The sequence below is a fragment of the Schistocerca americana genome, chromosome X (assembly GCF_021461395.2).
Source record: "Schistocerca americana isolate TAMUIC-IGC-003095 chromosome X, iqSchAmer2.1, whole genome shotgun sequence".
Classification (NCBI taxonomy): Eukaryota; Metazoa; Arthropoda; class Insecta; order Orthoptera; family Acrididae; genus Schistocerca; species Schistocerca americana.
The window spans coordinates 940684220-940972577 of record NC_060130.1 but is presented as its reverse complement, the minus strand read 5'-3'; the positions used below and the strand labels follow the sequence as shown (position 1 = coordinate 940972577).

The window sequence follows — 288358 nt, the reverse complement described above, 5'->3', positions numbered from 1 at the left end:
TTTTATTTCTGGCAATTGGTCATTTACAATACAAAATCAAATTACAAACCTTACAAATAAAATATGTTTCTTATTCCTTTTTGTGAAAATCTTGAAAGCACCTTTTTGTTTTGCTAAGGCACAAAGGCACTTTGCATTCAGCGCACATCCAGAAAGTGCGCACTTGCTTCTTTTTTGTACTGCATTTCGCACAACGTCTGGCGGTAGTACGCTCTGGCTGGTGGGATGAATTGTCGAGACGCTGGCGTGAGGAAACATATGGCTTGTTTTTCTTTACGTGGACTTGACTCTCATGAAGTCTAGATGGCCTCAATGGTGTTTTCTGGGTTACTAAGCTTTGCAGGATACTCATCCTGAAGACTTTGGCAGTCATTTTTTCTCTATCGCCTAGTTCCTTCCAAATTATATAGCTGTTGACGATACTGACATCAAGCAGGTGAAAGAATATTCGGTGCCACCACTTTTTACTTCTCCGGCTTATTTCATATGATTTTTTCAGTTGGTCGAACTTGTCGACATTGTTCATGTGTGCATTGTAATCCATCACTGCTTGAGGACAAGGTAGCTCTATGCGTGAACCATCTCTTTCACGGCGAGTCACTGTAGTAACTTCAGGACTGTGAAAATTTGAAAGGAGATGAACAGCTCTCTTATCTTTCCACTTCAAGTAGAGGATGCCACAGTTGCTGACCCTCCAGTCAAATTCACCTCTGCTTAATTCTTTGTCTGTTTTTAATTTGGGTAAATGTTTCCTTGTTGGTTGAACTGTCCCACAGGCATATATGTTTCTCTGCTGTAAACCAGCCAACAAGTTATAGCTATTGAAATAGTTGTCGAAATAAAGATAATGGCCTTTATTTACGAGTTCAGAGGACAAACTCAGCACTACATGCTCCCCAAGGCCTGTTTGCACTGTGTCACCTACTTTTCCGGTGTAAATATCAAATTTCAAGTTGTAAGAGGTCTTGTCACACAGCATCCACACTTTGTAACCACGCTTTATGGGTTTATCTCTCATGTATTGTTTCATACTGTTGCGGCCTTTGAATTTGATCATTGACTCATCAATTGCTAGGTGTTTGCTGGGTTGGTAACACTTGGAAAAAGATTCAGATAGTATCTTGATCACTGGTCGCAGCTTGTACAGTTTGTCATAACCTGGGTGTCCTTTTTCTGGATGCAATGTGTTATCATTCAGATGAATGTTCCTCAGTAACCATCCAAACCGATTTACTGCCATCAGAGATGCAATATAACGATCATGAAGTTCTGGGGCACTAGACCAGTAGTCTCTGTATGCTGGCATACGCTTTATACCCATCAAAATGTTGATTCCCAGGAAAGTTCGTATTTCATTGTCAGTTGTTGGAGTGAAAGACTTGCCAGATTGCGTCGCATATAAATTTGTTTGGAAAACGATTAGCTCAACTAGCTCTTTTGGAAATATTTTTTCGAATATATCGATAGGTTCTGGATCATCAATGTCCCTAATAAAAGCACTTGGTCCTGATTCACTGTCGAACTGCATTCCTGAGGTAGCATTGAATTGTTGTCCCCAAGTTGGCGCTGTGTCAGCAGCGCGTTTTGGCGGAGTGGACTCACTTTCTTCCTCGCTCTCTGAAACTTCGCCTTCAGACGACACAATAGCCTCCGCAACAATGCTTGCTTCATAATCAGATTCGTCATCTGTGGTGTCAACAGTGGAATCCTCGTCTGATGGAATTTCACACAATAATCGTTCGATTTCTTCATCTCGTAAGCCTCTTCTTGACATTTTCATTTTCAAACAACAGCCTGAATCCAAGTAAAGAATACGTAAGCAAAACAAAATGGAGAAAGAGCTAAAATAAGTCACAACACAATTAAAAACTAAACTTTGTAGCGGAGGATTTCGAATTTTATACTAGGAAACGAAATGCAATAGAATACTGCTACATGCACGGTGGTACAAATAATATACCACCAAAATAAATTGTATATAAATAACGGAAGATTGTGCATATGAATGTATACATGGGTTCATACCGTAGCTGTGACGTCCAAGATATGGAAAAAACACAGGCGCAACAAGAAATTCGTTATAAACCACTATTCACACGCAAAAACCATGCACAACTCAGCACGCAGCTTTCACAGTTGTAATCTATGCAATTCTTGGCGGGAACTGATTCCTTATAGGCAGTGAGTGCCATCTGTCTGATAAGTAGAGAACTAGGTGAGCATATTAGAGTGGTGGTCGTGCAGTTAAACCACTGTGCAAAGAGCCAAGAAAATTTTCAAAAGGTGGTATACTATGTATACCACCGTGCTCCAAAGAGTTAAGGCTTGATTCAAATGATTGCGTGTCAGGAGGCACCAGAAAGTCCTATTGGTGAAAGTGGAGCCTACATTACGAGTTGATATGTTTGATATAATATTACATATACCTTATTGTTTAGTGAAACGTAGTATTGTACACGCACAAGAGAGGCACAGAGGCAAAATTGTAATCATCAGTATGGGTAACTCTGACGCCAAAGAAGGCAATTTTTTTAAGTGATCATTATTGCCTACGCCAGAGATTCCAGATGAGGATTGCCACACAAGGGCTGTTGGCTATGATGAGGCACAAGATGCTGCTAGGACCGCATTTCATGAGAAATTGAAGCATTTATACAGGACAGAAAGGACAAAGATGGAGGATCTGTTGCTAGAATTTCAGGATTTGTTTCTTCTGCAAGGGCCATTGCCTACTACGCCAGTAACACAGCACAGGGAACGAAACATTGATGCATCAGAGGCTGCACAGAACACCATGATAGCTGCAATCAGTTATTGACTGATTTACAAATCAATGGTTGGCTGATGGAATTATAGTAGCCCTGGGGGGGGGGGGGGGGCGCACGAATTATGATTGTGACGGAGAAGTCTATGGGTGGCTCAAACAAGTATAAGTTTTGTTCTGATTACCGCCATTTGGATAGTAAGACTGAAACAGATACCTGCCCAATTCCAAACATCACGGAATTGATAGATAACCTTGCGCAAAGCCAGTACTTCTTGACAATGGACTTAAGGGGTGGATACCATCAATTGCAAGTTTCTCTGGAAGATAGATCGACTTTCTCAGCACCTTGGTGGCACTATCAACTTATAAGGATGCCTTTTTGATTCAAAAATATGCCTGCAACATTATAACAGTTGCTGGACGAAGTGCCGAAACGACTGAAAGGATTGAAAATGTGTCAATGTTTGGTATATCTTGACGAATACAAGGATATGCAAGAGCATAGACAACGTCTGAGGGAAGTATTCAAGAGGCTATGAGCAGCCCGTTTGACACTCATCGCGGAAAACTGTCACTTTGGGCTCGAGGAGGCTAACTTTCTGAGCCATATGATTAGTAAGAACTGTTTAAGGGCAGATATTGTATTGTATTTTTATTGATCCAGGCAATCATAGTATTGTACAGCTGTACATATGATATTAGATAGGTCAAGAGAGCTATTTACAGTAATTTTTACAAATTGATGTTTACATTATTTTGTAGCAAGGAAATTATCTATCTTCAACAAAACAGTTAATACAAATCAAAGAGATGTAAGGTTTTACATACGATACTGGATACGTCAAGGGAACATATTTGCAGGTAATATTTAATAAATTGATTTTACATTATTTTGCAATGAGGAAGTTAGCTATCTTTGACAAAACAGTAAATGCAAATGTTGTATGGTAAAATACAAACAGCCAATACAAATGTAATAGTAAAGTAGTCCAGTGTATTCCATAGACATGCACAGTATATAGTTTTCAGACCTAATTGAACATTTATCATATTTTTTACATTTTTAACCCCTTTCAAAAAAATGATCAACTGCATAAAAGCAATGGTCCAAGAGATATTTTTTTAACTTATATGTGAAGGCTGTTGGGTTCTTTGTTGCTTTGATTTCATTGGGTACATTATTATACATTTTTATCCCAACATTTAAAACACTTTTTTGGTAGCAGGTAGTTCTGGACTGAATCATATGTAGGTCAGATTGCTGCCTTGTTGCATAGTTATGAATATCTCCATTGAATTTTAGTGTGCAGTCATTGTTTAACAGGTATGACTTGACAAATGAGACGATATTATAAATGTAAGCAGAGGGCAGTGTCATAATGCCATTTGTTTTGAAATGTTGTCTGCATGATTCGTTATGTCTTAGATTACATATTATGCGTATTGCCATTTTTTGCATTTTGAAAATATATCTACCTCCAGGTGAGTTCCCCCAAAATATGATTCCATACTGTAATGTAGAATGGAAGTAAGCATAATATACATGTATGAGAACAGATTTTGTGACTGATTTTTTTGAGTATCCTTAAAATGTAACACACAGTTGAGAGCTTTTTTGAGATATAATTTGTGTGTGTCTCCCACTTAAGATTTTCTGCAAGCCATATGCCAAGAAACTTGACAGAGTCCACACACATAAGCTCTTGGTTATTTAGAGTCACATCAGGCATTTCTTGTTTTTGGGATGAGAGTCTGAAGTTGATGTAGGTTGTTTTCTGTATGTTTATAATCAGTTTGTTCTCGTTGAACCATTTGCTGAGTGACGACATAAGCGGTTTAATTTTTTGGTTGTGGTCCTCTGTATCAGTACCCGTTATTAGAATACTTGTGTCATCGGCAAATAGTGTGGTATGTCCTGTAGCAAGCTTTGTGCTTATATCATTAATGTATAGCAGAAACAGTATGGGTCCCAGGATTGAGCCTTGTGGCACACCATATCTAATAGGCATTGTGTCAGAGGAGTGGACAGTAGATTGATGGGTGGTTGTATTCTTTTTTTCAAAATTAATTTCAACTTTTTGAAATCTGTTTGACAGGTAAGATTCTAACCATTTGTTTGCAATTCCTCTTATACCTTTATTTGCTAACTTCTTAAGGAGTATGGTATGGTCAATTACATCAAACGCTTTGGATAAATCTAAAAAGATACCAGTAGTGATTTCCTTATTATTCAGTGCTTTTAAGGTTTCGTTGAGATATTCATAAATAGCTGTGGTAGTTGTCTTTTGCTTTCTAAAACCATGCTGGTGTTTTGTCAATAAGGATAGTTTATTAGTAAAGTCTTCCAATCTGGTGTAAAATAATTTTTCAAATATTTTTGAGAATGAGCTGAGTTGTGCTATGGGCCGGTAATTGGTTACATCATTTTTAGAGCCCTTTTTGTGAAGTGGGGTAATTTTAGAAGTCTTTAGTAGGTCAGGGAAAACTCCGTTTGTAAAGGATGCATTTATTATGTGGGTTAGGGGTTCTACAATGGATTCTCCACATTTCTTAACAATTAAATCAGGAATATTGTCACTACCACTGGAGTACTTATTCTTTATTCCTTTTATAACTGTAAGTACTTCAGGATTGGAGACTTTGTGAAGAAACATTGATGCCTGTACCGGTGCAGTTTCTATTAGTGTTTGGTGTTGAGCATTTGGTCTGTGGCAGTTGTTCTTTATCAGGTTTTCTGCTATTTTGCTAAAATAGTCATTAAAACCATTTACTATTTTTGGGGGATCTGATGTGACTTCATCATTTAGGTTTAGTTTTAATGTTTTGTTTATAACATGCTGCTTACTGTTTGTTTCATTTTTTACAACCATCCACAAGGCTTTCATTTTATTGTTAGATTCCTTTATAAATTTATCATTGTATAATTTTTTTGCTTGTTGGATAACTTTCCTATAGATTGCAAAATAGGTCTTACAATATGACCTAAACTGATCATCGACGTCATGGTGTTTCATGTGATTTTTTTAAGTCACGTTTTTTTTGGCTGGAAATCCTTATCCCTTTTGTTACCCATGAGTTTGTGTGTTTGTTTCCGATTTTCCTGGATTTCAGTGGATATGCAGTATTGAAGTGTTGGAGAAATGTTTCATGGAAGGAATTAAATATGTAGTTTACATCATTTTCTTTATAGACCTCTGCCCAGTTTTCAGCCCTTAACAGATAGTTAAAAAGCCTTATATTATCATCATTAAATTGCCTTTGCATTTTAGTTATTGTGGGATATTGTCCTACGTAATTTAAAATCGCTGTTAGTATTTGGGCTTCATGGTCACTGTAACCTGTGCTGATGACTTCAATAGAGTGGTGCAGTTTGTCTGTGTTTATGAAAATCTGATCTAGAGCTGTTTTTGAATTTTTTGTGATCCTGGTTGATGTGTTTACAGTTGGGGATAGGTTGAATGAATTTGTAATATTCAACAATTCGTCTTTGTTTTTTCCAGGTGTGAGGAAGTCAATATTAAAGTCTCCACTTATTAATAGATTTTTGTTTAGTGAGTGAATTTTTGTGAGTAGTGCTTCGAGGGAGTGTTTGAAGGTTTGGATGTTCCCATCAGGGGCTCTATATACATTCAGTATCAATAGGTTATAGTCTGTTAAGATAATTAAGGAGAATTCAAAGTCTGTTTCTATTTGCATATTATTGTACTTTGTGAGGCTTTTGTATCTTAAATATTTTTTGACATAGATTGCTGTACCACCTCCCTTACTTTTGTTCCGACAAGAATAACCAGCTAGAGTAAATTCGCCAAGTGGGTTTTTTTTTTTAATTTTGTCTTCTGTTAACCAGTGTTCAGTAATACAGAGAACATCTACGTGTGGCTTTGTTTTTAGGAAGAGATCTATTTCTAATAACTTATTAAACATTGACTGCACATTATGGTGTAATATTTTAAAGGATAATAGTGACTGTTTTCCAATGGAATGATTTTTGACACCACTCACCGGGTTTTCTTGTAGTTTTTTCTTTGGTTTTCTGCTAGCAGGGAGCTACTGGTGTTCTTGCCCACAAAAAATCCTGGCTGTGGGCTGGAGGTCTGCGTTTTCGTGTTGAAGATCTTGTCACAGTTTCCAGTGGTACTGATTTGGAGTGTGGCTGCACATTTTTTGCTGTTTCCACTTGGATGTCGTGGGCTGACTGATCTGTGGCACTTGACGAGATATTTGCATAGGATGTTGTTGGTGACTTAGTGCTGACTGTGGATACCTTCTTCTTTTCTAAAACTGTTTCTGGTGTTTTCCTTGATGACCCTGATTGCATATTCACTTTTGTTGTTGTTACTGATGGCTCTTCAGCTCCCGGTGTTGCTGTTGGTTCAGCTGCAGTATTGCTCATTCTTCTGAGATTGTCCACCAAATTAGCTTCATTGGACCACGAATATGTTTGATGTCCTGGTGTAACACGTTTTATGGCACTTCTTGTTACCAGTGGACTTTTGATGGCATTCAGCAGATTAACACACAGTTTCTTTTTCCCATTTTTATGTAAGTGAAGCCCATGCCTGGTGAAGTCTTTCCGTTGGAGGAAGCTATTTACATCTAAAACTCTGATGTGTTCACTGTAAGATGCCTTCTGCATCAAGTAACTGTTCATTTGGTAGATTTTGCAGTTTTCATTTGGCATGTCATATCTGTACGGTATTGTGCATAGAATTAGTTGTGTGCGCCTAGTTTTTGCGATCGTTTCATCTAGTGATGTCATAAAACCACGTTTTGATCCATTAATATCGTTTGCACCAGCTAAGACGACAACATAATCATTTTGTCCTAGACTAGACGTTTTGTTTTGTATCTTGCATGTTGTTTCTTTGAATATAGCATTTGGCTTTATCAAAGATGTAAATTTATAGCTGGTTGTTGAAATTTCGTTCAGTACTTCTGCACAGTTCCTACCGTGACTATCTGAAAGTAACAGTACCTGTTTTTTGTTATTTGTAAGCTGGCTCATGTTCGTGTTTGTTTTCAACTTACTGCAGTCATTTTTCTTAACCCTTTTTAAATTACACGAGAAGTGTTCAGAAGCACTTTGTAGGTTACCTTTATTTACTGTTTCACATTTTACATGTTCACTCTTACCTTTGTTTACTGTTTCACATTTTTCATGTTCACTCTTCTTCAATGGAGCGTCATTTCTTTCGTTAGTACAAGTATTTAAAACAACATCACTGTACAAATTTCGAACTTTTTCCTTATGTGGCGGTTCAGAAAGGTTTTTGATCATGCTTTCCAGTAGCTGAGCATGTTGTCTTGTGGCTTGAAGTTCTTTCTGCAGTGTTTCTAATACATTGGTTTCGCGATTTTCACGATACATTCCAGTCGCATCTAGATAACCGTTGCACTTTGTTCCACAAGCGCACGATATGTTTTCTAGATTTACTTTCGCAAAGCAGTGTGGATGACACCACACATGCATCACTGGGCAAGTTCTAATACCGCTTTTTACTATTTTATCACACGATATGCACTTTGTAGACGCTAAATACTCATAGTTTACCGAGCGATTTATTACTACATCAACGCGCGCCGCCATCTTGTCCTTAAGCGGTGTAAGTGTTTCCAGTACCATGAACAACCAAGGAGTTGCAATTTTGAATTATTATAGGAAGTTAATTAAAGGTTTTTAGAATGTTGCCAGACCACTTACACAGTTGTTGAAGAAGGAGGTCCAGTTTGTGTGGGCAGAGGAATGTCACGGGGCATTCGTCAAAATAAAAGACATCCAGTCCGGTGTCAGTATTCCCAGACTTTCAGAAGGGGTTCATGTTCTCATGTGATGCATCGAATCATGCTCTTGGGTACTTAACCAGGAGGTCGATGGTCACGAACACGCTACTGCCTTTGCATCAATACAGTTGAACTCGGCAGAGAGCAATTATTCTACAATAGAGAGAGAGTTGTTTCACTTGGGACACAGAGTGACATACCTCCAGTGTTACCTGTACAGAAGGAAGTTCAAGGCAGTGATGGACCGCACTGTTTTGAAATGGTTACTAGATTTTAAGGACTGACTAGGTGGAATTAAAACTCAGTGAATTTGAGTATGAACTAATGCACAAACCAGGGAAGAAACACAGAAATGCAGATGGACAAAGTGGAAAAATAGCTAAAGTGCAGGCACTACGTCACTACCTTGGAGAATGGCAAGCAGCGCAGAGCGCTGACAAAGAGTGTAAACATAATGGCAAGCAACAGCAGTTTAACATGCATAGTGGATTATTACCTAGAGAAACGAAATTAGAACCACGAGTTGTGGTACTGTCCAAGCTGAATCATGAAATATTACATGAAATGCGTGATCACATTTTATCAGGCAATAGGAGATGCTGGGCGACGTTTAGAAGGGTGATGGAAAAGTACAGGTGGAAGAGAAGACGATGTCGATCGGTATGTCAGGAATTGTGTGGACTGTGCACAGTGGATGGATTTGATTCAGAAGCAGCTGTTTAGTCCCCCTTAAACATCCCAACAACCACCACCTGATTCAGAAGCAGGTACACTATGTGATCAAAAGTATCCGGACACCCCCAAAAACATATGTTTTTCATATTAGGTGCATTGTGCTGCCACCTTCTGCAAGGTGCTCCATATCAGCGACCTCAGTAGTCATTAGACATCGTGAGAGAGCAGAATGGGGCGCTCCACGGAACTCACGGACTTCGAACCTGGTCAGGTGAATGGGTACCACTCACATCACACGTCTGTACGTGAGATTTCCACACTCCTAAGCATTCCTAGTTTCACTGTTTCCGATGTGATAGTGACATAGAAACGCGAAGGGACACATACACCACAAAAGTCTACAGGCTGACATCGTCTGTTGACTGAAAGAGACTGCCGACAGTTGAAGAGAGTCGTAATGTGTAATTGGCAGACATCTATCCAAACCATCACACAGGAATTCCAAACTGCACCAGGATCCACTGCCAGTACTATGACAGTTGAGTGGGAGGCGAGAAAAATTGGATTTCATGGTCGAGCGGCTGCTCATCCCTCTTCACATCTGGCCACACTAAGCACTCTGTAACAAGGTGCGTAGTAGCCTTAGCACCAGAGTGTGAAAGGTTATGTAATGTAGTGATTACTTTGTGATGCAGTGCGGGTGGAACAATAAGCCAGGTGGTGCCCATGGACATATTGCACCACAGTGGCCTGGCCGAGCCGGGAAACAATCTGGAGGGAAGTGTCTCGGTCCTGTCGGAGGTTGTGAAATTCAATATAATTGTCCTGTAAGCAGACCAATCCGTCAAAATTAATGGGGGACGAAATTGGAGTGATACATGCTAGGTAGTCGACAACCACATTTTCTGAACCTCGGATGTAACGGATGTCTGTGGTTTATTGGCAAATGAAATCCATCTGCCGAAACCTACTTGGGGGAAGGTCAACAGTGGGGTTACGAATAGCCTCTGTGAGGGGGCGATGGTGTGTGAGAATTGTTATGTTCCTTCCTTCAATGTCTGTGCAGAAATATCTTACTACTTTGTAAACCGCAAGCAATTCTCTGTCAAATGCTGACCATTTACGCTGGGCCGTAGATAGTTTATTGGAAAAAAAGTGGTGTTGTTGTGTCGTGTCACCGACGTGCTGTTGGAGGACTGCACCAATTGCAAAATCACTTGCATCTGTTGTAATAGAGATGCTGGCATATGGCAAAGGATGAGCGAGAATGATACCCTATGCTAACGCTGACTTCAAGTCTTTGAAAGCCCTCACCATGGTGTCAGACCACTGTACTCGGCGATTGCCCTAGGTTTGTTTCTAGGCCAATGCATCAGTCAAAGGGGCTTGAATTGCTGCCGCCATCGGCAGGTTACAACCGTAGAAGTTGATAGTACCTAAAAACCGACGTAATTCACGAAACGACACTGGGAGAGGTAGATCGTGAATGCAGTCTACCCACTCCTGAGGGGGGTGTATACTTTCCTAGGTGACGGTGTACCCCAGAAAAGTGACAGCAGTGCAGCAGAGTTGTGACTTGTCGTTACTGATCTCGACTCCGTTACATGTCAATAAGTCCTGTATCGTGGCTAGGTGGAGTTTATGCTCTCTGTCAGTGGAGGAAAAAATGTGTATGTCGTCGAGGTATGCATAACAATAAGTGCAGTTAAACAGAAGTGAGTCTAAAAAACGTTGCCAAGTTTGGGCCGCGTTTTTTAGACCGTAAGGCATGTAACAAAATTCGTAAAGTCCGAAAGGTGTGATCAACGCTGTCTTTGGTATGTCACTCTGTTCCATAGGTATCTGTAAATATGCCTTGCGGCAGTCCAAGACACTGAAGATGCATGCTCCGCTAAGAACTTGGGCGAAGTCTTGTATATGAGGTATCGGATAATTGTCTAAAACGGTCCGCACATTGAGGCGGCGATAGTCGACGCTAAGGCGCACTGTGCTGTCCTTTTTGGGAACTAAATGTATGGGCGAGGACTAGTTACTGTCCGACGGACGAACAATACCTGCCCGCAGAAGTTCCTTCACTGCGGCCTTAGCGAGTCATAGTTTATGTGGCGGCAGTCGGCGTGCTTTATGACGCACTGGAGGCCCGTCTGTTGTGACAATTTTGTATGTCGTGCCATTTGTGATAGCGTTCAGCTGGGCTGGTGAACTCGCTCGGGGGGTGTCGCGAACAGGAGTTGGTAGCACGCGAGAGTCACTAACCTGATGTGCCAGGGAAGCTGTCTGCGTCGGCGGCGGCAAAGTTTTGCGAGCTGCGTCTCCGGTGTTGAGAGGTAGCGACGTCAAAGTCCCACGCGGTGCGTCGCCGGTGTCAGAGGATGGCGGCGTAGACAGGCGTTGTACAGGGGCATCGAGCCTCGGTGAGGGCTTGAGTAGCTGATGGTAAGATTGTTCTGCGTTGCAAGTGCGGAGATCGTCGACTGCAGAGTGTTCGGACTGAAGCTGGGCAGTGGGAGTTGCGAGGCTGCCCGCCAGTGAAGAGCACTCGATGAGAGCCGCGCCGAAACCTTTGGGGAGCTGGGGGAAAGGGGGGCCGAGGGGGTGACTGAGCGCACGAGGCGTGGTGCAATAATGCGGCCGACTAGAGGTCTGGAGACAGTTCGAAATGAAAAAGGAAGTCAATGCCTCATACTGGGTCTTCTACATCAGCCATGTAGAAGGACTAAGTGAACTGTTTACCAGGTATGAGTTCGACAGGTAACTCGGCCAAACTGTCGACATGAAGTGACGATATATTTGCTGCTCGCAGGAACAGTTTGGCTGGTGTCGTGTCCTTTATGGTGAATGTGGGGGGGTATGACACTAACGTCTGCTCCAGTATCGACGAGAAAATACTGGCGCAAACCTAAATCCAAGGCATACAGACGTCGTTGTGAGATGGGGGATTTGACAGAATGCAATGCCTGTGGACGCCCTTGCAAGCATCTGTGAGCCGTGGCTCCTACTGCAGCCCGTGTGTGGCATTTGGGAACGCAGAGGGCGGATGGCAGTTGCGAGCGGCGTCCCTGTAAGTGGAGTGGAACCAGCATGTGCGTGAGTTGGCTGTACACGTCCCGCCAGCCGAAGAGTCAGGCAAGGGGAAGGCGGGGTGGGCAGGCACTAGCCCGGTTGGGGTGGGGAGAGGTTGGTGCCGGTCTGCTCGTGGTTCCCGATCTTGGCCGCTAGATGGCTGCTGTTCCGCGTGCTGACCGCGATACGCATGTGCCCGGCCTCTGCCCCCCCCCCCCCCCCCTCCGTCGGTGGAAGTATACTCACGGGATTACCAACTCGGCGATATTAGGCACTGTGCTGCGCCGAGGGAGGTGGCGGTGCCGGATAATGGTGTATGCCTGGTCTATCAGCCGTAGTTTATCCTCAAGTGACGCTGCGGTATGTGGAAGCAAATGTAATTGTAGTTCTTGCGGCAGTTTTACTAACCACAATGCCCAAGAGTGCTAAGTTTGGCAAGATCTCGGTACTGACCTGCCCACGCAAGCGTCGCCACAGCTGTGAGGGGGTTCTGTCACCTAAAGTCTCGTCATTAATAATGTTGTCAATCGAATCTGCTGGCATACGAGAAAGGTGTTCGATGAGTGGTGCGTGGGCAGAGGCATATTTGTTACTCTTGCGTGGGTTCAGCAACAAGTCACTGATGAGATCAGAGTGGTCGTGCAGGTGGTTCACTACACACACAAAACAAGTGCCGTCGTCCACGATACCGTGTATGCCCAACATGTTGTCCACCAAGGCAAACCACGTCACTGGGTTGTCTGGTTGTAACAGCGGCTACTTCGGAAAACGACCAGGGGCCAGTGCTTGTGGGGGTGTAGGAAAGGCACGAATCATACGGGGATTCTGCATGGTGTTTACTGATGCGGGTTGTGCCTCAGTGACAGGCGATGTGTTGTGTTGGACGTCCACAAGCTGTGCAGGTGAGGCATGATATCCAGTCCTTGTAGACAGGAAATCTGTACGGCCACATGACAAGCACGGCACAGCAGGCATAGAAGGATCAACGGCAGATGCAGACGAAATCTCGAGCAGAGGCGCAAAATCGTGATTGAGCGCCAAAGTGATAGGGCTGAACCATGGCAGGTGCGTCGCCAAGGTATGCGTGAGGTGGCAGGGTGGGCAGGTATGGCCCAGAGCATCCCCAGAGTATCTGGCACGAGCGTCCCTTTGACTGGCACGGGGGGGGGGGGGGGGGGCACATTAAACGGTGGACGACACTTAGGAGGGGCGGCCATGCGTGTGGACCCCGAAACTGGACAGAAACATGGTCCATGTTGTGAGGTAGAAACGCAGGTGAGGGGTTCCGAGGATCTTGTGCTCTAGGAGCATTCTGTCGAGCGTAGAATGCCGTAGAAACCATCCGCGCTGATGTGTACAGTGCCCGGTGTGATGTGCCGGCAGAGGTTAGGGCCGTCTGGCTGGTCGAAGCAAACATAGAAGGTATGAACATTCCTGGTGTATTAGTAGCACACGGGGTAAAGTGTTGCACTTTACAGTCAAATGTCCATGCTGCGGTCATGGCATCCTGCACTGCCAGAAAAATTGGAGGTTGTGACATTGTCTATTGTCACAAAACCGGTGGTACACAGTGAGTGAATGCAACGCATTTTCGCGACTTGGGGTCATCAATGTGGGTTTTCTGGCTGTAGTGGCTGACCAAGCACAGAGAATACCAACCAATTACGATCAGGAATTTTTATTAACTTTGCGTAATTGCACAAAACACAAGAAAAACACTACAGAAATTCACATGCACATTGCAAACTCAGTCTCTAGACTGAACCAAAGAGCTCTGTGTCCCCCATAGACCATTCACTCTGCACTTTGTAGGAGGCAGTTACTCACAGTCGATGGTCACGACATACTAAAATAATTTTCTGTAAATAACGTTCTATACTAATTTGCCATCGCAAACTCAGATACCACCTTTCTACTATCTTCAATTACAAAACTGTCATTTGAAACAAGAAAACAGTTACTTTCCTCATCAACATTGACCACTTCTTTCAAGACAGTAACACCTTCCACTTCATAACATAAATTAATTACAAGTTCTTCTCTACTAGTTACACCAGATATACCACAAAGTTTTAAACATTAATTACAGGATTAGTTTCAACTACAAAAACAGATTCTAAAAAATCTGAAAACAGATTCTACTTCAGTCACATTTTTACTTTCAACATGAACATTCTCAGTGTTAATTTTGTTATCATTTCTGTCTGCTCTTAATACTTCTATTACTTGTTTAATGTTGATGCTCAGATTAGATTCTGTTTCCCCCAATCTTGTTTCCACTGACAATATTGTAGTTTCAGTTCCCTCAATCTTCTCTACTTTAGCAGTTACAGTTGATTGTTCCACACCTTTTGACCCTTCTTCATTTTTTAACATTACCTGTTCTATGTTTCGAAATTGTTCTTCACTCTTTTGCATAGGTTGATATAATCCTAACAAGATAATGTTCCTTTCAAACCTCATTTCTCTATCAGTGAATTGGCTTGACTCAATGTTCTTCAGGTAGTTTGATTACTGAAGAAAAGAAGTGACAGAACTTGAATTGTAATCTGAGTGTGAATGTTTTAAATAATTGTATCAACTTATCTTCTTAGTCTCAGCACAGTATCTACAAGTAGATTGTTACTACATGGCACAACAGAATGCTGGATTCACTCTGTCTAGTTTGTTAATTTCAACAAAAAGTTGGAGATGTTTATACTGATTCATCAACAGTTTTATTTCCAAATTACAAATGGTATAGTTAGAGAAAAATATCCGCATTAATAAAGCATTACATGTAATTCCCAGTACAACACAAAAAACTGGATTCCATTACACACCTTTGGCCAGCTACTACAAACAAGAGACAAAACGAGTGTTCATATTACAAAAAAAGCAATTAGGACCATTTTAAGAAGAAAGACCTCTGAAACATGCAGAAACTGTTTCAAGAAGTTAGGTATCTTAACTTTTTCATCATTGTATATATAAAAAACAATAATGTTCTTCACAAAAGTTAGTGAGGCCTGGATTACAAATGCTAGTGTACACACCCACAATACAAGTAGGAAGAATGAAGTACGGAGCATATCCCACTGACTGGCAATGCTAGAAAAAGGACCCCAGTACTCTGGTATCAGACTACTAAGAAGGCTGCCTAAAAACCTGCAAGATAGTGTACTTGACAATGACTTTCCAAAGAAACTTATAGACTATCTCATTGAAAAAGAGTTTTACAGTGTTGCAGAATGCTTATGCCATTAAATTTGTATGTATTGTTATTTATTATCAATGATGTAAAAATGTAAGCTAAAGGTGTAGAAAAATAAGTGATAATGAATGTTAATACTTTGACATGTCCTATATTACACGTACATTTACTGTACACAATGTAATCTTACAGGATCAAATAAAATTCAATTCAATACAATTCAATTCAACACTAGCCAAAATGGACAAGATAAAGCATATGCAAAATAAAGTCTTTTACATAATAAATAAGTTACTTATTGATAATCTTTTCTGAAGTTAGTTTGTGAGTTCTCAATTGACAGTTTCAGTATCAATAACTTCCCGTGTAATTATATCAGATAACATTTCTTTCTTTTAAATAAATCCAACATATCAAAAATGATTCGAGTCTTTTCAAAATAAATGAAATAAATATTATACTTGTTACAATCCTGTTTAAATGTGTACCCCATGTACAAGTACATGCATCTACTTCATTTATATTGTATCATGGATTTATGATATGTATTGATTTGTTCATTAAATGGCGAAAGAGAATCATTGACTTGTTCCATTACAAGCTTCCTACACTTAAAACTTTGTTTTACTGGGATTAAATGTTCTTTGCGATCAGATAGATATTTTTCAAATGACTGTTACTATATAGTTATCTGCCTCCATCTTGGTGTGAATATAATCTATAGGAGGAGCATTGTAGTAATTCTTGTGTTGTAATTGACTGTGTTATGCAAATTGCATGAGATCAAAAGCGAGCAAAGATCCTGTTTCAGTTTTGATACAGTACTGTAAACAATATTAAACTCACCACATAATATTATTTTGTTATTTCCTTTGTAACTACTAACCTGATTTAACTCACAAGCTAATTTTCTTAAAAATGATTTGGGACTACTGTCAGATGAATGGTAAACATTGATGATGATGTATTTTATATTTTCAACTATAATTTCAATTGCCAGACACTAAAAATCTTTTTCAATACTAAATTTTAGTCTTCACCATGCTTGTAAGCCATTTCCTAACGTAGATGCATCTGCCACCATTTTTATGCTCTGGCCTACAAAAGTGTGATACTACTGAAGAGTTTTGTAAGTTGTACAGAGGTATTTCCTGTTCATGAAGCCAGTGTCCAGTAGAACACACTGCTGTTGGGCTATCTCCAGCATTTTATAGTGCACCTACACTTAAAACTTTGCACCTTAAAGATTTAATATTTTGGTGCATTATTGATACATAAATTTGGTTGTGTTCAATTTGGGATTTTTCTGTTTTGAATTTGGGCTGAAGAGGTTTGTCTTGGGTTCTCTTAAGTCAACTATCAGTACATGTATAAACAACAGATTGTTACTCACCATACAGATGTGACATTGAGTTACAGACAGCGCAACAAAAAGACTGCTACACATTTCAACTTTTGGCCAAAAGGCCTTCTAAAGGAAATACATACATACATTCACATGAGAACAACTCCCACACACACACATGATCAATGATCAATGTCACTGGCTGCTGAGCCTTTTCTTTTCTTTCTTTTTTTTTTTTTTTTTAGTACTTGTGCATACCTTGAGGAAATATTTTTCTAGCATAGCTTGTTTATTTGCAGTGCATGGAGATCAAAATGGAACGTCATTAGTCTCTCAGTTTCAAAATTAAAAGCTATCCCACAATTGTCGAAATTTGAGTTATCTACAGTTGAGACAGTATTCTATTAAATAATGTAATACTTGTATTTAGCTAGATTTTGTCATGCCTTTTGGGTACTTTATTCAGTATTACATTTACCATATGCCTGACCATAGAAAGTACTGTTGTTGCACTGTTTATAATACTATTATAGTTTGAAGTGTCCTTACTGCCATTTGTTCCTGCCACAACTACTACTGTATTGTTTTGACTGAAGTTTTCAGCGAGCTTGGTTAACATTTTTTATCACTTCAGATAATGATGCAACTTGGTTTATAATACTTTCCACAGTATATGTTTCATCTAGTTCAGAACTAACCAAATTATATAAATACCTTCCATGACTACCTGTTAGTAGAAGAATTCTTTTCTTCACTGTCTTGGGCACTTCTGTAAGTTCTTCAGTGAATATGGAGGCTTCTTCAATGAGGACACATTTTGTGCTATTTGTTTTGATAGCAGCCACAGTGGCACATGAGATTTGGGTGCCTTCATTTCGATTTACTGAGGCACTTTCATTGTTATGATCATTAATTATGTTCAGCATTAAGTGATTATTATGTATTATGAATATTTTCTAGCACTGTTTCCTAGTTTGGCACACTCAAGCACAGAAGCAGGCTCTGTTTCATATAGCAGTGCATTTTATTTGCATGTCAAGAAAGTCCGTTTACATGCAGCATGCATCAGTACAGGCATAAGATCGTACGTAACTCATGAACTGCACTTTTCTACGGTTTGCAGTCAACACTGTTTTTGAGCACAGTTTATGTGTTGGTTTCTTCCCTTAATTCACTGTTCTATGTTTGAAGCTCAGGTAATAAGTTGAAAGTTCAGGTATTTACTGTTTTTTCCCATTCTAGTACATTACACTTCACTTCTGGTTCTTGATATTTCACCGACAGTTTATTATATCTAGTGTTTCACTATTTCTTGTTTCAGAGACACTGTTATGTGTTCCTACATTTGTAGCATTTTGTTTGCTTTGAATTCCATAGCATGTACAATACACTGGTGGAATGTTCACTAGTCTTCATTGTTTTAAGTGTTTCAGGTTCACTTTCATGCTTTTTTCATGTACTAGCCATTGCAGTTGACATATAGAATACCTCTTATGACATTTTTTGAGGGGTTTTTACAAACTTTGTGGTCAAATTTCATTGTAACCACAGGATTTGCATTTCTCTCACATTTACTAAGCATCATCTTGACAAATATCATGTGGCTTAATACCGCACAAGGCCTGACCACCCTATTAGAAATACAGCATGAGGGTAAAACAATAAATGAAATAGAATATTCAAATTTCTTACGTATTTATATAAATAAGAAACTGAAGTGAATGACCTGAGTTACAGACCTTCCTAACATGTTGAATGCCACACGCATAGTGATGAATGTTTCACTGCCACACCACACCAGGTCAGGCAGGGCATCAACTGTGAGCCTCTGCTTTTATGCATGTGGCAGCAAATAGAAGGCTATGCTGTGACTGATCATGGCTTCACGGCAGTGAACAGGTTCAAGGTCTAAGCTTGTTGATGTTTTGGTTATGGATAAAATGAGATTGTGGAGATTATAATGTCAAAAAGTTGACTTACTTTTTGAATTATCATTCACTAAGGTCTTATGGCATGATATTTTGGCATAACTCTGTAACATAGCACGGTGAAACCATCCTACTTGTTTTTCTATTACCCCTGACAGTAATATAATTTTTACAAAAAAATTGATTTCGTTTCATGAATAACACCTATAAGTCTGTTACATAAATGAGTTGTTTCTTATTCACACTGAAATTCATAATGTTTTACCACTCACTGTGTACTTCCTTGATTACTGGTCTAGTTTGCTTACTTGGAAATAGTTTTCATACAGAGATATCCATAATTTAAGATCAATAAGGAACTCCTGGAGCTGAAATTCTTAGCGAACAAATAAGTGTTTCTTGCTAAAATGATATATGTACCGCACCTGAAAGCCCTCATTCTGCTCTGCTTCATAACCATTTTACCTTTACCAAAATCTTCCTGTTTCAAATGTTACCTGTAATCAATCTCGAATTCCAGAATGTTGAGTCCTAAGTAATGGTTATTTCCAAAATTCAGTACCATAGTATTGTGACCCTGATTTTTCTGATTTTAAAAATGCCCACTTCAACTAGGAGACATTAGAATGCATTATTCAGTTTAGAACATTGCTTTCTTTAGCAATTTTTGGCAATTTTTGTAAATCCTCATGGAAGTATAAATAATATCCATAAAATAGTACTTATAATTTTGCATTGTTGTTAATGATACAGGTAATACTCAAATGAACTTACTGTGTTGCTGATAATAAATTTGTATCTTTTGATTTTGCTCTTTTTCTGGTGTTAATTAAAATATAATATGGTAACAAATTCTGCTATTTATTCATACACACATATCTACACAGTTGTGCAGGACAATGCTTCATGTGAGTCAGTGACTGATAGCAAAATGATCAACTCAGTGTCACTCTCATCATCAGAATGTGCAATTATGTTTGTGATTGAGTCTGTGATTAGTTATTATACTGTAAACATCAGGTTATTTGTCAGAAAGAAATTAATATTGAAAGTGCACTGTAAATACATGGTGTCCAACAAAGAAGTAATTGATTTAAAAATTAAGTATCTCAAAAACTAAGATAGATAGATGAGTGCAACAAGTTGTAAGAATTTTATACAAGGGATATACAGACATTTTGAAATAGAAAAGCTGCTAACATATGAAACTATATTTGCAATACATAGCACCTATAAATAGTGCACATCAGCTCAGAGTGATCAGTTCCACAGCTGGAATGTGAAAGGAGGTTAGCATACCAAAGGTAGAGGTTTAAATCATATGTCCCATTGAACAATGTGTTTTTTTCATACTTGAATTAACATTTTATAGAACTGATGGTACAGACATCCAGTGGATAATGTCATATCTAACCAAAAGGATGCAGGAAGTTGTACTTAGTAATTCAAGTAATATAGTTCAGGGACATAATTCTGACTGAGGAGAAATTATATATAGGGTCCCCAAAGGTTCAATCTTAGGTCCACTACTGTAACTCATCTTTAAGAAAAAAAATTCTTCTTTGCACAAAAACATGCTTAGAGAATAATATGTTGTGCTCACACATGATCATCTAGTAGACATTTATTTAAGGAATTGATGATGCAGACTTATGATTTACAGTGTATTTATTCCCTCATAACACTGGCTGCTGTGGACGAGTGGTTCTAGGCACTTCAGTCTGGAACCATGCTGCTGCTACGGTCGCAGGTTTGAATGCTGCCTTGGGCAGGTTGTGATGTCCTTAGGTTTGTTAGGTTTAAGTAGTTCTAAGTCTAGGAGACTGATGACCTCAGATGTTAAGTCCCATAGTGCTTAGAGCCATTTGAGCCATTTTGAACCCTCATGAAGTTTGTTGTAAATAATCCACTACAGTTCAAGAGGAACAATGAACATGTTACTAACTAACTAATTGACTGGAATACCACAGTCCTACAACAGCAAGCCACAGTTTTCATAAATGATGTAATGTTCCAAAACCATTTGCAAGCTCTTTGCCAAATTCTAATGGACAGACAGACTGGTTGATGATCTGGTGGGGAATTTTGGCCCCAGGCAAACTGTAGCTATTCCTGAAAATGTTGGCTTGGTTTATGAAATTATTTAGCAAAATCCGAGAAGATCCCTCCAAAGAACTGCAGCAGAGATTGGTTTGAAGCATTCCTGCACACATAAAATACTGAGACAGAGCCTACACGTTTTTCCATACAAAATCCAAAGTTACCGGGCCGCACCTGTATGAACTATATGACACAGAGCTAGCTTTGTGAATCGGATCCTCACAATGATTGATAATAATGAAGGATTTGGTGTTGGCTGCACCTGGTTCACAAATGAAGCACACTTCTGCCTCTAGGGAGTCATGAATAAACAGAACTGATGATTTTGGTGTTCCAAAAGTCCTCATTTGTGTGAAGCAAAACCACTGTATTCTTCTAAAGTTAATATCTGCACTGTGGTATGCAGCAGAGGCATTATTGGCCATTTTCTATGCTGGAAATGATCACTAGTGAATGTTACATTGAAATTTTGGAAGAATTTGTCACCACACAGCTAGTGTTGGAGGATCGACCAGGTACCAAGTGGTTGATGCATGTTGAATACTTTGGGGAAAGCGTAATTGAAATGGATTATTGAAAATTTACTGGGACATCGGTGGACTGATCTCCATATTCACCTGATCTTACTCCTTGTGACTAATGTTTGTAGGGTACATTGAAAGACACTGTCTACCAGAACCATCCCACCACAATGGATGAGCTTGAATCAGCATTCTGTTGGCATATGAATCAATTTCTATTAAGTCACTACAGGATGTGATGGCAAATTTCACTGTTTGTTTGTACCATCTCCATACTGTGTGTTTTGGACATTTTAAAAATATTGTGATGTGATTGCAAAGACTCCTTGCAGAGGACAATTTTAATTGTGCACACTGGTACTGTACAAGCTGCACAGTGTACAACACCATCTGTTAGTAGCTTCTTGAACTTTTTCAAAACTTCTGTATAAAATTCTTATAGCTTTCACAATAAACATACTATTCATTGCACTTGTCTATCAATCTTAGTGTTATAGATATTTAATTTTGAAATCAGAGACTCCTTCACTGAACATCCTGTATGTTGCCACACTGTCATACCAATCATAATGAAGATGATATTCTGGCTTGTGATATGTGGACTATAGAAATCCATAAATCCAAGCTGATCATTGTAATGTTTTTGGTGTCAATATATGTGCAAACATTTCAATTTAACTTCTGCAGTGCTGTGTTTTGCGTTCTGGTATAACAAACTGGTCACTAAACATAATATTTACAGGAAGATTGATGTCAAGAAGAGCCATTCACCAAGAGCAGAATATTTAGGTCAGAAATATTACAACTTGCCATCAAGAAAAAAATCTTTTTTTTGTAATAAGGATAATGTATGGCATCAACTCTAGAGACTCATCTAGACAGCTCTTCAAGCAGCTGAGTATTCTGGCAGTAGCCTCACAACACATTTACTCCCTCACAAAATTTCTTGTGAACAATCAGTCACAGTTTGAGAACAACAGTAACATTTACAAATATAGTACTAGAAGGAGAAATGATTTACATTACAATCGCTCACCCTTAGTGTGGCATAGAAAAAAAAGAGGCATTCAGCCATCAAAATCATCAACCACCTACACAGTAATGGAAAGAGTTTGACGACAAGTAAAATTTAACTTCACACACGAATTGAAATCATCTATACTTGACAATTCCTTCTACTATACAGAAAAAACTTTGAATTTGTGTATGTTCACGTAGTTAAGTATAAATAATGTTAAAAATCTGTAAGAAATCACGTAAATTGTTAGCATGTTGCCATATTTTCTGCTGCAGAGATGAACTATAGTTGTAAAAATGACTTGTTCCAGATCATAGTGAGAGGTCACAATTATGATCCACTGTACACACAAGTAACTAACACCCCAACGTTGCTTCTCCTCCAACATGTAATAGCTGCAAATATCCATCCTACCTATTCCATAAAGTGCAAAGCCAAGCCCTCACCCAGTAAATTGGAACCAGATGTGCCCATAAGACCAAATGATACCACATCCATCCCAATAATTCTCTCAGTCCACATCCCACTGCTGAAGACATAATATATTTATTAAAGCTTGTCTTACAAAACAGTCACCTATTTCGAAGACAAAGATATGTCAGGGGCTCATAACACAAAGGAAGCAGCTACTTGGATAGTGGAGTACTTTTGAAGAGTACATGAAGATTTTTTGGCTATATGATAGTTTGAGCTCCCCTGATGAACACTTGCCAGTTGATACAAAGTGAAGAAATCAGATTGTGTACAAAGTAGAGACACTATGGATGTGAAGATTTGAACTGTAAATCATGAATGCATTCATAGTCCTTAAAATCACTGCCCCTCAGGAAAGCTGTTGTACTCATATTGTACTTGGAACCGAGAGCTGGATGAAACCCAAAGTAGAAAGCTCTGAAGTATTGAATGAGGCATGGAATGTACATCAAAAAGAATGGTTGGATGTTATAAAAGAATGAGTGTTCATTCCAGATTAGAAAAATATTATGTCTATTGAGGTCAAAATTGAGTCTGACTTCAAAGTTATCTGGATGCAACCAACCAGCCCAGGTAAATTTAAGTTAACCATTGGATGTTGTTACAACAATCACATGATATTAATTAGAGGCCACTCAAGCCTACCAAATATAGACTGAGACAACTATAGATTCATTGTAGATACAGACAGACAGTCTTGGGAAGTAGATCTCAATACATTTCCAAAAAGTGTCGTGAGCAGAGCCAGTTCAAAAACCAACATGCAATCGAAACATTTTAAGCCTTGTAGCTGAAAACAGGCCTGGCCTTATCAGCAGAATCAGTATAGACAAGGGTGATGATGTCATTATATAAAGCCAATAACTCTATCAATAGTTTTTATGCTGGAAAGAGCTGATAAGCAGTTGTTAGCATCCTACTTAGACAGTGAATGGAGATCATTTAGCCTTCAGTATGATGAACATAAGGGAATGGTGGGCAGAGTAAAAGATATTGAGTGCAATATACGCAATGCATCAAATAGTGCAGTTCAAGACATAAGTTCATGGCTTCCAGAAAATAAATTGGAGCTAAATCACAATAAGTCTCAGTTTTGATAGTTTACAACACACAATTCAATCAGAACTGACATTTTGATTACACATAATGGGCAAATGATTAACGAGTCTGAACAATAAAAATTCCTAGGAGTTCAGATAGATAAGTTGTCAAGGAAAGCCCATCTTCAAGATGTTGTTCAGTAATTGAATGCTCCTATATTTACTGTTAGATCGGTATCTGCAATGAGTGACAGTTCAGCATGGAAATTAGTCTTCTTTGTTAATTTTCATTCACAATATATTCTGGGGTAACTTTTCCCATTCACAAAGAGTATTTTTGGCTCAGAAATGAGCAGTTTGAATAATACATGGTGTAAGTTCAGAAACTTCTGGTAGACTCCTGTTCAGGAGCCAGGGAATTATGATGCTGCCCTCCAAATATATAACTTCTTTAATGTTGTTCATTGTCACAGTAGGACTTTATTCCCAAGAATTATCAACTTTCATTCAGTTGATACTAAGAAGAAATATGATCTGCATTTGGATCCCACTTCACTGACTCTTGTGCAGAAAGGCATGCAGTATTCTGCTGTATCCACTTTCAGTAAGGTATCACAAGAATTAAAAAAAAATATTAGCAATAACCCATGCACTTTTAAGTCTAAACTGAAGAATTTCCTCATGGCCCATTCCTTCTATCCTTTTTGTGAGTTCCTCAAAGAAGATTAAGCAATGTCCAGTGTTATACTATTTGTTGAGTGGTACTTAAGTAAATAAATTAGTGAAATCAAAGTGAACTAGAAATTAGAATATAAATGGAAAACTTGGTTTAGTTTAGAGAGTTACATACTCGTATTCAGTGGGCAGAACAGCAGAACAGAAGAGACAATGACCGTGAAGTGAGCGAGTTCCACATAAGCGGGCGCTGTCGATTCAGCCGTCAGGGCATCGCCTGACTGGCTCACGTGTTTCTCAGTTGTCGCATGTGAGCAAAGGCCCTCGCCTACATTCCAAGAGCCAATGACCGACGTCAAGAAGATTCTTTGAGAAGCTTTTCAACGTGATGGAAGAGGCAATGACCGGCTCACGTGTTTCTCAGTCGTCACATGCGATCAGAGGCCCCCACCTACATTCCAAGAGCCAATGACCGACGTTAAGAAGATTCTTCGAGAAGCTTTTCAACGTGACAGAAGAGGCAATAGCCGTGAAGTCGTTCACCTCCAGTGAACTGAAGTGAATAAATACGCGAGACGCGGTGGGCCCGACAGATGAAGACAGATGAAGACAGACGGAGACGAAGACGAGAGACGAAGGAAGAAAAGAAGAGTAGCAGTAGTTTTCAGTCAGTTTCGGTGCTGAAGACCGTCATGCAAGAAGAGACAACATCATGCACAGTCGCACCAAGTCCGCCGCTGTAATGGAATAGCAAGCAGCAGCCGCGGCGCCAGAAGACAGAAGTTAAAAGGTATTGGAAGTCTGATTTTTACGTACCCGGGTGACTCGTGAGGACGGGAAGGAGACGGCCTCACCTCAGCAGTCACCTGTGAGCTGGGATGAAGACCTGACAGCCGAAGACTGGCAAGCGGGAGTCCGTGGTTCGAGTTCGGGACACTGGCCTTGCCCCGCCGCGCCGCTCCGCTGGTCGACGCACAACACACGCGGCCGCTTAGAGAAGAGAAACACTGGGACGCCACACCCAAGGTATTATCCGATGCACGACTTCGCTCGCAATAGTTAAACCGGCCACCTCACGCTGCGCGTCTCCGGTCAGCTGGGCGAGACGGCGACACGAGATACACACCGCTACGCGTAATCAGACGCCGCCACTGCCGCTGCCGCAGCAGAAGACTTCACAAACGACACAGCCGCCGCTCTCCGAACCAGAACATCCCGTAAGATACATTTGTATAAATCTTCAATAAAAGTTATCTTATGTAAAAATGATGTTTCATTTGACCTTATACCCGAGCCAAGGGAGAACCCACCCTGCCCACATGTTGTTAAGAGAGAAAAGTTAATTTATTTAATATTTTCACCCTGGCAGAATGCTTTAGAATGCTCATCCAGACAATTGACAGCATCCAAAGAGAAAACCCAGTTACATTTGATGTCAGAAGCCGTTTTAGTTGTTACATTTGGTGTCAGAGAAAAAACCCTTGGCTCAATATGAGGTGTGAATGACAGTCACTAAAGGTCCCCAGTTAGTATTTTTTAATGTGTGAAGGGATAGAGGTTTGCATAGCAGTCGTAATATTTTCTTTATTTAGAAGTGTATTTTCTCTCATGATTTTAAGAGTTTGTCGGAAATATTTAAACATCTTTTAAATTCAGTATAGGAAGATTGTGTAACTAATAGTTTGTAAAATGATGACACGAAATCGTACAAAGTCAGAGTCAGCACCACAAGCGGTTTCTACTGACGAAGCTATTCAGAGCTTAGTTAATCAAATAGCACAGCTTAAAAACGATAACAATGCATTATTTAAACAGTTGAGTGAGGTTAGGCAAACCAGTTCAATCCCTCCCACCCTAGACTCCTCAGCAGCAGCCTTAGTAACTCCTTTTTCAGGTAAACCTGGCGAGGACATAACAGCCTTTTTTGATGATTTAGTAGCAGCTGCAAAGTTAGGATCATGGTCAGATGAACAGCTCTTACAAATGACAAAGTTAAGATTGACAGGAGAGGCTAAAGCACACGTCTTATACCATGAAGCATTTCGGAATGCTCCAACATTTGAGGAATTGAAGAAAGGATTGCTTAAACGTTTTCAAAAACAGAACAGCTGTAGATTTTATAGGGAAAAATTACACACTATCACTCAGAGGCAAAACGAGTCGTTAGAAAGCTTTGTAGATAGGATTAGAAAAGTTAATATTAACACCTATCAGTTGACAACTAGTGATGAAGCAAATAAGGTTATTTTACAAGAGGCAGAAGATAGAGCTCTGGATACATTTTTACGTGGGTTACCTCCTGAAACGTCCCGTCATGTCAGGGCAGAGTTTCCTAAAAATTTAGCAGAAGCTGTATCTGTGGCGACAGCTTTTGAAGAAATTGACATTGCCACCAGATACAAGGAGAAGCGAAATATATTTTCAGCAGGAGTACGATGTTTTAGGTGCGATCAACAGGGACATATAGCAAAAAATTGCAGACAACCTCAATGCACTAATTGTCAAAGAATAGGTCACACATTCAAGGAATGCAGGTCTAAGAAAGTTTTTGGAAATAGAAATCAGTTAAACTCAAACGGGAATGTCGGAGCCGCCGCCAGGCGTTCCCAATAAAATTTCATGCCGTTAAGGCGAATGTGAAGGCGGAATGCTGGTTATCTGCTACCATACAGGATAAAGAGGCAAGGATACTGGTGGATACAGGCGCAAACGTATCAATAGTAAGTAATGAATGTATTGGAGAAAAGAAATATGACCCTCCAAGGTATAGATTGAGTGGAGTAGGAGGAGGTACAGTGAATTCATTAGGATGTACATCACTGATTTTCTATATTCACGGTGAACAATTTCAAGAAGAAGTAGAAGTGGTAACAAAGGTAACTGACGGGTACGACGCGATCCTAGGGTTGGATTTCCTGAATAAACATCACGCTAAAATCGACCTCAGACAGCAAACTGTAGAACTTAGCGGAATAGTGTTTCAGCTAGGTGACACCGCTGCAAAGGGCCCTCTGCCGCTAGATTTCCCTAACCGGAAGGCGAAATCAACTATACTGCGTGCAACGTCCTTGAAGGTTGATTCGCGGGATCAGATACCATCTGGCTCAGGAAAACTTCTCTGGATGACCGTTGACCACGAAGTACCTACAGATACAGTGTGTCTAATAGAGCCTTTAGAGGAAAATGAGGAATTAGATTTATCACATTGTTTTGTACGTAGGAGTGTTGCACGGGTTCAAGACGTTGAGGGAGAAAGAAAAGTACCGGTACATATTGACAATTTCGGAGTGGAGGACAAAGAGTTGCATAAGGGAATATTAGTGGCTACAGTCAGTACTTTTGAAGAAGAAGATTTCATTTGGTCAGATATTAATGATGGTCAGAAACCAGACGCCTATAAAACCGCATTGCGCAGGAAGATCGGGCATTTGAAAGGAAATGATAGAGACACGATAGAAGCAGTTTTAGTTGAGTTCCAAGATTTATTTAATGCAGAAGGTCCATTGCCAGCAACAGACATCACACAGCATAGGATCCCAACAGGAAATAGCCCCCCAGTTTATAGGAAGCCTTATAGAGTTGCGCATCACTTACAACCAGTACTGGATGAATTTATAGAACAGCATCTAAAAGATGGAATTATAGAACATTCTGATTCTCCTTATAATTCAAATATTGTAATTATTCCAAAGAAGTCTCCCGACGGTACGAAACGATATAGATTTTGTTGTGACTACGGACACCTTAACAAACAAACTATCTCAGATGTTTATCCTCTTCCAAACATTACAGATATCATTGACAGTTTGGGTAACAGTAAATACTTTTCAACAATCGATCTACGTAGCGGATATCATCAATTGGAAGTTTCACCTGAAGATAGGCATAAAACAGCATTTTCTACCCCTGGAGGCCACTGGCAATTTAAAAGAATGCCTTTCGGTTTGAAAAATGCACCAGCAACTTTTCAAAGACTACTCGATGGAGTATTGCGAGGACTCAAAACTCAGCAATGTTGTGTATATCTAGACCATATTATTGTGTTCTCCAGAGACATTAATGAACATGCTGTGTGTCTGCGTAATGTTTTTCAGAGACTTAGAAAAGCTAAATTAACATTGAATATGGAAAAATGTACTTTTGCATTGACAGAGGTTACATACCTAGGGCATGTCATTAGCGAAAAAGGAATTGAAACAGATCCTCGATTAATTTCGGCAGTTAAGGACTTCCCAACACCACAACGCGTTAAGGAAGTACAAAGTTTCATTGGTCTCGCATCGTATTACCGAAAATATGTTCAAAATTTTGCTGAAATTGCCCGACCCTTAACCCAATTATTGAAAAAGGGTGCAAAATTTCATTGGTCTGAAGATTGTGAATCAGCATTTCAAACCCTTAAAGATAAGTTAACACACAGTCCTGCATTAGCCTACCCAGATTATAATAAAGAATTTATTTTATCCTGTGACGCAAGTGGTCATTCAGTAGGAGTTGTTTTGAGTCAGAATATTAATGGCGCGGAACACCCCATAGCCTACGCTTCGAGACAACTAACAACGGCAGAAAGAAATTATTCCACAACGGAGAAAGAATTGTTAAGTGTTATTTATGGTATCAAATACTTTAAATGCTACTTGTATGGTAGGAAATTCAAGGTCATTACCGACCACGCAGCTTTAAAATGGTTGCTTGGATTAAAGGATCCATCTAGTCGTCTTACCCGTTGGGCCCTATGTCTTTCCGAAATGGATTTCGAAGTTATCCATAAACCAGGCAAAAAACACACGAATGCAGATTGCCTAAGTCGGAAAATAGCACTTTTGGAAGCAACAGGCCGAGATACTGAGGACTGGAGAAAGGCACAAGATGAGGATACAGAATGTAAAAAATACGCAACTCAAAAACAATTTTGCTTTGAAGATGGTGTATTATGCCGTAAAACAAAACTTGGACCGCAAATTGTTGTTCCCCAACACCTTAGACAAGAAATAATGGCAGAGGCCCACGATCATATCCTTGCAGGACACGGTGGACAGCGGACAACCGAAAGACGTGTAGCAGAGCGATTTTGGTGGCAAACCAGAAAGCAGGATGTTGCGCAGTACGTTCGTAATTGCATTGCGTGCGCACAACGAGCTGAACTTTCTCGTTCAAAAATACCCTTACAGAGGCTCCCCGAGGCTTCATGTCCATTTCAAATCTGTGGACTGGATCTCTACGGGCCATTTCATAAAACACCTGCTGGTAATAAGTATGTTCTTACAATTATCGATCACTTTTCACGCTATCTAGCTATGGTGAGTCTCCCAGATCAGCAAGCAAATACAGTTGCCCAAGCTTTAGTTAACAACTGGATACTTAAATTTGGAGTACCTGAAGCTATTATCACAGATCAGGGATCTAATTTTATGTCTGAGCTAATGAGACAGCTCTGCCACTTACTAAAAATACGCAAATTACGCACAACTCCGTTACACCCTCAGTGCAACAGGCGCACAGAAAGAGTTCATCGGACAATTGGCAAGATGCATAGTTATTATATTAACGAACAACATTCTAATTGGGATACGTATTTACCAATAATCTCGTCGGTATACAACGCCAAAACGCATGAAGCAACTGGCATGTCACCTTATGAAGTGGTCTATGGGAAAAAAATGCCGTCCCCTTTTGATGTAATCAGGCAGAAAAACTGAAAAGTCGGAGAATCAGTAAGAGATTTCAGTCGAATGATGAAGGATGTATGGAGAAAGGTTCAAAAATCTAATACAAAGGCTTTGGAATGACAGGAAAGATTAGGTAATACCCAAGCTAAATATCCAAATTACAAAATCGGTCAGTGGGTTATGCTTTCAGCTCCTTACATAGCGAAAGGAAAAACGAAGAAATTTGTAACAAACTACAGAGGTCCTTATCAAATTATTGAGATCACGTCACCAGTCAACGTTAAATTGCAACTGCCCACCCGAACTACCATTGTCCATGCAAGTCGTTTAAAACCTTTTAAGGGCGCTCCAGATGTAATTCCTTGAACAATAGTGTCTGCTTTTCCGAAGGGTGGAGGAAGTACCCGACAAGGAAAAAGAGTGGCCACGCCAGCACAACATACAGACATGGCACCATACAACCTTCGACCAAGAGTGCGAATGTCCTAGTGGAATCTCAGTAGACTGTGGACAGTATACAAATGTAAATAATTAATAAATTATAATGGTTTATTTTTTAAGAAAGAAAAGTTGAACGTAGAAACATGTAGATCTTGTAGTTAACAATGTATTTCCTCTTTTCTTTATTTTTGTTTTTACTAGGTTCGTAGGTCTATAACCATGTTTGCTTTTTTCAGACAACGCCATGCAAGCATTTCCTACACAAAACCTATCCTACCTCAATGACTCCCTTGACAGTTCCCTTCTGAAGTCATTAGATATGTTCATAAACTCACAGCAAGGCAAAATTGATGCCAATGTTATGATGCAACACGTCTTAAAATTAAAAGGTGAACACAAAACTAAAATTATAATGCTAGGAACGGGTATATCTGGAACCTTTGTGTTGGTGTTTCTGCTTTGTACAGTTTTCTTTTATTTAAGACGAAAAAATAAGCCAAATAATAATATACCACTTCATCAAATCCCTGTTAACTGGATACCACACTCTTAACTGGTGTACTTCAGCAGTTACTTTTGAGCATTAGTGTATTAATTTTGTTTATTGTACTTCATTCTTTATTAAACAGTCTCTTGTTAACATAAACAATACTGTAGAATAGATATTCTTGCATTAGTATAGCGTAGATTAAACAGCTGTTGCTCTGTAATTTTCTAAGTGCAAAATCTATTTTTTGTTTATTCATTGTCATCAAGATTTGTTACACTTATTACAACCATTTATGTAAGAACTATGTGATTCCTGACCGTACAGTGCTTTTGTAAAGTGATAAAGTATTTTCCACATACTTAATGTGAAGCGTGTGTAATCTTCTAAGTCGAGAGTTTTCAGTGCTTGTGCTTTTTCCGTGTGAAGAGTGGAGGAATGTTGAGTGGTAAATTCGAGGGCGAATTTCTCCGAAGGGTGGAGGAATGTTGAGTGGTACTTAAGTAAATAAATTAGTGTAATCAAAGTGAACTAGAAATTAGAATATAAATGGAAAACTTGGTTTAGTTTAGAGAGTTACATACTCGCATTCAGTGGGCAGAACAGCAGAACAGAAGAGACAATGACCGTGAAGTCAGCGAGTTCCACATAAGCGGGCGCTGTCGATTCAGCCGTCAGGGCATCGCCCGACCGGCTCACGTGTTTCTCAGTTGTCGCATGTGAGCAAAGGCCCTCGCCTACATTCCAAGAGCCAATGACCGACGTCAAGAAGATTCTTCGAGAAGCTTTTCAACATGATGGAAGAGGCAATGACCGGCTCACGTGTTTCTCAGTCGTCACATGCGATCAGAGGCCCCCGCCTACATTCCAAGAGCCAATGACCAACGTTAAGAAGATTCTTCGAGAAGCTTTTCAACGTGACAGAAGAGGCAATGGCCATGAAGTCGTTCACCTCCAGTGAACTGAAGTGAATAAATACGCGAGACGCGGTGGGCCCGACAGATGAAGACAGATGAAGACAGACGGAGACGAAGACGAGAGACGAAGGAAGAAAAGAAGAGTAGCAGTAGTTTTCAGTCAGTTTCGGTGCTGAAGACCGTCATGCAAGAAGAGACTACATCATGCACAGTCGCACCAAGTCCGCCGCTGTAATGGAATAGCAAGCAGCAGCCGCAGCGCCAGAAGACAGAAGTTAAAAGGTATTGGAAGTCTGATTTTTACGTACCCAGGTGACTCGTGAGGACGGGAAGGAGACGGCCTCACCTCAGCAGTCACCTGTGAGCTGGGATGAAGACCTGACAGCCGAAGACTGGCAAGCAGGAGTCTGTGGTTCGAGTTCGGGACACTGGACTTGCCCCGCCGCGCCGCTCCGCTGGTCGACGCACAACACACGCGGCCGCTTAGAGAAGAGAAACACTGGGACGCCACACCCAAGGTATCATCCGATGCACGACTTCGCTCGCAATAGTTAAACCGGCCACCTCGCGCTGCGCGTCTCCGGTCAGCTGGGCGAGACGGCGACACGAGATACACACCGCTACGCGTAATCAGACGACGCCGCCACCGCCGCTGCCGCAGCAGAAGACTTCACAAACGACACAGCCGCCGCTCTCCGAACCAGAACATCCCGTAAGATACATTTGTATAAATCTTCAATAAAAGTTATCTTATGTAAAAATGATGTTTCATTCGACCTCATACCCGAGCCAAGGGAGAACCCACCCTGCCCACATGTTGTTAAGAGAGAGAAGTTAATTTATTTAATATTTTCACCCTGGCAGAATGCTTTAGAATGCTCATCCTGACAATTGACAGCATCCAAAGAGAAAACCCAGTTACATTGAGTGACAGAAGTGTCACATTTAGTAACACAACTGTTACATATTAAATACTCAGCAGATTGTTGGCTGCATAGGATTTGTGTAAATTCCATTTAATCTATTATTAGCTTTTATGATGTTAATTTCATGTACTAACTTGATCTATGACTATGGTGATTTGCTCCTCAATTTGGTCATATGGAACTAGATGTTAAAAAAGAAGTTTAAATTGATTATAAATTATGCTCTGTAGAAGTATATGCTGAGTAAGTGGATTAAGGATGAGAAAAGCCACTGTGGTTTAATAACAGAATTTGGAAAATGCTGAGGAAATATGTATTTTTGCACTCTCTGTTCAAAAATAATGTATAAATGTCAACAGGCAAGAATTAGTAGAAATTTGTTGAAAGCAAATAAGTCACCGTGTCCGGATGGGATTTCCATTCAATTTTACAGAGATTAGTCCTTGGCTCTAACCGTTTACTTATCTTGCATTTATCATGAATCTACTGCCAACTGCACTGCCCAAAGTGACTAGAAAAAATCACAGATGATTCCCGAATATAGGAGGGGCTAAAGAGTGGACTCCCATAACTACACACAAATATCCTTAAGGTCAGTTTGCTGCATAATTCTTGAACACATTATAAGTTTGAATATAATACATTTCTTTGAAAGAGCAAAGCTTTTGTCAACATATAGGCAAGCATTTAGAAAGCATCACTTGTAGGAAGCTCAGCTTGTACTTTTCTCACTCAATATTCTGCAAACCATGGATGGACAGCAGGCGGATTCCATATTCTTAGATCTACAGAAAGAATTTGACACACTGCCCCACTGCAGAGTATTAACAAAGTTTTAAGCATACAGAATAGGTTCCCACATACATGAGCAGCTTGAAAGCTGTTTAGGTAACAGAATCGAGTATGTTTTCCAGGGTAGCATGTGTGCACCAGAGGGAATGCTATCATCAGGAGCACCCCAAGGAACTGTGATAGGACTGCTCTTGTTCTTTAAATACATTAATGACCTGACAAACAGGGTCAGCAACAATTTGAGACCATTAGCCGATGGTGCTGTAGTGCATGGAAAAGTGTTGTCGTTGACTGACTGGGGAGACATGATGACTTAGGTAGAACTTCTATTGGTTTGATCAATGGCAGCTTACTCTAAATGTGGAAGAAAATTATTTAACACACATGAGTAAGAAAAACAATCCTGTAATTTTCAGATACACTACTGCTGGTGTGCTGCTTGACACAGTCACATTCATTAAATATCTAGGTGAACTCCAGTGGGAATCCATGGACGGGTAATGAGTTCTTTTCACAAACTGTTATTGAGAAAGTTTAGAGAACTGTCATTTCTGACTGAATGCAGAATAAATATACTGCCAACAATTTAAATGTTGCATAAGAAAAATGAAGAGAAAATAAGAGAAACTAGGGCTCATATATAGGCACATAGATAGTCAATTTCCCTTGCTCCATTTGTGAGTGAAACAAGAAAAGAAATGACTAATAGTAGTACAACATAGCCCTTGCCATGCACCATATGGTGGCTTGTGTAGTATTCCAGATAAATACTCAAGCCACCTACTCCCACAACCACATACATGTTGTCCTTAAACATCCCATCACAGTCTTCTGAATTTTTCCCAGACTAAAACCACTTTCTAACCTTTGACACAGCTCCACCAAGCTCACACCTTCTTTACTGATGAAACCTTTTTTCAAGTCTGCCACACCATCTACACTTCCACTTGCATCCTACATGGTACTGCTGACCCACTTTCGCCGGGTCATTGACTCCCAAATCAGAAGTAGTCTGTAACCTTTGAATACCCTGATGATATCACTCACACTGCCTCATTTCCACAGCAAACCTTGTGTGAACCTTTATATGCCCACACCCCAACCAAATCCATCTAAACTCACTGGCTCAAACTCCGTCCATGAACTATATTCCAAATGTATTGGTACCATGAATTATACAGTCCATTTCTGCTCGACACTACCCACACTTCCACAAGAATCACACTTTGCATGATAACTTAAGCAAAGATAATCACTTTGCATCCTATCTTAATGGTAATTTTGAAGTTACTAATGACCCTCAATTTGATTACACTCTATTTCTTACAGTCCTTGAAAGCACCAATACCTCTGCTTTATCTCTAGTACCTGAAGAACATATCATAGACAGAACTTAACACACCAATCACAGCACAAGACATGAAGTAGGTAAGGCATGAAATCTGCTCCTGGTTGTGACTGCATTACATACAGATTTCTGAAAGAATTTTCAAATTTGCTTCTAGAAGTTATTGCTGATCTCTATAATGTTATCCTTCACACAGACAACTATCTTGAGTTCAGGAAAAGCTCCTGAATCATCTACTTCCTTAAACCAAACAGGCTCCTCTCCCCTGTGGCACTTTCTGCTGACCCATCAGCCTGTGTTCAACAAGATCTTCAAATGTACTCTCTCATGTCACATCTAAACCTCAAAATCTCCATTTACCCCTCTCTGTTAACCAGTGTGGCTTCCATCTCAACTTCATCTCTGGTGAACAACCCTCCACTTACCCATATCCTGTATTATCAGCTTATTAACAAAAAATGCTTCATTTGAATGTGTATGTTCCATTGCATCAAGGTAGCCTGCACCACTGAGGTCTGCTCATCATGGCCCAGACAGATGCCCTTCCAGTTAACTATGTCTACATTAAACAATCCTTTGTATCTGCCCTCCAACCTCGCCCTCTCTCCTCTAAAATATATCCTCTGCATTGCTAATATACCTAAGTCACCTCTGTTCACCTCTTCCAGTATGCCAGTACACCTGACCCTCTACAAGCCACTCCAGAAATCACAATCTTCCCTTGAACTCCACAGAGAGACGTTGTAGTAAATGTGTGGCTGTACATCATTGTGCTCCAGACCAGTGTGTATAATATGCAATTTTACATATGTGATTAACCATGCACTTAATGAGGTTGAGGTTGAAGTTAGATTGTAATGTCTACATACATCAGATAACTGAAGGTAAATAAAATACAAGAAGCAAAAGAAGGACGGTTGACTAAAAATTGATTGGAGATGGAGCACAATCTTAAATTGTGGAAAGAAGGGGAAGGAAATCACCCATGGCCAATGTCATTTTGAATGGAATAATATAGGCCTTAAGAAAATCACGGAAAACCAAAATTGGGATGGCCACATAAGGATTTGGACCACCATCCTCCCTTATAGAAATCAATTGTCTTACCACTGCACCATCTTGCTCAATGAGTACAATACAGTAAACTAACCAAAAATTTTGAGTGACTTCTGCTTGTGTGATGTTCCTAAATCAGCTGAAGTTTCTGATCAGAGCAATTAATTATGCAGCACTAAGACTGAACTTCATTGATACCTACTGGAGAGTAATCACACAGTTAAAATTTTCTTCCAGTTAGTTAATTAGTTGGTTGTGTGTTCCATTGATCAATCACACAGTATGGAAGCTGTTATGATGTGGAATGTGTTAAGTCCACAAAAAATGCACATATGATACAATGATTTTTTAATATATATATTCTACTGTTAAAGATTAACATTTCTAATATTTGCCCCATTCCCTTAAATGGCACAACATTCATATACTATATTAATAGATTTATTTATTCCTATTCAAGAATTTGTCTATGGTATAGAAGGAGCTGTCAAGGAGATATGATTTCAATTTATTTTTGAAGCTATTACTGCTGTCTGTCAGACACCTTATTTCATCTGGTAATTTGTCAAAACTTTTTATAGCAGCATATTTTACCACTTTCTGTGCCAAAGAGAGGTTGAGCAAAGGATAGTGTAAGTCTTCCTTTTTTCTGGTATTATAATGTCGAATATCACTGTTGTTTTTAAACTGGTCCATGTTGTTGAGAACGAATTTCATTATTGAGCAGATGTATTGCAAAGGCTGTTGTAAGAATTCCCAATCTTTTAAAAAGATGCCTACAAGATGTGCGATTATGAACCCCAAACATTATTCTAACCACTTTCTTTTGAGCAGTGAATCCTTTTGTCTAAGTGTTGAGTCACCCGAAAATATTATTCTGTATGACAACAGAGAGTGAAAGTATGCAAAGTATGTTAGCTTGCTAATTTCTATATCCTCAAAATTGGCAATTATTCTGGTTGCAAAAGTTGCTGAGCCTAGTTGCTTTAGAAGATCCAAAATATGAATTTTCCAACTAAGATTCTCATCTATATGTACACCAAAAACTTAGTATTCTCTACACTGTCTACTGACTTCTGTTGATGTGTTATATTTATTGAAGGAACTGTACTTTTTGCAACAGAAAATTGGATGTACTGTGTTTTTTCAAAGTTTAGAGCAAGCCCATTTGCAGAAAACCAATTAATGACTTTTCCAAAGACCTTATTTGTATCATTTTCAATTAGAGTTTCTTGTACTGGATTAATAATGATATTTGTATCATCAGCAGTGTCAGTTTAGCTTCTTGTTTCTGATATGAAGGGAGGTCATTCACATATATCAAGAACAGAAGGGGACCCATGATTGGACCCTGTGGAACACCTAATGTAATTTCACCCCAGTTAGATGAAGTGGCAAACTTATTTAAATCACTTGACCCATACAAAGAAACTTTTTGTTTCCTTTTCTGTAGGTGTGACTTAAACCACTCATATGCTATTCCATTTATACCATAGATTTAGAATTTCTGTAACATAATGTCATGGTTCACACAATCAAATGCTTTGGACAAGTCACAGGAAATTCCTATTGGTGACATTTTACTATTTAAAGACTCTATTATGTGGGCGGTGAAATTGTATATTGCTGTCTCAGTGGAACAGCGTTTTTGAAATCCAAATTGTGATTTATGATGTATCCCATTGCTGTTGAGATGGCTAACCACTCTTGAGTACCTTATTTTCGCAAAGAGTTCTGAAAATGCAGTAAGCAAGGATACTGGTCAATAATTATTGACATATGTGGTGTCCCCCTTTTTGTAGAGAAGCCTGACAATGGCATATTTTAACCTGTCTGGGAAAATAGCTTCAGTTAGTGATGCATTACATATGTGTCTCAGAACATCAGCTGTAATTGCTCCACATTGTTTTATTATCCTATTAGAGATGTCATCTACTCCAACAGAACTTTCATTTTTCAAAGATTTAATGATTTTACTTATTTCACAAGAGATTGTTAGGTGAAACTTAATCTGACTAAAATGTTTCAAAACTAACTCTTCCTTGTACTGCCTGGCTTTTTCTTTTGATCTATTCTCACCAATTTTTTTTCCTACACTTAATAAATGGTTGTTAAAGACATTAGCTACTTGTGTACTATTGGTTAGAATGGTCTCATTCTCTTTAATAGCAATATTACCTACGCCGGGGCTTACTTTTCCTGTGTCCCTTCTAACAACATTCCATATTTATTTGATTTTATTTCCAGAGTTGTTAATTTCTTCTCTGACATACATATTTCTTGATTTCCTTACAACTTTTCTCAGTGTGTTACGATAATTTTTATAGTGTAAAACTACTTCTGGATATTTACTAGTTCTTGCTGTCTCATGCAGTTTTCTTTTTCTTTCTGAAGACACTTTCATACCTACATCTACATCTACATCCATGCTCCACAAGCCACCTGACAGTGTGTGGTAGAGGGTACGTTGAATACCTCTATCGGTTTTCCCTTCTATTCCAGTCTCGTATTGTTCGTGGAAAGATAGATTGTCGGTATGCCTCTGTGTGGGCTCTAATCTCTATGATTTTATCCTCATGGTCTCTTCGCAAGATATACGTAGGAGGGAGCCATACACTGCTTGACTCCTCGGTGAAGGTATGTTCTCGAGACTTCAACAAAAGCCCGTACCTAGCGACTGAGTGTCTCTCCTGCAGAGTCTTCCACTGAAGTTTATCTATCATCTCTATAAAGCTTTCGCGATTACTAAATGATCCTGTAATGAAGCCCGCTGCTCTCCATTGGATCTTCTCTATCTCTTCTTCTGTGACTTGTCCAAAGCATTTGATTGTGTGAACCATGACATTATGTTACAGATATTATAATTCTATGGTATAAATGTATCCTTGCTTACAGCATTCTCAAAAGTAATTACTTAGGAAGTTTACATTGAAATCACCACAGATTAATAACTTCTTCTTTTTGTCTGGCAGACAGCATAATAGGGAGTCAAACTTTTTTACGAATAGCTCCCAGTCTCCTAATGGGGACCTGCACACTGTTCAAATGTCTCCGAGTGCTGTGGGTTAACAGTGCACTGTTGCTAACATCAATACTACATTATGTAGCTGAAGTTCACACGCATGAACCTCAAGGTGCCGATCAACACAAAATTTGTTTACTTCTACAGTTTTGTATTTATACCCTTGTTTTATGAAAATGGCATTTATACTGACACTATCCATCCCCACAGTTACACCATGTTCAGACAGAGTATATCAATCTCATTTTTATTTTGGAGATCATCTAAACACATTAATAGCTCATCTACTCTATTTTTTTAGTCCCCTGATGTTTTGATGACATAAGTTCATACTGCCCTTAGCTTTGCCCCTATTTACTTTACATGAAGTTTCTTTTATTCTATTTATTTTGAATGTTGTCTGTCAGTTAATAGTAACGTCTATCAGTTAATAATAATGTGTCCATTATTATGGAACTGATGTACTTTGTATCACAAGCACTGGGGATCTTGTAGTATTTCTAGGAATTATGTTGTTCAGTACAACTAAGGTGGCTGATGTGCAATTATCATCTCTAATGAAAGACAGTTACTAAGGGATTTTACAACAGGAACTCACTATCACCCATAAATGGAATAACATATAATAACATATGATCCTCCAAGTAAAACTGAAAGTTTTTTCTGAATGTACTTTATGTTACACTGTCTTCTGTTTTCTTATCTTAATAATCAGTCATAGTGTAGGATTCTTGAGTTTCTCCCGGCGTATTTGATAATCAAAATATCCACGGGTATGCTGCCGATCTATAGTGTCCAACGGGCACAATATTTCGGCGATCATACATGTCGCCATCATCAGGTGAACTGACGGACTGAGCTCCTGTGAACGTGCCGGCACGGAGATCCGTACGCTATGGCTGCTCAGAGGGAACTGGGTTCGGTCGCGGCGGCGGCCGATTTAAATACCCTCCGCCCGCGGCGCGCTCCCTCCGCCGTCCGCGCCCCGCGCCACGGTCGCGCGGTGGAACAGATTGCGACGGCGTCTGAGATGACGTCGGTGTGATGGCTCTGTCCGCCGTGGTCGTCACAACTATACGTTTGCTCGATTTACTCTTGATTAACCCGATCGCTGGTTCCCAAGCCTTGATAAAATTATAGCCACAGTCACGGTTTATGAGGTCGTCATTGGTGCGCATTTCGATGGCCTCTCTAACAACGCTGTCCCAGTATCTCGACGTCTGCACCAGAATCCTCGTGCGGTCATACTCCATGGCGTGATTTTCCGACGAACAATGCTCAGCGACCGCCGACTTGCTCGGATACATCAGTCGAGTGTGCCTCTGGTGTTCACGGCATCGATCCTCGACGGTACGCATCGTCTGACCAATATACGACTTGCCACATTGACACGGAATCTGGTACACGCCGGCCTTCCTCAAACCCAGGTCATCTTTGGCGCTCCCCACCAGTGCACTAGTTTTATTTGGAGGACAAAACACAGTTCCGACCCGGTGTTTCTTCAGAATGCGGGCGATTTTCCCTGAGAGTGCGCCTGTGTATGGAATAAATGCAGTGCCTACCTCCTCCCTCGTGACGTCATCCATCTCAACAGGTTGTGCTGCAGTGGTTGGGCGGAGAGCACGTTGAATCTGCCACTCTGAGTACCCATTTTTTCGAAATACAGTTCTCAGATGTTCCAATTCCTGGGGTAGGCTCTCTGCGTCAGAGATAGTGCGCGCCCTATGTACTAGAGTTTTAAGTACCCCATGCCTTTGTCAATGCTACAGTTGTTGTCTCCCATAAGGACTACACTGATAAGATGCAGAGCCTGCTAAATGACGATTCCTACCGGAAAATCAGCGTTGACCCTACAAAGAAGGTGGAGAACAAGACGAGGGCGCTTCTCAAGGACGCAGATTTACCGGAGGGTGACGCTAAGAAATTGTTACACCTAGGTCCGGTACCGCCTAGACTATATGGACTCCCAAAGATTCACAAAGAGGGGGTACCATTACGCCCCATTGTCAGCAACATCAGGGCACCTACATATTTGTTGGCCAAATACCTGATGGGAATATTAAGTCCTTATGTGGGTAAATGGCCTCATCACATCCGTAATTCCGTGGATTTTGTTAAACGCCTTGATAGCTTCAGGTTGGATGAGTCAGATATCATGGTGAGTTTTGACGTCATTTCCTTGTTTACGAGGGTTCCCCTGCGAGAGTCACTAGAATTGATTAGTCAGAAGTTTGACAAGAAGACCACTGAACTTTTTAGGCATGTCTTGACTTCCACGTATTTTCTTTTTAATGGAGAATACTACGAACAAACGCAGGGAGTCGCCATGGGTAGCCCACTCTCACCGGTGGTAGCGAATTTGTACATGGAGAACTCCGAGGAGGAAGCCCTGGCGTCATCCGTATGGAAACCTACTTGCTTTTTCCGTTACGTGGACGACACGTTCGTCATCTGGCCACATGGTATGGATAAACTCCTTGACTTCCTTACACATCTAAACTCCATACACCCCAACATCAAATTCACTACGGAGACTGAAACGGAGGGTAAATTACCTTCCCTTGACGTCTTGGTCAAGAGAAGGGCTGACGCCACCCTTGGTCATGGGGTGTATCGGAAGACTACGCACACTGATCTGTATTTGCACGCAGACAGCTGCCACCAACCTTCACAGAGGAATGGGGTACTTAAAACTCTAGTACATAGGGCGCGCACTATCTCTGACGCAGAGAGCCTACCCCAGGAATTGGAACATCTGAGAACTGTATTTCGAAAAAATGGGTACTCAGAGTGGCAGATTCAACGTGCTCTCCGCCCAACCACTGCAGCACAACCTGTTGAGATGGATGAAGTCACGAGAGAGGAGGTAGGCACTGCATTTATTCCATGCACAGGCGCACTCTCAGGGAAAATCGCCCGCATTCTGAAGAAACACCGGGTCGGAACTGTGTTTTGTCCTCCAAATAAAACTCGTGCACTGGTGGGGAGCGCCAAAGATGACCTGGGTTTGAGGAAGGCCGGCGTGTACCAGATTCCGTGTCAATGTGGCAAGTCGTATATTGGTCAGACGATGCGTACCGTCGAGGATCGATGCTCTGAACACCAGAGGCACACTCGACTGATGTATGCGAGCAAGTCGGCGGTCGCTGAGCATTGTTTGTCGGAAAATCACGCCATGGAGTATGACCGCACGAGGATTCTGGTGCAGACGTCGAGATACTGGGACAGCGTTGTTAGAGAGGCCATCGAAATGCGCACCAATGACGACCTCATAAACCGTGACTGTGGCTATAATCTTAGCAAGGCTTGGGAACCAGCGATCGGGTTAATCAAGAGTAAATCGAGCAAACGTATAGTTGTGACGACCACGGCGGACAGAGCCATCACATCGACGTCATTTCAGACGCCGTCGCAATCTGTTCCACCGCGCGACCGTGGCGCGGGGCGCGGACGGCGGAGGGAGCGCGCCGCGGGCGGAGGGTATTTAAATCAGCCGCCGCCGCGACCGAACCCAGTTCCCTCTGAGCAGTCATAGCGTACGGATCTCCGTGCCGGCAAGTTCACAGGAGCTCAGTCCGTCAGTTCACCTGATGATGGCGACATGTATGATCGCCGAAATATTGTGCCCGTTGGACACTATAGATCGGCAGCATACCCGTGGATATTTTGATAATCATAGTGTATTTTACAACTGACTGTAACACTTAAAACTGATAACATTTATAAATACACATACAGATAGGACAGTCTCACCTTGCCAACAGTTGAACACAATATAAGATTGTTAAATAACATTTACAATTGATAAATAGTTCATGACGTTATTGTGCAGTTCTTCTACAGTGTTGGGCATTAAAATTTCAACACTGTATATGTGGCATGCTACAAGTATCAAATTGGCATGGCATATTAGTTAATGATTGTATTTTGATCACAAACTGTGTCCTTACACTGTTATAAGTTTCATCAAAGTCAATATAATCAGTAGCAGTGTACAACCAGTACCCTACAGATCCATTCCTGCATTACAGCAGACAATGTTGGGTTCCAGATGTAACAAAATAAATGACAGTGATTCTGTAAAGCTGTATACTTGACTTACATGTCCAATTACTGATGGTTGCCTTCAAAGTAGGCATATACATATACATTGCTAGGCATGTACATATACACTGATTGTCACTAAAAGATTGCAACACTATACAGGCAGCATATTACAAATATCAAGTCTGTACTGAAACTTGGATATACAAATGATTATTATTTCAGCACAAAGTAGGTAAGTGCAATGCCATCTACATTCAGTATATAAGGAAAGACTGAACGGCAGGTTTCTCATACAGAAATGACTTCTGAATGTTGTTTGGGTCTGAGAATATCATGTTATGCCTTATGTAAGAAGGAGAAATGTCTACCCACAATTTTGGAATCTGACAGTGGTCGGATTATGGCCTATTGAGACAGTGTTTTTTGTTCCATAATATTGCTGCTTGTATTGGTTGGGTCCTCTGACTCATGTGAATACAGAATCAAATGGTTAACTATGGACATACTCAATGCCATGGAGGATGTCAATGGATTGACATGACTAGCATCCAGGAGAACAGACATACTGTTTGCATGGCTATGCAGAGGGCAGCCACATTACATTCATTGAGTCAGGAAATGCACTTATCTGCAGTAAGGCAAGTATCCACATGGGCAATGTGATGACATCTGGAGCACCACAAACTTCAGCACAATGACCATTTTTCTGCTTTACCCTGAAGCAATAGCAGAGATAGGCATGCCGACACTGGTGCATCCAGTGACACACTGGTCACATGAGTGGCACCACATCATCTTTTCAAATGAGACCCAATTCTATGCACAACATCATAATAGACATAATGACACTCTAAGAAGAATGAATATTGTCAGATTTCATATGCCATTGACATACAGGCACACCACCATGTGTGATGCTTTGGGGTGCTATTGGGTTCACAACACAATCACCTCTGCTTCATGTAGCTGTTAATTTGGAGAGCAGATGTTACTTCTCTGATGTGTTAATATCTTCAGTATCTCTATGACATTATCTTTCAAGAAGATGACAGAAGAACACATTGCCATGCTGACACGATCTACCTCAATACAAAGGATATTCTACTTTTGCCCTGACCAGCACGTCTCCAGATTTCTCACCCACTGAAAACATTTGACCATGGGTTGCTGAGAGACATGCACACAGCCACTTACCTGCCACTTTGATTGTTGATCCCCGGTATGGAGTTGAAGCAGCATGAATTATCTGTCATGCAACCTCAGTTTGAGTTCATGCTGAGCGAGGTTAGAGCCATCATTGCTGCCAGAGGTGTACTAAATTTTGTCCTCTGTATACTCGCAAATCACTTAGATATTCAGTCTTGACTTCTTGCTGCTATACTATTTAATGAAGGTATTGAGGTCATTCCTGAGCTCATGAAACAGCCAAAACTGTAGTTGTTTCCAGATCTCTCCCACACAATGGCCTCTCAGGTGCCTGGATTACAGGAGTACGCCACTCCTCCAGATCATATCTGCGACTCGACATTCGTCAACCACATTAAGGAGCTAATCACTAACATTTGTGTGCCTGCTCCTTGACCATACTCACTCCCTCCCGTATTTCTGCATAAGAACTTGGTGTCATGCACCCACATCATGGTGTGCAATGGCACTGTCTGACTGGCACTCAGACCTCCATACTCAGGCCCGCACAGAGTCATATCGCAGTGTACCAACACATTCGAAGTGCTCATTAACAGCACACTTCAAACAGTATCTGTCTGCTGCCTCAAACTGGTGTGGCAACTATCGACCAAGTCACATGTAATATCTTTGTTTTGGCAAGCTCTTTCAGACTAGTCTGTGTCCGCGTGCAAAAGAGTACACACATGCACCGAGAATCAAGAATGTATATAACTGTATATGTGTGCTTCTGAGTAATAAAATAGTGCTTATTACACGTGGTATATAGTGTACATCATTGGATCTGGCAGTCCTACAACGCTAAACCCATATTGGAAATTAAAAAACAAACAATGCATCTAGAATGTATTAGTCCATACTTTCAGGCATCTGAACTTTTTTTTGCCCTCTAAGAATATATTATGAATTGTTCAACTGTGTTTGAGGTAGTTTGAAGACATGCAATATTAAACAAACAATTCCTACACTGAGTCCTTCTGCAGCAGCAAGGAATATGGTACAATTATATTTCTTTATTATTATTCACTCAAAAAGGTATTAGATAGCAAATGTACAGGTCTCTCAACCAGTGTACTCACATGATCTTAAAAAAACAGTATTCTTTAAGGAAAGTGTCAAATTATAACATCCTTGTACCACTCACATCATGGTGTATTCAATATGAAACTTGATGCTCTGTCTGCCATTGCTATGAGGACTGAATTTGGATGGCCAGAAAGAGGAGTTGGTAGTATACTTGCATCCATTACTCGAAGACCTTGAACACCATGCACCCTGGAAGGTTGATAGAGAGAGAAAAATTATAAGAATTATTATCACTAGAACAAGTGATATTTTTTGACTTGACATAACTGTAGAGAAATTATCAGTGAGTGAAAATGGAATCTGAATCCACAAAAGAGAAGTAATAGCAATAGAATTTATAATAAAATAAAAAAGAATTTGTAATGTGGGTAATAAATCCACACACAAAGAAATGCTTAGTTTCCTTACGGTGATAAAGGTGAAAAAAAGGAAAAGAAAATATCAGTATGTGATACACATGTGAGCAAATTACAAAGAGTGCAACATAAAGGGAGAGCTAGTAGACATGGAAAAGTAATTAGTGAAAAACTTGAAATGTATATAGGAAACAAACAGACAGAAACTGTAGCTACAGAGCTCTATTTTATCATTGTCAAAATGTTGTTCAACATCAAAAATAGCAGTAAGTTACTGAAAGACATTGACATTTGGATGAATGATAACATAGAATATATTCTATAGAGAGGAGGGAAAATGATGCAAAGATCATAAGGCCGAAACATGAGATAAGATAATAACTGAAAAACAACAGTTTGATTCATATGTTACAAAAACACATTTGTCTGCTTCTAAATTTTAAAAGCTGCATTACAGGTCTTACAAAAAGATACTGGTTTTTATTTACAGTATCAAAGTTCTTGTGTAATATTCTGTCTTGTTTATATACTTTTCAAATTAAAATCAGTTTTTAGTGTTTTGGATATAGAAGTAACTCTAGTTGTCTTGAACTTTAGGTGTGAATTTTGGTATATTTCACATACATTCGCTCCCTGCAACCTTGTGGGGTAATATTCCAGCAAAATGTATGTAACATCAATGAAATATTTATTTGGCAAAACCTAACAATGAGAGCAATACATAGATTACATAACCAACCATCTTGAAGATGCTCGTGGTGTCCACAAACAAGCACTAGGAAGATCACATAGATGTATTTATTGATGAAACAAGCCTGGAAGAAGTTATATCTGTAAAATATTTGGGAATTACATTAGACAATGAGCTACAATGTAGGTAACTTAGATAGAAGGTTTGTTATAAAGTACAAACTGTAATATTTATTATGAAACAAGTTGCACAATATGCCAACAATAAACACAGACAGAGTTGATGAAAAAGATCCTGAATACTCATTTGTTCAACTTGTGAAGTATGTGGCAAAGAATCTACAGCTGGCTGTTCCAGCACTGCCCATAGGCCACGGGCACCCAACAAGTACCTCTCACCTAACCCATAGCTAGGTAATGGTAGTACAGCCTACCCACTAGGCAGCCTTACTAAATGTGTTCTACATATGCACTAACGACTTGGTCATCCTTGCCCAGGAGTGCTTGGGTGGAGAAATATGTTTGTGTCTGCTATGGCCCGGCTAACTGACTGCCCCCAATGTCAGCTGTTTGTCCACCCCTTCCCACAACTGCCTGCAGCTAAGTACTTGATCTGGAATGGTCTGGTTGATGGGACAGTATGAGTGTGAGGACATTAAAACTAACTTCTTAATGATTAATTAGTTCAACAAGGATTTTACAGTGTCAGGGAGTACATACGAAAATAAAGTGGTTTATTATCTGTATGTATCTATTGTAATCACCTTTGTGAACCTATGTCAGTAACTAAAAGTAAGATGTCAATCTAAAATTACAGATTAATTTAAAGTGTCTTATTGTATACTTTATATGATTATGCTGTAGTCACCTGTGTGAAATAATGTAAAATAACTTTAAGGCACAAATACAAATCTACAGTAGTTGTATGTAATATGGCTGATTGTCAAATATGCCAATTTTTTGTTCTGAGTTGTTATTTATAGGCTGCATATTAAGATATCAGAGTAGACTGATTTGTTTTGTATCACAAGCACACACTTCATACATAATCTAATCAAATTGTACCAAATGTCCAGTATGTAACTAATAAAACAGAGCAGCTGAGTGTTTACCTAAATGAAACTAAGCCACACCTCTTCCTAGCGAGTGAATTGGGATGCAAGGAAGAAGAAGCATATGGTTACAGGCTAAAAAATTTAAACTTATAAACTTGTACTGCAGAAAGACACACAAAAGAGGTGGGGCAGGTATTTACAGTAGAAATGATGTAAAATGTGAAAAAGTTAAATGGATCGATGATCTGAGTACTGAAATGGTATTTGAGGTTGCAGCAGTAAACCTGAAGTATGGAAACAACAGCCTTATTATAGCAGCACTGTATTGGTCACCTGGAAGCAACACATAAGAGTTTCTAAATTGCCTAGAGGACTTGCTGGAGGGGCTAGCAATGTGTAAAAAACACTTGTTGCTTGTTGGAGACATCAACATAGACTCATTAAATAATAGTGTTAACTATTTGTGCTATATGGATGTATTACAGTGTTATAACTTTAAACAAATTAACTCAGAAGCTACAAGAGTCACTGTAAATACGAAGACATGTACTGACCATGTTCTCACAAATGTAGGAAAAGAGAAAGTAAATGTAAACACCTTAGAGAACTACATTTGTGATCACAGAGCCCTTACTATGGATATTGATGTAGGGAATGTAGATGTAACTGAAAGTGATACAGTTATATATAAAAGAAAATTTAATTATTCTAAACTTAAGATGGCACTAGGGAATGAAAAATGGGAACCAGTGTACAATGCAACTGAAGTGAATGAGAAATGGGAATATTTCTATAGGTTATTCAGTAACAATTTAAATGAAACCTGTCCTTTAGTTAAAAAAGTAAATAAAGCTGTAAACCATAAAGCCGAGAATCTCCCTTCTGAAATCATTGAACTGAGGGAGAAAATGAAAGATTGCTATATACTTTTTAGAGACACTAAACTACAATATTTCTCAACAAAATATAAACTGCTCAGAAAAACATACAGAGAGTCCGTGACTAACCTAAAAGCACAGAAACATATCTCTGAAATAAGGAACTCTAGCTGTATCAGTAAAACTGCCTGGAAAACAGTGCATAATGAAAGTGGGAAACAGAATTCCTATGAACACAGCAACATAACTGCAGTAGCCACCAGAAAGATTGCGGGAGGCGCACATCGGCACAGTGCATCACGGACGGTAGTTGCCGCAAATAGAGTCCCGTCCACCAGAGGGCACGCGAGAATTCAGCCGCGACCTCTGCCAGCGGAACAACAACAACAACTCAGGCAGCACGGGCCATGCCCAGTGAGTTCACATCGGGCATGCCTATGAGACAGTTCCCGGTCTACTCTGAAGTGTGATGGAAAACGTGAACCGTGTTACTACAATAACATTAAAAGAAAATGGTGAAGAAATAAATGACCCAAAAGAAGTGTGTGAGAAATTTATACAAAAGTTTGGTACAGTTGGTACAAATGAAGCTCATGTCAAGCCACAAAATTTTAGTCTTGGAAAATCTAGCGAGTCCTTTTATATTCACGGCAATCATATCAGCACTTCGACCAAAAATGTCTTGTGGCTGGGATGACATTTCACCTAAACTGCTAAAGGAATGCAGGTATGAATTAGTGAAACCCCTGACACTAAAAACTACAGGCCAATATCATTAACCTCAGAACTAGGCAAATTGTTAGAGAGAGTAATGCTAAATCAAGTTGAATCATATTTCACCAAACACAATCTGTTAAACAACCTACAACATGGATTTAGAAAAGGGAGATCTACTACAACAGCAGTAGCATCTTTTATACATGAAATATTAAATAAGCTGGACAAAAGTGACAAGGTAATAGGCACTTTCCTAGATATGAGTAAAGCCTTTGATACTGTGAATCATACCATTCTTCTGTGTAAGGTAGAAGAGTACGGGTTGAGAGGACTAGCCTTGAAACTACTTACCTCCTATTTGAAAGACAGGAAACACTGTGTAAAGCTAACTTATCAAAATAATGAGCAGCTCCTAACAACCAAATCAAACTTCAGGACACTTCAATGCGGCATGCCTCAAGGAAGCATAGTAGGGCCTTTTCTGTTCCTTGTATATGTAAATAACTTATTTGAACCCCAAAATTGCATGGTTGTAAGCTATGCCAATGACATATCCTTCATCAGCTGTGGTAGTGATATGCAGTCTGCAGCTAACAGTACCGAGATCAGTTTCAATACTCTGTCCGCATACCTTACAGCAAACAAGCTTTTTGTAAATAAAGACAAAACGGTAATCATGAAGTTCATCCACAGTTATAATGCTGCTATAATTGATACTGTATTTACATCCCCATTGGGTCTTGCATATTGAAATTCACATAACTTTTTGGGCATTGTTGTTGATGAACACTTATCATGGAAAGACAATGTAGATAATATTTGCAAGAAAATCAGTAGAAATGTGTCTCAGCCTTCTTGGACTATGATACTTTAAGGCAAATATATTTTGGGTTAATTCATCTGCACCTTCAGTATGGTATTGAGATATGGCGTGGGGCATCAGCAGTTCATATAGATAGACTTTTTAGATTACAAAAAAAGGCAGTAAGAATGGTAGCCAAGGTAAAGAAGAGAGAGCCTTATAGAGACATCTTTAGAAAATACAAAATTCTTACGGTGTACTCCATGCATATACTGCAGACAGTCATGTTTGTGAAACAAAATCCTGAATTTAATATGAGAAACAGTAATGTACACAACTATGATACACGGGGAAGGGAAAATTTTCATAGAATTGTGAACAATAAAAAGGCAACGGACCACAGCCCACACAGTATGGGAGCAATTTTCTACAATGCACTATCCTGTGAACTCAAGAAAGTAAATCTAAATATGCTAAAGAGTAGACTGAAGCAATTATTAATAGAGAAGTGTTGTTACTCTATAGAGGACTTTAAGTTGTAGTGCCATCTTGGAAAACAGTGTATATAGACAATGTCTCCGGTCTATCAGTGGTATGAAGGAATGTAATTATACACTGTATTATGTGTACTGTACTATTATAAATATAAGGTAAATTGTGTTATACTATAGAGGAATCTACTTGTAGTGGCCTTTTGAAAAATAATGTGTACAGACATGCATCTGATCCATATGTTGTTATGACAGAATGTAAATATTTTACTGTATATGTGTAATGTAATCTAAATTTTCCTGACAATGTCCGAAAACTTTTTGTTATATGGACAGAAAATAAATAAATAAATTAATTAATTAAAAACTAATCAATCATGGCCTATTCCTGATCCTTGGAGCTCAGTAAGGCTAAAAGTAGGAAATTTTTGTTGCATTAATATTTTACTGTTAGTTGTTACTGAAATTTCTGAATAAAGTTATATAAAATGAAAATGTATTCATTTTTGTGAATAGAAGTATGAAAGTTTGAAAAAAGACAGATTTCTCTATATAAAATCCATCCTCTTGTAACACCAGAGGACCTCACAAAATTAATTTTGGTCATGCCCCACTACTGTTGACCATATGGGTAGAGAAGTTTGCCTATTTATGTGAAGCTAAGGGCTATGCCAGCATTAGAACAGTTGCTGGCAAGGCCTCCCATGCTGGATATGTCTCAACTGATGACCCTGATGAAGCATGTCCCACAACGCCCAGTCTCTTCCCACAACCATTTTCATTGTCCTTCCCCAATTTCCAGGTACACAACACATGGTGTGACGCAATCTGTGCTGAGGGATGTGTGGCACATGAGAAAATGTGTCATGAATGGGCTCTCTGGGGACACTGGGTGACCTCGCTGAGTAAAAACATTACACCAATGTGAGGCAGCTCTGGTGTTGAGCTAATACAGCTCCAATTCTCACGCGAATAAAATGGAATAGACAGAAAAAAACTTTAAAAAAAAGAAGGACCTGATAATACTTCAAATACACAGACATCAGGGTTGGAACTGTTACTGCTACTGGATTGGATGACAGACCAGTCCAATAAGTAGAAAACCTTACCGAGAAGTTGGACCAGATCAAGATCAAGTCCTTGTCTGGGGCTCAGAGGAGAAAACTTCTCAGAGAACAAAAAGAAAAAGCAAAAATAGCTTCCTAAACATAAATGGGGTGAATTAAAAGGTTTTCAACCTAAAAAAAGCCGTTTCAGAATGAAGGGGGTAAACAGGCCACTTCCACCTTCAAGAGAGGGAACAGGAGAATGAGGGGGAATCTAGCAATCCCACTTTTCAGGATAACCAAATCCAGAAAAAGCTGAAGCAAGAAATATGAAAATGGGCCTAGCAGTCTCAATTTTTAGCATGCAGGTATCCAACAAGGATATCCCGTGGTCAGCATCAACTTGTACCAAGAGGAGCTGCTTCAGATTGCTCTATTTGTGAAGCTTAGGGAAGGGAGACAAGTCAGGGCCTCAAATTCAGGAGGGTCTATTTGGGCAAAGGTGCTCTAATATTTGTGTGGCGTTGGAAACAGTGGATTGGCTTAAGGAGATGGTGTCCAAAATATCTTTTTGGGGTGTGGCAAAGCTACAGGCTAAGACAACAGCTGAACTCTTTAAGACCATGAAGATGTCAATTTGGGTATTGAAACTTTTTAAGAACACTTGTCTAAATAATCTGTTTGAGAAAGTATGGGTTCAGAATCATAAGGTCTTGACAGAGAATTGGGAGGTAATCAACCAGAGGATTGTGTGTAATGCTCAAACCCATGTGGTGGAAGTCAGTGAGGAGTACCCAGTGGCAATGCCAGAACAGTACCTGAAACTGTATTTAGGGTTCTTGCAGATTACCATAAGGGTAAGTAAGGATATTGGTGGTGACTATGGTAGTAAGACTGTGGCTGGAAGTGTTGAAGATAAAATGAAACACAGTAAGAGCACAACTGCCACCTTGAGTTATGTTCTTGGAAGATAGTAATTGGACATGACCCTGATCCAGGAATCCTGTTTATCTTTACAGGGCATATGAGGTCTCAAAGGAACTGGGGACAAGCTTATTTATGCTACAAAATCCCAGAATGCATTTATGCGAGGAATGTAATTTCATTCATGCCAATGATAGACTTTTGTGGTCATCAGGGTCAGGATGAAATAGCATGAGTAAGGAATCCTCACAAAAATACCAACAAATCCAGGAGGCACTGTAAGGAAGGTTGTAGGTATACAAGGACAGCACATGTGACACTAGATGTACTCCTCAAGACTTACTTCCCTCAGTGCACTCCAACAGATAACACAGACCAAGATTCAGCCCCTGTGAGCCTGTGAGGCACTGGTTTACATGTAACCAACGGGAGAGCTTTGAATCTGCAAGACAATGTGTTGATACGAAGAAAATGACATGGATGGTGGGAACATTTCAACTGTTCCAGTCACCAGGTGCAGAAAGAATCTTTCTGGCTCTAGTGCAACAAGCAGATGAGGTATTAGTCATACTCCTATGCAGACTGTTCAAAGACAGTCTAGCAGCAGGAGTCACACCAAATGCTTGTAGGACAGTGAAGGTTATTTCCACTCCAAATCCAGGTTAGGAGTGATCACGCCAAGGACATGAGACCAATCACTCAGTCCTACTTTCTTATAAAGACGTCTGAAAATCTTGTTAATGTATACATTAGGGAAAGATGGTTAACTGAGGTTCCTCTACATGAAAACCAACATGCATAGTAACAAGGTAAATCATGGGGAACAGCACTTCACCAACTTGTTGCAAAGGTGGGAAAAGCTCTACACACTCAAGAAATCGCTTTCTGCATTTTCCTGGATATCAAGGGGGCTTTTAGAAATATGATTCTCAAATACATGTTTAGAGGTGCAGAAGAGCATGGCATTAAGACCACTATATGGAGGTGAATTAAGACAATGCTGAGTAGATGAAAGCTAGAAGCTACCATGATGAATGAGAAAATGGTGATCAGCAACACCTTAGGGTGTCCACAAAGAGGGAGTCTGCTCCCACTACTCATGAAAGAGTTTAATGGTTGAGGTTATTTTTCTTAAGGATATGCAGACAATTTAGTCATAGTAATACATGGCAGGCAAATTTACAAGTATCATCAGAACAATGCTACACTGTACTCTGAACGTTGTGTAAAAGCTTGTGCAGGAAACAGGCTCTAGTGTGAGTCCCAGGAAAACTGTTGTAGTGCCATTCATGAGGAAGCATATCCAGGCACATACTGCAATTTTAAGCTCCTTGATGAAATTCTACAGTAGAGGGCATAGTGAAGTATCTACGGCTGATCCTAGGTATGAAACTATTATGGATCTCTCACATAAGGAATGTATGTTCCAAGGCAAAAGGTGCTCTCATGTGAACTAGAAGGACCTTTGGTAAAAATTAGATCTAAGCCTCAGGAGCATATACTAAATATACACCTCTGTAACAAGACCTATGATAAATTATGAGGCTACAGTGTAGTGGAATAAAGTAGAATAGAAAGTGGTTGCTAAGGACCTCAAAAAGGTCCATGATTGGCCTACCTAGCCATAACAGGTGGAATTAGCAGCACACCATTGCTGAGATGGAGATCACACTGGGATGCTCCCATTACACCTTTGGGTTACAATGGAGCCAGCAGAAGGGGCATACAGGTTAAAAACTGGAAACCCTTAGGATGTTCAGAATCCCACACAAATACAATAAATGTGGTAAATTTCAAATGATACAGCACAGCAAGCAGTTGTCCTTTTCTTTCCGGTTTTATTAGGCAAATCTAGATTTCAGCTAGTGCCTAGCCATTACCAGGGCACTACTTCATGGTATCAATGCATGTCCTAGTTCATCAATCATCTCTTGTTCAGTCTGCTGTCACAGTTCCTTCAATACTGATTGCTGTACTCTATCATTTGAAAGTCGTATCACAGTTGAGCACACCCACATTCCTAATGGAAGGTAACTTAATGAATGTGGTAAATATATGAATTGTAAGTGACTATACAATAATTTCCAGCTGCATCAATAAACCTTTCAGGGTAGCAACTGGAAGTAGGGAACAGTGGAAGAATGAATGACAATGCCATTCAGGCAACATAGTCTGTTTAACTGATGGTTGAAAACAGATGAAGGTGCTATGACAGGGTTCTACAAGGTACAGCCTAAACTAGAGATCACAGTCTCTCTAGGGAAGCTGGTCACAGTATTCCAAGTGAAAATATTTACTATCAGAGTTTGCATGGAAGGAGAATCTGCATAAATGCTATGAGCATCATAGCATCTACATTCATTCAAACAGCCAAGCAGCTCTGAAATCTCTATCAGCCCCAGAAAGAAGATCCAATATCATTGCAGAATGTCATGAAGCCCTTGTGTGGCTAGGAGAAAGCTGCTATCAGTCCCTTGTCACTTACGAATTAGTGGCAAAGAACAAGTTGATAGGCTGGCTAGGACAGGAATAATGACTATATCTGTTGGACAAGAACCTGTCCAAAGCATCACTAAGGCGTTGATAAGAACAAAAATACATAGTGGGATCAATAGGCAGCATGCAGAATTTGAACAGTTCTTGGGTATCCAATTGGGTAGTGTCATAATTTCCCCACAATATTTTAGCAGATGTACACGCTGCCATCTTCAGATGGTTCCTGACAAATGCTGTGCCATTCCCCTCGGTGCCCTGTATATACTAGCCATTACCCCCTCCACCGTTCCTCTCCTGGTGTTTTTGGTGTGGCCAGCACGGCAGCTACTGGAGGTGGTGGGGGAAGCGGGGCCTGGGTCTGAACTGGGGTCTGCAGTCTCCCTGCTGCTGCCATCAGGGGTGGTCCTCAATTTCTGGGACCACATCTTGTTCTCCAGGCTGAGTGCAGGGTTCTAAGCCTGACTAAGCCGATGTAGTTGGATTTTGATGGCCTCTTTAGTTACACAGTCCTGGAAGTAGGAGGATTGACAGAGTATTTTTGTTTTTCCATAGTCCATAGTATGGCCAGTCTTTATACAATGGTCAGCCAAGGCTGATTTAGTGGCCTGGCGTAATTCGGTATGGCGCTTATGTTCGCTGCACCTCTCTTCTACAGTGTGGATTGTCTCCCCAGCGTATGATTTTCCACACTAACAGGGAATTTGATAAACACCCATTTTCAAAGGCCTAGGTCATCTTTTGCTGAACCCAGTAGAGTCAAGGTTTTTTCAGGAGGTCAGAATACACATTTCACATTGTGTTTCCCCAGGATTCTACCAATTTTTCTTGAGGTGTTTCTGACTAACGGAATGCATGCCAATGACTTGTGTTCTTCTGTTTCTTCTTCTCGTTCTCTTGGTGCAGTCTGTCTGAGTGTGTGTCTTATTTGCTTCTGGTTGTGCCCATTTTTCCGAAATGTTGTCTCGAGGTGCTTGACTTTTGTGTCTTATAAGTGCAGTCTCATTTCTATATGAATTGTAGCTAACCTTTCACTCCCTGTATTTTATGCCTGTTGCCTCCAGAATTTCAAAGCATATATTTCAATCAACATTGTTGACAGCTTTCTCTAAATCTACAAATGCTATAAACATTATTTGATTTTCTTCAATCTATCCATTAAGACATGTCATAGAGTCAAGTATTCTTCAAGGTTGGCTTTTCTGTCTTCTGTAAATAATTTATGTGAGTATTTTTGAAACCATGACTTATTAGTTAATTAGTTAGTTAGTTGGCTGGTTGCATGTTCCATTGACCAATCGCACAGTATAGTAGCCGTCATGATGTGGAATATGTCAAGTACATAAGAACAAATGAAGTAAAATTTTTTAATATATACATATTACGATACAGAGTTAAAGATTAATATTTCTATTATTTACCCCATTCCCCTAAATGGCACAAAATACATGTACTACATTTATATATTTATTTATTCCTATTCAAGAATTCATCTATGGAATAGAAGGAGTTGTCAAGGAGATATGATTTAAATTTATTTTTGAAGCTATTACTGTTGTCTGTCAAACACCTTATTTCATCTGGTAATTTGTCAAAAAATTTTATAGCAACATATTTTACCCCTTTCTGTGCCAAAGATAGGTTGAGCAAAGGATAGTATAAGTCTTTCTTTTTTCTGGTATTATAATGTTGAATATCACTGTTGTTTTTAAACTGGTCCATGTTGTTGAGAACAAATTTTATTAGTGAGTAGATGTATTGTGAGGCTGTTGTAAGAATTCCCAATCATTTAAAAAGATGCCTACAAGATGTGCGACTATGAACCCCACACATTATTCTAACCACTTTCTTTTGAGCAGTGAATACATTTTGTCTAAATGTTGAGTTACCCCAAAATATTATTCCGATTGACATCAGAGAGTGAAAGTATTCAAAGTATGTTAGCTTACTAATTTGTATATCCTCAAAATTGGCAATTATTCAGATCGCATAAGTTGCTGAACATAGTCGCTTTAGGAGATCCTAAATATGAATTTTCCAATTAAGATTCTGATCTATATGTACACCAAAAAACTTAGTATTCTCTACACTGTCGATTGGGTTAATCAAGAGTAAATCGAGCAAACATATAGTTTTGATGACCACGGCGGACAGAGCCATCACACCGACGTCATCTCAGATGCCGTCGCAATCTGTCCCACCGCGTGACCGTGATGCGGGGCGCGGATGGTGGGGAGAGCGCGCCGTGGGCGGAGGGTATTTAAATTGGCCGCCGCCGTAACCGAACCCAGTTCCCTCTGGGCAGCCATAGCGTACGGATCTCCGTGCCGGCACGTTCACAGGAGCTCAGTCCGTCAGTTCACCTAATGATGGTGATATGTTTGATCGCAGAAATATTGTGTCCGTTGGACACGGTAGACCGGCAGTACACCTGTGGATATTTTGATTTTTGTTTCCTGTCTGTAGGTGTGATTTAAACCACTCATATGCTATTCTATTTATACCATAGAATTATAATTTCTGTAACATAATGTCATGGTTCACACAATCAGACGCTTTGGGCAAGTCACAGAAAATTCCTATTGGTGACATTTTACTATTTAAAGACTCTATTATGCGGGCAGTGAAATTGTATATTGCTGTCTCAGTGGAACAGCATTTTTGAAATCCGAACTGTGATTTACTAAGTATCCCATTAGTATTGAGATGGCTAACCACTCTTGAGATGTCATCTACTCCAACAGAACTTTCATTTTTCAAAGATTTAATGATTTTACTTATTTCACAAGAGGTTGTTAGGTGAAACTTAATCTGACTAAAATGTTTCAAAACTGACTTTTCCTTGTACTGCCTGGCTTTTTCTTTTGATCTATTCTCACCAATTTTTCTCCTACACTTAATAAATGGTTGTTAAAGACATTAGCTACCTGTGTACTGTTGGTTAGAATGGTCTCATTCTCTTTAATAGTAATATTACCTATCCCAGTGGTTACTTTTCCTGTGTCCCTTCTAACAACATTCCATATTTATTTGATTTTATTTCCAGAGTTGTTAATTTCTTCTCTGATATACATATATCTTGATTTCCTTACAACTTTTCTCAGTGTGTTACAATAATTTTTATAGTGGAAAACTACTTCTGGATATTTACTAGTTCTTGCTGTCTCATACAGTTTTCTTTTTCTTTCTGAAGACACTTTAATACCTGTAGGAATCCAAGGTTTCTTTGAAAAGTGTGTGGTGTTACACTTAGTAATTTTCATTGGAAAACAATGTTCAAAGAGGGATACAAATTTATCAAGAAATATTTTGCACTTATCATTATGGATGGTATGGTAATATTCACACCTATTGTCTTTGGAATTGCAATTATTACATTCTTCTTGAAATCTGAGGGCATTTCACTAGTCTCATATCTCTTGCTCACCAGGTGGAATAGTTTTATCAAGGTTGGATCTCTCAAGGATCTCAACAGTTCTGAAGCAATGCCTTCCACTACAAAGGTGTTGTTTCAACTTGTCTTTTAGTGCTGTTGTGAGTTTACAGGCCCAGTTGGCTTTTTGCTCAGCCTGCAAGCACAGTGTGAAGCTTTAACACAGTGATGAGGTGAAGTGATTTAAGCATGGCAGGGCTGAGTACTGAGGGCAAAAGGCAGGTAGCCACATGTGAAGGAATAAAAAATCCCAAAAAGGGTTGGTGAGTGAGTAAGTGATAGATGCATTGTTGAACTGTCAAAAGTGTCACTTGGAAAATATTAGTCAGAAATATTGCACACAAAAATACTGACATCTCATCCAATGGACCTATGTAATGAATGGGGACATCAAATTATGCACCTTTGCATCACGAGTTCAATGCAGCACCTCAAGAAACTGTGCAAACACTAGTTTTTGATTGAAAATGATTTTTATTAACAATGGTCAAAAACACTTTAAATTATACAACTGGCAAACAATTGCTGCCACATGTGTAAATGATTTGTCAAACTGGAAATGGACTGTACAATAAACACATACTAACCTAGTTTATCTGTAACTTAACTTGATCTAGAGTAATGATATTTTTGATGAACAGTACTCAGTTACATTGACTAGAGCTCAATGTACTCCACAGCAATGTGTATCAAGATGTTAACATGTGTTACTTACACCTTTATTCTTATCTGAAATGTATTTGTCTTTAGGTATGTACAATATTTCTGTTCCAAAATTAGCATTGCATTATCTAATTTAAACAGGTCACCAATTAAATCGACTATAATTCAAATTTGGTGCAGGCTACATGAAAACCAAGACTATGCATTCTCTATTAATATGACACTTTAGTGCATATATAAATATTTCTTGTATTTCATTGTTTTACAAGTATCTGTGATATCACCATATTATGTTTCCATTAATATTCACTATAATATGTAGACTAGAATGTTTTGTACAGTCAAAAAGTGACCAACATGAGAAATTATTCATTTCAATATATTTAGCTATAAGAAGAACAATTTTTATTCAATGATTGTCATTGTAACAATATTTTTATAACAAATCATGAACACTACTACTGTGGTATTGATTCTGAGGTGTTAAATAGGTGGTGCTACTGTGTCTTGGGGTCTTTTTTCATAGTCAGCCAGTTGTGAGCAGTCAGCCTGTGTGCATGGAGAGCTGATGGTAAGTCTGGCTATTGCTCAGCTGGGAAATTAACTTAGTTTTTGAGTGGCAGCACAGCCTTGCCAAACCAACACTAAAATTTTATGGGTAATAGAGTTCAAGCAGCAAATAGTGGCTTAGATGATTTCATGCTACTTTCAGCTGATGTATGCTTTCACACATAGACAACTTTAACATGGCATGAGAGTTAATTTATTTCATGATGAAGTTTAGCGGACAGTGATGCGACATCACTGACCAGTTTTTACAGTAGTCAGGACTTGGACATTGGTTTTGTTATTGAGCTAGCTGATTTAACTGCAGAATTTGCCAAATATTATTCACTATGTCACACAAACTTAATTGCACTAGGCTACAATCTTAATGTTTAACCTTGAGCTGGAAACTGAAACACACTGAATAATTTTATGCAAGGCTGTCATATTTCATCTTGTGTATTCAGCTTAACTTTGTCACTGTATTGACTGTGTTATTTAGTACTATGGCTCCACTTAGTTTCACAATTTATTTGAATTTATTTTATTGTTTATTTATTATTGCTAAATGTGCTGGACTTCATGTGCTTAAATAATGCTTACCTATCAAAACCAACCATTTCATTTCATTTTTCATTTTATTATCTTCCTGTAAATCATTTACATGATGTAGGAATTGTCACAACAAAGTTATCATACTAGTACAAGTACTACAGACATAATAATGGAATATCACTTTCAAGGCATTTTTTAAAAGTACAAACTTACACATATAAATTAAAATTTTTGGCAATAAATTTACACACAAACAAAGTACTCATCTACATCATAGGAAGTTTTGCTTAAAAGGTAATTTTTAAGCTCAGTCTTAAATTTTACTTCATCTATTATTTCCTTCATGTACTCTGGCAGAGCATTGTAAAGTTTTATTCCAAAATAACTTACATGCTTTTGGGTTTGTGTTGTCCTTACCCTTTCTACATACAAATTCTTATGAGTTCTAGTATTATAATTATGGCAGTCCTCATTTTTACGTAGATTTTTCATATGTGCTCTTGTACACAGAATGCTTTTAAAAATATACAGTGATGGTATTGTGAGTATTTGCAGTTCTTTGAAAAGGGGCCTACAATGAGTTCTTGGAGAGTTATGTGTTATGATTCGTATAGCTCTTTTCTGAAATTTGAAGATATCTGTTAAGCTTGATTTAGTTTTACCCCAGAACACTATGCCATAAGACACGATGGACTGAAAGTAAGCAAAATACACTAGTCTAGTATAGTACGTGCTGCATACTCTAGATAATATCCTCAATGCAAAATTGAGCCTGTGGGATAAGTACTTGAGATGGTCTTTCCAGCTTAAGTTTTGATCAATGTGCATGCCCAAAAACTTTGTGGATTGTACACTCTCTATCTTCTTATCCATTAGTTTTAACTGGAGGTCCATATCTTGAGTTGCTTCGCCATACTGTATATAATTTGTTTTACTTATATTAAGTGTTAACTCATTAGCATTAAATCAATGTTGAATATATTTTAGGACTATATCTGTTATATCCTAGCCAGTAATGCCACCCGAGCCCGCTGCCAAAAGGTTGGCAGCATCAAAGTCCGGACGCCGTCCGCATAAGCAGCGCCAGCGAGACAGGAAATCGCCGCAAGTCTGCGCGCGCCACCGCTGGCTTCTGGTTTCTTAAGCGCTGGAGTCGCGAGCGCTAGGACAGTTCTGTATTCGCCGCTCAGTTGTATACTCGCCACCGAATTGTGTACTTGCTAGTCAGTTGTGTGTTCATCGCAGCAGAGTTGTTGTTTGTCGTCAGCCGACGCTGACGTAACCGCTCCGACTCGAACTAGACAGATTTCTGTAGACACCGAGTTCACTACTGTGTTTCTGTATCTTCGTTAATAAAGATAAGTACCGAAGTTTATTTAATCAGAGTGTTTGGGGTTTCATCTTTCTGTTCACTGTTCCAGCGGACCGGTCGGCCCGCTATTAAAAGTGTGGCGGTGACTTCGTAAGCCGGTTCTACAGCGAATTGTTTGTCGCTACGAACGCCGCCACAAAAATATCAGTTGTGGTGGTTAATGATTTTTATCATCACTTCTAATTATGCTAGTGTCATCTGCGAACAACATTATTTTGGTAGAAATATTAGGATTTTTTATGTCATTTATATAAAGCAAGAATAATAAGGGACCAAGAACACTGCCATGTGGGACACCTATTTCCAATTTCTTTGCATCTGAGACCCACTTGATTTTCTGATTTGTATGTTCTGTGATGATTTCTACCACCTGAGTTCTATCTTGAAGGTAAGATTCAAACTACTGCTTCACAACTCCCCTTACACCTATTGCCTCCATCTTGTTTAACAGAATTTTGTGATTTACTGTATCAAAAGCTTTAGATAAATCTAAGTTTATTCCCACTACACATTTTTTAGTGTCAAGACTGTGGCTGTTATTAAGGTAGAATCACAGTGGAGGACAATCTACCACACTGATTGTAGAGTCACATTTTGTTGTCAGGGCCATTCACTAGTCCAGACTTCAACAATCTTAGTACAAATTTCAAGGCAAAGATGTAAGTTATCATGATTATTTTCTCAACTGGGAGGGGGGAGTCTTGTACTCTGTCAAATTATTCTCATAATATCATATCTCCTGTCTCATCTTCAATGACTTCCTCCTACTTCCTCTTCTGTAATAGTGTCTTCAAGTTCATTTTCATTGTATAGCCCTTCTATATTTTCCTTCCAACTTTCAGCTTTCCCTTATTTGTTTATTACTAGCTTGCCATCTGGGTGTTTCATACTGCTATAGCTGCTTCTCTTTTCTCCAAATGTCTTTTCAAATTTTCCTGTAGGCAGCATCTATCTTCCCCATAGTCACATCCGCCTACAGCCTTATGTTTATCATTAACTACTCCTGCTTAGACAGTGTGAATTATCTGTTAATGTTAATTTTCAGAGTCTGTATTCCATTTTGCGGTATTGACTTGTTGAATTTTTATGTTTTCTTTTTTTCAACTTAAATTCAATGTCACATATGTTATACAAATATTCCTAGTAGGCTTTGTCTGTTTGACTATATGATCCTTTGTTGCCTTCACTATTTCATCTGTCATAGCCGCCCATCTTTCTTCTATTGTATTCCATTGTCTTGTTTCAGTGATTTGTTGCCTAACATTCCCTTTGAAACTATCAACAATTTCAGGCCACTCCAATTTTCCAGGTCACATCTCCTGACATTCCTACCTTTCTGCAATTTCTTTGGTTTTAATTGGCAGTTCATAACCAATAAATTTTGACGAGAACCCACATCTGCCCCTTGAATAGTTTTGCGGTTTAAAATGTTTGTCTGACCATAATATAATCAACCTGTAATCTTCTGGCATGTCCAGGTCATTTTCATGTATAGAACCTCCTTTCATAAATTGTGTTAATACCATATATGTATATTTAAAGTAAGGGCAATCCAAAATTATATTCATTACCTGAGGAGATTATCAACGACTGTAGAATTATCTTGAAGGCTACCCATTTTGCATGTGCCTCCAGGGTGATATGCCGTTACAGCTGCTGTGCGTATGATACATTCCAGGTAAAGGAGATCCCGAACATCTGGTATAAGATTACGACACTCAGATAAAACTGGCAAGTGTAGTTGTGCTCCCAGTTTCTGAAAAGCCTTTGTCCTCACTAATTTTTCTGCCAAGTTAATAGCTGAAACATTAATAAATGGTTCTCAGTACACTTAGGTCTATTTTTTTCAGTAAATGAGATACACAAAGGGAACAAACCAGAATGAGTTAAAATTCAACTTACATGGAATTGTTGAAGAATATCCCAGAAATTGGCAAATTTATTACTTGAGAATCACTCAAATTAATATACATACATCAAAGGCAATAGTGGCACAACAGAATACACAGTCAAAGCTCAGGCTGAAGATGACAGTCCAGCAATAGCATCAGGACCAGAAATACAAATATTTGCAAAAATATGAGTAGAAAACAGTAAAGCACTAATAAGATGGAAATACTAAGAATGAGATGAGAGTGCAGAAACTGTTGAGAGAAGGAATCAGTGACTACAGTGGTGATGAGAAAAAACTGAAAAATGTCATAGATTGAAAAGATTTACAGGGAAAAGGAAAGATGCAGCTTGCAATATTTCTTTTTCTTTTCTTTTTTTAATAGATAGCATACTTTCTCGTAAACAATAAAAAGAAGTAAGAATTATATCTCTTGCTGTTCCTATGAGTCCCGGGAAGACAAAATGTCTTGGGAGGAAACCTAACAAATTAAAAATTATTTTTGCTACTGGTTAACTTTTATCAAATGTACATTTATATGATAGTTTCCTGGAAGGCTGTCACCAACAGAAATGTTTATGTGATGGTTGCTTGTAAGGCTGTCACCTACAGCAGTGGAATGTAAACCACATTAAGAAAGTTATTCATAATTTGTGTTTCACATTAGTTTTAAAGCATAATCAGTGGAGATTCTATAAATATTTTGCATACATAACATGTTTCTTTACATTTTGATTGCTACAGAGTTAAAAACAGTTTTACTTACTAATGTGGTGTTTCTTACACATTACTTACTGTCTTTCTTCTCCTTTTTACTTGTTTTGAAGACAACTGGTTTTCCCCTCTGTACTAGCACAGGCTGCAATAAAAAAGTTTGGTTTCACTTCTACTATTCACTTCCCTTGCCTTTTATAATCCCAGCTTTTCCTTTCACACTTCACTTTAAATTGTGGAAGTGAAATCAAGCTATTTTTACACTGCAGCCTCTTCTAACAACAAGGACAAAGCCAGCTGCTATAAAGTTATGTAAAAAGAAACAAAAGTGCCATATTTAATGTTCAAAATCTCAACAGTCAAAAGCAAAATTGTTTTTTACTCAATAGGAGTCAAAATGTAAAAATAGTATTATGTAAGCAAAATAATTACAGGATCATCAATGATGCTTTACCAATAAAGTAAAATGTGTCTGTGGTGGGCCTAAGGTTTTGAGTAGGAATTGCTGGTTGTGTTAGACTCCTGGGATGGAATCACTACGATAGAGCTTGTAAGAGGAGGAGTCAGACAGTTGGCAGAAGCCTTCTGTCAGCTAGTCACTATGATTCATAACGACAGTGGTAAAACCTCTGTCTGCATGGCGAAAGATTAAATCAAGATCTGTCTTGACATTGAAAATGGTTGTTCTTTCTTCTGTTGAGAGATATGTGTTATTGAAGATCGACCTATGGAAGGATGGTGAAGCCAAGAGGTAAGGAATTCCTGGTAGGTGACCAGGGTGTTGTTAGGTGGGAGGGGAGGGGGGGGGGGGGAGATGGTAACAGCAGTATAGTAGTATGGTGGTATGAACCGGAAGAGGTTATGTTCTGTATTGGGACCAGGTTGGCTTTGGTTGGAGGGACTGGTAGCAAAGAACAGTCTCAGCTTTAAGGCTCAGGAGAAGGAGATTAGGCCTTTGATGAGTCCAACATGGGGTGAACGTGCATGTGGAGCTGAAGATGAGGCCTTTGGAGAGGACTGAAACCTCTGTAGGATTGAGGTTTTTGGTTGACAACAATGCTTTGAGTTTGTTTAAGTTCTGGGTCTTGTGAAATGTTGGGCAGGAGTTCTGGAGGATGTGGCAAATGTAAAAGGTCTGCAAGGCAATATCTGGAAGCAATGAGGGGTTGACAAGGTGGGTCACTTGGGTTAGGATAGATGTTGATGGGTAGTGGAACTCCAAGGTGGGAGTGGGATGTCATTAAGTTTCAGTCCACATCTCCTAAATTGAAATGCTTACCCTCAACACCTCGAAAACCTCTCCAGACACTGAACCCATAAATGATCAAACTTATTGACATCCTTCTGTTGCCTTGGATCCCCACTACCCATCAATACCTATAATATCATCAGTGAACTCTCTTGTCAACCCCTCATAGAACGGACTGAGGGCATTTTATTAGGATAAAGGAACTACCGGTATAAAATTTATGGCTAGTACAGATGTGGCATTGTATTAGTTAATGGGTTTAAAATGACTGACAGTTGATGTTTTCTGTCTTTAATGGACTGACTGATTACCATGGTGCTATGAGTGTAGCGCATTACTGGTCTTAAGTGTTATAGTTTCTTTATTGCAATAAAATGCCCTTGCTCCATTCCTACCCACATTTCTTTAAATGGAATAGAATATTTTAATGGAATGACTGATGACATTGATGCTATGAGTGTAACTTGTTACTACCAATAACTTTTTTGGTTTCTTTTTACATAATAAATGCCCTTGATCCTTTCCTGTCCATAATTTTTTATAATTATACTTGTAATCTTTTGACAGTCGTATACTACAACTCTCCAACCTGAAATGTAACAGCTGCAGCTTTATTTCAACATGCTTCTTTTATTGTAATTTTTTTAGTCTTTTCCTACCAAAAATTTTACATATATGTCAGTTAAATAATATAACTTTCAGTAAGCCTTGTCATATAAAAGTTTAGCCTGTCATCATAAGCATACATACTGCCATAATTGTTTACTTTGCACTACGTGCTATGTCACACTGCTTGTATTAGTTTGGGCACTAAAGGTCTGCAAGAATGTAGGACTGTGTATGGTTTATTGACAGGTTTGGGCACTAATGGTCTGCAAGAATGTAGGACTGTGTATGACTTTTTTGACAGGTATGATTCTCAGCTTTACACATTGTTAAGACAAATATCTTTAAATTCCATTTCTTCTCTTATATTTAATGTTTATATCACAGACATGATGACAGGGATATCCTGAAACATATAATGATGAGGTGTTAATACAAATTATATTGGTGACCATAATGGGCACTACTGTCAGACTTCTTCATAAGAAAGATAGTATGACATATATTTATAATTACTAAGCAATCTCATTGCCTACCTACTTTCAAACATATTGGCAAAGATTTTTTACATATAAACAATAACATACCATCCCAAAATAAGATATTCAGTCAGTCTTAACACGGATTTCATAGAACAAGTAATTGTTCAATTCATGACTCAGATTACTGAAAATTTAAATGACAAAATATGACAACTGTTATTTTCTGTCACCTGTCAAAAGTGTTTCACCATTTCACAATATTCCCTAAGAGCAGCTCAAACATTATGAAACATTATGGTATCAGAGATAAGTGCTGGTATATGGTTTCCAAACTTACTAGCTAAAACAGTGTAGAGTGTTGCATTAAGAAACCCAGGAATTGTACATAATGAAACAACATCTTTAAAGTGGTGAATAATCACTACATGTAGACCACATGGATAAACAAAATGACAAATGTGTGTGAAATCTTATGGGACTTAACTGCTAAGGTCATCCGTCCCTAAGCTTACACACTACTTAACATAAATTATCCTAAGGACAAACACACACACCCATGCCCGAGGAAGGACTCGAACCTCCGCCGGGAGTAGCCGCACAGTCCATGACTGCAGTGCCTTAGACTGCTCGGCTACATGGATAAACACTAGATCCTTTCTCATTCTTGTATATAAATGACAAGAAAACCCAGCAATGCTTCAAAATTGCTGAATATGTAGGGGAATTAGATATATGTCTGAAAATGGAGTATCCCTGGGAATTGTGACAGGTTGCAAGTATTGGCTCTCTGTCCACTCTGATGGATGGAACTTGAAATTATAATAAACCACATAGAATATGAATGTAAAGATCTCAAAAAGCTCTTGACCAAATTACTTCAAATTTTTACAAAATAATCTAATAAACATTCAAATGGACATAAGCTATACATATTTTTAAACAACAATGCACAGTTTTTTTGTTAAAACCAGCTGAGAGAAAGAAAATGCTGTGCTGTGGAAACATGTGGTTTCATTTTCTTTCTTGGGGTTGGTTTTTAACTATGATGGCAGGGCATTTAAATCATTTGACAAATTGTTTCCCAGATATAAATGGGTGTCTTGAAAAGTAATGCCTCTGAATTTTTTAATGTGAAAACTCTTAAAGGTTTTAAAATAAAACAAACATTATTAACAGTCTACACCTTTATTCTCCATGTTCACCCTGGCAATGAACACGTTCCTCCCAATGAGAAACCAGTTTGTTGATACCATTGCCGTGGAATCTTTGACTTTGTTCACAGAGCCATAACCTCACTTCTGCTTCTACTGCTTCATCACTGTCAAAGTGAAGTACTCAAAGGAGTTCTTTAAGTTTTGGAAACAGATGAAGATTGGACGGGGCCAAATTAGGACTATATGAAGGATGATCAATGACAGTGAACCCAAGGCATCGAATTGTTGCAGATATTGTAGCACTCGTTTCCTGTCTGGCCTTTTCATGCTGAAGGATGAGGTGCTCCATGTGTGGCCAGAATCTTTGAATTCAAGACTCAATTACAGCTTGCTGTTTCTCATGCAGTGGCATAGTTAGGTTACATGCAACCATGTTACATACTACAATTCAGAGCCGTCTAGCAGCAGAGGGCTGCAGATCTGTAGCCATGAAACATAAGGATGTAGAATGTTAACAACATTTGTTTTAGTTAAAAAATTGTAAGAGTTTTCACATAAAAAATTTGGAGGCATTGCTTTTCAGCACAACTTCAGATTTTGCTTTTCTGATATATAAATTTACACAAAAATTATATACACAAAAACTATATACACTGCAATGGTCTTTTTTTTTTCTTCCTCACGGTCTGTTTTGACAGAAAACCTGTATATTAGAAAAGTTGTATTTATGGCTTATCAACTTATGATAAGAATAAAACTTTGCAATGTGAGTTGGCTGAAACTTTTTGAGGCCACCCATTTGCATATTAAAACCATGAGAAGTAATGTCATTAAAGCTATTACCCTCACAGATGCAGCAGCTGAAGAGGTCTCTTTCATACCATGTACACAAATGATCCCAACTGATTTACCCATTCAATCAAGATATCATAGTTAAAACCAACTGAGAGGAAGAAAGCAAAAGCACACATTTTCACAGCACTGAAGTAAATCAGTCAAGAACTTTTCATGATTTTTCCTAACAATGATTCCTCTTTATATATTAGTATAATTATTGCAGCTGAAATTTTTCAGACTGGTGTTTAGTATTCTAAGCAAAAGTCTAATAAATGGTTGACTGATGTATGACAGGGTATTGAGAATGTCCAAGAAATTCAAGACAAATTAAAAGTGAATGCTATTGCTTGTTCCTCACACAGTTGTTATAGCATTTAATTGTGTGACTCAGCCAATATAACAGAAAATAACTGCTTTTCTACTGATTTATTCATTTACTAATTCCATATCTCTTGGAGGTGGCTATGTAGAACATATTTTGGTTGAATGAATGACATTCAAGGCATAAAATGACAAATATCTTGGCTTCAGAAGTCAAAGCATAAAATGGCAAATATCTTGGTTTCAGAATCATGAAAAAAGTCTGCCACTGTCTTTTTCAGTTACACTTGATTGTACCCACAAAAGTTAGGAAATATTTGTTCTTAAGGAAACTGTATTCTTCAGAGCTGTTTCATATTTGAGAAATAGATAAGTTCAATACGTTCTCTGATTCATAACCTAAACTCACATTCAAGAAAGACACTTAAAACTAAAATTAATTAAAAAATGAGATATAGGTGACTGGATGCTACTTGTTTTAAGAAAATTAAAGTGACTGATATTTTCTTTTAAATTCATAATCGCCAAATAAAAGTGTCTATGAAATGTTGGAATTTTTCTCAGATAAACAACCTAAATAAAGAAATATTAAAATTCTTCAATTTATTTAATTATTCTATTATTATATGGTTACAAAGATAATATACATTTACTGTCAAGCATCGCACCTTTAATCATGCATGGAATGTCATGAGAGTGAGAGAGATAATTTGGTTCAATTATTGGTGGACCCTCTAGGTGTGAGACATTCAGCCAGAGTCTGCCTCTACTCTGAGGTGTGAGACATGTAGCCAGCAGCACAAATCCTTCCTGGCTTGAGTTGTGACTCAGAGGGAATAACCCCTGAAATGTCTAAGAAATAACAAAATGTTAGTATTATTTCATTTACTTCAAAACACAGAGATCTAGAATCAGACTTTTTTCTTCTAAGTATTCACACAGTACTAGAGAGACTATATATAAATGTTGCACATCGATCAGAACGAATTATTCACTTTTTGCATTTATGTAAATTATCATCTTAGCTGGTGTTCAAAAATTCTCAAATTTTCAATAGTGTTTGCATTCATCAAACATTATCAGATGACCAGTGTATGAAAAATACAGGTTAGGATATGTAGCTGTCACCGCAAGACAAAATATTTAAGAATCTTTCATCATATTCTACTATTCACAAGTGCACAGGATCTTGGAGAGTTTGTGGCGTAGAGTGCCATAAAAATCGATATTTGTTCTGTGCATAAGTGTGTTATCTTTGAGGAGAGGGCTTTGGAGAGCATGTTGGACGCTAACGGCAGTTAGCCTCTGAACTTGTGTCTGTGTAGACGCTAAGTGTGAATAAATCTGTATATGAGAGAATTCTAGTTGTTTACCTACGACTATACCATATTCCCTCACTGGTGACCCCCGTTTTTGTGTAATACGCGTCCGAGTTACCGCCTGAAGGTTATTTACGCACCTACCACGTCGGGTTTCTCCGCGATCGTGAGGGCCTTTGTTCAGCTCCAGACAATGGCCTTTCAGCATTCACTGCTGCCCGGATTCCAGCAACATCTCTCCAGCACTTCTGCCGCCATAGTGGACATGCCGCAAGAATCTTCGGAATCCTTCAGCCAGAACATGCAGTGGGATTCATCAAGTGCCGCCAGTTTCTTCCAACCGCCAACGGTCATGGACTCTGGCTTTGTTAGCCTTGACCTTCCTACGTGTTCTCCACAGAGTGTTGGTCGGAACATTTCTATTCCTGTGTCAAACACACAATTCAATACAGTTCGTGGCGTCGAGCGAGGTTTTGCTACTTTGGAAAATCCAGTAGTGAATTCAAACTCGAATCAGTTCCCGCCACGTGTGTATCCTTCCGCGCCGGCTAGTCAACAGGTGTTCAATGCTCGCCAAACAGCAAATATCACACCGTGTGTGCATCCTAGTGGATGTGTGTGGGATCCTTGTGTTGCTTCTAATCAGGTCAACAATTCTGTGCTGGATAGTAATTACTCCATCACCTAGCAACTACCCACAAGGGCACAGGCCCGCCCCACCTTACTGTTTCTTCCATGCAAGATTCGGGGAGCAAGCTCTCAAATGCCAGTCACCGTGTTCTTACCCAAACTCCAACTGCAGGTAGGCTATGGTGCCACCTCCTGCGATGTAAACAACGGGCACCATCCCACGTTGCACTCCGTTTCGGACAATAACAGTAAGTGTGGTCGAGTCTATGTTCGCAATTTACGATCAGGTGTATGTTTTCTGGTAGACAGTGGCGCAGACATCTCTTTGCTGCTGGTTCGCCTAGCAACCAATAAAGTGCAACCACACAAAACAGTACTTCGTGCAGTGAACTTGTCTACCCTACAGTGTTCGGGTTCCACTTTGTATACAGTGAAACTTTTGCCCGAGTGCAAGCTGGAGTGGACGTTTCTAGTGTCAACAATTGAAGAACCTATTCTCGGAATTGATTTCCTCAAGCACTATCAGTTGTCACTAGATTTTGTGCAAAATACTGTGTTTTACCCCTCCCTTAACAAACATATTCCTTTCGCTTTGCCGAGTGACAGTTCGGCTAACACCAAACATGTGTGCTGTGCTAAGAAAAGTGTAAACCTATCCTTGGAGCTGCAATCTTGGACAAACAAGAGGCTAGTGGAGCATGCCAAGACTTCTAAGTTGCGGATGGAACGTATGGAAATGCTGCTGCATCTCCACAACATACACCATGAGTTGGCCTCCACACAACAACGCCTCGCGGCACTACAAGCAGACGACTCGTCGGCTACAGACAAGGTCAGTCCGTGCCAATCTGGTGTTCCCATACCCGCGCGCGTTAATGACAATGTTGTGAACTCTGTAAACTATGTCAGCATCCCCTTTTGTAATGATAGTGTATGCCCGAGTGCTCATGTTCCTTGCGTTCCTAATGGAAAATTAGCTCGCCAAGCTTGTGGCAATGAACTACAGCCATCTGCTGTCCGGCCATGCCCACTCGTGCCTACAGTGCTCGTAGCGGCACGGCCCGCTACCAAGAACCAGTGTACCAACCTCGCCCATGTTAACACGTGTGCGGCCTTTACGCAGCCTACGAGCGGGTGGCACACCTGTACTTCCGTGCCCTCAGCGCCACAGCTTGGACCGTCCGCCACTGCCTGCTCCGCTTCACGGACATCTGACTATCGTGCCGCGCCACGTATTGCAGTAGTCACTGACGGCACAGTTCATCAGTTACGTCTAACCGATGGGCCGCCCATTTCGCAACGTCCACACCGCCTCAAGCCGGAATTTATGAAAATTGCAAAAGAAAAATTGGATGATCTGTTACAAAAGGGAATAATTGAACCTTCTTCCGGTTGCTGGGCTAGTCCTATCCTGTTTGACCAAAAGAAAGATGGTACTTGGCATATGGTCGGAGATTATAGGCATTTAAATGCCTGCACCATCATTGATAAATATCCGGTCCCACACATCGCAGACTTCAATCATGCGCTCGCAGGTGCAAAGTAATTCTCTGTTTCGGACTGTAAGCACGCATTTCATCAGATTCCTATGGCTCCGGAGAACATTGAAAAGACTGCCATAACCACTCCCTTCGGGCTGTTCCAATACAAATTTATGCCGTTTGGGTTGAAAAATGCACCCCAAACGGGGCAGCGTTTCATCAATCAAACTTTATCCCATCTAGACTTTTGTTTCGTATATATGGACGACATATTGGTTTTTGCTTCTACTTTAGAACAGAGTGAGGAACGTGTCCAAGTCGTGACAGATATTTTAGCAGCTGCTGGTATTGAACTGAACAATAAAAAGACTCAATTGCACCAGTCATCCGTCACATTCCTAAGTTATGTTGTGTCATCGGACGGTCTGACACCACCACAGGACAAGATCAAGCCTGTTCTCGAGATGCTACGCCCTCAGACCTACAGGGAATTACGCAGGTTCATCGGAACAGTTAATTATTACCGGAAACATTTGCCATCCGCTTCTGTGGTGCAGGCTCCTCTCACAGATGCTCTCGCTGGCCCACAAACTTCTGGCACCCGCCAGCTACGATGGACACCAGACATGGACAAGGCATTTAATGAACTCAAACAGCTGTTGGCCTCCGCTGTTACTATTGCTCACCCACGGGTGGACACCACAATGTTTATCACTACTGACGCTAGTGACAATGCTATCGGCGCAGTACTGAGTCAGACATACAGCGATGTTATGACCCCCCTGCAGTTTTTCTCAAAAAAGCTAAACAACGCGCAGAAGAAATACTCAGCATTCGACAGAGAACTACTTGCAGTTTACGAGGCCATAAGACACTTCAGAACTGATGTTGAGGGACGAGATTTCTATGTGCTCACTGATCGCAAGCCGTTGGTTCCTGCCATAAAAAATTCTGCGGCTGATCCGCCCCCATGACGCTTTTGTCACATTGATTACATCTTGCAATTTACAAATGACATTCGCTACATCCGAGGAGCGGACAATGTGGTCGCTGATTTTCTCTCGCGTGTTGGTGCTGTCACAACCTTAATTGACTTAACGGACCTACCTCGGTTGCAATCGGCAGACCCTGATACCATGCAGTTAATTTCAGACCACAGCTCCTCTCTCCAACCAGTACACTCTACTTTCCCTGGCATATCTGACTTAGTGTGGTGTGATGAATCGACTGGTACGTTGCGGCCATTCACTCCTAAGCCCCTTCAACGCCAGGTCTTTGACAAACTACACACATTAGCACACCCCGGTGTCAAAGCCTCCACCCGTCTGGTAGCTGAACGGTTTGTCTGGAGAAACATGTGCCGTGACTGTCAGTCTTGGGCAAGGGCATGCATGGTGTGTCAACAGAACAAAGTTTCCAGGCACACTTCTCCACCCCTTGGCTGTTTTGCCCAACCTCCAGGCCGGTTTCACCATGTTCATGTCGACCTTGTAGGCCCTTTGCCCCCCTCCGAGGGTTTCTGTTACTTGTTTACAGCTATTGACAGGATGACTTGGTGGGCTGAGGCTGTGCCTATTCCGAACATTACCTCTGAGACAATAAGTTGAGCATTCTTAGATTCATGGATCTCTAGATTTGGCTCACCTGTTTACCTCACCACTGACCAGGGGCGACAATTCGAGTCTTCAGTTTTCTCTGACATATGTAAAATGTGTGGTATTGTCAAAATTCATACTTCTGCATACCACCCCCAAAGCAATGGGCTTGTCGAGCGATGGCATCGCACCCTGAAGTCTGCCCTGCGTTGCCATGACTCACTATGGACAGAGGCACTGCCCTTCGTGCTTCTTGGCCTTCGTGCGACTTTCAAGGAAGACCTCAAGGGGTCCGTAGCCGAGTTTGTATATGGCCAACCTCTGGTTTTGCCTGGAGAATTAGTCACTCCGACCCCACTTCCATGGCCCTCTGAACTCCCTTCACTTCTCGAGCGGGTGCGCTTGCACTGCAGCAAAATTCAGCCGCCACCTCCGGCTGCTCATACACCTCCGCGCGTGTACGTACCACGCATGCTAGACTCTTGTGAGTACGTGTTTCTCAGAGATGACTCATTCAAAGCCCCACTTCAGTCGCCCTACACAGGTCCTTACAAGGTCGTCAAACGCTCTGAGAATAACATGGATCTCCTCATAAAAGACTCTGTAACCATGGTCTCACTCAACCGAGTGAAACCAGCTTTCATTGAGCCTCAGGTGAACCTCCCTTATTCTTCCCCTATTTCTCCCACTCCTGCTTCGAGCGGCCATCCATCTTCCCACACCATGCATTTGGGTATTGATTTTCCACAGCGTGTTTCTCTGTCAAGCACTGCTCCTTCTCCGCGTTCATCTAATTTGAGTGGCCAATCTTTTCGGGGCTTCACTCCTCACAGCCCTCGCAGTCGAACTGCCAACCACTCGGATTCTACCATTGTGTTACCATCTTCGTGTGACAGCTCTTTGTCACGCCGTTCAACCAACGCTGGCTCCTCGTTGCCTTCGGTCACACTCCCTCGTCTGTCAGCTGATTGCGCGAGGTTGTCTCCTGCACAGTCTAGTGCACCTGCCACCCCCCTCTTAGCAGATGCTTCCCCCTGCCATGGCTTTCCCACACCTCCCTGCCCCCCTACCATTGCTCGTACAGGTGCCATCCAAGAATTCACAACACATGTGCACCCTGATGACATACATAAATTATCTGTTGTCGTAGATGGCGATACAGTGTGTGTGGTACTCGCGTGTGACAATATTGAGGGAGGAAGTGCAGAATCTCGTGTGGTGCGCCACTTTAAATTGAGCAGAAGTGCTGCTTGTGGCAATTTGCGTGCCTTTGTTAGGCCTTCTGGCAAGGTGATTCTCTGCCTGCCGGCTGACGAAGTGCTACACCTTCACTCCAGGACGGGACGTCATCTTCAGCCGCCGGCGTCGCTTGCTGACTTCACCGTCGGCGTACCGAGCTTCACCCCCCGGTCTCCTACCAGTCGACCGCTTCCGCCTGACGCAGAAGAACTGTGCGTTACCTTCCTAACTTCTCACCCCCCCCCCCCCCCCATTCACAGGGACGTACTCCATACTGCGCAGGGGGGGGGGGGGCTATGTGGCATAGAGCACCATAAAAATCGATATTTGTTCTGTGCGTAAGTGTGCTATCTTTGAGTAGAGGGCTTTGGAGAGCATGTTGGACGCTAACAGCAGTTAGCCTCCGGACTTGTATCTGTGTAGACGCTAAGTGTGAATAAATCTGTATATGAAAGAATTCTAGTTGTTTACCTACGACTATACCATATTCCCTCAAGTTTTTTGCCACATATCAAAATAGTGTTAGTAGTGTGTATTTCAATATCTAGTGTCATGACATAATGCCATCCAGTGTGAATAAAATTGTAAGACAATAAGGAAATGCCAAACTGAAGTGAGGTGTCTACAAATTGTACTAACTGCACATCTTATTCAGTTACTGCATTGCCATGTTGCAGAAAAGTGAGCTGGCATCACAGTGCCACTAAACAGGAGAAGTAAACAAGAAATAAGCATGCCTGGATAGAGAAACAACAGATAGAGTTGAAAAAAAATAAGTTAGCAAATCTGTATGGAATCCCAATTTGGTTTTTCAGAGTACTCTATGGCATTAGCCCCATACTTAGCTTGCATTTACAGTGAATCTCTCACCCAATGCAAAGTCCCAAGCAACTGGAAAAAATGCAGGTCATTTCTGTGTATAAGAGGGGCAAAAAATGGATGTACAATCCCTAAAATCCCTAAAGTTGGTTTGCTGCAGAATCATCTAACATATTCTCTGTTCAAGTATGGTAAATTTTCTCGAGACTGAGAAGCTTTCATCCATGAACCAGCATGGATTTAGAAAGCATTGCTTGTACAAACCCATAATGGTCAGATACAGCATTAATAGTGTCCTGCTTGATGCAGTCACATCATTTAAATATCTGGGTATAACATTGCAAAGCAATATGAAATGGAATGAGCATGTGAGGATTATGGTAGGAAAGGTGAATGGTCGACTTCAGTTCGTTGGGAGAATTCTAGGAAAGTGTGGTTCACTTGAAAATGAGATCGCATATGGATGCTAGTGTGGCCTATTCTTGACTACTGCTTGACTGTTTGGGATCTGTGACAGATCAGATTAAATGAAGTCATCCGAGCAATGCAGAGGTGGGCAGTTAGATTTGTTGTAAGAACCATTAACATAAGATATGAGAAATTGAGGCTCACACAGAGGCATATAGACAGTCATTTGCCCTCACTCTATCTGCAACTAGAACAGGAAAGGAAATGACTAGTAGTGCTATGGTTTACCCTCCACCATGCACCGTAAGTTGGATTGTGCCGTATTGATGTAGATGTTGAATAATAATGAAGTCATTGTTCTCAAGTGAAATGCATTGATTTACATGCTCTCTAAACATATCCTAGGGATGTATAGGTGAGAGATTGTATCTAGAGGATAGTGTATGTAGGAAACCATGGCGTTTTTTGGTCAGCACTTCAGTCTAGTGACTGACTTTAAAATCCCATGAAGGAATGCACACTAAACACTACCTTAAGCAGTTTCGACCATTTTGTACAGTTTTTGTTGTTGATAGATATGAGGTTGTCCTTTGTGCAGCAGTTGTAAATATTTCATTAATGTAACATGTGGAGAATTAAGCCATACTTTGTTGGTCATGCACCATCTTGTGCCTTGAAACAGAAGAAGGTCATTTCCCTCGGGACATGTGATACTTGCAAATGAACTGGCTTTCTCCTTTGTCTTAACAGTTTTACTTCTTTTGAAAATGGAAATCTGTGTTAATTTTCAATAGCTTCTACTTCAAACTGTATTGAACATGTAACAGGATTTTGATAATCCTTCTGCTTAATTTGATTTCATTAATCATTGATTTAATGTAATGGATAGATTATTAAAAACAGAACTGCCAAGATTTTCTCAGTTGGAACACTTTTAAATGCCAGTTGAATATTTGTTCCTAGGCACATGACCATGTTGTACCTTGGAACATGTTTTAACATTCAAAATTTAAAGAAAAGAATTATAAGAATAATGGAAGGGGTAGATAATCACAAATCTAGTAGACCATTGTTTCAAAAAAGGATGATCCTGCCACTTCCTTGCATATATATATACACTTGAAAATATAATGTATTTAAAGCAAAACTTACATATAAAAAGACCACTCATCACTCAAAATCACACATTACACAGCTATGATACAAGACAAAAACGGCATGTACATGTTCAAAGCGACAATACAAAGTTATTTCAAAATGCCCTTATCCATCCTAGTATCAAACTATACAATGCCTTATCATATACCATTAAACACATACAAAACATTGGTCACTTCAAATCTAAATTGAAATTGTACTTGGTTGATCACTGCTTTTACACAGTAAATGAATACCTACAAAACAAATTTTATCTATGTTAACCCAATGTAGTCTCATTCAGAAGAACATTCATATTTTAACTTTCTGTATATAGCATAATAACAACATTTATTTAAGTATTCATCATTAATTGATATATTAATGTGTGTTATTGTGTACAAAGGTATATTATACATAAAACTGTTAATATTAACGTAAAATTCCAAATATCTCTTGCTCATTGTGCAGCTGTAGATGAAAATGGATCAACAAATCAACAACAAATCACATGTGGAAAAACCTTAATTTTCCATAGTATTTTTGTAATTTCAGAAAAAAGACTGCATCACACAAAAATTGAATGCCATAATTCAAAACTGGAGTAAGAAAATATATTAAACTTCTGTTACAGGCAAAGATTTAAAAGTGTACCAAAGTACAACATTCCCCTCTACCATATGAGACAGGCAAGATAGCCTCAATATTAAAGCAGAGTGTGATAATTCCAATGCCTAAGAAAGTAGGCACTGATGGGTGTAAATATTACCTTCCCATCAGTTTCATAAGTCATGGTTAAAAAAATCCATTTTTTAAACTACCATGAATTATTTACAGAAGAATGAGAAAACTGGAAGAAGGAAGAGCAGTTTGGGCTACAAAAAATATACAAACATCTGAAGCAATACTGACTTTATAACTTATCTTAAAAGATAGGTTGACGAAAGGCAAAGCTACATTTATAGCATTTGTAAATTTAGAGAAAGTTTTTGTGCATGTTTACTAAAATACACTCTTTGGAATTAGGAAGGTAGCAGGGATAGAATAAAGAAACTGGAAACTTATTTACAGGTGATACAGAAACCAAAGCAGTTGTAAGAATTGAAGCATATGAAAGGGATGCAATGGTTAAGACAAGGTTGTAGCCTATTCCTATGTTCTTCACTCTGTGCATTGAGCAAGCAGAAAAGGAAAATAAGAAGAAATTTGGAGAGGGAATTAAAGTTTAACAAGAAGAAATGAAAATTTGAGGTTTGTCAGTGACAATATAATTTGCTCTTGGCTAGGAACTCATAAAATGTCACAAATTGCTTATGCTTCTGTTGCTCAGATGGCAGCTGCTGCCTGACTGCAGAAGGGAAACACAGACAATACACAATTTAGGAAAGCTGAAAATAGAAGCCTTTGAAATGAAGTGCAACAGAAGAATACTGAAGATTACATGGTTTGAGCAAATGACTAACGAGGATGTAGCGATTAAAACTGGGGAAAAAAGAAACATATTGCATATTTTGAATAAAAGATGGGATCATTTGATAGCAGACATTCTGAAGGATCAAGGAATTGTTAATTTGTTAATGAAGGGATGTGTATTTGGGATGGGGGAGCGGGGGGGGGGGGGGGGGGATAAAAATTGTAGAGGGAGACCAAGGGGTGAATAAAGTAAATTAGTTAAAATGGATGTTGGTTACAGTAGTTACTGGAGATCAACAGACTTGCATGGGATAGAGAGTTTCATCAAACCAGTCTTCAAACTGAAGAAGGCAACAATAACAACAGGGCTCACAATGCAATGAAATAAATGGGCTGATGTAAATATTGTGGTTCTCCTTTACAGTCATTACTACAAATTCATTTTTTAATGCTTTGTACCAATTCCCAGTTTTTGTGTACACTCCCTAACAAAAAATGAAGTAACAAGATGACATGATGAATGTCAATCTACCTTTATGTGTGCACACACCAACAGCAGTTATGTAAATGGTTAGGGATCTAATTTTCTGTCACAGAATGGCCATATGAGTGCATTAGTGTTGCTCATGGTTAGTGTTGTTACTGGGCTTGGTAGTGTATACAAGAGGTGTGAACAGCATCAGATGTTAGTGATCATTGAAAAGGGCATTGAGGTGCCATGTACTCATTCACGTGAGACAGTATTATCAACACTGGGCAGAATTTGAGAGGGGCCTCATTGTGGGTCTCCATTTCACAGCTGCTCAAATTGTGCAGTGTTCAGTTTTGTGGGATGATTGGATGTGATAGTGGCCCAGCCTTGGACTGCATGGGAATCTGAGGGCAGGCATACTCATTGCCAAGGTTCAGACTGACTATGTCTGACCAGCACAAACAGGGATTGCTACATTGTGCACCAATCGCATCATAACACTTTCACATCTATGCCTGCCATAGGAGAACAAGCAATGGACTCTCTGCAACATTCTGTGTCATCCCACACTATTAGCCAAACACTAGCAGCAACAGGGCTAAGGAATTACCATCTCAGGCACAGGCTGCCATTAACATCACAACACAAATCACTGCATATGGAGTAGTGTCATGACCATGAAGCATGAACTGCTGATGAATAGCATTATATCATGTTCAGCAATGAATCATAGCTCTTCACTACCCTGGATGATCATTGGACCTAGGAGGAGATCCCATTCTTCCAATGTTTTGGAGAGACAAAGGAGATGTTTTGGGGTGGCATTATGTGGGGCCAACGTATGCCACTGGTGGTCATGGAAGGCACTGTAACAGCTGTATGATCCGTGAATGCCATCCTCTGACCAATAGTGCAACCATATCAGCAGCATATTTGCGAGGCATTCATCTTCATGGATGACAAGTCACACTCACATCATGCACATCTTGTGAATGACTTCCTTCAGGATAACGACATCACTTGACTAGAGTGGCCAGCATGTTCTCTGTCTGCTTGCCAGGGGGTCTCATCCGAGATGTGGAGGAGGCCCTGCCGGAGGTGATAGAGAGCACTGGGTGCACCCGACTGCAAATTGTTGTTCATGTCGGCACCAATGACTCCTGCCGTCTGGGTTCGGAGGTCATCCTCAGTTCGTACAGGCGGCTGGCGGAATTGGTGAAGGTGGAAAGCCTCACTCGCAGGGTGGAATCAGAGCTAACTATTTGTAGTATCGTTCCCAGAAACGATTGCGGTCCTCTGGTTTGGAGCCGAGTGGAAGGCTTAAACCAGAGACTCAGATGATTCTGCGGAGATCTGGGGTGCAAATTTCTCGACCTCCGCTATCGGGTGGAGAAATGTTGGGTCCCCCTGAATAGGTCAGGCATGCACTACATGCTGGAAGCAGCTACAAGGGTAGCGGAGTACATGTGGAGTGCACATGGGGGTTTTTTAGGTTAGAGAATTACCTCCCTTGGCCCGACAAGACACCTCCTGAGACACGGCAAGGTAGGAGTAGGAAAAATGCAACAGGGAATAACAATATTAATGTGCTAATAGTAAACTGCAGGAGCATCTATAGAAAGATCCCAGAACTGCTCTCATTAATAAACGGTCACAACGCCCACATAGCACTAGAAACAGAAAGTTGGCTGAAACCAGACGTAAACAGTAATGAAATCCTAAACTCAGATTGGAATGTATACCGTAGAGACAGGCTGAACAGTGAAAGGGGGGGGGGGCATTTATAGCAATAAAAAGTGCAATAGTATTGAAGGAAATTGACGGAGATCCAAAATGTGAAATAACTTGGGTGAAGGTCACGGTTAAAGCAAGCTCAAACATGGTAATTGGATGTCTCTTAGGCCCCCTGGCTCAGCAGCTGTTGTGGCTGATCACCTGAAGGATAATTTGGAAAATATTTCGAGTAGATTTCCCCACCATGTTATAGTTCTGGGTGGAGATTTTAATTTTCTGGATATAGACTGGAAGACTCAAACATTCATAACGGGTGGCAGGGACAAAGAATCCAATGAATTTTTTTTATGTGCTTTATCTGAAGACTACCTTGAGCAGTTAAACAGAGAACCGACTCGTGGCGATAACATATTAGACCTTCTGGTGACAAACAGACCTGAACTATTTGCAACAGTTAACGCAGAACAGGGAATCAGCGATAATAAAGCAGTTACGGCATCGATGATTTCAGCCGTAAATAGAAATATTAAAAAAGGTAGGAAGATTTTTCTGTTTAGCAAAAGTGACAAATAAGCAGATTACAGAGTACCTGACAGCTCAACACAAAAGTTTTGTCTCAAGTACAGATAGTGTTGAGGATCAGTGGACAAGGTTCAAAACCATCGTACAATATGCGTTAGATGAGTATGTGCCAAGCAAGATCATAAGAGATGGAAAAGAGCCATCGTGGTACAACAACCGAGTTAGAAAACTGCTGCAGAAGCAAAGGGAACTTCACAGCAAACATAAACATAGCCAAAGCCTTGCAGACAAACAAAAATAACGCGAAGCAAAATGTAGTGTGAGGACGGCTATGCGAGAGGCGTTCAATGAATTCGAAAGTAAAGTTCTATGTACTGACATGGCAGAAAATCCTAAGAAATTTTGGTCTTATGTCAAAGCGGTAGGTGGATCAAAACAAAATGTCCAGACACTCTGTGACCAAAATGGTACTGAAACAGAGGATGGCAGACTAATGGCCGAAATACTAAATGTCTTTTTCCGAAGCTGTTTCACAGAGGAAGACTGCACTGTAGTTCCTTCTCTAGATTGTTGTACAGATGACAAAATGGTAGATATCGAAATAGATGACAGAGGGATAGAGAAACAATTAAAATCGCTCAAAAGAGGAAAGGCCGCTGGACCTGATGGGATACCAGTTAGATTTTATACAGAGTATGCGAAGGAACTTGCCCCCCTTCTTGCAGCGGTGTACCGTAGGTCTCTAGAAGAGCGTAGCATTCCAAAAGATTGGAGAAGGGCACAGGTCATCCCCATTTTCAAGAAGGGACGTCGAACAGATGTGCAGAACTGTAGACCTGTATCTCTAACGTTGATCAGTTGTAGAATTTTGGAACACGTATTATGTTCAAGTACAATGACTTTTCTGGAGACTAGAAATCTACTCTGTAGGAATCAGCATGGGTTTTGAAAAAGACAGTCGTGTGAAACCCAGCTCGCACTATTCGTCCAAGAGACTCAGAGGGCCATAGACATGGGTCCACAGGTAGATGCTGTGTTTCTTGACTTCCGCAAGGCATTCGATACAGTTCCCCACAGTCGTTTAATGAACAAAGTAAGAGCATATGGACTAGCAGACCAATTGTGTGATTGGATTGAAGAGTTCCTAGATAACAGAACACAGCATGTCATTCTCAATGGAGAGAAGTCTTCCGAAGTAAGAGTGATTTCAGGTGTGCCGCAGGGGAGTGTCATAGGACCGTTGCTATTCACAGTATACATAAATGACCTTGTGGATGACATAGGAAGTTCACTGAGGCTTTTTGCAGATGATGCTGTAGTGTATCGAGAGGTTGTAACAATGGAAAATTGTACTGAAATGCAGGAGGACCTGCAGCGAATTGACACATGGTGCAGGGAATGGCAATTGAATCTCAATGTAGACAAGTGTAATGTGCTGCAGATAGATAGAAAGATAGATCCCTTATCATTCAGCTGAAATAGCAGGTTAGCAACTGGAAGCAGTTAATTCCATAAATTATCTGGGAGTAAGCATTAGGAATGATTTAAAATGGAATGATCATATAAAGTTCATCATCGGTAAAGCAGGTGCCAGACTGAGATTCATTGGAAGAATCCTAAGGAAATGCAATCCGAAAACAAAGGAAGTAGGCTACAGTACGCTTGTTCGCCCACTGCTTGAATACTGCTCAGCAGCGTGGGATCCGTACCAGAAAGGTTTGATAGAAGAGATAAAGAAGATCCAATGGAGAGCAGCGTGCTTCGTTACAGGATCATTTAGTAATCGCGAAAGCATTACGGAGATGATAGATAAACTCCAGTGGAAGACTCTGCAGGAGAGATGCTCAGTAGCTTGGTACGGGCTTTTGTTAAAGTTTTGAGAACATACCTTCACTGAAGAGTCAAGCAGTATATTGCTCCCTCCTACATATATTTCGCGAAGAGACCATGAGGATAAAATCAGAGAGATTAGAGCCCACACAGAAGCATACCGACAATCCTTCTTTCCATGAACAATACGAGACTGGAATAGAAGGGAGAACCAATAAAGGTATTCAGGGTACCCTCCGCCACACACCGTCAGGTGGCTTGCAGAGTATGGATGTAGATGTAGATGTAGATGTAGACATGAACCCTATCGAACATACCTGGGATAGATTGAAAAGGGCTGTTTATGGACAATGTGACTAACCAACAACCCTGAGGGATCTACACCAAATTTCCATTGAGGGGTGGGACAATCTGAACCAACAGTTGCAGGCATATGATGCCTTCTCTGGAAAACATCCCAAGAGGCCACTTCTAGCACATGCATCTAGACCTCATCAGCCCATTACCCACATCTGATGGTTTCAAATATTTCTTGTCAGTCATCGACCGTGTTACATGGTGGGTGGAGGCAATTACTGTTGCTGACATTATGGCAGATTCTATAACATAAGCATTTATATCTTCCTGGATAGCAAGATTTGGGTGCTCAACATCCATCACCACTGATCAGGGTAGGCAATTTGAATCACTGTTGTTTTTACGTACTCTGCATACTCTGCGGAATGAATAAATTTCACATTACAGTGTACCACCCTCAGAACAATGGGCTCATCAAGCATTGGTACAGGACTCTGAAAGTGGCCCTCACATGCCATGGTGGTGAGTGGTTTGACGCCCTTTCCTGGGTCGTGTTGGGAATGTGCACAGCTTGTAATGCAGACATCCATGTGTTGCTTGAGGTCCTGTATGGCAAGACATTAGTCCTTCCAACTCAGTTCATCGACAGTGGTGCAACTGTCAACCTATATAACATCCCCACTCTTGTTGATTGTGTCCAGTCACACATAGCTGCTATCTATAAGCCTCCTCCATGATCACATATCTGTCTCCCACTTTTATTACATTCAACCCTGGACTCATGAGTGTCTACTATGTTAGAGGATGAAGCAGTCAAACTGGCAATACAGCCACCTTACTCTCGCACACATCAGGTATTGGCACTCATGGCCAATACTATGGACATCCTCAGCAACAGCTGGCATCAGACAGTTTCACTTCAGTGTGTTAAACCAGCTATAGAGGAATCCATACCACAACCTCTCAAGTCAAGTTCTCCACCTTCATGCAATGGCCCCTAACCCACACATACCATACCCTCCGCTTGTGCGCCAACCAGACCTTGAACGTGTTGAGCCTATGACAATCATTAGCGCACTGGTTGAGCATGGTAATCCCCCTCCCTTGCCTTCCTTAGACTATGTGTGTGATGCTCTGCTACCTCAAGTCCAACCACACATTGTGTGTGACTTTACAGCATTGCAAGCATTGTCACCTGCTGTGCCCCCAGTGTGTTCTACTGTTTCTCCTGCTCTACAGTATCCTCCCCCCCCCCCCCCCCCCCCAACCTTCTTCTGCAGCACCCTTTACAACTACCATTGACAAGATTTGCTTTTCTATTCACACTTCTGGGTGCCAACATGATCAACTTTCTTTAGAGTTACAAGTTGGATCACTCTTCATCCTCTATGTGAAGGACACTTTGCATGAGGCCACATCTACTTCAGAACATGTAACAGTTCTGTGTATAGCCCTGATTCCAGACAAGTTGGATGTGACTGGAATAACAGCAGCTCTTGGAACCAACAGGATGCCCAAGATTGTGATATTCTCTTAGAAAAATTCAAGTTTTATGGATTTGATGACTTTACACACAACTGGTTTAAACACAATTGACAAACAGAACTCAAAAGATTGGGATGAATAATTTAAACAATGTCAGAAAGGTAGAAAATTTAGTGAGTGGGAGAATATTATGAAGGTAGTCCCACACGGTTCAATTTTCAGTCTACTCCTATTCCGTAAATATGTGAATGACCTTCCACTTAACATTCAACAAGCACAATTGGTACTTTTTGTAGATGATACTAGTGTTATAATAAATCCCATTTGACAGAAAGCAACAGAAGAGTTGTTGTTGTTGTTGTTGTTGTGGTCTTCAGTCCTGAGACAGGTTTGATGCAGCTCTCCGTGCTGCCCTATCCTGTGCAAGTTTCTTCATCTCCCAGTACCTACTGCAACCTACATCCTTCTGAATCTGCTTAGTGTATTCATCTCTTGGTCTCCCTCCACGATTTTTACCCTCCACGCTGCCCTCCAATGCTAAATTTGTAATCCCTTGATGCCTTAGAACATGTCCTACCAACCGGTCCCTTCTTCTAGTCAAGTTGTGCCACAAACTCCTCTTCTCCCCAATTCTATTCAATACCTCCTCATTAGTTATGTGATCTACCCACCTAATCTTCAGAATTCTTCTGTAGCACCACATTTTGAAAGTTTCTATTCTCTTCCTGTCCAAACTATTTATCGTCCATGTTTCACTTCCATGCATGGCTACACTCCATACAAATACTTTCAGAAACGGCTTCCTGACACTTAAATCTATACTCGATGTTAACAAATTTCTCTTCTTCAGAAACGCTTTCCTTGCCATTGCCAGTCTACATTTTATATCTTCTCTACTTCGACCATCATCAGTTATTTTGCTACCCAAATAGCAAAACTCCTTTACTACTTTAAGTGTCTCATTTCCTAATCTAATTCCCTCTGCATCACCTGACTTAATTCTACTACATTCCATTATCCTCGCTTTGCTTTTGTTGATGTTCATCTTATATCCTCCTTTCAAGACACTGTCCATTCCGTTCAACTGCTCTTCCAAGTCCTTTGCTGTCTCTGACAGAATTACAATGTCATCGGTGAACCTCAAAGTTTTTATTTATTCTCCATGGATTTTAATACCTACTCTGACTTTTTCTTTTGTTTCCTTTACTGCTTGCTCAAATACAGACTGAATAACATTGGGGAAAGGCTACAACCCTGTCTCACTCTCTTCCCAACCACTGTTTCCCTTTCATACCCCTTGACTCTTCTAACTGCCATCTGGTTTCTGTACAAATTGTAAATAGCCTTTCGCTCCCTGTATTTTAGCCCTGCCACCTTTAGAATGTGAAAGAGAGTATTCCAGTCACATTGTCAAAAGCTTTCTCTAAGTCTACAAATGCTATAAACATAGGTTTGCCTTTCCTTAATCTTTCTTCTAAGATAAGTCGTAGGGTCAGTATTGCCTCACGTGTTCCAATATTTCTACGGAATCCAAACTGATCTTCCCCGAGGTCGGCTTCTACCAGTTTTTCCATTTGTCTGTAAAGAATTCACGTTAGTATTTTGCAGCTGTGACTTACTAAACTGATAGTTCGGTAATTTTCACATCTGTCAACACCTGCTTTCTTTGGGATTCGAATTATTATATTCTGCTTGAAGTCTGAGGGTACTTCACGTGCCTCATATATCTCGCTCACCAGATGGTAGAGTTTTGTCAGGACTGGCTCTCCCAAGGCCGTCAGTAGTTCTAATGGAATGTTGTCTACTCCTGGGGCCTTGTTTTGGCTCAGGTCATTCAGTGCTCTGTCAAAATCTTCACGCAGTATCGTATCTCCCATTTCATCTTCATCTACATTCTCTTCCATTTCTATAATATTGTCCTCAAGTACATCGCCCTTGTATAGACCCTCTATATACTCCTTCCACCTTTCTGCTTTCCCTTCTTTGGTTAGGACTGGGTTTCCATCTGAGCTCTTGATATTCATACAAGTGGTTCTCTTTTCTCCAAAGGTCTCTTTAATTTTCCTGTAGGCAGTATCTATCTTACCCCTAGTGAGATAAGCCTCTACATCCTTACATTTGTCCTCTAGCCATCCCTGCTTAGCCATTTTGCACTTCCTGTCGATCTCATTTTTGAGACGTTTGTACTCCTTTTTGCCTGCTTCATTTACTGTGTTTTTATGTTTCCTCCTTTCATTAATTACATTCAATATTTCTTCTGTTACCCAAGGATTTCTACTAGCCCTCACCTTTTTACCTACTTTATCCTCTGCTGCCTTCAATACTTCATCCCTCAGAGCTACCCATTCTTCTTCTACTGTACTTCTTTCCCCCACTGCTGTCAATTGTTCCCTTATGCTCTCCCTGAAACTCTGTACAACCTCTGGTTTAGTCAGTTTATCCAGGTCCCATCTCCTTAAATTCCCACCTTTTTGCAGTTTCTTCAATTTTAATCTGCAGTTCATAACCAATAGATTGTGGTCAGAGTTCACATCTGCCCCTGGAAATGTCTTACAATTTAAAACCTGGTTCCTAAATCTCTGTCTTACCATTATATAATCTATCTGATACCTTTTAGTATCTCCAGCATTCTTCCATGTATACAACCTTCTTTTATGATTCTTGAACCAAGTGTTAGCTATGATTAAGTTATGCTCTGTGCAAAATTCTAACAGATGGCTTCCTCTTTCACTTCTTACCCCCGATCCATATTCACCTACTATGTTTCCTTCTCTCCCTTTTCCTACACTCGAATTCCAGTCACCCATGACTATTAAATTTTTGTCTCCCTTCACTATCTGAATAATTTCTTTTATCTCATCATACATTTTATCAATTTCTTCATCATCTGCAGAGCTAGTTGGCATATAAACTTGTACTACTGTAGTAGGCGTGGGCTTCATGTCCATCTTGGCCACAATAATGTGTTCACTATGCTGTTTGTAGTAGCTTACCCGCACTCCTATTTTTTTTATTCATTATTAAACCTACTCCTGCATTACCCCTATTTGATTTTGTATTTATATCCCTGTATTCACCTGACCAAAAGTCTTGTTCCTCCTGCCACTGAACTTCACTAATTCTCACTATATCTAACTTTAACCTATCCATTTACCTTTTTAAATTTTCTAACTACCTGCTCGATTAAGGGCTCTGACATTCCACGCTCCGATACATAGAACACCAGTTTTCTTTCTCCTGATAACAACATCCTCTTGAGTAGTCCCCGCCCGGAGATCCAAATGGGGGACTGTTTCACCTCCGGAATATTTTACCCAAGAGGACGCCATCATCATTTAACCATACAGTAAAGCTGCATGCCCTCAGGAAAAATTATGGCTGCAGTTTCCCATTGCTTTCAGCCGCTCGCAGTACCAGCACAGCAAGGCTGTTTTGGTTATTGTTACAAGGCCAAATCAGTCAATCATCCAGAATGTTGCCCCTGCAACTACTGAAAAGGCTGCTGCCCCTCTTCAGGAACCACACGTTTGTTTGGCCTCTCAACAGATACCCCTCTGTTGTGGTTGCACCTATAGTACAGCCATTTGTATCGCTGAGGCACGCAAGCCTCCCCACCAGCGGCAAGGTCCATGGTTCATGGGGGGAGGACAGAAGAGTTATTACACGACATTTCCCAAAGAATTATTAAGTAGTTCTCTAAAAATGGACTCTCCCTAAATTTTGAAGAAACACACTCTACATTCATTTCTGTGCAACAAATGGAGTCATACCAATAATTGATGTAGCACAGGAGGAGGAATCAATAAGTTTGATAGAATGCTCCAAATTTTTGGGATAAAGGATATTAATGAGCTTCAAACAATTAAGTTCAGCTACTTTTGCTCTTTGTACTACTATTGATCTTGGAAACAAACATACCAACCTTCTGACATATTTTGCATATTTCCACTCAATAATGTATGGAATCATTTTCTGGGGTAACTCATAACTTAGAAGAAAAGTACAGATTGTACAAAAGTGAGCAGTACGAATAATATGTGGTGTCTTGGAGACACTTGTCCAAGGAGCTAGACATTTTAACCACTCCACCACAATATATATTTTTGCTAATGAAATTCGTCATAAATAATCCATGACAATTTGAGATAAACAGTGATGCACATACATATAAAGGCTATAACACTAGAGGGAAAAATGACCTGACCTTTATGAATCATTGTTAAGGCTTTTAGTGGTTCAGAGAGGAGTTCAATATACAGCAATAAAAATTTTTGGTCATTTGCCCAATAACATAAAAGTGCAGTTGCATGAGTAGCAATAAAAAGATAATTTATTCATTAATGTTAACACTAATTATGCATACATATCCTGTAAAATGACCTGTTCCACACCATTTTAATAAAAAAAATTGTTCAAATGATCTATGGTACATATAACTAACTAACAAGTATGTGTGCAGATTTTATGAGCAGAAGATGTGAAGAAATAGACAAAGTATAAGAGGATATTGAACATGTCATTCAGTATGTAAAGGGAGAGAAAACTCAAGTAATCGTGGGTGAGTGGAACCCTGTAGTAGGTGAAGGTACAGACATCAGAGTTACAGGGGAATATAGGGTCAATAATAGGAATGACAAAGTAGAAAGACTGAGTCTGCAGTAAATTTCAGTTAGTAATAGGGAATCCCTAAAAAGGACAAACATGGAAGTTGGATGGTGTAAAGGGACACCCTCCTCCAGCATTACTTTTCCTCAGCAGAAGCAGTCAATACCAAAAATATTTTCGAATTTTGGACAGGTTAATATCATCTCAGCTGCTTTTTCAAAAAAAATTGATATTATTTTGTACATGTGCTGTTATATTTCAAGCTAAAATCCATAAAAAGAGATTGATTTGTTTTCTTTGTTACATTCAATATGTACCAGCTCTGAATATACAGTTAAAATTATTTTTTTAGAAACATTTGAAATTACAAAATATTTGGCACACTTAAAATTTCTATTATTAATTATGCAATCTGGTGCTATTTATTATGTTTATTTCTGGATTCATTTATAAGATAATAATGTAAATTAATAGGAATTCATTTGTTAAGAAAATTTGCAAACCCTTTAGAATATTGTTCTTACACAGAGTGAAGTAGTAGTGGGCACGCTTCTGATGTGACTGGATGTGTTTTTATATTTTGGAAGAACAATGTAATTTTGGCTTTGTCAATGTGAAAATTCAAGAGACAGTGTGATACAGAAAAACGTGAGAGAATAAATTATTGTGGAAAAAAATGGACAGGCTTACTTCAAAATTATTTAAATAAGTTGGAACCATGAGAACCTAAAATATGAAAATTTCAGCTTCAAGAATCAGCCTCTAGATGTGTAGAACTGGAACCAACTATGAGAAAAGAAGAGAAGTAAAAAGTTTATTGTAAATCTTACTCCTCTCATATTTTTTTAAAAAAGAGACCTTAACATCAGCAATAGTAGTGACAATAACAAATTGTGGGAGGGGGAGATTATAATGGACAAATATAGGTATAAGGAAGGTAACTATAGAGCAACCTTGGGTAACAGAGAAAATAGATCAGCTGATTGATAAAAGAGAGAAATACAAAAATATCCAAGAAAAGACAGGAATAAAGCAATATGATTCACTTAAGAATGATAAAAATAGGAAATGCAGCAATACCAAGAAAAATGGCTGCAGGAAAAATGTGAAGAAACTGAAAAAGAAATGATCATCAGAAGGTTGGATACAGCATAAAGGAAAGTTTTTTATAGCCATCAAACATGATTAATTTATTAAATGCCATTATCATGGCTGTCCAAATTCATTTGTGTAAATGGATGCTTAAGACAGTACAGAACCAAGGACACAGAAATGGATGCGTGAGTGTAGACACCACCAGAAAAAAGTAAGTCATTGCTCACTGATATGGTTCTGGATAGAAGACAATATACATGTCACATTGGCACAGCCAGCAGCTGAAACATGGAAGTGATAGCAAGCTACCCAGGATTGAGCACCTGTTTAACTGTAGCTTGGAGCTTTCCAGGACTTGGGAAAAACACTAAGAGAAAGTAGCAAATAAGTGACAAGATGCTCAGGTGTGGAAGTAGTAGGTAATCAAGGAATGTAAGTAGTTTATATACTGTAGCAGATGAGGGGCTCACAGTTAGCTGTGAGGAGTTATCACAGCACAGTGGAAGATGAGGGACATTCCAAAATGCTGGAAGAGCTGCAGCACCAACTTGATTTTGTGGAACTAAGAGCCATGTAGATATAAGCATTCCACTATAAGTCTGTAACCCATCACAGTGAGCAATAGACTCAGATAGTAAAGTCTAGGAGTGCTGGGTGGCTTTGTCTGCATGTCAGATAGGGGTTAGTAAAACAAGGGCAATGTTTATTTGTCTCTGTTAGTGACTGCAAATAGGATTTCTGTAAAGAAATCAGAAAGAGTTGTAAAATAGCTTTTATCTCTGGTGGCTAGAAGACACGATTATTGAATTATGTGGAACAGTTTATGGACTATATGAAGAGAGAAGCCACTGTAGATGCCTGTCCCAGTAGTGGAGTAAATTGATAAATGGTTCAAACATAATTTGTTTAAATATTTCCTAGTATTATAAATAACCCTCTCCTTTCTCATCTCCTTTGCTAAGTAACCGAGGAAAGATTTTACTCCCTGTCCCTTCCTATGACGTTTGGGAGCAGTGAATCCATGAGTAATTGTTGCCCAAGTTTTTTTCAGCAGCTAACAGTGACACAACAAGTCAAAACATTCTTTAGCTATATTAAAAGCAAGAGTACAGGAGGAATTCCACTTTTAAATGCAGAGGATAGGTTGTGTAGGTGGAAAGAGTAGACTGAAGGCCTCTGTGAGGGGGAGGAACAGTCTGATAATGCAGGAGTCGATGTGGAAGATATATGGGATCTAATACTTGAGTAAGAGTTCTACAGAGCTTTGGAAGACTAGAGATCATGTGATGTGGAAGGCATAGCTAACACTCCTTCAGAATTTATAAAATCATTGGGGGAAGTGGCAATCAAATTATAGTAACCAAAACCAACTGCGGGAACACCTTGGGCTGCGGATCGGAGCTGCTAGGCGAGGAAGCCACCAGCGGTGGAGCACGCACCACCGGGTAAACACAGGACGAGTCGGACGACAGACTAACAACAACTGACAACAACTGACCACGATCGACTATGAGCGACACAACAAGGAAGAGATAAACAATGGAGGCTTGTGGAAACCACAACACCAAACGTAAATCCACTCGGAACCAGAGCCAGGAAAATGTCAACAAAGAGCAATAACCAGAACGCAGTACCGCCGCGATAGAAACGAAATCCAGAGCAAGTACCAGACTGATTGGACTAGGGCAGAGCAGGTCCCTATATACAAAACCGGAGGGAGTGGCTATTGGCCACTGTCTGGACGTGGCGTAGCGGTGGCGCCCTCGCTGCACGAGAACCGCTGTGCGGAATAGCCGCCACGGAGGCAGAGCCCTCTATGGGCTGACCACGTCCATTTGTTCTGGCGCATGTTCGACTTCCGTGGCCGAAGGTACTAGACAAATGACTATTCAAATTGGCATAATGACATGGAAGAACAAAAAGAAAATTGAGGATCTGTTATATGCCAATCTGTTTGGTTTTTGAAAAAGTAAAGGCAGCAGAGAGGTTGTTCAGATGTACTTGATCATGGAAGCAAGGCTTAAGAAAACTCAAGACACGCGCCAGGCAAGGAAAAATGTTTATTGATTTAAAGTGGTTCACGACATTCTAAATTCTCAGGAATATAGGTGTAAGCTATAGGGAAAGATAGATAACATATAATATGTACAAGAACCAAGAGGGAAAAAATAAAAATGACAGGCCAAGAATGACATGCTCTGATTACAAAGCAGTGTGTTTGCTAGTTTAGAAGCCAGATCTGGTAATATTCTGCCACACTTGGATGGTTGCTTGTTTAGGGGTATCTCTCTCTCTCTTTCATTTGCACTCTTGACATATTACATGCAGTGTTGATGTTTCTGGATCATGTACAGTTTCAACTGGTTTAGTCCTTTGGATGTTAGAACACTTGGTTTTGACAACTTAGTACAGCCCAGAAAGAGTGTGGTGTACCCACAGTTAGTGTGTTTTATTCTTGTAAAACCGTACAATGAGAACAAGTTGTAAAACCAGCAGCAAGTCTGACACATGCATGCATCAGTCATGTTAAATCATAATGGAAGACCAGTTTATGGAATTATGGCATCAGCAGCTGCAAATATAACAGCAGGGGCAACAACATACTGAGTTTCTGCAGGTGTTGGCATCTCAAAAGCAACTGTGGCAACAGGTGCTGCCAAACCCAGAACATCCTACAGCTTTTGGACCTTTTGACATAGGTACAGAGAGATGGGACAACTAGCTGAAAATTTCCAGATCTACTGCAAGTAAGAAAAGTTTGTGATCCTATACATATGAGTTCACTCCTACTGTCTTCTAGTTCTTTTCCTTACAATTTTTGTCTGCACGTGGACCCCAAGTTGTTGAAATTTTATGAGTTGTGTATGGCACTGACTGCACGTTTTGAGCATTAATTACATGTTGTGGCAGTGAGCCTTAAGTTAAATTAATGACAAAAGTCAGTTAATGAGTCATACATGGAATGGATAGCAAAGTTACAGAGTCTGTCAAAGATTTTAAATCTGATTGTAATCAATGTGCTATATTATATGCAGACTTGAGGAAAAGCTAGAGGATTGGAGGAAGGCACTAGAAGAAAGAGGGATGAAAATTAGAAGGACAAAGTCAGAATATTTAGCATTGAAGGATATGCAGATGAAGTCTTGCAAGATCCAGGATGGTGAGCTGAAATCTGTCTGCAAATTTAAATACCTGGGGTCATACATACAGAGGGATGGAGGACAGGAAAGTGAGATACAACAGCAAATAAATGGCGGTTGGAACCACTGGAGGAAAATGAGTGGAGTGTTGTGTGACAAGAAGGTGAGCATTGGGTTGAAAGGGAAAATGTACAAGTTGGTGGCAAGGCCTGCTATGATATATGGGGCAGAGACATGGCCAATCACAGTAGCCCAGGAAAGCAAGATGGAAGTGGCGGAAATGAGGATGCTGAGGTGGATGTGTCGGGTAACAAGGAAGGACAGAATTAGAAATGAATTTGTTAGAGGAGCTGTGAAAGTGGGACCCATGGGGGAAAACGATACAAGAGAGCAGACTAAGGTGGTACGGACACTTACAGAGAAAAGGGGAAGAGTATATCAGAAACAGAGTTGAAGATAAAAAGATTGAAGGAGCGAGAAGGAGAGGAAGACTGAAGATGAGGTGGAAGGATAAGATATCCGGGGACCTAAGGGAGAAAGGATGGAAGAAGGAAGAGGCAATGGATAGAGAACTATGGAGGAGAAGGATCCAGAAGTTCAACACTGACCCTATGTGATGTGGGACAATGTGACGATAAAGAAGAAGAAGAAGAAGACCATTATCTGTGATTTAATTATTTGATTAGCCCCAGATAACTTGTTTAAGTTGAAGAAGAGTAACCTGACCTATCTCTAGCTGATGTGGTACAATTAGCATGATCTGTATACAGTGGGCCAGAAAGCTTTTGTTGATGAGTGCCACATAGTGGAAGTGGATTGTAGTTCTTCTTGTGCTGTGTTGTCAGATGCCACAGCAGGGTCTTGTTAATTGGGGGCAGATGTGCCCAAGTCAGAAAGCAGGCTCACCACCACCATATTAATAAGGTGGATACTAGGAATAAGCTTTCCTTGCTTTTGGACTGGCCTGCACACAAAAGGTCAGTGGTCACTGAAATTTGTGGTCCAGTACAGGAGACAGTAGCAAAGCTTTCCTTGCCTTTGGACTGGCCTGCACACAAAAGGTCAGTGGTCACTGAAATTTGTGGTCCAGTACAGGAGACAGTAGCAGCCATCTCTCCTCATCATTGGGAAGACCCTTAGATTATAAGGCTTGCTCCAGTTGCCATGATCATCATAGGTGGCAGAAATGTCCCCATTTAAATAAAGTTTGTTTCAAGTCCAACCAAAGGAGCCACATTGCTGCTGTCTGTGGAACACATCATACTGTTTGCAATATTGAACATTTATCTATTAATGCACTTTCCATGCTGAGTTCACATATCTGGCAAATGGCTCATAAGCTTGTACTGCAATTTCTTATATTGAGGCACTCAACTGAATTTCAGCTCAATACTGGGGCTGCAGGCTCATTGATCAGTTTGGCTACAAATTGTGAGCTGGTTAGTGTTGCATCAGCGCCAAGAATTTTTCAGCATTTTGTAGAGAAGACAGTTCACCATATCCTGAAGTGTGCAACTTACCTGGATGATTTAACTGTCATAATGCCACCAGGGAAGAACATTTGCAAAGTTTACAGATAGTTTTTCAGGTGCCAAAGGACAGTGGTTTGCATTTTGTGATGGAAAAGTGTACTTTTGCACCCAGTGTCAAGTATTTAGCACATGTCTTAAGTAAGGAGGGCATGTAACCACTTGATGGCCATGTTTCAGCAATTCCTCTCATTCTTCTGAACTTGAAGGAGCTGTAGTCATTTCATGGCAAGGTGAACCATTATAACAAATTCATAACAAATCGATTGGAGCTCTCACAGAAATCTAGACAAGTCAGAACAACCAATTGCTTTCACATCCAATACCCTCTCCCCCCCCCCCCCCCCAAAAAAAAAGGATTGCTCTCAGATAGAGAAGGAGGCACCAGCCATTGTCTATGGTGTTAAAAAGTTTCACACTCTCCGATATGGCTTTAAATTTCACTTGATCACAGATCATAAACAGTTGATATCATTGTTTAGTCACAAGACCAGGCTCCTTGACAAGATGGCTCAGAGGCTACAGTTGTTGGACATTATTTCCCAGCAATCATTTTTGACCAATCGCACAGAATCCTAATGCTGGTGAATTGTCCATGTTGCCCATGGGTCCAAATATGAAGTTTGATAGGAAAAAACAGTTTTTTTGTGATTGAAGTAGCTTTAGAAAAAATGTTGCAAGAATTTACCATCACTGTCAAAGAAATAGCAGTAACCACATGTTGTGCAATGTTGTTGCAGTGGTTCAAACAGAATAACCCATATATCTTCCTCAGGATGCCCATCCTGACTTTTGACCTTATTTCAGTATGAAAGAGCAGCTCAATGTACATTAGGGTATGCTGTAGCTTACAATGGAGGATAACCAATGCTGTGTTGTGTTCCATCTTCTCTCTTTCACACATCCTCCAGCTGCTGCTCCTAACTGTGGGATGTCTCAAATGAAAGAGTTAGCTCAATGGCATGTATTTTGGCCTGCAAGTAGCACCAATATCAAATGTGCAGTATGACAATGCCAAGCTTATTCGCAGAACCAAGTGGCTCCTCCACAGCAATATTTGCCAGGACATCAACCAGCTCAGCTGTGGGATAGAGCCAGCCCCTCTCTTGGGAAAATGTGGTTGACGCTGGTGGATACCCTGACCCACTTCCCTTATATAGCACAAATGTCCACAACAATAGGGAAATCCACAATTAGGGTGCTGACAACCATATTTGCAATAAAGGGAGCACCAGCCATGCTGGTTTCTATTAATGGCCCCAGTTTATGGTTTAAGAGTTTCAGGCATTCTGTCATCATAATGGTACCACCACTCCTTTCCATCCATCATCCAACTCAGAGACAGGGTAAATGGTCAGGACACGTAAGGCTCAAATGAGGAAGGTGTTGCAAAGTCTGTTCACACTTCTTAGCCATGTACTGCACCATTAGGTGTAGTTCAGTGGAACGTCTGCATGGAAATGGGCGCTGTATGTTGTTGGATCCCTTGCACCCTATCCTCCAATCCCAGAAGTCACATTTCATGCCCCATTTCCAGAAGGGTATGTTGGTTTGGTCCTACACATTTGCACAGTGACTGGTTGGACAGAAGAGCTGACAGTCCAACACAACAGTTGGCAACTCTTTGAGATAATGGTCACAGACAATAGGTGTACAGGACTCAGGAATGTATTACAATCATGATATGAGCATTGCTAGCCACCACCTAAGCAGCCAAGCTTTATGAACAATGGCACTATTCCCTTCAGTGGATAAGCCAATGGGACTCACTACCCCTGGGTCACGGGAGAGTTCTTCTTCCACAGTGTGGGGAGAGCAACCCATTGGAGGTTGAGCTGCTCCCTCTGATACCATCTCAGTGACCCACTGAACTCAATGAAGAAAAGTTGTTACACTTTATGCTGTCTTTAGCCCCGGCAGCCACACTTGCAGATACTACCATCCCAACTGGACTTCTGACGTCTCTCTCTCCCCTTCCTAAACATTTAAGACATAGACCTGCCCACTGTTGGCCTTATGTGGTCATTGAAGTGGGGAGAGATTTGGTATCTATGCCTACTGATACTGCCATGGCAATGAAGAATGTGGAACCAATGCTGCTGGTAGCCAGCAGACAGGTCACCACTGGCAACCATTGGCAGGGTGCGCCCACTCTGTGACCGAGGTGGGAAGGTAAGGCAGCCAAAGACTCAATTCACTTACGTGTTCAGCATTTTGGAAGCCAGACCTGCTAATATTATACCACACATAGATGATTGCTAGTTTAGGGGTATCTCTCTCTCTCTCTCTCTCTCTCTCTCTCTCTCTCTCTCTCTCTCTCTCTATCAATCTCAGTTTACTCTCATTACATGTGCTGTTGATGTTTCTGGCTTGTGTACGCTTTCAATTGTATTAGTTCTTCAGATGTGAGAACACTTGCTGTTGACAATTTGGTATAGTGTGTGGTGTATTCCCTCAATTTGCGAGTTTTATTCATTTAATCCCATGCACCAGGAATGAGTTGTAAAAGTGAACACACAAACATACTTGCAAACAGTATTTGATCAGCATATTATGCCTTTAGAATTCTGTTGTCAGTGTGCAATAGTAGTTAACACACTATTCATATCTACACTCAGTTCCTAGCTGTGGATTTCTTTTAGGGGAAACAAATAACAAAGTATGAAAACAGTTTTTCAGTTACAGAAAATGGCCAAAAGAATACTGACCAAAAATAGTAGTTAGGGTAATTGTAAAGTGTTCATAACACTGAGGATTTTAACTGTGCCATATGAGTACATATACCAGTCAGTTACACTCATCAAAAATAAAATTGATAATCACTGCACAAAGAGCTCTGTCCATGGCCATGGAACAAGATGTAGACTGAACTTACATTTACCAAGAAAGAATAAACATAAAACTCAAAAAAGCTTTTTCTTCCAAGGAATAACACTGTGCAATAAATTGCTCAAGGAGACTGAAGAGATTACTAAAATGATCTTATTTAGAAAGGTAGTTAAAATGTGCCTGTTAAGCAATACATGTTATGCAGTGAACAAATACTTAGACAACACAGATAGGGATGGGGTCAAAAATGCAACACAATTAAATGATAACAACTGCAACAACAACAACAACAACAATAATAATAATAATAAAGTCCATCATTTCACATAACACTTTCACACTTTTTCTTTTCTTTTCCTTTCTTGTTCTTTTCTGGAATACCTTACTCTCAGAGCTACGCAATGTATAATACAAGAGTGGTTTGAAAAGTTCTCAGAATGGAACAGAAAAAATAGTACTTACATCACTGAAACTTTTTTATTTTTCAATGTAGTCTCCTTGTAGATTAATGCAATTAGTCCAGTGATGTTCCAGTACCTTGATAACATCTTGAAAATGAGTTTCCTCCAGGCCTGCAAAATAGTTGTCAACTCCGGCTATCAAGTCTTTGTTTGAAGTGAATCTTCATCCACCAAGAAAAACTTTCAGTTTTAGGAAGAGATGTAAGTCTGACAAAGCCATATAAGGTGAATAAGGTGGGTGTGGCAACAATTCATACCTCAGTTTGTGTAATTTTGCCATGGCAATGGCACATGTGTGCGGGCGTGCATCAAGAGTCATGGCACCTATCTTGCAGACAATCTTTTCATTTCTAATTCTTCAGTTAAAATGTGATATATCATTTCAGGTGACATCTGGAAAGCACGAGCAATTTCATGCACTTTCAATCAGTGATCCTCCATGACCATTTTGTGCACTTTTGCAATGATTTCTGGAGTAATGACACATCTTGGCCGACCACTGTGCAGATCATTATCTAAGCTCTTCAGACCAAATTTAAATTCATATGTCCACTTGGCAGCAGTTGAATATGAAGGAGCAGATTTCTGCCAGTGTATTCTGGAAATCAGCATGAATGTCACTTGCTTTCATACCACTCTTTACAAAGTACTTAATCACTGCTCGAGTCTTGATTTTTTCCATCTTTGCAAATCACTACGTGGAAGCAACAACAGAGCCACGTCACTGCCACAGCTCTCTTTCAAGAGCACTGACAGGGCACATGTTTACAGGCAATGGTCCAATGAATATCACATGAACAATCCCTTGCACTAGTGCTGATTCTGAGAACTTTCCAAACCACCCTTGTAGTAACTTTTCATCCTCTTTGTTGATTTGAACTTCTCATTCTAATAGAGAGATGCTGATCAGTTTTTTAGGCTAACAAATGGGAAGTTGGGGTATGCAAAGTGGAAACCAAAGATTGTCAGTATGGCCATATGGCCCTGATACGATATACAGGGTGAGCTTTAATAAGACTGACAAACTACAGGGATGAATTCCTCATTGGAAATCAAAGAAAAACGATCCTATCATGGTAGATGGCACTGACAAATGAAAGTTTCTCTGACCACGTGCTGTGTCTATAGCCCACAGATGATGATAATGCAGACTGATAATGCCAGTTCTGGTAAATGTTGCTTCATCAGCAACAAAAATCCCATAATTGTGATGGTCTGGAACAAAACTATTGACAAAATCCAGATACACATAACCCTACTTTGGCTTATGTCACGTTAGCAGGCCACTTGCCTGGAGCTTGTACTAAGGTCCATCTCAATATCCTGTAGAACCCAGTCCGCAAATCCAGTGTACACACAGTTCACTGCCTCCCTGCATGTTCGTCTGTCTAAAAGGACCCATGATCACACAAATGCCCAAAAAGGACTTGAAGTGTTGTGTGATGTGGTTGGTGGCTGTGAGGGTACTTGTTTTAGTATAGCTGTGCTGCTTACCTACCATTTCCATCTGCTTGGTCATACACAAACACAGACATGAATACCAGACCATTCTGCTGCTTACAGTATGCTGCATCAATCACACTGCCTGCAACACACAAGGTACACACAACATGTGATCAGAGAAACTTTCATTCATCAGTGCCATCTACCATGACAACGATGCATTTCTGCACATATGTTCATAGGACTTGTTTTCCTCCTCGATTTCCAGTCAGGAATTCATCCCTGCAGTTTGTTGGTTTTATCAATGTTCACCCTGTATATACCCATCCTTGTAAAACTAGACCTATAAGTATGTAAATGCCTGTATGTATGAATTATGTTATTTTTGTTGTTCTTAAATTGTAATACCATGACATTTGTAGTACCCCTGTAAACGTAATTCACAGATGAATACTACTACTACTATTACCATTACTACTACTACATCATTCTGCAAGGAAGAAGTTTGAAGAGGAACATGATGCAGTTTAACAACCTAAGAGATTTTACCTTCCAATGATCCTTATATCAGAGGAACAAAGCTTCATAGTTCTCTACCAAATGAACTAAAAATATTGACTAGCAAAACTTCTAAAGAGCAGCTTAAGCAATGGATTATCCTCCAGTGCCTCTATTTTAAGATCAGAAATTGAAGCAAGAATTTGTCATATATGTAGTGGTGAGTTGCATTGAAACAAAATTACTAATCATACAGGATGATCCAGAAGTTATGCATCCCTAAATAAAAAAAAAATTAAAAAAAATAGTATGGTGAGAAACTGAGTTTCTTACTGTCAGGGATGTTTGTGTTGACAATGTATGACCTTGTAGGAGACACAAAGCACTTTATGTTCAATCAGTTTCTCATCCTTTTGATTTCAACATTGAGTTAGCTATGTGTTAACAAACACGCATTTTTTGCAGGCTGAATGTGTGTTCATTCTTGAAAGCTACTTCAAATTGCAATCTTTCTTGAAATGTTCAACTGGTTCAAATGGAACTTAACATCTGAGGTCATCAGTCCCCTAGACTAAGAACTACTTAAACCTAACTAACCTGAGGGCATCACACACATCCATGCCCAAGGCAGGATTCAAACCTGCGACCATAGCAGCAGCGCGGTTCCATACTGAAGCGCCTAGAACCGGTTGGCCACAGCAGCCAGCTCTTTCTTGAAATGTCAGGGAGACTTTAGGGTAGCTTCCTCTGAAACAATACTTCCTAACAAATTGACAATTTCATGCACAGTCACTTGTTTCAGAAAAACTCATTGTGTGAATGAATGTGAACATTCCACCAAGCCTCATCAGAAAATATTCACACATCCTTGCTATGTTCACCAAGAAAGTTGATGCAAAGACTGTGTCATCAAAATGGAATGTCTTATGGGAGTGATAACAGGTCATACCCAAGCTCAAACTCATCCATATCATATTCACGTCGTGCATGAGCTTCAAGAAGCTTATAGATGAGAAAGACTACGTTACTGTCAATGGATTTTGCATTTTATCTGCAATGGTGTTCGGGTGCTGGATTATGTTTTATCCTATGACGAAGCATGATTTCATCAAAGTGGCTACTTAAACAACCAGAACAACAGATATTGGAGTTCAGATAACCCTCACATTTTTCATGAGACCCCATTACATTCACAGAAGGTTGGTTTTGGGTGTGAAATTTCAAGCAAAAGAATTGTAGGCCCCAGTTTTTTTTACCTTGGGAACTGTAACAGCTGAATGTTAGCCAGATATTATCATGAAATTTCTAACATAGTTAGAGGCTGATGAGTGACAATGCTGGTTGCAACGAAGTGATATAACTGCTCACAGTACAAATAGCATCATGATAATATTGTGTGAGTTCTTTAGGGGTCATATCATTTCACGTGACCTGAGGCCACCTAGATTCCCACATTTATCTCCCTTCATTTTTTTTCTTTGGGGACATCTGAAGAATAATGTCTATAACAACAGCCCTTACACAATAGACCAACTGAAGCATCAAAATCAAAGATTAAAAACCAGCATAAGTATAGTAAACGTCTAAAAAGTAGCAGCTAACACAAATAAATATATTGATGTGTGTGTTGTAGTGTATAGAGTACATTTCCAGCATATATTATGAGAAAACCTGTATTGTAAGAAGTATACAGTGTAAGTGCATTTATTACTTGCTTACTTTGTAATGGGATTCTTTCCTTTCCTTATATATCCCATGTTTGGCCAGCTAAGTTCTATGTCTTCCCCAGACATCCTCAATCACATATGCTGCATAAATCCCCATGTGGAGCTACTTTCCTTCTATGCATGCAAAGTATCCAATATCCACGCAGCAAACTCCAACTTATGTGTTAAAAGCAAAAAATTGGGATTTTCCCTTTGTACCCTTCAGCAGCCTCATAAAAATATGTATATGTACATGCCTTGCATGTTACCTCATCTATTTGTAGTTTCTTAGCACTCGGTGTCACACTCAGGTATTTGTTTGCTTTGCCATAATTTTATCTGACAAATGTCACTGTCATAAGTAAATAACATTAATGTTTCTCTCATTATCACCACTACTTATGATGTGAACTCTAACAACCTCAGGTTCTGTTTTCTATGGTGTAGATGTATCAACACACATGGCTTGCTATTCCTCCATTAAGTCCCAGACTTTGTAATTTTGTTAACGGCAACATGTGATTTTTCCCTGTCACAAGTTTTTGAGAGATCAGTGGCTATATAGGGTGCCCCAGAAGGAATGGTCAATATTCAGTGGATATGAGAGGAATGATCATTCAAAGCAAAAAAGTCTAGTAAATATGGACTCTAAAACATGTGCCTTAAGAGCTATGAGAACTTGTTTATCTTTGCTACTATGAAACAAATCTCTTCTTCTGCAATCTCTTTGCCTTCTGTATTTTGAGAGGAGGTAGTACTGGCCAAAGTAAGAAAAAATGTCCAATAAACATTGGCTCTTAAGTGCTAACCTTAAGAGCTATGATCACTTTTCATCCTTCATTACTATAAAATGTATCTCTTCTACTGAACAAGTGCTCATATGCCATAAGATATTCATTTTAGAGTGCATTTTTATTAAACTACTTTTTATTGTTTTTGTTCACACTAACCTCCATCCAAAACATGGAAAGTAAAGAGCTTGCAGTGGAAGAGGGACGTTTTGCTTTAAATCATCATTCCTATCATGTCCCTACGTATCAGCCATCCCTCCTGGAAGAACCTGTACATTCGAGCAAGGGGACCTATTCTGTCAATTGTTCTGATATATCTTGCTGTAAACCAGCTAGTGATTTTTCATATGAATACACTAAATCCATTCTGCTCTTACACCATCACCCTACTTCTGCAAACACACTCTTATGGTCCCTTCAAATAGTTTACTTATTATACAGGTACTACTGATCAGTCTGTAGTTTCTGCTATCCTCTCTCATTTTCTTTTCATTGTATACAAATACTATGACAGTTCTGGGGGAACACAATTATTTCTATAGAAACGGATGCTAGGCAAGGCATTTGATCTTTAGAATCTCTCTGATTACCATGCCCATACTGCCTTTATGGCAATGTACGTTCCCATGTTACTATATGTGAACTCCGTATCCATTTTTCTCCCTTATCTCTTCACTTCTTCCATATGCACTTCCCTAACTATATGCTCTATTCTACTGTATTACTAGTCAAATAATTTTGCTTTTTCTGCATCACTTCATATTATTTTGCTCTCTGCATAAATTGTTATTGTTGTCCTCTGTTATCTTTTCTGAGTTCTTATATACAGGGTGTCTCATTTATCTTGACCACCACAAATAACTGTTTGTCCAGATACAAATTACAAAATGTTTCAAGCAAATGTTCTTTAGCCATCAGGGAGACATCACTCAGCATGACTGCCTTCACTGTAGCTTTGTTTTTACAAATATATGACAGTGGTACGACTTTTTTAAATGGCACCTTGCATTTTTTATTCAGTAATTCATTTCCTTTCCTAAAGACCTATTGAAAAATGTATCACAGTGTACCATTCACTGAAACACAACATTATTAATTACATAAATCAACACTGACTTTGAGCCTGGGATCACAAACTCATCCACTTGCTGGAGTTGTCATAAAACAAATGAAAACCAAGTAAAAACATAACATAGTGGTGATCCTGGACACCGATACACTGGTGAACTCATTGACTGAAAGAATTATTTACTGCTTCCAGTGTTGCCCACTGAAGATAATTACAAGCAAGCACAATATGTTCCTGCATGTCCTCCGGGGTTCTTGAAATATTATGATAGACAACGCCTATAATGCATCCCCAAAGAAAAAAGGTCCTGAGGATTTAAATCAGGAGACTTAGCAGGCCAGGTAACTGTTCCTCCTCGACCAATCCATCTGGCAGGACACCTTCGGTTCACAACACAATGTGCACGAAGGAATTATGTACTGGACATCCATCTTGTTGATACCACATAAGCATTCTGGTTCTTAGCAGCACTTCATCCAGAAGAGGAGGAAGAATTGGTCTGAGGAAGTTGGCATATGCTGTGTTGTTTAGACTACTATTGATGAAACAAGGGTCAATAATTGTAGTACCAAGCATCCCACACCAGACGTTAACTCTCCATTGACGCTGACGTTCTACTTGTCTGAGCCATCATGGGTTGTCGCTGGACCAATAATGCATGTTCCTTGTACACGATTCTGGAAATCATTCCCATGCCATTCTTGATGTAGGTGGACATGGTAAGGATGGAACTGGTGATGTGTAAGAATATGATGTACGCTGGTTTTAGGAATGCCACTTTCATGTTCAAGCTGTCATGTGCTCACATGTGGATTCATAGCAACAGAAGCAAGAACAGTAACTTCGGTAGCTTCGTTTGTGCAAGTGCTACAATGATTGCATTGCTGTGGGTTGAAACTTTCTGTTTCCTGAAGTGTTGCAACAAAACATGAAAATGTCTGTCGGGAAGGTGGGTTCTTGTCAGGATATTGCTTTGATGCAGTTTGTAGGAAGGACAGCCTTTACTGTATGCCTACTCTACACAACAGTATTTAAAAGGACTAAACTACTGTACTAAATGTACCTGTACATAAGAAAACAGTATAGCAATTACTGTTCTGCTAACTTACATTCCCCATAGATGAGTTGCATTTTTACCTTCTCTTTGTTGGTGTACATTCTACTCACACAACTCTTCAATTGACAACGGTTGACAGAATGATGGGTGTGCATTCTACTTATGTTTACATTTGTCCTCTGTCAGCATTAGCCTGTGGATGTGTTCCATTACTCTGGGCACCTGCACTAAACACTGGGAGTGTCAACGTCAATGTTGTGTTATGTAATTAATAACGTTGTGTTTCAGTGAATGGTACACTGTGATACATTTTTGAATAGGTCTTTAGGAAAGGAAATGAATAAAAAATACAGAGTCCCATTTAAAAAAGTCATACTGCTGTTCATATCTTTGTAAAAACCAAAGCAACAACGAATGCCATCATGCTGATTGATGCCCCCCTGATGGCTAAAAAACATTTGCTTCAAACATTTTGTAATTTGCATCTGGACAAACATTTGTTTTGGGTGGTCAAGATAAATGGGGCATCCTGTATACAAATGTTCTCTCCCATGCCTTTTGGTAACCCTCTTCCCTGAAAGCAGATGTTTCACAAAGCATTATTTTGTTTCTTTCTTAATTTTACTTGACTGCTTGAGTAAGGGCTTTCGGGAAAGTTATGCTACTTTGCTTATTCCTCTGCATTCACACTTTAATTTTGTTGGTCTTGCTTCTCTAATGTGATACACTGGGTCTGACATTTTCCTGATGACTTTTTGTTGTGTATGCTTAGCTTCACAGTCTCATACTATATATTACAATTCTGACAATGCAGTGTTAACATCTTATGGGGCAGTGCGGTAAAAATATTTTTGTTTGTTAAATTTTAGTTTTTTGTTTTAAAATATTTGGTAGTCTTGTGCGATTTTGGATACTACAGCCTTCTAAAAGGGCTTGAAAACTATTAATGTGAACACCCAGAAAGCTATGAAGAACATACTGTTCAGTTTTGAGTTCACAGGTTTACTTTTCAGCTCACAGAAACTGAAATAAAATGTTTTGATTCTAAGAATAATGCAGAGGAGTCAGGAACCATGATGATAAATAAAATTCTACTGTCATTTAACTGAACAGTATGCTTTGACTAAGTTCACATGCACAAGGAGTACTTCTGTAAATCCTTAAAGCTTGTTCTAATGTACCCAGCAATTGGCTCAGTTCAGAAATAATTTTTGCTCTTTGTCCCTTAGTACGTGAAGTTAACCGCTCACCTTAAAAGATTAGATTAGTACTTGTTCCACAGATCATGAATACAACACTTCGTAATGATGTGGAACGTGCCAGGTTAATAAAAGGTGTCTATACAAGATATTACATTACACAAAATATTACATGACACTTTTTTTTCTTTTTGTGGGGGTTGGGGAATTACCCACTTACTACATCCAAAAATTCATCTAATGAGTAGTGCGAGTTGCCATAAAGAAATTCTTTTAATTTCCTTTTAAACATTATATGGCTATCTGTCAGACTTTTGATGCTGTTAGGTAAGTGACCAAAGACTTTTTTGGCAGCATAATTTACCCCCTTCTGAACCAAAGTTAGATTTAACCTTGAGTAGTGAAGATCATCCTTTCTCCTAGTGTTGTAGCCATGTACACTGCTATTACTTTAGAATTCATTCGGATTGTTAATAACAAATTTCATAAGTGAATATATATATTGTGAGGCTACAGTGAGGATCTCTAGCTCTTTAAATAAGTGTCTGCAGGATGATCTTGGATGAGCTCCAGCAATTATTCTGATTACACACTTTTGTGCAATGAACACTCTTTTACTCAATGATGAGTTACCCCAGGATATGATGCCATACAAAAGCAGAGAATGAAAATAGGTGTGGTAAGCTAATTTACTCAGATGTATATCACCAAAATTTGCAGTGACCCTAACAGCATAAGTAGCTGAACTCAAACACTTCAGCAGATCCTCAGTGTGTTTTTTCCAGTTCAACCCCTCTTCAATGCATACATCTAGAAATTTTGAATATTCTACCTTAGCTACCGATTTCTGATCGAAGTCTATATTTATTAATGGTGTCATTCCATTTACTGTGTGTAACTGCATATACTGTGTTTTGTCAAAGTTTAATGAGAGCCCATGTGCAGAGAACCACTTCATGATTTTCTGAAAAACATCGTTTACAATTTCACCAGTTAATTCTTGTCTGTTGGGTGTGATAACTATACCTGTATCATCGACAAAAACAACCAGCTTTGCATCTTCGTGAATATAGAATGGCAAGTCATTAATATATATTAAGAACAGCAGAGGACCCAAGACCGAACCTTGTGGCACTTCATTCTTGATTGTTCCCCAGTTTGATAAATCACCAGTTTTTTGCATATTATGTGAACTGCTTACTTCAACTTTCTGCACTCTTCCAGTTAGGTATGATTTAAAGGAGGAGGAGATTAGTGTTTAACGTCCCATCGACAACGAGGTCATTAGAGACGGAACACAAGCTCGGGTTAGGGAAGGATGGGGAAGGAAATCGGCCGTGCCCTTTCAAAGGAACCATCCCGGCATTTGCCTGAAGTGGTATAGGGAAATCACGGAAAACCTAAATCAGGATGGCCGGACGCAGGATTGAACCGTCGTCCTTCCGAATGTGAGTCCAGTGTGCTAACCACTGCGCCACCTCGCTCGGTATATGATTTAAACTATTTGAGCACTGTCCCATTCATACCACAGTATTTGAGCTTATCTGGAAGTATTCCATGTTTCACAAAATCACAAAAAATCCCAACGGGTGACTTCTGGTTACTCAGAGCATTTAATATTTCATTAGTGAAAGTATATATAGCATTTTCTGTTGAAAAACCCCTCTGGAAACCAAACTGACCTTTTTTAAAACTTTATTTTTACAAAGGTGTGAAGCTACTTTACAATACATTACTTTTTCAAGAGTTTTGGATAAGGCAGTCAGAAGAGAGATTGGGCAGTAGTTGTTGACATCAGACATATCCCCTTTTTTATGCAGTGGTTTAACAATGGCGTACTTCAGTCTATCTGGTAAAATACCCTGCTTCAGAGAGCTATTACATATGAGGCTAAGAATCCCACTTATTTCTTGGGAACAAGCTTTTTTTATCCTGCTGAAAATGCCATCAATTCCATGTGAGCTTTTATTCTTGAGTTTATTATCTTCCTAATTTCAGAAGGAGAGGTGGATGGAATTTCAATTGTATCAAATGGTGTGGTAAGGCCTCTTCCATTAACTGCCTTGCTCTTTCTAATGAACATTTAGATCCTATTTTCTCTACAACATTTAAAAATGATTGTTCAAAATGTTTTCGACTTCTGGCTTGTTGTTTATCAAGTTTCCATTCGCTTTGATGGTGATGCCATCATCCTGTACTCTTGGTTGCCCTGTCTCCCTTGTAATAATATTCCAAATTGTTTTGATTTTGTTATCAGAGGTATTAATCTCAGACATGATGCACATGCTTCTGGATTTTTTAATAACCTTTGTTAATGTAGCACAGTAGTTTTTATAATATTTGGCTGTTTCTGGGTCATTACTCTTCCTTCTTGTTAGATACAGTTCCCTTTCGTGGTTATAAGATATTTTTATTCCTTTAGTAAGCCAAGGTTTTTTGCATAGTTTCTTATAATTAGATTTAACTACTTTCTTGGGGAAACAGTCTTCAAATTCTCTTACAAGTGTATCATGAAATAAGTTATATTTTAAATTAGCATTGGGTTCCTTGTACACCTCATCCCAGTCTAACTGCTGAAGATTTTCTCTGAAATTTCTAATTAATGAGTCATTAATTGAACACACAATTTTGGAGGGTAGTTTCGAATTACTGAATGGAGCTATGTCTTATACTGTAGCTAGCTGAGCATCGTGATTGGAAGGCACATTCTCAACAGGACAAGAATGTATGTTTTTAAACCTATCTTGGTCTATAAAAGTGTTTCATGAAAACCTCTACAGATTGTTTTTGTAACCACCAGAACCTAATTCCAAAAGTAAAACTTTGTAAGTTTAATATTATATGCTTTTTAAAATTTCATAAAAACTGGAATTTTGAAGAAACTATCACATAATGGTGAGACTTGAAACCTTTGACATTGGCTCTGTTTTATGTAACCTGGCCAAGTTTTGTAATGATATTTAAACATTTAATTTCACATAAGACTATTACACAATTTCGTTGTTTGCTCTGCTCACGGCATACATCATGTGCTGCCATAATGACCTTCGCCAAGCAATGGAGAAGAATGAGTATTTCATTTGCCATAGTAAACATTCCAATAAGTGCTTTCTTTCCCACAATCTCATCATATGTTATCCCATGACTAAACATCTCAGCTAAATGTTTCTCTATTTTCCTCATTTTTATTTTGTACTTTTCAATAACTGTTCCTTAACTGCCTTTTGTCTACTGTGTACCCTCTAAATGTAGTTTTTGTACTAATGTCTTACAGTAACTTATTTAGTAAATACTGAAACCTTGAACGTGGCTAGAGGCATCAGCTGTAAAGTTCTCTTCATGTAGGAAAACGGTGAGAAGACAGCCACATCAGTTGCAATAGTATAAGGTTTATAGAAAACCCCTTGACCTAGGTTTCAACATCTTTAAAAATGTCTTCTTCAGAAGGATCAATGATTAGCACCTAAAATCCTAACATTACATACATGTTAAAATATAGTTATAAGGCAAAGGTAGAAAGAAATCAATGACTTGCAAAGAATTTTTGCACTTACTGGTTACATAATGTTGTGGATGTATGTTAAATATGTAGCTGTAAGCCACAAATCAGTTCCCACCATTTTACTTAGTCCTCCCCATTCCCCTTTCTCCCTTAAAAATGATGAACTTCAAATTATTTCGTATTTCACTTAATCCATTGGTTTCTATAAAAAAAATTGTGTGATAACCACATAAAGCACTGTATGTTTGTCTTTTATACTACAATACAAGCACGAAGTACCTCTTTTTGGTATCAATGTTTTAATAATTTAGTTGTTTTCTAGCTGTTCTAGCGCTATTATTTCCCACATTTTTATGCACTTATTCTGTGCGTACATGTGCTGCCCTCTCAAATCCTAAATTTACATCTACTCAAGAGATATTGATGCAACATCAGTTCATTAATTTCATTGATGAAGCACTTTCTAATGTCAGTCAGCACCATGTTCTTTTTTTTTTTTTTACCCCCCCCCCCCCCCCCCCCCCCCCGGGGGGTGGGGAATTTGATCATTATTTGTGCCTTATGATGTTGGCGTTTAGGTCAAGGTTTTCTTTTTACTATTGCAACTCATTTGACAGTTTTTTCACCTTTTCCTATACAAATATGTAGTAAATGTTATTCATTCTCTGCCAGGTGTCAGCATGCATTACCTCTCTTGAGTCCTCTATTTCTTCTTCATATGTCAGGACATCCTCACAACACAGAGGTCCCTCTCATTCTGGGGTCTGAAAGACATGCCTTTCCATTCTACTATTCCTAAACCTGACACAAAAGTTTTCTGAGTATGATACCACATTAAAATGTAAGAAACTGTATTATGATGCAGCACGATACTCAGAAAACTTTTATGTCAACTGACTATGGCTGTAAAAGCCTATGCAGTTATGTTCCCCAGTCTTTTGTCTCTTTTTGAATGAAATTATCTGCACTGGCTGTAAAATACTTTTTATTAAAAGTCACAACTGGTTTCTCATCGATTGAAGACACATCCTCAGGTGATAGAGAGTCTTTTTAACAAGTCATAGTGGAAAGGTAACTGCCTTAGAGCCACTCTCTATCAGTCACATCAAATTTTAAAAAAATAGTGTCATAAAGGTAGTCCATAGTTAAAATGAAGGGGATAGTAGATCCATTTCATGAGCAGGAAGGTGGCAGCAAGCAAGGAAGTACTGAATGCTCTGCAATACCAAGGAAGAAATTAATAGTTTTAAAAGCTAGGGCAGTGTTGTGTACTTTTACATGTTTATATTGGCAGTACTAAATGGACATGTCTATAGGACAGAAAAAAAAGAATTGGAACAGAGCTACAGGGAGAGACAGAAGGAAACAAGCAAGACCCTACAAAGACAAAAAAGGCTTTACCTGAAGCGCACCATAGAGAGTATTGATAGTGACTAGAAAGAAAACAGCACTCACAAAGTATATGGCACTGTAAATAACATCATAAAGGGTAATCAACCATGAATAGCAGCTCTTCACAACATCAATGGAAACATTATTTATGGGTCAGATGATATATTAAAGGCTTGTAAAGAATATTTTGATGACTTATTAAACAGAAAAAAGCTGGAGAAAACTTTCCATACAAATACAACAACTGAACCTCTTGTAAATGGTTCAACATATGAAGATATAATCAACAGTTTGAAAAAAACTAGAAAACCACAAAGCAGCAGGAACTGATGGTATACCAGGGGAATTGCTGAAATATGGCGGTCATAAACTTCACAATAAATCGTTTAATCTTATATGAAGTCTTCACGGGTTGTCAGCTGAGTAGCATCGTCATCTCATAGCTACGAGACGACGATGCTACTCGGCTGACACCCCGTGAAGACTTCATATATGAAATTCATTGAGAAAGCCTGCACTCGTGTCATTTTATCTTATTCTTAAAATTTGGCAAGACGAAAACATACCTGTGAATGGAGGGAATCAATCATTGTCCCTATACACAAGAAAGGTGATAAACTGAAGTGCAGGAATTACAGAGGAATATTCCTACTAGTCACACCATACAAAGCACTGTCACATGTAACATTGCAAAGACTCGCCCCTTGTACCAAGGACATAAAGGGGACTACCAGAATGGTTTTTGGAAAAATAGATCAACAGTAGACAGCATATCCTATGTCAAGTCTATCGATGAAAAAATATGGGAATACAACAAGGATATCCATTACTTGTTCATAGACTGCCAGAAGGCCTATCATTCATTGCACAGAGACACAATATGTGAAATAATGGCAGAGTAAGGAATCCCCAAGAAACTCAGCAGCATGGTCAAAATATGTATGCAGAAGGCAGTAAGGAGTGCAACATTCTGTGACTCAGTATTATACTGTTTCGAGAACAAAACTAAACTGAAGCAAGCAAGGTGATGCTCTATTCCCACTTGTCTTCAAACTTGTCATGGAAACATGGTAAGAGAAACCAATTGAGCTACAAATGAAAACATCTCAGATAAACAATCAAAAATACTGGGCTATGCAGATGACATAGTGTTAATAGGGAATAACAATGGTGAAACTGAAACTCCATTCAAGAACCTAAATGAAACCATCATGAAAATAGGTTTAAAAATTAATGAAGAAAAAAACAGAATATATCAGCATACAAAGGGGAAATATGACTACAGGGCAATGTGATAGCCTTCACATAGAAAACTACACTTACAAGAACACCTCCAACTTCAAATATCTTGGTGTAAATGTAAATGATTGCAAGAGAAGACAAGTCAGATACCAGACTAGACTACGGAACACAAACAAAATTTACTTCTCCCTCCAAAACCTTCTAGCCTCCAAATTCTTGACCAGGGAAACCAAGCTGAAACTCTATAACACAATCATCAAGTCAGTACTGCTATATGGTGCTAAAGCATGGAGCATGATCAAAAAAGAAGAGTGCCAACTCTCAGCTTTTGAAAATAAAGTTTACAGAAAAATCTTTGGGCCAAAATTTGATCAAACAATATAAAGATGGGTTTGGACAGCCAACAAAAAGCCAGTTAACATAGCCAACCAACACTCAGTAGTGAACTACACCAAAGCAAGACATTTATGGTGGGCAGCCATGTCGTGAGAATGGACCATGGCAGAATAGTCCATCAGATATATGACAAGAAGATGGAAGCCTAGAACCCCTGGAAAAGCAAGAAGGAGATGAAAGACAAGGTGACCTCAGACTGCAGAGCACTGGGCACTGCTGCACGGGAGGAAGTAGCACAAGACAGGAAGAACTGAAGACAGTTAGTGAGAGCAGCATGAGATACAGACACATTTCAAAGAACCAATGGAGTTAGTGTCTGATTGCGTGAGTGAGTGAATGAGTGATTGTGACTACTAAGTACGAGGGCTATCCACAAAGTACATTACGTTTTGGAATTAAAAATGAATAAAGCATTGGAAATTTTTTTTTATTATATACAGATGAAAGCCACACTTCAATACTACTTTTCTACATAGTTGCCATTTAAATTAAGGCACTTATCATAGCGATGAACGAGCTTGGAAATTCCTTCGACATAAAATTCGGCCGCCTGCACCTTCAACCACGTGGTTAATTAGTAACCCAGTAGAAATACGATTTTTGTGGATTTCCTGGAAAGAGGCACTACAATAAACTCTCAAAGGTATTGCCAAACTCTGCACAACCTCAGAAGAGCAATACAAAACCAGCACAGGGGAAAGTTGGGCTCAAAGATCTTGCTGATTCACGACAACACCTGGGCCCACACTGCAAATGCCACTCATGAAGTTCTCGAATCTTTTAAGTGGGAGTTGTTTCCTCATCCGCTGTACAGTCCCAACACGACGCCGAGCAACTTCCACTTATTCCCAGCAATGAAGAAGTGGTTGGCTATGCAGCGTTTTGATGACGACACACAGCTTCAAGAAGAGGTAACCACGTGGTTGAAGGCGCAGGTGGCCGAATTTTACAACAAACGAATTTCCAAGCTTGTCCATCACTACAATATGTACCTTAATTTAAATGGCAACTATGTAGAAAAGTAGTATTGAAGTATGGCTTTCATCTGTATATAATAAAAAAAATTTCCATACTTTATTTATTTTTAATTCCAAAACATAATGTACTTTGTGGATAGCCCCTGTATTTTATCTCCTGTGGGTCAGTACATGACTATGAGTAATCAGTTAAAAATAAGCATCAGATTTATTCCAACAGATACAATATGCAACACCAAAGAATGTTAATTTCAAAGATATAATTGCTGGCAGATTAAAACTGTTAGATCAATAGAGTGTAGGCATTCTTTTGGCTATGCATATATATTTAGGGTCATATTGAAATATTATATTTGATCTGGTAGCCTCCTGTGGGGATACCTTCACCATCAGTCAATAACTGAAGGTACATTTTTTAATGGGCTGAATTGTCCAATGATAAAATCAGAGACAGTGTCACGAATTCTATTATATAGTAGAAAATTTCTTTTTTCACATCACTTCAGTATTACTTCTTTAAATGGTACTGTGCATAGAACTATATATTTGATACTGGCTATGAAGTTTTGGTAGAGTTAAAGAAAAGAATTTTTTTATTGGAATTTTGTTTGACCTAAATATGGCATTTCACAGCACAGATCATCAAATTTTGTCACTGGAGCCCACTTTTCACATTAATTGGATGTGACTTCTATGCCTGGAGCCCTTAAACCATAAAAAATGTAGGTCATATTAACAGTCTCCACACAAAGAAGAATACTGACCTAATCTTTCATATTACAGAAATCCTGCATACCAGTGCAACACAGATAACTGTTATTGTTCACAAAACAATTTGTCATTTAATATTAATTAATGATTTCTTTATCCTGAAATATATCTTTATGCTGTACAAGTTTCAGCAAAACTGATCACCTCGGTGGCAGTGAACAAGCAGTTTACTACAGATGTGTTCTTGCAGTGGACCATAAAATGTTGGGTACATGGACTAAAACAAAAGAAATGATAGTGATAGTGTAAAGCTGTGTACTTGACCACGTATGCTCAATTAGTGATGATTGACTCCAAAATAGGATCAATTTGAGTCCAAATATATGCTGCTGGCTATTAAGACTGTAATACTATGAAGGCAACATACAACAAATGTGAAACTGGCATGATGTGTACAAAATAATTGAATATGCAAATGATTAGTATTTCAGTGCAGATGCAAAAAGTAAGTAGGAGTCAGTGGCACATCCTGAAAATGTTTGGTAAAGCATACATGACATTTATTAGTTGTATGTATATGCGACAATGCTCACTCACAATCGTTTTATCTGTGGTGGAACTCTGCTCTGCAGTATTTCTTACAGTAATTCTCAGCAACATCATCAAAAAATGAGTTGCAAACTATGATCTGCACCAACAGATTGTTTTCTCTGGACATGATGGAGAACGTGGACAGCCAACTTTGTCCTTGAGCATTCCTAGTGGAGGTCTTTAGTCTTTTTAGTGTGGAAAATGATTGTTCTACTGATGACTGGTTAATGTAAGTCATCAGAGTTTATAGAGTTCTCAAAGTCCAGTATGAAGCTAATTTTGATACAGGAAAATATGTATCTCCCTCACAGATTTGACTTCAAAATGTTGTGATGGAAAAATGTAGCACTCACTTCAGACTTTAACCTAATAACATCAAAAAACTTCCTATAATTATATTGGCCTCAATTTTTCAAAATCCCCCTTGGGAAACCCCTCTGCAAAACTTGAGAATTTCTTTTGAGTTAAACATTTCAATAAACTTTAAGTCAGGCAGTGTATCAAATCTGTCATTTAACTGCATGAATATAATATCTAATATCTCAAGGTACATGCTCCTGTACTCATGCTTTACAGATCTTTCTGTGCATGTCTCCTTCCTTCTCTTCCTTGGAGTATCACATATGCTTTCAACCTTGCATCACACTCAAAGCAATTGTATTTCTTAGTGTGCAGCTTTACTTTCAAGTCTTCCACTTCTATGCTGAAAAACAAAATATCTAAGGATTTTGACTACACAATGTTAAATCTAATGTCTGTCAGTGAAAACTGTTCTTCAAACAGACACAAAAGGAAGTTAAATTGAAAATCTTGTAAAATCATGAGAAACTCACGTGCTTCATTAATAGCATCTGTGTCCCAATTTTGTGGACACTTGAACAAATCTTCAAGTTCAGCCCTATGATCTGTCACAGTTTGTACCAAACAACTTTAATAATTCTGTCTTGCTTGTGCAATTTTTGGAAATCTCTTCTTCACTATTATATCTAATAACTTTGTTCTTTTTCTGGAATGAGCAAAAAAATGTTACAAAACAGCTAAGATTAGCAAAACACACTCTACATGCACTCATACATGATAGTGCCTGTGGTAAAACCAAATTCACCTTATGGGTGTAACACTGCACAAATATGGCATGTGGAATTACTTCTCTAACTTTCGTTTGCACACCGTTTGAATGTCCCGCTATGAAAGCTGCCCTATCATACATCTGTGTGACCAACTTATTTTTGCATTCGGATTCTTGAAAACAGTCTATTATAACCTTTACCACAACCTCTACCAATCCATCAACACTAATGTCACTAAACCCTACAAACCTTTCACAAATTTGTCTTTTGTGTATATATCTGACTACAGCTTATAATTGGGAAAGTTTTGTGACATCCAATGTTTCATCTAGAAAAATAGCAACAAATGTTGCTTCTTTTGCCTGAGTTTTTATTTCAGAGAGCATAACACCAGGTACACTTTGAATTAAATCATTTTGGATGAGAGGAGATAATCTGGTGAACACAGAGGCTGTAGGTAAGTGGGTTATCAATTTTGTTGTGAATCTCAGCCAACAGATGAATTAACTCCACATAATTGCCTCCATTATTGGAGTCGCATCTTCCCCTGTGTCCTTGAAATGGTACTATCCTGAAAAGCAAGTGGCTGCTTCAATGTCTTAACTATTTCCTAGTTCCGTTTCTTTGTTTCATTGTGCTGTAAAATACTTGCACATTTCTGTTCATCTAATTTCAGATCAATCCTGCTTTTACCAAATAAGCCCAGGGCTATCCATGCATGGATACAAGATTCTGATTTTTCATGCCTTGAAATTGCAGTGTGTTGACTATTCAGGTCTAAATAACCATGAGATTTACTTTCCCAAGGATATTTGTTCTTTCCATGCAACAAACATAGCCAACAGAAGAGTTTACACAAATTTTCACTGCTGCATAACCCATTTGTTTTGTTGTAAATATCAGGATTAAATGATAGTATGAAATATCTGGATTTGTTCTCTGTCTTTAAATTGCTGACTGGGGGTAGGTTGGCCACTTTTAACAAGTTCTACCTTTCACTGAATGGCTGTGAGTGGAAAGATTTATTAGAAGCACTTTCTATAACATCAGTATTAGAATCACTCATTTTGTGAAACTGCTGGTTGAAATATTATTCAAACACATTAAACACAATGCACTCACCATCACTAAACTCACTATTTCACACCGAATTCAGGCTACAGAAGAGAAAATATGCTGGCTTCGATCTTCCAATTACATGCCTCTGTCTATGTTCAATGCAAGCTTGGTGTGACATCACAAACTGCCAAATAGGAGTTTAGATTATGACAGCACCTTGCATGTACAAGAACTATTACAAGTAAGTACCCATGAACACCCACCTTCGTTTGTTCAATACAGAAACTAGCTTTCATTTCAAAGTAAAGAAAATACAGACTATGAGATAGATATTATATTGTGACTTAATTATTATGAATTGACTTATATCAAGTATTTGTGACTTAGTGACTTGTATATATTTTTTAAGGAACACAAAGCATGGATTGCAGTCATGGAGAATATGTACCTGTTATGAGTAATGCCATCAATATTCTATATAAAAGGAAAGATTGTGCAGTGGGTTTCTCATTCACAAAATGCTTCAATTATTATTATTATTATTATTATTATTATTCGAGAAGGCTGTGTTGTTCTTCCTGCAATAGGGAGAAGCATCTACTGGCGAATTTTGGAATTTTACAGCAGTAGTATTGTGATCCACCAAGACTGTGTTTGGTTGTTCCACAATATTGTTGCTCATGTGCATTGGGATCCCATGACTATCATGCAAATATGAGATCAATTTCATTCAGGCTCTCTGTAGCCCTGTCACATAAACAATACAGGTTATATCTTTTTTGTTTCTCCAAAAGTTTTGAATTAGTATCTGAACTTTAGACCTAAACTTTCTAAGAAATTTAATATGCTAATTGAGTAGTCTATGAAGATATTCCTGTTTTAACTTAGACTAAAGCTAAAATTTGTTTGCCATGAGTGAGAAGTGTATGACTTGCCATGGGATTGTTAGTTCCGGGGAGTGGTGTGAGGGTTGTTGCAGTTTCTTTCACGTGGGTGACTGGAGCTGCGTGGGAATTGGGGAAATATACAAGGTTCATTAGTTGTGTAGAATTTGCTGTAGAGATAGGACGATAGTGGAACAGGAGGAGAAGATAGTTGCCCTTTAGGCAAAAGTAGATAAAGTGAAACGAGATCTGGATAGGTTAAGGGGGGAGACGGGAAAAAAGAGGTGGGAAAAAAGAAGTGAGAAGTGACAAAAGTTATAGAAGAAATAGGAGTAAGACATTCTCAGACAGTGTGGTTGTGAATGTGCAAAACATGTTTGATCTGTTGTCACAGTTGGAAACTAATGAGCCACCAATAGATGGAGGAGTAGACAGGACACAACTAACTTTCAGAAAGTGTTTGAAAAGTAAGAAGTCAGAAAAAGCTGTGAAGAAGAAGAAGAAAGTTTTGTTGTTGGGTCATTCACATGGTAGAGTTGTTGGCCAACTGTTGCAGGATGAAACATACATTCAAAATCCATGTACCAAAATAGTGTATGTATCTACCCAAAATAATGTTCAATGCTTTACAAAAAGAAATAAAAAGCATACAAAACTTATATATATTTAAAAAAGAATTAAAGAGGCTACTATTTGGTCAGAGTTTCCATAATGTTGAGGAATTTCTTTGCTATCTAAACAGATAGTGCTCATCTTTTGATTTTTCTGCATAATCCTTCATTTTTTTCCAAGAGGGTTATTTGGTAAGCATGATAGTGCTACAGTGATGTTTAGAAAACTCAAGTGGCAGACTCTGAAAGAGAGGTGCTCTGCAGTGTGGTGTAGCTTGCTGTCCAGGTTTTGAGAGGGTGAGGTATGAAATATATTGCTTCCCCCTAGTTATACCTCCTGAGGAGATTACGAATGTAAAATTAGAGAGATTCAAGTGTGCATGGAGGCTTTCTGGCAATCGTTCTCCCTGCGAACCATACACAACTGGAACAGGAAAGGGAGGTAATGACAGTGGCACGTAAAGTGTCCTCCACCACACACCATTGGATGGCTTGTGGAGTATAAATGTAAATGTAGATGTAGATGTAAATAGAAGACAAAATAAGTGAAGTTTAATTAAGAAAAATATTAAAGTGTAATTAAGAAAATGTTATTCCCCTTAATGGGTTTTTCTTTGTATAAACCTTGTTAATTTTTTTTCTCATCTTTCATGTAAGAAGAAGACAAAATATGTAAAGTGTAACTAACAAAATGTTATTTCCCTTAATTGTTAAAAATATAAGTCATGCTCTCTCTCTCTCTCTCTCTCTCTTTTTCTTTCTGTACGATAATTCCTATATCATGTATGTGATAAAATGGATGATAATAAATTGAATTGAATGGAATTGAAATGATGGCACTGGTAGCAGCGCATTGGGTTCAGAATGTACAACTGAACTGTGATAATTTCATAGCCTGCTATGTTCTTGGACAGAAGCACCACTCTATCAAAGGTGAGAAAGAGAGTGCAGGTTGGCACTAAGGAGGAAGCTACCTTTTTCATTACATGATGGATGGCAATGGCACCCTGATTTGAGATGTAAGATTTTATTTTGGCCTCGGTTAGACCGTCGAGCAGCCTAGTGTAAATAACACCGCAGGAAGAATTCCAAGTTCTATGGGCGTTGTGACGAACAGAGTAGCGATGGAGGAGCGAGGCGGCATGCAGTTTCATGCTTGAGAATTAGAAGCAGTCACCAAAAGCAAAGTGCCATTCTGTAAACGAGAACAGGATGTCACACGGCCGACAAGTGCATCAACACCTTTCGGAATAGTAAATGGATTTACCGTGGCAAAGGATTGACCGTCTTCAGTATGTGAGACTAAGAGGAACCATGGAGCAGCAAGAAGGATCTTTGAACTGCTAGCCTCATTACGTTTATGATTCGTAGATGTAAATTGTGAAGATTCGACACACAAATCGCCAAAGTGGCGTCAAATCGTAAGACTTTCACCCGGTGAATGGTCTATCCGATGGCAGGCTGTCGTCACACGACATTTACATTTATTTTATTGTGAAGATGATTGACTCACTGCGAGAAAATCCCCCATGATTGCCAGCTTCTCTGATGGCGAGTTCCTTCCAACTGGGGGCCCTCTTCACAAGGGGGCGCACCCACCTTGGTGATTGTTCACACCTCAGGTCACACCTCTCAAACACCTGACATAGAGACCAATTGGCAATTTGGGAAGGTTTCAACAAAGGCAGTCACCCCTCCCTGTGCCTGGCCTGTACCATAGGGTATGTGCAAACCCTACCTGTTGATCTGGGGCTGGGAATTACTCGTTACCCAGTCACCTGTTATGCGTCAAACGCATGGGCTGGCCTTCAGACTCCTAGAGGGAGGGACAAGAAAAAGAGAAACTATAAAGGCCAAAGCAGAGGAATGAGAGGAGAAGGGAAACAAAGAAAGGAAAAGGGAGCGAAAAACAATAGGGAGACTGTTCTGACGACAGTGACAGACAATGCAGAACATTCCAAATAACACCCCAGATGTGTTCCCCAAGGGAAAGGAAAAAGGATAGCAAGAGGATAGACAAGCAACACAGAAGGAAAAAATGCTGCAAATGCTGGGGCCCCGTGGTAGCCAAGCACAAACCCACCCAGAGTGGTGTGCCCCCTGGAGGGGTGGAGAATTGGTGCTGAAAGTAGCTCAACCCACAACATCTTCCGTGTGGAAGGAGGGATTCCAACCCTCTGGATGTTTACATTTCTTCTTCCTTTATCTTTACTTTAGTATTAAGACAAGTGTGAGTCCAAGTTTGTGTGTGAAATGCAGATTCTAACTGCTTTGTTATCTTTGCAGGTATCTGAACTAAATTTTCAGTCACTCTGTGTAGCAATATTTTAAAATATCAATGACGATGCAACTGTAGAAGTTGCCACAGCGTCTTCCGACTGTCTTTGTCAGAGGAAAGGGTATTTCCAAAGTTTGTGAATGAACTGAGGTGAAATGCTTTATTGCCAATATATCACAAATAAATGAAATGTAATTGTAATGGGTAGCAGAGAAGTTATTTTTAAAGAAAGAAAATGAGTGGAAAATATAGTGAGTATATATATAGATATAATATAAATTCAAAAGGATGATATGTGGACAGTCAGGAAGTCTATCACACCTCAACCATGCTTCAGTTTTACATTACAGAACTGAACATTCATACATGCTCATGTCCTCCAAACAGTGACAATACCACCAACTATTGGGCATCGCTCCAACACAAACATGAAATTGAACACCACAATTTCAAACACATTTGGTTGCTGAATATAGATATGTTACCACAAAGGTGGTTGTTAAGAAATGTGGGTGATTATAGCTATTTTGTTAAGAAACAGAAAACAGTGTAACTATGGAGATGCATGTTAATGCTGACAGTTTCTTGTGAAACTTAAATCGAAATCTTTGTCCGAGTTGCTACCAGAATGTGAGAGATACAACTAGCAAACTGCTGCTCAGGGCCGTCGATATATGGCAGCTCACGTGCTAACATAGAAAAGCGGGATTGGCATCAGCAACTCCGGTGTGGGCATCTTGAACAGAATGCATGGGAAATAGAACTGTTTCGTTTGTAGGGATGGGCGAAACTGTGACTTCATGATATCAACGATTTCTGTGAATGATTGCTTTTCAGTAACTGAGATCCTAGGGATGGACTGACTTTCTGGAACCATACATACTGTTGCGTAGGTCAGGGTCCCATCATCCTGGTGGTTGGATTCCCACACATTCCATGATGGAAGATTTTCGAGGCCTAGGCTACTCCCAAGGGTAAAATCGACATTTTGGAAACTCCCCCCTGTCGCTGTCTACTTCCGCCCACCACTGTCTGCAGCCTCCCTTAACCGCCACTGACATAGACGCCACTGGCGCCATCCTGTCCTCCTATCCTCCCATCTCTGTCTCCTTGTTAACTTCATCTTCGTTATCTCTTGCTACCTTGCTGACACTTATCACTGGTAAGCCTCTGTACAGTCCACCATGGATAACTCCACAACTACAGTTATTTACACCTACCCTTCCCCTGCCCCCACCATTACCTCCTGAATTGCCTCCTCCAGGCTTCCCACCACCCCCCCCCCCCACCCCATGCACCATCTCCACTCCCTCAGCCTTCTCCCCTAGCACCCCCTCCCCAGAACTGTATCCCCACCTGTATACTGCTCCTGCTCCCCCTCCTGCTCCTGACCCAACTCACTCCACAACCACTCATTGGGGTGGCTTTCCCCCATTCATATTGCTGCTACAACCGCCTATGTCACTGCCTGCCATGTCACAGTTGGCACCACGGAGGACCCAATGTCCCTTCAAAGTGCCTCTGCCTCACACTAAATGCCTGCCTCCCATCACCTTGCACTCACCCCTCCCCCAGGTCAACCCCTTCAAACAACCCACCCTTTTTCCTTTTGATCCCCCATGGACACAACCCCTCCTCCCACATCCCCAGCCCCACCCAGCATGGATTCGTTGCTTCCAAACCTGATCTCAAGTCCCTCAATACTCACACCCTCACTTTAGAAATACAAAATTATGGCCCTAGAGACCACATTGTGCAGCTTATCCCTCGCAGGGAATATGTTCTTATTGAGTCCCCCTCTCCCTCATTCCACGCTGATCGCCTCTGGAAACTTTCTCTTATCACCTTTGGCCGTTATGCACCTCTCACACTTTTCCTTACCACCTCCTCTCCCCGTCATCCCCAACCACCTCATTGTTCTGCAACCCTCACTGCGATGATCACAAACCTCAGTCCTATTGTGGTTTGTATGTACCCCTGGTACAGGCAAGGCGCAGGGAAGGGTGACTGCACGAGTTGTGACCTTCCCAAACTGCCAATTGGTTCCTCTGTCAGGTGTTCAGGAGATGTGACCTGAGGTGTGAACAATCACCTTGTGAAGGGGGCCCCCAGTTGGAAGGAGCGTGCCATCAGAGATGCTGGCAATCATGGGGGTTCTGCTGCTGGCTGCCCGTCATCACTGTGCTGTATCTTCGTCTTCCCCTGTTTTGCATGATCTCTATGCTCATTATTTCCCTACCTTGGCAATGCCTGTTGATGGTAGGCACATACCCATTTCAACGTGGACACTCCACTCATCCCCCTCCCCTGCCTCCACCATCACTTCATGGAGTACCTCATCTGCCCCCCCTCCTGATGCCAAACCTCCTATCTATTATTATTGTTCCACCCCACTCCACCTCCTCCCCAATATTCTATACCCACACTTATCAGTCCACTCCTGCTCCCCCTCCCAACTCCCCCCCCCCCATCACCACCGCTATCATCCTTCCTCATGACATACCCCCTCCCCAGTTGCCCTACAAATCCAGCCTTCGAGGCCACAGTCACCATCCCAGACAATTCGCTGACACCACCTTCTGTCGGCACCTCTGCACCCCAAGAAAAGCCTGCCTCCCCTGACCTCCCACTCCACCCTACCACTCACCCTTCTTCCAAGGCTGCCCTCACGAAAAAACACCCTAAACAACATAGTGTCAACTCCACTGCTGCCCCTCCTCCAAAAAACCGTCTCCATCACCCATCCTTTCTGACAACCCATGGATACATCCCTTATTCCCACATCCCAGCCACCTGCCATGCACACCTTCATCCTCTCCTGCCGCAACCCCATGTTCCTTCATGCTCATGCCCTCACCTTGGAAATCTGCAAAAGCTTCCCCAGTGCCCCTGTTTCTCAACTCATTCCCCAAAAGGACTCCATCCTTATTGAATAACCCAATCCCTCCCTCGAAACTGATCACCTCAAAAAGATCTCCTGTGTCACCTTTGGCCCCCATGCCACCCATACACCCTTTCTTACCCTGTCCTCTATCCCCACTAGCCCCAAACCCCCACTGCCCTCCATCCCCTCGAAATACGCTCCTCCCACAGTATCTACAGTGACTCAAAATCCACCTTCTTTCTTTTCACCAAATCCCCCTTCTCCATCGACCACCTACTCACACAGGGAGCCCTTATTTGTGACTGCTGGAAGCCTGTTGGCTCCTCCCGCTCCCCTCCACAGTTCTATCTGTGCCAAGAGTGCCTTGTCTATAACGTTAGCCTTACCTCTGTCTGTAAACGTCCTCCCAACAGCCCCCACTGCAAAGCCTCTCATTTCCTCAAAAACTGCCCCAACTGGGTCTCCCCTCCTTGCTGAAATACATGTAATGAAGCCCAGCCCACCTAATCCTCTAAATGCAATGCAAACCCCCCATCAACCAAACCAGAGCTCACAATCCCCGTTTGTACCATTGATAAAAACCCTCCACCCCAATACTTTCCTCTACCCATCCTCACCTCCACAGCCGAAGACATCATCTGTTTCCTTACCATTGTCCTTCAAAACATCCACCCCTTCAAACGCCCTCACACACTCCAGCAGATCTCCCTCACCACCTGTTCCATTTTGCACCCGAACACCTATGCCACCTACTCCCATAACCAAGCCCACTTCATCTTTAACTGTCTCGACACCCTCTACAAAAGCTTTCTCGCCTGACCTCCTTCCACTTCACTCTCTCTGTCCAGGCACAACGACAGTATCACCTCATTTATCAAAATATCCGCTCCTTCCCCGTAAACAAGCCCCTATTCATGCATACCCTCTCCCAACACAAGGTTGATGCCTTCATCCTGAATGAAATCTTCCTACAGCCTTACCACATTGTCCACACCTCTTCCTATGTCCTTCACTGTACTGATGATCCCTGCGCCTTAGCATGAGATGGCATCACTATTGGCAACCTTAAGCATATCCTTGTCTGGCCACAGCCCCTGCTGAATGATCCTACCGAACACCTGATCCTCAGTGTCTTTCCCCCCTCCCCCCTCACTGCCACCTGTGCCACAATCTATGTCTGTCCTGCAGTCCCCATCCCCTACGAATTCCTCTGCCTTACTGACTGCACCTTGTCCACCTACGTGATTGCTGCAGACCTTAACATTCATAGCTGCAACCATGCCAACACCCTGGTGGTGGTGTCAGTTCGATTCCACCGTCCAAGGTGACCTAGTCCCCCTCCTCAACATACCTGTCCCAAAAGTAACACCATCTCCAATACTGTCCTCGCTTCCCTCAACCTCTTTGGGTGTAACTTCACAGGAGTCCTCGATCCAATTGGCAGTGACCACCTCCCAGTCCTTCTCACCATCTCCTTTGTCTGTCACCCTCCCCCAACGCCCTGCCCTGCCCCTGCACCCTGCCCCAGATCCCCCCCCCCCCTTTCACTTCACCCCATTGCTCTGCTATTTTTGTTTCCCTTAATCTCCAGCTCCAGAAAGCCTATGACCGTGTATGGCATTCTGGACTCCTTTTCAAGCTGCAGACCTACACCCTTCTTACGAACTTTATCCATCTCACTACCTCCTACCTCTCCACTGTCCTTTCTATGTCACCATTCACAATACCAATTCCCATATCTTCCACCCTACCACAAGTGTGCCCCAGGGCTCCATCCTTTCTGCTCGCCTATAACTCCTGCGGACCACTGATATGACCAGACCTCCCCACCCATCGATCTCCTTCAATATGCTGATGACACCACCTTCCAATCTCTCTACCCTATCTTTCAATGGTCCCAGCACTTCCTCCAAAACCACCTAAACCAGTTTACCAGTTGGTGCAAAAAGTGCCTCCTTCGAATCAATCCTTCCAAAACCCAGGCAGTCATAGGATTCATAGGATTCAAAACCCAATCCTTCTGACTCCCTGATTTCTACCTCACCATCTATGATTGCCCTATCCTAACCCCACTTGAAATACCTTGGCCTCACCTTGACCGTAACCTCACCTGGACTTAGCATCACCCAATGCAAAGCCCACAGCAGACTCCACCTCCTGAAACTCTTCTCGAGCTGGACTTGGGGATTGCATTGTTCCACCATTCTTCATACCTAAATATCCTTGATCTGTCCCATCCTTTGTTACACCAGTGTTGCCCCTCCCAACTTCTATAAAGCCCTCCAAATTCTTGAAAGCCATGTGCTCTGCATCGCTTTCTCTGTCTGTCTCACATCCCCAATGAGGATCCTCTATGACATCATCCTCTTCCCCCATCTCCATTTCCTTGAACACATCTGTATCCTCTACACCAACAGCCACCTCGATCACCCTCACCCCCTGGTGTTCCTTTTCTCTCCAATCCCCCCTCCTACCGTGGCTTTACCGATGTGTCCCACCCTCTCTCCAACTCTACACCCTCCACCTCTTATCCCAAAGGAACTTCCAATGTTTCCCATCTTGGATGATGTGCTTCACACCAATATTTATCCTTCCTTCCAACTCTGAACCCATCTCCACTCTTCTCTTCCCTTGGGCTCACTCTCCTTCCCCTCCCCATCTGCTTTTTTCTCCCTCCTACCCCCCCCCCCCCCCACGCCCCCCTCATCTTTCTCACTTTTCCTTTCCCAGTCTTTGTGCACTTTCCTAGGCTGCTCCCTCCCCACCCTTTCTGTCTTCTGCTCTTTCGTGTGCGACTGGCTCTCCCCTTGTGCCCTTCCTGTCCCCTCCCCTCATCCACCAACCATCTTTCTTTCTTTCCTCTCTCCCTACTCTCTAACCTCCCATTCTTTGGCAGGTCCTGATTTTAATGCAAGTTACGCTGTCACATTTCAGTGCTCGCCTTGGGCAGTGTATGGTCAGTGTGATCGTGCCATGGTGGTCTCATTGCTGTGATCAGCTTTTTTAACTGTACTCTTCGTGCCACCAGTGTTTATGTGCTCGTCTTCGTCAAATGTCATTTTAATTATATGTGGATTTTATATAAACGTGCCTCGTGAAACTACCCGGTTTTGTTTATTTTAACGGCCATTGTTTCCCCCTTTAAATGTGGAAACTTCATCTTTTATCTCCATAGTTTACGTACGTACCGTTACTCCTATGTTGTTTTATGTAGTCTCTTGGCTGAAGAGCGGTGAATTGTGCTGCTGCCAGCCCACATGAGCAGGGTATGAAATAACAATAAAGGGAAAAAAAGAAATGTAAAACATAATTACTTCTGACTGATTTGTTTAGAGAAGTTTTTCTGTGCAGAAGCGTAACTTTCGTATGTCATGTAACAAATGATTTAAGAATAGTTGCAAATATAAACAACACGATATCATGTAACTTTTTGCCCCTTTGGTTACGGAAGACGTTAATCTTAGGTCCAGACAAGTACTTATAATTGCATTTACAGACGAAAACATATCACTTGGTTGCAATGACATTGTTCACCTGGCCAGAAATACCAGTTAGCAGATAATTAGATTTATTGCTTCTAGTTGTTTCTTGCAACTAATTTGCGTTGATAAATGACAGCCTTGAGGGAGGAATGCACATTCCGAAATCGTTAACTGCGGTTAATCACTACTTACAACCGCAGTTACCCAACAGTAAACCCCACATCACAGTCAGATACGGGAAGACTACGGATCAGCTATGCCACGTAACTTCAGATCAAACATTACAATTACTTTCCAAATACACTGCAGATCCCATTACATCTGCAGTTTCCAAAAATTTGAGACGTGGTTACATTACTGCAGGCCCGTTTTTTTTTTTTTTTTTTTTTTTTTTTTCCTTTATTGTAATTTTCAGCACCTCATACAAGGCGGGCTGGCAGCAGCTTAATACGCCGCTCTTCAGCCTTATGGGGTACAATAATATGAGATAGGTGACACAGAAAATACAAAAAATGGCGGCAAAGAAAGTAGTTACAAAAAAAAAACAAAAAACAAGAAGCCGTTCACGTTGGACGATAAAAACACTAACACTTGTTGACACGGCTCACAAAACACGGAGAACTGCAACGGCACATGTGAACAGTTGAGTTGTAACTGCACGAAACACAAAACGAAGCACACACACTAGACACCGACGGCGATGATCTCCGGCGCGCGAATGTTCACTATGCGTGTGCGAGTCCGGGGACCTGCCAACAGAGGAGGAGGAGGAAGGTGAGTGGGAGAGGGAGAGGGGAGAGCAGAGATGCCACGGGCAGGGGAGAAAGGGGGGGAGGGAGGAAGGGGGAGGGGAAGCCCGGGGGGAAGAGTGGTGGAGGGAGGGGACGGGGGAAAAGGAAAGAGAAGGGGAGGGAAGGGAAGAGAAGGGAGGGAGGGAGGGTGCCTAAAGGAAAGGACACCGGAAGTGGGTGGTGGGGCAGGGTCAAAGTTGATAGGAGGGGTAGATGGAGGGGAGGAGGACATCATCAGGGAGGGGGAGCTGGCGGAAGCCACCGTGGGAGAGAGTAAGGAGGGTGGAGAGATGGAGACTGGGCGGGGCGTGGGAATACAGGCGCGGCAGCGGGCGGGGATGGGAGAGGATTGGGGACACGAGCGGGTGAGGAGGATCGAGTTTACGGGAGGCATACAGGATCCGTATCCTTTCAAGGAAAAGGAGGAGGTGGGGGAAGGTGATGAGATCATACAGGATCCGCGTGGGGGAGGGGAGACGGATGCGATAGGCGAGGCGGAGAGCATGGCGTTCAAGGATTTGGAGGGATTTATAAAAGGTAGGGGGGGGGGGGAGATCCAGGCTGGATGGGCATAACAAAGGCTCCAGGCCCGCCCATCTACGGCATATAAAAACAATCCCTTACGCTACTTACATGGGTACAATTTTTTTTTCCGCATTCGGTAATAATTGTATACATTCCAAAGGGAACCGATACGCTTACCAATTTTGATTTTAAGCAATTTATTATGACTTAACGCATGTAGTTATGCTGCATAAGCTTGCAAATTTTTATTTTCTGTGTCGTTGCTGAGAAGTATTGGTAGCGCCGCACAGCGGTCATACAGCGAAGTACTTTGCTGCCAGCCCAGCTAAAGAGATGGCGTGGCTAGCTAGGCTAGACTCCAGTGAGTGCCATGCAAACGTCAGACATGCACCGAATGGTGGATAGGCGAACGTTCTTTGTTTCAGTATTCACTTTCATGGGAACGTACGCAACATCTGTGCGCAACAAACTTTCTTATTAACTTTAATTTCATTTAGATTTTCCACTTGTTATTATCTTCCATTCAATTCAATTTATTAGCGTCCTTGTAGTACATCATCAAAATGACATAGGACTGGTCAATAAACATTACAATTTAAAATACATGTACATGAAAATTTAGAATTGAATTTACTTGTCGCTTAGACATTACAATTTAAATAAAATCATAAGAACATTAACATAAAAATATACAAGTAGGATAACAACGTACAAAAAAAAAAAAAAAAAAAAAAAAAAAAAAAAGCTAGTGATTCTCACATCAAAGATTATTTCCATTCTTACATTAACACTGTTTCACACTTTCATAGAAACAGCAAGTATTTAAATGTGAGCAATTACACGTATTTATTATGTCAGGGAAATATTAACTGCGCTTTTATTGTCAATGATTCATAAGCTCTTCAATACTGTAAAAACTATTGCTCAATAACATGTTTTTTAATTATCTTTGACTTTGAAATTACGGTACACTGTCATACATCAGCATCTGATTTTAACGAGTCTCCGCTTCGGCATTAGCAGTGCAGTCTACTTTTATTGTTGTTGGCACGAGTTGTGTGAGCCCTTCTTTCGTACAAAATCTATTTACGCTCTTGTAATACTGTAATAACTGCAGCCAGCATTTCTACTCACAATTAAATCTTAAAATATACATTGACCTGATACAAGCACTGAATTTAGTAAAACATGCATACAAAAAATAAATAAATAAATAAAATAATTTCTGTGAACTTTGAAATAGAGAGACTAGCCAGAAACCACTTCCCAACACATGGTTTCCACCTAAACAAATGTGGCAAGGAAATTATCTGCAATAGAATGGCCTTCCTGACAACTATGGGAGACAATAAGAAACCAAAAGTCAGGAACCATAAACAGATGCTTATAAGCAATTGGATCAAGACAAACAACATGGGAAATAAAAAGAGTAATAGTGACCATACAACGCAAACTACACTAGACAAATGGGTCACGAAGTCACAGAGACGAAACACAAACCCACTGACTACTCAGAAAGGTCAGGAACCTGAAAGGATCAATAATGTGATGGTGAACAGTATCGAGACAGCCTTCCAAAATGACAGTGTGACGCCTGAGCAATGTGATGTGCATGTGGATACTTTCCAGCACCACCTTTTTAAGATGAGTCGGCTGCCAAGGACGACCAACAGAACCAGCACAACTGCTTGGAAGTCAACATATTTGGAATACAGCAAAATTTATGCTAAAGGTCAGTGACACAGTAAATATGACTTCGACCCCCCTGAGTAAACCCCACTCAGACCTGAAAATCTATTATCAAAATGCCCAATCCTTAAGCAACAAAACTGATGACTTAAGCACTTTTCTGACCAGTGAACTCATTGATATCTCAGTAGCATGCCTAGCAGAGCACTGGCTCTGCACTGATACAGTTAAGTTAATTTCACTACCAAATTTCAAATCGTGTGAACACTACTCCAGATCAAATGATGGACATGGTGGGGTTGCCATCTTCATAAAACAACACATTGAATTTAGTCTGCTTCCTACCCTAAAGGAAATAGGAACAGACAAGATCTTTGAATGTGCAGCCATAAAGCTTACAGATCTAAATCTAATTGTGGCTACAATTTACCGTCCCCCTCTACTAGTATTAATGATTTTGTGTTACAAATAGACTTGTTTCTATCCAAAATATGTCAGCAGAAACAGGATGCAATTATATGTGGTGATTTTAATATAGACTTTCTCACACACAATAGAAACATGCCTCATGAATTTCATTTGTACCTGAAGAATTACAAAAGGGTCCTCAAAAATGTTGTAAGGAAAGCTAAAAAAACGGCAAATGACAAATACATTGAAATTTCTATTTTTTATTTTATTTATTTATTTATTCATCCATGGAACAATAAATATTGTATGGATGTCGTCAGATTACAACACATGAGCGCACATTTACATTTACAATTAAACAGGTTTCTCATATTTTGTGTAGTTTTTATAACTAGTCATACACATATTTATAATTAGGCTACATAATATTTTGGTGATAGTGTCATATGTTGCTAATAATCTACATCTATGTTAAATATTCTTTTACAGTATAAAAACTTTTACTTACTAAAAAGGTTTTAAGCTTTTGTCTGAAAGTGAGGGGCTCATTTATTTCTTTAATTTCTTGTGGTAATTTGTTGTACAGTTTTATCCCATTGTAAAATATACTTTTTTGCGTCTTTGCCTTGTTCTTTCTATCTAGATGGATGTGGTGACAAGCTCTTGTTTCATGGTCATGTATTAGGCTATTTGTGTTGTACATGTTAAGATTTTTCTTAATGAACATTATGTTCTGAAAGATATACTCACAAGAAACAGTTAGAATTCCTAGCTTTCTAAATAATTCTAGACAGTGGGCCCTGTTGTTGCTATTTGTTATTATCCTTATGGCTCTTTTTTGTACTTTGAACACAGTTTGTATGTTACTGGCACTTGTTCCCCAAAACATGATCCCATAGCTGAGGACTGAGTGTAGATATCCGTAATATGTTTTTTTAAGACAGGTATTATTGCATACCGGTGCAAGGATTCTAAGAGCATAGCATGCTGTGGATAATTTCTTTGCCAAAATGTTGACATGGTTTGTCCATTTCAGTTGGCTGTCTACATTCATCCCTAAGAATTTGGTACTTGTTACACATTCTAATTCATTATTATTAACTTTTATTCTAGTGGCATTGTGTTTTTTGTTCAATTGGAAGTTAATATAGTTAGTTTTCTTTACATTTAGGGTTACTTTATTTTTTAATGACCAGTTGTGGACATCATTGAGAGCCTCGTTTGCTCTTTCTGACAGTTGTGTTGGATTTTCACCTGTTATTACTATGTTGCTATCATCAGCAAAAAGTATTTTTTCGCCATGTCTGATACATTGTGGGAAGTCGTTAATGTATATAAGAAACAATATTGGGCCTAATACACTTCCCTGTGGGACGCCTATATTCACATTTTCTGGGTCAGACAGATGTTTTATAAGGGAATTGTTTGAAACTTGTGATATCTCAACTCGTTGAACTCTGTTTTCCAAGTATGATTTGAACCACTTCTTTGTCACACCTCTTATTCCTATTTGCCCTAATTTATGAAGTAAGATTTTGTGGTCAACTGTATCAAAGGCCTTGGACAAGTCTAAAAAGATACCACTTACATTTTCACCTTTGTCCAGTGCTTCTAAAATTGCTTTAGTGAACTGTGCTATAGCATATTGTGTGCCTTTTCCAGGCCTAAAACCAAATTGGTCATTGGAAAGAAGATTATATTTATTCAGGTAATTTAGCAGTCTCTTTTTGACTAGTATTTCTATTATTTTAGAAATGATAGACAGTATAGAGATCGGCCTGTAGTTCTCTACATTTTCCACATCTCCGTTTTTAAGGATAGGTATAACTTTTGCTTGTTTTAGGTACTCCGGAAAGTATCCAGACTCGAAAGATTCATTAATTATGTCTGTTAATGGGCCCTTTATGGAGTCTATACAATCTTTAATTACGCAGACTGGAATTTCATCAAGTCCTACTGAAGTTTTATTTTTTAGTTGGTGTACTACTAGTGCCACTTCCCCTTCTGTAGTTGGCAAGAGCACCATTGAGTTTGTTGGCTGGTTCTGAGTAGGTAAATCATACGTATCTGGAAATTTCTGCTGTAATTTTTTTGCAATACTACTGAAATATGAGTTTACAAAATCAGCTAATTTTTTAGGGTTACCTACTGGTACATCTTTGTTTTTAATATATGAATTGAGGTCCTTTTTAGCAGAGTTAGATGTTTCCTGTTTGACGATGTTCCAGGCTGCTTTGCTCTTGTTTTCAGCTTCAAGTAATATTTTGTTGTTTGAAAGTTTTTTTGCGGCTAGCAAAACCTTTCTGTAAATTATCCTGTACTTTTTGTAGGATTGCAGAACTTCTGGGTTAGACTGATTATTTTTTATGGAGTTGAGATATCTAAGAGTTTCTGAGGATTTTTTGATACCTGTAGTCACCCACTGATTTCTCTTTGTAGTTTTAATTTGATAAAGAGTTTTGGGAAACATCTCTTCAAATCTGAGTTTAAAAATTGACATGAACTTGATAAATTTCTGATTTGCGTTGGTTTCTGCATAGACTTCCCTCCAATCTTCATATTCTAGCTGGGATTTAAACTGATGCAGGGCTGATTTGGAAAACATTCTTTTATATGTACAAAGTTTAGGAGGAGTTTCTACATGAATGTTAGTTTTTAAGATCTGGCAGAGGTGGTCTGCTAGGCCCAGGTTTTGGACAACAATATGACATTTTTTACTATCAATATCTGTAGCTACATGATCTATAGATGAGGAGGATTCTTTCGTTATACTAGTTGGACAATTAACAAGGGAGGATATTCCGTAACAGCTTAGAATATTCATATATATGTTGCTAGCCTTATCAGGCTTCATCATATTAATGTTTAAGTCACCACAGATAATTACATTTGCTTTTGGTCCAGAAACCCTGTCTAAGCTTTGATTCAGTTTTGAGAAGAATATATCAATGTCTCCACTAGGAGAGCGGTACACACAAAATATGACTAATTTTTTTGCTATGCCAGGTCCTATTATTTCAACAGCGGAAAGTTCGAAATGTTTGTCCTCACCTAGATCTAAAAGATCATATCTTACTTTAAATGACATACCTTTTTTTACATAGATACATGAACCTCCACCATTCATTGAGATTCTGCTATAGTAACATGCAAGGTCAAATGAGGCTAATGCAATGTGTTCAATTTGCTTCCCTTTGCACCAGTGTTCAGTGATACACAAAATTTGGCTATCAAATTTTTCCAATTCTACTTCTAGCTGTTGTGCTTTGTTCTTTATGGCTTGAATGTTTTGGTGAAACACTGTTAGGTATTTGTTTTCACTTATCTTGGTGGCACCTTTCCCTTTAGACCTGATGCTAAAAAATCCTTCAGATGAGCTGGTGGCATGGTTATTCTTCTGTTGATGACAGTGGAGGTGAGTCTGTTGCCGGTTTGACTTGGAAGTTGGTGTATCTGCCTTATGTTAGTCTTGTAACTGAGGCCGGGTACCAAAAATCCTGCAGAGTTGAAAGTTTCCTGGTTCTTGTGCTTCTTCTGTTTGCTTCTGTTACTGATGATGATGGTGAAGCTGGTGAAAAGTCTTTCACTGTTGAAGACTGAGGAGCGGCCAATACTGATGAAAGGTCATTGGCTGTTGGCACATCAGGCGTTTTTTTTTCTTGTTAATGATGCAGTTGCGTAGTATGTAGCTGCTTCTGCTGAAGCTGCTTTGGAAACTTCTGTCCTAGTTGACTCATTTATCTCAGCTGTTTGTGACGAAAGTGGAGATTCTAGTGCTGGACCTGTTGTCAGTGATTCAGTTTCATTTTCTTGTTGGAAATTTTCAGTTGCTGTGTTTGGTGGTGGAAGTGGTATGGTCGTGCTATTCTTGTCCTTAACTGCCTTCACTGCATTAAGGATTTCACGACTAATGAATGATTTTCCGAGTTTATTTCTGTGAAGCCCATGCCTTGTAAAATGACTTCTCTCTGTGGATGGTACGTCCACATATGTGGCATTTGGGAGGCTTCGGTAGATTTTCTCAAATTTCCTATTAGTAACTGTGATTTCTTTGTTGACACAGGATTCTTCTATAAGATCATGTCTTTGTGGGATACTGGCAATGAAGAAGTTAACATCTGTAATTTTCTGTAATGTACTTCTTAGAGCTCTTGTGGCGAGTTTGCCCTCGTTCCTATAAACATCATTAGCACCTCCTATTATTAGACAGTTGCTTCCAAGCTTCAAAGAATGTTCACAGTCTTTTAAAACTTCGCGCAAGGGGGCCCCCGGTTTCGTTATTCCACTAACTTTGAATATAGTTTGCATGTTACACAAAATGTCGGCTAAGCCCTTTCCATGACTGTCTGAAAGTATGAAAATATCTTCTTTTTTCTTCTTACCTGTATTGGTAGATATCTTGTTTGCACGATAAGTATGTTCCATGTATTTTATGGTATTTCCTTTCTTGTTATTACAGGACTTCGTAGGCCTACTGAAATGATTTGTGGTCGCTGCATTTGATGAAAATACTTCCTTTCTTTGGCTCTTTTCACATATTTCATATTCATCACACGTTAAAAATTCAAACTTATTTGCTTGTGGGAGACGAAAGTTGTTTCCGTTACGATTAACACGACAAAACTTTTTAGGCCTGATAAAGTTGCCGTTTTGTTCGTTTACAACCGTTTCACTACCCTTTGAATGGTCTATCACTTCTTCCAGCTTCTGTACACTATCTATCACTGATTCAAGCTTCTCTACATATAGTTTAGCTAACATAAGATCATATTTTAATGAAGAAGTCGTGCATTCTTCTTCGCATTCCGTTTGTAAACACACGATATGACGATAGTTACAGTGCACATTTCCACAGTCACAAGTCATGTTTTTTTCCTCTAAGACATTTAAACATTGACGATGGATCCATTTCTGTGACCACGAACATAATTTAACACCATATTTCACCTTCTTACTGCATTTTACACACACAGGATTTAAAAACTCGTAATTTTTCGCGGATCGGTTTATTAGTACGTCTACCTGCGCCGCCATCTTACTAAGTCAATGATTTCAAAAAACAAATCTAAAGCTATATGGGAAGTTACAAAAAATCAAACAACAAGTGAAACTAAACAATATAAAAAAAACTTATGTTATGAAGGACAAATGATTTCTTGCCCAACAAAAATTGCAGGGACCTTTAACAAATATTTTGCAAGCATAAGTGAACAGTTGGTGAGTGGACTGGACGAACACAACGAAATATCACCTCCATCATCCAATAGCGTGAGAAATGGGTCTACATCATTGTTCCTTTCACCCACAAATACTGAAGAAATTTTATCAGTTGTAAAAACCTTAAAAACAGGGTACTCATGTGGAATTGATGGAATACCAGATGCAATTATTAAAAAATGTTGTGTTGCCTTAGCTGAACCCTTGACACACTTGTGCAACAGCTCACTGGCATCAGGAACCATCCCTGCATGCTTAAAAACAGCAAAACTGAAATCACTGTTCAAAAAAGGAAATCCAGAATGTGTTTCAAATTACAGACCAATAGCCCTACTGACAGTATTTTCAAAAATTTTAGAATTTTTTTATAAGAGATTGTCTGATTTCCTAAATAAAAATAAAATCAAGGATCCTCCAATTCAACAATTCAAAAAAAAGTAAAAGCATTTCTTCTTGAGCTCAGCATTTATGAAACTGATAAATTTTTTAGGGAGGCAAAGAATATGGTATGACTACACTTTGTGATCAGTTTTTATATGCTTCTATATATGAGTAAGTCTGTAATTGACTAAATTTACTATGCAATATCAATTTGTACTGGAAGTTTCTCTGTTTTGTTTTTGTGCGAAGGTACCATAATTATTTGTGTAATATTTGTATTGTGTAATATTTTCCTTGTTTTTGTAATTATTTGTGTAACATTTATACTATGTAATATTGATTTTGTAATGCCACAGATGATCTCTGAGGTCTCTACAACAATAAAACTCAATCAATCAATACTCCAGATGTTATGTGAACAAAGTGGTGACCCCCCCCCCCCCCCAACTAACAGAATACTATAAAAACTACACATGTATACTAAGAAGAGTGATAAGACAGGCAAAAAAGAATGCAAAATGATGAGTACATTGACAAATCCAGCAATAAAGTAAAAGCAATGTGGACTATTATGAAAAGGGAAAGAGGGTAAATACAAATCTATACACACAAACATAGAAATCAAACTCAACAATGAATCTATATCTAATCCCAAAGTTGTGGTGAACTCTTTCAACAAATTCTTCACGAGCAATGCTGAAAAATTAGTCAAAAATAATCCTAACACAAACTACCAACCAGCAAACCAAAAACATCGCACAGAGTCAATTTTCATTACCAAGGTCACTGAAAATGATGTTGTAAAAGCCCTAAGAGAGTTCCTCAAGTTGTAAAGAGTTAGGAAGGACTTGTATGCAAACTCAACAATGTTTTATATGGGCAGAGGCAGGCTCCAAGAACTTAGAACTTTACATTTGACAGTTTAATGAAGGAAATCAGGATTTGAAAATCTGAAGTTGATAGAATGTCTCTCTATTGAAAACACTGGTGGTTATAATACTTATTTGCTACTGTATGTAGATTATATTCTGATTGCGGTAAAATCATTGATACTAAGAAGTAGTCAAAATTAGGTACAGTATATTAAAGGAGCACTTGACGTTCATCTGTTTTACAAAAAGGGAAATTCGGATTTTTGTCTCTGACTGAAGAAGATTGAATATCAACAACAGGATACATATTCCAGGTATTTGGAATAATGTTTGTTGGGCTAAAAGGAGGCAGAATCATAACATATTGTTTCGGCAATAGCTACAACAGACGCCCTGTGGCTGAAGAATCTTCTTGAAGAATTCAAGATATTTATGAAAACTGAACATTGTATCATGCCTGTATCTATTACAGAAGTGGGAACTTGGAGGATTGAGGCATATGAATATTAAATACGATTTCATACGTCAGCCGCTTAATGAAAGACATCTGAAGTTTCAACACATCAGCTATGAGGAACGAGAGACATTCAACAAAAGGTACTATGAGTGCACAGTTCAGTAGACCGTGTCCAAAGATGGAATTAGTGAAATTTGCAGATACTTAATGAAATTAACAAATTGAGGCGAGGGGGTGTTATAGTAATGATTGTTAGATAATCATACTCGGAAATTTTTTCTCTTTTTTTTTGTATGCTTTTCTGTGTTTTCCCACCTTCACTGTTGCAATAGCAATAACTAATAAACTGATAGTACATATCTACATAACCGGTAATTCCTAGCATTAATGACATACATTTCATCCCCAGTTGTATATATACTAGTGATGCATAGTTAAAGTATCAATCAATGATTTTTTTGTCAACAGCCTTTTAGAAATTCACTAAGTTTACAGAGGGCACAAATTCAAAAGTTTTTGCAGGAGTTACGGAAAAAAACCACCCTACTCTGCAAACGCACTATATCCAAGGTTAAATGCCGTCCACCATACAACATCGAGTTAGGCCTACATATACAAAATACCGTATTAAAGCTCATGGTGAATCTTCGTTTTCTTGGGGTATGAATTCTCATATATTTTTCACAAATGCACGATGTTTACACTGCCACAGACGTTAATTTCACTAGGTGTTTACTTCATGTTCAGAGATTTAATAAATTCCACACTACAATATAAACAAACATCACTGAACATTAAATATCTCTGAATATCATGGCTTTTTGGGCATGAAAGGAGGCAGCAAACAAAGTTTCATAGTTTGCCGAACCGGCACGAATTGTACCTTTTGCAACTCCCAGCCGTTTCGTAACGAATATTCCTTTTCTTCCTCCGATCGCACAATTAATGTTTTCTAAACAACAAAAATTAATTTACAGTCGATTCGCGCTGTACGGTATCATTGGTTGATGGTAGCTCAATTCTCATTGGTTGACTGTACTGTTGAGGCTTAACTTTCTATTATGGGGTGAGAGGGAGCACTTTATCTGTGATAAATTCATATTTAAGTAACCGAAAACAATTCATTTCAGTCAGAAATTTAAATTCTTCCATCATAGAAATCAGCACAAGTGTACCACAAGGGTCTATCTTTGGACCCTTCTTCTTCATTGTCGCTATTAATGATTTACCTAAAAATATAACTCACCCTGTTGTGTATTACGGTGATGATACAACACTACTTACCACACATCGGAACATTTCAGATCTGAATAACCTAACAAAAGAAACACTAGATAAGGCCCTGGACTGGTTTCCAGCCAATAAACTCCTATGCAACCCTGGCAAAACACAACAACTTCTAATGGGAACATCAAATGAAGTAGGCAATAAGTCGGTAAAACTCTTAGGTATTCACATTGACTCAAAACTATATTGGGAGGAACATGTCAATCATGTATGTGAAAAAATAACTCGGGTGGCATACCTTCTCTTGAAACTAAGGGAGGTAGTGAGCTTGGAGTACCTCAGGGTGACATACCTTGGGCTATTCCAGTCACATATTTCACATGGTCCGATTGTATGGGGGCACTCCCCTCACATCAAAAATGTATTGAAATTACAAAAAAAGTCATACGTATAATATGTAAAAGAGGTCATAGGGAGCACTGTCGTCCTCTTTTTTCCAGACTCAGACTACTTACAATTATAAATCTATACATCTATGTGGCTGTACTCTATATTAAAAATAATATTTCAGAATTTATTGCCAGAAGGGAAATACACGAACACAACACCAGGGCTAACGGTAATTTAGACATACCGCGCCACAGATTAGCGAGAACAGGAAATGCCCACAAAGTTAACCCACTCAAAATGTTCAATAAACTGCCAGTTCATGTTAAGTCTATGGATACAAATTCTTTTAAAATTAAGTGTTACAGCTGGCTGTCAGATCATCCATTCTATGACATTAAAGAATTCTTTGAGATGCCTGAGGAGAATATAAGCATTTAAAAGTTGTCTGTAGTTAAACACATTATTTTGTGCTGTGGCTAATCGTGTGTAATTACAAAGTTTATACTATAAACAATAAAACACCATATTATATTAGATTATAAGATAGCTTGTTGTGTTAACTTTTAACAGCTATCCTTTGTAATTTGGTACACTGCCATGCTTCAAATGTATTGTATAATGTATTGACAGAAGTTTATTTTATTATTCTGTATGTACTAGTACATCTTGTATGACGAAGCCAACATCATTGTAAAATGGTCTACGGTGAATAAAATTCTTGATTCTTGATGTATTTTACGTCGAGGAAATACACGTGTGTAGGGATTGCTAGCTCAGCAGCTCTACACACAGAGCTACCCCAGTCTGTTGAGAGCGGTTCTGAGGGGGGGGGGGGGGGGGAAGTAATTTGGAAAACTGGTTGTTGTACATTACCTTTAAAATAAAATAAACTGCATTACAATAAAAATATCTAATTCTGATTTTGTTTGTTTTTCCGTTAATTGTGTATGTTTGGTTCATGATTGAATGTATATTTTAAGATTTAATTGTGCATGGAAATGCTGGCTGCAGTTATTACAGTAGTAAAAGAGCGTAAATAGATTTTGTACGAAGGAAAGTCTCACACAGTTCGTGGCAACAACAATAAAAGTAGACGAAAAATTTCTGAACTGCTAATGCCGAAGTGGAGACTCGTTAAAATGACAGTGTACCGTAATTTCAAAGTCAAAGATTCAATGAAAGATATTAACAAGTGGTAAATATAAATGAAATTAAAGTTAATAAGAAAGTTTGTTGTGCACAGATGCTGTGTATGTTCCCACGAAAGTGGATACGAAACGAAGATCGTTTGCCTATCCAACATTCGGCACATGTCTGACGTTTCCATGGCACTCACTGGAGTTTGGACCTACCTAGCCACGCCATCTCTTTAGCTGCGTTTGTGGCAAAGTACTTCGCTGTATGATTGCTGTGCGGCGCTACCGTTACTTCTCAGCTGTGACACAGAAAATAAAAATCTGCAAGCTTACGCAGCTTAACAAAAAAAAGTACCTATTTAAACAGTGTAACGGATCGTTTTTATACCTCTTAGTTTGTGGAGCTATCCTTGCCCCCTCCTCCCTTCAGTTCTCCCACTTCCTCCCCTCTCCCCAGGCATCCACACCAGACCCTGCCCTCTCCCTTCCCCTCACCCTTCCTTTCTCCCATTGGCTTCTGCCCCCCCTCCTTTCTCCCTGCCCATCTCCTGCACCCAGTGGCAGCCCCCCCCCCCCCCCCAACTCCTCAGTGTGTTCAGTGCGTCGAAGATCATAACCAATGTGCTACTACAGTGTTCTCTTCGTCAGTGTGTCAGTGTTCTTCTTCAGTGTGCTCATTTGTTCTCGTGTGAAACTGTTTGTCTACATTTGTGTGCACTGCTGAACTTATTTGTATAACCAGTGGATTGTGCAAATGCCTTCAGGTCATTTCTTATGTATGTCTCCTGTTTTTACCATTTATGTATGTCTGTTTTTCTGTCTCCATGTTTACTGTTCGTTTTTCTGTGGCCGAAGAGTGGCGTAGATTGGCCATTGCTGGCCTACCTTTTGTAAGGTATTAAAATAACAATCAAAAAAAGTGGAGCTAACGTCACCTTGACCAGTTCACCGTTTGGTGCAACCAGTGGTTCCTCTGTATCAACACCTCCAAGACCCAGGCAATCATCATAGCCCGCACCACCCACTCCTTCTTTCTCTATGATTTCTACCTCACCATTTATGGCCGTCCTGTCCATCTCACTCCTACCCTCAACTATCTTGGCTTCACCCTCAACCGCCACCTCACCTGGACTCCCCATCTCCTTATAATCCAACACAAAGCTCACAACAGACTCCGCCTCCTGAAACTCCTGTCCAGCCGGACATGGGGACTGCATCCTTCCACCATCCTTCACTCCTACAAATCCTTGATCCACCCCATCCTTTGTTATGCCAACGTTGCTTGGATTTCCGCACCTCCCAGGCTCTATAAAGCCCTCCAAATCCTCGAACGCCATGAACGTTGCCTCACCTTCCGCATCCGCCTTCCATCCCCCACGCGCATCCTCTACGGCCTTATCCCCTTTCCCCACCTTCTCCTTTTCCTTGAACACATCCATACCCAGTATATTGTCCGCCAACTCGATCCCCCTCACCCCCTGGTGTCTCCCTTCCTCTCTACCTCCAACCCGTTGCCGCACTTTTACCACTGTGTCTCACCGTCTCTCCATGTTCACACCCTTCACCTCCTTTCCCACCGCAACTTCCAGCATCTACCCCTCCCGAATGATAAGCATCTCCCTGACGTCTACCTTTCCTACCAACTTTAACCTCACCTGCCTACTGCCTCTGCCTCAAGGCTCCCTCTCGTCACCCTTCCTTCTCCTGAGTGGCTTTCCCCCTCCTATACCACCTCCCTCTCCTGTGCTCCCCTTCAGATTCTCTGCATTCCCTCCTGCCTTAGTGCTCCATCGTTTCCAGTGGTTTTGTTTTTTAAGTGTCTCACTCTGTGTGATTTTTCTACTGTTGCCGACTTTTAAACTCTGTTTGACTCCAGTGATTTTAAGTGCACTACGAATTGCCAGCTTTGTTCTTTTAACTTTATGTCGAATTTTTAAATGTCCCACAATGTCCCCGTATTAGTGTATATTTTAACTCCCATCATCTCCATTAACTGTATTCTAATGTCCACATTTTTCCCCCATTTTTATGTATTTGTATTTATGTTAAAGCCATTTAGCTGAAGAGAGATAGACTGTGCTGCTGCCAGGACTCCCCTGCCAATATGGAGCAGGGGAATGAAATTACAATAAAGGAAAAAAAGAGCTAACGTCAGACAGCCATAACACAACGGATCAAACACCTCTTCCTAATTTTTTGGGGCCGTAGATCATACGAGATCTATGGCGGCAATTAGAAAGCAAACATGGTGTTCAGTATGAAGTGGTGTAGCTGATCTGCCGCTCTACCATCTCTCTCTCTTCTGTGGAGTCCACTATTCAGTAATTGCGATTTTAAGTAGTGATTGATCGCAGTTAACGAATTCGTAATTTGCGTCCCTCTGTTGAGGCTAACTGCCATTTGTCAACGTAAATTAGTCGGAAGTAACAACTAGAGAGACATAAAAGTACAATAAATCTAATTATTATCTGCTAACTGGTATTTCTGGTCAGGTCAACAATGTCACTGCAACCAAGTGATATGTTTTCACCTGTAAATGCAACTATTAGTACTTGTCAGGACCTAAGATTAGCGTTTTTATAACCAAAGTGGCAAAAAGTTACATGAGATCGTATTGTTAATATTTGCAACTATTAATCCCCATTTGTTACAAAAAATGGCTCTGAGCACTATGGGACTCAACTGCTGAGGTCATAAGTCCCCTAGAACTTAGAACTACTTAAACCTAACTAACCTAAGGACATCACACACATCCATGCCCGAGGCAGGATTCGAACCTGCGACCATAGCGGTCACGCGGTTCTGGACTGAAGTGCCTAGAACCGCACGGCCACTCCGGCCGGCCATTTGTTACATGATATACGAAAGTTACACTTGAGGACAGAAAAAAATTCATCTCAACAAAACAGTCAGAAGTAATTATGTTTTACATTTCTTTTTTTTCTCTATTGTTATTTCATACCATGCAGAAGAGAGCTGGCAGTGGCACAATTCACGGCTCTTCTGCCAAGATACTACATACAACAACACGGGAATAACAGTACATACATAAACTATGGAGATAAAAGATGAAGTTTCCACACGAAAAAGAGGAAACAATGGGCCTTAAAATATACAAAAAAGGAGTAGTTTCATTAGGCACATTTATACAAAATCCACATATAATTAAAATGACACTTGACGAAGATGAGCACATAAACACTGGTGGCATGAAGAGTAGAATTAAAAACGCTGATCACATCAATGAGACCACCATGGGACGACGACACTGGCCATACACTGCACTGATGTTACATACACAGCGAGCACAGAAACGCGACAGCATAACTTGCATTAAAATTGGAAGGACCTGCCAAACGATGGGAGCTTAGAGAGGAGGGAGAGAGGAAAGATAGAAGGATAGTCAGTGGATGAGGGGAGGAGGAGGAAGGGACACAAGGGCAGAGCCAGTAGCTCACCGAAGGGCAGGAGACAGGGGGGGGGGGGGGGGGAGGGAGCAGCCTAGGAAAGAGCGCAAGGACTGGGAAAGGAAAAGTGAGAAAGATGTGGGGGGGGGGGGGGGGTGTAGGAGGGAGAAAACAGCAGATGGGGAGGGGAAGGAGAGTGAAACCAAGGGAAGGGTGGTGGAGAGGGGAGGGGAGGACGGGGGTCAGAGTTGGAAGGAAGGATAAATATTGGGGTGAAGCACATCATCTGTGATGGGAGATGTTGGAAGTTCCTTAGGGATGGGAGGTGGAGGATTTAGAGTTGAAGAGAGGGTGACACACATCAGTAAAGACACGGCAGGAGGTGGGGAGTGGAGAGGAAAGGAGACACCAGGGGTGAGGGGGAGCGAGGCAGCTGTTGGTGTAGAGGATACAGATGTGTTCAAGGAAATGGAGATGTGAGAAGGGTATGACATTATAGAGGATCCTCATGGGGGACGGCAGACAGATACTGAAAGTGAGGCAGAGCACTTGGCATTCAAGAATTTGGAGGGCTTTATAGAAATTAGGAGGGGCAGAGATCCAGGCGACATTGGCATAATAAAGTATGAGACAGATCAAGGATTTTTATGTGTGAAGAATGGTGGAAGAAAGCAATCCCCAAGTGCAGCTGGAGAAGACTTTAAGGAGGCAGAGTCTGCTGTGGGCTTTGCAATGGATGGTAAAGAGATACTGAATCCAGGTGAGGTTACAGTCAAGGTGAGGCCAATGTATTTCAATGTGGGGTAAGTAGGATAGGGCAATCATAGATGGTGAGGTAGAAATCAGGGAATCAGAAGGAGTGGGAGGTGAACCCTATATTGATTTCCTGGGTTTTGGAAGGACTGATTCGAAGGAGCTATGGTGACATAGGAAGGACGGTGGAGAGGTAGGAGGCAGTGATACGGGTGAGGTGGGAACAATCATATTTTACACTTTGATGTGTTATATGTATGATAGTTTATGTTTTCTCTTTGATCTTCGTTATGTAACATTGCTGAATAAATAGTCTCTAAATCTGTGTGTTCCTGGCAATATGGTCTATTGTGTATTTGATTAGAAGGTCAACTTTATAATCTCACAGAGGACTAATTAAGAGTCAATATCTAATAGGTTATGGGCCCAGGAGAGATTAGTGAACTTTCCATACCAAAGAAATAAACTGATAAATCAAGGTTACATAATTTTCGCATGTGTTCAACGTGTTGCTGTCGTATTTTCTTTTTGCAGAGAAACTTTCAAGATTTATTTGCTTAACTATCTGAACGTATTCAAGATGGTTTTGGTTGGACAATCACTGTTTAATTTTGAAAAGTTGACTGGTATGACAAACTACAACGACAGGAAATTCACGATGGAAATGTACCAGAAAAATGAGGGACTATGGGACACAATTGTTGGCACTGACGAAGATGAGAAGAATGTACAGAAAGCATTATCAAAATTATGTTAATCTGTAAATTCATCGCCGGCCGGTGTGGCCGTGCGGTTCTAGGCGCTTCAGTCTGGAACCGCGTGACCGCTACAGTCGCAGGTTCGAATCCTGCCTACGGCATGGATGTGTGTGATGTCCTTAGGTTAGTTAGGTTTAAGTAGTTCTAAGTTCTAGGGGACTGATGACCACAGATGTTACGTCCCATAGTGCTCAGAGCCATTTGAACCATTTTTGTAAATTCATCTGCGTATCCAAAACTTCGTGGAGCAACGACTGCTAAAGAAGCATGGCAAAATTTACAATCTGCATTTGAAGATAAGAGTTTATCTAGTTATATTGGGCTGTTACAATGATTAATGAATGTACGATTGGCTTATGAGAAGAATATGGAGGCGTATTTGTCGAAAATTATGTCACTTGCTCAACAATTTGGAAGCAGTGGTAAGAAAATGGACGATGATTTCGTAGCTGCAATTATGCTAAGTGGACTTCCAGCAGATTTCCAACCCTTGATTATGGCAATTGAGAATTCGGGTGTCAAGATTACTAGTCATTTAGTAAGTCAGCGATTAATTAAAAAATCGACGAAACGTCGGTTTGCATCCACAAATGAGACCACAGATTCGGCGCTGGTAGCTAGTACGCAGGACATTAAACACCAGAAGACAAATACCAACGTGATGTGCGAAATATCAAGCCTTTTAAGTCTTATAAATGTCAGAAACCTGGTCACAAGGCGAATGAGTGCAGAACAAAGAACAAACCAAATAAATTTTCAAATTCTGCGAATGCAGTGAGTACTGAAAACGAAACTGTTAATGGCTCTAACTGCATCTTCGCATCATAGTGATGGCTGGTATGTGGATTTCGGGTGTTCACGACACATGACGAATCAAAGAGGCTCGTTCAACACTTTCCAATCGACCGCAGCTGCTTAAGTGACAGTAGCAGATAACAGCAATCTTCAGGCTATTTGAGAAGGCGATGTTCATCTTTGAGTTACTTGTGACGACAAGAATAAACACATAACTGCTAATGATGTTGTGTATGTTCCAAGCCTTGCTTACAACCTACTGTCGGTTTGTCAGATGGCAAGACGTGGATTGTGTGTATTGTTTGACAATGTGCAGTGCGGTGTATACAATAAAAGTGATGTAATTGTTTCTGGAACACCAGTAGCAACTGCAACTCAAATGAATGGTATGTATCGATTAGGTTAAGTGCATCATTACGCAAATGTTGCAGAAATTGGCAGTTATGAATTGTGGCATCGAAGATTGGAACATTTGAATCGTGTAAACATGCATTTATTAATAGGAAAAATGGCTGACGGACTGAAACAGTCTCGACAACCTTTTCCTAAAATATCAGGTAGAAGAGCAAAAGATCTACATGACACTGTGCATTCTGATGTTTGTGGACCAATGACCATGGCTTCGTGGGGAGGATCACGACATCTTCTCACTTTTACAGATGATCCGTCAAGAAAATCTTTTGGTTATATGTAAAAATCAACAACAGAAGTCTGTGACACATTCATCGAATTCAAAGCACGACTAGAAAATGAAACTGGTCGAAAAATCAAAATACTTCGAACAGACAACGGAAAAGAGTTCGTCAATCGGCACACGAAGTTATTTTTAAAGATAAAAGGAATTAAACATGAATCAACAACTTCTCACACGCCAGAACAGAATGGTGTTGCAGAACGCTTAAATCGGACAATCATTGAAAAAGCAAGATCAATGTTAACAGATGAAGGTCTATCAAGGGAACCTCCCCATCGCACCCCCCTCAGATTTAGTTATAAGTTGGCACAGTGGACAGGCCTTGAAAAACTGAACACAGATCAATCGAGAAAACAGGAAGAAGTTGTGTGAAACTATGAAAAAAATAAGCAAAATATACAAACCGAGTAGTCCATGCGCAAGATAGGCAACATCAAGGAGATGCGTGAGCTAAGGATCGCCGTGGTCCCGTGGTTAGCGCGAGCAACTGCAGAACGAGAGGTGCTTGGTTCAAATCTTCCCTCGAGTGACATGTTTACTTTTTTTATTATTGCAGAGTTATGATCTGTCCGTTCGTTCATTGGCGTCTCTGTTCACTGTAATAAGTTTAGTGTCTGTGTTTTACGACCGCACCGCAAAGCCGTGCGATCAATAGACAAAAGGAGGTGCCTCTACAATGGGAACCGAAAACATTTGATCGCAAGGTCATAGGTCAACCGATTCCTCCAGAGGAAAACATGTCTGATATATTCTATACGACACTGGTGACGGCATGTGCGTCACATGACAGGAATATGTTGTCGACCCACCTAACTTGTACTCTTGGCGAATGGGTAAAAACTACTACCTTGCCCGATTTAGGTTTTTTTGTGGATGTTTCGATGTTTGTTTAGGTGTAACGTTCCCATACTACGGCACAGTTACCTCGCATCGGACGGACGGACGGACAGATAATAACTGTCTGAAAATAAAAAATTAAACTTTTCACTAGAGGGAAGACTTGAACGAAGGACCTGTGGTTCAGCAGCTGCTCACGCTAACCACGGGACCACGGCGCTCCGGAGCTCACATTCTCCTTGATGTTGCCTATGCTGCGCATGGACTAATCAGTTTGTATATCTTGCTTATTTTTTTCATAGTTCCACACAACTTCTTCCTGTTTTTTCGATTTATCTGTGTTCAGTTTTTCAAGGCCTATCCACTGTGCCAACTTATAACTAAATCTGAGGGGGGTGCGATGGGGAGGTTCCCTTGTAAGTAGACAATTTTGGGCTGCAACTGTAAACACAGCAATTTATTTGAAGAATCGATCTCCAACAAAAGCTGTTAAGAATGTCACTTGTGAGGAATTATGGAGTGGTCGTCGGATAAATCTGAGTCATTTAAGAATCTTTGGATGTCGAGCATTTGTACATATACCAAAAGAAAAAAGGGCGAAATTAGAAGAAAAATCTAAGAAACTTATCTTTGTTGGATATTGCGAAGATTCTAAAGCATATTGTCTGATTGATCCAAATTCACCAAAGACAATTGTGAAAGCCCGTGATGTGCAATTCATCGAAAACTCAAAGAGCCCTTGTGGAAACAGTATTTCAAACAGTAACCCAATTGACGATAATCGTATAGACAGTCGTCAACTAGCGCCAGCACCTAACATCGTTGAAGAGGCAACTGAACTGACACAACCTGCTGAAGTTGACAGAAATGCAGTTTATGTTGAATTAGCACAAAGTGACACTGAGAAAACAGTAAATAGCAACGTATATAGTCACACGGAAGTTGTGCAGCCAGAAATGCATCCAGAAATTAAAAAATCATCACGTGAAAGAAAACCAAGTACTAAATATTTTAATTACGATTTTGCTTGTCTTGCTTGTATTTCTGAACAAAATTCGTATGAAGAAGCAATGAATTGTGATGACTGTGAAAAATGGAAGGAAGCCTTAGATAATGAATATAAATCTTTACTTGAAAATGAAACATGGATTTTGACTGATTTACCACCAGGCAGGAAGGTAATTAGTTCGAAATGGGTGTTCAAGGTGAAAGAAACGTCAAATGGTGAAATTGAACGTTATAAGGCTCGTTTTGTAGCGAAAGGTTATTCCCAAATACCAGGAATAGACTTTGATCAAACGTTCTCGCCTATTGTTCGTCATTCTTCACTTCGCATCCTGTTAGCTTTATCAGCTGAATTTGACCTTGACATTGAACATATGGATGTTCAAACTGCGTTCCTATATGGTGATCTCGACGAAGAAATTTACATTCGTCAACCTGTAGGCTACGTGAGGAAGGGGGAGGAGTTGAAGGTTTGCAAGCTGAAGAAGGCAATTTATGGTATAAAACAGGCGTCACGCGTTTGGAATATGAAATTAGATGTCACATTACATAAAATGAACCTAAAGAAGTCAGAATATGATTCTTACATTTACTTCAGAATTGAGAAACAAAATACACTCATTATAGCTGTTTATATAGACGACTTGATCATTTTCTCTAATAGAAATAGGTCAAATTGGACTTAACATCTGAGGTCATCAGTTCCCTAGAACTTAGACCTACCTAAACCTAACTAACCTAACGACATCACACACATACATGCCCAAGGCAGGATTCGAACCTGCGACCATAGCGGTAGTGCAGTTCCAGACTGTAGGGCCTAGAACCGCTCGGCCACTCCGGCCGGCTAATAGAAATAGTAAGTGGAAGAAAGGATTAATGCATCAGTTTAAGATGAGAGATCTTGGTGAACTTGGTTGGTGTCTTGGCATGAGAATAAAACGAAACAGGAAACAAGGGACGATTAGTATTGATCAAAGCAAATATGCAGCAAACATACTCAAGAAATTTGGTATGGAACATTGTAATCCGGTTGCATAGCCATTTGAACCTGGTTCAAAGCTGCAAAAATGTGAAAATAAATTGACAGATGAGGAAAACCTTGTGTTACATCGCATTCCTTATCAGCAAACCGTAGGATCACTATTGTATTTAGCTCAAAGTACAAGACCGGACATTGCATATGCTGTGGGGGTTCTAAGCAGATTCAGTTCTAATTATCGGAAAATCCACTGGGAAGCGGTCAAACGAATTATGCAATACATTAAAGGCACAGTCATTGTAGGACTAATTTACCGAAAAAGTGAAACAACTGAAATTGAAGGTTTCTGTGACGCTGATTATGCATCAGACCTCCATCAGCGGCTATTAATGACCGGCTATATCTTCAAGTTAGCTGGGACAGCAGTTTCCTGGACTTCAAAACGACAACTAACCGTCGCTCTATCAACTACAGAAGCTGAGTATATGGCTCTATCAGCAGCAGCGCAAGAAGTGGTATACCTTCAAGGATTGCTTCGTGAATTGTGTGTTACGTATAGTGAAAAACCAGTCACTTAGAACTAATTAAACCTAACTAACCTAAGGACATCACACACATCCATGCCCGAGGCAGGATTCGAACCTGCGACCATAGCAGTCGCTCGGCTGCAGACTGCAGCACCTAGAACCGCACGGCCACTCCGGCCAGCTGGGGGTGTTGGGAACAGTCATATTTTACTCTCTGATGTGTTATATGTATGGTAGTTTATGTTTTCTCTTTGATCTTCGTTATGTAACATCGCTGAATAAATAGTCTCTAAAAATGTATGTTCCTGGCAACTTAATAATCTCACAGAGGACTAATTAGAGTCAATATCTAATAATTTTTATGTATGAAGAATGGTGGAAGAAAGCAATCCCCAAGTGCAGCTGGAGAAGAGTTTCAGGAGGCAGAGTCTGCTGTGGGCTTTGCATTGGATGGTAAAGAGATACTGAATCCAGGTGAGGTTACGGTTAAGGTGAGGCCAATGTATTTCAAGGTGGGGTAAGTAGGATAGGGCAATCATAGATAGTGAGGTAGAAATCAGGGAATCAGAAGGAGTGGGAGGTGAACCCTATCATGATTGCCTGGGGTTTGGAAGGATTGATTCGAAGGAGCCATGGTGACATAAGAAGGATGGTGGAGAGGTAGGAGGCAGTGATAGGGGTGAAGTTGATCAGAAGGGCATAGGTCTGGAGCTTGAAAACGAGCCCAGAATGCCATACACAGTCATAGGCATTCTGGAGATTAAGGGAAACAAAAATAGCAGAGCGATGGGAGTTAAGTTGGAGGGAGAGAAAGTGGGTAAGGTTAAGGATCTAAGCATGAGTGGAGGAGGAGGGCCAGAAACCACACTGGGTAAGAGGGAGGAAATCGTGTTGAATTAGGTGCTGATGGATACAGCAGGAGAGGATCACCTCAAAGACATTACTGAACACAGTGGTTAAACATATGGTGTGATAGGAGGAGGCGGAAGAGGGTGTATTGGATTTAAGGAATAACAGGATGTGGGAAGTCTTCCACAGATCAGGGTAAAAACTAGTAGAGAGAATAGGATAACAAAGGGTGGCCAAGAGGAGAGAAGCCATTCCTTGAGGTGGCAGTAGGTGATGCAATCGTGACCAGGGGTGGTGTTGCGTATGGAGTGGAGGATGAGTTCAGTGTCTTGTACTGATCAGGAGTATTCAATTCTGAGGATGGTAACTGTTCCAAGTACCAGAAGCTGGGATGAAGAAGTGGAACATCAATATTGGTGTGGTCAATGACATCAGGGAAGAGGTAGTAAACAAAGTGTGGGTCATTGGGTATGGAGCAGACTTCGAGAGGTGGGAAGCAAAATAGTTAGCTATACTGAGATTGTCAGGGAAAAGGCAGTTGTCGTGGAGGAGTGGGTAATGAGGGGTGGGATGACCACCAGTAAGGAAGTGGAAAGCAGACCGGTGCTTGGAGTAGTTGATAGGGAGGATGGTGTTAAATCCTGTGCATTTATGGCTCCAATTCCGGCAGTTCCTTGCTGTCAGAAGGTTTTGAACGTGTCTTTGTAATGGCGGGTGGCAGAGGAGCGAGTCCCGGTCATGCATGCAGAGGAAGGAATGGTAGAGCTGGCAGGATTCACGGAGGAGGAAGAGGACAGCCTGTGGTGGAAGGGTAGGAGGGTAAGTGTGGATACGTTTGGTGGGAATGTGGTCCACCACAGTGTCCAAGACAGTCGTCTGGAGGAAGGAAGAGATGTGAGCGATGTAATCAGGATGGTGGAAGGGGAGGAGTGGCTTTTGTCCTGGGTGTTGATGGCTTCCCAGTGGGGATTCCAGTCAGCATGGTGGTGGTCGTGAATGACCTTGGGAGTGGTGGCAGGATAGGGAGCTGGGGGAGGGCAGGGAGTTGTGGGAGGGCGAGGGACAAAGGAGAAGATGAGGAGGACTGGGAGGTGGTCACTGCCAACGGAACCGAGGACTCCTGCAGTGTTACGCCCAAGGAGGTTGGGGGAAGCGAGGACAGTTTGTAGATGGTGTTACTTTTGGGACATGTATGCTGATGGAGGTGGACAAGGTCACCTTGGATGGCGTTTCCACCGTCAGGGTGTGGCAGGATAGTTAACAAAAAGGGAGCTACATATGCCCGGCGGGAGACAGGCCATTAGAGGGTTAATGGCAATAGTAAAGAGCATGACCGTCAGGATGGAAGCCAGATGCATACCGTTTTCCTGGATAAAAGTGTCTGACAAGGCAGAATCCACATGCACCTTGAAAACTCAGTCTTTTAAAAATTCCTGACGGAAACAGGGCAGTCACCCACGGAAGCCCCACGTGTGAAGAGTACAGAGGATACCAGTTCTCCTGCAGGTGTCATAGGCCTTCTCCAAATCATAAAACACGGCCACTGTCAGGGATTTCCACAGGAGACCATTCATGACATGGATGGACAAAGTAACAAGATGGTCAACTGTAGAACGCCACGCTCGAAATCCACATTGTGCGTTCGTTAGTAACTTGCGAGACTCTACCCTTATGTCCAGATTCAGCTGTATGTGTTAATCAGGAAGTGCTTGCCCACAAGAGAAACGTGCTGCAACATCTGAATGTTGACAGCGTCTGGCCCTGGGGCGGAGGATCTGGATGAACTGAGAGTTTAATCTAGCTCCCTCATGGTAAAGGCAGTATTCTAGCACTCACGATTCTGAGGAAAGAACAGGATCGCCTGAGCCTCCTCCACTCGTTTCCAATGGAGGAAGGCAGGGTGATAGTGGGAACAGCTCGATATTTCCGCAAAATCGTGGCCCAAGGTCTTGGAGATAGCAATAGGGTCCACAATAACATCGTCTGCTACTGTCAGGCTGAAATTGGCTAATTTGTCTTAGTCCCACAGAGCCGTCTGAAGCTGGCTCACATGACAGATGAGGGTGTGGAACTGTTGAAAGAAAACAAGAGAATGAAATCCAGTTAGATTTCTTGCTATCCTCAAGAACGCGACGACACTTTGCACGCATCTGTTTATAATGAATGCAGTTCGCCATCTTAGGATGACAGTTAAAAACGTGGAGAGCATGTCTCTGTGCGCAAATTGCGTCGCGGTACTTCTCAATCGACCAAGGGACTGGGAAACGGTGTGGTGAAGAGGAAATGCGGGGAACGGAAAATTCTGCAGCCATAAGGATAACATTTGAGAGATATTCCACCTGGTCGCCAGGGAGGAGTAAAGCTGCCTGTCAGCCTTAGTGTCATTGGGGGGGGGGGGGGGGAGGTTAAGGGACCAGACTACAAAGGCCATCGGTCTGCCAATAGGGTGTGCATACATTGTGAGATAGGACTCAGCAAACGGATAGCACATGGAAAATGGTCTCTCGGTTAAGTATCAGAAAGAATGGACCACTCAAGATGATGGGCAACTGGGGCAGCGCAGAAGGAGAGTTCCAAATGGGAATAGGTGTGCCAGGAATCGAAAACGAAGGTGGGTGCTCCAGTGTTAAGGGAGAAGAGGTTGAGTTGATTAAGATCAGCCAAGAGGGCACCTCTCTGTCAGGTTCTGGGAGAAGCCTGAAGGGGATGGTGTGTATTGAAGTCACCGAGTGGCAGAAATGGGGTAGGTAGGTGCCCAATAAGCTGAAGGAAGTCTGCACTAGTGACATTGAATGGTGGAGGGACATAAATTGTACAGAGGGAAAATTTCAGGTTGGGAAGGGAAAGGCGAACTGCAACAGCTTGAAGATAGGTAGTCAGGGAGATGGTTTGACTACGAATGTCATCCCATATGACAGCATGACACCCCTATCAGATGGGATGCCGACCTCAGGGGAAGGTCCAAACGAACTGGGAAGAAATGTGAAAGCTCAAAGACATCGTGACTCCACAATTTCGTTTCCTGCAGGCAGATTAAAAGGGGAAACTGCGATGCTAAAAGGAGCTGTTAATCCTCTTTGTGGGACCGGAAAACGTGAATGTTCCATTGGAGGAGAGTCATGATGTGGAAGAGTTGGTGTCACCTCTGCGGCTGCCAAGTGACAGTCTGTGAAGAGTCGCTACTGCAGGGCACAGAAGCAGTAGGATCCTACACTATGGGGCCCACGGAAGCATCGACTTGCTTGTGCGATAGGTCTGTGGAGTCCAATGTTGAAAAATGGTTGGTGGTGTGCTCCAGCAACACAGAGGTCGGCCAGGGTAAGGTATCACGTAGTGACACCGTCGAAGAGGATCATCGAATCAGCGAAGGAGAAGAGAGTCTGCCTTTGGTGTACTTCTTCAAGGCTTTCCTGTTAGAGGAGGACTCAGGTGTTGCACAGTTGGATGGGGGTGGGGGATTTCATAACCTCAGAGCTGAAGTTGAGTTTGGATGTCTTTGTGTCCATGTCATGCATGGAGTGTGGGGTTAACAAGCACAGAACTGTAAGTGGCAGATGGGAGAACACAGGGTTGCAACTAGCCAGTAATTTGTGAGGGACGGGGTAATGCACTTTTTCCTTTACCCAGACCTCTTGGACAGCCCGCTCATCAAAATACACAGGACAATCCTGAGCGGAGGTGGCATGGCAGCCATTGTCGTTTATACAGTGGGGAGAAGGAGGCAGACAATCATCCTTTTGCGCACCCCTACCACACTTTACACATTTGGCTAGGTATCGACAAGACAGTCTAGTGTGATTTTCCTAACTATTTAACAAGAGCAGAATCAGTACTTTTTGCAGATGAAACGAGCCTTTTTATTAAGGGAGTTAATGAAGTTGACCTACAAGAAGAAATAGCTTCAACAATGAATGAGGCAGCTGAATGGTTCAAGGATAATTACTTAGTTGTAAATGACAGAAAAACCACTTGGATGGACTTTAGGCACATAAGGAACAAAGTAAAAAATAACATAAGAGTAGAGATTGGGAAATGTCTGATAGAACAAACCTCTTTTAGAAAATTTTTAGGTGTATAGCTGGACAATAACTTGATATGGGAAAAACATATTGAAATATTGAATAAAAAATTTTTGTGAATACTATTATATATTAAGAAAACTTAAAGAAAACTGCAATTTTGAAACAGTACTATGTGCCTACTACTCTTACATTCATAGTAGTCTAAGATATGGTATTATATTTTGGGGGAATACAGGTTTCGCAAAAAGTTGTTTTAAGCTCCAAAAGAGAGCTATTTGTATTCTGGAGGGTGTTGCCTACAGAGATACATGTAGAGGACTCTTTAAGGAGATGAAAATTTTGACCCTCCCTAGTTTATTCATCTATGAATCAGTATGTTTCCTAAAGTCAAATTAAGAATTATCTTCTCTAAACAGTGAAGTACATGACTATCAGGCCAGAAACAGGCACGATTTCCATAGAAACATACATTCAAAATCCCTGTACCAAAATAGTGTGATGTATCTACACAAAATAATGTTCAGTGCCTTACCAAAAGAAATAAAAAGCACATAAAACTTACATATATTTAAAAAAGAATTAAAGAGGCTACTATTAGGTCAGAGTTTCTATAATGTTGATGAATTTCTTTGCTATCTAAACAGATAGTGCTCATCTTTTGATTTTTCTGCATAATCCTTCGTTTTTTTCCAACTTGCATGTAAATAGAAGACAAAATATGTGAAGTTTAACTAAGAAAAATATTAAAGTGTTATTAAGAAAATGTTATTCCCCTTAATGGATTTTTCTTTGCATAAACCTTGTAAATTTTTTTCTCATCTTTCATGTAAAAAGAAGACAAAATATGTAAGGTGTAACTAACAAAGCGTTATTTCCCTTAATTGTTAAAAATATAAATCATGCTCTCTCTCTCTCTCTTTCTTTCTATATGGCAATTCCTATATCATGTATATGATAAAATGGATGATAATAAATTGAATTGAATTGAATTACCATGTCACAAGTTTTTTAAAACCTAGTGCAAGTCTGGATCAAGCGATAGACGATGTAAGTTCACTTTGCAAAGACTTCACAAAGGAGGACACTGTGGTAATAGTGGGTGGAGCAGGCGACAGCATAGATAGGAACCCTAATCATTCATCTGAGAGTGACCTGGTAAAGGTAGCTTCAGCTACGAGACGTACTGGTGTTGGGCTTGTGTCTGTTCTGAGGCATCATGACCAGGCGCAGTTAAACTCTTCTGTTAGGAGAGTTAATTTAGAGGTGGAACGGCTGCTTGGATCAGGTATGGGGTCTCATATGAGTGTTGTTCCTGTTGGCTCTGTTAGCAGGTGGGACTACACTAGGCATGGCCTTTATCACAACAGGAAAGGGAAGGGAAAACTGTCTGGGCTAATAGCAAATAACTTAAGGGGGGGGGGGGGGGTCACAAGTGGTAAAGTACCAGTGGTTACAAGTGACAGATCAGCAGTTTGTTTTAAGGTAGGGAGGGCAGAAACAAAAGATGTCCAGAGACAGGCTGAAAAAAAACATTCACATTGATAAAACAGGCAGCCAGAAAGCAAATTTTAATGTACACAATTCATGCAGACAGCCTCTGATTGAAACTAGAGATTCTCAAAAATTGTCAGGAAAATTAGGCTCATCCAGTAGTAATTCAGACAGTGCACAAATTAGTTATCATTATTTCATCAGAATATTCAAGGATTAAGGGGTAAGCATAATGAGTTGCTTATTTGTGTTGAAGAATTAGAGTTGAGCAAACCAGTTGATATAATCTGCCTCTCTGAACATCATATGGCCACTGGTATAGATATGTTAAATGTTACAGGATTCAAGTTAGCCTCTTACTTCTGTAGAGAGGATATGGAGAAAGGAGAAGTTGCCACAGTCATCAGAAACTGTTTTGATTTCAAGAATACTGACAGTAATAAATTTTGCTCAGAGCAGCACTTAGAAGCTTGTTCAACAGAAGTAGTATTTCATAATAAGTCCTTTATAATTGTAGGTACATACAGATCATCTTCAGGAAATTTTAACTTCTTCATGAAACATCTGAAAGCTCTGATGTCCCATCTCATGGTTTTTTTTTAAAAAAAAAAAAAAAAAAAAAAAAAAAAAAAGAGGAAATAGTGGCTGCTGGTGATTTCAATATGGATTTATTGAAAAGCTCTGCCATGAACGATTGTTGCAGTCAGTAGCACTATCATTCAATTTAGTTCCTACTGTCAACTTTGCTACTAAGATATGTAAATGCTGTGAGACTGCTATTGATAATATCTTTGTAGACAGTTCTAGGGAAAAAGTCATATCACAAAACCAATTATAAATGAGCTATCTAATCTTGACATGCAAAATCTTGTGTTAAATGTTGAAACTTGTCAGGATATAAAATCTATTAAATATGAGTACAGGAGGGTAATAAATAAGTAAAAAATTGAGGAATTCAGGAAATTGCTTAAAGACATGAACTGGAAGGATGTTTACAATACTTCTGACTCAAATGGAAAATACAAAGCATTCATTAATAAAGCTGCCTTCACATTTGAAAATTGTTTTCCCCTAAAGGTAACTCAAATCATACAGAAGTGGAAAAATAAACCATGGATTACACAAGGAATGAAGATATCATTTGGGACAAAAAGGAGACTGTATCTACTATCTAGGAACAGCTCTGATGTTAGAATTGTAATGCATTACAAAGAATACAGCAAAATATTGAAGCAAGTCATCCGGAAATCAAAGCAGCTTTATTATGTGAAAAAGATAATTACATCAGGCAACAAAATAAAAACTGTATCAGATATAGTGAAGACAGAGACAGGTGGGGCCAAAAAGGAAGTGGAACAGATAGCTCTAAAAATAAATGAGACTTTGGTAACAAGTGCATGTAGTGTTGCAAACCTCTTAAACAAGTATTTCATTTCTATTAATAACAGCTTGAGGTTATCAGGTTCAGTAAGCATCCGTCATAAAATCCTTAAAATCTAAGTATTCCAGTGGGTATGATACAATATCAGTGAAGTTAATCAAAGAGTGATCATGTGGTTGAGTTCTATCTTAAGTTATTTGTGTAATCAATCTCTTATCAGCAGAACATTTCCAGACTGGCTAAAATATGCTGAAGTTAAACCTGTTTACAAGAAGGGGGATAAAGAGATACCATCAAAATATCAACCAATTTCACTTTTGCCGGCTTTCTCAAAAATATTTGAAAAGGTTGTGTTCAAGCATCTCCTTAAGCATCTGACTGCAAATACTATGTTGTCCAAGTCACAGTTTGGATTTCTTAAGGGTTTTGGTACTCCAATGCATGCTGGTCACTACACTAACCATAGTGAACATTCTGCCTCATCTACAGTAAAAAATTCTCGTTTGCTACATCAAACTTCTCAATCAAAAAGAGTGTACCAGTACACAAAATAATTTCAGGAATGGATATAGGTAGACTACATTGGACAACTGGATGATGAAAAAACAAGAAAAAACTGTGTCTTCCCAATCTGCAAGTTTATGGAAACAAACAAATTTGGAGAGATGGGTAGTAAAAAATACAATGCCCATACCTTCAATCGAAACTTCTTTTTTAGAGAAAAGAGTGTAACTGCTTCTGCTTAACAAAAACTTGCAATTTATCACCAGAATGTTAGAGGCCTAAGTAATAAGATCAGTGGACTTATAATCAATATACATGAGCCACAAGGTATAGATTGTGCCCATGTTTTATATTTTTGTGAGCACTATATTAATTCTGGTTTAGAAAAACTTATAATAAACAATTATTACTAAGCAATATCATTTTGTAGAAAATGTAAAGAAAAAGGAGGTGTTGCCATTTATGTTAAAAATGATATCACATGTAGAGTAATCAATGTGCAGAATTATTGTTTAAACAACATTTGGAAGTGGGTGCCACAGAATTGTCCTTGAGTAATTACCACATATCAATAGTCACAGTATACAGAGCTCTTCAAGGGAACTATAGTCTCTTTTTGAATAAGCTAGATACCCTCCTAATATACATATTCAAACACAAAGCAGATGTGATAGTGCTTGGGGAGTTCAATGTTAACTTTCTAACAAATTCTAGAGACAGATCAGACCTAGAAATTCTGATGTCCACTTATAATCTGGTTTCTGTGGTTAGTTTCCCTACTAGAATAACTTTGTCTACAAGTACACTGATTGATAATATATTTATAGATCAGACCAAAATAGGTGCTACAACTAGCAGGCAAGTCATGAATGGGCTATCTGACTGTGATGGACAAAGACTCACCATAAACAGCACAAGTATTTATGTGAATGATAGTGTCCCCAGTTGCAAAACAGTTAGGACAGTTAATGAAGAAACTACCCAGATTTTTAAATCATATCTCCAAGTTGGGTAAAATATTCTGGAGGTAAAACAGTCCCCCATTCAGATCTCCAGGTGGGGACTACTCAGGAGGACATTGTTATCAGGTGTAAGAAAACGTGCGTTATATGGGTCAGAGCATGGAATGTCAGATCCCTTAATCGGGCAGGTAGGTTAGAAAATTTAAAAAAGAAAATGGATAGGTTAAAGTTAGATATAGTGGGAATTAGTGAAGTTTTTTGGCAGGAGGAACAAGACTTTTGGCCAGGTGAATGCAGGGTTATAAATACAAAATCAAATAGGGGTAATGCACGAGTAGGTTTAACAATGAATAAAAAATAGGAATGTGGGTAAACTACTATGAACAGCACAGTGAATGCATTACTGTGGCCAAGATAGATATGAGGCCCACACCTACCACAGTAGTACAAGTTTATATGCTGACTAGCTCTGCAGATGATGAAGAGATTGATGAAATGTATGATGAGATAAAAGAAATTATTCAGATAGTGAAGGGAGATGAAAATTTAATAGTCACGGGTGACTGGAATTCGGTAGTAGGAAAAGGAAGAGAAGGAAACGTAGTAGGTAAATATGGAATGGGGGTAAGGAATGAAAGAGGAAGCTGCCTGGTAGAACTTTGCACAGTGCATAACTTAATCATAGCTAGCACTTGGTTCAAGAATCATAAAAGAAGGTTGTATACATGGAAGACGCCTGGCGATACTGACAGGTTTCAGATAGATTATATAATGGTAAGACAGAGATTTAGGAACTAGGTTTTAAATTGTAAGACATTTCCAGGGGCAGATGTGGACTCTGACCACAATCTATTGGTTATGAACTGTAGATTAAAACTGAAGAAACTGCAAAAAGGTGGGAATTTAAGGAGATGGGACCTGGATACACTGACAGAACCAAAGGTTGTAGAGAGTTTCAGGGAGAGCATTAGGGAATGACTGACAAGAATGGGGGAAGGAAATACAGTAGAAGAAGATTGGGTAGCTTTGAGAGATGAAATAGTGAAGGCAGCAGAGGATAAAGTTGGTAATAAGACGAGGGCTGGTAGAAATCCTTGGGTAACAGAAGAGATACTGAATTTAATTGATGAAAGGAGAAAATATAAAAATGCAGTAAATGAAGCAGGCAAAAAGGAATACAAACATCTCAAAAATGAGATTGACAGGAAGTGCAAAATGGCTAAGAAGGATGGCTAGAGGTCAAATGTAACAATACAGAGGTGTATATCAATAGGGGTAAGATAGATACTGCCTACAGGAAAATTAAAGAGACTTTTGGAGAGAAGAGAACCACTTGCATGAATATCAAAAGCTCAGATGGAAATCCAGTTCTAAGCAAAGGAGGGAAAACTGAAAGGTGGAAGGAGTATATAGAGGTTCCATACAAGGGCAATGTACTTGAGGACAATATTATGGAAATGGAAGAGGATGTAGATGAAGATGAAATGGGAGATATGATACTGCATGAAGAGTTTGATAGAGCACTGATAGACCTAAGATGAAACAAGGCCCTGGGAGTAGACAACATTTCAATAGAACTACTGACAGCCTTGGGAGAGTCAGCCCTGACAAAACTCCACCATCTGGTGAGCAAGATGTATGAGACAGGTGAAATACCCTCAGACTTCAAGAAGAATATAATAATTCCAATCCCAAAGAAAGCAGGGGTTGGCAGATGTGAAAATTACCGAACTATCAGTTTAATAAGCCACGGCTGCAAAATACTAACATGAATTCTTTACAGGCGAATAAAAAAACTGGTAGAAGTCAACCTCGGGGAAGATCAGTTTGGATTCCATAGAAATGTTGGAACATGTGAGGCAATACTGACCCTACGACTTATCTTAGAAAATAGATTAAGGAAAGGCAACCCTATGTTTCTAGCATTTGTAGACTTGGAGAAAGCTTTTGACAATGTTGACTGGAATACTCTCTTTCAAATTCTAAAGGTGGCAGGGGTAAAATACAGGGAGCAATTTAATAATTTCTTCTTTTGAGTTCACGGTACTTACAAGTTAAGCCGTCTCAATACGCAAACAATGTGGAGATGACCATGGAAACTCGTCTTTTATGAGTTTTAAATTCACTTTTGCACATTTTTCATGAAACCAGTAGTTACACTTCACACAAAAGATGCCTTTCATGACGTGTTTCGAACATTCCCTACATGATGAACTATTTAATTTAACCTTTTTTGAGGACTGAGATGTGTCACAACACTCTTCTATCGGCACCATCTTGAGTGACTATAAAATGTAGACTGGCAATGGCAAGGAAAGCGTTTCTGAAGAAGAGAAATTTGTTAACATTGAGTATAGGTTTGAGTGTCAGTAAGTCTTTTCTGAAAGTATTTGTATGGAGTGTAGCCATGTATGGAAGTGAAACATGGACGATAAATAGTTTAGACAGAAAGCGAATAGAAGCTTTCGAAATGTGGTGCTACAGAAGGATGCTGAAGATTAGATGGTTCAAATGCCTCTGAGCACTATGGGACTTAACATGTAAGGTCATCAGTCCCCTAGAACTTAGAACTAATTAAACCTAACTAACCTAAGGACATCACACACATCCATGCCCGAGGCAGGATTCAAACCTGTGACCGCAGCCGTCGCACGGTTCCAGACTGAAGCACCTAGAACTGCTCAGCCACACCAGCCAGCTGAAGATTAGATGGGTAGATCACATAACTAATGAGGAGGTATTGAATAGAATTGGGGAGAAGAGAAATTTGTGGCACAACTTGACTAGAAGAAGGGATCGGTTGGTAGGACATATTCTGAGGCATCAAGGGATCACCAATTTAGTATTGGAGGACAGTGCGGAGGGTAAAAATTGTAGAGGGAGACCAAGAGCTGAATACACAAAACAGATTCAGAAGGCTGTAGGTTGCAGTAGGTATTGGCATATGAAGAAGCTTGCACAGGATAGAGTAGCATGGAGAGCTGCATCAAACCAGTCTCTGGACTGAAGACCACAACAACAAACAAATTCTGAGAATACCTGTTACGTGCAGTTCAGAACCTGCAAGAGATTTCCTTCTATCATGTGTATAACATGTAAAGACAAGCAGATTGAAGAGGTTGACAGCATTAAATTTCTGGAATTACAACTCAATAATAAATTCAGTTGGTAAAGGCATACCACAGAATTGCTTAAGTGCCTAAACAAGTCTGTATTTGCAGTGAGAATGATGTCAGATGAAGGAGATATAAATATAAAAAATTGTGTACTTTGCTTACTTTCATTCTATTATGTCATGCAGGAACATATTCTGGTGCAACTCACCAAACTGAGCAAAAGTTTTTAGGGTGCAAAAACATGTGATAAGAATCATTTGTGGTGTAAATTCAAGAACACCATATAGAAACCTGTTCAAGGAACTTTGTATTCTAACCACTGCTCCTCAATATATTTATTACTGAATGAAATTTGTTGCAAGTAATACGTCTCTATTTCCAATCAATAGCAAATACATAGTATTAATACTAGGAATAAGAACAATCTACATAAAGACCTAAAATCACTTTTCTTGGTCCAAAATGGATTCCAGTACTCAGGAACACACATTTTCAATAAATTGCCGGCAACTATTTAAAACTTGGTTTCAGATAAAGCACAGTTTAAACAGAGTTTGAAAGTCTTTTTGATAAGCAACTCCTTCTATTCTATAGATGAGTTTCTTAATAGAGACTGTTAAGCCAGTTTAAGTAAGAACGTCTGTTAGATAGTTTTGAGAGCACTTGGTCACAACAGTCAAGATTAGGTATTTTGTGTATGATAAATTTATTAATTGTGCGTAACAATGTTTCATTTTGATGGCGTGTTAATTCTGTAAATATTAGCTGTTCCAGTTTACCACATTGTATTCACCTATTTTGACAATATCCTGACAAATGATTAGGGTAATAAGTATTATATCAAATGTTTTATGTTATACATGCTGACATGTTCCACACCCATGAAAATCGTCTCATTTTTTGGGTCTATGGATTGAAAACTGAACCTAATCTAATCTAGTTTCCATACAACAAGCATATGAGAGGACAGATATTTTGTTCACATTGTCATGCATTATCATATAGCCAGACCACATTTTTAATCGAGAAATGAGCTTGTGTTAATAAGACAAGTATTTACAAGGACAGTATGATGATGTCTGGAGCGTTATGGTTTGTCACCACAGCAACCATTGCTGCTGTTTCCCTTTTTGCAGGAGCAGTGAGAGGCATGCTAACAGTGATCACCCAATGAAATCACTGGATGCACGGCTGACACCATAGTGCTCTTTTAGATGAAAACCAGTTCTGCATATTGCATCATGATGGCTGAAACTTAGAGTGGAGACTATGAGGAGAATGAATGTTGCCAAATTCATTCATCATCTTCATATGTTGCCAGCACCTGACTTGATGGTGTAGGGTGCCACTGTGTACACAACACAATCACCTATGGTTCACAAAGCTGATACTTTGGATAGCAGACATTAAATTTCTGATGTGTTAAGTGTTCTCAGCACAAGAACACACAGGTGATGACAGATGCAGCACTTTATTATGTCTAGAAATAACTTGTACAAGAAGACACTTGCCATGTAGTGGCTACAGTAATAGCCTGATAATCCTGGTCAAAATGTCAATATTTAACTGAGGGCGAGGCTGGCCGGGCCTGACTCTATTTGCGGTCAGCTGGCCAGTAGAGGAAATGGAGGAGAGACTGTGCATTCATGCACAAGTGGTGGCTTCTGATAGTTCTTGTGTCTACTGACTTCTGTAGTGCACCTTAGGACTGCACATTCGATCTCACATGTGAAATCTATGCTGGTCACTACAAGCCTCCCTCCTTGGGGATGGAGCATCATAGATTGCCCAGGCAATGTGTGGATGGCTGTGATGTGTAGATGGTGTCCACATCCATGGAGGCCCCGCTGGTGAGAGGGGCAGCAACTCCTGGTCACCATATACCTAAGAATATGGGCAAAAGTGGTCAGTGAATGGACTGCCCTTATCCTACCCCCTATCAGAGCACAAAAGGACAGGAGCAGTGACAGGCAGTCCAAGCCAGAGTCCCTGGCAATGTCTGGTAGTGGTGTGGAAGCCAGAGATGACTCTGCTGCAGGATGAGACCATGCACGAGACATCAAACCAGTGAGGGGCACATCCACTAGCTGAAGGGGCACCAAAGCTGCTGCTGGAGGCTGTGGGGTTGTGGGCTCATCAAGTGGAAGTGCTGTCACAGGTGGAAGAGTGCACCAGCAAAGGTGGTAGTGTGGATGAGATGGGGATGTGGTTGCCCATCTAGACATGGAGCTGATTTCAATGACGCTGAACCTCCCTGTCTCTGGTCAGGAGGATGAAGACATGGTGGCTATTATGATGTACGATGACTGCCAATAGCCAGTGGAGGCACTGACCAAACCCCTGGGACCAGAATACTGTCCCTGGTGGAAAACGTGGTACAATGGAACATGACGGATGAGATCCTGGACTACCAAGATGAAGCAGCATCTTCAGCTGATGCCCATGGAGAAGCTTGGCAGGGCTACAGGAATCAATAGGAGCTGTCCAGTAGGGCATGAGAAAAAACCGTACTGTCATCTTGGCGGGGAAGTCTGTAGATATTTTTTGATCTGGTTCTTAAAGGTGTGAACCATATCCTCAGCTTCTCAGTTAAACTGGGGATGAAAAGAAGGGGAGCAAACACGATGAATACCTGACCACACAGAGAAATCATGAACCACCTGATACAGTAACTGAGATTCATTGTCAGGAATGAGAGTAACTGGCACACTTTCTAAGGAAAAAATTTTTGAGAGAGACTAAACAGTGACTTCAGTAATAGCCAAGAAGCACTGGACCACATATACAAAATGTGGAAATGCATCAATGACAATCAGCCAAAACATATTCAAAAACAGATCCACAAAATCCACCTGGATACATTCCCAGGGCTGGAATGCTGGAAGCCATGTGGAGAACAAAACCTTGGGAGCAGCCTGTTGACTAGTACACTGGGGACAGGTAGCAACCAAAAACTCCAGCTCCAGGTGAATGCCAGCAAGTACACATGTCTGTTAGCCACGGCTTTGGTGTGGGAAACACCCCAGTGACCGGCATATAATAACTGTAAGAGCTCCCATTGCAAATAACCAGTGATAACAACCCTGTGATCTGCATCATCCATGGACAGGAGGAGGACCCCATTTAAGACCAAGAAATGATGACACAAGAAAACATAGTTATGAAGCAAATTGTAAGTATGGCCCAGAGAACGAGAAGACAAATCCTGCTGAATGAGGCAGAAAACCTGCTTGAGGATGGGGTCAGACACTGTTGGTTTGAGTGTTGCGCACTAGTGATTGGAAACCTATTGACCACTTGGCAGGAGAAGATATCCAAATGAAAAAAACACATTAGCTCTTCTCAATCAAACTTGGGGTCCAGGCCAAGGGGCAGCCAGAATAAGGGGTCTGTTGGTATGGGTCTAAATAACAAATTTAATGGTTTGTGGTCAGTAATTAGTTGGAGTTTGGTGCCATAGAAGGAAAAATGAAATTTAGTGACAGTATACACAATGGCCAGAGCTTCCTTGTCGACCTGAGTGTAGTGGATCTGTGCTAGACTGAGAATTTTGGATGCAAACACCAGTGGCTCCTTTGAATTGTCCACATTCTGACAGATGGGGACAGCCCCCCCCCCCCCCCCTGCCCACACTGTACCATCAGGCATCTGTAGCCAAAACCAGTGGTTTGTTGGGATCAAAAGTAGCTAGACATGGTGCAGACCTGAGGCATTGCATTCCTTCAGCATAGTGAAGGCTTGGTCACTTACCAGAGCTCAGACAAAGGAAGCATCCTTGTGGAGAAGGAGGTAGAAAGGGCATGCAATGGTGGATGTCCTCAGAATAAATCAGTGGTAATAGGCAATTTTACGTAGGAAAGCCTTCAGTTATTGCAATGCCAAGGGATGTGGCATGTCTGTAATGGCTCTGGTCAGACTCTCCATGGGTCAGAGGCCCTGCCACAAGATGGTTTGAAAAATTTGGACTTCTGCAGATTTCAATGCAGACCAATGGCCCAGCATTTTTTTTTAAAAAGGGCCCAGAGGTAGCGCAGATGGTCTCTTGTAGTACATCCAATAACGACAGTGTCATCCAGGTAGTTGAAACTGTGCGGAACAGTGAACATGACCTGTTACAGATAGCACTGTAAAATTTGCAGGACACATGCCACCCCAAATATCAACCATTGGTGTTGATACATGACAAAAGGTGTATTAAGAACCATGATATGCTTGGATTCCTCATCCAGGAGTAACTGGTGATATGCTTTGGAAAGATCAAGTATGGGGAAGAACTGACCCCCCCCCCCCCCCCTGCTAATCATGTAAACAGTTCATCCAAATGTGGCAATGGATATGTGTCAATCACAGACTGTGAATTCATGATTGCCTTAAAATTGCCACAAGTTGCAATTTACCAAAGGGTTTCTTCATGATGACAAGGGGTGTGGCTCATTCACTAGAGGAAATAGGAACCACAACCCTGAAGGAGGTGAGCCAGTCCAGCTCCACCTTTAATTGAAAGTCTTTGGCACACCCTAGGCCTTCTGCAAAGATATCCTAAAATTCTGAGGACAGAGATTCCAATGATTGATCAGGACTTTGGCAGATACTAAGGGTATGGAGACCAGACTGAAAACCGTAAGGCCAGAAAGACATCAAACTAAAAAAGGTTTGCTGAACTTGCATCATGGATGACAATAAAGGTAATAGGCTCAGCCTCTGATTTATAGGTAAATTCTGCCATGAATTGTCCAAGCGAGGGATTCGCTGTTTACCATATCCACAGAGGAGCCCATTTAGTGACAACAGTGGTGGAGAGCCAAGGTTTAAATATGTTTGGGCATTAACCAGGGAAATCTCTGTGCTGGTGTCTACTTGCAGACACAGCTGTTGTGAGAGAACCAAAACCTCAATAAAAAGATTGTTGGAATCCTGATTGGGGATGAGTTCTGACAACAACACTTCCATATCCATGTTCTCTGATACTGTGTTCTGTTCCATTGAGTAGCAGACTACTGCAGTGAGGCCTGTGTTTTGATAGTTATGACAGACAGCCCAATGCTGGGGACACTCTGATCTGTCATGTTGGGAATAACAAGACACACTTGATGGCAACAGGGAGTGATGGCTGGAACACCGTTTATGTGCCGTGCCTAGTTTACACGATGTTGCAGGCAACTGCGCTACCAGCCACTGCACATGCGTGCCTCGCATTTGGACAACTCATCAGTGAAACTAAACAGTTTCTGCGTGTTCCAACTTTGGCAACACAAGTTGCATGGGTTTTGAGCTTATGTTGTTCGTAGAGTGTAGAAAAACTGAAATATGAAATGAGGAATGGAGAATAATGTTCGCTTCTTGGATATCTATGCTTTCTGTAGGTATTTGTGGAGTTTCAGTAATGCTGATTACAAAAATAAGCAATATATTGCTGCTTCTGAGACCGTCACGTGCAATCAGAACATAGATAGTTTGACAATATCTAAGCTGCAGGGCAAAATTTATTGAATTAAGAAAAATACAAGCAAATGTAATTCTATCTGTAGAAATGCTCTTGCCTACAAGACTAAAATCACATCATTCGAACTGGTTGACCCTTTCCCTGCCCCCCCCCCCCCCCCCTACACAGATCAAGAAGCTACATTCTTTATTCAATATTCATCTATTTAAAATGTCACAGCAGTATTCACCATTCACATATGTTTGAATTTTGTAATATTGCCACTGTACAGATCAGTAGTTTGCAAACCATTCTCTTCTTAATGTGACCTGCTTCAAATAATTACTGCTGTTAATGTTAATAATTATTATTGTTAATAATTATTGGTGTTAATGAAAAATCGACATCACCAACTAAAACCACATCTTATAGCATGCTGAGTGTTCTTGATTTTAATGCATGCAATATGATATGTAATGTCAGTTCTGGCAACAGTGTTTCATGCATTACAGTACCTTTACTCCTTATTGCATAACTCTGCTTAGAAGAACATTAACCATTCTTGTGACATTCTAAGATAGCTGAAAGAACTTCTTGGGTCTTTCATTATAAATTATTTCATCAAGGATGCTGAGCAACCAGCTGACGTCTGTTCTTCATCCAGCCACAAATTGAAACACGTTTCTTATTTTTTTCTTATGCAGTGATTCCAGGCAACAAGCTTGAGCTCTATCGCAACGTGCGTGACGTGCAGCTGCCAAAACTTTCAATTCAGACCACGACTCAGGAAACCACAAAATGACGAAACTGGAGTATATACTGGTTTCGCCGTGTCTACAGTCAAATATGAAATCATTTGCGTGCAACTGATTCCACACAATGAGTGGCGCAACCCAATGTCGTCGTGTAAACTAGGCTTAAGTCATACTGCCTGGATGCAGTGAATACAGCTAGGCCACACTTTACCATCATAATGTTGCACCAAGCTTCCAGCTGTTGACCAGCAGTGTGGGAGACCTTTTACAACTGGGCTATTGCCAAAACCTCTTTGTGGGAGCAGTTCTTTAATTGAAGGGCTGGTTGCCGGACTTCCTTATCCAGGGCAGAATGAATGGTAACATCATGAACAACAACTTCTGAGTGTGATCCTTTAGACTTGGCCATGATGAGATGGCACTTGTGTCTAAGTGTCTAAGGCCATGGAGGTTTGTAACCCAGGCATGTTAAGAATGATGGAGCTGCTTCTTGCATTGGTAGAATTCAACCCTACCTGCTATGATGTGCTTGCAGTGGCGATAGTAGGAAGGCAATAACAAACATAAATTGTTAAACAACAGTGAGGAATGTTCCTGCGATTGGGTCAACTGCTGCAACACCTGTTACTAGGCAGGAGAAATCTTTGACAAAAACAACTCACATGGAAGGCATGGAAGTGTTGTCATGGGCAGTGCACATATGCTTCCCAATCTTCTGCTGCCATGTCATATGGTGCGAATGAAGAAGGAAACAGAGCTGGAGACAAAGGTTTAGAGAACAATGCTGGAAAAGCCTGTTGCATGACTATGATGAGCAACTTCTGTTGTTACACCATCATTTGGAGCAGAGTCTACATGTCACAGTAAGATGCAAAAAGCAACGGCACAACAAAAAGCATGTTAAAATATGACCCTATTCATTGCCAATGTGTTCTAACCACAAGAATGCACAGACAATAATGGACACAACACTTTATTGTGTCTAGAAATAACTTATACAATAAGACACTTTCCACAGAGTGGCTACACTGCTAGTCTGATAATCCTAGTCATACTGTCAACACATAACTAATGGCAAGACTGGGTGGGCATGATTCTATAACTTGGCAGCCAGCTGGTAGAGTGCATGGAGGAGAGGCTGCATGCACATCAGAAACTTTGCACGATTGCTAGAAAAAGCTTGTCACAAGAACTCAAAAAAATATAATAATATGTGGTGATCTCAACATTGAGTTCCTTGAAGAATCTGCTCAAAAGTCACAATTAGTAAATTTAATGATATCATTCAACTTAAATACGAAAGTTATATGTCCTACCAGATTAAACAGCTGTCTTGATCAGGTTTCTAGTAACACTGATTGCACTGTAAAAATTATAGATGTTGGTTTTTTAGATCACAGTGCACTAACAATATATTTTAATCCACCACTCAATGCACTCCCAACAGGAGAAACAGTTATAAAATGTTGAAGTTATAGTGATAGCAACATAACCAACTTTGTACTTAGCTTAGAGGAAGAAGACTGGCAAAGTGTATTTACTTCCTCAATAACAAATGAAAAAATGACAATTTTCTGCAGATATTTGGATATTACTTTAATTGCCACTTCCCAGAGAAAACAAAGACTATAACAAAAAACAGAATGCTTGGGTCACAAAAGGTATTAAAACTTCATCAGAGATGAGGCTGCTGCACAGACTTAGCAAACTGGACAGTGGCAAATCCAAAGAGTTCCAGGTATACTATAAAAATTACAAAAACACATACAGGAGAGTTATCAAATGGGCTAAAAAAGCTCATAATGATAAAACAATTACGTGGTCTTCCAAAAAATGTAAGACCATCTGGGATATAGTAAATGAACAGACTGGTACAAAGTTAAGGATAGAGGATAAACTCACACTAAATATAGAAGGACAAAAGACTGAAAATGCACATGATATTGCCAATAAATTCAACAGCTATTTTTCAGAAACTTCCACAAACCTCCTAACCAACTCTTAAAATTCTGTTCACACTCCTCCCACAAATCTCCTGACTAACTCTTCAAACACTGCACACTCTTGTCTCAAATGAATACTCCTCTGAACTCCTTTTTCCTATCTCCGACAACGCCGTATAAAATTGAAGATATTATTAAAAAAAGAGTCAAAAAGATTTATTCTGCAGTGCATGATCTGATACCCTGCTTCTTACTTCATAAGTGTTCAAATTACATCAGTGGACCCCTGTCAAATATCATAAATACCTCATTTCTAGAGGGAACATTTCCGAACCAGCTAAAACTTGCTAAAATTATACCTCTCTACAAGAAGGGAGAGAAAACGGACATGACAAACTATAGGCCAATTGCTATACTATCTGCCTTCTCAAAAATATTTGAGTACTGTATGTTAACTGCAGGGTGGTCCAAAAGTCTGGAAACACCCTCATAAAATTCAAATGGAGTAGCAAACAAGAAAACAGAGTCCCTACACACCAGGAACGGGAAGGGGGAAACTTTATAGGCTATGCCACCAACATGGCGGCCATCTTGAAAGCCATCATCTTGGCTTCAGCTCCAAAATTTCAAATGGGAATGTGGTCATGTGACATATCGAACAGATAGAGAATTTCACCAGAGAAACAATGCCGTTGTTATTTTAAACATAGTTTTATTCATTCTCAGGTTATAGCCAATTACTTGCGGCAGCAGTGTGATGCTCGGCAGCGTGAGTATTATGTACTGAGAAGTCATAAATGGAGTCTGAAATGGTGCAAAGTGACTATCCCATGCCTGGTATGTTACATGTGTTTATCTGTTAGGTATCATTTACTCATGCTAACGTTTTAATCATTCTTTCCTTATTTCCAGGTTACAAAATGTCCTTAACAAATGAAGAACGCATTGAAATCATCCTGATATCAGGAGAAAGAAGCACACGGGTCCTTGCTGAGGATTTCAACAGTCGTCACCCAACCAGACAGCCCATCACTCACAGAGCAGTTGCCAAGATTTTGGCCAAATTCTGAGCAACAGGTTCTGTCACAGATAAACCTAAGGCTGGAAGACCAAAATCGGCCACCGATGAAGCAACAACAGTGAGCATGTTGGCATCATTTAGCAAGAGTCCGCAATGGGATACTCATCGCCTGTCACAAGAATGTGAGGTTAGCCGTACCTCCATACTGCTAATTTTATTGCGGCAGGAAAGGCATCCGTACAAAATTCAGCTGCTCCAACACCTGAACGAGGATGACCCAGACCATCAGGTACAGTTTGCAGAATGGGTGACACAGCAGCTGCAGATGAACCCATGTTTCCCCTACCAGGTGCTGTTCAGTGATAAAGCCAATTTCTTCATCAATGGTGAAGTGAACAAGCAGAATCACAGATACTGGTCTGACACAAATCCGCACTGGATTGATGCTTCCACAGGCCGAAGTGGCCACGCGGTTCTGGCACTGCAGTCTGGAACCGCGAGACCACTACGGTCGCAGGTTCGAATCCTGCCTCGGGCATGGATGTGGGTGATGTCCTTAGGTTAGTTAGGATTAACTAGTTCTAAGTTCTAGGGGACTAATGACCTCAGCAGTTGAGTCCCATAGTGCTCAGAGCCATTTTTGATTGATGCTTCCAAAATGGTCAACTCACAAAAAGTGATGGTCTGGTGTGGTGTGTGGGGTACCAAAGTCGTTGGACCTTTTTTATTGATGGTATGTTAACAGCCAACGGTTATCTGAGGTTATTAGATGAAGACGTGTTTCCCTCGTTGTTAACAAAGGATGGGACATTTCCGGATTTCTTCCAGCATGATGGAGCCCCACCACATTATGGGCACAATGTGCGAGCATACCTGGATGTGCAGTTCCGTCAAAAGTGGATTGGTCGTACGGGTACTGTGCAGGGGCCACCACGTTCACCAGATTTGACTCCTTTGGATTTTTATCTTTGGGGTCATGTCAAAGCACTGGTTTATTCTGTGAAAATACGGGATTTGCATCATCTAAAGCAGTGCATTGTTGATGCATGTGGTCAAATTCAGCCAGATGTGTTGGTCAAAGTTGATCGGGACTGGGTTTGGAGAATAGCATTAACAATCCAACATAATGGACAACATATCGAGCCATTCCTATGACTGTTGGCTGTCTCTCGGGACTGTGTAACATCGGCGTAATGTCTCTTCAGCACAAAACACACATGCTGCCGAGCGTCCCACCGTTGCCACATGTAACTGGCTATAACCCGAGAATGAATAAAGCTATGTTTAAAATAACAACAGCATTATTTTTCCGGTGAAATTCTCTATCTGTTTGATATGTCACATGACCACATGTCCATTTGAAACTTTGGAGTTGAATCCAAGATGGCGGCTTTCTAGATGGCCGCCATGTTGGTGGCATAGCCTATAAAGTTTCCCCCTTCCTGTTCCTCGTGTATAGGGACTCTGTTTCCTTGTTTGCTTCTCCATTTGAATTTTATGAGAGTGTTTCCGAACTTTTGGACCACCCTGTAGATTAGAAATATGTTTAAATTCTAACAACATAATCACATCTTCCCAATACGGATTTAGGAAAAATAGGTCCAGCACACATGCTCTGTATGTATTTCTAGAAAAGTGCTCAAGTTTCGTTGACCATAAACAACCTGCTGTTGGTATATTTCTTGAACAGTCCAATTCCTTTGACATGGTCGACCGCAAGCTGCTGCTTATGAAACTCCATAAGTGTGCGATTAGAGGTGTAGCCCACAATTGGTTCCATAGCTACCTTAGTCAAAGAAAGCAATATGTAGAAATAAGAAAATCAGAGACATTCAGGCACTGCAGGTCAGATATACTACATACAACAAATGGCGTCCCTCAGGGATCTGTCCTTGGCCCTGTTCTTTTCATATTGTTCATAAATGATCTCCCAGAACACATACCAAATGCCAGGACCTTTCTGTATGTAGATGACTCAAATATCCTGATAACCAGTAGAGGTGACACATTGCAAGATGCAGTTAATGAAACTCTTTGTCATTTACAATCATGGTTTGAAGCAAATAAGGCTACTCATAAATACTCAAAAAACTGTAAGTATGAATTTCCATACTAGACAAAATCTAACCCCCTTCAATGCATTTATAGTTATCAGCAGAGATGACATTACAAACAGGCAGGACACCAAATTTCTTGGACTTAGCATCAGTAACACACTAAATTGGAAACCACATATTGAGCCATTGTCACAAAGCTTAGTAAAACCTGCTATCTATTATGATCATTAAAATACACAGCCAGTGTAGATACCTTGAAGCTGGTATACCATACCCTGTTTGAGTCTGTCTTGAGCTATGGCATAATCTTCTGGGGAAAGAGCTCTGATTCTCTCACAATTTTTCAAGTTACAAAAACAAGTAGTAAGAATAATGAAATGCAAAAAAAGAACTGAACACTGTAAACCACTATTTCAACAGCTAAAATTCCTGCCACTGCCACGCCTCTATATATTGGAACTAGCTTGTTTTACAGTACAGCACTTGGATGCCCTCGACAGAAATGTAGACCGCCACACACTTGACACCAGGAACAAAACATAGTTACAAATTATAACTCACAACACAAAATTATATGCAAATGGGGTTAAATGTATGGTAATTAAAATATATAACCACCTCCCAACAGATATAAAAACAAGCAAGAACCCAAAAATAGTGAGAATTAAATAAAAGGAATTGCTACTAAATCACTGTTTTATTCCGTACATGAATTTCTTGAAACAAAATTTTAATTACTTGCAATATGCTGTTTATTCAGTTGTAGATGTTTCTACTTAGTAAGATAATTTAATTATTGTATCTTATCTATATGCTGTCTGTATCTCATATATGTATTCTGCTATGTGAACTATGTGCCACAATATTTTAATTACTTGTAATAAGCCGTATATTCACTTGTAGATATTTCTATTTAGTAAGATAATTTAATTATTGTTTGTTATTCATATTCTGTCTGTATCTCTTATATGTATTCTGCTATGTGCAGTGTGCACCACCATCATCTCTCATCACACACCACCTTTTTTATATTTTGTCTATATATCATATATGTATTCTGCTATGTGAGTTATGTGCCACTACTGTCATCTCTTGTCATATACCATCTTAACATAATATTTCAAATTGACTTGTCCTATATCATGATGTGCTTTACTGTAAAAATTGTATGATCTACAGGACCAATAATATATCAAATCAAATCAAATCAAATCATGAGTGACAGTCTCTGAGGGTTCTAACATCTGCCTGCTTCTGCAGTGTGCGTTATAACTGGGTGCCCTGATCTCGGATGTGGAACCGATCAAGGTTACTAATTTAAGTCTAGTGTCCATGCCTTATCTCTGAAGTCTCTGTGATATTATGTTTCAACAAATTAATGCAAGATCATATATTGCTTGTGCTGTCCTGACCTGCCTCAATAAAGAGGCTGTTCAACTATTACACACGGCAGCACATTCTCCAGATCTTTCACCCGCTGAAAACATGTGTTGATAAGAGACTGGTATACCACTACTTGCCAGCCACTGGTATTGATGAACTCTGGCACAGAATTGAAGTAAAATGGAATAAAATATGTATACCTATCATCCAAGCTCATTTCAACATGATGCCCAGCTAGGTTAGAGACACTGTTGCTGCGAAAAGTGATGGTTCTATAGACTAAATTTCACATTCTGTATACTCCCAAATCACTTACAAATTTAATCACATAGTCTTCCTACAATACTTTATACACCCAATAAGTAAGATTTGTTATTTAATATTTTCATAGTTCAAGGTCAGAAGAAGGCCTTCACCTCATGAGAAATAGTTCCCTAGAAAAGCAAGCAGTTTTGAATCTTTTATGTTGGTATGGTCTAAGAAAAAAGCAGTATGCAGCTAATGAGATATGTTCTGCTTAACAGGTCTAAAAATGAAATCACAAGTGATTGAGAAGTTATGGTTCAAAGACATAGCTGTGTCTTCCAAACGAATAACAAGACACTTCAAAAATTAAGATGCTGCTGATTAAGGCACTTAAGATGTAAATTTCTCAAAAGTATTGGTAATTACTTCAATAACTGAAGAGTAAATAGAGGTAAGCTGAAGGAGATTTCATTATAGAAATAAGAACCAGGCTTGTGTTTTCAATAGGTATTTAAAGCAGTGAAACCAGCATATGTAAAACACTACATAGTTAAACTCAGCCTTTCTATTTAGATATAGATAATATAATAGAATTAACAGAGTTACAGAATAAAATAAAAGAATTTGTAAACTTCTTTGAACTGATACTTACATCAGATTTATAATTAGCAATATCCTTAAGGATCTTTTCATCAGCAGACCCCAAACCAAACAATATTAATCCAGCATCTGGTACTAAGGTGGCACTTGCCAGTACAGCTGTTGTTGCAAATAAACCTAAAGAATATTAAATGTATGTTCATATCTCATTCCAAAGCTTTGAAATTTTAAAGCACTTCTCATTTCAGTTAGTTATATATTACCTTTTCCATGGAAGAAATAGTCCCATATTTGTTGCACACTTTTGATTTTATCAATAGTTACACTGTATGGAGCATCAATGCTCACATACAGAGGCATATTCATATGATCATGTAGATTCATGCCAACTGGGAGATCTGACACTACAGGTATCTGCAAATCATTATCATACATGTCAAAAGTTCCAAACAGAATCAGGTATGTATGGAAAATGTATCACAAAAACTGAAATTTATTTTGCCAAATAACTAACTACGAGCCTTCATCAATCACTAGTCTTTGGCAGTCTAGAAGAAAGAAACTGTAGGTTAGGGCTTAACTGCTCACTGACAAGACCATTACATGTGGAAGGAAAATAGAGAGTAGACTATGATTGTAAGTTATCTTGTCTCATGCAAGTTTTAATTTCTCCCTGTTCTGCATTCATCTCTTCATTGCATTGTTCCATGTTTCTCAGTAGCTTGTTAAACATCTCATAATTTCCACCTGCCTCTAAAACAATTTTCCCATAATATTCATGCACTGATAAATTGAGGTGCTGAGAAGCATAAGGGCCAAAAGCACACCATCAACAGTTATGAGATTGTAGCATGTATCCATGCTCTTCTGGTTAACCAACTTTATCTGTGCTGTAGGCCCACATTGTATATTTGAACATGCATGAAAAGTTGCTTCATTGATTTATCTGATATTCAGTTCCATATAAGCTCAATGCACAAAGTATAATTTGTTATGCTGCACTGCTCAGTTGTCATCTAGGATTCCCAAAATAATTTAGCATCTAAATCACATATATAGTAATACTCTGTAATCAGAGATAGAGTGGTAATAGTGTAACATATTCTTTCTTGGTGTCTTGGAAGGTCACCAATTTCTGCAAGTGACGTTGATGGAGACCAGAATTTGGGATTTCCCCACAGTTCGTAGATTTCTGGCAAAATCTAGTGCCTGATATGTAGGTGGAAGGAAAATATCAACCTGGAAACACAAAGACTTAAAAGACTTCACAACACTAGTAGAGTAAATGCCTGAAGGGGACAGACAGTCTTCTCTGAATCTCAAGCTGCATAATGTGTTCAATGAAAACGATGATAACAAGAACAATGAAGTGTTGCTATAGGTTATAACTGTGTATGTGGTGCATTTAGTATCTGTTATTTATGTTCTGATTCTAGTTTCACATTAATTACATGCATTACAACTGTCAAAAAGACAATATTGCCACTAGTCTATATATGAAAATTTTGGGAATTAACATAAATAATCCTAAATTGTGTCTGTGTATTTGCGGATGGATATGTGAGTGTGTGCGAGTGTATACCCGTCCTTTTTTCCCCCTAAGGTAAGTCTTTCCACTCCCGAGATTGGAATGACTCCTTACCCTCTCCCTTAAAACCCACATCCTTTCGTCTTTCCCTCTCCTTCCCTCTTTCCTGACGAAGCAACCGTTGGTTGCGAAAGCTAGACTTTTGTGTGTATGTTTGTGTTTGTTTGTGTGTCTATCGACCTGCCAGCGCTTCTGTTTGGTAAGTCTCATCATCTTTGTTTTTAGATATATTTTTTTATAATTTGTTTTACTTGAAAGACGTATCCAAGTTGTTGAGAGTAGTGAGGAGTTTGTTTTCATTCTCTTCAAATGTTGTTGCTTGGGTAGAAAATGCTATGTAATCCACATAAATAAAAGACTGAGTTGCAGGGCCAATAGGCTGTTCACCTGTGTGTACCTTAAAAGAAAGAGAAGACAATATGCTGCCTTGAGGTAAGCAAAACTGTGTATTGACAAACTTTATCAGTGATCAAATAACGAGGAGGCATGCAGTATCTGTAAAGAATGACCTAGATTTTGAGAATTGTAGTTGTGCCATTGTGGCAGCCATACTGCAGAAACATGTGAATGGTGGAACAGTGACCACAGCAGACATAAGCAAACAGTACCTGGCAGTTGCTGGTCCACTCATGCAGGTTTACCATTATGCCAAATTTTGGCAATGGTGTGACACTCACGAGCCAGCACGAGACAAAGCAGGCAGCCAGTGTGAGCTGGACACTGCAACATGACACAAACCTCCAATCTTTCTTGCCACAGACCATATGGATCAAGTTAACATAACTCCACGCAAACACCTATGCTGAGTTTTGCTCATTTATTCATTTCACAGTGTCATCTGCACACAAAAGACACAGCACTCTGTGACTCACAATGAAAACTGTGTGTTGAACTTTGTTTCACGTGGTTCACATGGTAGTGCAATGTGCTTATCAGCAGAGTGTGTACCCTCCAGGATCAGTGATCAAGCCATACCATTAGTTCAACATGCCAGTGCAGACATTAAAATAAGAGTTTGTCTGGAACATCTAGTGAGATATTGCAAAACAAATATATGTACTGACAAAACAACTATCATTGATTCCCATCATTTTCCCATCACCAATCTTCTTTCTTGGACATAGTGGTTGGGATTGGCAGTAAAGCTGGTTGACTGCATATCTAAAGTCTAGATAGCAATAACATACATCCATGCTTCAGCATGTCACACATTGGTCAGATCACTAGGACCACGCAGGACTATTGTAGTGAGCATAATCAGCACACACACAACAGCAGAATAAATCTGTGAGGGCAGAATATTGACTAGGTTTCAGACATCCTATGCATAATAATAACACAGACACTCTGGCATGTGCTTCCATTTATTGGGGCAGTTTTTATTACGAAAACTGTTGATATTAAATTAGCGGGTGACCTTAGAATTAAAGATGAAGGTTTTTGTCTAAATTCTACTTGGAATACCACTCTCTCTCTGGTTAAACAAACAGGGAACAGAGTTAGCACTGCTTGCTCTCTCATCTTGCTGGCTAATGTTTCACTATTAGTAATGTCTGACATTGCTCATTGTTGGTTACTGTGTCTCTTGTCTTTCCACAAACAGTGTCATTTGGTTCCCTGTTTACACAACACAATCTAATGAAGGTTTAAATTGTCTTGCACAGTGATCTCCCACTGCATTTGTGCAAGAAAATGGCAAGGTGTTCAACTGTTACGTATCAGCAGTTGTTGAGGGCATTACCCAGCTGTATTCCGGTGAGTTATTTGAACACTGTACAGTTTACTTGCTCCATTGGTTGTATTACATACAGAAATTTCCATTATCACATTAACTTAAGCATGGATAGTTTAATCATGGACTGTTGTATGTTGTATCTCTTGGTGATCAGGAGCAGTCACTTGGAGATGGTTTGAGAGTACTAAGAATCCACTGATGGCAAATTTGCACATTAGGGAAAGCCAGCTCTGTGTCTTGCTTTTCACAGGATGTGAATCTTTGGCTACTTATTAGACAGGAGATCTAAAAACAGAAGCAGATACAACAGAACACATAACTCAAGATGTGCTCTACTAAGAAACCGTTGCATTTGAGGAATCATTTAATGCTTGTTAAAATGTACAAGAGGTGACAGCACATGCTTACGTATGCTCTAAAGCAGGAACAAAAATCATTATTCAATGTGAAATGGTGCTTTTAAACATTAAATTGTCTATTTCAGCCTACTTGGTGAAAATGAAGTCAGTCTAAAATAAAGTGTGAAACGTATAAATTTGTGACTGTATATGTTATACAAGGTAAACTGTGAGTATAATAAAAAAAAAAAAAACATTAAAATTGGTGAGAGTGTGGATATTGACTGAGAACCACTCAAATGTTTAAGACAATAAGTTTTTATATGATTGTGAGTTACAATATGTGACTTACAAAAAGATGCTACTACAGAAACATAATTATTCATGATGACATGTTCATATAAAATATTCTTGAGTTGTTGCCAATTATTCATTACATAGGGTGAGTTTTCTAACTGGGAACAAACAGTAAGAAATGGTTCTTGAGAGGGTAAAAGGCAAAAAAGATCATATGGACATATGACTGGAAAAATGCTGCAATGAAGGTATATCCAATTGAAAGTCGAGATCAACACCAGGCAGGTGTCCCACCATTATTGGGTAAGCCAAGTGATCATGTTTCAGACAATAAATTTTTATATGATTAAGGGTTACAACACTGCAATTTATACAAATGTTCTGCTACAGAAACAAAGTTTGTCATGATGACATGCTCATATAAAATATTCTTGAGCTGTTACCATCTGTATCACTTACAACGCACCAGGCAGATGGCCTTCCAGGATGGGGTAAATCAGATGACCACGTGGAATATTATCCACTAAAAATGCTACTATCTGTACCACTTACAACACATGCAGGCCTTACTACATGTGGTCTTGCCTCTGCAGTGACAGTTTTGGTGCTGATTTGTTGCACAGGCCACCAGACAAGGGTTTATGAAGGATAATATCATCAACCTGCACAACACCCATCTGTGGGCACTGGACAATAGCCACGATATAGTGGCAGTGAACCATCGGCACTAGATCTGACACATTGTGCTGTGGGGATTAGTGGTAACTGCCTTGTGGGACCAGTCATCATGCCACAATGCCTCCCAGATGAGGTATACAAGATCTGTTCAAAAGATTCTGGAACCTTATCCATAAAATCTTTCTGAGCTTCCTTTTACTTATTGTGCATGGTCTCCTTTGAAATACTCTCCTCCACAATTGATACACTGGTCCTGATGCCATTTCAACTTGCACAAGCAATCTTGGTACATCTCCTGCTGGATCGCATGATGTGCCATATGCGAATATTCTTTTATCTCATCTATCATTGCAAATCTTCATCCTTTCAACAGGGTTTTTAACTTTGGAAATAAGAAAACATCCAAAAGGACAGGTTTGGAGAGTGTGGAGGATAAGGTAGCACAGTGATTTCATTTTTCATGCAATAGTCACACATGAACAGGGATTAATGTGCAGATGTATTATAATGATGTAAGAGCCACGACTTGTCGCACCAAATTTTAGGCTGTTTCCTTCCCAGGCATCACAACACATCCCAATAGTACCATTGATTAACAGTTTGTTCCTGTGGCATGAATTCATGATGAATTAATCTCTCAAAGTCAAAGAATACTATCAGCATGGTTTTGACATTTGACCTGACCTGACAAGCTTTTCTTGGTTTTGGAGAACCTCGCCCAATCCACTGTGAAGATTGAACTTGGTCCCAACATCAGAATCATAGACCCAGGTCTCATCACCATTTATGTTTCTCTTAAGGAATGTCTCATTCTCATTTGTGCTACTTCTACACAGATTTTGAGGCAAAGGTGTTTCTGGTCTTGACTCATTAGCTGTGGGACGAACTTGGTGGAAACACAATACATTCCAAGAAATAGTATCATGATTTACTGTCATGATCCAACTAAAATGTTACATTTTCTGCAATCTCTCAGGTGGTCAGTCTTCAACTGGCACACACAATTTTGTTGAAATTCCTGACATGAGCATTGTCTGTAGACATTGAAGGGCATCCTAACAATGGTAATCTTTAACTCCAACTGGCCATTATTAAACCATGTGAACCATTTGTAACACCAAGTATGGCTTAAACACCCATCACTGTAAGTATCCTGCATCATTTAGTGCGCCTCTGTAAAAGTTTTCTTGAGTTTCATACAACATTTAAGGCAGATGCATTGCTTCTCTAACTGTCCCATCTTGAAAGTCACAAACTGTGTGACACAACATTCTACTCAATACAGCACTGAACAATAACTATCAGACATACAATAATGAAACTGCCTGCAGTTACACATTAAACACAGGCATGTGCAGGGATGCCAACCACAGTTCACATCAACACACCACTGGCGCAAAATTACAAATGTTCTGGAATTTTTGAACAGATCTCGTACCTGCAGTTCCTGCAGATGACCCTGCCACCCTGTTGGAAGAGATGCCTTTGATGGTATGAAGGGTAACATGACTACTATATGATGGGGTGCTCCACCTCAGTGCCCCCTAGAACTGGAGCTAATATTCACACTTGCCTGGTGTGTTTTCATCTGTGCTTTTTAATCACTGAAACCTACATTGTCAAAGAGCTATTATTTTCACCTTCAAGTGGTTGTACCTCCCTTGTAAACATTTTCTGTCATGTGTCCATATCAACTTTTTTGTCCCTTATCATCTCAGCAATCATTTTCTGCAGTTTCTCCCCATTTAGCAAAATCACCCTGTACGAAACTCTTACAGCCACAGTCAGGGCTACTATGTGATCCTGAAACAGATGGTGGAGATTATCAGCAAAATTTTGAACTTTTACTATAATTCAATGTGGTGAGAATGTCAGGAATAAGTTGTACAAATATTCTGCCTTTATTAAAAGTTATAGGTTAGTATGAAATGTCAGCTATGAAAATTGTCTGCAAGTTGAAGAAATGTTGACTGGGTCAGAAAAACCAAAGCACAGATTTCAGTTTCAGTTTGAAGCTGAAGACTGTCCTAGAGCTTTCTTGGTTCATTCATAATTTCTGCAATAGAATTTATGTGTGATGGCAGATTTAATGAAGAAACTTTAAATATTCATTGAAGTCAGAAACTTATCAGAGTTTAGCATGTGATTTACATATAATATTTAAAAATACTTCTTCATACCCCCAAAGAATCTAGGTGTTGTCTAGGGCCAATGCCTGATCTGAGCAATATCTGTGGTGTGTTGATGGAACCCGCACTCAAAACCACTTCCTGACGAGCGGTAATTCTCACACCAGAGTCAAGCTCCACACCAGTAACTGCTTCTCTTGTGATAGTCACCTAGAAAATGAGATTGCACAACAAACTGAGTTGATAAGAACTAAAAAGAAAGGAATTTTTTATTTACAGGTAATGAATTTTATTCTTGTATGTGCAGAAAAAAAGGAGAATGTGAGCCTACTAATGAAAACTTTTATTCTTGTATGTGCAGAAAAACAGGAGAATGTGAGCCTACTAATGAAAACTGGGAATGATTACGAAGTACGCCATTTTTTTTAATTCTCCAATTATACCTCATATACTAATCAACATTGTAACATATGATGTATCCTAAATTGTTGTTCCATAAAAGTTAGTACATTTTTTACAAAATTCTTGAGAGGTGGAAATTAAAACCTTGTCTGGAAACAAAATTGATAACACATTCTCACTGAATACAAAACATAAGTATAAATGTACAATATTCTGTAATGCCATAAATCTTTTTTCCTGAAATATATAAAAAAAAGAAGTTCTTAAGGATCATCACTATCAAAGCAAGCTGTGTGGGCAGCATTTTTACAATTTCAGCACACATACAACTTCTGATTACCCTAGTAGTAGGTAATATGCAAGACATGAAATATTCTAGACATGTAACAAATTCCAAACTGGCATTACTCAAGTTGGTTGGTTGGTGAATTTGGGGGAGGGGACCAAACAGTGAGGTCGTTGGGCACATCGGGTTAGGGAAGGATGGGTAAGGAAGTTGGCCATGAAGGATGGGGGTGGAAGTTGGTCATACCCCTTCAAAGGAACCATCCTGGCATTGGTCTGAAGTGATTTAGGGAAATCACAGGAAACCTAAATCAGGATGGCCGGACAAAGGTTTGCACCGTCAGCCTCCCAAATGCGAGTCCAGTGTGCTAGCCACTGTACAATCTCACTCGGTCATTACTCAAGTCATTATGGAAAGATGGTGGGCAGAATTTGAGGAACTGTTTGTATTACTCTTGGCTTTCCAGCCAATTATTTATGAAACAGGAGATTTTGACGGCATATCATGTCATCACCTTCAGGTGATATCCGTAGAATGAGTGACTTTGCTACATCACACCTCCTTTATACTCCCCTCCCCTTTTTTTCCACACTACAAAACTGCATGCCATGTCAAGTGGAGTGGAGGGGAGAGGAGGGGAGACATGAGCACCAAATACTGGGTGTGAACTAAAGTCTCTCATATGGATACGGAAGCTACTCTCAGCTGACATTATGACTTCAGTTGACTGAACACTGCATCCCACACTTTATTGAAAGTGAAGCCACTGTTTCCGTTGGTCAGGCCATCAGTCACTCATACTTCAAAGCCTCATTAAGAATACAATCCCAAAACAATGAAGTCTGTCTTAGTATTTCCTGTCAATAATTTTTTTTGTCAGTCTCTAATTATGGAGAGCTCAAATTGCGGTGAGCAATCTACACCAACCATCTCTAATGACCTTGATGTCAACAGGATGTTAATCCCTGATATTCCTTCCTTACCATTCCACTTGTTCATATTTCATAGAGTCCCCAGTAATAAATAATAATTTTTTATTGTCATTCAGCTGATTACAGCAATAGACAAAGTCAAGAGCACATATTTCTACATGAACTACAATATTGATGTAAATTGATTTACATAAAATAAGTAGACATTAGAATGCAGTATTTTCATCTTCAAAAAATTCATCAGTGGTGTAAAACGGATTGTTCACTAGTAGCTTGTATAATTTAGCTTCAAAAATATTTACAGGCAGTTCTTTAAAGTCAGCACTTAGTCTATTAAACATCCTTAGTCCAAGAACTAGGTAGGAGTTCTGCAATTTTGATAATCTATGATAGGGCACGTCTACAGATGTTCTGTTTCTAGTATTGTGGCTATGAATATCACTTCTCAACACAAAATTAGAGACATTTTTTCTAATGTACAATAAAACATTGTAAATGAATAAGTTTACTACTGTAAGACTCTGCAATTTAATAAACAGAGGTTTACAATGTACTGTTTTATCAGAATCCGTTATTATTCTTATTACTTTCTCCTGTAAAAGTAAAATGTCATTTACATGACAGCTACTAACCCACAGTAAGATTCCATAAGAAATGATGCTTTGGAAGCGGGCAAAAAATGCTGATTTCACATAGTCATTGGGAACATGTCTTTTTAAATTTCTAATTAGATAAATAACTCTTGAAAGCCTAGCCAATATATTTTTAATGTGTGGTTCTGATGTCAATTTATTGTCAATAGTAACACCTACAAATTTGACAGTTTCTAGTTCTTGGTCATTAGGAATCTCTTTGAGGCTAAAGTAAAATGTCTGAGTTTTGTTTTCATTTAGTAAGAAGCCATTAGCTTTGAACCATAATGAGGACTGAGCAAGGGTATTTTTGGTCAGTATTTTCAGTGTACCTAGATCAGAGTTTTTATGTATAAAAGTTGTTCCATCAGCATACAATATTGTGTGAGAATTTATGAACAAGGGCATGTCATTAATCATTAGCATAAACAGTAAAGGTCCAATCACTGACCCTTGAGGCACTTCGTACCTAACATTAACCAAATTTGATTTCTCCCTACCAATGCGCACAACCTGTTGACGGTTCTCTAGAAAATACCTGAACATATTTATACTGTTGTCATCAAAAAGTAGCTATGCTGTGCTTCACAACTACAGATTTTGTGGGTTAGTTGAGTTCTCTGTGCCTCATCTGCTCCTGGCACCTTTCTTTGACTGCCAATACAGTCTCCCCGATGTATGCCTTACCTCATTTGCACAGAGTATGGTAATCATCCAGTTTATGGAGCCTCAAATCATCTTTCACTGCACCTAATAGAGCATCTGTGTTTAGAAGTGGACAGAAAATAAATTTCTACATCTACATTGACACTCCACCTTATGCTGTGTGGCAGAGAGCATGAGTGTACCTTGTGTACCACTATCAGTTTCCGCCCACCAGTTCCAGTTGTGAATGGTTCATAGGAACAAAAGTTTCTGGTAAGCATCTGTGTGGGCTTGTAGCTCTTTAATTTTGCTTTCATGGTCTTTCTATGAGATATATGTAGGAGTAAGCAATATATTGGTTGATTTATCTAGAAATGTAAGATCCCAGGTCAAAAATGTTTAAAACTAAAAAACTGTACCATAAAATCTTTGTTGAAAGTCCAGATACATAAACTCAAGCAACAGAAATTAGAAGAATTAGTTAGGATATTGTGGCTGGGTGATCTACTAAATACAGGGCTATTACAAATGATTGACATGACTTCATAAATTCACTGTAGCTCCATTCATTGACATATGGTCACGACACACTACAGATACATAGAAAAACTCATAAAGTTTTGTTCGGCTGAAGCTGCACTTCAGGTTTCTGCCGCCAGAGTGCTCGAGAGCGCAGTGAGGCAAAATGGTGACAGGAGCCGAGAAAGTGTATGTCGTGCTTGAAATGCACTCACATCAGTCAGTCATAACAGTGCAACGACACTTCAGGATGAAGTTCAACAAAGATCCACCAACTGCTAACTCCATTCAGCGATGGTATGCGCAGTTTAAAGCTTCTGGATGCCTCTGTGAGGGGAAATCAATGGGTTGGCCTGCAGTGAGCAAAGAAACGGTTGAACGCGTGCGGGCAAGTTTCACGCGTAGCTGCGGAAGTCAACGAATAAAGCAAGCAAGGAGCTAAACATACTACAGCCGACGGTTTGGAAAATCTTACGGAAAAGGCTAAAGCAGAAGCATTTCTTAAACAGGAGATTGGAAAACCAATGGATCGGTCGTGGTGGAGATCATATCAACAATTCACGTCATGGCCTCCACGCTCTCCCGACTTAACCCCATGTGATTTCTTTCTGTGGGGTTATGTGAAAGATTCAGTGTTTAAACCTCCTCTACCAAGAAACGTGCCAGAACTGCGAGCTCGCATCAACGATGCTTTCGAACTCATTGATGGGAACATGCTGCGCCGAGTGTGGGAGGAACTTGATTATCGGCTTGATGTCTGCCGAATCACTAAAGGGGCACATATTGAACATTTGTGAATGCCTAAAAAATCTTTTTGAGTTTTTGTATGTGTGTGCAAAGCATTGTGAAACTATCTCAAATAATAAAGTTATTGTAGAGCTGTGAAATCGCTTCAATCATTTGTAAGAACCCTGTATAAAATGAATGAGCTAACATCTCCTACCTAACAGCATAGCCAAAAGATAACACCACAAATCATTGCAACTTTTACCAAATTTCTTAAATTGCATCATTTTCTGCCTTTGACTGTGTTTTTATAGTGCTACTGTAATTTTGGTTTATAGCATCTCCACTGATATGGTACAAAGAACCAAGAAACACATAATAGGAGAGAACAGGGGTGCATCTGACATGATTGTAATAGAGTCAAAAGTTGTTATCAATGACATGAGTAACATGTTGCATAGATCTCTGGTGTTTGCCATCAAGGGTGACAGAGCTCTGCAAGTAAGTTGTTATTTTTATTCTGTTTCTGTGCTGTAATATGACATAAACTCTTATATGTATGTGAATGTTAACACACTGAAAATTTGTTGCACATACTGTTATTCTCTTATTGTGTTTTTCTCAGTACATTGTATTATATCTTTGTAAATGCTTGACAATGGCACATTAGACAAAATTACAATAGCACAATATAAAAGTAACAGCAAACAGTGGGAAATGGTGCCATTTAAAAAATTTGTGGAAGCTGTGGAACCAGATTACAAGAAGTTAATTTGTCTCATTTTGACCTAAAATAGAGAGCAGATCACCTAGGAAACAAGTGGGTCCTCTCTAGCCACAATATAAGTACAGTTATACTGTATCTTACTTTCAACAATAATAAAATGCTATTATGTTCTCATTTGTACCTATGATACACTAAAGAGCCAAAGAAACAAGCATAGGAATGCGTATTCAAATACAGAGATATGTAAACAGGGAGAAGACAGTGTTGTAGTCAACAATGGCTATATAAGACTGCAAATGTCTAATGCAGTTGTTAGATCAGTTACTGCTCCTACAATGGCAGATTATCAAGATTTAAATGAGTTTGAATGTGGTGCTATAGTTGGCACGTGAGCAATGGGACACAGTATCTCTGAGGTGGTGATGAAGTGGGGATTTTCCTGTATGACCATTTCACAAGTGCACTGTGAATATTAGGAATCCGGTAAAACATCAAATCTCCATTGCTGCAACTGAAAAAAAAATCCTGCAAAAATGGGACCAACAACAACTGAAGAGAATCATTCAGTATGACAGAATTGCAACCCTTCCACATATCGCTGCAGATTTCAGTGCTGGGCAATCAAGAAGTGTCAGTGTGCAAACCATTCAACAAAACATCATCAATATGGGATTTCAGAGCCAAAGGCCCACTCATGTACCTTTGAGGACTGCATGACACAAAGCTTTACAACTCGCCTGGGCCTGTCAACACCAACATTGGACTGTTGATGATGGGAAACATGTTGCCTGGTCAGTCAAGTCTCATTTCAAATTGTATCGAGCAGATGGATGTGTGTGGGTATGGAGACAGCCTCATGAATCCATGGACCCTGCATGTCAGCAGGGGAGTTTTCAAGTTGGTGGAGGCTCTGTAATGCTGTGGGGCATGTGTAGTTGGAGTGATATGGGACCCCTGGTATGTATAGATATGACTCTGATGGGTGACACATATGGAAGCACCCTGTCTGGTCACCTGCATCCATTCATGTCCATTGTGAATTCTGACAGATTTGGGCAATTCCAACAGGATAATGTGACACCCTGCATGCCCAGGGTTGGTACAGAATGTCTCCAGGAAAACTCTTCTGAGTTTAAACACTGCCACTGGCCACCAGATTCCCCAGACATTAACATTATTGAGTATATTTGAGATGCCTTGCAACGTGCTGTTCAGAAGAGATCTCCATCCCTTGTGCTCTTACTGATTTATGGACAGCCCTGCTGGATTCATGATGTCAGTTGCCTCCAGCAGTACTTCACGCATTAGCTGGGTCCATGCCACATGTGCTGCAGCACTTCTTCGTGCTTGCAAGGACCCTACATGATATTAGGCAGGTGTCCAGTTTCTTTCGCTCTTCAGTATAGAACCCCTTGATAAAAGTAAACACTTTTTTATTTATCCTGTGCTTCCTTTTATGTGGGTAATTGCTTTTTAATGAGTTTAAATAAGTGAACAACCATAATTTTCCAATGAAAGCTAACATGCATTGTGCACAGAACTAAAGTAATCAGTGAAAATGTGTAACAAAACTTTGTACCAGTGGGACACATCATTTTACTTTGACACAAAAATTGAAGACTGTAGTGGCACCACCTGACATTACCATGGAAAGTGAGTAGCTGGTGCAAAATTACTATTGACCACTGTGGCTCCACTACTCAGATGGAACTGATCCTCTGTCTCCTCCTCTGATGGAATCATGCCAGACTCTGGCATATAATCGGGTGCAGGGCTGGACTTATTCTCTTTAGTGTGTGTTATGATTCAAGCAGTGGAATGCTCATCTCAAGTGTTATCATATTCACTACAGTGTTATTGTGATGGAATCTATGTGTAATATATGGAACTCTGATATGACTTGGACTGGGCTTTGCTTGGGAATGTGGACTTCAGATAGCTTAAACTGATTCCTAGTAGCACTTTGTCCCTATATCACTTGTGAATAAACTCTGTAAGTGATTTGTGTGTAGATTACCCATTAATAAAGTGGCAATGATGTGGAAACTGGATGCATGCAAACTGGTTACACATGCAAACTGAACTTTGAACAGTTTTGTAACTAGGTGAGAATATGGGTTTCTCAGTCATGAGGAACTACTACAGCTCCTAATGCAAGTCATGTAGAGCTATCAGGAGCTAATGACAGCCATATTACAGACATTAGTGAATGTAGTAAGAAACTCTCCCATGCCACCCATGTTTATGGATTTTCTACCATGTAATGAGCATCATGAAGAATGGGATGCTCACTGCTGATTACTGCAGTTATATTTTTTGGCATGTCACATTTCCAATGCAGGAAGAATAAACTCCATGTTCCTATCAGGAAATCCTGAACTTTATCATCTAATACAAAAATTAGAGCCATTAATGAATACAGTAGAACATTAGTTGCCTAGATTGTTTTCTTAATTGGAAGATCATTTTTTGACAAAGACACACATTACTGCAGCCAGGTTAGAATTCTGATAGCGGAAAAAGTGCCCCAAACAATAACATGAAGATTGGGCTGTTGACCTACATGGTTTAAGGAAGAATTGTAATTTGAAATGTTTGTGCAGGCAGAATTATTTGGACTCTTTAATCAGGAATTTTGTAGTACATATTACCTGTAATTAGGGAGTGAGGAACCATGCATAGAGCAAATGAGATCACTCGTTGATGGAAGTTATGCCTGCAGCTTGTGCCTATAAAAACGTTTAGATAGTCCAGAGTTCATTTATGATGGAAGAAGATTTTGCAGCAGTCTACTGCAAAGCACCAGTCATGTGGGATGTCACTCTACCTTCGGCAGGGCCCACATCTGCTCCACAGCCTGGACAAACTTGTGAACAACCATGCCAGCAGCAATGGGTCACATCAGCATTTGAATCACGACTTGGATATAAATATTGTTTTTTTCACCATGATTGCAGTGTCTGCTCCCATTACCATACAACATACCACAGGTGGTGTAAAAAATGTCACTTGTGAGAGGTATTTTGTAGCAGTTTTAATGCAAATATGTCCCATGGAAGTGTACCAAGTGAGTGCTAAATCTACAAAGTGCAGACTTCGGAGGATAAAACCCAACAAATATACTTAGATTCATTTATAGGAAAACACTCTGTGAAATTAGATCTAGACACTGCTGCAGATGTGTCCTTGTTAAAACAAACTATTTTCTTAAGTTTAAGGCATCCCCCTTGCAGTCATCCAAAATATAACTGCAAGACCAATAGATGTTATGAGATGTTCTTGCTAGGAAAATTTCTAATTTTGCTTCCTATAATTTTTTAGACTGGGTATCAGATACAGCAATACTGGATCAGGTCATGTATCAGGTTCTTGACTAAATGCTAGCAAGCACACTTTGTGATGAAGCAAGCTGGGATTTTTCTACTTCCCCTCTTGTTTTGCCATCTGCCTACTTAAATTAGTTTTTCAGTTTTAACTAATTACCATTAACATAAGTGAATAAGAATCTGAACTTCCTTAAAGGAGAACGGTTGGCCCTCAGTTTTAAAGAATATAACACTAAATCCAATTTTGCACTTAGTTTTATGTGTGTAATTGATTTTCCAATTTATTTTGATTATGCCTAGTTAGTATCTTTTGTTATAGAGTAAAATCAGTAATAGTTTTGTAACTTAAATTCTGTTGTTGACGAATAAACAAATATAAATTCTATAATAATTATAAATGTTTGGAAGACAAAATACTAGCATTCTGTAAGTATTTATTTGGCTCTATTTGAAAACATGTTAGCAAAGCCAGCCCTTGATTAATTCCAAAGTAATTAACAGTTTTGTCAAAAGTATTGTCTGTATAACTATATATGTTAATTTCATCAGTTAAACAAATAATTTGGTTTAACTCTTGTAGTAGAAAAAACTGTTAAAAGGAACAAATTTTTTGATGTATTCACTTGATTTAATGAGTTAAGTTTTAGTTGTAATTTCCTTAAATTTAACTTCAAACAATGTGTAGTTTTAGCACCTGTCATTGTGATTATATATAAGGGCCCGATTTTTTGTCACGAGACAGTCAGTCCATGGCCGAGTTTCAGATGAGAAACCTATGCTGATTAGAACAACAACAATACTTCAAATTAACTGTGAAATATGTGTTACACAATTAGGCCATGTTTTAAAACAATGGAAGTGTCTGTTCCATACATACCTTCCTATTCTGCAGGAACTGTGAACTTTTTGGTTAGCTTTTTACTGCTCATAGATGTTCAATAGTAAACTATTGTAGCAATATGTGGGTGGCAGCCTGAAAACTATTAATGAGGCTTATCAAAAGTTAAACAATAGTGCACTGGCCATATTAAATGTGTGTATGGGGGGTTGTGAAAAGTGAAAGTAAACAACTGTGAAACATAAATGTTCACCTGTCAGCAACATCATTTACAGTAGACAGTACTGCACCTCCACATCCTATTTTTTTAGCCAGTACATTGACACTAAGGACAACAAACAAAGAAACAAAGAAGGTGAACGTCATCACATATGGTGCCTCAGGTGAGGAGTATTGTATGTGGGCACAGTAAACAAGGACACGTGAACTTTGAACAGTGAAATCAACAGCGGTTTACATTGCAGTGAGGCAACAGCCAATCAGCACTGGGGTTTCATTGTTGCAGTAGGACAGCGGCCAATCAGCAAGCAGGTTGTATGGAAGCAGGCACTGAGCACAGGGGCAGCCAATCAACACACAGGTTCACACAGCTGACAGCGAGTAAACAAGACACCTTGCCGAGAGGCTTATAACTTGCCTCAGCCGTGCAGTTGATGAATCAAATGACAACTGCAGCAGCAGCAGTTGGAGAGTGATTAAAAACAAGGAAATTTCATAGCCAAAGCTGTTTTGTATTAAGTGATACATAATGAGTGGCCTTAACGAACAAGACAGTGTGACTGAGAACAAACCTGTAGAGGTTAAGTTTTTAAATAAACAGAAAGACCTAATGGGGACTGATTCACAGGACAATAGTGGTTACAGAAAATTGTAAGCGATGTTAATGCAAATTATGAGTAGTATGAGTATGAAAGTAGACATTAGTAGTATGAAAAAAGACATTAGTAGTATGGAAGTAGATATTAGTGGTATTAAAACTGATGATTAGATTAAAAATGAACTGAAGAAAGAAATTAAAAAGGAAATTAAGGTGGTTAGCACTAATCTTTAACAATTAAATAAGAAGTTTGATGCAGTAGTTAAAGATTGTGATAATACAAATGATAAATTAACATTGAGTCATAAATGTGTGGAAGGAAAAAAGAAGGTTTGTGATGACAGTAGTATGAAGGTGGAGGTTTCCAATAAACAATGTGCTGAAAATAGGGTTAAACTTGAGAACCAAATTGATCAGATTAAAAAGATTTAAAAACTGAGGTAGAAACCAAGTGTGCAGTAGTGGTAGAGGAAAAACCGGTAAAAGTAAATGAAAATGTAGATTCAAAATCGACTAAAATAGAGAAAAAGGTGGAAGAAGTACAAAATCTAAAGCATAGAGAAATTGACAGTGGGTATGATAATCATTTTGGTAAGCTGGATGACAGTTTTTCCAGGGAAAAGATTAATGAGGATTTGTGTAAGAAGAAGATCACATGCCAAGTTAAAAGGAAGTGTGGCACCCTGTAGTAACAGTAAGTGCACAAGGTATATATGTTAAGTGTTTACTGGGCAATGGTAGTGATTTGAATGGCATTTCACAGGCATTTTTTGAATCTATTAAGAACACAGAGGGTGTAGTAGTGATGCATGCTTCTGGGAAAAAATTATTGGTGCTACTGGTAAGCTATCAAAGAGTGTGAAACAAGAGATACTATTAAATGTAAAATTGGCAGGACAGCTGTTGGAAAGCAATTTCTTGGTGATTCCAAATCTCAGCATTGATGTTATATTTGAGACTAATGTCTTGTGCAATTATCAAGTAGGGTGTTCAACATTCTGTGTTGGATTCATTATATGGTGATAATGCTTACCCCAGCTGTCTGTCTCATTTTTCGTGTTTCCTGAGGCAGTCAAACTCTTCTTCTGTCCCATCTGTAGTTTATAAGTGAATCAGAAGCACTCTTTGACTTTCATGTATTTTGTACAGTAGCATACTATAGTATAAGAATAGTTTAAAAAGGTTTCTCCAAGAGGTAAGGTAAACAGAAAATGAAAGGTGTCAGCATATGAGAAATATAATTAACATCTGAAGTAATCAATTCATGAGTGCAGCAGCAGAGGCAATATGCAGTAAAAACCATCTTGGATACCAAGTCTCAGTATTAATTGTAGTATAATAAAAGTGTTTGTGTTTAGTGCCATCAGCATATGGAGATAACTACCTGCCTGTAGATGTGGGTCATGGTACAGCCTTTTCCAACATTAAGGGATTACAACTTTAAACATAGTTGCCTGGAGTAATGTGTAGAAAGAATGAGCAAGATTTGTATGTATATTACCCTTCAGGCTAGAATCTCAAGCAATTTGATGGGATACAGTGAAATAATAGTTTTTCTAAGTGATAATTTTGTCTGATCAGTAATGAGAGTTAAGTTTGCCTAGGATAAGGATCTGTTACTGTTGAGTGTTTTTCAGTAGAATCAATTTTGCATTGGATAATCAGAGCAGGTGTTTATTTATTAGATAATGAAGCAATAATGAAATAATAAAATAATGACTAATGTTAGGGTCTTAACAATTAGGGAACCTGTCTCTACAGTAGGGATACTTTTTGAGAATGCACTCCACTAGCTAATGAGATAAGAAAGGTAAGTAAAATATTGAAGCTGACACACATGATTGATGAAAAAGATAATTGTATAAAAAAATGTGATGTATGTGTATTGAAGATCTAAATTTTGAACTAGGCAACATTGGGTACTGTGTGTATTGTGCAATTCATGACACTGCAGCTAGGAATGAGAGCTTAATGGAAAGAGCAATATTTTATTGAGGTACAAGTAATATGGGGCCTAATGCTGCAGTATTGGATCTATAGGTTATCTGAAAACTTCTATTTGTGTTCGTAGGAAGTGTGAGCTTAAAGTGGTAATACTGGGGTGAAGAAAAGCAATTTTGCTGATTAACTGATAACTATGGTGCTAGACTGATGTGAATATTCTAACAGGTCAACTATTTGGTAACATTTAGTGATTTTGTGAGGATTTAATCTTCTAGTTGAATGAGAGTAGTGCTCAAAGTTGAGTAGGGAAGTGAGGCAACGATTTCCTACAGCTTCCATTCGCTTAATTTTGATTAGAATAGCAATTAAGTTATGTGATGGTGACTCTGTTCTTCTTCCATAATGTAATGATTAATAAATCTATGCTACTGCACATCTTGAGTTTGTGCTAGAAGTAATGCACAGCTTGAGTTTTTGCTATTTTGCAAATGGAAAATAGATCCAAATCTTTCAAGTTTAACCAGTTTCAGACAGTTATGACTTAGAGTAATGTTTTGTAGTGTAATGTGCACTTGATTTTAAATTTTTATGAGTCCACACCTTTCATACTATAGTCAATTTTAGAGCAAATTATTGTAAGGTTATGAGAACTATGTAATGTATTTATTTATGATGTAATGGTATATCATTTGCCATTTATATTAAATTTTTTCTTCTTAGAATTAAGTTAGACGTAAAAGTAAATGTACTAAAGAAGGGTATTTTGTTTAATTTTTTCATGTACTCTGGCAGAGGAGAACCTCCTCCAAAGGAACTGATAGCAGGTTCATTTCCTTGCTAACTGCCACTTGGATCTATTGAAGGTGAGGACAACTTGGAGAGAAAATGTGAAAAACCTCATTAAAACTATGATATTGCTTGTGAAAAATATTAAACAGTGAGCAAGTGAACTGCAGTGCACAGTGAAATTTAGTTTTTTGTGATCCATGAGGATTTATTTTGTTTAAGTGAGACAGGACTTGTATAAACTGATACGGATCTTAAAATGTAATCTTTGTTTACCCAAAAAGGACATCACTAATAATAAAGATGCCTAAATTTTATTAAATGTATAGCTTATAGATATTTTGTGATTTTGTGCAATACACTGTATGTAAATATTTTGTAGGGGAATTTTCATATGGATAGTTCACATAAGTATAAATTTGAAAAAATATATGTACTTTAGTTTGGTAAGATTCATATGTATTTTTTTGTGTGTAGATTGTTAAACCGAATTTCTACCATCACTTGTGGTCATGGAAATGCCCAGTTAGGTATTTGTAGTATCTGTCTGGCCAGTCCAATGAAGGGGTGATGCGACAAATCAAGCTGGGGTATTTGTACTTCCCATCTTGTTTTCCATCTACCTAGTTAAATTTGTTTTTTCAGTTTTAACTAATTATCATTAACATACATGAATATAATCTGCATTTCCATAAAAGAGAAAGGTTGGTCCTCAGTTTTAAAGAATATAACACCAGAGCTAATTTTGTGCTTAGTTTTATGTATGTAATTGATTTTCTAATTTATTTCGATTATGCCTAGTTAGTATCTTTTGTTATAGGGTGAGCTCCCTGCCATCGTTGGATAAGCAGCTGCAGCAGCAAGTCATATACTCCTACCTCACTCATTTGTTACATAGTTTAATTCTTAATTTCTCAATTGAGTCCCATAGTGCTCAGAGCCATTTGAATTCTTAATTTCTTTGCGTGTTTTTGGTACTTGCATTGCTTAATTCATAAATTTCTGGCTTATTATAGTATTTGAGAGTTGTAGCATCGCGTTTTAGTACCTGAATAGTGTAAATTCACGTAGTCGTTTGTCTTCTGTTTTTGTTTTGAACGGCCAGTGTTGGTTGGTCACAGTCAGTGTGCTCCCTGCCGTCGTTGGATAAGCAGCTGCAGCAGCAAGTCGTATACTCCTAGCTCACTCATTTCCTACATAGTTTAACTCTTAATTTCTTTGCGTGTTTTTGGTACTTGCATTGTCTAATTCATAAATTTCTGGAGTATTATAGTATTTGAGAGTTGTAGCATCGCGTTTTAGTACCTGAATAGTGTAAAATCACGTAGTCTCCTTCCGCCGCCGAGCAGTTTGTCAGCAGTGCGCAAGTAGCAGCATTACTGCATTTACTAGGCAATCTTGTATTTTAATAACCGTTTAAATTTTGTGTCGATTTGTTTGTGCTCTCTGTAGATTAGTTCAGACGTTCTTTGCACAACAGTTTTTAGCATGGATAGGGACTGCAACTGCTGTGTTTGGATGCAGGCTGAGTTGGCATCCCTTCGCTCCCAGCTTCAGGCAGTGTTGGCTTTGGTCACACAGCTTGAGGCTGTTGCCAATGGGCATCACTGTGGGGCACGCATCCCCCGATCGGACTACGACTGTGGTTGCCAGGGATACTGCCCGCATTGAGGCTGATCCCTCACCTGTGGTAGAGTGGGAGGTCGTCTCAAGGTGTGGCAGGGGGCAAAAGACATTCCGGAGGGCTGAACGGAAGGCCTCTCCAGTTTGTCTGATGAACTGGTTTCAGGCTCTGTCTCAGGCTGATACTGATCTTCGGCCTGACATGGCTGCTTGTCCTGTTCCAGAGGTTGCCCCTCAGTCTGCAAGATCCAGGCGGTCGCAGAGAGTGGGCTATCTGGTAGTTGGGAGCTCCAAAGTCAGGTGCATAATGGGGCACCTTAGGGATATGGCAGCAAGAGAGGGGAAGAAAACCAATGTACACTTCGTGTGCATACCGGGGGGAGTCATTCCAGATGTGGAAAGGGTCCTTCCGGATGCCATGAAGGGTACAGGGTGCACCCATCTCCAGGTGGTCACTCATGTCGGCACCAATGATGTGTGTCGCTATGGATCCGAGGAAATCCTCTCTGGCTTCCGGCGGCTATCTGATATGGTGAAGACTGCCAGTCTCGCTAGCGGGATGAAAGCAGAGTTCACCATCTGCAGCATCGTCAACAGGACTGAATGTGGACCTTTTGTACAGAGCCGAGTGGAGGGTCTGAATCAGAGGCTGAGATGGTTCTGCTACCGTGTGGGCTGCAGATTCTTCGACTTGCGCCATAGGGTGGTGGGGTTTCGGGTACCGCTGGATAGGTCAGGAGTCCACTACACGCAACAAGCGGCTACACGGGTAGCAGGGGTAGTGTGGCGTGGGGTGGGCGGTTTTTTAGGTTAGATGGCCTTGAGCAAGTACGGAAAGGGCCTCAACGGGTGCAGGGCAAAGTCAGGACATGCGGGGACCAAGCAGCAATTGGTATTGTAATTGTAAACTGTCGAAGCTGCGTTGGTAAAGTACCGGAACTTAAAGCGCTGATAGAAAGCACCGAAGCCGAAATCGTTATAGGTACAGAAAGCTGGTTGAAGCCAGAGATAAATTCTGCCGAAATTTTTACAAAGGTACAGATGGTGTTTAGAAAGGATAGATTGCATGCAACCGGTGGTGGAGTGTTCGTCGCTGTTAGTAGTAGTTTATCCTGTAGTGAAATAGAAGTGGATAGTTCCTGTGAATTATTATGGGTGGAGGTTACACTCAACAACCGAGCTAGGTTAATAATTGGCTCCTTTTACCGACCTCCCGACTCAGCAGCATTAGTGGCAGAACAACTGAGAGAAAATTTGGAATACATTTCGCATAAATTTTCTCAGCATGTTATAGTCTTAGGTGGAGATTTCAATTTACCAGATATAGACTGGGACACTCAGATGTTTACGACGGGTGGTAGGGACAGAGCATCGAGTGACATTATCCTGAGTGCACTATCCGAAAATTACCTCGAGCAATTAAACAGAGAACCGACTCGTGGAGATAACATCTTGGGCCTACTGATAACAAACAGACCCGAACTTTTCAACTCTGTATGTACAGAACAGGGAATCAGTGATCATAAGGCCGTTCCAGCATCCCTGAATATGGAAGTTAGTAGGAATATAAAAAAAGGGAGGAAGGTTTATCTGTTTAGCAAGAGTAATAGAAGGCAGATTTCAGACTACCTAACAGATCAAAACGAAAATTTCTGTTCCGACACTGACAATGTTGAGTGTTTATGGAAAAAGTTCAAGGCAATCGTAAAATGTGTTTTAGACAGGTACATGCCGAGTAAAACTGTGAGGGATGGGAAAAACCCACCGTGGTACAACAACAAAGTTAGGAAACTACTGCGAAAGCAAAGAGAGCTTCACTCTAAGTTTAAATCCAGCCAAAACCTCTCAGACAAACAGAAGCTAAACGATGTCAAAGTTAGCGTAAGGAGGGCTATGCGTGAAGCGTTCAGTGAATTCGAAAGTAAAATTCTATGTACCGACTTGACAGAAAATCCTAGGAAGTTCTGGTCTTACGATAAATCAGTATGTGGCTCGAAACAGCATATCCAGACACTCCGGGATGATGATGGCATTGAAACAGAGGATGACACGCGTAAAGCTGAAATACTAAACACCTTTTTCCAAAGCTGTTTCACAGAGGAAGACCGCACTGCAGTTCCTTCTCTAAATCCTCGCACAAACGAAAAAATGGCTGACATCGAAATAAGTGTCCAAGGAATAGAAAAGCAACTGGAATCACTCAACAGAGGAAAGTCCACTGGACCTGACGGGATACCAATTCGATTCTACACAGAGTACGCGAAGGAACTTGCCCCCCTTCTAACAGCCGTGTACCGCAAGTCTCTAGAGGAACGGAAGGTTCCAAATGATTGGAAAAGAGCACAGGTAGTCCCAGGCTTCAAGAAGGGTCGTCGAGCAGATGTGCAAAACTATAGACCTATATCTCTGACGTCGATCTGTTGTAGAATTTTAGAACATGTTTTTTGCTGAAGTATCATGTCGTTTTTGGAAACCCAGAATCTACTATGTAGGAATCAACATGGATTCCGGAAACAGCGATCGTGTGAGACCCAACTCGCATTATTTGTTCATGAGACCCAGAAAATATTAGATACAGGCTCCCAGGTAGATGCTATTTTTCTTGACTTCCGGAAGGCGTTTGATACAGTTCCACACTGTCGCCTGATAAACAAAGTAAGAGCCTACGGAATATCAGACCAGCTGTGTGGCTGGATTGAAGAGTTTTTAGCAAACAGAACACAGCATGTTGTTATCAATGGAGAGACGTCTACAGATGTTAAAGTAACCTCTGGCGTGCCATAGGGGAGTGTTATGGGACCATTGCTTTTCGCAATATATATAAATGACCTAGTAGATAGTGTCGGAAGTCCCATGCGGCTTTTCGCGGATGATGCTGTAGTATACAGAGAAGTTGCAGCATTAGAAAATTGTAGCAAAATGCAGGAAGATCTGCAGCAGATAGGTACTTGGTGCAGGGAGTGGCAACTGACCCTTAACATAGACAAATGTAATGTATTGCGAATACATAGAAAGAAGGATCCTTTATTGTATGATTATATGATAGCGGAACAAACACTGGTAGCAGTTACTTCTGTAAAATATCTGGGAGTATGCGTGCGGAACGATTTGAAATGGAATGATCATATAAAATTAATTGTTGGTAAGGCGGGTACCAGGTTGAGATTCATTGGGAGAGTCCTTAGAAAATGTAGTCCATCAACAAAGGAGGTGGCTTATAAAACACTCGTTCGACCTATACTTGAGTATTTCTCATCAGTGTGGGATCCGTAACAGATCAGGTTGACGGAGGAGATGAGAAGATCCGAAGAAGAGCGGCGCGCTTCGTCACAGGGTTATTTGGTAACCGTGATAGCGTTACGGAGATGTTTAACAAACTCAAGTGGCAGACTCTGCAAGAGGGGTGCTCTGCATCGCGATGTAGCTTGCTCGCCAGGTTTCGAGAGGGTGCGTTTCTGGATGAGGTATCGAATATATTGCTTCCCCCTACTTATACCTCCCGAGGAGATCACGAATGTAAAATTAGAGAGATTAGAGCACGCACGGAGGCTTTCAGACAGTCGTTCTTCCCGTGAACCATACGCGACTGGAACAGGAAAGGGAGGTAATGACAGTGGCACGTAAAGTGCCCTCCGCCACACACCATTGGGTGGCTTGCGGATTTTAAATGTAGATATAGATGTAGATGTAGATGTAGATGAAATCAGTAATTGTTTTGTAACTTAAATTCTGTTGCTGACTTATAAACAAATATAATTTCTATAATAATTATAAATGTTTGGAAGACAAAATACTAGCATTCTGTAAATATTTATTTGGCTCTATTCAAAAACATGTTAGAAAGCCAGCCCTTGATTAATTCCAAAGTAAATAGCAGTTTTGCCAAAAGTATTGTTTGCATACCTGTATATGTTAATTTCATCAGGTAAACAAATAATTTGGTTTAACCTTTGTAGTAGAAGAAACTGTTAAAAAGAATCAATTTTTTGATGTATTCAGTTAATTTAATGAGTTAAGTTTTAACTGTAATTTCAGTTAATTTAATTTCAAACAATGTGCAGTTTTAGCACCAGTTACTGCAATGATATACAAGGGCCTGATTTTGGGTCATGAGACAGTCAATCCATGGTCAAGTTTCAGACAAGAAACCTATGTCGATTAGAACAACAACAATGCTTCAACTTAACTTGAAATGAGTGTTACACAATTAGACCTTGTTTTAAAACAATGACAGTGTCTGTTCAATACATAGCTTTCTATTCTTCAAGAACTTGGAACTTTGTGGTTAGGTTTTTACTGTTCATGGATGTTCAACAGTAAACTATTGTAGCAGTATGTGAATGTTAGCCTGAAAACTATTAATGAGGCTTATCGAAAGCTAAACAATAGTGCACTGGCCATATTAAATATGTATATGGGGGGTTGTGAAAAGTAAAAGTACAGCTATATTGTTTACAGTAGACAGTACCGTGCTTCAAACCCCTGTTTTTTCAGCCAGTACTTAAAAAAGTAATGGATCTGTGTCTTATATATAGATCTCTCTCTCTCTCTCTCTCTCTCTCTCTCTCTCTGTGTGTGTGTGTGTGTGTGTGTGTGTGTGTGTGTGTGTTCTGTATGTAATAAATAATTATTGGTTTGAAGATGGATAGAAGGTAACATCATACTGATAATAGCATTGTGTAGTGGAACTTTGACACATCTGGAAAGATGATATATCCACCAGGCATAGCTGTGAGGTCATATAAAATCTAGCTTCCTAGCCTTGGTTCTATGGGGAAATAGTGAGTCAAGCACAAATTCTGCTATTTCGAAACAGACACAAGTATAGCTGTTTCTTGTGATTGATTTCCATGTTAAAACTATGGGCACAAAGCACCTAGTTTCATAAGCCATTATACTTCTTAATAGACATTTTTACATATAGTATGAAGATGTGGTATTGATTCCTACCATTACCAAATGATCCGTTAAAACTAGTCTTCCACAACATGTACCCAACCAGCTGAAAATGCTTTCTGTGAGTGGTTATTGCACATTGATGCTGAACATAGGAGGTGGTCAGTTTATTGTGATTGGATCATGTATTAACCACTTTGTAGAAATGAATGAAAGTGTGGGAGCATGTTGTCAGAGGTCTGCCAGGCATGGGCAGAAAGCTAGCCATCATATGGTGTGAGGTCGGCATGACTATAGCCCTCCACGACATGAAGGATTTGAAGGAAAGGGAAAAGGCACTGCGTGTCAATCAGTGAGTGGTTGTGGTGCACTGGGGGTGTTTGCCATTACAACATGGTCAAAGACAACATTTGGAAGATTTCACATTGAGAACAATGATACAAAAGCTGGGAGGAGGACGAAGTGTAATGGGTGTAGCTCAGGAGTTTGCTACTGTTCACAGCATTATTTCACATGCATGTGGAGCATTCTGAACTACATACATTGCTATCCTGAGGAGATGAAATGGTTGACAGTGGTCAACCACAATAACAGATGACCTCTATATTGTGCAACAGGCAAGAAGAGACCTACATCAAACAGCAGGTACAAGAGATGGAACTACAAGGAATATACTCTCACGTTCCACATTAGCAGGGCAACTGCATTGTGGAGGTGGTCTCTTTACCTGATCACTACTATGTTATTTTCTGTTGACACCTGCACATTGGAGGCACCGTTTGCTATGGTATCAAGAGCATAGGTAGTGGACCGATGAGGAATAGGGTCATATGCTCTTCTTGGATGAGAGCAGATTCAGTATGAGTAGTGATTCTGTGCATATCTTAACATGGCCAGAGGTGGGAACACTTAATGCATCCAGAAATATTATCAAACATGAGCATTTCGGTGGTTCATGTGATATGCTGTGGTGAGTCCTAATGATGCATGGGTATCATGACATCCAAATCTTTGAACATGCTACACTCACTGGTCCACATTACTGCAAAACAGTACCGCTTTCCCAGGTGTGTCTTTTAAGGGCTGCATTTGGGACTGACGTTATTTTTATGGATTGCTATGCATTGCTGCATCAAACAGCACAGGTGGAGAAGCTCATGGAATGAGATGATATTCAGGGGATGGACATAATTCTCATTGATAACATGTAGCATGCATTAGGTAGATGTACTGCAGCATGTCCGTGTGCACCAATGGCCATCCAGTAGTTGTCAGTCATGCTGGTGGAGGAATGGAATGCTTTACCACAAAAATTTCTTACAAAACTTGTGGCCAGCATGGGTGTATTTTACAGAGCATGCACTGTGCTGCCAGTCTGCATTAATAGGACCAACACCGGATTGCATCATAGCATGGTAATATGACCACCCACAGCAAATGTTTTTTTTACAAATGATGATTATTTGCTGTACTAGCAAAAACTCATTGGTTATAGGTCATGATGGTGATATTTCCAGTCACATGATCTTCTGAATGTGATCAAACCCACACTATAATGTGTGTGCCATTATGTGCATATTCAAGAGCCATGGTGTCGGTGGGGGGGGGGGGAGGAGTCCAGCAACATGCATAGTGCTGGTCTGAACACCAAAAACACATACTTAGCAGTGTATATTTATTAAAGTATCAGCCCAGGTGTCTATAAAAATATGAGAGACAACTCCCAAGCCTGACAAACACATGGAAGAACACAATAACCCTAACCTAGAATTTTTATAATAAAGGTGTATGGATGTCTCTGATAACATTTGAATTTGAACTAACATGTGTATTTTGATAAAATAATATGCTTTCTCTAGACTTAAGTCCATAGTCCAGTGCTTATGTAAGCTCTGTAGTAGTTGTAAATGGCTCAGAATATACATTTTTATGAAAGCTCACACCAACAGCATGAGTTTGCATAATTAGTTTCCAAATTAAAATTATAGATAGATAGATAATATTTTGCAAATTTCAAACACAGTTAGCCAGTTGTCTATACCGATAAAAATAAAAAAAAGAGTAAATATTCCAAATGACAGAACTTTCGGTCATAACCTCTAAGTGTGGTTATAATTACAATCTTATATGTGAATACGCCAAGGCCAAGAGTGGCAAGGTGGGGATGTGACTTTATTTTCTGTATGCACAACAGCATACTAATGGAGAAAATTCACTTTAAAGACTCCTAACCCACTTTATAGCAAGAAAGTAATTGTTTATTTAAATTATAATAACATGTGATGGTAAAATGTTAAGATATGGCTATCAGAATGATTGTAACAACTTAGTTCAGAGTATCCATCTGCACAGCACTGTAGCAATGAGATATGAAGCAGTATCAATGATGACAGCACCTTAGACCATCCTTCAACAATACACTTTCGCCCTCCAGAACACTCCCTTTTATATGTGTTGATAACAGTAAATTTGCCACAATTGATACAGCCAAAGAGAACAGTAAAAAAAACTGTTAAATGTATGATAAATGGGGTTAAAAATTAGACAAAAATCAAGCAAAAGTATTAAAAGCTAATCTAAATCATGTAGATAAAAATTTTTCTATCCAGGTTGTCCACAGAGTCCCTTTTCATATCCTTTATCAGCAAACTTCTCATGATTCACCTGTAGTAGTATACAATCAATGTGTTTCATTTCTGAAATGATAGCACTTTACACTTCATCCAATTATTTTTTGCAATTCCAGATATATGTGACTTGCAACTATGAGAATAAAATAACACTACTGTTCCCTCACACACATATAGAGCTACTGGAAGTATGACAGATAAATCTAGTCTCTCTAGAAAGCACCATAGTTCTTTTAATAAGACAAATGTTCTGTCACCTCTTAGATATGGTCATTACAGGTCATCTTGATCTGTTACCCCACCTGTATAATAATTCCACATAATTTTTCTATGTCTGCTGTTTGTTCATGAAGTTGCTTCACAATTCAGTAGATTCCTTGCTCTCCAGAAGTTGCTTTAAATTTACCACATATGTCACTTAAGTGGACTGACATTGTTGCCACAACTGTCTTCTTGGCTGCACTCTTACATTGATGATAAATATTCCAATTTTTGTCTGTAACTTTTGATATGGCTGTTGTTTAAAATGCACAGCTTTCTTCACTTCCTCAATCCATAGACATATGTGGTGATTGTTTTTAGCCTCATATTTTAGGAAATATGCATTTCTTCCAATATTTAAACTGTAAGCCTAAATGTATTTTGCATTCTGTAAGTACTCACCTACAGATCTCAATCTCTGTGTGATAATATGAAAAAATAAATATGCAATGGCTGTCTTCAAAATTTCCATTGACATTCTGCTTGTACATTACATATAAATAGTAGAAATGAGGTGTCCCTGAGTGAAACCTGGGTTTGAAATATGTTATTTTACAAGCTTTAGTAAAATGAGTAAAAAAACTGAGTGCCATTTTATACCTTACTAACTGCTGTATTCAGAAGCACTTCTAAATTTGTCTGCCCCAAGGCTGGTAACAAATAACCATGAAGACTGCTCCATCGTTCTCCTTTGTGTATTGTGCTTTGTATTAGATTAAAGTTTATTTCCCCACTAGGTAATTCCAATTCTTTGCCAGCATTCAGAAAAGCATCAGCTAATTTCATTTCTTCTGGATCAACAGTATTTAGTGGAATCGTCTGGCTTTGCATCTGAAAATATAGTGTTTATTACATTCATTTAAGGTGAAAAGAGGTAAATGAGTGCAGCAAAAGTTAGAAAAATTATTTCGGAAACTAACATGTGCTACTGCCATGACTGCCACTGACACAATGGTGCCCAGTAACCCTAAGTGTTATCTTTTTCCTATTTTTTCTTTGTCATTTTCTAGGAACATACTGCAAAAGCATATTGAAAACTTGAATTAAACAGACCTCACTCTACATATTTTTTCAATGTTTTTCAACACTTGGAAGACTCTTCTCAAATTCACTCTGAAAGACAACATTTAACAGCAGCCACAAAGATAGTGGACAAATTAGCAGTAAGTGCACTAACTTTGAATTCATATGCACAAGCTTACCCCTGCAGCACAATGTGCATGGCATCTGCATTAAGAAAAGAGTTACATGCTTTCACTAAGGTGGAAGGAACATTGTGAATTTTCAGTGATAGGCGTAAGGCATCAAAATACTCTCAGAAAAGTTAGGGCTACCATACATTCATCATAAAAAAGAGGACAGTGCACATAAAAAGAGGATGGACACATTAAAAAGAGGATACACTTTATCAATAAAATCATGTGGCTTACAACTTAAAAATTAACAATGTAAAACTACCCTAAACTAAATGAGTGACTTTCTTTGGGTATTTTAAGACTAAATATGCAGTACTTTGACAGTTTATTTGTTGTAACTACACATAGTTATCCCATTATTGTCTTTTTCACTTTTATGCCTTGGATATTTGGAGGATGAAGAAATCTTCCTTAACAGTTTTTTTGTTTCCGAGCATTATTCATAAAAGCTCAGGTAATTCAAGTGTTTGAAATTATACTGGACACACACAAAACCTTTTAAGTTTTCTGTTTTAAATCTATTCCGGTCTTTGGTCCACTGTGTGTTTACAAGAGGAAAGGCACATTCTGTGTTAGCATTATGACTAGATGTAGGATAAAAGAATTATAATTTTTAGCAGTTCAGAATAACAAACATCACTAGATGGCTGACTAAAATATTCACACCACATTTCAGCTGCTGGTTGGTTTTTTTCCTTTTATAGTCTTTCAAAAATTTTATAAAATTATGAAACTGATAAAAGTACAATTTATCATTAACAGTAACATTTGTTTGTTCATTGGGATACTGTGACACAGCTTTGAACATCCTCCCAAATAGGAATTCTTGACAGCTGCATCCACTTGAAAAGTCTGAACTGTTGATACTGAGACAAGCACTTCTGTCGATATTCAATAGCAGAACTATACATGACTGTCATCTCTTTGCCAAAGCTGTCACACTACTGTGAGTGACCTTCTCCCCTTCTATGTGTATGTATTAACTTTATTTCTAAGGGCATATAATTATGTTTATACCTTCCATTAGGAGTTTCTAAAGTAGATTCTAAAACAGAAATAGCTTCAGCAACAGAATTTGCTATTAATGACAGTGATGACTGATATCCTTTGTTCAAAAATTGCATTCTTTTCTTGGAGACCACAAAAAGAGGTCATTTTGTAGATTTTTATGAAATCCAGCCAGACACATTTTCTTGCCTCATAAAGAGGACATGTGTGGGAAAAGGAGAATGTATAGTAATTCTAAGAAAAGTCACCTGTTACACAAACGCTCTGTCAATATTTACATCAAAATGTAATAACTTCTGTGTAAATTGCATGTATCCATTCTATCATCAGTCACCAGAAAATATTCAAGGGAATGAATAAGTACTCTGTCTTCAGGCCACAAGTGGCCCATCAGGACCATCTGACCACCATGTCATCCTCAGCTGACGATGCAGATAGGAGGGGCATATGCTCAGCACACCACTCTCCTGGTCATTAGGATGGTTTTCTTTGACCGGAGCCACTATTACTCGGTCGAGTAGCTCCTCAATTGGCATCATGAGGCTGAATGCACCCCAAAAAATGGCAACCACACATGGCAGCCAGGACAGTCACCCATTCAAGTGCCGGCCACACCCAACAGCACTTAACTTTGGTGACCTGATGGGAACCAGTGTAACCACTGTGGGAAAGATGTTGCCCAATGGAAGGAATGCTCGATATAAAAACTATCTGTACATGAGTTGCTGCTTTGAGTTATCTAAAGCAGAGGGTATTTTGACAGTTCCATCAAAATACTATTTACTAAAACACACTGAGAAATATGTAAGAAACCCCTCTATACATGAACATCAACACAAATTGAGGTTCCATAGAAGTAAATAAGATTAAAACACAACTATCTAATATCAAATCACAAATATGTAAAAGATTACTGCAGTTTATTAGGGAAAATATCATCATTTAATAGCAATAAAGTAGTGATAATGTATGATTGCTGCAGTAAGAGAGGCCATAACTAGGAATGAGATATGAGAGTGGTTGTCTCAAGAAGATCTTGAGGCATTTCTCCTATACTATGCCTCATGAAACTCTCGGGAATATAAGCATGTTTCTGATACAATAATTACATGGCACTGAGGACAGCAACTGTCTTAGACATCCTGCAGAATGGCCCTATTGGCTGAGTCATAAAAAGAGATGTAGCTTACATCTACAATAAACAGTAGACACATACTCTGGTAGGCCTGCAACAACAAACACCACACGAAGAAAATCTGATCATTTCATTTGTTTGATATGAGTGAGAAGGAATGGAATATATATATTGTACACCAAAAGGAAATAATGGGCCTTGAAATATTTTACAGCTATCCCCGAAAAAAGTGGAACTTTGCATGGAGTATTCCTAGGCTCATCACTTATTTGTGTCTTATTGATGCAAATATGACTAATGGCAGAGTGTTACTGATTTTCTAGGGGAGAAAATAACATACATATGTTATGGATAAAACCATCTGGTTGTGTCTCCATATGCATAATACGTATTAGACCTGTTTTCTTTGTAGTAGCCATATTGAATCACTTCCTTACACACCTACCTTTGCTCTCTCTTCAATAACACCAAGTATAGAATGTATTTGGACATCTGGATATTATGACTGTGGAGCTTGTTTAGGAGACAAATTATTGTGCTAAGAAGAAATGTGACACTGATTGTAGATGCTACATTTATTTTACATGGGAATTATGCAAAATAATTAAAAATGGATCATTGCATCAAATAAAATGAAACTTTAAGCAAGCACCAATCTTAGACATGCAACCATTATTCAACATTAGGGTTTCCATTTTTTCCATTAATAATTCATGTCGTCAAATTATCATACTAACATGGACAGACTAAATCCAGGAAATTAAGGCCCACCACACACTGCATACAACAGGGGCAGAACAGAGGCACAGCAGAGGAGCAGAGCGTCTGGAATTCAGCATGATGTGCTCACACAGTTCAGCACATCCTACTTGTCCACTGTAAACCTTTTCATGTAGTTAGGTTTAGATTCTGAGTCTGATCCAGAACTGTGATTTACTTTTTATTCTTATTTTGTGCGTATAAGAGCAGTGAAAGGTCTCTGTGAAGCAGCAAGTATAAGCAAAAGCAAAGAACATATGGTGAATGTGTGGTGTCTGTGGTGATTACTGCTCAACTACTCAAGGAAAACTTCTGATTAAACTGATGACACTTTGAAGGAATTCACATGATGATAGAGGAAACCTTAAAACTTGCAAGACCCCATATCTACTAAAGAAAAGTTAGGGGTATGTTTAAAGTATGCAGTAAAAATCTAACTTATTTTTCTCTCAATATTTATTATAATTAAGAGAAAAAATTTCAATGTAAATTCAAGAATTCAAAGAAACTGTATATATTTGACATATTTACTCATGAAGTTCATGCAGTATGTTCAAACACATTTCAGCACAATAACTTTCTGAAGTAGTAGCTGATCTGGTAGATGCTGAAGGATTATTCACATATATAGTTTCGGTGTTCTCCAAATAGGTGAATTGTAAGAGGATGATAATGATGTTCATAATTGATGTGGTATCATTGATTTACATAATATTTCCTCTTGTTTTTCTGATGTGATCTGTAGCACTTTTTTCTTCATTGGTATCTGGTTGGCTTTTGGAATTTCTTTGACTGAGAGATACACTGATATGAAAAATTGATACAAATCATCTTCTTCTTGTTTGACTGCATTCCCAAATAAATTGTCTCATTTCTTAGCTCTCTCTTCACAGCTGTTTATGCTCTCAAGTATCACATTATTGGCATCAACTGTTTTCTTTTGGCAATGTCTGTTCTGGTTCATCCAGTATTTCATTACATTTTATTCCTGTGATGTCATTGTCTCTGTCATAATTTGTAATAGTCATTCTGTTGTGATCAGTATCCATCATATTTGTTGTTGTTGTGTCCCTGTTTGTCAAATTTGGAATTAAAAATTCCATCTGTTTTTCATATGTTGATGGGAAGACTGAGGTAAGTTCTTGCAAAAACTAATACTTACAATTTCTACAATGTAATTCCTCTGCTATTTTAGTCCATATTTCTTCCTTCAACTTTCCCTCATGTAGTCTGTATCACTGTTATCATGAAGCATTGAGTCATCCTGAACTAAGTGAATGAAATATTCCATCATTAAATATTTTTCATACAGTCAACAAGAGTTAACGGTGGTTGGAGATGTGCATACTGCTGCCAAAAGCTCAATACTGGCAAAGCATAACCTGATGAAACATCTGACACACTGACGACAGTTGCAGCGGGTGCAAAGGAAAACTGTGCTGCTTGGACAAAGTGACAGAGTCCTTCCCAGCTTCATGCCTGCACTGTGCCTCTGTGCTCTGCCTCATTGGATTGCATGCTTTACAAACGTTGGATCCCCTTTGCTCTGCTGCTGTTGTGTGCAGTGTGTGCAGGACTAAAGTGTTGTGCAGCAAAGGCAGTTTGACATTGAAGATTGGGTGAGGATGAGTAACTGTGCGAATATCGACAAAACAGACAAAGCTGAAAATGCTACATTATGTCTTACTTACAAAAATAGGAACACAAGATTACAAAGAGCATACACTTTGTCAGATTAAGTGGAATCATAAACAGAGATCTTGCTAGATAACTACACTTTGAAGGTATTTATTAATTCCTTCTACCAATTTCGATATCAACACTGGCAATATTTTACCCCTGGCTTCTGAAAGTGGCTTCATCACATTAGTTTTATTTGCAGTAGGATTGCTTTTAGTGCAGGATTCTAAAATGTTCCATAAATTTTCAGTACACCAAAATCAAGAGATTGTGGAGTGTCTTAAGCTGCTTGGAGTGTTCCACAGCAACCCAATTACAGTATTTGTTACATTATGGTTACTACCATTGTCCTGTTGATAAATAAAATTTGTTTCATCTACATCTACACTCTGCAAGCCACATTTTGGTGTGTGGTGGAGAGTACTTCACATACAACTCTTTTCAATCTGAAAATAGTAACTTAACCTTTCTTTCGAATTAAATGCAAGTTAAAGATTTCACTCCAGCTTATTACACAACCTCAAGCAAGTGCTGACTTACCTCCATTCATTATTGTTGGAATTACTATACATGTCTGGGCTTCTGCTCTGTATGTGCTAGTTATTTGTATTTACACATTGGATGGATTGTAATCGTGGTCTATTGCTATAATGTGGAGCAAGTCAGTTCCACAGTTATAGTATACTCAATCAGTGAAAAATATGGTAAAATTCTGACCATAACAGCTGTCACCTGTTACACATCTCAACTGTGGCAAATTATGTATTTATCTTTTCCTATGTTTTCTTAGTAGTATATTTCTACAATTTTGGGCATGTTTTTCTATTTAAGAGATTTAATCTTACATTATTTTAACTGTATGTGTAAATCAGGCATTCTGTTGTGCAGTTTTAATTTACGCTGAACAACCAGCTGCACAGCTCATTAAAGTGTCAGCATCTGTAGGTTAAATGTCAACAGCGTAGCGAGTTGCATATCTAGGTTTTTAATTGCTTTCATAGTTTACTTCTTCAGTTAGTTTGGCTGGCTGGGTAGTATGTGTGCATGCTGTATATGTATGCAGGAGTCACTGGCCGCAGTTTGTAAACACGTGAATGCACTTTTAGCTACAGTCAGCCACCTTCAGGCTGGTGCAGTGGTGGAAAATTTGGTGCACCCCATTGGATACCTCAGGTATTACGTTTCACCCACAGGTGCTGCACCTCCTGGTGTACCCAACATGGTGGATCCGCCATCACAGCAGGGTGAGTGGTGGGTGGTAATGCATTTGTGTAACTTTAGGAGGAGGGCTAATATGGAGACTGGCTGTCACGCCTCATCTATTTGTCCTGTGAGGGAACAGGTGGTGTTCCTTTTGCAGGATCCAAGCACACACATGTGAGCATGGGTTTGCTAATTATTGATAGCTCAAATATTAGGCATGTTATGGAAACCCTTGCAAAGATAGCATTTGTGGCCAGAAAGAAAGTCAGTGTGCACTTGGTATGTCTACCAGGGGGCCTCATGCAAGATATGGAGGAGTCCTTTCCTTTGGTTATTGAGTGTGCACAGTGCAGATATCCACAAGTTGTGGCTCACATTGACACCAATGATGTCTGTTGCATGGGTTCTGAGACCATCCTCAGTTCATATGGACAGTTAGCGGAAGCGGTGAAGACTGCTGGCCTCACGCGGAGTGTCCAAGCACAACTTGTAACTTACAGCATTTTTGCCTTAGCTGATCTGTGTCCTTTGGTTTGGAGTTGAGTGGATGGTCTCAACCAAGGGCTTCATTGAATCTGTGACAGTCTTATCTGTGGATGTTTGGACCTGTGTTATCAAGTGGGGAATTGTAGGGCTCCCTTTGATAGGTCAGGGATGCACTACACACAGGAAGCAGATACTTAGTTGTGAAGAGCACATGGTTTTTTCTTAGGCTAGGTGGTACAGAATAAAAACACTGTGACTGTCAAAATTTTATCAGTAAATTGTCAAAGTATTAGTAACAAAGTTCCTGAATTTACTGTCCTCAAAAATTTCTCATATTTAAATTATTCTCAGGGAAGAGAGCTGGCTGAAACCAAAGGTAGAAACCTTTGAGATATTCAGTGAGTCATGGAATGTACATTGAGAAGACAGATTTGATGCCATATGAGGCAGTTGCAGTTGACAAAAATATTTTCTCTATTGAGGTCGAATTTGAGGGTTACAGTGAAGTTACCTGGTCATGCATAGCAGGTCTAGGTGGAATCTAGCTCATTGTTCGATGTTTTTACTGTCCACCCAATTCCACTGTGATGGTTTTAGAGTCATTCAAAGAAAGTCTATGGCAAGTGGCATGTAAGTACACAGATCATGAAATACTAGTTGGAGGCAGTTTTAACCTAATGAGTACAGGCTGTGACATCCATGGATTCACTGCTGGGGGTACAGACAAGATAGCCTTGCAAAGTACTTTTGAACACATTTTCCGAAAACTGCCTTGAGCAGCTGGTTCAGCAGCCTACATGCAATGGAAATATTTTAGACCTTGTGGCTACAAACAGGCCTAACACCAATGACAGTGTCATTATAGAGATGGAGAATAGTTATCATGATATGGTCAGAGTGGCTATGGTTACTGAAGTTAATAAATGGAACAAGAAAGCTAGGTAAGTATTTCTGCTAGAAAGAGCAGATAAGCAGTTGTTAGCATCTCACTTACACAATAATTTGGTAAAATTTAGTTCCAGTATGATCCATGTAGAGGAATTATGGGCAAAATTTAAACAGACCATAAATTGTGCTCTGGAGAATTATGTGCCTCGTAAGTGGTTTAAGGATGGAAAACATCTACTGTGGATTAACAATGAAATTTGTAAAATGCTGAAAAAATGAAGGCTGTTGCACTCTTGGTTCAAAAGAGAATGCATAGATAACAACAGGCAAAAATTAGTAGAGATTTGTGTGTCTGCAGAAAGATCTATACAGGAAGCACACAGTAACTACCACCATCATACCTTAGCAAAAGATCTGGCAAAGAACCCAAGAAAATTCTGGTCCTACATAAAATCGCTTGTTGAACACTCTGGTGAGGCAGTGCAAGATAGCAAAAGGAAAGCTGGAACTTTAAATTTTATATTTAAGAAATTTACATCAGGAGAATCATACTAACATACCATCATTGGACCATCATACACACACAAGGACAACTTAGCAGTAGGTATCCCTGGTACAGGGCAGCAAATACATATAAGTTGGCAGCTCCAGATGGACTCCAAATTCACTTTTACAAAGAGTATACTCTTTGGAATTGGCCACTTAGCTTGCTTTCACCATGAATCACTCACCCAAGTTGAAGCCCAAGCAACTGGAAAGAAAGTGCTGGTAACTCCTGTATAAAAGAGTAAAAGAAAGGACCCAAAAAAATTAATGACCAATATTCTTAACAACTGTTTGCTGAAGAATTGTTGAACTTGTTCTCAGTATGAATAAAATAAATTTCCTTGATATGGAAAGGCTTTTGTCCATGAATCAGTATGATTTTAGAAACCATCACTCATACAAAATTCAGCAGCCCTTTTCCCATATGAAATATGAAGAACTATGGATTAAGGTCAACAGGCAGATTCTAGATTTCTGAAAAGGATGTGACACAGTGTTCCATTGCAGGCTGTTAACAAAGGTACAAACATAGGGAAAAGTATAAATAATAGAAACCAGTACAGATGATGAGTGCTCATCAAAGAGAAGGGTATTGTCAGGAGTGCCCCAGGCAAGTGTGATACTTCCATTATAATTTTGTATATTCATAAATGATCTGGTGGATGGGGTGGGTCGCTATCTGTGGCTAATTGCTGATGATGCTGTGATGTACAGGAAGATGTCATGATTGAGTGACTTTAGGAGGATACAATATGACTTATACTAAATTTCTAGTTGTTGTAGTGAATTGCAGTTTGCCCTAAATGTAGAAAAATGTATATTAATGCAGATGAGTAGGAAAAACAAACCCATAATGTTCAAATATAGCATTAGTACTGTGCTATTTGACAAAGCCACATTTTTTAATTGTTTGGGCGTAACATTGCAAAATGATATGAAATGGAAAGAGCATATAGGGATTGTAGTAGGGAAGGCAAATGGTCGACTTCAGTTTATAGAGAGAATTTTGGGAATGTGTGGTGTGTCTGTAAAGGAAACTGCATAGAAGATATTAGTGCAACCTATTATTGAGTGCTACTTGGGTGTTCGGGATCCACATCTGTTTGTATTAAAGTAAGATATTGAAACAAATCAGAGGCTTGCCACTAGATTTGTTGCTGGTAGGTTTGAACAACATGCAAGTATTATGGAGATGCTTTCAGGAACCCAAATCAAATAGGAATACCTGGAGGGAAGGCAAGGTGCACTATTGAGGAAATTTAGAGAACCTGGCTGGAGAACAATTCTACCCTGCCAGCATACATTTTGTGTAAGGACCACAAAGGTAAAGAAAGAGAAATTAGGGCCCATACAGAGGCATCTAGAGAGTTTTTCTTCCCTGGCTCTGTTTGCGAGTGGAACAGGAAAGGAAATGACTGCCGTGTACCATATGGTTACTTACAAGTACACATATATGTATACACACATTTTATATTATATTGTTTCATATTCAGAAATTTTTCTGTGGAGTTGAAGAAGTTGTCAAGCAGATACAATTTCAATTTGAATTTAAAGCTAAGTTTATTATGTATCAAATTCTTTTCATCACTGGGTAGGTGATCAAAGATTTTTATAGCTGAATAGTCCTTTCTGTGCCACACTAAGGCTAAATGAGAGATACTGTATATTATTTCTGCTTCTAGTATTATATTTATGAATATCACTGCTGTTTTCAAACTGTGAATGATTGTTGAATCAAACTTCATAAGGGCATAAAAATACTGTGATACTGTCTTTCAAAATTCCCAACTGTTTAAATAGATCTCTGCAAGAGATTCTAGAGTGGACACCACGTGTCATTCTTGTTATAAGTTTCTGTGCAACAAACACTTCTTTCCTCAATGATAAGTTACTACAGAATATAGTACCATAAGACATTAGTGAATGAAAACAGAAAAAGAAATTGAAATTTTTGACATTTTCACCATCAAAATCTAGTATGATCCATAGTGGAGAAATTGTGAGCTTAGAAATTTAGGAATTTCTTTAATATATGACTTCCAATTCAGGTTCTTATGAAATAAACACCTGATAATTTAGAATGTCCTGTTCATTTATTGATTTAGCCTCCTGCATTATTCTTAATGGTGTGATCAGACTGCAGAAAATATTATTGCATTTATTGTGTTTCGTGTCAGTTTAGTTACATTCCATTTCCAGAGAACCAGAGATTAATTTTCAAGAAAATATTATTTACATTTTAATACACTGAAGTTACTTCAGTAGGCTTGATTATAAAGCTTACATCATCAGTGAAGAGAATTATTTCTGCTCCTTGGATAAGTCAACACTCCTATGTCACATAGCAACAATGGATACAAACTTCAACAATGTAATAAGTGCCCTGAATATCTGTCATAAATTTTCCCATTAATCACACTAAAGATAGTACTCAACATGTAATTATTACAAATAACATTGAAAATGTGCAGTGCATCTAATAAATTGGCCATGGACTGTAGGATTGAAGATCATATCATATAATAAGAACAAAAGTAGAACCAATATCAATCCCTGTCGTACATTCATAGACATTATTTTCCATTCTGAGATGCTGTTATATCACATTCACACCTGAAGTTTCTTGAGGCTACATTCTGGATATTTCTAGTTAGGTGAGATGAAACCCAGTCTTACAAAGCATGTCAAGAAATGTGGAGCCCTGATGCTCCTTTCTCATTGTGTATGCGTAGCAGTGTACTGTAGATGTAATAACTACTCCCTAGGAGAAAATCTATCAGGTTAAAAAACACACTGAATAGCTGAAACTATTGTGATCTCAAATGTTGTTGCTGCATGTGTGAAATTAAGCCATATTGAAACAAAAGTTTGTTTACAAAAGGAAATGATTTAAACAAACCCAGTTTGGATTATGTTAAAAAACCAATGCATTTTATTGTTTTCCATCGAAGAAAGTCATACTGACTCTTATGTTGAGCTGCCATATGATCTGCCAATAATATAAAACAAATAAGCTAAGAACTTAGTTTATTCGATGCATAGTGAAAATAGTTTTTACTGAATTAAAGATATAATTTGTCATTAATAACAACAATATTATGAAAAGATTAGATTTCCACTCATCATATAGAGGAGACCTTGAGTCATAGACGGGCACAATGAAAATACTGCTATACACTTTAGCCTTCAGCCAAAAGGCATTCTTCTGAAGCAAAAAACACACACACGTTCACACAAGTTCAGCTCACACACACATGACCAATGTCTCTGGTCACTGTGGCCACAGTGGCTAGAGACAGTGATCATGAGTGTGTGAGCTATGCTTTTGTGTGTGTGTGTGTGTGTGTGTGTGTGTGTGTGTGTGTGTGTGTGTGTGTGTGTGTGTGTGCAGAAGAAAGTCTTTTGGGGGGAAAGCTAAAATCCGTGGCAGTATTTTCATTGTGCCTGTCTGTGACTCAGTGTCTCCTCTATATGGTAAGTGGCAACCTATCTTTTTCATAATATTGTTGTTATTTCATCCTGGACTTTGAAAGATTTAATTTAGTTTCCTGATTTCCCTTAAGTTTTCAACTTCACACCTAATGAACAGACATCAAAATGTTTCAAAGCAGCTTTTCAGAAAACTGACTGAAGGATCATGTGCAAGGGAAAACATAAATTATATGGCATGATTAGGATAAATACAGGAGTAGGACTGATTTCATATATCAATATGTCATAAGAAAAATGATTAAAATTAACACAACATTTGTATAATGCCAGAAATTAATAAATCAGAAAATTAATGAAATATACATGGGCCAGAAGCAAAAGAGGAATCAATACTGAAATGCAAGAACTTTGTTATTAAAGGAAACAGCAAAATAATATGTGACAGCAGTCATGTACCTGACATATTTAGTAGCAGTAGTACTCTGCTTTATTGATCTGTAGATCTCTTTTCACAAGGATATAGGACATGTCAAGTATTTACAAGTTTAGACCCATTTAAAATAAGCTAATTCATATACACATATATTTACAGACTTCTAGTTAGAGACAATCATTAGATTTACTCCTGGTATACAATCCCTTTTTTTTACATATAACTTATTAAATAATCTAATACCACAGTGTACACCCATATCTCACTATCAGTCACTGCACACACTATATGCACATTGTTTCATAACACTGCACTCACTACAGACACACATACACACACACACACACACACACACACGCACACACACACACACTGGTGATCTATGGGCCAGATTCTGTATCACAACTTCCCATTTGCTATCCTAAAAAACTGAGTCAGCATCCCTCCATAATGAGTGAGATGTTGAGCTCAGAAAGAGGAAGAGGTGTTAGTATTGTGCTATGCATAGCTTGGAGGTAAGTATTTCTAGAAAGGAAAAAGAAGGAAAAAGACATAAAGTGAAGGTGTTATGTGGAATGTTGGATGTTTTATAATCATTATTATTATTTTTTATTTGTATCACATTTTTTTATAAGACCCCTACTCTGTTTTATCTAAGTAATTCTTCAATGTATAAAATTTATTGCATAACAGATACTTTTTAGCTGCATTTTTAAATAAGTGTATTTTTGCAGTTTTTTAATCTCTTTTGGTTATTTATTGTACAGTTTTATTCCTTGGTAGAAAATGCTGTTTTGAGTTTTATGTTTATTTTTTCTCGGTAAATGTCAGTTGAGTCTAGCTCTTGTTCCATGGTCATGGACAGAGCTGTTTGTGCAGTAATTACCAATGTTATTTTTTATGTGTATAACTGACTGGTAAATGTATTCACATGGAGCAGTTAAAATCTTCAGTGTTTTGAACAGATCTTTACAATGAGCCTGACTAGTATTTTTGGTTATTGTTCTTATGGCTCTTTTCTGAAGTTTGAAAACTGTGTTCATATTTCATGCATTTGTTCCCCAAAAAGGAATTCCATAGCTAAGAATTGTGTGTACATCTGAATAATATGTAACTAAAAGATGCTGCATGTCACACACTGATGATAGGATTCTAATGGCATAACATGCTGATGACATTCTGTTTGCGAGTACCTTTGTGTGTTCACAGAACTTCAATTGAGAATCAATATTCATTCCTAGAAATTTTGCATTTGTCACACAATCTATTGAGGTGCCATCTACATTTAATTTAACATTGTCGTTTTTCCTCTTCAAACTAAAATTCATGGCATTAGTTTTCTTTATGTCCAATGTCACTTTATTGCTTATTGACCAATCATAAACTTCCTTGAGAGTTTCATTTGCTTTCTCTGCCAGGAGTTCTCTTGTTTTCTCAGTGACTGTTATATTTCTGTCATCAGCGAAGAGAATTTTTTCACCATGAGTAACATTACTGGGAAAGTCATTACTGTATATCAGGAATAGTATTGGTCCTAATATTCTATTTTGCAGAACACCTATATTAATTTATTTTGGTTCTGATAAGTGTTTTACTGAATGTTTAGATCTTTTTGAAGTATGTATTATCTCTACTCTTTGTACCCTATCTGCTAGGTATGATCAAAACCAGCCATTAGCTACCCCTCTTATTCCTAATGCTTCTAATTTACTTAATAGAATCTTGTGGTCGACTGTATCAAACCCCTTAGAAAGACACAAAAATATGCCTGTGACACACTCATCTTTATCAAGAGCATGAAGTACAACTTTTGTGAATTCTACTATGGTTGAATCTGTATTTTTGCCACTTCAGAAACCAAACTGTGATTCACTTAAAAGATTGTATTTATTCAGGTAATTCAGTAATCTGTCTTTCATAATTGCTTTTATTATTTTTGAGAATGCTGGAAGTAACTCAGAAAATCAGTGAACAGAGTTCAAGGGAGAATGCAATGGAAAACATACAATAAAAAGTGGTAATATCACATGCATACCAGGCACATGACAAGCACTTCAGGCTCATTCAAAAAACTGTGAATGCAATTAACCCATTATGTACCATTGTCCCTTTTTTGGGAAGCAATTATTTTATTTATTTTTACATAAGCTCTGAAACTCATAGCTTCAATTGTTGTACCTAAGGCAGAACTGACTGCTGCAATGCCTGCAAATTAAAAACAAATAATTGTTTTCTAATCAGTTTATTTTAGGAAAGGAATTAATTTGCCTATTTTCTATTTGCACTTGTCTGTACTATACACCTGATGGTAGTTTCTGTACAGCTGAGAATTGCAATTTAGTTTTCTGGGTGTGTTTGTTAGGAACAAATATTTGTTAAGAACCTACATTCAGTATATTTCAGATTTCCTTAAGTAAGTTCAATATCAGTTTACTTTATGCATCCCAAATATGGGACAATGGCTTGTTACATTATCACTCCTTTGAAACTTTTCTCCAGGGTTACATGCTAAAATGAAATATTTGCTTTTGCATATTACAATTCCAATTAGATAAAAGTATATCATGTGGACTTACAATTGAAGAAGTTATAGCAGAAATGGTGAGCTATGAAGTGAATGAAGACATTGTTGATGATTTAAAATTTGTGATTATTCCACCCAGTATTGATGAAATAACAGATGAAGAAGACATTAAAGAAAATGCACTGAAAAATGAGTATATTGCAGAAGATGTAGCAGGTACTTTAAGACTTATAACCAAAAGAGATGAAGTTAATGTTACTGATTTACCTCCAGAAGCTAAGCAAAGAAAAGTATCAGGACATGGACTGTAAAACACAAAACATAAAAAGCACAAAACACAAATTTAAGTGGTATAAATGTGAACCAACATGCACAAACACTAATGAACAAGGTAAGAGCAATTAATATTATGTTGTAGAATGTCTAGCTAATAAGACAGTGCACCAGGCATTTGAAGTATGGAGTGTGTTATACTTATATCACAGAAAACACCATTTACTTTCACTATTTAATATTTTTATTGGCACAAGATAAATCAAAACACAAAGAAATAGTTTTCGACAATCACGGTAACAGTCATGATGAATGTCTCAGACCAACTAGTCAACAACCAAAGTAAGTAAAATGAAGTACAAAAAAAGCAAAGATATTAATATTTTCTGGCAGTTCTGCCACAGAGCCGCCCCCCCCCCCCCCATCCCCCTCCCGAGGAGCGCGGTGCGCATAGGAGGTGATGAGGAATAAGTGATAAAGGAAAGGTAAACATTGAAGGCATGACGTGATCTTGAAGTCTGAGAGGTGGCCGTACGGTGCGGCCAGCACGGGTGATGGCAATAGGGGTGGGATGATTCGGGGAAGACGAAGGAGAAGGGGGGGTTACTCTTATAAATAAAACATTATTGGAGTCTACATAGGCAAAAATGTCATTTTGTGAAGTACCAGGAGCCACATTGAAGCACTGAAATAGCTTAATGTCTTTCTGGTCAGATGGCACAGAATTGTTTTGAATTTCAAATAAAAAAAAGAAAAGTGTCCACAAGTTGCATTTTTATAGAGTCCACATCATAGTCTCTCAAGTTCACTTGAAACACTAGTTCGTTACTGCTGGCACTCGGAGGCATGAAGTATAGAAGAGGGGGGGGGGGGGGGGGGCCTTGACTTGCAGAGAGTGTTTGATTAGCTTGTGGAGTAGGGAGAGGACAGGCCTCTGAAGTTTCCTGCAAAACAAATTCATTATCGTGTATGTCAGTGTCATTAAGGATCCATGCTGGTTTCAAGCACTCAATGGACACGACAGATGGTTTGTTCTTAAAGAGGATCGTATAAGTATTTTCAGAGCGTGACAGGACCCGGTATGGGCCAGTGTAGGGTGGAGCAAGGTGTGGACGCATGGCATCTTCTCTAAGCATCACATAGTCACAAGAACTGACGTGAGCGTGAATGAAAACCGGAGGGGTTGCATGTGATCGAGGTTGCGGAAAACGTAACTTGGTGATATGCTGTCGAACCTGTCGTATCAACTCGGGAAGTTGATCCTCGGGCAGTAGAGGAGGATCATCAAGAAAATCTGCTGGAAGTGCGAGCACTGATGCTTTAAGGTCTTCTTTGAAAACCATCCTCAAACCTAAAAGGACCCAGGGGAGTGCCTCAGTCCAAGAGGAAGAATGACACATGAGAGTGACCTTCCAGAGTACGGTGCCATTGCTCTATTAGGCCATTAGAGTGCGGGTGATAGGCTGTAGTTCTGAATTTGTTGATACCACACACTTGACTGAGGTGATTAAACAGATTAGATTCAAACTGTCTCCCGTGGTCTGTGGTATGTGAAGTAGGGCAACCAAAATGAGAAAGCCAATGGTGGACAAAAGCGTTAGCTACAGTGTCGGCCATAACGTCCGTGATGGGGATAGCCTCAGCCCAACCTATGGTAAAATCTATCATGGTCAGTAAGTAACGGAAGTTGTTATATATCGGTAATGGACCGACGATGTCCAAGTGGACATGACGGAATCTACCTGAGGGCAAACTAAATTTGCCTAATGGGGGCTTAGTATGTTTGTGTATTTTTGCTCTCTGGCAAGGTATGCATGCTCTCGCCCATCGATTACAATCTCTTTTTACATTAGGCCTAATGTATCTCTCTGTAATGAGACGCGTAGTCGCGCGAATGCTCGGGTGAGCGAGATTGTGGATTGTGTTGAAAACGTCTTTCCTAAGAGTTTTAGGGACTATACGATGAGGATGACCTGTTTTAATGTCACAATACAAAGAGAAATCATCATTAGGGAAGGGAAGTAGAGCAATTTGTAAGGAAGTATCAGAGTCAGAGAGAAGGTGCTGTATCTCTGGGTTGGATAGCTGGAGCTCGTGTAAGCGGTGAGGATCAATAGCTGTCTTCAGAGAGGATAGGCGTGACAGGTAGTCTGCTGCAACATTGTCATTACCCCTGATATATTGAAAGTCTGAAACATATTGTAATACCAAATCCATATGGCGAAACCTTCTGGGTAGTACATCTAATGCTGGTTTGCGGAGAGCCTCGACAAGGGGCTTGTGATCTGTGTAAACTGTCACAAGTCGGGCTTCAATATCTGTACGAAAGTACTTTATGGCCTCATAAATGGCGTAAAGTTCATTATCAAGTGTGGACCACTTTCTTTGCGTTTTGGTGAGCTTTTTTGAAAAGAAACGCAGGGCTGTAGTACCTGTTGGTAGGGTATGTTGCAAAACTGCACCAATGGCATTATCGCTAGCATCTGTGGTTACTGTCAGGGAGGCGTCAGGGTGAGGGTGAGGGTGAGACAGGGTAATAGCGTTCACCAAGGTGTACTTAAGTGAGTCGAAGGCTAGCTGCATGGTCTGATCCCATTCTATGTGTCTGTCACCTGTGGTATTCTTTCCCTTTAAGGCCTCAGTGAGAGGGCTTTGAAGAGATGCCACATGTGGAATGTGGGGTCTAAAAAAATTTACCATTCTGAGGTATCTACATAACTCTTTATAGGTTTGAGGGAGGGGAACGTCAAGTATTTGTTGTACTCTATCTGAGGTGGGATGAATGCCCTCTTTATTGACCAAATGTCCCAGGAAAATAACCTCTGGCTTCTCCAGTTAGGATTTGTCATGATTAATCTCAATTCCGTGTTGTGCCAATCTATCAAAAACCTGTTGGAGGTGTTGTTTGTGTTCCTTGACAGTTGTGGAGAAAATAATAATGTCGTCTAGGTAGGCATAGCAAAAATTAAGGCCACGTAGAATGGTGTCAATGAATCTTTGCCAGGTCTGGGCGGCATTCTTCAATCCATAAGGCATAAACAAATATTCATATAGTCCAAATGGGGTGATGATAGCGGTTTTGGGGATAGCTTCTGGGTTCATCAGAATCTGATGGTATGCCTTTTTGCAGTCTAACACAGAGAAAAAATTGGCACCGAACTTGGATTGTGAAAAATCGTGGAGGTGTGGGACAGGGTAGTTATCAAGTATTGTTGTGGCATTCAAATGCCTATAGTCTCCACAGAGTCAAAAGGAATTGTCCTTTTTGGGAATGACATGTATTGGGGAAGACCACACACTGTCGTCGGGGTGGACTATACCCAAGCGTAAAAGTTCATTAATACCTTCTTTGGCAGCGGTAAGTTATTTTGCATTGAGACGTAAGGGGCGAGAACGGACAGGCGGTCCCTCAGTTGTGTTAAACCTGTGACAGATGCCCATAGTAAAGGCCTTGATGTTGTGAACAGCTGTGGCCAAAATACGTGGAGGGATGCAGGAAGGAGCGACGTCATCGTTGGTGCACGGTAAGTATGAAAGGGAACTAACCTGAAATACGTTATCATCGAATGGTAGTTCAGTGAAAGCTGCAGTGTTGTCCGCGGAGCTGTGCTGTGCGACAGCCGGCGGGGTTCCATTGACTATGGTGGTACTGCATGAAGGAATCATTGTGCGCGCATGCGCAGCATCGCCTGTAACAGCTGTCGCCTCTGTGTTTTGATGAAAGACGGACGGTGAAGCACAGGGTGGGGGGTTGCTGGGTGGGTTGCCGTCTTCACTGTCTGGGTCGTGGCAGATGCTGCTGTGACTGCGTATAAACAGCGGTGCGGTATGCAGGTCCTGTGTAGTTTCGTGCATGAGTTTACTTTTAATCTTGATCTCCTCTCTAAGCCCGCACAATTCATCAGTCAGGACATCACAATGTTGAAGTAGCTTTGCATTGTCTTCGGAGAGTTGGTCAATTTCAAGGCGTTGCGTAACTAAGTTCAGTACGGCAGCGTTGACCTCCTCAGATAGAATAGAAACTGTCTCTTTGTCTTGTTGACAGGACGTATTCGAGCTGCATTCTGTCGGTGTGGATGGGGAAAATCCCGCCGAAAATTTTTGTATAAAATCCACTGTGCAGAGGGCAGGTGTAATTAAGTCCAAAGAAAAGTTATGAGCAGTTAAGAAGTCCAATCCTAATACTGGCTCATCACTTTCTACTACCGAAAATGTCCATTCATAATTATGTGTATCATTGAAGTAAATGCGAAGTTGCGTTACTCCATAAACCTTTAATGAGGAATTGTTGGCTGCTCTGATTTGGTGAGGCGAATGCGTGATTGTAGAAGTGACCATTGAATGTGGAATGATCCTCACAGTGGCACCAGTGTCCACTAAAAACCATTTCTGAGAAGCTATATCCTGGATATACAAACGTCCGAGAGAATAATTCGGAAGTACTAGACTGTGATCTGTTAGGCGACTTGACGTCACAGTGCAGACCGGTGCAGCTATAGTGGCCCGCCGTGCATGTTTGGGCACATTGCACAGGCTGAGCGGCAATTCCTGGCTGTATTACCGTAAATGGAGTGCTACCAGCAGAGAGGATAAACTTGCTGAACCTGTGTTGTAACCGGGTGAAGGACGTCACTTGAAGCCGTGGTATGGGATGGTGAAGGACGGTGTGGAATCTGGTGCTCAGCCAGTGTACTCTGTCTGCTGTTTTGGAAAGATCGGCCTCTGCCACACGGGGGAGGTGTAATATCAAGGGGGACACATATAGATAACTTTCTTCTGTTGATTATCTTATATGCGGCGTCAGCCAGCAATAATTTCACTTGTAGAGGTTCCTGATCGTGTGATAGGAGCTGCAGTTGGATAGTTTGCAGCAGCTTTGCAACCCAGAAAGAAAGTAAAGCTTCATCTGGCATAGTTTTGCTATCAAAGACTGCTCTGATACATCGCCACAGTTGTGAAGGAGTCGAGTCTCTGAGATGTACATCTTGCAGTATGTATAAAACAGACTCTTGCGTACTCTTAGCTAGATGTTCGCAGATCTGTCGTTTTGCCAGTGTGTAACGATTTGCAGGGGCCGCCGACAGCACTAAGTCCTGTACCCACTCAGCGTGGTCCTCTAGGGCATTAATAAGCACAATAAATTTAGCACTGTCTGAATCAATGTTTAGGGCGGTGAATATAGTCTCTGCCAAAATAAACCACGTATGCGGATTGTCCATTGGGAACCTTGGTAATTTAGGAATTTTCTCACTCTTGTGTTGTGGATGTAACAGATTTGATAGCACAGTGGACAGGAGTGGCGGAGTGTTTATGAAGCTGTAACTTGCAGCATTCGCGGTGGCTGGTTTAAACACGGGTGGCGCGGGAGGCGCGGCAGGCGCAGCCGGGGCTGCGGAAACAATCGGGGCGGGACGACTGTCCAACCAGTAATTGTTGTCACTGAAATTTGTACCCATCTGTTTTTGTAGTGAGTCTTGTAGTGGGTGGGGAGAGAATGTGTCCAAAACTGATTTATCAGCAATATATGGGGAGCTACAAGTGATCTGTGGGCTCGAAAAGTCTGTAAGGTTCATAGTGTTGGGGCCCTGTTGCACACTACATGTCACAGGAGGTTGTACATACGATGCACTGAGTGTCACAAATTTAGGCACAGCACTCATGATTGGTTAGTTATAGATGAACGTAGAAAAAGATTTCATAGCAGGTGACATCACTGACGATGTTGAAAGAGTCCACAACGGCATTGTTGATGACAGAGAAAACTCCACGGTGTTGTACTTATCTTCCAATTTTATCCCAGTTGTTGGTGGCATTGTGAATAGGAAACCATGGAAAGGCAGTGTAGAGGCACCATTAGTATCATGTTGTAGTCTGAAAGGAGCGGAAGGTGAGCGATGTGGAGATGTCGAAGTAAATGGCCACATTGTCGAATCGGATGTATGTTGTGCATCGGAGGTCACCAGTATGGCATGTGTTATACTTATAACACAGAAAACACCATTTACTTTCACTATGTAATATTTTTATTGGCACAAGATAAATCAAAACACAAAGAAATAGTTTTCAACCATCACGGTAACAGTCATGACGAATGTCTCACACCAACTAGTCAACAAACAAAGTAAGTAAAACGAAGTACAAAAAAGCAAAGATATTAATATTTTCTGGCACTTCTGCCACAAGTTTAAAAAGAGGAAGGTTGTGAGGGAGGAGTTAGAAAGAAAGAAATTAAAATTTTGTGACCAAAATATATTGTAAATGAACTGAAGGGTCAAATCTCTGAGTTATATCACTTTACAAATTTCAGAGACGTGACAGTGGGCAAACCTGCAGTCAAGGAAAAATTAGTTGAGAAAAGACTGAGAAACTATTTGTGGCATCTAAAACCAGTTCTGGTATGGGGAATTGTTGGAATGTGGATGCATGTAATCTGCTAAACAAATTCTGTCCACAAAAATGTACCTTTGGTTTTTACCTCAGCAGAATGTTGTTATGATTCTTACTGAAATATTTTAAAAAAACTGAGAGTAATGTAGTTTGTCTCAGTATTTCTGGATCATGTATATGAAAATTACTATATTAAAATGTCTGTTAGTAGCCACACTATTTACTTGCAAGTTGCTTCGAGGTGACATAACATCTCTGCTAAATTTTGGAAATAAAGCAATGATGAAATTTAAACTATCGCATCTCAATTGATCATTTAAGAATTCATTCTGTAATAAACCACAGAAGAAAATTCCATAAGATTCTTTTACTATCCAGTAGCCATGGTAGGCACTGTGCAGGTTTTCAACCAGCCTATGTGAACAAAACAGTTTGTACAGTTAAATTATGCATTTTATAATGTAGAGGAAGAGTCAAAAGGCTCAGTAAAACATAACTGTGTCATAATATTAAGGGGCAAAAACAAAAAAAGAGTAATAGAAGAGAATCTATAAACTTCAAGAATGCACTTACCAATTTATTCTGAAAAATTATGCACATGGAAGTTGCCAATACAATATCTTTCTCTTTTTACTTTTATTATTTTTATTTTATTTATTTATTTATCTTTTATGGGAGCTTACAGAAGAAAGGTTAAGGTTTAGCACATGTGGACAATCTTCTTTGGATGCTAAATTATGAGAAACAACAGTAATATGTTATTCATTGGACTTGCCAGGTAGTCACCCAGGTTTCCTTTTCTTACAGAATAGTTGCGGTTAGTCATTAAAGTGTGAATTTTACCCACTTGAGAGTCATCTTCTCAGCTGTGTATATATAACTAGGGCTCATTATACAGTTCACCTAGGCATTGTATATCTCTTTTGTAGAAGAAAATTCACTTCACAACAGCATCAAAGGTAAATATCAAAAGAGAAATTTTCATTGAACCTCATGTGAAGAATCTGATACACCCCACAGAAGTGTTTCATATATTCTTTAAAAAAATGCAGAGTACAGAATTACCAACAAGTGGTAATGTTTTTCCTCATCTTTTCCACTACTTTATATGAGGAATTTTAATATTTGCAGCTTCTAAGTAAACATTTTCAAATGCTTCATTTTTCATTTCAATTCAAATCTTTATGTCTTCTGTTAAAACCTTTCTGTGTGAACCTTTTAGTTGTATTTCCAACAGCTGTGTTTGACATTAAGTTCTCACTGGAGTGGCCTGAAGACTTAAGGGTATCTACAACATCACAATTTTTCCCAGAAAGTAATAACAGTTCCACCACTCTATTATTACCTCGATGATCTATTGGCCTATCAAACAGAAAAAAAACAACGAAATAGGGTTTTCTGGTGATTTTAATGTAGATTTGCTTAAACACTCCTTCAGTAAGAACTTATTGAAGTCAGTAAAATAATCAGTCAGCTTAATTCTACTGTAAACTTCCCAATGGCAAGAGCTAATTGTTTAAAAACAGCTATTGATAATATGTTTATAGAAATGTCTAAAGAATGAAATTATACTACAAAATAGTCTCTCAGCCATGACATGCAGTTCTTTTTATTAAATGTTAATACTGATCAGGATATAAAACCCACTAAATCTGAGTCCAAGAGGGTACTCAGGAAATCAAAAATTGATTAGCAAATGCATTGTGGGAAAAAGATAATCACATCAGATAACAAAATAAAGACAATATGCAAAATTTAAACTGGTGACATCACAATCATTCTGCTCTATTGTTCAATATGCTTGGTATCCCCATGTTGATGGATCTTAGAACATATTCTAAGCTAAAAACATAAGGAGGTATCTTGAACAGAATGATCTCCTCTATATCTACATCTAGAAAGATATTCCGCCAACTGCCATACAGCGCATGGCAGAGATTACCTTCTACCACTACTAGCTATTCCCTTTGTTTTCCGCTTGCAAATTGAACATGTGAAATATGATTGTCCCTATGTCACCATATGAACCCCAATATTGCCAAAATTTTTGTCATACAAAATACTCATTGTGTATTTAATCTATGTGTATGTGTCAAGTAACTAACTCTGTATTCAAACATTACAGGATTGTACTCCCAACTCATTCATTTTAACTTACATTTTTCTTCATTTAGAATCATTCTGCAGTCATCCACAAAAGGTGGTTTCAGACATGTACACATAGATTAAATATCTAGACGTAGTGTTGCAAAGTCAGCTTCTTTTTATTGGAAGAATTTTAAGAAAGTGTAGCTTATGTGTAAGCAAGATCATATAAAAACACTTGCAGAACTCATTCTTGAGTGTTGCTCAAGTGCTTGGAATCAGCACCAGGTAGGATTACAGGAAAACAATTCAGAGGTTTGGTTCAGTCCACAGGTGAGTATTATAGAAATGCTCGATAAATCAAATGGGAATCCTTGAATGGGAGGCAATGTTTTTTTTTTTTCATGAAATGCTATTGAGAAAAAAAAAAAACAAGATAAAGACAATATGTGTGATATAATAAAGGAGGAGACTGGTAAAACCCGACATGAAGAGGAGCTTTGTTAACAGTTTGCAGTGGGGCATTGTGTCAAATGGTTTCCAGAAATCAAGGAATATGGAATCTACCTGTTGCCCTTAATCCATGGTTCCCAGGATATTATGTGGGAAAATGGCAATTTGAGTTTCACATGGGACTCAAGGCCAACAAAATCTTCTTGACTACCTGTTAAAATAGCTACAGTCATGTAAGTACTACCTCCAAAACCGTCACTTACAAAAACTGAAAAATCAAAATGATATCCTGTTAATAAATGGGACCTCCAATAATTATTTTTTGTTTATTTGGGGCACCATCAAATTCAATTGTAATTCGTTTCAAGCTCCTCCAAAAGAGTTATAAGGTCAACACCAATTTCTACTCAACAGACCCCTGAAACGGCGAGAAGACATAATAGGAAATGTCCATCTTATATTCCTATTTACAGGGGCTCAAACGCAGTTATAACTGAAGTTTCTGGTGCCCCAACTAAACAAATTATTGGAGATCCTAATGTATTTTTTAAGCACTACTTTTGGGGGTAGTACTCGGATGACTGTAGCTATTGTGGCAAGTGATCATGTTGGATGCAAAGCACTCAACCATGGTTTCCACAATGTGATAACACACTTAGAACTTAGAGAACAGAGTCCAGAGGACCAAATAACTATCTTAAGCAGCCCACAGTGATACAACACTAAAAATAATTGCTTCTTGGCTTTTGACAAGATCAGTGTTGTGATTATCCAGTTTCTCCCAGCATATTTTTCTGCTCGAACAGCCCATGGGTGTACTGCCAGTCCATAGTGTCCCCTATGAACACTATGGACTGGCAGTACACCTGTGGACTGTTCAAGCATGAAATATCAATGTTATTTTTTAAATTAAATAACTATTTATTGCCTTTATTATCTATAAATCTGTACTGATTTGTGGACAGTATCTTTCCATATCAAGAAAATTTATTTATATTTGAACTTAGAATATGCTGAAGAATTCTGAAGCAAACTCATGTTCAGGACATTGGTCTGTAATTTTGAAGGTCCAATCTTTAACTGTTCTTGTATATAGGCATCACCTGCACTTTTCCAGTCACTTGGGACTTTGCATTGAGTGAGACGTTTCCTATAAATGCAAACTAAGTAAGAAGCCAATTCCAAAGAGCACTCTATATAAAACTGAATTAGGATTCCATCTGGGCCTGTATTTTCAACTCTTTCTGTTGCTACTCCATTCCAAGAATGCCTATTTCTGTGTCTTCCATATGGGAGTCTCTGTCATGGTCAAACAATAGTATGTCTGCATGATCCTCCTGCATGAATGATTTTTTAAATGCAAAATTTTAAACTTCAGCTTTCCTATTGCTGTCTTCCATTGGCACCTGAGACTAGCCAATGAGTGATGGAATACAAAGCTTTCATCTGTTTAGTAATGTTATGTATGATCAGAATTTTCTCAGGTGCTCAGCAAGATCTTTCACATAACACATAACTTGGAAGTTCTTGTATGATTGGCAAATTGAGCTTCTTATAGATGAATGAATTTCTACTAACTTTTGGCTGTTGACATTTCCATGTTCTTTTTCTAACAGGGACTGCAACAATCTCTGTTTCCTCATCATGCTCTTAATTTTTGTTGTTAAACCATGATTTTACTTCTCCAAAATGTGATTTACAATCAGTTTATACTTCTCCTGTATTTTGTCTATGTGTATCATATTAGAACTAAATTACACCTATTTATTGTTGAAGTACGATGCTAACAACTGTTTATTTGCTAGCCAGCTGTGTCTTCAGCTGTTCACAAACTGTGGTCTTTTTCTCCCGTGAACTCATGAAACAGTACACTCTACTAAAAATTGAATGAAAACAACAGGTAAGGAAGAAAAGGAAAAAATGAGCTCTGTTGTCTTTTGGACCAGGATTTGCACTATCAGACTTGCTTTGAAAGTGCCGATTCTGAAAACACTGGTCTTTTGAACTGCTTTTCTCATATGACATCCTAAAAGCTATGGATCAAAGTAGACAGGTATATGGAGTATTTCCTGACTACCAAAAGCATTTGATTAAATACTACACCAGTAACAAAAGTTTGATCATATGGGGTGTAAAAAAATATTTGATTGGAGTAAGGATTTCATGGTAGCAAAGATGCAGCAAGTTATCTTGGATGGAGAGTCATCAACAGCTGTAGATATAACTTCAGGTGTACCACATGGAAGTGTGTTGTGACTCTTACTGTTCATGTTGTATACTAATGACTACATAAACAGTGACCTCAGAGTTTCTGCAGATGATGCAGTTATCTATAAGGGAATACTAAGTTTTAAATGCGACAAAAATATTCAGTTAGATCTTAATAAGATATCCAAGTGGTACAAACGTTTTTAAACTGCTTTCAATGTTCAGAAATGTAAAATTTGCATTTCACAAAATGTAAAAACACAGATATCCTCTGATAACAATATCAGTGAGTAACAGTCAGAGACATTCTACTCATACACAATTTGTAGAGAGATGAAATGGAATGATTACACAGGTTCAGTTGTAGGTAAAGTAGCGGAAAAGGGGGAGGCAGGTGCAGACTTCAGTTCATTTTTCAGGTACTGGGAAAATGTTGTCAGCCTACAAATGAGATTTTTTACGATATTCTCATGCAGCCCAGCCTAGACTACTCCTCAGATGTGTTGGACCAATATTAACTACAACTGACAGTGGATACTGAATTAAAGAAAGCAGGCTAGCATGAATGGTCACTGGTTTGTTTGACCAATGAGAAAGTATCACAGAGATGCTTAAAAACCTTATCTGGCCAATATATGCCAGATACATGCCAACTATCCTGTGCAAACCTACTTACAAATTTTCAAGAACCAGTCTTTATTGAGGAATCTAGAAAAATGCAACAACTCCCTACATATTGCTGACAAAGGGACTGCAAACACCAGATTAAACTGATTACAGCATACAGAGAGGTATTTAAGTAATCATTCTTCCCATGCTCCACACATGAATAGAATGGGGAGTACCCTCTATCATACACTTCTAAGTGGTTTGCAGAGTATACATGTAAATTCAGAAGTAGAAAAATTTGTGAAAATTTTTGAGTTATTTAAAGATTGTGTGTGGACAAATAAAACAAGAGTAATTATGGTGAACTGTACACTGATATGGAAAAAGTCATGGGATACCTCTTAATATTATTTCAGACCTCCTTTTGCCTAGCAGAGTGCAGCAACTTGATATGACATGGTTATTGGAGGTCTCCTGCAGAAATATTGATCCACGCTGCCTCTATAGCCATCTGTAATTGTGAAAGTGTTGCTGGTGCAGAATGTTGTGCACAAACTGACCTCTTAATTATGTCCCATAAATGTTTAGTAGGACTCATGTCGGGCGATCTGCATGGTCAAATAATTCACTCGAATTGTCTGGAATGTTCTTCAAACCAGTTTGAAAAACTTGTGGCCTGGTGACGGGGCACATTGTCATCCATAGCAACTCAATCATTGTTTGGGAACATGAAGTCCATGAATGGCTGAAAATAGTCTCCAGGTAGCTGAACATAACCATTTTCAGTCAATAATTGGTTCAGTTGGGCCAGATAACCCAGTCCATTCCACATAAACACAGCCCACACCATTATGGAGCCACAACCAGCTGGGACTGTGCATTGTTGACAACTAGGGTCCATGGTTTCATGGGGTCTACACCAAACTCAAACCCTACCATCAGTTCTTACCCACTGAAATCAGGATTCATCTCACCAGGCCACAGTTTTCCAATCATCTAGGGTTCAACCAATTTGGTCATGAGCACAGGACAGGCACTGCTGGTGATGTTATGCTTTTTAGCAAAGGCATTCATGTTGGTCCTCTGCTGCCATAGCCCATTAACAGAAAATTTTGCTGCAATGTCCTAATACTAACATTTGTTGCACATCTCACATGGTTATTTAAAGCAGTGTTGCTTGTCTGTTAGCACTGACAAATCTACTCAAACGCCGCTGCTCTTGGTCGTCTGTTGCTGTGTTGTCTATGGTCAGATGCAATGCTTGAAATTTGGTATTCTTGGCACAATCTTGACAACATGGATCTCAGAATATTGAATTCCATAATTACTTCCAAAATGGAATGTCCTATGCAATGCATCTAGCTCAGACTACCATTCTGCATTCAAGGTCTGTTAATTTCCATCATGCAGCTATAGCCATGTTTGGAAACCGTTTTACATTAATCAACTGAATACAAATGACAGCTCCCACAATGCACTGCTCTTTTAAACCTTGTGTATGTGATGCTACCAACATTTATATATGTACATATCACTATCTCACAAATTATGTCACCTCAGTGTAAATTTATTGTGAATGATAACGGTTCTATAAATGGGTAGAGTATAGTGGATTTAAAAATTTAGATGATGACATCTAAAAGTGTATCAAATATGTTGCATCAAAGAAAATTTGTGCCATTGCAACATTCAAACTCAGATTTCTGCTTTCTATGATCAGCTGCACTAACAAATGGATTAAATGGACACACTTTGAGAGCCAGCTCAAGCTTCATTGTCATTAATGACTTATGATGATAGTGATTGATAATTTATGAACATTGCTACAATGGTTTTCTCATGAGATTCCTGGGGATTGTGTTACTTGAGAAATGGATTTTCAGAAGAACAATGGATTACTCTGCAACAAGGGATATACATAGATCAAATTAAATTCAGTGGAATGAAATGAATGGATAAACAAGAATAAAATTGACAGAGGTGGAAAGGTGACTTCAATGATATCATTTTATGTCATCGCAAGTTCACTGAGATCATTCCTCTCAATCCAGTTATTTCATTTCAGTAAAATTAATGCAATCAATTCATATCTAAAAATAGATTTATTAGCACTAATGTTAATTTGAAGGGAACATTTCAATCCATTTTCTTAGATAAAGTACTGAAGCACTACATTCTATTAAAGATTTATTCTATAAAAAATAGATTTTATAGACTAATATTTGAGAAAACTGGTACACCATGAAGAATAAGTACAAGGGTTAAATGAAAAGCAATGACTCCACCTTCGTTAATTGAGTTTGGTTGGGAATTTTTTAATAAATCAAACGCAGAAATAATCCTTAGAATGTGAACTTTAATTACCAATATTCACTTTTCCACATAATCACCAGCCAATTGGATACATTTCTGCCAGCGATGAACAAGTTTTCTGAAGCCATCACAGAAGAAGACCCTTTCTTCTACCACAGTCTCACAGTTCTCTCAATGTCTTCATCAGAAGCATAATGATGTCCCCGCTGATCATCTTTCATTATTGGGAATAGGTGGCAGTCAGATGGTGCTAAATCTGGACTGTATGGAGGATACTGTATCGTGGTGAGATTCAGTCTCTGAAGTTCTGCTGTGGTGGCATGTGAAGTAGGTGGTTTGGCATTGTCATGCTGCAGAAAAACATTTCCCTTTCCTATCAAACCCTTGTTAGCCATCATTACAGAGTTCGCAGCATTGTGATGTAATGCTCTGAATTTGTTACTATTACACGATCAAGGAAATTATCATGGGTAATACCATCTGCATCCCAGAACACTGTGGCCATGATTTTTCCAGCTGAGGGCTGCATCTTAAATTCTTTTTCTGGTGTGAGTCTTCGTGTTGATATTCCATAGACTAACATTTGATCTATGGGTTGTAATGGTGTACCAACATTTCATATCCTGTCACAATTGAATGGAGAAAGGTGTCACCTTCATTCTCATAATACACGAGGAGTGCCTGGCAAATATCAAGTCTGTGCACTTTCATTTCAGGAGTCAGTATCCAGTGTACCCATCATGTGCAGACTTTCTGATAGCCAAGCAAAGCAATAATATGACCCACACATTCTTGTGAAATGCAGATTGTGGTTGCAATTTCTCTCTGAATGATACAATGACTGTCCTGAATCAATCTGTCAACATTTTGCTTGTGAAACTTGCTGTCACAGGACATCCAACTCTTTGTTTTACATGCAGGTCAGATGTTCCCATCTCAACAGCTTTAAACTTACTCACTCAACGTGTTATATCCACAGATTAACAGACATTTGTGAACAAAAAATGTTTATTAGGTGTAGCAAGGCCACTGCTTAATTTCACAAAAATATAAACTTCCTTCAAAAACAAAAAGCTTCTTCTCCTGCCAAAATTTTATAACAAGCCAAAGAATTATGCCACATTATTGAATTGAAATATTAGCAACTGAACTAAATTTAAATTCCTTTGTCTGGTTTTCCCTTGACACTCTCCGGTGGATGCCGAGGAAGTAGACAGGCGCAGAGTCCAGGGTTGTCAGCCGGCGTAGCAGAGACGTGGCACCTGGATGTTCCGGCTGCATTGAAGTCTCTTCTGGGCAGCAGTCCATGGTGGGTTGAGAGATGCCTGCTTTCCTTTCTTCTGGCTATTTAACCCAGTGGCTCCAGTTTTCTTCCGCTGATTCCGGAGTGATCATTGGCGGCCATTGGCGGTCAATGATTGGCAGATGGTGATATCATCATGTGACCATTTGTGCTGGAAAAAGGCTCATGTGTGTGTGTAGTTCACGGATGATTGAATGTTTGGTGGGAACGTCTCTAGCGTCGGCTTGCGGAACGCACCTGAACTAAGTTGCAGGCGCCACTTAACTCTGTCGCGGTAGCCAACCGTTGTGTTTGTGTGGCTGTGCGTGCCATGGCACAGTGACACACAGTACTCACATCAACACAACCACCATAAACTGCTTTCATTCTCTGATGAATCTCCTTTGGGGTGGCACCTTCTGCTGTCAATAATTCAATGACTGCACATTGCTTAAATCGCATTGACAGACCATCTGTGCAGTGTTATATACGTCACACTGTAACAACACAACCGTTCAATGCGAAGGCTTTCTGCCAACTGGAGCTGTAGAGCAGAGGCTACATAACAAGCCAGTACCTGCCGCATACTAATGCTACCAACTGTTGAAGAGTTACGAAGGTGGAGGCATTACTTTTCAGTCAACCCTCATATGACTGAACTTATCACAGATTAGTTACATGACACATTATTATGACTGGAAAACTGTTTATAGTGTCTGACAGAGAATTCAGCACATCATAAAACCTCACATGCAGCATCCGCAGCATCAAAATATGGTGGCATAAAATTGAAGATGGTAAAAATACATTCTGAAGGTACCTTTATGTTTGCAGTTGGTACCGAAGTCAAGAGCACTCTCCAAATGACTGCAGTGAAAATGCTGCTAGTCAATTATTCTCAAAAAATTCTAATGGGTGCTGGGTTAGGTGAATGTGTAGAAGAGAGATGCAGTGGCAGTCTCCACTCTACAGGGGAGACACACACAATCCTCACTGTATATGACGGCATTTTCCTTCTAAAGTATGGTACAAGCACTTAAAGTAGCTTTTGGTCCCTCACCTCCATGGTGTATCAGTAGCTCTTTAGCTTGTCCTCAGTATTTAGTAGTTAATACTGCATACACAATACAAGATACCTGTTATGTTCATTAACACTGCAGAATGCCAGACAGAGCTCTCCTAAAAAATACATTATTGACAGGGCCCCCACAGTATTAGCCTCGAGAGTGTTTCCACTTTGGTGCTCAAGTATTGCACAGCTCCTGCTAGGCCGATGTGCTAGTGATTTAAAATGACTGAGGAAAAAAACAGATTATTACAAGAAAATTTGCTAATAGTCACAGGTTTTATGATCCTGATAAACTCCAGATATAGCTCAGTTTCCCTGATTTAAAAATTTGCTTTGAACTGAACAGATGATGCTTTCCTGGAGAGAATTCAACTGATAAATTAAATGCTAATTAAGTATTTGTAGTTTAACGGAACCTATGATCGATAACTTTAATGAACACCATTTCCTAAGGAATGTAATTTGATGAATTAAGATAAATTAGACCTACCCACAAGCTTCAAATTAAACAATACTGTACAATACTGTAATCTGTAAAAATGAACTCCATAGAATTCCATGCAGTGTGCTGTACTTGCTTGCTTGCATTTTTCTGTCTAGTTTTAACGTTTTTCACAATGCAATTTCTTCTCAGACCTTACTTCTGAGTGCACAAGTGCTCACAAACCTTCAGTTACAAAGCACTGTTACCCACGTGCACACACAGACACTTGTAGGAAAGAAATAAATACACCGAGGCAACCACCACTCAGTCCTAAAATGCAAAGATTTGTCTCTTTTTTTTTTTTCTTGTCTAATATTTGGACAGGTATCATATTCAAAAATATGTATCAGGCCGACTACATGGACTTTATCTCACAAACACAGCAAGGTGATTTCCCTACTTTGGATATTAGCCAGATCAGTGTTAAGCACTGCTCTAGTGGCTGTAACCATAGGAGATAATGAAGCAGTGCCTGTTCCATTTAAGATGTAGAAAGCTGGATACTCTCCCTCTGTTATGTTTTCTACTCCCATCAATAACTAATTTTTTTTCTGATTTTTATCATATTTTCAATATATTTATTTATGTAAGGAGTTACATTTACTCAAATACGTAATTCCACTTAAGTTTATTATTCACTTGGTTATATTGAATGTGCTGATTTCAGTGATTCAGTTAGTTTTACTAGAAGTTCAGTTAACTAAAAAATATGGCTAACGGAAGTTAATACTACAGTTTATGTGTACTATATTTGGTGAGCTAATATGTAAATGCAGCTAAATGGACCTACACCTATGAATGGCAAATGTTCTGACTTCGTAGTAAAATACTTTCATTTACATGAAACTAATTAACTTATGAAATAATTGGCACTGAAAGTTCACACATTCACAACTTTCCATTGCCAATTCTGCCCCAGTCCTTGCTAGATTCTGCACTTTGACGCTGTACTTCTGTTGCTATATTTTTTTTCCAAATAGATTACACCCTCATAAGTTGATCAAGCCAATAATTAAGATTTTGAATAATTTATCACTATGTAAAATAATTTTCAATATGGCGACCATACTCATAAGTGAATGGAAGCATAAAACAGTTCTATACATTTTTATAATTTACTAACCTTCAACATATCCCATAAACTAAATAACTGTTAAAATTCATAGTCCATTCAGAATGAAAGAATCTAATTAAGTTGTTTCTCAAAACGCAACATAGTTTCTGAGATCAACAAATCAACAAACATATGCACACCAGTCCTTAAATAGCCCACACCATCCCAAAATTGACAGTCTAAATAAGCAAGTGAGATCTATGTAGATTAGAGTCTTTGAGGTCCAGTCATCGTGTTAACATCTCTATTTTAGTTCAACTAAGAGTCTGCAACTTGTATCCATTCAACACTATGTGGGGCAAAATTTGTCATAACAAAGTCTGCAACTAGGAATCATATGAGTAATAATTATGTCTGTCGGTACAGAAAAGTTTGCATACTGCTCTTAATATGCTAATACCTGTGTCTGTAATGAATCCACATGTATGAGCAAATGTGTGTTCAAATAACTACCCTTCAATTTCTGGATATGTATTGTGTTGTGTTTAGCAGTTGGTTTTATCATTGTGGTAATTTTACTGAAAACTGTATTGTGTGTACAGTTAATTTCATATTTTTACCACTGCACATTTTTCCACTGTGAGGGTCAACAAACAGAGTGTCATTGAATAATAACTGGTTTATTCTCATCTAGATACGTTGACGAAGGAAGAAACGTAATCTCCTATCTGTATAAACTGTGTGCTATCACAAACATTATAATTCTAATAGAAGTGGAGAAAAGCCACTTAACCCCAAATATTGACTAGTGTACATAATTTTGCATAATCCATCTTTTTAAACCAGTTTTTGGTGAGTTTAGCAGGCATGATATGGGACTTCAAGAACCAGGGAACCAAGGATAATATCATGCACTCTGAGGCATTTGTGGTTTCTAGAGAATGTAAATCAAGGCAATGACACACATGCTTGCATTCTAGTCTTCAGCAAATGCCACCATATATTCAGTCCACAGCTCGTGGTCTCTGCGTAGCATTCTCGCTTCCCGAGCATGGGATCCCGGGTTTGATTCCCGGTGGGGTCAGGGATTTTCACCTGCCTCAAGATGACTGGGTGTTGTTGTGTCATCATCAGCATCATCATTCATCACTGTTACGGTCAGAGGAAGGCAACGGCAAACCACCTCCGCTAGGACCTTGCCTAGTACGGCGGTGCGGGTGTCCCACATCATCTACTATGCTCTGTCAAGGAGTATGGGACCTCATCATCATCATCGTCATCACCATATATTCAACATACAGATCTTAACCAAGAATCAGATCAACACTGTGGATGATGTTGCATATTAAATTATGGCCAAGTGATTATATTGGCAAGTAATCCATGCTGTAGTCAAAAGAGACTATGCAGTATGCACCTGTTACTATATATGACCTTTTTCTATCTGCTGATTATGCACACATGTCATTGTCTCAGTAACATGCCCTGTAATATCCAAAATGTTGCAATACAAAAGATCCATTAAACAGAGGCTAATAATTCTGCTCAATTTGAGCTCAATAACATGTCAATGTCAAGCTCTTCAATGTCAGTGAGACATACTGGCGCTCAATTTCAGGTTCATGTGTACGTTTCATTGGACAATTGTTTGATGAGTGAACTCACCACAGCATTGACCTTTCTGGTCACAGAAGATGTGGTGCAGCTGTGTCTTACATGTCTTCTATACCTGTGCAGTTTTATTCACTTGTTATTGATACCTATTTGTATATGTACACTTTCTTAGGATTCATTCTGACCACTTCAATTGTCAGAAATATTACTATATTTTAAAAAAAAATTATGTTTCTAAAATAATCATTCTCAAATCTTACAAGAATTAAAAATAATTTGAGAACTTGAGCCACACCTTTTCAGTTGTCTTGTGGCAAATGCCATTTTTAATGCCACGTGTTGTAGGCATACAGGTGCCTTCCAGCTTTTCCAGGTATGCCTGCATGCTGCTCAGGCCCCAGCCTTTTGCTCCATTTTCTTCCCAATGCTTGAAATCATTTGGATGTCCAAGAGAGTGCACCATATAATTTATTTGGCCACTTCCACCTAGACCACGACCACGCGGCCATGCTGAAACCTGTAGAGTAACAAACATTGTACTTCACTTTATATAGAAAATAAAATTCATAATCACTGTTCTAAAATAATAATCTAAATTTTTGCTTAATGCTGGAATTTGCAGAAATTTATAGCTATAAAGTTTTCAGCTGCAATGTTAACATTATAAATATATCAGACAAATATTATTTATTTCTGCCATCTAAATGAAATGAAGTAGCACTCTTCTATATTTGTTTGAAAACCTGATGTTTAAATGAATGAAAGAAAAGTTCATTTTAAGTCACAGAAACAGTAGTCAACCTGTTGAAACTGTAAATGTGAACTGAAAAGCTAGTAAAATCTCACCAATTTGATGGGGAACAGATTATTTATTGATCCCTTCAGTTTGTGATTTTTACAGCCTTCTAAAAATGTTAACACTGAGTCTTTCCTTTTACAATTCAAGGATAGCTCCACTCATGCTGTGACTGTTGGTGTCGTCATTCCATACACACAGTTGGGCTCTTAGCTTGGTGGCTTATATCTACCTGAAAGTGGCATAGAGATATCCTATCAAGTGTTCACTTTCATGGAACTGTATATTTGTTATTGAAAAGGAAGACTTACCAGGGAAGGAATCAATTATGGCCTACATAAGAACTATTCTGGCATTCCCTTAATCAAGAGGCTCGAGATGGGCTATCCAGTACTGCTTTCAATGGCATTAATAGTGGCTGTTTCTAAACTACATCTCACTTGGGTAGCTTCTCAAGTACTGTACTCATGAGGGTGAATGATCCCTACTCAAGTTTCCCATCAATGGATACTTCTTTTAAAGTATTGAGAATCAAATCTGTATCTTCCATATGGCAGTTTGATGTGGTGACCACTTAACTATGGAGATGGGTAAGTCTGAAACACATACTCCATAATTATCTGTTATTTACAACTGGATCAATTGTCATTTTGCATCTGGTCATCACCTTCTTCTTCTTAATGTTTCTTTCATCTCTGTTGTCAAACAGACAATTGCCAATGCGGCAAGGGGTCATAGAGTACTAACATTTTAGTGACTTCTGTTTGAGATGTTAATGAAAAGCATTTTCTTCCCCTGTTGGCTCAGCACAGAGTTATCAATAAAACTTCTCCACAATCTATTTTTACTTTGAATTTTTTTAAATTTACTCAAAGCTCAAAGTAGAATTTAAGTTTTATACTTGGCAACTTGACTATCCTAATTTATTTTCTAGTGGTCTCTATAAATCACTTCAAATGAAGGACACATTTGCTTCTTCTATAAATATTTAAATATTTATTTTTGTTTTCATTTGGCAAGTTTGGTTTAGTACTCCATATGCAGTACCCTCTCTTTCAGTGGCCATACACCATAAAAGATGTTGCTTTTTTCCCAAAGTACCAAAAGTATTAACTGAGTACTCAAATATTTTATTTCGCAGTCAAACAAGTCACTAATATAAGTCTGAAACTACTGCTGGAAAGATAAAATGAGGATACATCACACCATTGTAACACTTCTTTGGAGTCCAGTTTTTGTGTTAGTTTTTAGATATATCATGTTGTGGTGTTTATGTTGGCTCATTACATAACACAAATAGAAAGAGAGAAATAAGCAGACACACACCAATGAACCAAGAAAAATACATATAAAAATCATCTTGTGGAGCTGAATAACAGTGTCTGTGGACTTAATAATCACTTTCTGAATATAGCAGGTGAACTAAATAGAAACCTAGTCCCAACAGGGAATCATATAGCGCTCTTAGAAAAAAGTGTTCCGAGACTGTTACCTGAAATGCTCCTCCATGATACTGACAAGAGGGAGATTGAGTTAATAATTAAATCACTAAAGACCAAGAACTCTAATGGATATGACGGGGTATCTAGCAGAATACTGAAGTATTGTTCCACGTATATTAGCTCAGTACTTAGCCATATCTGTAACTTTTCCTTTAGCAGTGGTCGGTTTCCTGACCGATTAAAGTACTCGGTAGTGAAGCCACTTTATAAAAAGGGAGACAGGGATAATGTTGACAATTATAGACCTATTTCTATGCCATCGGTGTTTGCTAAAGTTATCGAGAGGCTTGTATATACAAGGTTACTGCAGCATTTAAATTCACATAATTTGCTGTCAAATGTACAGTTTGGTTTTAGAAATGGCTTAACAACTGAAAATGCTATATTCTCTTTTCTCTGTGAGGTTTTGGACGGATTAAATAAAAGGTTGAGAACGTTAGGTGTTTTCTTTGATTTAACGAAGGCTTTTGACTGTGTTGACCACAAAATATTACTGCAGAAGTTGGAACATTATGGAGTAAGGGGAGTAGCTTACAATTGGTTCGCCTCCTACTTTAAGAACAGAAAGCAGAAGGTAATCCTCCGCAATATTGAGAGTGGTAATGATGTTCAGTCCCAATGGGGCACTGTTAAATGGGGCGTTCCCCAAGGGTCGGTGCTGGGGCCACTGCTGTTCCTTATTTATGTAAATGACATGCCTTCTAGTATTACAGGTGATTCAAAAATATTTCTGTTTGCTGATGACACCACCTTGGTAGTGAAGGATCTTGTGTGTAATATTGAAACATTATCAAATAATGTAGTTCATGAAGTAAGTTCGTGGCTTGTGGAAAATAATTTGATGCTAAATCACAGTAAGACTCAGTTTTTACAGTTTCTAACCCACAATTAAACAAGAACTGACATTTTAATCAGACAGAATGGGCATGTTATAAGCGAGACGGAACAGTTCAAGTTCCTAGGCGTACGGATAGATAGTAAGCTGTTGTGGAAAGCCCATGTTCAGGATCTTGTTCAGAAACTAAATGCCGCTTTATTTACCATTAGAACAGTATCTGAAATAAGTGACATTTCAACACGAAAAGTAGTATACTTCGCATATTTTCATACGCTTATGTCATATGGTATTATTTTTTGGGGTAATTCTTCTGATTCGAAAAGGGTATTTTTGGCTCAAAAACGGGCTGTTCGAGCTATGTATGGTGTAAGTTCGAAAACCTCTTGTCGACCCCTATTCAATAGTCTGGGAATTTTGACATTGCCCTCACAGTATGTATTTTCTTTAATGTCGTTTGTTGTTAGCAATATTAGCTTATTCCCAAGAGTTAGCAGCTTTCACTCAGTTAATACTAGGCAGAAATCAAATCTGCATGTGGAATGCACTTCCTTGACTCTTGTGCAGAAAGGAGTGCAGTATTCTGCTGCATCCATTTTCAATAAGCTACCACAAGAACTCAAAAATCTTAGCAGTAGCCCAAACACTTTTAAGTCTAAACTGAAGAGTTTCCTCATGGCTCACTCCTTCTATTCTGTCGAGGAGCTCCTGGAAGAGATAAAAAATTAAGCAAATTCCAGTGTTACATTCTTGATTTTCTTTATTTAAACTAACGACTTGTTTCATTTTATCTGTTTCTACAATCGTGTTATAATTTCATGTATTGACTCGTTCCATGACCATGGAGACTTCTCCTAAATGTGGTCCCACGGAACAATAAATAAATAAATAAATAAAATAAAAATAAAAAGAAAGCCATTGTACAATAAAACTGCCACACAAAGAAAATTTGTCACACTTCTATTTTATATTAAGACAGTTAATTTTTTTCCTTGTAAAACCAGAAATAATACTGCTAACTATGCCTAAATAAAAATATTTCTTTATGTAAGCTGCTGCATATACATGTCTTTAGCTATGTCGCAGAGTATATTCTGTGTATTTGATTGTTATAACATCAACTGGATGTATTATATGGCCTTTTAATTGTATAAATTGGTACAAGTAACAGTAACTTCAAAAAGCCATATTCAGATATTTGTTATGAGGTGGTACTCAGAGTTCTTACTTAGCCTTGTCTCTTGAAGAAAGTGTTGGTGAATCTACTTGATGCTTTTCTCACTAGCCTCTCATAGCACAGAGGCAAGAAAAAAAGTGGCATGTTTGAATTGCATGCATCATTGTGCCATAGGACAAGTAATATCAATATAGAAAACACAGCAACCTGGGCACAACAGTGGGAAACTTGGCTCTGCCTGTCCAAAGCTGGGATAAATGGTGAGTGATGCAGGAGTAACATCTCTGAAAAAAGCCTTGGTCCAGCTGACCCAGCTGGTAGTACCTTGTAAGGGTCACTTGGCAGGGTTACAGGTGAAGATGGTCAACAGTTATGAAGGTGGAAGAGGATCATATGGCCCAACGATTGGTGAAGCAGCGGAACTATCTTCATGAAATGATCAGCAGTGTCAGGAAATAATCTGAGGAACCATAAAAAGGGAAGCTTTGTCTTAAAAGTCCTCAAGGACAGTGAGTCTAGATGAAGACACCCTTGAACCAAAATCACATGGTCCTCCAGATTGAGGAATATGGTGGCAGGCCAGTTACCTGTCATTTGTAAAAGTCTTACATTACCAAAAAGCCCAATACTTGCCTCAGAAGTTTGGATGGAAACTTGGAAAATGAAAATGGCTATGGAAAAGGAGCATGAACACAAAATGATGGCGGAAAGTGTTAGAAATTGCACAAGAATTAAACAGCCTAAAGACAGACACTGTCATGCTAATGTAAATTAACAAAAAGAGAATATGCTCAGATATGTTGAACAACTCTCTACAGGTTTTTTGTGGGATGATAAAAGAATAATGACCAAAAATAGATGTCAGAGGTGATCAATACAAAATGTAAAATAACATACTTCAAGACTGTAAATGAAAATCTCATATGAATTAAAGCATGTTAATTTGAAATTTCAGTGACGTTCTTGGGTTTGTATGCAATATTTGATAATGAACTACCTACTAACAAAGACGAGTTCTTTGAAGGGATTTACAATGAAATCACTATACTAGGAAGACTAGAGAAAATACCATCCTCAGGGATTTAAACAGTAGAGTAAGTCAAAGAACAGAAAATAAAACAGTGGAGCCATATGGAGAAGTAAATTTGAAAGATAATGGAGGAAGGCTAATAGAAATATGTCAAAGTCATTAGCTTAAAATACTTAATGGTTACCATAGATGCATAGAAATCCTCACATTTACATGTCTGCAACCCACAAGAAATCGGAAATTCGTCTTTGTCCATGTAATAAGAAAACAGATCATGAGCATGCTGATTAACAGTGTTTGGGTGTATAGAGATGTTACATGCGATTATAGTCATTACAGCAATAGACAAATTTTTTATACAGTGTAATCATTACATTAGTAAATAGTGCAGTACAGCATGCCACAGTTGTCTGCTTAAAATTCTATGTCACAGTCAATAAAGGCTTTTAATTCATAAAAGGGGTTGGTAACAAGCCATTTATTCAAATTTTCCTAAATGCACATTGTGGAAGCTCTTGTATCATCTGAGAAAAATTGTTAAATAGTTTATGGCCCACTATCTCATAGCTATTGATTGTCTTTGATAGTCTATGGTATGATGTCTGTATAGACTTATTTTTCTTTTGTTGTGACTGTGAATATTATTTCTACATTTTACTTCATGCAGATTCTTTTTTGTATAGATTAACACTTGGTGTATATGCAGGTTTATAACAGTCATTATTTTACAATCAGAGAACTAGGACTTAGAATGTGCTTTATGTTGAGAACATGTAATGACTCTGATTGCTTTCTTCTGCAGAGGTAATATGTTTTGAACATGGAATGAGTTTTCCCAGAGAATAAGTCAGTATGACATAATACTTCAAAAAAATGCAAAACAAGATGTTTTAACACAGGCTACTTGTACACATTTAATAAGACACCTTAAAAAGTAAATTACTCTGGAAAATTTAACACTAATGTACTTTATGTGTTGCTCCCAGGACAGTTTTTTTATCTAAGTATACCCCCAAGAGCTTTATATAACTGCGACCATTAAAATGACTTTTGTCCTTTAGACGAAATACCACTTTCTGTGTTTCGTTCTTGTTCAAGAGAAACCCATTTGGCCAAAACTAGTATGATGCTTGGGCAAGTGTATAGTCAACAGAATCTTTTGGCTTATTCAGATCATTGTTATAATTTAGGAACATAGAGTCATCTGTGAATAGCACCTTATTGGAGCTTATAAAAGAGGGTAGGTCACTGATCATGACTAAAAACGAAAATGGTCCTAATAAAGAAAGATCACTGCAGAAGTCCCACCATCATTTGTTTCTTGGTAGACTTTTCTGTGCCACTACACACAACTTGCAACCTGTCTACAGTTTTGGAGATTAGTTATTAATAGTTTTAGGCTGTTATCACTGATGCCACAGAAATGGAGTTTCTTAACAAGAGTGTCACATCCTACACTGCCAAATTCTTTACTCATGTCACAGATGGTGGCATGAGCAAAGCCATTCTCCTGAGACACTTTAATAACGTATTTTATTGCAGACAACACTTTATATGATAGTACATGAATACTCTCTCACAGAAACTCAATCAGAAGCTCGGTGATACAGAGAAATCTGTAGATGAAGGGTATCAAAACATTATAAGCCTTGTTCAAATGGCAGGAGAGGTAGCTCTTGGAAAAAAGTGCAGAAGTAGGAATAATGAAACAGAAACACTAGTCAGTCAAAACAGATGTACAGTCAGAAATAGTTAGCCAGTAAAACTGAGGCAGATAACAGAAATTATACGTAATTGAAGAGAATGACAAGCAAGCAGTGTCAGCTGTTAAAACAAATTGTGGGATAAAAAGTGTGCTGAGATTAATACACATTTAGGAGGAGCAAGATATATTCAGAAGTATGGAAATTTATTCAAAGAGTTAAGTCAAATAAGAACAATGAATCCAGATACAATTAACCCTGTAACGGCTCCAGACGTGTTAACGAGTGTGCCTTTGTACCTATCCCTGTGTGCTCTGAACGTATTTACGCGCGTTACCAGTCCTTCTACCTGGTACTCTGAATGTGTCTACGCATAGACACATTCAGAGTACCAGGCAGAAGAACTGGTGGTGTGCGTAAATACATTCAGAGCACACAGGGACAGGTACAAAGGCGAGCATGTTAACATGTCTAGAGCAGTTAAAGGGTTAATATGTATGAAATCATGCATAAACCACTATGAGCAGTTATTGACCAAAAACAGGGAAAAGAACAGAAAAATGCTGTCACAATTTAGCATACAACAGACAGGCATTGTATACAAAAGCAGGGTCCGTATCTTTCAAATAAATATAAAATAGTGACCTGTCACAGCTTTGCACAGGTAGCAGTAAGTATCTACAGATGGACAACATGTGTGGCACAGCAGTAACAAATTACATACATGGAACTTCATCATGAATCAGTTTATCTTTTAGTGAAAACCATATAAAACTCCTTACAGTAGTTCCTTAATTTGGTCTTCATAAACAAACAGAAAATTGCAGCAGGGGACTTTAATTTATAACATGTATAGATATATATGTTTATGTAGAGATTCCAGTCAAACTTTGGACTCTCTGGAGTTGCAGCAACTGTTTACTGTAGTGCTTTCCTGCCAGACACTGCACCTTCTGTAGCTGATCAGCTTGTAGCTCCCATCACTGCCATGAAATGTCAACTCGAACACCAATTAAATATGGAACAGGTATCAATACATATGTCACACACTGATTATTATTATTATTATTATTATTATTATTATTATTATTATTATTATCATAAATTATATACAAAACATTCCTCATGGATCAGTCTATCTGTCAGTGAAAACCATATCAGAATCCCTACAGTAGTTCCTGAGGTTAGATGTACATACAGACAGAAAAATGTGTGGGGGTTGGGGGGTGGGGATGGGGCACTTTAATTTAGTAATACATATATAGATTGCAAAAAAGTAGCATTTATTTTTTGTAAACTAAATAATGCTTACTTATAACTATAGTAGCATTACATAAAGGTATCATGCTCTATTAATACTGAGGAATTCAGTAAGGAGAATAGGGATTGTTGGACAGATAAACTGAACTGATTGGACTACTTGACAAAAATTTATTTATATGTTTGTTTACATTTTTGCATGAAGGCCATCAAGCTGATGACTTTTGCAAATGTCATACATAGGTTTAGTAGATTAATATAGATAACACTTACATGCAGTAGTGATACATACATTCATCCTAATATTCTAATTATATTGTGTTGCACAACAGAGGGCACCTAGATTAGAATTCAATGAGTGGATATAAACATTTATTTACTAAGAAGGCTTTTAACTCCCTGCAGAACAGCTTTTGTTCACAAGTTTTCAAAGTATGTGGCAGCTTGTTGAACCATATCTGCCCATTAACATAAGGGCTATTGTCTCTTATTTTTAATTTTGTCCTCTGAAAGAAGTTGCCCTTACTTCTAGTATCATAATTATGTGTATCACTGCACTTATTTACTTCGTTTTTACTATTCAGAGGAAATATAATAAGTTTATACAAATACGAGGAATTTTCTGTTAAAAACCTATGTTGGCCAAAAGTTTCATGACAGGACTCTGGAGTTTAGTCCACACATTAACCTAATGGCTCTTTTCTGTGATAGTAATATTCTATTCAGCTGCAGGTCTGCCATACAACCCTACAGTTTAATACTGTAATTAAGAAATGGATAAACTGTTTCATAGTAAACAATTTTTAGCATTTTAATTGGGACTATTTTTTCCAGCTGACTTATCAGTTACAAGCTAGTGCTGATTTTCTCACATACAGAAGTAATGTGGTTTACCCAATGAAGATTTTTGTCTAGATGGGCACCAAGAAATTTAATGTTATCCCTTTCTGCTGATGGAATACCACAAATATTTTTTATTTCAGCCTTGAGAACCAGTTATCTTAAATGTTAGTGTCTGGGATTTACTGATGTTGGTGTATACACCCTGGTGTAGAAAATATATGGTTATTTCAATCATACCCTTAGTTGCACCTGAGTGTAATGTGCCAAGGTATTTTTTATAAAATAAGAGTGAGGTGTTGTCAGCATAGCTTACTACATGTGACTTGAAAGTTGTGTCATGTAATTGGCATAAACCAAGAAGAGAAAGAGACCAAGGATCAAACCCAACAGTATTGTATCTCTAGAAGACTGGAAATGTATTATTATCTATTTTACATGAAAGTTTAGTACACTGTTCTTGACTTGTCAAGTATGTGGTGAGTAATCATGCAGATGAGTCCTTGATGTTGTAAGCCTTCAATTTCTTAATGAGTAACTCATGGTTGACTGTGTCAAAGGCTTTGGAAAGATCTAAGAATACGCCTGCTGTCTTCATACCTGGGTCTAGGAGGGTGTACACATTATGGAGAAATTCAGCAACTGCAGTAGTTGTGCACTGATCTTGTTGTTTCTCTGTTAACAATTTGTTTTTGTAAAATAAGCAGAGAGCTAAGAAACACCTTAATAAAGGTAGGGATCAATGATATTGGGTGATAGTTTGAAACCTCTTTTGTATTCCCCTTCTTATTCACTGGCTTAACAATGCTTATTTTTAGACTACTAGGATAAGTGCATTCTTGAACACTACAGTTTATGAGATACATTAGTGGTTTGACTCTTTCTTTTATATATTTTTTAAATGTTACACTTGACATACCATCCCATGCTATCAAATTGTCATGATCCATATCAAGTGCTTACTTGGACTTTGTGTATAGCAAGAACCTTACTGTTTTCATGTCACCTCTCACTACTGACATTTGCTGTAATCAAAGTTAAATATTGTCAATTGCTTTCTAGGAATAAAACTACTAATGTTATTTGTTTGAATTGTTGTATAGCATTCTGAGAATGCTACATCCCTTAGGCAGCCTATTAGCGATGAGTGGGCAAGACCACACGACTGACGACAAGGTGTTAGAAATAATCCCCATGCCTGATGGCCACTGACTTTTTTGTGTCTACTGTGCCGGCGCGTTAATTCTCTCTAGTCTTTGCTTTTCAGGGGCACTCATTTTGCTTTCACAGTTTCTTGTCGTTTTTGCTAATCAGTGTTTTCAGGTGGGCGTTGCTGACAATTTCTTTGATTTTATCATTGTTCATAATTCTTGCCTTGTATATTTTTTTTCATTTGTGTCTTCCAATACGACCCCCCGTCACACCTCCTGCTCAGGTGCCACAGCTGCAAGTGTTAGATGCAATACAGCTAATGCAGCTGTTTCAGTTTCAGACAAACCAGATTTCTATCCTGCTCAACACAGTGCAGCAGCTGCTCACCAAAACTGCACACCTGACAGAACAAGCACCACGTACTACAGCTGCTATGCCACCTTTTCAGCAGTTTTGTGACAAAGAAGAGGAATGGCTCAAGTGGTTACAACAGTATGAGACACATGTACTTGCCCACAATGTCCCAGATACTGTAAATCTTCCATATCTTTTATCCATGGTAGGAAGTGCAGTGTTGAGATTAATTTGAAAACTCTTACCTTATGCCACTCCAAGTGAACTTGCTTCCAATCAAGTAGAAAAGGCCCTAACAAACTATTACGACCAACAAGTGAATGTGGTAGCAGCTAGGTTTCAGTTCTTTAATTGCAAAAAATGGTCAGTACAAATGTATCACAGATTTGCAAGGTATGAAAAGGAAATGCAAATTCAAATGTGCTTGCGGTGCTTTATATTCAAATATTATGTTGCGTGATTCGATCATGTACAATGTATCTGATGTCAAAATCAGAGAACAAATTTTGAAACAGTCTGATCCATCAGTTCAGCAGATAGAGCATATGCTTGATTGGTACAAATTTGGTGCCTTGTTGGCTGATCCATTTGAGCAGCCAGCTATTTGTCGGGTTGGGTATCTTAGTTGCGATCACCCCATTCCCCACCGGCGGCTTGTGCTAGGCAAGCCAAGTAAACAACCTTCCATGCTGCATATGCAGTTCGCTAAACAGGCAGCTACACAGGCAAACAGAATTAAGTCTTGCCCTCACTGTTATACATGGCACAAACGCCAAGACTGCCCCTCCCGACAAGCTCAGTGATATGCTTATAGTAGCAAAGGACATGCGCAATCTGTGTGTTTGCAATGGAACAAATATCAGAATTTGGCCCGCTCACAAAAATCTAGTCACAAGGCTCATGTCATTAATGTAGTATATTCCAAGTTTGCTGCTAGCAAGCATGTGGTTTCTACAGTAATATGTCAGTCAAACAAACTTGTTGTTCATTTACTTATTTTGTGGGAAACGTGAAATTTTCATTGAACACGGGTTCCACTCTAACATTACTAAATTGTCACACATATTAACTGTTAGGCTCCCCACACCTGTCTGAGACTATCATGCAACTGACGGCTTGTAATGGACAAGACATTGCCATCTGCGGAACATGTACTTTGCCTGTCATGTACCACTTGCATACACAAACAGTGACTTTTACAGTGCTACATTCACATGATTGTAAGAACATATTTGGTCTTGATTCTTTTGATTTGTTTGGCTTTAACATTCAGGACAATGTGCTGTCAGCGTCTGCATTCAGTGCAAAAGATAGTGTAACTAGCGTGCTAAAATAAATCCCAGAGCTCTTTTCTGAAGGTTTAAGCAAAGCTAACAATATTGTTGCACATATTACACTGAAAGACAATGCTCAGCCTAAATTTTGCTGAGCCAGAACTGTTCCCATTGCATTACAGGACAAAGTCACTGCTGAACTTAAGGAATTGCAAGATAACGGAGTTATTGCACCTGTATCAGCTAGTCAATGGGTGAGTCCACTGGTTTTGGCCCCAAAACCTTCAGGTCACATTTGCCTCTGTGTTGACATTAAGTCTACAGTCAACCCACAAACTCTAATTGATACTTATCCATTGCCACACCCAGAGGATCTAATGAACAAATTAGGTGCTGAATGCTACTTTTCAAAAATTGATTTGGGTGACACGTATCTTCAAATACCACTCAATGAAGAATCTCAAAAAGTATCTGTAGTACATAATTACTCATTTTGGATTGTTTAAATATTTGTGTTTGCCTTTTGGCAGTTCTTCTGCACCTGCCATTTTTCATCAGTATTTGGAACAGCTGACTGCACAAGTGCCAAAGTGTTTGAACTATTTGGATGATATTGTCGTAGCAGTTCGTACACCTGAAGAACATATTGCAAATTAGTGTGCTTTGTTTTGTGTGTTTTCTAATGCAAGACTGAAGTGTAGACTGGACAAGTATGATTATTTAAACCTCAGGTGCAGTATCTTGGTCATGTTATAAACAGCCAAGGTGTACTTCCTCTGCAGTCGCATTTGTTAGCCATACGCGATTTGCCAGTTCCTCACAATGTCACAGAATTGCAGTCAGTTTTAGGGAAAATGAATTATTATATTCACTTCATACCAAGTGCTGCACAAATTGCAGCTCCATTGCATTGTTTGCAATGCAACAATGTCCCCTTTCCTTGGACAGATGAGTGCAAAGTAGCTTTCCTAAAACTTAAAGACACTTTGCTCAGTGATCAATGTTTAGTTCATTTTGATCTTGAAAAACCAGTTGTATTGCAAGTTGATGCTTCCTCTTAAGGAATCAGTGCTGTGCTTTTGCACAGAATTGGTGATAAAGAGAGACCTTTGCTTTCGCATCAAAAGTATTGTCCAAACCTCAGTGTAACAACTCACAAATTGAAAAAGAGGTTTTGCCTAATGTGTATGATGGCACCAAATTTCACCACTATTTTTTTGGCAGGAAATTCTACTTAGTAACAGATCACAAGCCTTTGCAGTCCTTGTATCATCTGATGAAACTGGTTCCTGTATGAACTGCCCAAAAATTGCAAAGATGGGCTTTGTTGTTGTCTCAATACCAGTAGGAGATTGCATATCATCCAACAGCTCAACATGGTAATATAGACACGCTTTCACATCTTCCAATTGGCCCTGACACAGACTTTTATGCTTCTGCTACATCTTGTTGTCACATTGATGCTCAGGATTCTGAATTGCTTCAGTCTTTCCTGATGAACTATAGAAAAATTGCACAGGCTGCAGAAGCTGACCCAGATTTTAACATTTTACTCAAATACATTTGCACATCTTGGCCTCACTCATTGAATAGCATAAAGAACTCTGTAGTGTTCCATTACTTTGCATGCTGGCATAGCCATGCTTGCACATTGGCACAGCCATGCTGTACAGAAAGGTGTAATTCTTGTTCACAATGACAGTGGACAGTCATGCATGTTGATCCCTACAGCTTTGCAAAAAGAAGTGTTGCATTTACTTCACCAAGGACACTGGAGGATTGTTGAAATGAAACAGTTAGTACATTGACACTGTACTTGGCGGGTTATGGGTGCCCAAATAGAACAGACAACGTCACAGCATCACGTATGTGTGGAAAATCAGTCGACGCTGCCACAAAAAGTCACTACTTGGCCTAAGTTGCAATTGCCATAGCAACGTGTGCATGTAGACCTCACAGGAAATTTTTGGAACACCCATTGGTTGGTTGTGGTTGACTCACATAGCGAGTTTCCTTTTGTTGTGACCATGCACTTGACAATGTAAGGTAGCACGATTCAGGTGTTGTCTTTGATTTTTTGCCTAGAAAGTTTACCTGAAGTAATAGTGTTAGACAATGGCCCTCAGTTCACATCAAATGAATTTGAAACGTTTTGTGAATGCAATGGTATACTGCATCTAACTAGTGCACCATTCAATCCACCGTCAACTATTTCTCACCTCATATCGATCGAACCCATGAGACGGACCATTGCCGGTGGAAATGCTTTGTGGCTGCCACCATTGCACACTGCTCCACCCTCCTCAGCATCCGGCACCAAAAGAAGGCTGCAATTAACACTTTGCACCACATGACATTGTCTATTATAGGGTTTTTAGCGGCAACAGACAGTGGGCGCGAGGCGAGATTGTCTGTAGACTTGGTGCTTGCATGTTTCTTCTTTCAGGTCCAGATAGTTTGCAGTGCCACCATCAAAATCAAATATCCCTCTGTCACATATACGTGATCTTCAAATCTCTCTTCCCCCAGATTCATGGATTCAGGGGACAGCGAGGCCACGACACCATCGGATGACCCCATGGAGACGGAGCCTTCACCTCCTCTGCCTCCTCTCATCCTACCGATGAAGCTGGACCCATCCATGCTGCACCAGTTGCTGCCTTCTTCCTCTATTTCATGGCAGCAGGAGGTGGACATGTACCCTACTGGTCATTTTTCGGGGGACGTTTCCACCAGAGCACAGGCAAGATGGTGGGGTATGGCCGGAAGCTCGATTTTGCTTGCGACCACAGCTTCCAGCCCATCAAGGCGCAAACACTCCTGCATTCCCCTCCATGGTCGCACTCCATACACAACAATGGTCCATCACTTTGGAGGGGAGGAATGTTCTAGCGTCACCACAAGTGATGGAATGAAGATGCGGAATGCATGAACAGAGAAGACAGTGTGCAGGGAGGAGACCCCCAAGAGGGATCATTGCCGACAAAATTTTATTTAAATAAATTTTCAATGCATAATGTTCGGCCGTAGCCGGCTTGGGCATACTGTGGTGGAAGGTGCTGGCCGGAAGACCATGGTCGGCACATTCCTGCCACGTGCTCCTCGGTCAGACTCAAGTCCCACGGGTTGGTTGCGCTGACGGGGGCACGCTACTAGCAAGGCGCGTTGGCGGAATCAATCCTCCAATCAGAGACTAATCGTGTGATCACGTGGGGACGCGGCCGGGAGCGGCGAGGGCGGCTTGGAAACAGCTCCGCGCTCTCTTAGCTTCTGACCTCGGCCCCGAGTAGTCGCTCCTCTAGCCTCTGCCTCTCTGATGAGCAGACGGCAACCCCTCTTGGGGCTGCTCAGCCCTACGTAGGCACCACTGTACCATCATTACAAGAATAAACTGGGTCCATTCCACTCAATTAATTTTCATTTTACAACGCCCTCCGCTCCTGACTTCTATCCTGACGAACAACAGTGAGGAAATGGCTAATGGTGCACGGAACTGGACCATATCGTGCCAAGAGTGACACCTGGAAGAAGTGAATATAAACACCACTCCTGCTAGCCTCGACTGTTCAGATTGGGCCAGTCTGCAATGAAAATTAGTGATATGCTATCAGATTGTCGTGATCCATATTAAGTGCTTACTTGGACTTTGTGTATAGCAAGAACAAGTTTAAACGCAGCCAAAACCTCTCAGACAAACAGAAGCTAAACGATGTCAAAGTTAGCGTAAGGAGGGCTATGCGTGAAGCGTTCATTGAATTCGAAAGTGAAATTCTATGTACCGACTTGACAGAAAATCCTAGGAAGTTCGGGTCTTACGTTAAATCAGTAAGTGGCTTGAAACAGCATATCCAGACACTACGGGATGATGATGGCATTGAAACAGAGGATGACACGCGTAAAGCTGAAATACTAAACACCTTTTTCCAAAGCTGTTTCACAGAGGAAGACCGCACTGCAGTTCCTTCTCTAAATCCTCGCACAAACGAAAAAATGGCTGACATCGAAATAAGTGTCCAAGGAATAGAAAAGCAACTGGAATCACTCAACAGAGGAAAGTCCACTGGACCTGATGGGATACCAATTCGATTCTACACAGAGTACGCGAAAGAACTTGCCCCCCTTCTAACAGCCATGTACCGCAAGTCTCTAGAGGAACGGAGGGTTCCAAATGATTGGAAAAGAGCACAGATAGTCCCAGTCTTCAAGAAGGGTCGTCGAGCAGATGCGCAAAACTATAGACCTATATCTCTTACGTCGATCTCTTGTAGAATTTTTAGAACATGTTTTTTGCTCGCGTATCATGTCATTTCTGGAAACCCAGAATCTACTATGTAGGAATCAACATGGATTCCGGAAACAGCGATCGTGTGAGACCCAACTCGCCTTATTTGTTCATGAGACCCAGAAAATATTAGATAAAGGCTCCCAGGTAGATGCTATTTTTCTTGACTTCCGGAAGGCGTTCGATACAGTTCCACACTGTCGCCTGATAAACAAAGTAAGAGCCTACGGAATATCAGACCAGCTGTGTGGCTGGATTGAAGAGTTTTTAGCAAACAGAACACAGCATGTTGTTATCACTGGAGAGACGTCTACAGACGTTAAAGTAACCTCTGGCGTGCCACAGGGGAGTGTTATGGGACCATTGCTTTTCACAATATATATAAATGACTTAGTAGATAGTGTCAGAAGTTCCATGCGGCTTTTCGCGGATGATGCTGTAGTATACAGAGAAGTTGCAGCATTAGAAAATTGTAGCGAAATGCAGGAAGATCTGCAGCGGATAGGCACTTGGTGCAGGGAGTGGCAACTGACCCTTAACATAGACAAATGTAATGTATTGCGAATACATAGAAAGAAGGATCCTTTATTGTATGATTATATGATAGCGGAACAAACACTGGTAGCAGTTACTTCTGTAAAATATCTGGGAGTATGCGTGCGGAACGATTTGAAATGGAATGATCATATAAAATTAATTGTTGGTAAGGCGGGTACCAGGTTGAGATTCATTGGGAGAGTGCTTAGAAAATGTAGTCCATCAAGAAAGATGGTGGCTTACAAAACACTCGTTCGACCTATACTTGAGTATTGCTCATCAGTGTGGGATCCGTACCAGATCGGTCTGACGGAGGAGATAGAGAAGATCCAAAGAAGAGCGGCGCGTTTCGTCACAGGGTTATTTGGTAACCATGATAGCGTTACGGAGATGTTTAATAAACTCAAGTGGCAGACTCTGCAAGAGAGGCGCTCTGCATCGCGGTGTAGCTTGCTCGCCAGGTTTCGAGAGGGTGCGTTTCTGGATGAGGTATCGAATATATTGCTTCCCCCTACTTATACCTCCCGAGGAGATCACGAATGTAAAATTAGAGAGATTAGAGCGCGCACGGAGGCTTTCAGACAGTCGTTCTTCCCGCGAACCATACGCGACTGGAACAGGAAAGGGAGGTAATGACAGTGGCACGTAAAGTGCCCTCCACCACACACCGTTGGGTGGCTTGCGGAGTATCAATGTAGATGTAGATGTAGATGTAGAACCTTACTGTTTTCGTGTTGCCTGTTGCTAGTGACATTTGCTGTAATCAAAGTTAAGTATTGTCAGTTGCTTTCCAGAAATAAAATTACTAATGCTATTTGATGGAATTGTTGTATAGTATTCCAAGAACACTGCATCCCTTAGGCACCCTATTAGTGATACGAGTGATGAGTGGACAAGACCCCACAGATCCTTCCACATGGTAGATTCTATCCCACTTTCAAAGAGTTGATATTACTATTGCTCATAACTCACTTCTTTTTAAAAGTTTTTGGTATTATTTTAGAAACTATTTTTCTATATTCTATCTGCTGTGTAAGGTGGTTTGAGTGATGAAAGTCTATGTTACTATACTTAACAGAGCCTTCAGCAGGTTTGTTAATGATTGCATAACCTGTCCTGGTAGAACTAGAATCTGAGACCATGGTATCCATGGTAACTATATTTCTAAGACAGTATGAAGTTAATACATCTACAAGTTCATGTTAGCTATGTTGTTGGAGTTTGTATCAATGTTAAGGTCTCCAACTGTAGTAAGGTTATTGGGACCGCTTTGCCTAATTATGATATTGAAACTATTGGGAAAATCAATTACATCTGCACAAGGTGGTCTGTATATTCCTATTAGCTTTTGTTTTACTACGTTCACTCCATGCCCTTTTAGTTGAATTGCAATACCACTTACTTCTAATATCCAATCTTCACCATATTGCCCAATAAATTTATGTTTCTTAGACAGAATATGTTCGCTCACAAAGATTGCCACACCTCCCACCTTATGCTGTTTCCTACAATAACTGTTCACCATTACATAACTATCTAGTTTATAATAGTTAATTTCATTACATTTTAGGTCATGTTCAATTAATACTAACATTTGTGGCAGATGCTCCTTTACAAATACCTGTAATATACTGAGTTTCTTCCTAAGGTACTGCACATTCAGATGTATCATGCTAAGTGCTGCCTGGGTTTCTCCTCTGTTTATGCATCTGTGGATGTTGATAATGGAACCAAGATTATCTTTGCTGTTGTACTTATCTTATACATGTGTAATTACAGAGTTCACAGGGTTCACTTATACCTAGTTTGCCTGATTAATCACTGCTGCAATGCATATTTTCTCTAAACAAGCTTCAGGAAAATAACCTAGTGCTATTGCTTCCTTATCATTGGTGAATGGGGGACAGAGAACTTTTATTTCATTCACTAATTTTCATTTTCCCTTCCTGTTCATGTGTAGTCCATGCTGGGTGTGTTCATCTCAGTTCGTTTTGCTAACAGCTATTAATTTTACATAGTTTTTGTGCACTGAATTGTGAGTTTCTATTTACCTATTAACACAAAACCACTTTGAAAGGTCATATCATACTACTACATTTGCTAGAATAACATTGGTGTGGTGTATTTGTGGTAATAAATTTCTGTAACTTCTCAGTGCTGATTTGCTTTTATTTCTGTATACATCACTGGCACCGCCTATAATCACAAAGCAGTTGTCTTTGTTGCATTTGTTTGTTTCTATGGTTATGTTGTCTACCACAGAATGAAATGCAGATCCAGGTCTGAGTTTAGCAAATGCTGAATAACCTAAGTTCATATTCTCACGAAGGGAAACAGAGAGGCTTTTTCTGTGGCTATAAGCATAAATTAGGAGTTTTTACATTTTTCGTTTGTTTTTCTTGGCGTTTAAACATTTATGTTTAGAGCTTCATTGGATGTCTTGTTGTGTGTTGTTTTGCCTGTGCTAGTAGTTGCGTCACAGTCTCAATCTTGGGCTGGGTTCTTGGACAGTACAGGAGAAGTTGTGAGACTTGCATTTTCTGCTTGCTTGTGCATTTTCTTCAATAAATCCTGTTTCTGTTGTGATGAATGGATGCTGTTAGCTTCACTCTCATTGGAATTATTGGTGCAAAATTTTCCTTACACATTATTCTTTTCAAGTGAAGGGCTGACTACAGATAACAATGGTTCTATTTAACCTAGGCCACAAAATTCGTTACTTTTCATTATTCATATGAATAAAATGAGCTTCAGATAGCATACCTGGTCTTTGAGACCCCAGGATGAATGTTTCTGTGGTAGAGTACGATAGGCCCAGTCGCTTTCAGACTGGGATCCCTGAAGTAAAGGAGCTGCAAGTGGTACTGATGAAAGCCAGTTTGGTACACCACCTGCCTCTATGAGTAGGACTGAAGCATGTGACTCAGAGCTCAGACGTGAAGCTAGCACACAACCCGTTGTTCCTGCACCCACTGCAGTGACACAAAAGAGTGTGCATATCATACATTAATACACCAATTACCTCTCTCTCTCTCTCTCTCTCTCTCTCTCTCTCTCTCTCTCTCTATAGCAACCGGAAAAAGATAATTAACAGGTGTGATCAAATAACCCTGCACTAGGAAATTAGAGTTCTGTCTAATTGAAAGGACAAACTGCAGTCAAAAGCTAATACTAGTACTGTAAGGTCCTGGATTGTGGTATCAGTAAAGTAAAATATATTTACTACGCATGTTAAACAAAACACCCAAAGAATAAAACAAAAATGACCTGCAGCATTACATCATGTGAGAAAAACTGTTGTTTTTTTAAGTGAATTTATGGTCTATTTTATAATATATTGGTCTTAAACTAGAAAAATAATACTAACACTTGAAAATCACATTACAGACCATGCAAAAACTCACATTCCAAGTCAATCAGAATTGAATGACTTAATACACTATCTAGGATTAACCAGTTAAAATGCAGAGATGTTAATTCCAAGATTGTTTGTCAGATGAAAACAGCAAGATACTTAAATTCAAATGGAATCACATATTACTTCAGTACTTCATGTTCATGTATTAATTGTGATATTGCCATTGCTTTGGTAGTGAGGTTTACATAAAATCAAAACAATTGACAACTTTTCATCAACAGTTCTTGTAGGTGTTCATTCAAGAGAATTAAAAAAGTATTATCAGAGGATGTAAAACCTTCTTTGGATACTAAATTATGTGAAACAACAGTAATATGTTATACACTGAACGTGCCAGGTACGATAGTTACCCAGGTTTCCTTTTCTTACAGGAAAGTTGTGGTTAGTCATTAAAGTGTGAATTTTAACCAGTTGAGGGTCATCTTCTCAGCTGTGTATAGACAACTAGGGCTCATTACACATTTCACCTAAGCACTTTATATTTCTTTTGTAGGACAAAATTAGCTTCACAACAGCAACTAAGGTAAATATCAAAAGAGAAATTTTCATTGAACCTCACGTGAAGAAGCTGATACACAATGTAGAAGTGTTTCATAGATTCTTAAAAAGAAAATGCAGAGTACAGAATTACCAACAAGTGGTTATGTTTTTCTTGACCTTTTCCATTACATTATATGGGGAATTTTGATATGTGCAGCTCCTAAGTAACCATTTTCAAATGCTTCATTGTTTTTTTCAATTCAAATCTTTTTGTCTTCTGGTAAACCCTTTCTACATGAGTTTTTTAGTTTATTTCCAACAGCTGTGTTTGACATTAAGTTCTCACTGGAGTGGCCTGAAGACTACAGGGTACCTACAACATCACAATTTTTCCCAGAAAGCGACAGTTCCACAGCTTTATCATTTGTTTATTTTTTTTTTTTTTTTTTTATCACTGCTGGTTTCATGGTCATTGCCTCATTCTCAAATGTTCCTGTGTAAAAACAATACACAATATACAAATTTTGGCGATTACGTTAAAAGATCTACACTGTCATTAATTTATATGATACATAATAGTACTTTTTTTGATTCAAAGCATAAAATACCGTGTAGGTTACAGATAGCTAAGTAACACATTAAGCAAATAACTATACTTTTCTTAAGAATAAAACTGGTATGATGAACTTGAAGGAATAAGGGTAATAAGCCATATTATCTAAATAAAATGTTGAATCAAAATATGTTGTTACGAGTAGCGCTTATCTCATAGACATCTGTTTGATACAACTGTAAAAACCAGAGACTAAATCTTCTATCCAATAAGGAGAGGCCATGATATTGGGATCACAGATTTACTTCAGAGTTTGTACAGCTTTAGTAGGCCATTAAAGCAACATAATGTGCAAGTAGTAAGGTGCACTACACTGTAAATTTGGTGAAAATCATGAGAGAAGTCTTATATGTCTATTAAGTGGCTTATGTATCTGTGAGTAGGTGCCAGATGTTAGAGTTCATGGTAGCCAAATGATCAGCGTTCAAGCTTCTTAACATGAACGTGTACGAAGTGACAGTTCGACTCCCGCTCAAATTTACTTTTTAATCTGTACTATCAGAAGAAAGGAAAATGTTTCAAAATGTCAACAGGGTGTGTTTTCCCTTAAAAATTCTGAAAACTCCCTGTAAATGTGGGATAACTGCATTCATTCAATGTAGTAGATCCTGTTTCAATTTATGTTTTCCATATCTGTATGACAAATACCATCTTGCAACCTGTGATGTCAAGAGCACATCCAACAAGTAATTATACATTACTCTTGTGGTCTTGCACATTGTGACATACTATATTACTGAATTACATCATTTGCAACATTATTTATTGATGTTTAGATTAGGTTAGATTAGAATCAGTTTTCGTTACACAGACCCAAAAAATGAGATGATGCTCATAAGTGTGGAACATGTCAGAATGTATAACATAAAAACAAAAAACATTTGAATATAATACTTTCTACCCTGATCATTTGTCAGGAGATTATCAAACTAGATGAATAAAATACAGTAAACTGGAACAGCTAATATTTACAGAATTAATACGCCATCAGAATGAAACATTGTTATGCACTATTAATAAATTTATCACACACAAAATACCTAATCTTGCCTGTTGTGACAAAGTGTTATCAAAACTGAAATCTAACAAACATTTTTACTTAAGCTGGCTTAACACTCTCTGTTAAGATATTCATCTATAGAGTAGGAGCAGTTGCCTATCAAAAAGTCTTTCAAACTGGTTGCTGGCAATCTATTGAAAATGTGTGTTCCTGAATATTGGACCCCTTTTTGGACCAAGGTAAGTGATTTTAGGCCTTTATGTAGATTGTTCTAATTCCTAGTATTGATACTATGTATTGAGCTATTGATTGGAAATAAAGACGTATTACTTGCAACAAATTTCATTCAGGAATAAATATACTGAGAAGCAGTGGTTAGAATACAAAGTTCCTTGAACAGGTTTCTACATGGTGTTCTTGAATTTACACCACAAATGATTCTTATTACACACTTTTGCACGCTAAAAACTTTTGCTCGGTTTGATGAGTTACCCCAGGATATGATCCCGTATGACATAATGGAATGAAAGTAAGCAAGCATGTAAATTTTTTTTTATATCTCCCACATCTGACATCATTCTCACTGCAAATACAGACTTATTTAGGTGCTTAAGCAATTCTGTGGTATGCCCTTCCCAAGTGAATTCATTATTGAGATGTAATCCCAGAAATTTAACACTGTCAACCTCTTCAATCTGCATGTCTTCATATGTTATACACATGCTGAAAATTTAATTTGGAGCCATTTCTAAATCTACACTTGATTTGCTACTTATTGCAATGTTTGTATCATCTGCAAACAAAACAAACTTAGCATCTTGCAGTGTAACAGACGAGAGGACATTAATGTACAAAAGGGAAAAGGAATGGACCCAAGATGGACCCTTGAGGAACACCACATGTAATTAACTCCCAGTCAGATGAAAACTGATTGCTTACTGCACAGGTATTTCGCAATCACACCCTTTGTTTCCCATTAGTTAGTTAAGGCTCAAACCATTTCGCAGCACTGCCAGTGACACTGTAATATTTTGATTTACTTAAGAGAATGGCATGGTTCACACAGTCAAAGGCTTTTCATAGGTCACTAAAAATGCCAGTAGCCTCTAATTTATTATCTAATGAATTAAGTACATTCTCACTGTACATTTAAATAGCTTTCTCTATATCAGAAACCCTAAGAAATCCAAACTGTGACTTTGACAATATGTAATTTACAGTCAGATACTTAAGGAGATACTTGAACACAACCTTTTCAAATATTTTTGAGAAAGCCAGCAAAAGTGAAATTGGTCAACAGTTTGATGGCATCTCTTTATCCCACTTCTTCTAAAGAGGCTTAACTTCAGCATATTTTAGCCAGTCTGGAAATGTTCCACTGATGAGAGATTGCTTACACAAATAACTTAAGATAGAGCACAGTTCTCATGAGCACTCTTTGGTTAACGTTGCTGATATGTTATCATACTCACTAGAATACTTAGATTTGAAGGATTTTATGAAGGAAGCTATTTCTTTGGGACATGTGTCATTTCCAGTTTATTTAAGTTATTTTTCAAGACTGGTCTTAGATATTCCATTGTGTTATTCACCAAACCAGATAACCCCAAGCTGTCAGTAACAGAAATGAAGTACTTGTTTAAGAGGTTTGTAACACTGCATGCACTTGTTACGAAACTCTCTTTTATTTTTGGAGCTATATGTTCCTCTTCCTTTTTGGTCCCACCTATCTGTCTTCACTATATCCCATACAGTTTTTATTTTGTTGCCTGATGTGATTATCTTCTTCTCATAATAAAGCTGCTTTGATTTCTGGATTACTTCTACAATATTTTACAGTATTTTTAGTAATGCATTACAATGCAACATCAGAGCTGTTTCTAGATAGTAGATGCAGTCTTCTTATTGTCCCAAATGATATCTTTATTCTTTGTGTAATCAATGGTATTCATTTTACTTATGTGTGATTTGAATTACCTTTAGAGGAAAAAAATTTTCAAAAGTGGAGGTAACTTTAATAATGAATGCTTTGTATTTTCCATTTGAGACAGAAGTATTGTAAACATCTATCGAGTTCAACATTTAACACAAGATGCTGTGTGTCATGATCAGATAGCCCATTCACTATTGGTTTTGTGATATGACTTTTTTCTCTAGATTTTTTGACTTGGGCTTTCCAAGCCTGTCCCTCATCCTTCAAAATTTAATTAAAAAGAGTGAATAGATGAATAACATGAAATTCACTACGACTTCATGAAAATGCACATAGGTATTTTTCCATTATATTGTCTCTTCAATGTCATATAAAGTAGATAATATGACCAGTGATAAAAAATTATAGATTAAAAAATGTGTGTTAGCAGGATTTGCACCGTTGCCTCAATTACGACCCTCTTGGTATGTGCAATCTCTAACCACTTGACCACAATGACATCTTACAGCCCGGAACTTTGCGTAGATACATCAGTTACATAATAGCTGTGTAATACTTATGTTGCAATTTTCTAGGAATTTCCAGAGTAGTGCACCCTATTACTTGTACATTATGTTGTTTTAATGGCCTACTAAAGGCGTACAAAGTTTGAAATAAATTCATGATCCCAACATCATGGCCTCCACTTGTAAGCTTAATATCAAGTATAAGGCAGGACTGTATGGAAAGCAGCATGGTTTAATGCAATTTAAGGCTGTCTAGTTTAACAGCTATTTAAAAAGCCATGATTGCATAATACTAACACTAATTATTCAGAGACGAATGGAAAAACTGGTATAAGCCAACAATGGGGAAGATCAGTTTGTGCTATGGTAAAGTCTAGGAATATGCAACAAAATACTGACTCTTTGGCATCTTAGAAGATAGACTGAAGAAATGCAAATCTACACTTAGAGCATTTGTATGTTTATAAAAAGCTTGTGATAATGTTTACTGAAATACACACTTTGGAAATTTGAATGTAGCGGGGATAAAATATAGGGAGTGAAAAGTTATCTACTGTTTATATAGCAATCAGACTGTAGTTATAAGAGTTGAAGGATGTGAAAGGATGGCAGAAGCTGAGAAGGAAGTGAGATAGGGTAGTAACATATCACTGATGTTATTCAGTCTTATACTGAGCAAGCAGAACAGGAAGTCAAAGAGAAATTCAGACACAAAATTAAAGTCCGGGGAGAAGAAACAAAAAGTTTAAGCCTTGCCAGTGACAATGTAGTTCTGTCAAAATTGGAAAAAGACTTGGATGTGTTGTGTAGATGAGTATTATGAGCACTTGTACTGTGTAGTTTTGTTATTGTGTTGTTGGGGTGAAAGGAAGGGAGGGGGTGAAACCTGGTGCTAGCACATAGCCCACTTCTCTTCAATGGCACCCGGAGCTCACTGAGCTCTATGTCCCCAACTGACAGATGGATCATCATCAACAGTGTCACATTCCCTCACTTCGTAAGATACCTCACTTCATGACACCCTGTGAAGAAGTTTAGAATTTAATTGTGGGCAATGATGCAAATATTGGTGATCAGTAACTTTATGCAGCCACCTCTCCTCCCCTTGCCTTCCAAATACTGGTAGTGAAAATTTTGCCACCACGAGGATTCATACCATCTTACCTATGAGCTGAGCATTACTGCATAGGCGTTCTTTAGCTATCTCTGCTATAGAGGTGAGTTTATGTGTCATGTAAAATAGGAAATTATTGTTTTCCAAAGGAACTGGGATTTCTGTGTCTGTTCATAATATGTATAAACAACAGAGCAATACATGATATCAAACGATAAAAAGAGATTTGACACCTGAGGAAAGAGTGTAACTCAGAGCAGCCATCACCAGGCTTACACAATTCATAATATAAAGGGATATGGTTAATAGCAAAGGGGAAAAACTGTAATGTTTGATAGATGCTAAAAATACCATAATTAGTTTTAAAAGCGGAAGGTTGTGTGGGATGAGTTAGAAAGAAATAAATTAAAATTTTGTGACCGAAATATATTATGAATGAACTGAAGGATCAAAACTCTGAGTTATATCACTTTACAAATCTCAGAGAAGTGACAGTGGGCAAACACAGTCAATGAAAGATGAGTTGAGAAAAGACTGAGAAACTATCTGTGGCATCTAAAAACCAGTACTGGTATGGGGAATTGTTGGAATGTGGAAGCATGTAATCTGCTAAACAAATTCTGTCCACAAAAATGTACCTTTTGTCTTTACCTCAGCAGAATGTTGTTATGCTTCTTACTGAAATATTTTTCTGAATATTTTTAAAAAAACTGAGAGTAATGTAGCTTGTCTCAGCATTTGTGGATCATGTGTATGAAAATTACTACATTAAAATGCCTGTTAGTAGCCACACTGTTCATTTGCAAGTTGCTTCAAGGTGACATAACATCTCTGCTAAATTTGGGAAACAAAGCAATCATGAAATTTAAACTATCACATCTCAAGTGATCATTTAAGAATACATTCTGTAATAAACCACAAAAGAAAATTCCATAAGATTCTTTTACTATCAAGTAGCCATGATAGGCACTGTGGAGGTTTTCAGCCAGACTATGTGAACAAAACAGTGTGTACAGTTAAATTATGTGATTTATAATGTAGAGGAAGAGTCAAAAGGCTCAGTAAAACATAACTGTGTCATAATATTAAGGGGCAAAAACAGAAAAAGAGTAATAGAAGAGAATCTATATATTTCAACAATGCACTTACCAATTTGTTCTGAAAAACTATACACACAGAAGTTATCAATACAGTACTTTTCTCTTTTTACATTTATTATTTTTATTTTATTTATTTATTTTTTGTGAGAGCTTACAGAAGAAAGTTTAAGGTTTAGCACACTGTGGACAAAGAGGTCACAAGAAATGAAACAAAATCCCCTTTTTAGAGGAAGCATCCCAGCATACCTTAAGCATTTTAAAGAAGCCACAGAAAACCTAAATATGAATGAGGATTTGAAATGTCATATTCCAAAATGCAAGATCAGTGTCTTACAGCCAGCTGTACCATCTTGCTCACTGTGGATAATGTAGTGGTTGAACAAAAAATTAAGCTTCACCATAGGAAAAACAACCAAAAAGAATATAATAAACTTCAAAAAGCACCCAAGGTAAGCAATGCTATATTTTTCCAGTTGTCCACCATAATGTTCAGTCTATAAGAAATAAAGTACAATGACCATAAGATAATTTGTTGGTTTGCATTACGGCAAATTCATGTAGAGGGTCTGAAATAATATATACAGCTTTTAAGTCATGCAGCCTACGATGCAATTGTTCCAGAATCACGATGAGAGGTGTTACATCATGCATATATATCATGAAACGAATTGTGCATAAAGCTAGAAACTGCATTATTTCATTAACTGAAGAAATACAGTTGTTAACTATAATTATTGTAATAATCAAGTAATACATGAAATCAATTCAAGTAACACAAATGTGGCTTCATTCATAAGCCTCTGAACAACAATGGAAATAAGCATGACTCCACATGTAACAAGACAAAAGAATCATACAGAAGGTGCAACATAAGTGATACACAGAAGAGCTGATGTCAGTGGTAAAAACATAGTGAGAAAGAGTCAGCACTGCTCTACAAATATACAGACGCAAGTCACTGGGAGAGAACATGGCAGAGACCGTGCCACGTGCACACTTCCTACAGGTGGCCTCTAGTGGCTGGCCCTCACTGACACAGTTGGTGGTTGATTTAAGTACACATGCACAGTGACACTACACTCAGTGCACTCACACTTGAGCACACTAGTAGCAGGATGGAGCACACCTCTAAATCATCCGAAGAGGGCACCCTGAAACACATATGAATAGTGGCCACAGCCAACAATGGCACACACTGGAGAATGTAAGGAAACTGGGAAAATACATGCACAACCAAGGGGCATTAGGAATTCGAGAAAGGACTGGGAAAGTCTGCATGAATTCATTCCCATGGCTGGTGTGGAGCATCTACATCTACATCTACATCCATACTCTGCAAGCCACCTGACGGTGTGTGGCGGAGGGTACCCTGAGTACCTCTATCGGTTCTCCCTTCTATTCCAGTCTCGTATTGTTCGTGGAAAGAAGGACTGTCAGTATGCTTCTGTGTGGGCTCTAATCTCTCTGATTTTATCCCCATGGTCTCTTCGTGAGATATAAGTAGGAGGGAGCAATATACTGCTTGACTTTTCGGTGAAGGTATGTTCTTGAAAGTTTAACAAAAGCCCGTACTGAGCTACTGAGCATCTCTCCTGCAGAGTCTTCCACTGGAGTTTATCTACCATCTCCGTAACACTTTCGCGATTACTAAATGATCCTGTAACCAAGCGCACAGGGGTACAGCGACATCCTGGGAGCTGCCTGTTCTCAGGAACACTGCTCACAACCTTATGCTGTAACATGGTGAGAATGACTACTCTGGGAGAGAGGTTTGCATGGACATCAACAAAACACCATTGAAAGCGTAGAGGAAATACCATAAGTCTGAGTTCTGACCCAGTGGTTTATCTGGCCATTTGAATAAACCAAACATCATGGCAACAAACTGGGTCAGTGGCAACAGTAGCTGCTATTCATGCACTAATAATTGGGAAACCCTTCACTGCAACTTGTATTTCAGTATCATGATGGAAGGAAAGCAATTCTTCATGATCAAAGTTGGGATCAGGAACCCCAGGAAGGCAGAACAAGGCATCCACATTGACATAGCAAGACAAGAACAGTGCCCATTGTTGGAGTTGGTGTGCTGCTTTGTCAGGCAAGGAAGTGTGAGGATTGAACAAGGAAACCAAGAGTATATGGTCAGTAATAAGGTGAAACTTGGAGCCATACAAAAATCATGAAATTTCTGGACAGCGTAGACTATGGCAAGAGTCTCTTTTGCCACCTGAGAGTAACGCTGCTGGGCCAGAGTGAGAGATTTATAGGCAAAAGTAACAAGTCATTCAGAGCCATCAGCATATTGGTGTGCTAGGACAGTGCTGAGGCTGTACTGTGAGGCATCAGTTGCCAAAACTATGAGCTGATCCACAGAGAACATAGCTAAACAAGGGGTTGAGAGTAGTCTGGCTTTCAACATTTGAAAAGCACACTCATAATCCTGGCTCCAGCGAAAAGGTACATTATTACATAACAAGGCATGCAACAGGTGGGCCAATGTGGCTGCCTATGGCAGGAATTCATGGTAGTCAGCTATCTTTTCTAGGAAGGCCTGAAACTCCATCATGGATGAGGGACGGGAAATAGATGTAGCAGAGGAGATGAGATCTGGCAGAGGGCGAATCCCATCCCGTGAGACCTTGAACAACAAACAAACATAGGTGGTTGAAAAAACTGACATTTTGTGAGGTTACAGTGCAAGACTGCAGACTGTAAGACAAAAAACAAAGTCCACAATTTTTTTAAGTGATCAGTGGACAAGGAGCCCATGGCAATAGTATTATCCAGATAATTAATGCAACCCATGGCAGGTATAGTCAGTTGCTCAAAAAAATCACTGTAAAATAGCATCAATGTTAGCCACATAAGAAGAAGACACAAAAATATTGATAGAGACCAAAAGGAGCTCAATTCAATTCAGTTTGTTGTTACAAATTTTAGACCAGTTATCTGGAAACTCTAAACAAGTTGTACATGTTCGTTAATCATGGTGACATACAATGTTTTATATTGTGTATGTAATAGTAAATCATTTTAACAGCAGCCATTAGGAATATTGATGTAGAAGTAAAACAGAACATTTGAAAAATAAGATTCAGTTAAAAAATAACATAAAATAAAGGGAATTAACCCAAGCTCGAAGTGACAATACCAGAGAACGAAAGTTGCTACTCACCATATAGCGGAGATGCTGAGTCGTGATAGGCACAACAAAAAGATTCACACAATTATAGCTTTCGGCTACTAAGGCCTTTGTCAGCAGTAGACACATATACACACATGCACACACACGCACACACACACACTCATGCAAACACAACTTGCACACATGTCTGCAGTGTCAGAGAGCTGAAACCACACTGCGAGCAGCAGCACCTGTGCATGATGGGAGTGGTGACTGGGTGGGGGTAAGGAGGAGGCTGTGGTGGGGAGGGGGAGGGATAGTATGGTGGGAGTGGCGGACAGTGAAGTGTTGCAGTTTAGACGGAGGGCAGGAGAGAAGGTGCAGAGGGGGGAGGGGATAAGTATCAGAAAGGAGAGGTATAAAAAGAAGAAATAAAAAGAAATATAAAGACTGGGTGTGGCGGTGAAATGACGGCTGTGAAGTGCTGGAATGGGAACAGGGAGGGGGCTGGATGGGTGAGGACAGTGACTAATGAAGGTTGAGGCCAGAAGGGTTACGGGAATGTAGGATGTATTGCAGGGAAAGTTACCACCTGCACAATTCAGAAAAGCTGGTGTTGGGGGGAAGGATCCATATGGCACAGGTTGTGAAGCAGTCACTGAGATGAGGGATGTCATGTTTGGCAGCATGTTGAGCAACAAGGTGGTCCACTTGTTTTTTGGCCACAGTTTGTCAGCAGCCATTCACACGGACAGACAGCTTGTTGGCTGTCATGCCTACATAGAATGCAGCATAGTGGTTGCAGCTTAGCTTGTAAATCACATGACTGGTTTCACAGGTAGCCCTGCCTTTGATGGGATAGGTGATGTTAGTGACTGGACTGGAGTAGGTGGTGGTAGGAGGATGTATGGGACAGGTCTTGCATCTAGGTCTATTACAGGGGTACGAGCCATGAGATAAGGGACTGGGAGCAGGGGTTGTGTAAGGATGGACAAGTATATTGTGTAGGTTCGGTGGATGGTGGAATACCATGGTAAGAGGGGTGGGAAGGATAGAAGGATAGTGGGCAGGACATTTCTCATTTTGGGGCATGATGAGAGGTAATCAAAACCCCAGCGGAAAATGTAATTCAGTTGCTCCAGTCCTGGATGGTACTGAGTTACGAGGGAAATGCCCCTCTGTAGCCGGGCTGTGGGATTTTGGGAGGTGGTGGGAGACTGGAAAGATAAGGCACAGGAGATTTGTTTTTGTACAAAGATGGGAGGATAATTACAGTCAGAGAAGGCTTTGGTGAGACTCTCGGTATATTTTGAGAGAGACTGCTCATCATTGCAGATGTGATGATCACGGGTGGCTAGGCTGTATGGAAGGGACTTCTTGATATGGAATGGGTGGCAGCTGTCGAAGTGGAGGTATTGTTGGTGGTTAGTAGCTTTGATATGGATGGAGGTACTGATGTAGCTATCTCTGAGGTGAAAGTCAACATCTTGGAAGGTGTCTTGGTGGGTTGAGTAGGACCAGGTGAAGCAAATGGAGGAAAAGTTGAGGTTCTGTGGGAATGTGAATAAGGTGTCCTCACCTTCAATCTAGATAGCAAAGATGTCATCAAGTCAATAACTTCCATCTTACATTACTAGATATGTTACTGGCAGCCTCAGAAGAAGTCCAGGTTTGCCGACTATCTACAACTATATCTATTTCTAATCCTATTGTTGCTACACTATTCTACATCACCCACACTGGTATGTGCATTGTGAATGTCTCAGCAATCCTCATGAGGAAATGCTTCCTTGTGACTTGTTGACTTTATTTTGATATTCAGAGTGTCAACTTGATCTTATAGACTGGAAGTTAGCAGTTGCCTTTTAGATGTCCAATAAGCTATCATATTAACTTTATTCCACAAATTTGGTCACTTACAATTGCTGGCAGATCACAGTCTAATTGTCTGCAGTCTCTTTCTAACTAAAAAAAAATGGGCATCTGAGAACGACCTGATCAGCAAAACCTTCCTCTCCACATTCACAGGTTGGTGTGTTAGTACATCCCACTGAATGCAGATGTTTGGGATATGGCCCATGGTGCACCACACCTTGAGTATGGGCAATGTTGCACAGTTTGAACCTGTCCCTGATGCTTGGGAATATGCTGTAAATACATCTTGCAGTGCTCCTGGTGTCCCAGTCAGACTGCCATTAATCAAATGTTCAGGATCGTAAATGTCTTTTATCAGTAAAATGCATTCCTCTGATCTCATATACACAATCATATTGCTAATGCCATTAGCAATTCAGCACTGCCTTGTAATGTACCAAAGTATCCATCAGACATACCCAAGGATCACAAGTAAATCCTCTACAGGTGGCATGTGAAAGGTGCTGGTGAGCCTCAGAAGTATGCTCCACTGAATTCTTCACAGTATTGTTTTGTAGTTGCCTAGTCTAAGGCGATGCACCCAGACACTTGCAGCAAAGCCCACAATGGCACTGAAGATAGCTTGGTGATATGACCGCACCACATGCAACACTAATTTATGGTCAGCAGTACCAGCACAGGAAATCTTATGCATAACTTTGGCTGCATTCTGAGTAAATAATTGTATGTGTTCTAGAAAGTTTCTTTTCTCATCTAGAAGAATGTCTAAATATGTGTAAACAGTGCTGCATTTTGCAGGTATTTTCAAGCCTTGGGGAAGGATTTCTGACAAGAGAAAGTCTTCCCTTCAGAAGTATGTATGTGGTTTTATGAACAGCTATAGTAAACTTGTTGCTATTGTGCCAATGCTGCATTTGAGGAAGCACATCATTTGCGTTTTCCTCAAGTATCAAACTGGAGTCTGCAGACACAACTACTAAGATGTCATCTGCATATGTGACAACACCTTCAGTAGCATCCCAGTCTAACAGATGTAATAGGTGCACAATACTAAGACCGCATAACAGTGGCCTTGAGGACAGTCCTTGGTAACCTTTCTGATTATCACATTGTGTCCTGTAGGCCATTGGATGCTATGTCCACTACAATAATCTACAAAGCTCTTATACAGACATTTGGGGACCCTGAGAGATCTCAAAGGCATACGAACACTGCTGGCCACCGAAGACTGTCAATCATGAGTACAACTGCATACTTTGCTGTCAAATTTTCTACAATTCAAAAGCAGTATTAACTGCACCATCTATAGACTTCCCTTTTCTGCTACCAGTTACACAGTAGATGTTCCTTAATGAAATTTTTACCCTGCAGCAGGGTGTGTCCTGTTATGAAACTTGCCGACAGATTAACACTGTGTGCTAGACCAAGACTTGAACTCGGGACCGAGTTGAAGTCTCAGTCTAGCATACAGTTTTTATCTGCCAGGAAGTTCCAGATCAGTGCACATTTAATTGTAGAGTGAAAATTTGATTATGGAAACATCCCCCAGGCTGTGGCAAAGCCATGTCTCTGCGATACCCTTTCTTCCAGGAGTGCTAGTTCTGAAAGTTTCGCAGGAGAGTTTCTGTGAAGCTTAGAAGGTAGGAGATGAGGTACTGGCAGAAGTAAAGGTGCGAGGATGGGTCATGAGTCATGCTTGGGTAGAGCACTTTCCCACAAAAGGCAAAGTTCCTGCGTTTGAGCTGTGACGAAGTAAGCTGGGATATTTTTTATTTCCCCTCTTGTTTTGCCATCTGCCTCCTCAAAATTCATTTTTTCACTTTTAACTAATTACCATTGAAATACGTGAGTATAATCTGCATTTTCATAAAAGAGAAAGGTTGGCCCTCAGTTTTAAAGATTACAACAGCAGGTCTAATTTTGTGCTTAGTTTTATGTATGTAATAGATTTTTAAATTTATTTTGACTATTACTAGTTAGTATCTTTTGTTATAGGATGAAATTAGTAATTATTTCATAACTTAAATTCTATTGCTGACTTATAAACAAATATAAATTCTGTACTAATTGTTAACATTTGGAGGAACAACTAGTAGTATTCTTAAAGGATCTATTTGGCTCCATTCGAAAACATGTTAGCAAAGCCAGCTCTATTATTGTGGTGATATCAAAGGGCCCGGTTTTTGGTCACAAGACACTCAGTCCATAGCCAAGTTTCAGACAAGAATCCCGTATAGGTTAGATCAACAACAATGCATCAACTTAACTGTGAAATAAGTGTTACAGCAATAGTCCATGTGTTAAAACAATGACAGTGTCCGTTCAATTTATTTGAAAAACTGTGAAATGTGTGGTTAGGTTTTTACTGCTCGTAGATGTTCAACAGTAAACTATTGTAGCAGTATGTAGATGTTTGCCTGCAACCTATTAATGAGACTTATCGAAAGTTAAATAATAGAGCACTGGCCATATAACTGTGTATTTTTGGGGGGTTGTGAAGAGTGATAGTAAAGAACTATGAAATGCAAATATGCACCTGTTGGCTACATCATTTAAAGTAGTCACTGCTCTACTTCCACCACCACTTTTTCAGCCAGTGTATCAATTCAGTACGTCAACAATGAGGACAATGAACAAAGAAATAAAGCAGATGAATGTCACTTATGATGCCCCGGGTGAGGACTATTGTAATTGGGCACAATAGTTTAAAACTTGCAAACTTTGAACAGTGAACTCGAGTGGTTTACAGTACAGTTTTAATGAAGGAGATGCAACAGCCAATCAGCACATGAGTTCCATGGCCACAGTAGGACAGCTGTCAGTCAGCAAATGGGTTCTATTAAAGCAGCCACTGAGTACAGGAGCAACCAATCAGCATGCAGGTGGACACAGAGGTAAACAAGACACCTCACCGAGAGAATTACAACTTCCAGCAGATGACAAATTGAGATGACAACTGAAGCAGCAGCAGAGCAGCAGGAGGTGAGTGAATAAGAATAAGGTAATTTCATAGCAAAAACCATTTTACATTAAGTGATACATAATGAGTGGCCTTAACAAACGAGACAGTGTGACTGAGAACAAAGTTGTAGATGTTAAGTTTTTAAATGAACAGAAAGACCTAAGTGGGACTAATTCTGTAAACGATAGTGGTTATAAAGCAGACATAAGTGTAACTTTGAATGATGGGGACAAAAGTCCTATTCTAGATTAAATGATAAAAGCATCATCTACATTGTGTGGTGATGTGAGCAAAATGGATGAAAACAGTACTGAAGTGGATGAGATCGTTAAGGTTAAAGAGGAGGAATCTAGTAGCAAAAGTAAGCAAGGGCAAAAGTTTGTGGCAGATGGAAAAGTGGAAGTGGAGTTAAGGCAAATTATGAGTAGTTTGAGTAGTATGTGTATGAAAGAAGACATTGTAAGGTGGAAAATAGTATGAAAGAAGACATTAGTAGGGTGGAAAGTAGTATGAAAGAAGACATTAGTAGTATGAAAAAGAAAACTGATAGCATTAGAACTGACATGGTTAACTAAAAGTATGAACTGAGGAAAGAAATTTAAAAGGAGATTAAGGTAGTCAGCTCTAATGTTTCAGAATTAAATAACATGGTTGAGGTGGTAGCTAAAGATTGTGATTAAAAGGTAAAGACAGTACTACATCACACTAATGAGAAATTAACATTGATGAGTAGTAAATGTGTAGAAGAGAGAAAGAAGCTTTGTGATGCCTATAGTAGGAGGGTGGAGGTTTCTGAAAAACAGTGTAAGGACAAAGTTAAAGCTGCCAGGAAATTTTGTGCTGAAAACAGGGTTAAACTTGAGAACCAAATCAATCAGATTAAAAATTATTTTGAAACGGAGGTAGAAACCAAGTGTGCCGTAGTGGTGGAGGAGAAACTAGTAAAAATAAATAAAAATGTAGATTCAAAATTGCCTGAAATGAATAACAAGATGGAAGAGGTGCAAAATAAAAAGCGTAGAGCATGTAGTGTCCCAAACAGTCCTTCATTTGTTAGCTGTAAAAAATTTAATAATTTTGAACCATATGGGGAAGTGCATCCACTGGATTTCATTAGAGAATTTAATGATTTGCCTGAAACATGAAATGACAAAGAGAAAATGTCATTTGTGAGAGGTTTTTTGAAAGGGGATGCTTATGGATGAGCAGCTTAGGTAGCTAATGGTTGTACTTTGTGGCATAGCTTTGAGAAAGCATTTTTAGATGAATATTGGTCCAAAGAGAAGCAGCAGAGAATTTTGAGTGAATTTTGGGGAGGAGAGAGATTTGACTCTAGGAAGGGTACTGTGAAAGGTCTCTCAGCTTTGGATAAACAAACTGAAATATTTGCACAAAGAGCTAGGTAGTGAATCAATAATTTTGAGTTTGGAAACTAAGTTGCCTCAGAAAGTTAGAGAATTGCTTGTACCTGCCTCTAGGGGTAATATTAGTGATTTATTGAGTTATGTTGATAAAGCGGAGAGGGTGATGCCCTCAGTGAAAGATCATAGGAGGATCGTAACAGAGTCTTGGCCTAGCATGCAGTTGTAATCTGCCAGAGAGTTTCAGATGTTCTTCAACTTTGGCCAAGACATTTAATAAACAAATAGATCTCTACTAAAAGGAGTATTCAAAACCAGAACTTGCTGACACTCTTTGTCCACAGGAACCTCTAGATATGCTCCAGACAAATCAACTTTAGAAAAGTACTGGCCATCCGATATTTTTGCCAACAGCTCCTCCTGGCGTTCAAGAGGATGCATATCGACAACCAACTGCATGTGACAGTAGCACCAAAGTCACCACAGAAGCAAAGTTTTGCTGACAGCTTCCAAACTACAACCAGCAGAGGTGACCATTCTTTAGCCATAACAAGTTGTACCACCCCTAGAGATTGAATTCTGTCAAATTTTGCTTTCACTTGATCTTTCGGGGTGACAAGTATAGGATGTTCACAACAAAAACAAGACCAAGCTATGGATTTCAAAAGCATATGAGCAGAAAAATTCATATCACACCCTATACCTCCCAAAAATGAGTCCAAAAACTCCTCACACAGTGTTTCCAATTAAGAATATGGTACCTGATTGGACACAAGGTGAACTGTGTTGGTGATAGAAATTCCAAATGAATAAAATGTATCCATTCCACACAAGTTCTCAATACCAGCATCAGCAACCACCAAAAATGTAATGGAACAAACCATTGATCTGTAAGAGGTAGATGCTGTAAATTCTCCCAAAAGTGAAATATTCTGACCAATTTCCATGTAACCAGTGGGAACAGTGGTTAGCCTAAACTCACATAGGTTTGAGAATTCGATAATGTCACTGTAGCTTCTGTGTTGATCTGTAGCTGGAGCACTTGGCAAAAAACAATTAACTCAATAAACAAGTTGGGAGAATTTCCATGTCAAACTATTTACATCAATGTCCATATGCTGAGCAACCTTCAGCAAATGACACACGGAGGTGATGTGGTCAGTATTTTGGGAATCATTACAAGTATCCCATCACTTAGGGCATGCCAAACATTCATGATGGACAAAACAAAAAGTTCAAGATGTAAACAGAGAACACTAATGGTGGTACTGTGGTAGTTACAGCTGCTTGAGCCAGGTTTGGTCTACTAGGCACTGGGCCTGCATGTTTACCACAGCCACTGTTGCTTCCTTCTGCAAGCTATATGTCGTCCTAGTGGGCACGTCTTGTGACACTACTACCACATTGCCCCATGCTTCAATTTGATCACATGCTGCCCAATAAACTTCAAAAGATTGTGCTAGTTGCAAAACTTCTGCCACTGGGGCTTCTCACAGAGTAAAGCCTTGTGACATACTTCCTTGTCTGGAGTCACACAGATAATTGTGTCGGATCATTATGGGTATCACTAACAAATTGACACTTATGGCTAAGACCGTGAAGTTCAACTGCCCAGGCCCTGTGTGGCTGGGCTGGTTTCTTGTGGCATTGGTAGGGTTCAACTTGTGCCACTATTTCGTGCATCTGTTCGTAATGGTAGTTGGACAATAAACTGCACACTTGACCAAAAGTAAGAGGTGCACGTTCTTACAAAGGGGCAACATGAAAGATATGCAGGTGGATAGATGAGTGGAATGGTACCCTGTCTGTTAATGGAAGCTGACAAAGTAGTCACTGTCAAAGTAAGCTGTTCAATCAGGGCCAATAGCATGGCATCTATAATGACTAAACTTGGTGAAGCCTCACTTAAAACTGCACATGTGGAAACCATACCATCCTCATTGGCAATTGTGTAACAACCAAGTAATACATAAAACTAATCCAAGTAACACAAAGATGGCTTTATTCATAAACCTCCAGACCATAATGGAAACTGATTTCTTACTAGTAATGGTACAGGGTACCCTCCACCATGCACCTTATGGTGGTTTGTGGAGTATCGATGTTGTTGTTGTGGTCTTCAGTCCTGAGACTGGTTTGATGCAGCTCTACATGCTACTCTATCCTGTGCAAGCTCCTTCATCTCCCAGTACCTACTGCAACCTACATCCTTCTGAATCCGCTTCGTGTATTCGTCTCTTGGTCTCCCTCTACGATTTTTACCCTCCACGCTGCCCTCCAATGCTAAATTTGTGATCCCTTGATGCCTCAGGACATGTCCTACCAACCGATCCCTTCTTCTAGTCAAGTTGTGCCACAAAATCCTCTTCTCCCCAATCCTGTTCAATACCTCCTCATTAGTTAGGTGATCTACCCACCTAATCTTCAACATTCTTCTGTAGCACCACATTTCGAAAGGTTCTATTCTCTTCTTGTCCAAACTATTTATTGTCCATGTTTCACTTCCATACAAATACTTTCAGAAATGACTTCCTGACAGTTAAATCTATACTCGATGTTAACAAATTTCTCTTCTTCAGAAACACTTTCCTTGCCATTGCCAGTCTACATTTTATATCCACTCTACTTCGACCATCATCAGTTATTTTGCTCCCCAAATAGCAAAACTCCTTTACTACTTTAAGTGTCTCATTTCCTAATCTAATTCCTTCAGCATCACCCGACTTAATTCGACTATATTCCATTATCCTCATTTTGCTTTTGTTGATGTTCATCTTATATCCTCCTTTCAAGACACTGTCCATTCGGTTCAACTGCTCTTCCAAGTCCTTTGCTGTCTCTGACAGAATTACAATGTCGTCGGCGAACCTTAAAGTTTTTATTTCTTCTCCATGCATTTTAATACCTACTCCAAATTTTTCTTTTGTTTCCTTTACTGCTCGCTCAATATACAGATTGAATAACATTGGGGAGAGGCTACAATCCTGTCTCACTCCCTTCCCAACCACTGCTTCCCTTTCATGCCCCTCGACTCTTATAACTGCCATCTGGTTTCTGTACAAATTCTAAATAGCCTTTTGCTCCCTGTATTTTACCCCTGCCACCTTTAGAATTTGAAAGAGAGTATCCCAGTCAACATTGTCAAAAGCTTTCTCTAAGTCTACAAATGCTAGAAACGTAGGTTTGCCTTTCCTTAATCTTTCTTCTAAGATAAGTCATAAGGCCAGTATTGCCTCACGTGTTCCAACATTTTGACGGAATCCAAACTGATCTTCCCCGAGGTCAGCTTCTACCAGTTTTTCCATTCGTCTGTAAATAATTTGTGTTAGTATTTTGCAGCTGTGACTTATTAAACTGATAGTTCAGTAATTTTCACATCTGTCAATACCTGCTTTCTTTGGGATTGGAATTATTATATTCTTCTTGAAGCCTGAGGGTATTTCACCTGTCTCATACATCTTGCCAACCAGATGGTAGAGTTTTGTCAGGACTGGCTCTCCCAAGGCCGTCAGTAGTTCTAATGGAATGTTGTCTACTCCTGGGGCCTTGTTTCGACTCAGGTCTTTCAGTGCTGGAGTATCGATATAGATGTAAATATAGTGTAGATGTAAGCCTCTCATGACCTGACATGTAACAAGCCATTAGAATCATACAGAAGGTGCAGCATAAGTGATACACAGAACAACTGATGTGAGAGGTGCAAACTAATAAAACATATTGAGAGTGAGACATCACTGCTTCATGAATATATAGGCACAAGTCACTAGTAGACAGTGCAGTGAAGACTGTGTCATGTGCACACTTCCTACAGGTGGCCTCTAGTGGCTGACCCTCACTGATACATTGGCAATTGATCTAAGTACACACATGTGGTGACATTACACTCAACACACTCACACTGACATGCACTGGTAGCAGGATACAGATATGGTAAATGAGAGAAAGACTAACTGCATTATGTATTTACCATTCCCAGTTAATCCAGATGGGTTGTGAAACATATTGTTGAACATCCTACACATTTATACATACAGCCAACAGCCATAAGCATAACCAAATGTACATCATTAACCATGAGTTATATAGTGACAAAAAGAAATAAAATGTGATGTTTTAGATAACCTTGGTCTTCACGCCACTCCAGTCAGGACTTAATATTAAAAATAGCTGTAGGAAATAAAATAAAAAGACTTACATAAAACGCGTTTACTGGAAGACAAAAAGGTCTGAATTTGTTACACAGCTAACCAATGAACCATCAGAAGATGTTTACATAGAGACTGCTACACATAAGAAATTCTCAAAGTTGATGTCAATATTTCAGTTTAGATTGGAAGAAGTAACTCAAAGTAACTGGTTGACCAAAGGAAGAGGGAAATTATCTGTGGATTTCAATCAACTCAGCAACATTAACAACCATAGTAGTCTTGCAAACAAAAACAGAGCAGTCTGTAACATAATTACGAGAAAAACACCAAAACATGCATATATTAGGCACAGGGGTACAAAACTTGATTCAAATAAGCTAGAAAATTTGGTTAATGTATTCTTCAGAAACATAAATAACAAGGCACAACAGAAATTTGAGAAGATATGGCCTGCACAAACACTGAACTACATAATGAAATGAGTGTTACTGATATCCATCACTGTGGAAGAACTTGGCACTGATGTACATAATATAAAAAAATAAAACCATTGCAAGTTTAGATGAAGTGCATGTGTGCTTGTTAAAGACTTATATCTTTCAGTGCATGTTATAAACTAATCTTTTGTCAGAGGTTGCTTCACTAAATTCTTAAAAATATATAAGTCCTGCTTTTTTGTATGGAAGATATATAAACCTCTCCTTAACCCCAATGTTGGTTTTAACACCACAGCACTTTACTACACATAGTTTTGTAAATACCTGCCTTTCTCCCACTTTTGAATGGACTTACCAAACTGTTTATAGGGGAATCTACAGTCTAATTTGTTCCATCGATTTTATTTGCAGATGACACATCTGTATTAATTGAAAACCAGGAGCCAGAAAACATCCCTCTCTACATAATAAACACAATGAACAAACTAGAAACATGGTTCCAACTGAATGGATTAAGATTGAACATTGCCCAAACCCACATGGTCCTATTCAGAACAAAACAGTCAAAGCCCCAAGAAATTAAAATAACTCATAAAAATCAGGATATAGAAGAAGTGGATTCTGTGAAGTTTTTAGGGTTAAACCTAGATAAAAATCTAAATTGGAATAAACATGTTGACTACCTGTTAAACAAATTATGTAGCTTTGCATTTGCTATGCAAATATTAGCTGGTGCAACAGACAGGAATACAAGGAAAATGGCATACCACAGCCACTTTCAATCAGTTGTAAGGTATGGTATTATTTTTTGGGGAAATTCAAGCAATATATTGCACACACTAAAGTTACAGAAAAGAATAATAAGGAACATGTGTACTACCCATCCAAGGACATCATGTCACCCACTATTTGAAAAACAACAGTTATTAACAGTTCCCTCCTTATACATCTATGATATTATCATCTTTCTACACAGCAATTTAGAGTTATTCGAGAAAAACTGTTTCAATCACACATATAACATGAGAAACAAAGACAATTTTATGCTTCCCACTCATCACTTAAACCGATATGTGCAGTCTCCTCAGTATATGGCAATGAAAATTCATAACAAGCTAAAAGGAAAGAATGTTCTGAGTATGAAACTAGAGACACTGAAGACAAAGCTATATGATATACTTGTCAAACGCTGCTACTACACTGTTGAGGAGTTCATGAAGGATGAACTGAACATTTGAGCAGGATAAAGTTACATATAGTCTTGTGTGTAAATTTAGCTGTCCTTCACAAAAGGGAGGAAAGAAAAATAAAAGTTTATATTAATGTTAAAAATTCTTTGTACCAATTAGGCCTAAGTTGTGTTATCCATTTTTTTATGTGTCTCCTGTACACTAATCATATGATTAGAAATTGTATGTTATGAGACAAATAAAACACTATTCACTACTATTCACTATTCACTTCAAACTATGCTGAAACTTGGCTTTTTTCACAAATGCAAATCATTGGCAGAAGTGAAAGAAATGGAAAGTGACAGAAAAAAAACTGGGATTGCCAGAAGATTGAAACCCAAACCTTGGTATTTATTGTTCTGACACTTACCCATTGTCTTGAGATCTCTTAAATAAAATCCAGAATACAGTAGCAATGGCATCCTTTAAAGAAATGTACTGAGCCAATACTGATTCTCATATATAGAAATGACTTTCCTGAAAGTGTAAAGCTTGAGAAAACAACACTATCTGCTGATAACTGTGAAATTTTCGTCAGCAGTAAAATACCAGACACATTAAGGGACGCAAAGGTGAAGAAACACATAAGTACATGTGCAGGTTAACAGAATGCATATGTATAAGAACAGCACTCCAAAGAATAATTTTGCTGCGGAGCAACCCATGTGCAGAAGCAACATACTTTATGTATGTCCATTCCTTAATTAGTACTTGTGAAGAACAAATGTGCATAACATCCAATTGACCTTTAACTTACATAAAGGAACTATGCAAATCATAGCAAAAAATTAAAGTCAAGTACACTACTTTAACTCTGGGAATACTTACAGCTCAATGTCAATCCATTTTTTAAACAATGATAATTATATAAAGAACACTGAGCAGTTCCCAAACAACAAATAAATACATGAACATTGGGCCTGATACAGCTGCTATTTAGGTTTCAATAGGAAAAGCAAAGTTAAAATCAAATAACATTATGAAACTGGCTTCTGCAGAAGACTGGAGATAAAACAGAATTTCATGCCCTCAGAAAAGTTGAAAAAGAGCATCTGTACAAAAATCAGTTATTACACAACTGAAATTAGTTACAATGAGATACAAATTATTTAGACAAATGCTGATTTTAGACTATTTACTGTTATAATGAGAAGACTTTGAACAACAGAATATTGAAACGAATATACAGACATGTAACATCACTAAGACATACTGTATGTATGTATATATGTGTGTTTAAACTACAGATGAATCTTGTATTTAAACTACTTGTATCTTTGGCAACATTCATGGGTGCATACTATCCATAGATGGATAAGTAATGAAAAACTGAATATTATTAAACTCCAGACACTGAGGATAAGAAGTCACCAAACTGTTTCAATTCTACTTAGGAAACCAAGACCATAGTTTGAGATGTCCCAGATTCAGCTGTAGCCAAGTGTGTCAACAAGCATCATTCAGATCTAAAGCAACACACCACAGAGATCCATCATGGTTCTGTGCTAGGTCTGATGTACATTAATTATTTCTCCCTAAGTGTCACTGAAGGGGAAACTATTTTATTTGCTTATTACAGCAATATTGTAATCACTGATGAATCACTAGAAATTGCAAAGGATAAAGTGGAGGTTATGCTAATGGAGAGTTTGAATGGGTAACAAATAATAGAGTGAATAAGACAAGTAAAATGGAGCCTTGGATAAAAAGAAAACACAGCTCTGCCAACTTGAAAATAAATAAAGTCATAGTATAGCACTACTTTTCTAGGTATGCCAGCTGATAAGTGCCTGAAATGGGATGAGTACATCAATGTCCTTTGGCAGAGGCAGTCTTAGGCACACTATGCCCTCCAAATTCTAGGTCTGTTTGTCTTCCATGGTAATTAACCATTTGACAATGTTTAAAAGAGTACATTTTAATAGAGTACATTCTCAGGCAACAGGCAAAAAGAATAACTAATGGATGGATTAAAGCATGATTATTACCAAAATACCTCAAAAGACAAAGGACATATATAATGATTAACATGAAGAAAAGGTAATTCTTAACAGAAAAATACTGACCAAGCCAATATACAGAGTTATTCAAAAATAATACCACAACTTTAGGAATTTAAAACTCTGCAACGACAAAAGGCAGAGCTAAGCACTATCTGTCAGCGAATTAAGGGAGCTATAAAGTTTCATTTAGTTGTACATTTGTTCGCTCGAGGTGCCATTGACTAGGCATCAGCGTCAGTTGATGCTAAGATGGCGACCGCTCAACAGAAAGCTTTTTGTGTTATTGAGTACGGCAGAAGTGAATCGACGACAGTTGTTCAGCGTGCATTTCGAACGAAGTATGGTGTTAAACCTCCTGATAGGTGGTGTATTAAACGTTGGTATAAGCAGTTTAGAGAGAATGTTTTCTGTGCCATTTCAGCCAATAAAGTTTTTGGTCCCTTTTTCTTCTAAGGTGCTACTGTAACTGGACTACAATATCTGGAGATGTTAGAGAATTGGCTGTTCCCTCAGCTCGAACAAGAAGCACAACAATTCATATTTCAGCAGGATGGAGCGCCACCACATTGGCACTTATCTGTCCGTAACTACCTGAATGTCAACTACCCGAGGCGATGGATCGGGCGCCAGGCAGCCCGTGACAGAGCACTTCATCACTGGCCTCCAAGAAGCCCTGATCTTACCCCCTGCGATTTTTTCTTATGGGGGTATGTTAAGGATATGGTGTTTCGGCCACCTCTCCGAGCCACCATTGATGATTTGAAACGAGAAATAACAGCAGCTATCCAAACTGTTACGCCTGATATGCTACAGAGAGTGTGGAACGAGTTGGAGTATTGGGTTGATATTGCTCGAGTGTCTGGAGGGGGCCATATTGAACATCTCTAAACTTGTTTTTGAGTGAAAAAAAACCTTTTAAATACTCTTTGTAATGGTGTATAACAGAAGGTTATATTATGTTTCTTTCATTAAACACACATTTTTAAAGTTGTGGTATTCTTTTTGAATCACCCTGTATTACAAACAGTTTAATATCTGATTATGAAACCATAACCAGTCATTGTTCATATCTTTTCAGACAAAGTAAAGCTGAATCTCAAATTTCTGAACTGAGAAAAGGTATTACATTATGTGACAAACTACCAAAAGACTTCAAAGAAAAAAATACGCATGCTCCTGCTAAAAATTTTAAAATTATTTTTTGGATAATTGTTTTTTATGTAATAGAAGATTATCTGCAACAAAATATTGCAAAATCATGATTATGAATAAAGTATTTGTTGTGTAACAATTGCATTGCAGATCTATAGATTTTTGTGGCTCAGTAACTATGTAAGGTAAGACAGTATATTAGAGTAAACTATAAGTTTTACTCCCTTTGCCAAGTATATTATAACTGTATTGCAAAAATGGCATACAGTGTAATTAGTCTAGAGATTAATAAAGTAGTAAAAGACATGTTGTTAGTATAACATGTGACTTCCTGAACATACCAAAATATGAGTAGTAACATTAATTGTCCCAAGTATCAGAGGATGTTTAACTGTAGCTATTAACAGCTATTAAAATTTGGGTTGTCTATCTTAACCCCCACTCCCCCCAATCTCCAATAATTTATTACATTCTTAGAATTTTGTGTTGTGGAAATTATTCATAAGTATAAATTAAAAATCCTCTCAAAAATTGTCTGCTAGGATTTCATTTATATGTTTGTTGCATGTGTGCTACTCAGCATAAGATTCTAAGGGACTATAATGTCCTTCCAGATGTCTCATATGTTTATATGGCCCCTTCTTCCTTCCTTCTTTCCTTCCTTCCTTTGTCTTCCAAACAAGGAGCTGTTTCTGCTGAATCCTTCCCACTTTATATTAAACCACATCCCAGTACCTATAATATTAAATATGCAGTGTCTTTTCCTGATATATTCTTTCCTTGGTTAATGAACTGCATTTACTGCTTTAACAGACTGCTAAAAAAACTGCATTTGTAAGAACACACCATTAACACAAAACACTTCCTAAACAATTACCCCTTACCACAGCCATATCAACTAGCTTAATTGATTATATATCTCACTAATAAATGATAAACTGGCATGTAGTTTGAAGTTCAAAATGCATTCATACAATTATTGAAATACAGAAAATAAAATTTTTGGATTATTAATTATGAAACAAAAAAGATGTGTGTCATTATATAGGGAAAGTCAGCCAATAATACAGCAGTTATACTGTAAAATAAATACTTCTTCTGACTGCAAAAAGAAATCATTTCAAATACTGGTAGAGTTTCTGGAGATAATCATTCCAAGTACTTAATGTGTCAAACTCTATGTGGAGTTCATATAATTTAGATTCAATAAAATCACCTATTACTGAATGGGATTACAGTAAGTCATTGCAGGGTATAGTTTTTTGTAGCAACTTGTTTTACATAATCATCTTGCAGCACAGATACCATAAATAGTTTGTAACTTTCTTCATCACAATGCTTGGAAGCAGAGAATGTGTTTTTAACTTGAAATATTTGAGATTTAGTGACAAGATGATTAAAATGTAATCTCAAAGATTCACTGCACATGACTATTCCAATATATTCTGAAATTTGTGTCATCATCACACTTTGTGCTAATGTTTTCTAAGTTGGAACCAGATAATTTTAGAGTGAGACCTATTAATAAAGCTCGGTTTTCTCAAAGATGAATGTGGAAACATACTCATGAGGTAAAGTTCCTTTCTATAGCACATATTTGCAATTTAATTAATAAATCCCATTTTTCAATAATGAACTACAGAGGTGAGAGATCCGAATAAAAGTCATAATGAATACTAATTTAAAGTTTCAAAGAGTATATGTGAGAAAGTGGTATACTGGGAAAAGCTACAGCATTGAATATTACAAGATTTGACCAGCCAGTATTGAAAAAGTCTCCTACCTATTATGTAATCATATTCACTCTTAGGATGTTGTATGATACCTTCCCATTTATTCATCCATTTTGAGTAGAAAGCTAAACTACACAGAGTACTAACTATCAGGATCAACACTGTGAGAGTCACTGAAAATAATGTGATCAAAGTGTTACACATGCTAGTTGGAAAAAAATAGCACCAAAAATAAAAATGCAATTATAACAACAGAAATATTACAGTTCATATTTAAAATTGTTTTGAAATATTGCATCATATTCCTTTCCTCTAAACACTGCACTGACAAAGTATACAGTAAGGTTTCTTGGGTGTGGTTACAGACAGCAGAGCCCTTTACAGGATTCACAAGCGAGGGTAGGGGGAAACTATTGACATTCCATTCCCTCTTCAAGAGGCTTCTGTCACTGTTCCAAACCACAGTAATTGATATAGGCTGAGTTAAGTTTTAATTAAAATTAATAAACTTTCTCTTTAAAAATTTGCAAAAAAATATCCTCAGCTAAAATTACAAATGGTTATTCACAGTCACAAAAAATTAATAGTAACTGTTTCTTGGCAGGTATAAAAAATTTATTTGCAGTATAATGGATACTTCATTATCAAAATATTTACACAAAAACAGTCCTGCAAATTATTCATATAATTGTTTCAGCCTAGTTTGAATATAATAATTATTTCTGCACAAGATAAACAATGCAGCAAACAACAAATGTGGACTGCTACTTGGCAAGTACTACAACAAACTAAATGTATTTACAGTAAAAAGAAACTCTTCCATTACTAAAATATTCAGAAAAGTAATTACATTATTTATTCAAATGATAATAAATATATATATATATATATATATATATATATATATATATATATATATATATATATATATATATATATATATATATATATATATATATATAATATATATATAATATAGAAATTTATTATTTCCACAGAAGAGGTGTAATGATGTTCAGGCAAACATATCAAATGGAAATGAAAAGTCTGCTGTATTTCCTACTTTTTTACACCTTCATAATATGAATCTGTAGGCAGATACATACTAGACACATTAGTTACATGTATCAGAAACAAAAATTGGGCTTTTACCCAAAATAGGTACGTTTACAAGTGCTTTGCTACAATTTATATCCTATTTTTTAATGAGATCTGTCTTGCATTGGCAAT

At 39.2% G+C, this 288358-nt stretch overlaps 2 protein-coding genes across 3 annotated transcripts; both read right to left on the bottom strand.

The window, feature by feature from the left end:
* Positions 1 to 70: 70 nt before the first annotated feature.
* On the bottom strand, positions 71 to 1774 carry LOC124556415 (piggyBac transposable element-derived protein 4-like). Its single transcript, XM_047130374.1, has one exon. The coding sequence runs from the start codon at positions 1772 to 1774 to the stop codon at positions 71 to 73; it is 1704 nt and encodes a 567-aa protein (XP_046986330.1).
* Positions 1775 to 45472: 43698 nt separating this feature from the next.
* Positions 45473 to 287514, bottom strand: LOC124555646 (neither inactivation nor afterpotential protein G-like). Of its 2 annotated transcripts, XM_047129629.1 has the most exons (11): positions 287393 to 287514; positions 287179 to 287301; positions 259701 to 259909; positions 240491 to 240712; positions 205675 to 205905; positions 183136 to 183294; positions 176583 to 176733; positions 176372 to 176496; positions 69500 to 69683; positions 63149 to 63377; positions 45473 to 45745 (listed from the first exon to the last, which is right to left on the bottom strand). In XM_047129629.1, the coding sequence occupies exons 1-11, from the start codon at positions 287427 to 287429 to the stop codon at positions 45616 to 45618; spliced, it is 1800 nt and encodes a 599-aa protein (XP_046985585.1). In that variant the 5' UTR covers positions 287430 to 287514; the 3' UTR covers positions 45473 to 45615. The 2 variants fall into 2 exon arrangements, with proteins under 2 accessions (XP_046985585.1, XP_046985586.1); XM_047129630.1 differs by lacking the exon at positions 205675 to 205905.
* Positions 287515 to 288358: the final 844 nt, after the last annotated feature.

Bases quoted from the DNA above. Each gene is read 5' to 3' on its own strand.
- LOC124555646 (XM_047129629.1), bottom strand. From the start codon at position 287,429: ATGATGCAATATTTCAAAACAATTTTAAATATGAACT. The intron at 176,497-176,582 runs GTAATATATAAC...AATATTCTTTAG, and splicing joins CTATTTCTTCCATGGAAAAG to GTTTATTTGCAACAACAGCT. The intron at 63,378-69,499 runs GTGCGATGCTTG...TTAATGTTTCAG, and splicing joins CATTCCATGCATGATTAAAG to CTATTAACTTGGCAGAAAAA.
- LOC124556415 (XM_047130374.1), bottom strand. From the start codon at position 1,774: ATGTCAAGAAGAGGCTTACGAGATGAAGAAATCGAACGATTATTGTGT.